This window comes from Vidua macroura, chromosome 5 (assembly GCF_024509145.1).
Source record: "Vidua macroura isolate BioBank_ID:100142 chromosome 5, ASM2450914v1, whole genome shotgun sequence".
Classification (NCBI taxonomy): Eukaryota; Metazoa; Chordata; class Aves; order Passeriformes; family Viduidae; genus Vidua; species Vidua macroura.
In genome coordinates this window covers 58,741,387-58,982,246 of record NC_071575.1, presented here as the reverse complement: position 1 = coordinate 58,982,246, position 240,860 = coordinate 58,741,387, and the positions used below count along the sequence as shown (strand labels likewise).

General features: G+C 39.9%; 3 protein-coding genes across 13 annotated transcripts; all 3 read left to right on the top strand.

Annotated features, from left to right (window-relative positions):
- Window positions 1-8,112: 8,112 nt before the first annotated feature.
- On the top strand, window positions 8,113-47,013 carry ABCD2 (ATP binding cassette subfamily D member 2). Of its 2 annotated transcripts, none has more exons than XM_053978594.1 (10): window positions 8,113-9,223; window positions 10,564-10,744; window positions 15,198-15,319; window positions 18,115-18,283; window positions 21,339-21,433; window positions 22,865-23,010; window positions 33,594-33,739; window positions 40,141-40,225; window positions 40,943-41,068; window positions 41,292-42,646. In XM_053978594.1, exons 1-10 carry the CDS (start codon window positions 8,300-8,302, stop codon window positions 41,296-41,298), a joined length of 2,001 nt encoding a protein of 666 aa, XP_053834569.1. In that variant the 5' UTR covers window positions 8,113-8,299; the 3' UTR covers window positions 41,299-42,646. The 2 variants fall into 2 exon arrangements, with proteins under 2 accessions (XP_053834569.1, XP_053834568.1); XM_053978593.1 differs by lacking the exon at window positions 41,292-42,646 and adding an exon at window positions 42,656-47,013 and having other exon boundaries at window positions 8,116-9,223.
- Window positions 47,014-72,067: 25,054 nt separating this feature from the next.
- KIF21A (kinesin family member 21A) lies at window positions 72,068-158,502 on the top strand. Of its 9 annotated transcripts, XM_053978581.1 has the most exons (37): window positions 72,068-72,217; window positions 101,019-101,241; window positions 102,541-102,723; window positions 105,591-105,740; window positions 106,417-106,551; window positions 109,631-109,798; window positions 111,224-111,339; window positions 115,322-115,517; window positions 116,321-116,510; window positions 117,125-117,188; window positions 117,955-118,158; window positions 121,379-121,417; window positions 123,617-123,701; window positions 123,880-123,997; window positions 124,338-124,526; window positions 125,437-125,636; window positions 126,022-126,129; window positions 126,655-126,723; window positions 126,826-127,037; window positions 127,686-127,839; window positions 128,209-128,409; window positions 128,740-128,841; window positions 130,618-130,783; window positions 131,272-131,292; window positions 135,153-135,213; window positions 135,421-135,475; window positions 136,839-137,056; window positions 141,224-141,334; window positions 141,864-141,992; window positions 143,551-143,589; window positions 145,547-145,683; window positions 147,921-148,101; window positions 148,451-148,615; window positions 149,308-149,425; window positions 152,275-152,445; window positions 155,304-155,503; window positions 157,258-158,502. In XM_053978581.1, the coding sequence occupies exons 1-37, from the start codon at window positions 72,174-72,176 to the stop codon at window positions 157,349-157,351; spliced, it is 5,016 nt and encodes a 1,671-aa protein (XP_053834556.1). In that variant the 5' UTR covers window positions 72,068-72,173; the 3' UTR covers window positions 157,352-158,502. The 9 variants fall into 9 exon arrangements, with proteins under 9 accessions (XP_053834556.1, XP_053834558.1, XP_053834557.1 ...); XM_053978583.1 differs by lacking the exon at window positions 121,379-121,417; XM_053978582.1 differs by lacking the exon at window positions 131,272-131,292.
- Window positions 158,503-160,035: 1,533 nt separating this feature from the next.
- Window positions 160,036-219,122, top strand: LOC128807898 (sucrase-isomaltase, intestinal-like). Of its 2 annotated transcripts, none has more exons than XM_053978591.1 (23): window positions 160,036-160,083; window positions 162,818-163,052; window positions 163,511-163,613; window positions 163,701-163,846; window positions 173,512-173,680; window positions 174,283-174,379; window positions 175,416-175,528; window positions 184,251-184,376; window positions 185,347-185,478; window positions 191,042-191,155; window positions 191,266-191,382; window positions 191,459-191,543; window positions 195,191-195,308; window positions 198,151-198,319; window positions 198,841-198,957; window positions 201,582-201,730; window positions 205,424-205,508; window positions 207,990-208,046; window positions 209,700-209,830; window positions 210,642-210,730; window positions 211,760-211,809; window positions 216,107-216,265; window positions 218,950-219,122. In XM_053978591.1, the coding sequence occupies exons 1-23, from the start codon at window positions 160,038-160,040 to the stop codon at window positions 219,007-219,009; spliced, it is 2,667 nt and encodes an 888-aa protein (XP_053834566.1). In that variant the 5' UTR covers window positions 160,036-160,037; the 3' UTR covers window positions 219,010-219,122. The 2 variants fall into 2 exon arrangements, with proteins under 2 accessions (XP_053834566.1, XP_053834567.1); XM_053978592.1 differs by having other exon boundaries at window positions 205,424-205,512; window positions 207,994-208,046.
- Window positions 219,123-240,860: the final 21,738 nt, after the last annotated feature.

Sequence of the window (240,860 nt, the reverse complement as noted above, 5' to 3'; positions counted from 1 at the left end):
TTTTAAAATATATGATATTTTCTATATCACCCTTACTCTTACTTTTTCACAGTATTGTCTAGATGTAAAGGAAAAAAGTGGGATTTTCTTTATTTTTGACTTATTTGATCTGGAAGTTAGCAGTTATTTGTAGAATCCAGGAGAAGTTACATGGCAGCTCCAATTATTTATTTTTCAACATAATAAATCTACTTCCTCCTCAAATTATTTCTTGCAAATAAAGCTAATGACCTTTCAAACAGTCATAAAACAAAACATCAGTCCTTTTTTGAGGAGGGCAAAGTAAAAAATGAAATAAGACCTGAGATTAATATGATTATATTTCCAATGTTTGCACATTTTGCCCTGACTGTCAATATTTTAAAAGTTTGAAATACTCTATTTGATTTTCTGAATGATGGCATAATGTCAAAGAGTTTTATGACATAATTATTAATTTTTAAGAGGTCATAAGAGTGAGTTTCATAGAGCTTAGTTGATTCTCTGGGAAGTGAAGTAACTATAGAACAAAGAGGCTTCCTCTATTTGTCAGAGACTGAAGTTTAAAGATTTCACTTTTTTCTAACTTTTATAGCCACTCTTCAGAATAACTACATCTCATGTTCCTTTGTTAAAAAAGTATTATACAGGATCTTCTTCAGAACAGCTTTCCAACCTTCAGCACCGGAATTTTCCTCTCTGATATGCTTCTTCATTATCAGATCAGCTCTAGATATATGAGACATATCAAAGCAGCCCAAAGCAGTCTAAGAAAGCTTTTCTCCAGGGAGGCTGGTGTTGAAATGTTGACTGTGCAACTTTTGGCACCCAGCTTTGAGTAGGTCCTTACAGAACTGCTGTATAATCAAATAAGAGAGATGGAGGACTTCTGATGGGTGACTCGAGCATTTAAGTTAGGCTCCTACTCTATGTCCCAACACATCCAGAGAGGAAGCAGCTAATTTAAACGACAAAACTGTGAATTCAAAGTGTGTGCCAACTCTGTCTGCAGCATTATTGCACCCTGAGGGTTTTGAAGATGCTTCTTTCCCTAAACACGTTCCCTTGAGTGAACAGACACCGCTTATGTAAAATCATACTCACCAGAGACAGCGAGAAACAGAGAGAAGATGTGTTTCCAAGAAATTTCTTAGAACTAACTGCAAATAGTTCTCATGTTTCTTAATGAATCTTCCCCTTTCCAGCAAGTGTCCTACTCTAGGGCTCATTATAAAGGAAGGAATTACTAAAGAGATGAATGTTAAGTAAAAAATCCAAAACAAATCCAAACTGGTGACTCACAGTTAAGTTTAAATATTTTACAACATTACTGATTTTTTTTAATGTTAATTTAACATACTTTAACTTTGATTTTTTTGTTTGATCTTAATATCCAGCATTAGGTAACTAAATCCATCTGTAGAAAACTGCATAAAAGATGTAGGGAAACTAAAATGCTTTCCCATCTCTATCCAGGGTGAGAATTTCTGGCACTTTAAAATACCAGGATACAATTATTTAGATCCCTAAATATTGACCTAATTATCTTATGCTAGGAATGCATGACTAAAAAAAGCCTGACTCTGTTCCAAGTGGAAGATTTTCTTTAGCAAATGCAGTGCTTAAACTTTGTTTACAGAGTTGCATGGCCTTCTTCCAGGCCTTCCATGGCCTTCTTCCATACTCAATGCTATTCCCTTTCTTGAGAGATCAGCTTATGGAGAAATAAAGCAACACTGACCTTGTGGTGTTTTATAGTAACCTGGTTGATGGTTTTGCCCTAAAGAGTACTTTTTAAAAGATGGCTGTGATACTGCAAAATCATGACAGAGTCTGAGGAAGTTCAAATCAGAAGACAAAGCTTTATTTAAAAACAAAATTTCCCCTTTTAAAAGTAGTTCCTCTTGAAAGACAGATCTCTCTTTCAATTGATTTAATGAAAAGTCCTTCCCCTATTCACCTTTAAAGGGTGGAGAGATAGAAGATTGTAGAGAGGCTAAATAGTTTCCAAACACAGCAAACTGGCCAGCTCAGGGAGAAGCACCTAATCTACTTTGGTCGAAATTCAATGCCCAGCTGGGAAGAACACAGGATTGGATCCATGTGGCAAACCACCAGCCAGGACAGTACCACTGACAACAGCAGGTTGACACATTGCTATATGAAGCAGATGCCATTCTTAGGTGGTTCTATTTGGATGGAATAATTTTTTACAGAATGAACTCTCAAGGCAAAGTGCCATCCTTGGCTTGATGGAGAACAGTGCATGAGATCTGTTACAGAGTCTCATGCTGATAAACCTCACTTTACAAAAATAGTATTTCTATTGATGAAGAAACTGGGGAGAACTTAATGCAGGAATCCTTCCTGGGGAACTCAGTGACAATCTGTCCAAAGTGAAAATAACAGCAGATGAGGTCAAAATGATCTTACCAAAGCAGACTGAAGACCAGCAGAGCACCAGGACTACATGGTATTCAATGAAGAGTTCTGTAATGCAGCACTGTGGAAAGGACCACTTGAATTTGGAGTCATCTTGGAGACCAGAGGGTAGCAAATGTGACACAATTTTAAAAATAAGAATTTTGTGGTAAACTGGAAAGCTCATTTCTGCACACAAAAAAAAAAAAAAAAAAAAATAGCAGGAATTATAATATAGGCCAGCATATGAAAAGCCAGTGGAGCTTCTATAGATGAAAATTGCTGTAGAACACATGCAGAAAAGAGTGATTGCTGCTGTCTTGATGGATTTAATTAAGGCTGTTGACAACATCTGTTACTGAAGGTTTTAAGAAAATAAGGAACTTGTGAAATAATAGGGAAGGTCCTGCCATTGAATAAAATGCAAAAGAGAGGGAAAAGACTGTAGTTCTTGTTTTCATGCAGTCAAGCATTGGAACAGAGGCTGACAAACTCCTGAATGGTATGGGAAAGTTGCAGGGTGAGGGGAGAAGGGAAGAGAGTGAGCAAGAGTGAAATTTGTTGTTGAATGCCTCTTCCAGAACAGGCACAGGTAGACATAAAGTGGAGCTTGTGGGAGCCAGGGTCAAATTAAGCAGAAAGGAGTGTTTCTTCACATATTAAATGGTAAATCTGAGGAATTACTTGTCAGATGTTTCTATTTATGTAAGAGTTTACAGGATTTCAAGAGAAACTGAACAAGTAATTTTAAGAGTAATTGTAAGGAATGTTTAATAGAAAAACCTCCCAGTCTCACAAAATTCTCACGGCTTAAAATGGCAGAGGTTGGGAGAGTTTGAAGCTACAGCATCACATTAAATTGCAATTTTCTTGTCTCTTGGGTATCTGCTTAGAATGATTGCTAGAGACAGAATACTGTGCTGGGTGAAGCACTGGCCTGTTTGCTTATTTTTAATATTTAGAAGTCTCTCAAATAAGAGTTAATAAGTAAACTGCAGTAGATGATCTTTTTGTTGTCATACTCAGCAGCTGCAAACCCTCAAATAAATTCTTGAGGCATGACAAAAGGATGGCAGCAGATCCCATGTTTGGGGTGCAGGAGTAAAAGAATGGTTTTTCTGGATTTATTCCCACCTTCACTTTGACAGAGTAGAACACTGACTCTGTGGTGGGCAGTGCCAGTATTACCATTGTTAACTGACACCAGCGACATGATTTTACTGCTTATGCCTGTACTCTTGCACTTGGCATGTAGCTTGTTTAAAAAGTTTACAATGCACTTGAGAAAAGTTTTAATAAGGTAGCATTAGAATTTTCTTCAGATGATCTGAGAATAGTAACCTTTGCAGATTTAAAACAAAACCTGAAAAACATACATAACGTACTTGAGACTTCTGAAGGCATAAAAGAGGCACATCCTGGTTCAGCTGAATTATCTGTATGGAATAAGTTTAACAGGAAAGAGAACTCTAGATATTAAAGGCTTAGATATTAAAGCCTAAATATTAAAAGTGAAATTCCTTGTCTGAGAACATCACTCAACAGTTTACCATGCCTGCAGCAGCTGACATTGACCTCCACCCTTGCTTATTTCCCTCTCCCTCTCACTTCGTAAAGGGAAAACAACTTGTTTATATTTCTTTCTAGAGCTGTATTCTCTCTAGAATACCACTGTTCTCAGAAGTCAGAACTGTTAGTGATCAGCCTACTATCGACTGTCCTGTCACAGAGATTAACTGAATCCCTTATAGATAAATTATTAAAACCTACAAGTCATGCAGGTTTCAAATTTACCGCAGCAAGTGTGTATCTCCCTAAAAACACAGTAAGGGAAAAAGGACTTCTGGTAGAGGAATGCACCCCCATTTACACCATCTCTGTGATGCTTACACTCAGGAGCCAAGCAACAGAATAGCATTTCCTGTTTCCTCTCTCTTCTCTTGTGATAACACAGTTCTGCCTAATCTGGGTATCCCTACAGCCTCATTAGAACCAAAAAGAGTTGGAATCAACTACTTGGTAGGATCAGGCCTGTCTCACCACACTGACATTTCTGCAACAAGTTTCCACACCTGTGCCATTAAAACTGAAGCTCTTGCTTGTCTTAGATCTCCAGATCCTAAAGGATTTACAGTGTCTGGATATTCTACTGAGGTATATGAATACAGCCAATAGCTTCTCTAAACCAGACTAAATAAACAGATAATTTCTGCTGACACAAATCTGAAATCAGAGGTCAGGGTATCTTATTACCCTTTTCTGATAAAAACATTAAATTTGCCATTGGTGTGCCTTGATGTTGCAAACTAATTCTGTGGGTGCATTTCTGTACTTATGTAAGTGATGACATTAAAGTAAATAGAAGGTTTGGAAATACTTCAGAGAAAGGTATTTACTTGAATGAGGGCTTCTATGTTCATACTCTGTTAAATCTGACTCAAATGAAATCCTACTATTCCCACACCACTGTACAAACATACAGCTCACAATTAAAGAAAAAAACAGATGTTCCTAGCTTACCATATTACAGTACATCATATTTTGGACATTATTTACAGTTCACTATTAGTAACTGAAAACAAGTACTGTGTGGATTCATGTTAAGTGTTTCACATACACTCATCCACATGAAACCTCTATGTACTGAATATATGACCTACACGCATCTAAATCTTAAAGGTCCTAAATAGCAATGATTCAAAACACAGAATTTATGTTTATTTTTCAGTACTTTTATTTTTTATTTTGTATGTCCTTATGGCACAGTGGATAACTCCATAAGCAGCAAGGAAATTTCAATTTACTACAGACTGATGTTACAGCTATTGGACCCTCTGTTAGGATCATATCAGACATCAGATAAATGGTCTTTTGCTTAAAAAATTGCACATAATTTTTTCAAACACTAAATCAAATGGTAGAAAAAATGATTAAGTAATGATTGATTATGATTATCTCTTGCATAATAGCCTGCATGTTCCAATTCCACTACCTTCATCACAACCACAAAGTTTCGCAAGGATGTAGGGCTGGTGTGGGCACAAAAAGAAGATAAAAAAGAGGCATCAGCTGCCATGATTACACTCTAGTTCCCACATATACAAACATTCATGGACTTTAGTCACCCTGATACTTATTGTTGCCATATATTCTTCCTCCTCAGTTCTTGGTTCCTATATTTAAAACATGCACACAACTTATTTTAATGCATTTGATTAATTAAAAACCAATAACTTAACAGTAAAAAAGGAGTTTCTCCTTATAAAGGATAAATCCCCAAATAGTCTGGATCTAATATCAACATCTCTCCAATTCCACAGCTTCAGTTACTCAAACTTATTTGATTACACATATCTCCAGAAGTTTATAATAAAGTCAGTAGAAAATGTGGAGACTACAGAGCACAGAATACTGCACCAATATGCAGTTTTGGCAGTTATTTTTCCAGTAATACTGGGAAGTGTTATTATGACTGAATGTAGTAAAATTCTTGCATTCAGCAGTTAAAAAGAAAAAAAAATTGAACACCTAAGGCCATGCTCCACAAAGAGGAGTTTGTGCATGGATTACTGAGCAGGATTGTGGCAGAGCAAAACTCTTGAGACAGCAAGAACAAAGAAAGGGGGTATTTAAAACAACAGTTCAGTCTTTTCTTCATCCTTTCAAAAGAAGGAAATACATTCCTTTTATTGACTGAAACACTGTGTGGTTAGATTTGCTTCACTTAAATGTTCCCACAGATCTGACTGTGTGGTGTACATCTGCACTAAGCACCAAATCACCAGAAGTTTCAGTCATCCAGGATCCTGTGAAGTGAAAGGTCAGCAGATACGCAGAACTGAAAGAGATCAACTGTCAACTGAAAGAGATCTGTGAACTTTCCCCTTGGTAAGAAAATGCTAGAGTAATGGAATATTGCAAATAGTTGTGGTTTGGCAAAATCTAAGAGTATGCTGTGCTACACACAAGCTAGTAAGGGAAGTATCCAGTGGAGAGCATGATTAAAAAAATAAGAAGCCATAAGCAAAGCAATTTCTTAGCCAGTGTATCTTGTATCTTTCTGCACTGAAAAATCTATTTTACTGACAAAATAATCTGCAGTGAAATCAGGCTTACCTACCAACTGAATCTCTTTGCACCACACTAGGTCAGATTTTGACATTTTTCTAGCTTTATCTTGAATTGTGCATTTATGAAAAAAAACCAAACAAAAAACAAACAAACAAACAAACAAAACCCACACCAAACAACTAGAAGGGCCTGTGTCCAGATCTCTGGCCTGTGCTCACTGGCAGAAATGTAATACACTTAAAGATTACCCTATATCCTCTCTACCTAACAGTCCAGACTACTATGGGCTGAATTTTTGCAACCTCCTAGGAAGAAATGGGAAATAGCTCTTCCTTGCTTCCTTCTTGTCCTGCTGCTCTTTGTCTGCTGGACTTCTCAGAAGGCACCTGGATGTTTTGATAAGTGGTGTCTGATTTTTAAAAGCAAACCTCACTTGCTCTGAAATCAATTGTATCATTCCTTCATCCTGAAGTTTGTGTTGCTATCTAAACATTATCACTGCACTCTGTTCAATGGGGGGTTGTTTGGGGTTGTTTTATAACAGCAATGTGACTTATTTAACACAGTATTTGTTGAGTTACTGTGAGGCACATGGCCCCACTCTCCATTTTTAGGGAAAAACCGGGTTCTTCACCACTGCCATAAACGCCTAGCATTATATTTTAAAACCACACTTTTATGTACACATTCTAAACTAATGCTTTATCATATACTATCTTATGCAATTACCTTAGTACTATATTTTCAAAGTGTATAAGTACCAGAGTATGTAAGCACTCTGATCCTCGCCCTGCAATTTCAGTACCTTTTCCAAACAAGTGAAGCAATAGAAATAAGTAATTAAGAAAACAGAAAAATAAAGCAACAAGACAACTGCCTTTACTATGGATTTCTTTGTGTGAAATTGGCCGGGTTTTACTGCAGGGACCGTGTGACTCTGTCGGGGTTATTTTGGGCTAATAACGCTGCCAGTGCACAATACCGGTTTCCTTTCGGCGAGAGGACAGGAAATAAATTACGCGGTGTGCAGGCGCTGTCCCGGAGACGCCGAGCTGCCCGGCTCCCTCCGGCGGCCGCCGGGCCGATTTCCGACCCGGGGCTGCCCAAGGCCACCGGCCCGGCTGCGCCGCCCTCTGCCGCGTCGCTCCCGCACCGGCCCCCCCGGCCCGGGGAGGCTCGAGGAGTGCCGGGAGTGACGCGCTGCCCATCCTGCCGGGGCTGCCGCGGGACCCGAGCTCTCTCCGGCGCTGCCGCCCCCCGTGCCGCTCCCCCCGCGCCACTGGCGAGGCCGTGGCCGGAGGCGGAGTCTGCACCGCGGGGCAGGCGGAAGGAAAGGGCCGGCCGCAGCCAGGGGCGAGCCGGCGCGCGGCAGGGCCGAGCTCCGCGGACCCGCCGAGCGCCGGGGGATCAACGGTGCGGCCGGAGCCGAGCGCCGAGAACCCGCCGGGGGACCCGCCGTGAACCCGGAGCCAAGCGCCGGGAGATCGGTGCTGCTGCCGCCGCCGCTGCGGCCGCGCCCCGAGCTATAGCGGTTGTGGCCGGGGCGGCGGCGCTGAGCGGCCGGGCCGCTGCCGCTGCCGGTGCCGCCCCGCGCGGCGCAGCCAATGGTGGTCGGCGGGGCGGGCTGCGCCGCGCGGGGCCGCGTTGTGCAACGCGCCGCGCTTTGAAGGCACCATCACCCCTGGGAGGCAGCGCTCACTCGGCATCTGTCACGGCAGGGCGGCCGGCGGGCCCAGCGCACCTATGAAGACCCGGCGGGACCGGCCTTCCCAGCGAGCATGAGCCACCCGCGCTAGGAGCCGCACGTAGCGGTGCCGAGGCGGGCAGGATGGCCCACATGCTGCATGCGGCAGCCCGGCGGGTGCAGTGGAGCAGGGCGGGCGCCGCGAAGAGGGCTGCGTGCCTGCTGGCCGCGGCGTACGGGCTGAAAATCCTCTACCCCATCATCCGCGGCCGTGTAAAGCGGGCGAGCGGCAGAGGCGGCGCTCACGATGAGAGGGGCCGGGCGGTCCCGCACCGCACCGGCAGCCGGGGCAGAGCCTCTCCGGCCGTGGACGCGGAATTCTTCAAGCAGCTGCTGGAACTCCGCAAACTGTTCTTCCCGAAGCTGGTGAGTGCCGAGCTGGGCTTACTCTGTCTCCACTCGTTTGCTCTGGTATCCAGGACCTTCCTCTCCATCTATGTGGCCGCCCTCGATGGAAAAATTGTGAAGAGCATTGTGGAGAAAAAGCCCAGGAGCTTTGTCTTCAAGTTAATCAAGTGGCTGATGATTGCAATCCCAGCAACTTTCGTGAACAGCACCATACGGTACCTGGAGTGCAAGCTGGCCCTCGCCTTCCGCACGCGCCTGGTGGATCACGCCTATGAGACCTACTTTGCCAACCAAACTTACTACAAAGTGATCAGCATGGACGGGCGGCTGGCCAACCCTGACCAGTCCCTCACCGAGGACATTACGATGTTCTCGCAGTCCGTGGCGCATCTCTACTCCAACCTCACCAAACCCATCCTGGATGTTGTGCTCACCTCCTACACCCTCATCCGCACAGCACGGTCCCGGGGGGCCAACCCCATCGGGCCCACGGTCCTGGCTGGTCTCGTCGTCTATGCCACGGCCCGTGTGCTCAAAGCCTGCTCGCCCAAGTTTGGCAAACTGGTGGCTGAGGAGGCTCACAAGAAGGGCTATCTGCGCTTCATACATTCGCGCATCATTGCCAACGTGGAAGAGATTGCCTTTTACCGAGGGCACAAGGTAAGGAGGAGAGAAATTGGAAGCACTAGGGTCGCTCCTGCAGTGCCGGAGTGGACCCATGCTTCCCCTGATGCCCTTCTTGAGCTTTTTTGGGTCCCTCTGACATTTAAACTTGTTTACAGCTTGGCACTTCCCATTTCTTAGGAAATGCCGTCTCACAAGCAGTGTCTGGGGGGAGCAGATCACAGTTCCCTTGAACTCTGAAGTGTTCTGGTTTTGCAGATGGATCTTATGCTTATCTAGAAAACTAATCTGCATTGCTGTGTTTTCCCCACCCTGTCCGTTCTGATTAACTTTTCCAGACTTCTTTTTTCCAACCATATGTACGAACCACCATATTTAATTCAGCAGAAATAGCAACCATGGCACACCAGAAAGTCTAGGGGGAAACTCTGGGATGGCTCTGAGCACGCTACAACCTTTGACACTCTTTCACATAGCCAAGCAAAGATGTAGTCACCAGTCTTAAAATAGCATAAGTACAGTACTTCTGCAATCACAGTTACATAAACTAGTAGCTTGTTTTAAAGCCACCTTATTAAGGGACTCTTCATATTTTTATTAGAAATAAATTTTGGCTGTAATACCTTTCAAACACGATTGGGAAAAGAGTTGTTTCATGCAAGGTGAAAATGAAAGCTGGAAACCAGCCTGAAGTATTACTCTTTCAGTTCAGGCAATGATTATATAACATTAATGGTTTATTTTTGTAGACACAGTCGTTGTCAAAAGCTGCCTGTAATAATGTTTTAAGTGCAGCTAATAAACATTTTCTCAATTCCCACATATATGGGCTTGAACTGAATACATATTGACTTGAAACTGTCTTCGACTTGTTAAACCTCCTAGGATAGTCTCTCTTTCCCCAGACTGCTTGCAAAAACAAGCAGTGTTTCAGGAATCAACTCTGCAACTTTAAGTCACTGAAGAGAATTGATCCCCAAATGCTTTTCAATATAATTTTCAGTTGCTGTGAAACTCTACAGCTGCAACTTTATTAAAAGGCTGTGAAATCAATCTTACATTGGTTGTTAGAATCAACTGTTGTGACTGCTATGTTGTTCTTGTAAGTATTAGAGATCTTAAAAGAGTTGAAAACCTGCCAGTGTTCTGTCGAGGGACAATGGTATAAATAAAAACCAGGTCCACTGACTTCCATAAAGCTGTGCACTTTTGCTGTGAGACTGCAGCACAATGAGTGTAAAGTTCTACATGGCAGATGTGATTCAGAAGTGACAGCTCTGGGTACTCGATTATTTCATGTACACATGTGAACATATCTTGTATTACACGTCCATCTTTATTTCATTGTATAAATGATTTTATTTTTTTAACTGTAGGTAGAATTGAAACAACTGCAAAAAAGCTACAAGGATTTGACGGATCAAATGAATCTCATTTTGTCCAAACGTTTATGGTACATCATGATAGAGCAGTTCCTGATGAAGTATGTCTGGAGTAGCTGTGGTATGATCATGGTTGCTGTGCCCATCATCACCGCAACGGGATTTGCAGATGGTGGTAATAACATCTTTTTTAACATCTGATTTCTAAATGTTTCTTTAAAGTTATGTCCTCAAAAGACTGTGGTTCCCTTGAGTGCTGTTCACATTGGTTTGTTTTTCACAGACTTTCTTCAAACATCTGTGTCTTATGTATAACTTGCAAGCATAGCAAGTTAGCTGAGCAAATGATCCAACTTGGAGTGTGTGATAAATAGTATGAAGTCAGGACTTAGAGGATCCTTGTATCACACAAGATTGTAATGATTATTGCAGTCTCCTTTTTCATTAGTCACTTTTGGAATGGCAGGCTGATTTTTACAGTATCTCCTTTTACAAATGATACTATAAACTTTCCTAGAGTGCTTATCTTCTCCTTCCATAAACCATAGTGTAATTACAGGTAATTATAGGTAATTTTTCTCTTATTGTTGACCTGTTGGAAACCGCTGATTTTCCCTGACTCTCTGGGAGAAGAGAAGGAAAAATTCAGATTCCAGGCTAGGACAGTATCATTTTTGACATCACAACTTTCCTAGACGTGAAATGAGACTCAAATAATGTTGTTACTGCAGATGCTATTAAAGCAAAAAAAAAAAAAAAAAAAAAAAGAGGAGAGAACAGGAGAGAGCAAAAAGAAAGGTATTAAGGAGGGCTGTTGGTTAATTTGGTTTAACAGGCTTCCTCATGCACAATTCGAACTTAATATATTACAAATTTCATAGGATTCCTATAACATGAATCCTGCAAAGTCTTCAGAAGGATCAGTTCTAAATTGTGTACTTTGAATTAGGAATTAATTAATTCTTCTCTGTGCAGTAGTTCTGTTTCTTTCATGGAAGTTACATTCCAAATCAGGACTGTCCAAGTGGACAAGCTTGGTGTGAGCTGTAAGATGGCTTTGTGCAGTACCCATGTGGTTTAGTTGTCTTGCTAAAAAGTTGTGCCAGTGCAGGACTGGGTGCTCAGCTCCCTGAGCTGCTGCCCATCACGTGCCTTAGGAGGGCACTACATCAGCACCCTGGCTGGCATTCTGGGAACAGCTTCAAAAATATCAGGATGTCTTGTTCCAAACTGAAGAGGCTATACAAAGGCATTTCACCTCACAGTGAAGGTTATCAGCACAACAGAAAAAAGTGGTAAGAGTCTTTCTGCTAAGATGGGAATCAAGAAAAAGGAGCATTTAACCACGTTGCAAATATCTCCTTGGTATTAGAGCATGAATAAAAAAGGACTTGTACTCATGCTAAACTAAATAACATTCCTGTTACTCATGTTTGTTCTTTTGTTAAAAACATTTCAAATGTGGGAGAAAAAAAAGATGCAGCAGTGGCTCACATTGTAAAGCAGAATTATGTTTGCTACCAGCAACCTAAACTATTAAAACATGGGATTTAGTATTGAGGCTTGGGGCTTACCATAATGGTAGTTCACAAAGATAATACTGGCAGCACTGTCGAGACCAGTTTGAGGAATCAAGCACACCTGAAATTATCTGCTTGGGAAAACAGTGCATTTTGCCTCAGCAGATCAGACACAAATTTGTTCACATCTGAAAGAAGAAGCAGTAGATTCTTAAATCACAATCCTATTACTTTAGGATGAATCAGTCAGGGAAATGTACAAAACTGGTACCATGGCCAATTTGGGATTACAGGTGTAAAGCCATACATTTTGTTCTTGTTCAGGAAGGAGAAAGAAAACGTAAAAAAATAATTCTTCAGTAATAAGAAAAAAGAACCTTCTCTGACAGCAATACTTCTGACTGAAATTTTAAAATTGTGTTATATATTTTTCAGTGAAGAATTTAGGTGGCAAAGACAAGATTTCTCTTTGATAACATTTCTCATTCTTTTTATATTAAACCATTCACATTCCAAATGTTGTGTCTCAGTTTATGGAGAGTATTTGGAGAGTTTATGGAGAGTATTTTTTGAAGCAAGGCTTCGATTTCTCTAGACACAGTGAACATTTGTTTTTGTTTATAAAATACGTGTGACTATCAAATAAATGAAGAGGAAAATAGAAATGCCATCTTCTGTATGAAACAGAGACGGTCTGTCTGTTAAAATGTGACATTTTCAAACACAGGAGGCTAGCCATATAAAAAATGTTTTGGACAAAAAGTTCAAGAAAAAATATATTGGTGGGTTATATAATATAAGAGCTTGTATTTTGGGGCTGTGAAATGCTCATAAATTCTATATAATTTAATTTTTTAATACCCCTAATCTGATTGATGCAGGGACTTGCAGAGATCTTTAAACTCATGCTAGATGAGCTGGCCTGGGTGCTGGAAGCAGCCATCAGTAAATACTGCATTTATATGAGGGAGGAATGTTGCATCAATGTAGTTAAACCATAACTGATTCCTAGATGATTTAATTGTGGTGGTTCTATATAGCATAGGCTGCATGTGCTATAATCCCAACAAGATCAGCAAAAATTGGTTGTGTCAGAAATAAACAATTTCAAATCCTCTTTTACTAATGAATTAACTGAATTCTCCTTATTCACTAAATGTATTCTTCTTGGAGTGGAAATAACTTTTTGAAGTGAGAGCCACATCAGTAAGAATTTTGTAATCTCTCCTTTGCAAGAACTTTTATATATTTTTTTTAAAAGCATGTCTCTCATTGTGTCTCAGCAAGATTGCCTACAACTAGCTGGCAGTGTGCTGATGTAGAACTGAAGTAAAAAAACATCATAATTAGAACCAGGAAAAATAACATAGATGTTTTATGTGTGTATACACACACACACACACACACATACACACACACACACATATATATATAGATACGAAAAGTTATGATGTAGCAATTTTAAAAAGTTTTTTATTCATTATTTCACTGTATTTCAGTGAAATACAGTGAAATAATTCCGTGTATTTATTATTATATTAAATCATTATTCCAGTGTATTTCACTGTAATAATAATTAAATAAGAAATAATTACTATATAATTAATAATTTGTTAATATAGAACTATATATTAAATAATTATTCCAGTGTATTTCACTGTAATATAGTGTATTTCAGTGATCTAGTTACGTAGGAATCCTTTAAGGATGTGTAAATGAAAACAGAATAACATTTAGACTTAACTAATAAAGACAGAAAGATACATCTGGCTTTGGTACTGTCTGTAGATTCTCAGACATCAGATTTCTAGAATCTGATTTGTCAGGGAAGTAAGAGTAAGAAAATGCTGTTTGCCCTACTCTTGCACTGCTTGACTTAGCCCATGAAATTTATGGTTGCATTGCACCTGCAAGGAATTCCTCCTAGATTTTCTTGATCATGAGCACTGTGGAAACATGGATGCTAGTAACAATTGCTAGTACAGGAGTTGCCACAGTGGATCCACCTATTACCCTGCCTAGCATGTTTCCTAGCATCAGCTTAGTTTAAAAAAGAAGCTTAAAAAAGCTTTACAAATTTTAGGAAAAAAATAATATCCAGATCCCATTCTGCAAAAGATTTAAGCAATTTATGGAGATATATATAAAGTTATGTGATGCAGAAAACTCTTTAGATCCTTCATTGTAAATCTTTTATGTGGAAAATTTTTAAGAGTGGTTTGCTACACCACTGGTTTACTACACCAGTGATTTGTAATTGCAATTATAAACACTGAAACAACGTTTAGCCTCAAAATAGTCAGGCACTTCTTTTTAAATCTTGTTTGCTTCAGGAAACCTTGTAACTTGAATCTATGGGACCCATGGTAGCAAGATGGTATATGTAGATATGTTAAATATACTTACTTCTCACATATCTTCTATAAATTCTGCTGCTGTTTTCTCCTTGCCTAATGCTGCTGACATTCTTATGAGACAAGTCCTTTCTTTGGAGCAAGAATATTCTTGTTAACAGGATGCAGTGTCATAAATAAAGCCTCACAACTTTGTTCTGAGGTCAGATGAAGAGAGAAACTTCATTGTGAGGGAGAGTTATCCTACTGAAACCATGCCTTTGATACCAAGAGAGTTTATTGCTTTCTTACAGAAATGTAATAGTGTTGCCAGATTTACACGAATGTGAATGGTTCCTTCTACATGAAGTCAGTAAATAAGTAAGGCTGAAAATTAATAATCACGAAAATGTTAAAAATTATGTTCAAAATCTGTTTCAGATAATTGCTTAGGTTTCACTTTTTTAATATTTTGAAAAATTTATGTTCTATGTTGATATATTAAAAGGAAAATTATCCATGTAGATAAACAGATAAAATAACAGGATGTTTTGCCTAACAAGTTGAATTCCATATGCTCTCACTTACTCTTTTTGACCAAGCTATGGTAGTTACATTCACCAGTTCTTTTTGAAAGGTTGTCTTTATAGAGTTAATTTTTTCTTAAAAAAAGAAAAAAGCTGCTGTATAGTAGCTCACATTGCAATAATAATTTAGTTTGTAGAGATAATTATCAGCAAAATATTCTACCAAAACTTTTTGTTTTTATATTCAGAATTGGAAGATGGGCAGAAACAGGAAATGGTTAGTGAAAGAACAGAAGCTTTTACTACATCACGAAACTTGCTGGTCTCTGGAGCAGATGCTATTGAAAGGATTATGTCTTCATACAAAGAGGTACTGTACATCCTGCATGCATGAAACAGAAGAGGAAAAAAAGAAAAACTATTTACATTTAATATAAAATATTTTAAAAGTAGTGCAGTTTTTAAAGGCAAATTCTATTGCAACTAAATCCATGGAGATATTTGAACTGGTAGTTTAATCTTTAGGGTTAAGTTGACATAGAGTCTAAAGTGCACAATTGCCTGTATGATGCAATGTGTAGATGTCATTTTTAATACTTGTGTTCAAGTGTCATCAGAGAGCAATTGAAGTTCCTGGAATGTCAGATATAAAGGTTCAAATTCCTTTTCTCTTTGGAGCACAGACCTGAATTTGGGCTGCGTGCCTTCAGTGTACTGGGACTCTTCTGTTGGAACTGTCATAAAAGCATATAATAGTTTAATTGTAAGGGTCTTTAAAGGACTTCTACTCCAACCCCTACCCCCCCCTGAGCAGGAACATCTTCAACTATTATTGGATTGCTCAGAGTCCCATCCAACCTGACCTTGAATGTTTCCAGAGATGGGCTATCTCCACCTCACTGGGCAACCTGTTTCTGTATGAAAAACGAGGATAATTGAATTACTTATTTCTGGGCCACTTGAACTGTAAAGCTGTTTTCAGTATCTTGTGAACCTGTTAAATTGTAAGTAATCTTTCAAAATAGAGAAATTTTAGCAGGAAAAAGTTCACCTTGGGAGTACAAGTAGTCTAGAAGTACAGAATGTTCATCTAGAAGATCAGAGATGTTAATTAAGTACCTTACCAAAATTCCAGTAGAGCTATGCTTTAATCTGTTGTTTCTCCTGTGGATTTCTTTAAATGCCAGCTGTTAAGCCAAAGAAAAGTGAGTCAGTGCTGTTAATCTCAACATTTCCTTCTGAATGTTTGTTCTTCATATTTTAATTGGTGTTTGCTCATCCCTTTGGTGGGAACCCCTTTTCCCAGTGCAGTGCGAGGAGGAACGCATTAGCTAGGCAGCTAATCAAAGACTATGGATTCTGCAATTTGGAATCCAGCCATAACAGCTACAGCTTTGTAAATTGTCAGAGGAGGGGTAGTTTGGCACCTTCAGATACAGACTTTGACCAAGCCAGCGTCTGTGCTGTTTTCAGAAGTCCTTCTAATGGGCTGTGATTTTTAACCTATTCTCTTTTAGCTCCCCTGCTTGATCTCTGGTGTCAAGATACTGCCAGATAACCTATCATACACTGATGTAATATGTGTTTTGTTTTCAGCATTTAAAAGTCATTTATATAATGTGCATGAGGACTTAGAAAAACTGGTTTGGGTTTTTTTTGGCAAAAAAGTAGCCACAAAATAGTAGAGGAAGAACTGAACAAACTCACTTTGTCTATAACATGGTAAGATACTAATTGAGACAGCATGAGACCAAAGAGCAGTTCTGTGAATGTGCATCTTAATTTGACATTTATGCTTCTCTTCAAAAGACACTGCAGTACTTCAGCCACATTGTCATGCCCATTTTGTGATTCAGGCAGTTTCCAAACCACAGTGTACTTCAACCCATGTCAAGTGGTAGTGCAGTTCCAGTTCTTGCCCACCTCCTCCACCAAGGCAGCCTCCTTCAAGTCAGTGTAATTCACTGTGCAAATGAGGTGGGCTCAACTTTTCTTTGCAGTCAATAGTTTACGTGGTAGTATTTAGTGTTTAAACAAAGTGAGTTTTTACAGTCATGGTATAGAAGCTTACTACATGTTATGGTTCTCCTGGGGTACAGCTGGTATGAGTTTCATTTATCGCATGCAGGATTCTCTCCATCATCCTCTGGTGAAATGATGGCCATGTGGCAAGAATTAGTGCTCACTTCTGCGTCTGGCACAAATAGTGAAACTTACAGAAGACTTATGGAATTATTTCCAGTTATTTCAAATAATCTTAGAATTATGTACACCATAATGGGTGAACTCAGTCATGGGGTGTACGTATTTAACCACAGCAAGCCAAGGATTTTAAAATCTTGATCTAATTTTGTGGCTATTCTTGTCATTTCTGCATTTTGTATAAAAATGTATAATTTTAAAACAATCTAATAATACTTTTAAAATAAAAGGCCTTGGCTTAATTCTTTACTGCCAGCAGATGGAGGCAGTTCTTTGTGAGCTCTTAAATAGCCCATAAATACGAAGTTACGAGGTCCAGAGATATGTTGTTTCTGTATTCACCAGGTGAAAATTGTGACAAATGGACCAAAAAAATGGAGAAAGCCTTTTAAGAGACCTCACCATCTTAAAAATGCCCAGTTATATTCTAAGGTGTCAGATTTAGCATGCAGTTGACAGAAGACTCATTTCTGGTTTGTACTGTATTTTAGGTTAGGGTGCCCTGATGCTGCTCTTTTACACAGAAAAGCACACTTCTCCCCCAGGAGGTTTCAGGAATACAAGCAAATAAACATAAGTAATTATAGATGCCATTTTTTTCTCACTTCTGTGGACTTTTATTTTTGCTGGAAAATACGGAGATTTTGATTTTTTTCTTGTGTGCCAGCCTCTTTGTTTTCAGGTATGTTAGTAGCTGTTCTCTGTTCATTGAAGACTACAGAAATCAGCAGTCTCTACAACCTCTTCATTTATTGGAGTTATCATAGCTTACATGGGTTTAACTCAACTGTCCTGTCTGCTGATTGGTAGGAGCTACAGGTGGCATATGGGTTAGCACAGAATTTCAAGGAATGAAAATCGATAATGTTGATCAGCATTGTTGTTCATGTTGATCTTTGGCCAAACATTTAATTTGTAGAATTTGTGAAGTCTCACTGAAATGAGGCGTTTGTTGTTTCTCAGGTCACTGAGCTAGCAGGCTACACCGCCCGTGTCTACAACATGTTTTCAGTCTTTGACGAGGTGAAGAGAGGCATCTACAAAAGAACTGCTGTTATTCAAGGGTCTGTAAACAGCAGCAGGAGTGAAGACAAGGCAGAGTTACACATTGATGGGCCCTTAGAAATCAAAGGTAATTAATTCATATTTGTATGAATTTCCCAGGGGTGGTGGGGGAGGCATGGAGCAGTGGGACAGGAGGTGAACAGAGGTTTTTTTTTCTGTAACTAATCAGCCTCTCAGCCTTAATGCCCCAGAGGTCATGTTGCCTTTCATTTTCACCCCCTGCTTCCTTATAGCTCTCTCCTTATGGTGTGCTTTTCTAATACACAAAATGGCTCAAATGTTTTCTGTAAAAGCTTTCCATAAAAAGGCATTTCAACTATACTGTTACATGTGATGGTGATGTTAGTATTCTTACACTGACAGTGCCTGTTTTCCTCAGACCATTCATTGTTTTTCAGAAAAAGCTGAGACTGTAACATTTTCATCTTCAACCATCACATTATTTTCTTTGAGTAGGAGGAAAAAAGACAGATTGGTTCAGTAGTTTTTCCCAAAAATACTATGTTTTCCATGATTAAAAATCAGCCTGTGCTCATTTTTTATAATTTAGTGGGAATCTTCAACTGAAAATGACAACTCTCCTCACCTCCCAAATGATCTGATCAATAAATACTTTTTCCCTCCTGACCCCATCCTGTGTGTTTCTAGTGCCACTGTCTTTCTGTCTCCACCCTCCCTGGAGCATTTTCTGTGTACATCCATTCCTTATTGTGCCACCTCTCTCTGCCTCTTGCATCCAGCTTCTCTTTGAGGTACTCAAAGGCAGCTTTTGCAATGGGTTTTTCCTCATTTTCCCAAACATACCATTTCTGGTACTGTCCTCTATGGTGTTGAAAAGCCTTGTTCTCTTCCTTTAGCTTTTGAAAAGTTAAGCCTCAGTAGAGTTAAAAGCCCCAAAGGGCTCTTTGTGAAATAACTTCTTGCAGCGATTTCAACAGTGCTGCCCTTAAGGTCATATTTCTCAAAGGTCCTCTGACAAGGTTCATCATTACAAGGTGTGATGCAGCATGGTGGATAGGTATGGAAATAGCTGATGTCTTAATCTCTTGTAAATCTTGGCAAGACTTGCCTGATGTTAGAAGAAATGGCATTTTATAACTATTGCATTTTGTCATGTGCATGAGAAAAGGTTTGTAGTTCCTGGAGCAATTAATTAATTTGGGGGCTCTTTTTAGATAACTGTGTTTAAAACCAAAACCAAATACAGTTCAGATATGCAAGTGTGCTCTTCATGTTCCCTTTAGGTCTACTATATCTAAACCCCACTCCTCTTTTCTCTGCAACCTTTTCCCAAGATTTCACCCTGCAGTCACTTTTCATCCAGTCTGAATTCCTCCTAAGCCATGGTGACTAGCATTTGCTCTTGTGTAGTTGTAGCTCTCAGAGGCAGCTAGCCAAGGCCAAGCATTGTGCACAAGGGTTTAAGAAGAATTTAGGCCAGATGAATCTAGGCCACGGGTTCCACATTTTTTATGACAAGTGCTTCTGTAATACTGGTTTTCCTCCTTTCTTTCGGTTGCAATAGTTCAGAAATCCCTGAAGAGTGGATTGTGTGTGGATAAAAGTGCACGTGCTCACATACCTGTGTGTGCCTGCATTGTTAGAGAAGAAAAATCTTAATGCTTCCCCAATGGCTCTTTGAACATGTAATACTTATTTCCCTTTGAATAATCCAGTATAAGTCTTTGTAACTAAGCGATGTCTGTTTTGTGCCTTGCATTTACTGTTGTCAGTAGGTGTGAAAATATGAAAATAATAATAATCTTGTATAGATAATATTATTGTCTTATAGCATATTTAATAATTCAGAATTTTAAAAATTAAACAGAATTTTGTACATCTTTACAAATACTGTCAAATTGTATTTCTGATTACACATAAATATACTTTAAAAGCATGCTAAAGTTGCAATCAAATGCTGTGAATTTAGGATTAGGAAGTGAGAATTAAGTTTACTTAATTCTTACTAGCTGACTATATTTTATCATAGATTTATTTTAACTACAGTATCAAAGTAATTTCTTTTTAACAGAAAAACACTTTTTTCCCCATAATCTCATGCTGTTTTAAGTAAAATTTATTTTATGAAAAAAGAATGCTTGGACTGATACATGGCATAAAAATTTCTGCCCAGGTTGTTATAGTTTGGCAAAGTTAAAAGCAATTGAACAAAGAGCCTCTAAAAGAAGAATGTAAGACTAAACTGTGAAGAAAATGCTACAGAGCCTTCTATAATTAACTAACTTGGTCTTTGTTACATTTTTCCTTGTTCAGATTAGTTTAAGTTATAAATAAACAGCTTTCTAATACAAAGAGAAACGTATTTTCTTTGCATCTTGTCTATAAAGGTAATTTCTAATATTTTTCTAGGAATCCAACTGTTTGGGTTCTGTTAGACAAGACCATTAACAGGTGACTGAGAAGTTAGTTTCATTCTTTTACTGTTTCCAGGACAGTTAATATCAAAGTCCTTGTATTACAGAGTATCTGGATGTCCAACAGAGATTGTATATTTAATTTGCCAGAAGTCCAAATGCCAAGTGTATCTACCTGACTGAAATGTTATATGAGTTGCTGCAAATACTTACAAGACACAGTGTCTGTGGCATCAAAAAGAGATGGAAGCAAGCCATTAAATGTTTTCTCCTTTGCTCTCATTGCTGGAGGAGACTGAAAGGTGCTCCAACTTTCAGAGCTGGTAGTGAGTCCTAATTAAATCCTCATAGAAGGTTAACTGGTTTGCCTGTGGCTAAGGCTGTCCTTGAGCTTTTCTACTGCTTGGTATTAAACAGCTATTTAAAACAGGATACAGAAAATACAAGTAGAATTTGAATGAACACATCTTTATAGTGCATCATATATTTATGATGCATACTGTGCATTGTGTGTAGGATCAAATTTAGGTTTCATTGCACATTCTTGGCTACTGTTGACAGTGTCTTTTGGACTAGCTAAGATTTATTATCCAGATTTTCCATTAGGGGAACCTGGAGCACATAAAAGAGCTGTCTCAAACACCAGTCCTTACTTGAATATATACTTAGTTGTGCACAGAGGTTGTCACAAGGGATTGCTTAATGGAGGGTTTCACAAACTCTAATTTTTGGGTTTTTTCTTTCTAGGGAAAGTAATTGATGTTGATCAAGGAATTATTTGTGAAAATGTTCCTATAATTACTCCGAATGGCGATGTGGTGGTTTCCAGACTAAACTTCAAAGTAAGATGATATGCAAGAATCTTCTGATTGTTGCCATCACATTAACATAAACAGCACAGAATTCATATACCTTATGTTAAGTACTTGGAGGAGCATATGGATAAAAGGGGAAGTCCAGAAAGGTAGGCATAGTAGCTCAATAGAAGCAGACATATGTAGTTTGTCCTGCTCAGAGAAAGAAAAGGGAGGATTTCTGTTGCTGTTGCCAGGTGAAAAACTCACCTGGGATTTTCAAAGGTGTATTATGAGAGTATGCATCCACCTTTAGTTAAATTCAATCAAATTGGGGTGCTTTACTCACAAAGGCTCCTTTAAAAGTCTGAGGCCACAGCAACAGTGAAAAAATCAAACCTGTAGTTTTTCCTGATCACCACAGAGGGCAGTTCTGACTAATAGCTGGCAGCATGGTTCACAAGTCCAGTTGGGGAGCATTTACTCAGCAGAAACTTGTATTTTTTAAAACAACCTATTCCAGACACCTCTTGGTACCTGCTCAAAGTTTTAATGATTGACCTTTACTGAATTAAACCTAGGTGTATCCTGATCTGATGTTACAGTGCAGATGTTGTTCTTTTTAAAAAGAGTTGAAGTTATCAGAAATAAATTCAACCATTCCAGCAGATCTTTTAATTTAGGTAAAGCAGGATTTTCCTTTTCCTTGAATTAGGAACTGGGAGGAAATGGTCCTAGCTATGGCAAAACTTGCAACAACTTCAGTGTAGGAATTTCAGAATTGTAAAATTACAGCCTTATGATCAAGCAGACATTTCTATTTATTCATTTGTCTCAAGAGACAGAAACAAAGAAAATACAGAAGTCAGTATATTTCTGTAAAACATAGATAATGACATTGTGATTATGTATAAATATACACTCATATGTACACAGGGTAATAGTCAAATGAGTAAAAGAAAAATCACTTGTCATCACAGCCAAGTTAACATAGATAATAAGGTGGGAAATGGCAGTCTGAAATAAATTTTCCAAATCACTTGACTGGCCTCCCATACCTGCAGTTAATATCACAGACAGGCACAATACTGCTTTAAACACTGTTAACACCTTTGGACCTAATCTGCATTAGGACAATTGATTCTGACTGTAATGTATTGATGCTGTAATGTAATCATATTACATATTGCATTACGTGTATATAATAATGTATTACTATAAATATTACTACCATATACTACTGTAAACATTAGTTTACAGAGATACTCAGATATAAAAGAAATTATTTTCATTATCTCAGCCCACATATTTTATCTAATGCCACTGTTTCCAGGATAGTTGCATGAATACATGCAGCTAATCAATGAAATTGGTTGATGATTTTATATAAATGCTTATGTAACCCTTCTTAGGGGTCTTAGAATCTCTTGTGCCACATACACTGTGTCGTAATATCTTGTGTTTTCATCCCCTTTGCAGGTCGAGGAGGGGATGAATCTTTTAATCACTGGACCCAATGGCTGTGGAAAGAGTTCGCTTTTCAGAATTTTAAGTGGTTTGTGGCCTGTGTATGAAGGAGTTCTCTACAAGCCCCCTCCACAACACATGTTTTATATACCACAAAGGTATGTGTCTTGATGAAGGTGGTGCCTCTTACCTGGTTACATGAATTTTGACCCTTCTTCTCATATTTCTAATCTGTGATGTGTACATCCAAGTTAAAAAGTGGTAAGCACAACCTCAGGTATGTGAAGTGTGTTTATAAGAAGAGATCTTTTCTCACTGGTGATGCAACATGATTAGCCTTCTGAAAGGGCTCAGGTACACTTGTGTTGGAGCCTGTGTTCCTCAGATGGCTGAAGTCCTGGATAATTGGGATCATGGAAACAGGCTGGAGTCTGAAAGAAATTTGAAGTGGACCTATTATATCTCAAATCTGATTTCTTTTAAAACCAAAGATCTAAACAAGTGAGAGTGGTTTGATTCTTAAGTGTCAAAGTAACCAAAACTTAACTTTGACAATGCAAAACACAATCCAACAGTAACTGCAGATTGCCTTTTTAATAATATGTGCTCATTTCACTAATGGAAGCTTGGCTTTGTTGTGCTTTCTTTGTACTCTAACATGCTGCTGGACTCTCAGTATATACTCTTATGCAATTGGTTCTAGAATATCTCCTTAGAGACCTCTAACTATGTTGTTTTGCAAAAGCAAAGTCAAACACTGAATCTTTGCTTCCTGTAGTTCATTTCTTCCCATGGGCAAAAGAAGTGTTTGTGATAACAGTTGTAGCCTTGTTTAAAGAGTACAAGATATTAAGATGAATGGAATATACTGAACTGATCAGTAGATTTTCCTGTGCTTCCTAGCAGGTGAAGCTAGCAAAGAACACTGCTTTATGATTTTTTCAAATATCTGTATAATTTATTGCTAGCCACTGTCATTTTTCTGATTCACTCAAGACTTTTATTCAGGAGTTTGGAGCAAAATACTTTATTAAATGTTTAAAAAAAAAAAAAACAACTTTTTCAGTTGTAAGGAAACAGATACTACACATGTTGGCTCTCATTTCCTTAGTTTGATATAAATGCCAGCAAAATTGCACACCTACATACTTGCAGGTTACATTGAGAACAGCACAGGAATATTTCTCAATATCTCTGCACCCTAAATTGCAGTCTAATTACCACTGAGGTATTGATATAAATTGTTGATCATTTTCTGTCTGCTGTGTCATATTGTCTTATTTGCATGGAGGAATGTCTCCTGCAGTCTCTGTTAATTCCATAACCTTTGATCATGACTCTTGATCAAAGCACAAGATCCTAGCACAGCACAAATCTAAAATGTCCATCAGCATTTTCTCTTCCTTGAGGACTGATTCCCATAGAGCCTGGAGTAATACATTGATTGTACTTCTTTCTCCTTATCCATTGTCATTGTTCTTTCTCTCCAGCTTGCTTTTACTGTAATTTGGTTATTTTTGTGAGAGGTGTGTTTCTCCAGTAGCATGCATGGTTTCTTTGTTATTCTGTGTCCCATTCTAGTAGAAGACCTACCCACTTCCTCAGCAGTCACAGCAATGGTCCAATTCTGTATTCTCTCTCTTGCTATTGCTCATTCAAGTAGATCTCTAACATTTCTTTCTTTCAACAGCAGGGTTATCAAATGCTAAAAGGGTGGCAACCAAAGATAAACTAGTATCAAATGTTGTTTGTTCTTTGTCATTTAAAATTTATATACCTATGTCTTGCTGCCTTCTTAATAACGTTAGGACAGTCTGGAATAGAACAGTTTAAAGATTTATCTGGCCCTCCTAAGCTGATTGGTTTTGCATACATCTGCTCTATTTCTGGTATTTTATTTGGGGTTCGTTTACAAGTCTTTTCCTATCTGGCATTTTTCTTTCTATATTCTAAAAATATCTTTGGATACAAAATGAAATTACATCAGCCACAGAGATATGTTTCCTCTCCTTACCTCTATTGAGTAATCCAAATGTCTGATGTGATTTGCCTCAGGGAGTCCAAGGATATTCATCATGTAGATGAATGAAGCAAGAATGTTTCAGTTCTAAGTGATGTAAATAATAAAGTGATAAAATAAAAGTAAATGTTACATTATAAGCACATGAAAATTCGAAGATTATAGTGCAACTCAAATGGTGTTTTAAGCACAAAGTAGTTATTAGTGGCCACTCTCATCCTGAAACAGTTCTTGATTATGTAAACAATTTAATCTTGCAAAATTGCTCTGTTTCACTTTCAGATACCCTGTATGACATACAGAAGTTTGTGCAAATGGATTATGTATCCATGTGGTTCTTCTGTATCAGACTACTTTCTTGTTAGTGTGTGGTCTGCTGGAGAAGTAGCCTGAACAAAGTGCTGTGCAAATACACCTCTGCAAGTTCTGTTGCCTCATCTTGTTTAGGTTGGCTCAGATGTCTCTGTCCTGTGTTGTATTTTGTGTTCAGCTAATACTGTTCTGTCTTTAACCATGATCTTTTGAGTTGAGTCAGGTGGAGTTAAGCTGTACTCTGCACACGCCAACACTGCACCAGTGATTGTCATTGCCCTTCAGCATTTTGCTGACAGTGCATCACCACATTGACTTGTTCCTTCAGTACTTTGCCATCAGTTCATGTCATGCTGTACAGATACCCAGCACACTGGATCTTTCTGTGGACTTGCTGTTATCAAGTTTGTGATGGTCCTTTTCAATGTGTTTATTTCCAAAGTTCACCACTTATCTGACAGAGGAGAAAAAGGTCTTTGATAGATAAGCATTAACAAAAAACACAACACAACACACTTCATACTATATGCAATAGTTTGCATACTATTTTGCTATAGATATGGTTTAAAGGTTGCCTGCTCCTTTGTATCTTATTTTTCCTCTTTTGAGATTAATCTGTCCCAGACAGTTTACCTCAGTTCTGCTGTTAGAAACTGCAGCCTGGCATCATCTGAGAGGGCTGTCAAGCTCTCTTCTTGGCCAGGGCACAGCTTCTTCCATTTCATCCTTTTCTCATTCCTATAGAAATTCTTGCACTTATCCTTCCTGATTGATTAAAGTTCCATCTAGAACAGAAAAGTTCTTGCCTTGCTGTCCTCTAGGTTAGTGGAAGCTTTGCCTGCCAGAATCTCTGTGAGACCTCTCCATTTCAACTGAAGGCTCACTCAGAGCTGTAAAGTTTGAATGTTTAGTATTAGTTTTATGTGCTGACTGCTCACAAGTAATGGCAGTACATCTTGGTAGGACACTGTACAAAATTCACCAACACTGATAGTCAGAGGTGGGAAATGGTTTTGTGGAGTAGCTGCTATTCCCCCTCAAGCCATGCCAGATGTCTTCTCTACTGCCCAGACACAAGACTTAGCTGATTAAAGCACAGTTTTCAGGTATTTTCTATTATTAAGGAAAGTGTTGCATAAATTCCAGACTGAAGTATATAGTCAAATTGCTGCATTGGGGCTTACCTAAGGTTTAAATGTGTTTACCTAAATCCAACATTTATGGGCTACTGCTAAACTGATCTTTGTGAAGGACTTCAGCATTATCCAGGGTTACGGTCCCTCAGTGCCTTCAGTCTGGGGCATGTCTGGAGCAAGCTGTGGCTGTGGGAGATACCAAGAGGGCCAAACATAGGTGAGGAATTGAGATATGTTCATACATACTCAACTTCTACTCCAGTCATCTATCTATGTGCCAGACTGTTTATGAAACTTCATTTAAAAGCTAGGAAAAATAAGCTTTGAAGTTTTTTTTTAAGTACATAGTCAGATTAAGCTTGACAAACATTTTGTAATTACAAAGCCATTAATAGGTTGTAAGAACTGAACACATGGCTGGTGTTTATAGGATCTATCCTGCAAAACAATGACAGTCTATTTAATCTGTGTTAGTTTCATTTTGCTGATATGAGCAGCTCATAGAATCATAGCTTGCCTTGGGTTAAAAGGGGCCTTTAAGACCATCCAGTTCCAACCCCCTGCCGTGGGCAGGGACACCTTTCACTAGACGAGGTTGTGCAAAGGCCTGTCCAGCCTGGCCTTGAACATTTAGAGGAATGGGGTATCCACAACTTCTTTTGCCTTCAAAATTTAGTTTTGATAGTAGTGCCAGGGGAACAAATTCACCTAGAGGTTGACTGAGGACTCTGTGTAGCTTAGCAGTGGTATAGACAAAGTTGCATGTTAGGGAGTAATATGGTGGTTGCACTTACATGACCTAGTTTCTGTGCTAAGCTCCCATTACTCTGTCCAGCTTGAGCAGTTACCTCCAGCTTAATTCACCTGCCCTGAAACTGTGCAATAAAGGATCTGTGACAGATGAACAGAATGGCAACTGTTTACTGTTTCAATAATATTTTACCTAAGAGCTTCATAAAGCACACTTCAAATGCCGTATGCATATCAAATAATGAGAGTCAATTTGGTTACATAACAATGGGAAGCACTGGGAAACATAAACTATGAAATCTGCCTGACATAAAAAGCTTGATATGAAAAGACTAAACAGTTGCTGGTTTTTGTAAAGGAAGGACAGCTGAAAGCTCTAATAACAACTGGTATCAACTTCCTTGGGAATAAGTCCTTTCTCCTCCTTCCTACTATAGTTTTCAATCAGAAACTCCATTACGGTGCCCTATGCTTTTAAAAATCCAGGTAGTAGACATAGCCAACACCTCCTTCTTGAAGTGAAAATAGTAATTCTTGTCATGCCCTTTAGGCTTTGTCATTTTTCTTCCCCTGTGTCTTCTGCCCCAAAACTCCAGGACTCCAAGGTCATTCAGCCTTCTCCCAGCTTCTCCATGGTCTGCTCATGCTGACACATTCCTTAAGTTCTAGTTCTGTGTTTGACTGCCTGCAAGCTAAACCTGTTTGCCCAAGACCATGTCCAGATGGCTTTTGAGTATCTCCAAGGATGGAGACTCCCCATCCTCTCTGGGAAACTTGTTTCAGTGCTTGATCGGCCTCACAGTGAAAAATTGTTTCTAGATGCTCATTTAGCATCTCCTGTTTCAGTTTGTGCCCATTAGCTCTGATCCTGTCATTTGATACCAGCCAGGAGAACCCAACTCTGTCCTCTCCATCCTCCCTTCAGGTATTTATATAAGTTGATAAGATCCCCTTGAAACTTCTCCAGGCTAAACACTCCCAAGTCTTTTTCCTCGTAGGAGAGATGCTCCAGTCCCTTCACCAGTTCTGTGGTACTTGAACCATCAGATGCCAGGAGCCCAGCACTGTGCAGCATCAGACAGACCTCTAGTCACAGCACAGCATATGCTATGCTTGGGCCCATCTGTGCTAAGGTTCTTTGGCGCTGTGCTAAGGTTCTTGAGCACTCTGGTAGGATTTTCTTAGGAGTAAACAATGCCATTTGTTGCTTTTACTGTTAGACCAAAGGATGTTACCATGAGAACATGCTGCTTCACTTGAAGATAAAGACAAGGACAAGCCAGCGGTGTTACTGCTGGTGCCAGGTGGGAGCTGCTTGCAGGCTCCTCTGTGAAGATTAGCTGACAAAGTTTATCCTGCAGCCAGGAGATAGGTGCAGTGCAGCACAGGCCTGAAGGCCAAGCTGTATGTGCAGCACAACCCAACACAGTGCAGCAAAGTATAGCACAGGCCTGTGGCCACTCAAGGCAACTAACTGTTCCACAGATCACCAACTCTATAATGCACAACAGTCTTCCAGCTGGGGTCACTGCAGCTGCTTGGCCTATGTCCTAGGACCAGTTCACTGGAGGACACCATTGACTACAAAGAGGGCCAGGTTTAACTAGCTCAGACTTACATGAGTAACTTCTAGGGGAGATGAGTCTTTTCTGCTGACAATGCAGAATGGTCCCCACAACACCGGGTTTTCACTTAATTCTTCTTTAGTCATTAATTATGTCATGGTCTCATGGGAGAATGTAGCAGGTGGGATTTTCTTCAGTTCATCATGTGTGCACCTACATAGCTTAGATGGGAGTGTGGCTTTCCCAAGAGGGAAGACTTTTCCAGGCTTGGTTATTTGCCTAATATCTTGAATTAATGATACCCTATCAATCTCAGTTTCTGCTTATTACTACAGCTTCCTTGAAGAGCCACTTCACATACCAATAATGCTTATAAAATATCTATAATAATGTTCCATGTATCCATATACATGGTGTGTCTCTATTCTGTCTGTCTTGTTGTGTCCTGTGTAATGCAGTGTTTCACAGCAGATAAGAGAAGGAAGTCAGTGCAGTGTGTGGCTTCTCACTTGTTGGCAGGTGTTTGACTGCAGACACACTATTGCTCTATGAGTACTTGTGTATTCATATCACAGTGCATGGAAAAAGTTATGCCACGGGCAACTAAGTGCTGTAGAGACCCAGAGCAAAACCAGCCTTTGCTCTAGAGGCTCTGCTGTCTACACTCCTCTTCCCCGTGAAATAAGGTGTCACTTCTCATCTACAAAACTGTGAATAATTTGGGATCATTCTAGAAGAGTGAAACTGCCTTGCTCATTGTGTTACACTGCTGTGATAAAACTCAGAAACACCTCTTAGGCTGGAGTATGTCTGGTGGGACTGGCAGGCTAGAACCTTGTCCAGAACAGCTCATTGTTCTTCAGTTCATTGATCTTTGTGATCATCCATCCACATAATCCTTTTATCATCAGTACTGCCAGAGGTAGTTTAAGAAAAGGACATATTTTCTCTTCGTTTGATTGATTCGTTGCCTATGGTATAATTATTTCAGAATGCATTAGCTGCTAAAATTTTAAATTGTTATGGTTTGATTTTAATTTTACATGTGTTTTTGTGTATTCTCTGCCTATCACAAGATACAAACAGACTGAGCTGAATAATTATGTGAATTGCTTACCTTAAACATTTTTTACTGTCTGACCAGTTCTTGTAATATTCTGTCTATGATCTAGGTAATAGTAAAAAACCATGAGATGAGATGATACCTGAGTATGAATAGCACTTTTCTCTTAGATTGTTTTCTTGTAGAAATGTGCGCAGCTTTGTTGCAAGGAAAAAAAAAATCCACAGAGTGATTAATGTGATTTTTTTCAGCCTTTGATACCAGATTCTAATTATATACATTGAGAATTCAGCCTTTCATACTGTGCATTTCATTTCCTGTTAACTATGTTCCTTGGCATTATGGTCTTTAGCACTCTAGTAGGATTTTCCAATAGGTAACTGATCTATCTGAAATATTTAGAGGATGTTTGTGGCCAGTTCTGTATGAGGGGAGAGCAAAGTTCAGGGTAGGGTAGTTTAAATACAGATAAATTATTTATGTATTTAGAACAGTTACTGAAACTTTAGCTGGCCCTAAAATCCCTTGAAGTAGACACAGTGTGATAAACAAACAGCCTGTTGTGGTTTTTAAATTTTTATAAGTATTATTTATTATTTTTTAACTCACTGGTGATAGCACCTTCTGTTCAAGAGCAGTGGATACAACACTACTTAAAAAGAACTTAATTCATGTTCATTCAAGACCTTTTATTTTCTCAAATTTGTAGTGGTGATGCCTTTTTTTTATTACTTTTATTAATGTCATTGAAGAATTAAGAATTCAGTTACTTTAATTAGTGGAGGCTTTTGTTTCTTGTTGATCACTGTTGATCAATATTTGCTGCTGGTGAAAACTGGAATTTTTACTATTAATCTAAACCAGGAGCACTGCAATAACTGGAATTTTGCTGAGGTGATTCCAGACAAAGTATAGCAGCTTGTAAAATTATGATCTTGATAAGCAAGATGATAGAAAATTCAAATATGGGAGGATCCCCTAGATGGTCGAGCTTTTGGAAAATGGTCCATAATATCTATGTAGTAGGTAAAGGGAGCCACCTAGAGTTAACCTATAGGAATCTCTATGTATGAATGTATGTCTCATCTTCTGCCACTTCCTGCAGCTTAGGTGGCAAACGGGAGGGCTAAATGTTAAACCCATGCATCTCTCCTGAGAGCAGGCACTTAAATAAGATTAGAACCCTCTTTAAATGTTTTTATAATGCTACTGAAGGGTTAGGATAGTTACTGGATTTTATCTTAGAGAACATTGGGAAAAAAAAAGACTGGTACTAAAGTCTCCCTCCTTCCAGTTGAGGACTCTGACAGTATATACTTTATATATAGGTATATACTATTATATACTGGTATAGTATATAATTAGGCTCTTTCCAGTAACTCTCTGGACACATGAATCCTGCCTCTTAACAGTAGTTTCCTTGTAAGCCATTCTTATTTTCTGCTAGTTAGTAATTGATGGGATTTGTTGCTCCACTGCAAGCTGGGCTTTTCTGTAATGTTTACAAACTAGGTGGAGAGAGGTGTGCTTGGTAGTACCAGTGTGTTTAGCTGTGAAGCCAGAAGGAAAATGCAGTTTTGCCAGGAAGCAGTGCTGGTGACTCAGTAAACAGCGTGGCACCAAGTGTCCTGGCATAGTGCGTTTGAGCATCGCTTTCCCTGTTTTGCCATAGGTTAAATCTCAGAGCTGCTAGTCATTACAGGATCATACTTCACAGGAGTAAGGTATTAAACCCCAGGCAAATTATATGATAGGTATTCTGTCCCCCTTGCTCTTACCTGCAGCTTCATCTAAATTACACAGCCTTACTCGCTGATTTAAACCTTTTTGAGCCCAGGTGGAGTTGCTCTTCTGTCCCCGAGGTGGCAGCAGTCTGGAGCAAGTGAAATGATTTCTACACATGCAAGAAGTCAAGCCCTTTGGGATTTTAGATGGAGAGCATTGTGGATATGTAATAGCTCATTACTTCATGAAGTTACTTAATGTTTAGAGTTGAGATTTTGCAATATCACAATTAATGTAAGTGGTTCACTGCAGTTGGTGCTAGTGTTCATGCAGCAGCCCAGAGCAGTACTATTGTCACAATAAGCAGAGAGTAGAACAATGAGCAAAGAGGAGCAAGCAGTGCTTGTATTTGACTTGTGGTTCTGGTTTTGCTCCATCTGGGTGCTTGCCACAACACAGAGATGACCAAATATTTGCAAAGAGTTCAGAACCCCTGCCCTTCCCATCCTCACCCATTTGGTGGTGAAAGTAGTTTAACCACAGGCGGGTACAGACAGTTCACCATGGATGTTTGCAGCACTAAAGCCAATGCAGCTGAAGCCAGCTTGCATGTGAATTTTAGTTTATATGGCAGCTTTAGTTCTGTAATTCTTCATTTGTTGCACTGTGAGTTCCTTCACATTACTCTGTGGTGTATTTTAGGGACTCTCAGAATAACAATGGATAGATCCACCCTTCTGCAGACACCTCCAAGGGAAGGGAAGAAATCTGCTGAGGTATTACACATCTCTGCCAGGCAAAGCCTCTGCATGGCTGAGACCTTCCCGCCATGTGGGTCCAGAGCGTTTTAGGGAAGAAAACTGCTTTTTAACACACTGTGAAGTTGTTGGAAGCAGTTCTTGCTGGCAAGAGCAAGCTGCCTGGAAGTCTCCTCATTGCTGGCCCAGTTTTGACTGCTCCTCTTTATCATCATCCCCTGGCACTACAGCTTTAATAAGACTAGTATTGTTTTAGCAGATGAACCCAGAGGGAGTTGTGGGGCACTTGGCACAGAAAGCAGGACAGAATCTAGAGCCTGACTGTTCTTTGGCTCTGACTTTCCCTTCCAAACTCAAAATCCCACAGACTGTTCCTGAGGTGTTTCCAGTTTCCAAGAGCTATCAGCAGTGTCTATGAGACAGGATGAATATTTATCCTTCACAATAAATCATTAGACCAGCAAAGGAAATGGTTAAGTAGATGTGTCTTAGATTGCTTTTGCTGTCTTAATCTGAATGGCCTGATATCTTTTAGAGAGCTGTGAAACTATTCTTTCAGTTTTCTTTGTTTTGAGACTAGGAGGATTTTTGGGTCCTGGGCTGTACCAGAGGCTGGGCACAGCTCACGACACTGTGGCAATTGGCCGTAGCCATTCCCCAGCCATGACTGGGGACTCTGGCTTCAAATTGGAGACAGCTTGTTTGAGTAAGATAGATGGTATTACCTGGTCTGGAAATATGGTGATTAAGAAGCTGCTTCGCATACAGACAGCCTTGTACTTGGCAAAGGGAGGCTGGTGCTGGGAGGTTTAAGGTGACCAGCCCCTTTAATGTGTGCTATTTTGCAATTCAGAGGTGGTACACTGGCTTCTAGAGCCAGCTAAGTTATGCCCAATCCAAATTCTGCACTCCAGAATAATAGAGAAAGAAGGGTTTCAGTGCAGAGGTTTTCAGTGCTCTCATGTCTGACTTGTGTGTCTCCTGCTGCACCATGGAATTCTTTACCAGTTTGAGCTGCGATGTTTTTGTTACAACTTGATTTTAACATGTGTACGTTTAAATCAATTTCTAAGTCTCTTAAAGAGTACCAAACCTTGAATACAGGATAGCTCTGCTGATTTCAAGGGAAAGCATTCAAAATGGGTTATGAAGTGGATATTTATTCTGCCTAATCTGTCATTGTGTTTCCATGCTACCTACCCTTGTTGTTACCATGTAATCAGCTGTTATGGAAACAATACATTGTCCCTAAGGTAAGTTTAGAAAAATGTTTACTCACAATGCATTCACAGGATAAATTCAGTTTTAGCAACATAGTGTTTAAAGCCTTATACTCTGTTCTTAGAGCATCAGCAAGATGTGCTCACCTGAAGCCATCCTCAGATTACCAGTTTATTTGTATTGTCCCTCAGGCCCTACATGTCCATTGGAACACTACGAGATCAAGTCATCTATCCAGACTCAGTGGAAGACATGCATGAGAAAGGCTACCAAGATCAAGATCTGGAGTCTATTCTGCATATGGTTCATCTCTACCACATAGTTCAAAGAGAGGGAGGTAAATTGCATATTTTTGTTAAAAACTTGACAAAATCCATTCCTTGCATGTGTGTCTTAGTGTGACTGATCTTTACTAACTGAACCAGCAAAACTGGATTCAGACCTTCGCGGTTGTGGGAGCTGCACAGACACATGGTTGTTGCTCCTGATGCTAACAGCAGGAGAAAAGCTGTGTGCTCCTCCCCAGTAAATCCATGCCCAAGGAGAAGATCCTCACTATCTTGTGATGGCCAGTCTTTTCCTGGTGTTGTGGGATCAGTTACCTTCCTTGATTTTCATAAAAACTGTCTTAAAACATTGTAATGTCACTGACTACATCAACTTGAAAGCATGTGAATGAAGAGAGAGTCAGATCTGCTTTCACCTCCCTAGTTGTGGGATCAGCAGAACTATATGCCATGAAAAGGAGTGTCTGAGGCCACCCCATCAGAGTGAGCAAGTTAAAAATAACCAAGCAACACTGGCCGGCAGTAGAATATTGCCATCTACTGCTTGCTGTTTCAGTTGCCATGTGTTTCAGCATTGTTTGTTCTCAGAGTTGGGGACAGTGTGTATATATATACTATATAAATGTCAAGATGCTAAAGGCTTCTTTTGTGTCTAAGGAACTGGAGCATTTCATGGCTTTTTTCCCCCCCCAAGCACAGCAATATTTTTTATCCTTTTGTTCCTGTCAGACACTAATCTCTAGTTTCAATTTCCTCCACATCATTATGCTTTTAAAACAGACATAGGACAAAGTTGGTAACATTTAGAGAGAAGAAAAAGGATCTTCAGGCCCCTTTAAGGGGGTGTGCTGAATGTACCCTGCCTTTCTCTGCCAGCTGTCAGTGCTGGTTTTGATCAGGTACTTTGTCTTGCGTGTGCTTGGTGAGTCTCAGGATTGTTCTGACAACGCAGAGTAGTGCTTCAACCACTGTGGAAATCCCAAGACAATGTCTAAATTCCCATTCCTGGATGGCAGCCTGTTGTTCTGTAAAGAGGCAGAAGCTGTCTTTTTTTCTAAAGTATGTGTAGATACTTCAGAGTCTTTTCTGCACATTTTAGAGTGGGAAGCAGTAATCATTTACAACAGCAATTGTATACCTAAAGATACTTCTCCACCATGGGTCAATGCTTCTTTATTAAGAATGTAATAATGACTGTTGCAATAGAAAATAAGAATCTGCCACTATTCTGATTCATGTTATTATTTAAATCTGATCCTATAACACAAGAAAAAGTAGGCAGAGCTAAGCTCAGTGACTGGAACAATTGCAGAGAAGGTCTCTCCTTTCTACACTGGCACTACAACTATTCCTGTTAATATTCCTGCACAACACGTGACCCTTGGTGGCCAAAGCCACCATCCCAGCAGTCTCTGAGTGCACATGGTTGTGGTTTCTGACCCTGAAGTTGGAGTGTGTAACTGCTGATGGGGCAGTCACTGTGCCCCATGTCCAAGATGCCTTGGCTACAGTCACTGAAACCCCAGGTTTGGATCAGTCTCATGCTGCTTTCCATGCCAAAGAAAGTACTTATTGCTGACCCTGTTCTTGCTCTTCTGCCTGTCTGACTGCACATGCACAACACACACAATCTATTGTAAAGGCTATAGGACACTGTGAATGTTCACTGGTGCTGTATTGAAGCTCAGGATAAGGGCACACTGTGCAGAGGTTTGCACAAACAAATGTTGGGAAAAAATGTGTCTTAGGTGCTTTGTGATCTAAAGCGACAGAAGTGGGCAAAGCTGGAAAACAGGGAGAGAGATTACCACATACCAGGAGGTTTTTAGGACCATAATATACTTACTTGTTCCCTTCTCTTCTTGGGCATTTACAGGAGACAAGTGCCAAAGTAGGAGCAGAGAGGAAATCTGTGACATATGACTTGACACATTACATGGATTTCATATGCTTAGATATTTTCTAAAGCTGCCCTGGTCTGAGATAAAGACTCATGTTCTGGGGTTTTTTGAACCTGCACTTGCTGAAAGTGAACAGTTGAAATTTTTCATTTATACATAGATTAGTATTTTTTAATTCCAATTTTTATTTTATTCTTTTGTTTAAAATAATACTTTAAACTAAAAATATTTTTATTAAAAATGGAACTTTCTTCTTGCTGAAATAATGAAAAATCTCATATAAACCTCTTGTGCTTTAACTGATCACGAATGTCATGTGTGTATAATCTGATACTTTAAAGTTTTGTGTTGTGCTCCTTGTGGGCAGTTATGAAAAAGCCAGATGAAGCCAGAGGTGCACAACTTTGACTTAAATTATTTGTTCTGGAATGATGTTACTGTTTTTAGCTGAGTTACTTCCATATTGCAACAGTACAAGGATCACCACATTCCGAGTATTATGTCTGATGTTGTTTCTGTTGCTGCCAATGACAGAAATTCCTCTCTTTTTCTGGCATTAAGGTTTGACCCAGTTAGAAGTTAGTAAAATAAATAGCCCAGTTTGACATTTGGCTTCTCTGTTACCCTCATGAAACATTTTTCAGTCAGTAACAACAGAATATATCAAATCCACCAAAACAACAATCCCCCTCCCCAGCACCACTGTTCTGGATGCTCCTGAGCCCAAGCCCTGGAAGAACCCAGTGCAGTGGCTGTTGGCAGTAGCCCCCCTTGCTGCTGGAGGCAGAGCTCCCTTTCCACTGAGGCCCATACTAATGTTTTTCTCACCACCTGGATATTAGACGAATGCTGTTTCATTACTTACCTTTTTATTATCTGTAAGGTGCCCCCATCAACATCTGTAAAGTTGTTAGCTCTACCAGAGCCATAATTTTATACAAAATGAAGGTTGTATTCACCGTATGTGGTGAAAAAGCATGTCCAGAAATGGGAGCTAAAAGCATGGAGATATGCAGTACATGCATATAAAGTAGTTCCTTCTGACCTGCTTTGAAAATCTGTGTATATTTAACAAGTGTCAGTGGAGATGCAGCCCTAGGCTGCTGACAGCCTGTCACACGAGAGGAGCCATGAGGCCACGGAGCTGCGCCGTGCACGCGTGACTGGGCCTGTCCAGTTGGGGCTGACGACATTACTGAGCAAGTTCAACCTGTTTACGGTTTCTCAGCACCCCAGATTATAATTATTCCTCATTATTTTGTGCATTTGTCATATCTTTGGGTGTTGTCCAGGGAGCCTTTGTGCTAGGCCATGTATAAACAGACGGACAAGCCCGTTTCCTCTCCCTGAGATTATTTCACCTGATTGCTTTAGCCCTGAATTTGCTGTTATTACTGGTACCAGCAGGAACTCTGGAGAGCTCTGCCAGCTTTTCCAGTGGCTTTGAAATCCAGAGACACAAATCCCTGTGGTGTCACGCTGAGCTGGGGCTCATGCAGTCCATGGTCTCTTTGTTCCTTGCTCAGCTCCGTGTTGTCCTTGCATATTCATCCTGCACAGCACTGGGCTCTCTTTACATACACTGTGAAAGAGGCTTCCATGCCCAAAAGCTCGGCAGGGGTGGACTCTCTGGCTGTGATCTGCTGTATTAGCCTTTCTTCTGTCCTTCAGTCCATGTCTGATAAGGTGTATTGGAATGTAGATCTGAAAAAGGAACTTTCAAGCTTATCTTTTCATGGCAGCTGAACGCTCATGAAAATGCAAGGATTCACAAGGATGAAAGATGCAGAGGGCTATGGATCCCAGGAGTAACCCATTTGGGTTTTGCCAAATACAGTTTGCATTTTCCTTTAGAAAACTGAGATTAAAGGAATTATAAAAGAAGCTGTGCAAGAAAATGGAGTGCTGCTATCCTGAGGCTATCATTAGTTTTTGCTGGCAGCTGTATATATTTCTGCTGCTGTTACTGTGCCCCAGCACATTAAACATGCTCTTTGTCTTACTGGCTGCAAAAGCCATAACAAGAAGGTGGGCAAGGAATTTGGACTCTGAAAGCAAGGATTGTGCTTGCACTTACTGAGAGATTTGTGCTGCATTCATGGGCGAGCCATTTCATTTCTTCATTTCTGAAGTGGATGTAGTTATGGGTGACCTAAGCCACTGACTTGGCTGATATTTCCAGAGCACTTAAGTACCTTCACTGACCTGTGTCATATCAGCAGGAAGAAATAGGAGACAAGTAGGTGCACTATTGTTCACAGACAGGGGGGAGTCAGTTTAGTGTGAGTTACAATGCCTAAGTGTTCAGACAAAATTATTTAGACATTAGAAAAGAGGCTTTTAAAGGGATAATATAAAATTGCACACTTCCTTATCTGTTGTTTGAGGCACTCCAAGTGGAAAACAGGAGAGTTCAGGGAGGGTGCTAGGCAGGAAGAGACAAGATGCACATATCATACTCAGTTAGAATGTAAGTTGAAGTAACCACAGAGATTGTGGTTGTGGTACAAGGACCATTGTGTCCTGGTAAACGAAGGTTAAATCTTACACCTTTAGAGTAAATAGAATTATTTTGCTGACAAGAGGATGCTTCTTTTTGAACTTCATTCCCTTTTTGTCTTTTAATAACCCTTTATAAACCAGCTGATCAGGAAGAAACTGTATGAACACAGGCACTGCTCCCCCACGCACCATGCACATGTGCACACATGCAACACCCACCCACACCCTAGGTCAGATCCAGGTCCTGAAGCTCATCTGTATTCTCAGCTTAAAAGTAACAGAACATAAGCAGCACCTTGAATGTTGTCTTCAGAAGCATAGTTGTTTCTATGGCTTTTGTGAAGAACCATTCCCATCCCTTGCTAGAACCCTTTGCCAAAAGGGAGTGCTCCAGGTATTTTACTGTGCTTTTTGGAAGCTCAAGGTGTTGGTGGAAGAGCACTCCAGCTCTCTGTGAGGTCCCAGCACTTGGACGGCTCAGCAATAGCAGCCTATGTGTGTATCTGTTCCCTTTACCAGAGTATATCCACATGTTGATTCAGTTAATCACTACAAAACTCTATCTTTGTTGGGAGCCTGGTGATAGAAAGCGCTCTATGTGCTCCTGGGAGGGTACCCACCAGCATCCTTAAACAAGAATGGAAGGAAAATAGGGAACAACTATAGGATCACTAAAGCTGATGTCTTTCTTGCATATGCCTGTTTTTTAAATCTAACTTTATAAATATTGATTAAAAATCATTACATTATATTTTCTAATTTTATGTTGAGCAAAATCTTGACATTTAGTCTCTGTCATTATCAATTACTGGTTTTGGTCTTACAGCCCCCCATTAGATGTTTCACTGATCTTTGTTCAGTCCTGCCAAGCCCTGGTGTAGCACCAAGCACAGGCAGAGCAGTACCAAGCCTCCTGCACCTCCACAGTCCCCATTGTCTCATATTTTTTCAGGTACCAGAAATAACACAGCCCACCCTCCTTGCTTTATCTTATTTATAGTCTTTTCTGGCAAATATTTATTTTAAGTTTGGCAATGGCAGAAAAGGGTTTTTGACTGTGTTACTAACTTTTTAGTTACTGTAGTTCTGGGGCTGATTTGAAAAAATGTTCTCTTCCTCTCAGCCTTGCATCAGCTGCTTGTCTCATGAATAGATGATCTGTTGAGAAAAATGTCTTATTAGATTTTTTGCTACATCCACACTGTTCTTTTTGAAAGCTCATCTATTTTGCTACTCTAGCCATCTGGATTGTTTGACTAAAAACTTATTTTCAGTAAGGTAATTTGTTACTTTATTTTTTTCAGTAGGAGGAATTAATCATGTTCAAGTACTCACAGAACACCAGTTTGCTGTAAGATCACAGATGAAATGCCTCATGCTCCTGTTGCATGTACCTGAAAGTAATAAAGAAATAAATCCGTTAGAGACTATGCAGAATATTAAATAAGGATACCCCATGTTATAGCACAGTTGTGGGTTATTTTTAAATACAAGGTAGTAGGAAATTTTTAGAGAAGATTCTCCTGTCTGATTGCAGTTTTGCTGCCTGTCTGTGCTCACAGATACATCCCTTTGTCTGCAGTTGTGTTTCCGTTGGGTTTGCTGACAGTTTTCTTTGCCTGACACTGCTCTTTATTTATTATACATTATTTATTTTACTTTGCTTTTAAATTTCCACTCATACCTTTCAAGAAAAAATGAAACATGAAACAAATACGACAGAATAAAATTACTAATTATATACAAGTCAAAGAGGTTTTTTCAAAGAGATGGTAAGTAAAGTTTTTTGACAATATCTATATGACCAAAAAGTCTAAATTCCACTTTAAAATTGTCATGATATAAGGGACATTTTTCCAGTTGATTGCCAGTGGATAGGCATTGGGATATTTCAGAAGATGTGATTCAGTAGCCTGAGCTGTCTCTTCTGCAGTTGAAATGCTCTTTATGATTTTAGTTACAGATTGCAGAGGTGTTGCAAGTGAAGCTGCATTTCCTTCATAAACTTATATTGTCCTGACTCATTTTGTTTGCATTTTTTTTTTAAGGATGGGATGCTATCATGGATTGGAAAGATGTCTTATCAGGAGGAGAAAAACAAAGGATGGGCATGGCCCGGATGTTTTACCACAAGTAAGTGTTATGGTTCGTTCCTTAAGAAGCATTTGAAAATGAGAAAGAGCTTTGCAGATTTTCTGTTACAGTTTGAGCAGTAGTAGACTATAATCTGCATGCAATATGCAACACTGTCTAGCATAGGACCTGCATAAATCTTGTTGTTTATTCATTCAAGCTCTGTTTTTGGTTCGGATAAAGCTTCTTAAGCTTTGCTTTTGGCAACATAGCATTACCTTTTTCAGATATTTCTTTCTTTAACATCTCAGGCACAAGAATCTTCCCTCTTACAAATGTTGCCGAAGTGTGATGGACTGTTGCAAGAAGCTCTTGGAGTTTGAAAGCTCCTTAGCCTTTCTTGATTTTGGAGACTGCAAGCACATAAAGGCAGCCCAGTCCTTACATAGCAGTGGATAGGAAGCTTCAAGTTGGCTTTAGCTACTGCATAACTTGACGAGTACAAAATAATACTAGGTCAGACTAGGACATAGACATTAGATCACTGTGTACTCAAATGGGACAGGAAATAAACCTCATTTTTCCTGGAAGTTGTCTTTTCACCTGAATAATGCATGGAAACTTCATGTTGTTTCTAGCCAGCTTCCAGCTGTAAATAAGAGACAGCTGTCTGGCAAAAATAGCTCTCTACTTCCTGTTGTTCTTTCAATTAAACCTTGTACATGGGAGTACTGTCCAAAGCCTAGAAGAGTAATGTTCTTTATCTGCTTTTAAAAGGCCGAAATATGCATTGCTGGATGAATGTACGAGTGCTGTAAGCATTGATGTCGAAGGAAAGATATTCCAAGCTGCAAAAGCTGCTGGGATATCCCTGCTTTCCATAACACACAGACCTTCTCTTTGGTAAGTATATTCAGGGCTTTATCATGGTCCTTGCTTTTAGCTCTCTGACGAGCAGTGGATTGGCCTTTATTCTTTGTACTGGGGCAGTTGTTTAGTCAATATCTACTGCAGTTTCTAAGATAAGTTGTCTACAACAGTAGTGATGTAAATTAATTTAGCATGGATTTTTTTCAATCTTTGAAAGGTATTTATTCATCCCTCTTATTTTTTAAATGTGTTTTAGTTATTAATATGCAGATGTCTAAGAGGTAGTTAATGAATCTATGCCACAGCCACAACAGGTATCACCAGATTATTCTGTAAAGGTGACAGCATACGTGAGGTGTCCAGGGGGAGTTTACCAGTGCAGGGAGAAGATGGGAAACATGGCAAGTGGTTAAATTATACCGCTTCCATAGGAATACTATGTCTGTTTTTTTAACAGTTGTGCTCTCTATCTGCAGCATTCAGCTTCTTGATTTTTTGGGAGTTTGGTGGGGGGAAAATAGAAGGATGGGTTAAGCATTTTGTATCATAAAGGATAATATGCAAAAAGTGGTGAATATTAGTCTTTTCAGTCCCATGTCATAAGCCATTGAGTTTATTAAAACTCTCACATTCCCTGGATGAGATTTACAATCAGTGTTTTGTGATGCATTTTACCTTCTATAATTTATAGTGATAAATTATGCAGTCATACCAGCAGCTCTGAGGGAACTCTGTGCTCTTCCTCTGGCACCTCCTGAAAAATGTTTTGTCAGGTCTTGACAAACTCCACATGTACACCTTTGAATATTTTCAATGCACACACCCTGATACTCACTGAAAGATCTGTTACTCCTATACAGACTTTTTTATTTTGGCCCCTTGCAAATTGAACCATATTTTAGGAATACAGTTACCTTTAGCCAACCTTATAAGACACAGGGGAACAAACTGAGGTGTAATTTGAACAAACTTGAGTTTTATCAGTAGGATCAGGTGCATCATGCCTGCCTCACTGTATTTGCTACTAAGGAGATAAGACATCTGTCAGAAAGGGAGGTAAATAAAAAAAATGGGACTAGAATTCCTGGGGGAGAAATGAACCTTGTCTGATGCTGCTGTTCTAGCTCCTGGGGAAAAAGGCATCTGATAAAGTTGTAGTGAAGGGAACTGTAGCCACACTGTTTCTAAGAAGGAGGCATTAAGAGGGGACCTTGGCCAGGGACAACAGGTGGTGAGTGGACCTTCCATGGCCCTACTGCCCACTCCTCCCAGCATCCCTGCAGGTGAGGGGCTCAGAGCCTGGCCATGTGGGCTGCAGAGGCAATGACTGCCCTGGCTGGGAGCCCACACCAGTGCTGCTGCTTCCAGCTGGCACCTGCTGAATTTCACTATTGGCCTGGGGCAGTCCTGGTGACAGGCTTTGAAATACCCAAATCCCTTATGAAAGAGTGTCCTGGGATGACGAGTCATTGAAACAAAAGTGTTACCCAGTGATCCAGAACTAGACAGCTTAAATTCCTGAGGGGCACCTTTGAAAAGAGACACATACATCCAAATTTGCATGCAAGAAGGAACCATCTGTTCCCTGAGCCATTACTAATGTTTTAATTTCTGCTGCAGGAAGTACCACACTCACTTGCTGCAGTTTGACGGACAAGGTGGCTGGCGTTTCGAGCAGTTGGACACTGCTATCCGTTTGTCACTGAGTGAGGAAAAACAGAGACTGGAATCCCAGCTTGCAGGAATTCCTGAAATGCAGCAGAGACTGAATGAACTGTGTAAAATCCTGGGAGAAGATTCAGTGCTTAAAACAATGGACAAAGAAGAATAAATAATTTATGTTTTTAAAAGTATTTTTTTAGTTAAAAGCATTACAAATTCAGCCATTATCCTTTGCATGCATTGTGACAGAGGCTTAGAGCATAGCAAAACACAGCCAGCAGAAAATAATGCTCTGAACGCTATGTAAGACTTCAGTGTTTTAGTATTAGGGAGGAAAACGGTTGAACTGTGAAAAGAAAATAAGCAAGTGCGCAGAGTATAAGATTAGTCATTAAAGCTTATGTTAATTCCTAGTGAAAGCCCAATTCACTGCAAGAAACGACCAACACACTTAGGTTTTATAGGTGAATTTTTGCCTGAGACTTGGCCTGCAGAATGTGCTCTTGTACCAGGTCACTGTGTGCGTATGACATGCCTGCTACGCAGAGCAACCGGGCATGACACTCAGGCATGGAGCACAGCAGGGGCAGTATCTGGGTGAGTATGCAGATATATGCAAAAATCTCATTTGGGTATAAGAAACATTCTCTCAGCCCATGTAAAACAAGACTTCTTTTCTACTACTGAATAATATACATACCTTTACCTGCATTTCTATGGGAAATAATGTAATAGGCTGACCAAAAGACAACTGTCTGAGCAACCCACTGCCCTCATGACAGAGAAACAGGGACAGAGCTAAACATGTAATATACTTGTGCTTTATGCCATTACACATAGCTTCAGAGGCTCTTTGCCCTTCATGATACATCAGTTCCTTTGGGGGATTATTTATGTCCCTTACTTGGTAACCTCTGGTAATATGGGTGGAGCACTGGGCCTGGCATCAAGTGACTTAGTTTTGGCTTGACTAAATAATTCATCTTCTCTATGGGTCCAATCCAGCTGGCATCCATGTCTGACCCAGTTCCTCCATTGGCATAATCACAGTATAGACACTTGTTTGTTCCATGAGACACTTTGTGGTGGGAAGGACTGTAGGAGAAGGAAATGGCACTTTCTAACAATATGCTGATTTCTCAGGCATAGCTGTCCTGCCAAATGAAATGCTCAGCACTTATAAAGGTCTGTGAAAAGTTAGAGCATTTGGTAACCACTAATGATTATATCTGCCATATTTTGGTGGAGTGGCTGAACATTGTCCTCCCTGTGAGCAAATGCACTGGTTAACAGCTTTGCTTTCAGATGCACTCACTGATTGTCCCATCAGCTTTTCAGTTCAGGTCCCCAATCAGTCAGAAGCTGCTTTAACAGAACTGCTTGAGACAGTGCTGGCCTGAGTGCCTTGCTGAATGCAAAAGCTGGAAAATTAGAAATAAAGATGTGAATGTATTGAGGAGGTCCTGTTCTCTCTGACTGCAAGTGCATGGCAAAGGGGCAGCTCAGGAGTGAAGATCAGGAGGGGAAAGAAGCTTTGCAGATGGGCAAATGAGCCTTAGCTGAGATGTAGCAATCCTGAAGTTTGTTGTTTTTTTTGTTTTTTTGTTTTTTCCCTAGAAGTGTGTAATTCCTTAGAAGATTTCTGTCTGTTGTTCTTAGTCTGAGAAGCAGTGCATAAACTGCTAAGAACTGTTTGGAGAGGGGAAATACTTTAGGGGTATTTGCTGAGCTGGAAATGTTTGAGCACCCTAACCTTAATATAACCTGTTTCTTGTTTCTGATTGCTTCAAGAAAAAGAGGAAGATGAATTACCTCCATCTGCCAAATCCCAGTCCAGTGCACTAACCATTAGCCCATATTCCTTCTCAGTGTGCTCAGCTTGCTGCTTGGTATGGCATTTGCACCAGAAAATGGAGCAAGTCTACTCCTCCAGTGTCTGTAGCTTGAATTTACGCTGTAATTTACCCTGGTGACAACAATAGGTTCCTTTCATTAGTTTTTTCTGTAGAGCCCCCAGAGACATCTCACTGATATAGAAAGGAATGCTCCTAGGAACCTTTGAAAGGGCTGAAAAATTAAGGTTCAAGATAATAAGATGTGTCGTAAAGCACAGATGGAGGTCACTGCTGGGGTGGCTGACGTGTATGCATTTTAATTTGCAAATGTCTGTGCTTGTCCCTCTCCCTGAAGGTGAGCTTTCCCCTTTCTCATCTTCAAAGCAAAATTCGTAACTGCTAAGGAAAAAAAGAAGTCAGCCAAGAACCTGTTCTCAGTGAACATAACCGAGATGACTGATGAGTGTAAAAGTTTGCAGGTTTCTGATTGATGTTTCTCTAAGATGAGATGAATGAGGGCACACCATGTGCATACCCTTGTCCCAGCTGCAGTGCATCCTGCTAGCACAAGGCAGCCTCAAAGCCACCTTTCCACAAGCCTTTCCCAAGCCAGGACCTGAGGTGGAGGAAGGGGCATTGCTGTTCCCCACCTCTCCATTAAGCACTTTAACATGTGGCTGGGAACTAAACCAGGGTTATCCATTCCCTGAATGAGTGGGATACTGAAAGGTGCTGAAGAATTGGCCCAGTTTGGCACAGCTCCAGATATCCCACCAAAATTCTGCCCCTGTCCTTTGACTTGCTGGGAGCCATTATGGGCAGCACCTGAAATCTGTTGTATGCCTTACAGAGATCAAAACTGGATATCCCTCATGGCGCAAAACAAATCTCTTCTAAAGAAACCATGTTTAGTAGAAGAAAGTTTGTTTGCTGTTTTTTCTTAATGAGATTTTGCATAAAACATATGAAATTTATATATGTTACTGAAATTTTGATGTTATGAGTTTTAATGTTATGAAATTTTGATGAAAACTGCAATCAGACCCAGATCAATCTAATAGTATTTTCTTTGAAGTTCAACATTTATTTCTTGGATCCAGTAATAGACAACCATTCCCGTTCAGCTGTACAGTGTAAAATACTCTGGCATCTCACTCAGCTATTTGTGTTCCTGTAAGCATGGCAAGAACATTAGAGACTGCTATGAGAAGAAATATTTCTCTTAACAGGAGCTTCCTGAGTGATACCTAGATGGTTTTAGAAAGAATTTCTCTACTAGAGGCTCGTTATATTTCAAGTTAGTTTTGTGGCAGGAAGAGAAGCTGCCCTGGAGGTATTTTCTGCCAGCTTTCTGTGTTGTTCCAAGGGCTAGTTGAGACTGGAGTCTTGGTTTCTGTTTCTGGAGAGTTTTACAGGGCATAGTCCAGCTCATTTTGTGCTGCTTTGGGCCCAGCCTAGCAGAGGTGCATGTTCCCTGCTCAGGAGTGGCTCATGGAGACACTGTTCTGGAGCCAGGGCATGGGGAGCACATGGCCCTGGCTGTGCAAGAGGGTCAGAGTGGGACAGGATACCTTGGCAGAAGCTTTTTTTTATGGTGCAATGAGAGCTGCTTATGAATGTCCATTCCCTTTCTGGTGTTGAGGAGCTGTGGCTCCCCAGGAGGCTGAGGAAGTGACTTTTTGGCCTCCTTTCTGCCTGTCATACCTATCTGGAGCTAGCCAGACCCTGTCACAGTGTCTGTGCATTCAGGGCTGGGTACTGCCCAGAGCTGAGCACACCCAGCCCTGTGAGCACCCTCTCGCCCCCCCGGGCTCAGGGCAGACTGGATTGCCTGGGTCTGTTTGCACCTAGAAGAGCACAGGTGATGAGCAAATTTCATACCTGCCTCAGGCAGGTAGTATCTGTACAACAGAAATATGAGTTCTCCACATCAGTGTGTTCAGATAATGTAGAGTGTTTTTGCAAGAATCTTCAGAATGAAAGGACACAATTTTTGTGCGTAGGATTTCACTATTTTAACCTGGGAGGAGTTTGTTTTTTACTTAGTTTTGGGGTCAGACTCATTCCTGGTTTGGACTTGGAAGTCCTCCTTCTGCAGGGACAGAAAATCCCATGTATGTTTCAAAGGATTTTTTCAAAAGCAGTGGGATTTGTATTTGACTAGGGAATGAAGGACTGGGTATTAAATGGGATATTTTAGAGAAAATTGTATCTTAAAGCAAATGAACACATCTGCAGTCTGCTCAAACTTATGAATGGTGATAATGCATGTCAAAGTCAAATTTCTGAGCCAATCATGTAAAGAAATCCCCCTACTGAGCTGTTCATGAAGCTTAGGAGAATTGAACTGTTAATCAAATGTGTCTTTGTTTTGTTTATGTTTGATATTAATGCCTTTTAAGAACAGACAATTTATAAAGCAATAAAATATGCTTTACAGTTGTAATTTATTCCAACCTCAAATAAAACATGTTGCATTTACTTCCAGTTTACAGTGTTCCTTATGAGTCATTCACAAAGCAGTCAGGACCTGCCTGCATGTGCTCTGGGAGTCCTTTCCCAACCCTTGTTTCTGTGATGGAGCAGGAAAGCTTGGGGTGGATGCTGTGCATTTTCAAGTTTAAACAAGTATTTCATTCCTAGGTCAGGCTGGCGTCAAAGGCTGCTGTGAGGTTTCTCGTTTTTCGTGCCATCCACTTTGGTGTGTACTTGATTGATGACAGGAAGGTGACAAGAGCTGCCACCCCTTGCTGGGGCTTTTATACCAAGCAGTGAGCCAGAGGACCGTGTCAGCAGCGCAGCATCAGGTGCCTCAGCAGCATCACTCCCAAAGGTTGTTGATAGGGTTTTTGTAAGACACAGTTATGCACAGAGCATCAATGCCACAAATAATCAACAAGCAAGAGCTCACCATGGCCTAGCAGAGGAGCAAGATTTTTCTTAGGGAATATGAGGGCAATGGTTGGCTCCTTAGCAGCCTTGACACAGAGCTGGCTTGTGTTCAGCCCCTTTCCAGCTGTGTAGCAGGGGATGGTGAGGTACTGTGTGGTCCAGGACCTGGATTATGCAGTTGGAGAGCCAGGGGAGATGGTGGTCACTTGAGAACTAGATTCTTATGGATGACTGGAGTCCAGTCCCCCGTGCCTCCCTTGCAGCCACTGCACCCACTCAGAGGGAGAGCACGGTCAAGAGAGTGAAGTCCAGGACATGAGCAATGAGAAATTCATTTTTGGGTGTCCCTGGGGGGGCTGTAGGACTAGGCTGGGGCTGATGCATCAAACTATGGTAGTGGAGAAGGTGAGATGAAAGCTGAGGTTGCACTTCAGTTTCACATTTTTGACAAGAAATGCTTTGGTGTCCACTCCTTGGAAAGCATTCCTGTTTTCTGATCAGCAGGACTGGTGCCATGGGTTTGATGTGAAGTGTCAAAGTCCTGAGGCTCTGCCCAAGGGTTAGGTATTCGCAGAAGAGAGGGAACAGCAAGACTTGCATCATGGGAGCTAAAAGGACTCAGGAAATATTCAGAGCAAAGGTGTTCAAGGACTTCCCACAGGTGAAATTTTCTATTAGGTGGGGAGTATCTGGAAGAACATCTTACACTGTCTCTGTATGGCTTATTTCTGATTATAGCTCATTCTGCTGCACCTGCTTTGTATTTTTTAAATTAGTGTCTTTAACCTAATGTGATGCCATCTCTGAGAGGGTAACAGTGACTTTTCAAAAATACTGCACTGACTCAATGCAAGTCTGATGTGTCTGAACAATCTGGTTTTAAACAGGTAATTTAAAAAGGGAGAAAGAGATTGTGATGGTTGCTGATGCAGGGCTGAGGAGCCAGTTGGGTCCTGGGGCTGGGCTCCCAGTAAACACCAGGCTGGGATGAGCTCTGGGAAAAAGAGTCCAGGAGAGTCCATGGGAGGAGCCAGATGTTAGAAAAAGAGAATAATGGAACCTGTCTTGGAAATAAAGTAATTGTGCAATAGTACCTTAGTTTTGTTTGGTGTCATCAAACATACAAAGAAAAGATGTCTCTGACACAGCATTTCTAGAGAACACAAACCAAAACTCAAAACCACTCATTTATTGATCAACTCGAGCATAAAAAAATGTCATAAAAGTCATTTAGATTGAAATGTCTTTGAAGGAGAGTTCATATCTGTTGGATTTTAGAGTTCCATTTCAAATAGATCAGATTCATAATGCTTTTCATAAAGACTTGAGTCTTTGAGAATTAGAAGTTATTCTTACCTTAAACAATACGATAAGCAAACCCAATCTATTTAATATTTAAAGCAACCAAAAAAAAAAGCATTCAGCAATTCCAATATTCTTGCTCTCAGTTAAAATGTTCTCTTCAATTGTAGCCACAGTGTGCTATAAATACATGAAGTTTATGAGATACTTCTTTATCAGTTGGTGTTTGCTGTGCTGGTGTGTTTGGCGATCTCTATCTTTATTATATGGGTTGCACTAAGTCTTCCTTCCCACCCTTTTGTCCCATTTTCTGTCCCCACTGGGATGGATGCAGCGCTGAGACATCCGGGGGCGGTGCCTTTGGTGGCAAGTGCTGGAAGAGAGGGAGTGAGGTGATGGGTCCTGTCTAATATATCTGCTTTTTTATAGATCCAAACACTTTGAGGAAAAATCTCAAGGAGTAATGTCTGCACAACTAAAATGCAGCAGCTGGCAAGGTACTAAAGCAAGGTACTAAGGTGCAGCAGCTGGTAGTGGTAAAGCTGGGTTCTGCTAGATGTACACTCACAGGAACAGGACACTCCTGCACTGAGCAAACACTTCGCAGCATCACTTTATACCTGCAAAGCCAGGTTGATTTAAAACTTACACAGCTTATACTTGTGAAAAACAAAGAATACTCTTTTAATCCTAGCCCACAATTTTTCATTTTAATCCTAGCCCACAATCAGAAACACACAATTGCCTTTTATAGTGTCTGTTGGAGTATTTCTAGGTAACCCATACATATAATCTGTTCTTAAATAACAGTATGTCTTGTCTGAGCTCTGCTATTCAACCAAAATCCCTTTATAGGCAGTATGAAATGGCAGCCACAGAAGCAAAATTCTGAAAATCACCATATCCTTTCTAGTGCAAAATGAGCATACAAGGAGGTGCTGTTGCAGTCTCTTGACTATTTTTGTACTGTAATCATGTTACAGAGAATTCAACTCCTGTCTAATCGCTAATGTTCCCTTATGTGTGTGTCATGTGGCTCATTGCTGAGCACCAGAGGATGAGGACTCTGTTTATTAGATTCTTGCTTTAATTATTAGGGGTGACAAAAAGAGTGACTAATGTATTTCATGCCAAGATGAAAGTGAAGGCAAGGTAAGCCGGCCTGGGAGAATGACTGCACTTCCTTTGTAAGGACTTCTTTCCAGGGACTTCTGAAGGGAGGTTCAATTCCTCTTTCAAGTCATGGGCTGAAAACTGCTTCTGTCTGGCAGAGGATTTAATTAACAACCAGGAAAACAACCAAAAAAACAAAAAACCAAACCAAAATCCAACCAGTGGCAACATCAGTTTTAAAGATATTAAAAAGTATCTGTTTCTATAAAATGAGCCCGATAGATGTTCCTGTAATTGATCTGATGTGGCACTGTCAATTTCCTGAGACCTCTCCCCTGCTCTGACACAGGGTGAGGACAGAGCTGTTCTGGTGAGAGCTGGGACACCATCAAGGTGCTCCTCTGCCCCTCTGAGTGCCTCTGGGAAAACAGAGCTTAGTGCACTGGCATGGGCCCCAACCTTTCCAACCCCTTCCCCTCCAAGAAAGGATTCTTTCCTAAAAATCTTCTCACTCTCTTGACTTTCACTCCTATTTTGTCTGTTCAAATTTCCAGGAGAGTGTGGAGTTTTCAAGGGCATCTTAGAGACAAACCAGATGGTCCCAAATCATGTTCTTACCTAGGACACAGCTTAAGGCTGTATCACTAAATACCTGCCTAGTCTGCTGTGAGTGTAAGGCCATGTTCAAAGCATTTTGGTTCAGTTTGTTTAAAGCTGTGCTTCGAGATGTGTGTTTACTTTGCTAATTCAGAGTCTTATGCTGCTGCAAGAGACATAAATGAGATGCAGAAGCTGGAAGCAGACAAATTCAGACTCTAATGAAGCCAGGACAGGTTTTACTTCCGATGGGTGCTGGGGTACTCCAGCAGAAGGTGCCTGTTTGGCACAGGGTGTTGTTTGATGGCATCTATGGCTCGTGTTAAGTGGTGCCAAACCAGTCCCTCCTGGCCAGCAGGAAAGTGGGAACTCCCTCGCTGCTGGAGTCAGGAGGGCTGCAGCACCCTGTGCTTTCATGGACAGCACAGCCAACCTACTGAGCTCTGCTGCACAGAAGAGCTACTGTGAGCTTGGGAGGAAAGGACTGAAGACCTGGAGCCATGAAGGACGAATCTCTCTGGCTCTTTTCCTGCATTTGTTGGGAGCAAGTACAGACAGACCTGAGCTGCCCTTCCCCAGCACCCGTGAAAGCACATTTTAGTCAGCGTTGCCCACCCTGGAAGGCACTCACTTCTTCCCTCAGGAGCTGCCCTGCCTTACCCAGTGCCAGGCAGAACATGATACTGGGCTGCATGAAATGCAGTGCTGGGCTGCCTCCAGAGCAGAGCAGGCTCCTGCCACACCAGCCCAGAGCATGGCCAGCAGACCTCTGCTGTCTGCACCCACCTGCCCAAACAGGTCTTAGACTGGCTATAATCTATCTGGGCTTGTGCTTTAATCCTATCTGACTGTCACAATCTTGTCAAGGGTTTTTGATTTCTTATGGGTAGAGGCAGAAGAGGCACGGCTACACGCTCTCCTGAAGAATGAGGCGTGTGTGAGCAGAAACTATTTGCTTTGTTGCCCTTGAAGATGCATCCTCACCCACACTGGCTCAGGTAAGAACTCTGCTGCATGCCATGGAGAGCTTTCAGGCTGAGAGTTTCATCAGAAATGCACTCCATGAGCATTCAAGAATACCACAGACCTGGGAGAGTTCTTCATCTTCTGTCTTGCTTCTTTAACTCAATCAGATGGTTCTGCAGCTGACTGAGCACCAGATTCAGGAACAAACATACAAGCTTTTTTTGCATTGTGTCTTTTCTCTTAGAGGCTCAGGTTTCCTGTTCCACATGTAATGCTAAGCCCCAGGAATGCTGTTTGGAAGGGCTGCTAGAACTCCAGTCTTGTGGGCTTCTGGCAGGAACGAAATGTGATGCTGAGTTGAACACCATGTTGAGCAGTGGAGCCAAATTTGTTGCTGGTGAAACACAGAGCATGTCAGGGAAAATTAACAAAGCAAATGTTTGAACCATAAAGCTCAGAGTCACCAGTCAGCAGTCACTCAGCTGTTCTGAAAAGGTTTCCTTAATGACACTGATTAGATTATTAGAGAGGAACTTGAAAGAGCCCACATTACTGCTGAGTTTGCAGACTCCTATCAGTATAGCATTGCCAAGGTTCGCTCCCAACCAAGGCTTGCTTCCTTTACAATAATTTCCTGTAAAGATTATTGGTAGTGAGTGAGTTCCAGTAATGACATGTGCAACTCCTTTTGCCTTTAGTGGGCTAAGAAATTGTCATTACTTTCAGGCATAAGACATAAAATAGTGACTGTATTCATGGCCCCTAACACTGGGAAGGCACTTAACAGTTTTGTTTTATATGAATATAATTTTCAGGTGCTTAGTTGCTCTTGGGAGTGACTTACTATGCAATACACTGCATATTTAATTGGTGAGATTTGAAGTCAAAATCATTCACAACTCCTAAATTCCTTCCCAAATTCTCTTCCCCACTGTTTGCACACTACATTAATTGGAGCAGCACTGCTGTGGGCACGGCTCAGTAACCACGGCATTACCCAAGAGTTTAATGACTTTATCTCTTCCAGGCTGACATTTTCCTAGCTGAATACTCATCTGCCACACTTAGGAAGCCTACAGTGAGGATGATGTAAGATTTGCAGGTGCAAATCAAAGATGAATTGAACTTGGTCTTTAGTTACTCCTTGTTTAGTAGGACTGACATGACTGATAAGCTATGGGGGGAAAAAAAGGGAAAAAAATGAAACACATCTAAGTTTCCTTCCAGTCAATTCCAGCACTCAAAACAGTGCTGTCTGCCTTTACAGAAACCAGCTGTAGTAGGCTGGGAAGTACTCTCATGTTGCCTAGGGCATAGCTTTGATCAAACAACCTCAGCTTGTCTCTCACAAAGCTTTCCTAATGCACCTGATATGGGATCCTGCCTGAGATAATGAATCATGGTGCATTTAAAAGAAAGTACAGGATTAATGTCAAACTCTGTCTCTAATCCAAACCAGCACCTTGATCATTCCTCCAGTCTGCAGAGTGGTAGGACTGGCAACAGTCCTGGGCATTAGCTCGTGGGCTGAGCACCCATGAATGTAGGTCACTGCCATTTGAGAGGCAGAATCAATATTTCAGGGTACATTGCTCCCTCTAGCTTATGAGTTTAATGGAAGAGGTAGGAGAACTAAAATTAATTTTTAAGCAGCCTGACTGGAGGGCAAATCATCTTAATTAAATCTCATACACTCTTCCTCTGATCCAGCAGGCAGATGGTGTGTCCCTCCTGCACTTTGAAGAGGTTAGCCCAGAAAAGCTTGCAGAGAGAGCAGATCTGAGACTATCAGAGCTCCCTTTCTCTCACTGCAGAGATCACTGATGCTGGCTGGCTGTTGACAGACCACAGAGTTTGAAGACAAAAGACAGAGGGACATGCTACCAACCCTGTCCTTCCAAGGTGAAATAAGAGGAGGTCATGTATTTTGGAAATTGGAAATTTTTGAATTTTAGGTTTTTTCCTCTTGTGCTTGTGCTTCTGTTTATTCAAGGAGTTTTGACCACAACTGTTTACACCCTGGTATGTCTTTCTCAAGAGGAGGTGCTGGTGGAGGTCCCAGAACAGGGAGCTGCCACACAGCACAGGCAGTACCTACCCAGCACACACACCCACGGCACTGCTTTGCATTTGGCCTTACCTGTGCTTCATATTTCCAGGCTTTATTCTCTGGCTGTGAAACTAAAAATAAGTTCCTTTTTATTTATTTTCTTAAAAAAAAAAAAAAAAAAAAAAAAAAAAGAAAAAGTATATATCACCTTTATTTACCTCCACAGAACTGGAATTCCCAGGGCAGGGTAAAGCCCAGCTCTTAGGAGATTCATGATAAAAAGGGTGAGAACTGGCTTTGTTGAGAAAACAGGTTAGTTCCTCTGATCTGTTCCAGCTTAAGCATTTGTGCTGTTTTGGAAGCAGAGCTGCCAGCCTGGCTTCCCCAAATACCATGTCCTTCTGGCCCCAGTAAAGGAGTGGAGCTGAGGCCAGCAGCAATCCTGGGGTGTCTGGGGTGTCCTGCAGGGCTCCTGGATGAGGACACCTTCCAGTGCACCCTGCTGCTCTGCCCAAGGCCCTGCACTGGGGGAAGTGATCAGGGAAGGAAGAAACATTACTCCTATCTCATGCTGATGGGGTGAGGTTAAAGGCTCAGAGGCTGCAAAGGCAGCTGCACTTCGGTGGAGCAAAAAGCCAGCAGTGTGGTGGAGGAAAGGGAAAGCTGGGCAAGAGGGAAGCCAGGGAATGCTTCCCCTCTGGGGGCAGTAGAACTTTCTTTTGAAGACTAGAAGCAGCACATCTTTGAAGTCTGTTTCAAACTGAGTACATAAGAGCTTTGAGGGTGTTCACATAACAGAGATGCCTGGCAGTAGTTCCAGGGATTGTGCAAGGGCTGCCATGAAGTCAACCAAGAATGAGGTGAAGGAGCCGCTCCCCAGCCAGAGCAGTGGGGTGGGACTGCCAGCCAGGGACCCATCCCTCACCATCTAACAGGGTTAGGTGGAGCAGCTGGAAAGCCACTCTTTCCACAGCAGAGAGCCCTTATTCCCACTCCAGAAGAGCCTGCCCACAGCCAGGGGAGTTGCTGCCCACTTTAATGGATCATTAGAGATGGGCTCCCTTCAACCCCTTCAGCCAGTATTGTATGGGCCAAAGAAAATGTTAATGCTTCTTTTTTAACCCATTTGTAGAACTTCTTTGAACCCCTGGTCCTTATGGGACCCCCAGATGCCTTTGGGAACCTCTGGCCACATCCAGCCATGACCATGGCAATGCCTTTCTGGCATGCTATGGTTTCTCTGTTTGAACACCAGCACATCCAGCATCCTCCTGCTGTGCTGGAAGACCAGGTCTTCCAGGCCACCCATTGGGTCCTGTGATAAACATGATGAGTGTGTGGGGCACAGGGACAGACTGCAAGGGCCACCTAGTGCTTTGTGTGTGGCATGAGCTGACACGAGTTCCCACAGCAGCGAGCTCCTCATCACCCAGAGGAGGGGACTCCAGAGTAGAAGAACAGCTGAACTGGTGACTGTTGTGTGGGTGGGACAGAAAGCAGTGCACGAAGGCTGTTGGTGAATTGCCAACCAGTCCATATGGATGTGATATTACTCTTTATTTCCACTGTAATCAAGATTTATGAGAGATTTATGAGATATATTTATTTATCAAGATGTGCCTTGTGCAGATGCAGCACCACTCCAACCAACGTTGCCAGTACAGACTTACACCCATGCATATCTTTAGGTGTGTTTCCTGGTGATTATCAATTGTGTCCTGGACACAATGGCAAGATTGGAATGTTTCTAACCTGCTGCTCGCTGCAGCCTGGGAAATATGTGGGCAAAGTTCTATGGTGCTTTTGTCTTTTCTGCATAGTTCTTCCTCTGCATCCAGTAGATGCTGCCTTGATATGACTCTCATGGCATGCCACATGTATTGTGTAAATAAATGTGGGAAATAGGTTTTCTTACGAGTGCTGCTGGACGTGCCACAAACAGCTGGACCCGCAAGTTACGGAACATGATTAAATGTTTCCCCGCCTGTTCTTACCTAGAGATATTTCAGTACCATTTCCCTGGTGATTCAAAACCTGTTTCTTCATGCTCCAAAACTAGGTTCTACGTGCTGGGGATGGCTTGCACAATCTGTTTCCAATGCAGAGTTCAAACACTTCTGATACTTTCATGAAGAAAAATGGAGCAAGGTTTCATGTTTGCTAATGCCACACCTCGAGCTTTTTTTCTTAAAAATTGTGATATTTTTAGAAAACAACAAATATTGGATTGTTGTGGTCTTAATAAATACTTGCAATAAATACTTGCAAGCCTTCAGTGTGTGGCTAATCTCAGTTTTCATATTTTCTTTGTGAATATGAGTGCTGTATACTTTTTTATTAATCTGGAAAGATTTTACTCTTGCATAACTATGAGTGCGCAGGAGTTTGGCCTTTACAAAAAACATTGCATCTTTGAAACTCTTAATGACAAGATAACATGACAAGATATAGCCCAACGACAAAATTTAAAAAATAACTTTGTCTTTATGCCATATAACAAAACAAGATTATTTTATTTTTTATTTTATGTGTATACCTTTAAACAGAGTCAAGCAAGGAAAATTTCAGTCTTCCCAGAAAAGATTTCATAAGATTTTATGTGTAAGCAAATAGAGGGTTGTACTATAGTACATAAATCATATTTTCTTTTCACAGTCTTTTCTATTACCCAAACTTGTTGGGTAATAGAAGATAGCTTAGCAGGTGGCTGATGACAGTAAGAGGTTAAAGTTCAGATTAATTTCAAAGAACATGACCCACAGGTTAAAAAGAAATACTGTAAGTGGTAGTTGAATTAGAAAATATACAGGAAAGCCTGTATAATTAAGAATGTTTTATTGGGCATTCTGGAGAAATACATGCAGTTACGCTGAAGACTGAATGGCAAATTAGATAGTGATGAATATTGAGTTGTATTATTATGTAGAAGGATTCTGGGCTTACAGACCTTAAGGACAACTCATTGATTATCCTTGCTGCCTCTAACTTAGGGTTTAGAGAAAAAAGGCAGCACAAAGGCTTTAATGAAAAATTCTGTCTTTCTAATGACATGGATGCACACATCGCTGCGCAGCCAAGGGGAGGCAGGAACTGTTTCTTAAAAGTAGCATTACATCAGTTCCTTTGGTTTTAACTCAGATTCTGACCAAACTTTCTGTGGGTCTTGAGTGGGTTTGCTGAGTGAATGAGCTGCCACATGTCTGAGTAGTTTAGCTTTATTTGAAAGACAGTTTGGAAGCTGTGTGAACATGTACCCATAGTGGACAATTATATGAAAATTTGCCCTTAGGGGTAGCTTTCTGTAACCCCAGTTATTCACAATGTGGCTTCGACTTTGATATGTGAAGGGTTTATTTATTGGTAATCACATGGCAAAGTACAGGCTACCAGCACCACTCATCTGCTGTACGACCAAGGAGCACCTCACCAAGGACACAGGAAAACTTTGGTCTCTTCTGAGCGTCACTGGGGGTTTTGGACTGAGGGTATGTTGTGACAGGGATGTCATGTACACGTGTCACAGGCCTGCATGTACATCATGCACTTCATGCTTGAGCAAAAAGGAAGTGAGTTAGAACTTTGTCCCACAGTTTGTCAAGCAACAAAAGGTGGTCACTGTTTTACCAGGTAAATAGAGAAATTCAGAGCACAAAGGCTGTCTTTGGGTCTTCAGTCTAAGAGCCTTAACTCTGTGAAAGTAGTGTTGAAATACTCTGTAATACTCTGGGGGCTTCTTTGTGTCCTGTCCCCATCTAGCACCTGAGCTAACCACCATTCAGGTAGCAGGTTGGGTTTATTGCATTTTATGTTGTCAGTGAGGAGCATGGAAGGTACCCATAACAAGTTCCCAGAAAAAAAAATCTGAATTGCTGCTGTATTGACCCAACTGAGGAATTAGACTGAGCAGATCTACGCAGAAAAAAAGTAAATAGGAAAATGGATATCAACAAATGTTCCCTATTTGTCCTGTGCCTACAATGATAATCAGTTACCTCTTCTTTTGACTGGAGCAGCAGCACTGATTTTCAGCAGGTGAGCTCCTTCTAGCCATGTGCTTGTTTGAAAATTATTTGCTCTTCTCTTTAGTTTTTGATAGTTCTTTTAATGACCTTGCATGTTGAAGCCTTCAGGATGCCTTCATGAAAGGCTTCTGTAACAGAATGAGTAACAGGGATATCAAGTTAATGCTATAACAAGAGGTATCGAGAAGGACTTCAGAGCTGGGAGACTGAGGGACTCTGGGGAGCAGTTATTTTTTCATTAATTCTCTTGGTCAGAGGGAAGGGGTTTGAAAGAGCCAGTCAAACCTGGTAACTCAACAAATGGTCACAGAGCTGGGGCCACAGCCAGGGGTTGGCTGCTTACACCACAGGTACCATTTTGAGAAACCTGGACTACTGATGGGGTCCATCTGTCAGAGAAAGGGAAGAGTATCTTTGGTCAAGAGCTTGCCCAGCTGCTGAAGAAAGCTTTAAAGTAAAGGTGCCAGGGGAGGGAAATCTCAGTCCTTTCCAGTCCTACCAGTTTGATGCCAGGGAAAGCAAGAGATAGCCAGACTCTGAAGTGGAATCACAGGTCAGCAGGAGAGCACCTGAAGGCAGCACAAAGGAATTCCAGACACTCCAGCCAGAGAGTTGGTTTCAGTGGGGACCCAGCTTCACTGCCCCTGTGCAAGCACACACAGCATGGGGGATAAACAAGAGGAGGCAGAGACGTGCACACGCCTGCAGGGCTGTCATCTTGTGTCCTGGGATGGCTGCTGTGACTGGAGGGCTGGAATGGAAGGACACAGCTCTTTAGCAGGCAGGAGAGATGAGGGGAGGGTGTTACCCTCATGCCAGTGACCAGCTGGAGTGCATGGAGCAAAGTCTGGAGGCAGAGAGGAGCCAGCTGAGAGCCTGTGGGTCAGGATTAAAGGGAGGGCAGGGAGAGGTGACCTTGTAGTGGGGGTCTGCTACAGCTGCCAGGCCAGGAAGCACATGAGGTCCTCTATGGCTGTTCTCACATTTAGAACTCCTGGTGTTCATGGGGCACTTCATCTACCCCAATATCTGCTGGAAGGACAACACAACGGAGCAAAAGCAATGCAGGAGATTCCTGGAATGCATTAATGGTAACTCCTCCAAGAGACAGAGGAGCCAACAAGGAGAGGTTCTATGCTGCACTTTGTTCTCACCAATAAGTAGGATCTGGTGGGGAATGTGAATCTCCAGGGCAGCCTGGGCTGCAGAGACCATGAAGTGGTGCAGTTTGAGATCCTCAGGGTGGTGATTAGGGTGCACAGCAAGCTCAAAACCCTGGACTTCAGCAGAGAAGATTTTGGCCTATTCAGGGATCTGCTTGATAGAGTGCCATGGGAGAAAGTCCTGGAGGGAAGAGAAGCCTGAGAAAGGTGGTTAATATTCAAGAATTACCTCCTTCAAACTCAGGAGTGATGCAAAGAGGAAGTCAGCATGACTGGGAGAATGAAGAACTGCCCACTGTTGGAGAAGATCAGATTTCAGACCACCTAAGGAACCTGACGGTGCACAAGTCCATGGAACCTGAGGAGATACATCTGAGGGTCCTGAGGTGGAGGGAGTGGGTAAGCCAGTACACATCATAGTTGAGAAGTTGTGGTGGTCAAGTGAAGTTAACACTGACTAAAAAAGGGGAAACATAACCCTCATTTTTAAAAAAGGGAAAAAAAAAGACATCAGGAACTACAGATTAGTCAGTCTCATTTTGGTGCCCTGGGAGTGTTCAAGGCTACACTGGATGGGGCCCTGAGAAACCTGATCTAGTGGAAGGTGTCTCTGCCCATAGCAGGAGGGTTGGAATGAGAAGATCTATAAGGTCCCTTCAAAACCAAACCATTCTATGAATAATCTTAGGACTAACCTGAAATATGGTGATGAAATCTGCAAGATGGTTACTTTACCCTGCCCAAACATAAAAAGGATTTATTAGACATGTGCTAAAAATGATTGACAGTCAGTATCTGTATCTGCTTAAATATCATTTTAGTCTGTGATCTTTAATGTTTCTATGTTTGCTATAAGGAGAGGCTGTGCTTAGTTAATCCAAGAGCTACAGATTGCCCTGTCATTGCAGGAGGTATGATATGTCACTTTTTAAAGTTTTCAAACAAAACAGTTTTCAGCAGAAGCCTCCCAGACCGTGGGTTTGCAAGCTGTGCTTGGGAAACAACACCTCTCAAGCCATTGCTCAAGCCAATGAGAACCTGCTTGTTCAAGGTGTGCCTTATACACACCCTGTTCTGCTGTATAATTCATGGTAATTATACGCTCGCTGAAAACACAGAACAAAACCAGAACTGGGAACAAATAGACAGTCTGGGAAAAAAAAATCTTTGGTCTGTAACAATTTTTAAATAGATGCCATTAGTTTGTTCCTGCAAAAGCTATCATCACAGCAGAGCAGGACTCTGGCTTCCTGCTTGCAGCTAGCCTCACCCTTGCCAAACTTTCCTGACAGTGGGCATGCTGTGTGAGAAAAGAAAGAAGTCCCTAAGGAATAACTAACTCTCCCAAGCTGGCATTAACACAGATCTTCTTTTTTCCTTCCGTAGACCCTGTGGAACAAACAGGGGAAGGAGGCTTGAACAGCTTCCAGGCACAGTGGAGCAGGGCTTGCCTGCACTGGAGCAGTGCCTGGAGCAGTGCCTCCTTGCACTGGTGTAAAGGGAGTCCAGCACCGCTCAGTTTGAAGGGTAGGATTGGTGACCTCTGCTTCTTCTAAAACAAAAAGCCAAGGTGCCAGACTGGGGAGGGCAGAGCAGCAGGCCTCTGGTGACAGCAGGGATCTTAACTGCTACTGGGTATCATTAATGTAGGGCTACACACTCTCCTTGCATGGGGCCAGAAACCTGAACTTTATGCAGTTGCCAGAGTCTCTTCTTGCTCTTGGTTTACTCACAGAAAAATATAATTTTGCTTTTAACTGCTGAGTTTGGTTTAATTTCTCAGGAGTTTGTTAGTTTCCTGAGGAGAAAAAGTATGAACTCATAACTCTCCTAGTTAGAAGGGCACAGGCTATTTAATTCACTGTAGGTGTATTTTTATCAATTAGTCCCTGCTAATTAGTTAATTGCTGTGCCAGTAATGTAGCTATGAATAGATGTTCTGTTGCTGAGTGTGGTGACAGAATTAAACCCACATGCAATGAGATACTCCCCACATACTCTCCCATGCTCCCTACAGTTGTTACTACAGAAAAGATGCAAAATCCCAGCCCTTTCCAAAGTATTTTATATATATGTATACACACACACACATGCTCATACAGACAAATTTTGCTGTTTTCTTCTGGTAAAGGACAAAAATATGTAAGACTAAATCAAGATCCTGTAAACGACAAAAAAACCCACAAAACAAGAAAACATTCCTATAAAGAAAAACATCCAAACCAATCACCTGATATTTTAGAAATTAAAATAAGAAATGATCATTAGTGCACGGCAATATTTGCAACAGTGAGACTATAGACACAATGTGGGAGAAAGAGCTCTGGGTGTCACAGAGCATTTCTTTTCAGGTGAAGACTACACTTAGCAAAGTTTGCCTGATAGGATAAAATGTAGGACTATAAAGGACAGAAATAAAAAATTCTATGGGCTAAACTATGCTTTGCAAATCAGAGGGTGTAGAAGGAATTTGAATAGCTGAGTTTCATCATCTTTCTGTTAAAATGGTGGTGAATGCTGAGTAATTTCAAAGGAAGAAGAAGTAACTCCATTATTAGAGAAATTTAATCTGGCCATAGGTGTCACTGAAGATCACAAATTTTAATGGAATAAGACATTTAAATCACATTTTACTATAGACACCTATATGTAAATTAACTCATATAACCAATACTACATGTATCTTCAAGTCTGGAGCTATTTAAATAATACATAATGATAGCTGATGCAAAATCATTCTAAGTTGATTTACCTGCTTTTGGTCTTTTTTTTTTTAATTTTAATTACATTATAACAGAAAACTCAGTGCTGTGATAAAAAGTGGAAGGCTTTGAAGACCAAAAATAAGAACACTAACATAATGTGGATTGATAATCAGAAGAAAACAAACAATAATAGATCTTAATGATAAATGCTTAGATATAATTAAGGTTGCATATGATCTATCATCATGATAATGAAGCAATTCACATGTAAAACAATGTTTTTTCTGAAGATCTCCTGGATATCTTAAAAACAAACAAACAAACAAACAACCCCCAATCAAACAGGAAAAAAACACTACAGTCAAACAAACAAATAAACGAAAGTACAACTTTCACATATCCAAGAAAAGCTAGAAAATTTGATGTGAGTGTAAGATCAGACTGTAAATGCAATGAATCCTTGTCTTTATAAGTGCAAGAATTAGAAGATTGGTCTTCTGGTATCTTAAGCCTGTCCCATAAGTGTTGATTAATTTTCACTAGAGTGAAAGCAGAGAGACTTAACTGTGGAGCACAAAACTCCATGGGGTGAGTAAGGGTAGTAGAATCCAGCCCGAATGAATCAGACAAATAACCACAATTATGTTAACTAGGTGCCTACGGCATTACCTTGGTGTGCACAAAACTCTGAGAGATGAGCTCTTGATGAACCAGCTACTCTTATCAGGAGCCTGGATGCTCCTTGATGCTACGGATTAAATCCTCTCTGGATGGGTAAATTGCAGGAAAACACTAAAATCAAGAGATCCAGAAGATAAGAGTGTACGGAGACACCTCAGCATCAAGAAACAGCACTTAGCACTAGGTGGTGCTCTTTTCTCTGCTATATTACTATTCAGTGGTTTTAAGGGATTTTTTTCATTGCACTGTCACATTTGTTACAGTAGGACTTCACTCAAAGAACAGAAAACACAGAAGAAAAAGCATAAAGCAAACCATAATTCTTTCTTGTGTTGATTAGCCATTGTCCATGGGCCTAGAGATACAAATAAGGTCACAGCAATTTCTGAACGGACACTGCTGTTGCTCCTGGTCCTTTTTTTGCCAGTGGTATTTACAATGTCCCATTTGGTGAGGGATTTCTTACTTTCCCAAAGAGATTTTCTTGGATATGTACATAGATCACTGTAATGAACTTAATTCCTGAGATCTTCTATGTTCCCTTCTGTATTCTCAATCACAGTCTTTGTTCATTCCCTCCAGGTATTTCTGTTCTTTAGTTATGTGCTCTGTGGCTATTATGTAACCAGGGATACACACACACACACACACACACACACACACACACACACACACAGCTAATTTAAGTCCTTTCCTTTGTACCAGTCTATCACATATTATAGGTCTTCCTCATTCCTCGTATTTTTCTAAAACAGCCCTAATTTCTTCAATGCTTTGATTATCTGAGCCTCAGAAGAATATTTGCTAAGATCTACATTTTCCATGAAAAGCCAGACAATGAGATAATAACTTTAGTAGTTATGAAAATATCTAGAAGACTCTCCTAATACAGAATGACTCAGTGATAAAAAGTGGTAAATGAAATTCAGAGCACAAAGACAGAGGAGAAAATGGTATCTCATTTTACAGGGAAAACAAAACAAAAAAGGATTTCACTATTACCATACAGGAAGAAGATATTAGATGGTGAATAACAAATGTCAGGTCAGTGCTGGTCAATCAGACAAACACAGCCTCAGGACTTGCAAATGAAATGGGAAAACCAGAAAACATCCTTGTGCTAGGGTAAGAATCGATGGTGCAGCCTAACATGGAGTGTAGTTTCAGTCCAGTCTCCTGATTTCAGGCAGAAGGTAACAGAATTGGAAGAATCCAGAAAAGGGCAGTAGAAGTTCTCAGAAATGGTATGAGGAGAATCAAAAGGATTTAGAGAATTCAGCTGGAAAAAAGAGACAGCTGAAAAGTCATGTCTAGTTTGATGTTCACTCTTCCTTTTAGTGGGTCCCCTGAAATAAAGGAATACTTGTTTTTATTCACTTTTTGGAGAGTGAGCTCCTTTGGTGCTATCTCAAACAATTAGCAAACTTGTACCATATTAACAGAATTTCCTGTCTCCCTCCATCTATATTTTCCTGATCCTCAGTGAATGGTTTGTTAATGCCAGTTCCTTTTTGTTCTTTATAACTCCTTTTCAACTTCACCATGCTGGTTTCTGGCCCTCTTTGAGAGCAGCACCACTTAGGGCTTAACCCATCAGAGCATTAAAAAATGTTCTGCAGGTGCTGTTGCTGCCCAAAGCCTGTGATGGCACTGGGGTAGCTGCATGGGTGCTGGCCATCTGCCCTGGCTGATCCACAGGTTTTGAAGGCCCCAGTAGAGCCTGGAAAGTGCCCCACATTCCCAGCACAACATTAACAGAGATGGCCAAGGCAGATCCAGATAGCATAGTCTGAGAACACAGGAGATGCTTTTCAAGGAGAGCATGTGTACCTGGCCTCTTCCTCTGGTCCAGTCTCTTAAGCCCACAGACATTGGAACTGCCTGTTCCTTTTATTATCTGTTAATAGAGGCATTGTTCACAAATCTTGTCTAATCCCTTTTTATGCCTGCTAATAGCCTGCTTTCCCAACCTCCTGTGGCAATGAATTCCAGAAGTTCATTACCCACTGTGCAAAGAAGTGCTCTTTCATTTCAGGAGCAACTATATCCACGCTCCCAGTCCACAAATATAAATTTAAATAAAATCCAGTCTGTCACTGTTGTATCATCTTTTGGCCTAAGTGTTTCCAAGTGATAAACACAGAGTGAGTGGTATGAAAATGAATTAAAATAAATATTAAGGCAAACAAGTCTCAGTTTCTTGCATTTTTCCAGGGGAAGGTGAGGAGTTGTTGTTTAACCATTGCTACTACCTGGACAAGCACATGCCTCTTCTCCACCTAAGTGCAGACCCAGCCCTGAGATGGAAGCACGTCCTTCCTCACGGGAAGGCGAGGCGAGGCAGCTGCCATGGTACAGCACGTGGTCCTTCTGCAAACCTCGTTTGGGAACTTCTGCTTCTCACCTCTCCCAGCTTGTTATATCGCCATTTCAACTAACCTTTTTTCTCATGAGTCTGTGTGACAGTGCCAAGCCAGGCTGCAGACAGAGAGAGAGTAAAGCAACCTGTGCCATGCTTTATCTACAGCTGTCATCCCTTAATTTATAAATTCCATGATGCTATCAAAATAAAGACTCTCAGTTTTGTCTTGCAATATGTATTCTTTACCTGCCCAACCCTCTGTTGTTCAGGTAACTCTCCACCCACCTGCTCTTCCCCAAGCTCCTATGTTGCCTGTGGCTTGTGGTCCAAGTATTGTTTAGGTAATTAGTCATGTCTTCACCCACTTTCTATACTTCTTTTTTTGTTATTACTATTTATTGGTTTTATTGTGGTAATGCCTAAGGATGCCAATTAGGAAACAGGATTTTGTAAAAAGTTGTAGATGTTCTAAACCGAAGAACTCACCATCTGGGTCTTAGGCAGTCCATGAGTAGTGAATAGAGAAGTGGGAGGGAGTCTGGGAACACAGTACAGCAGGATAAAATGTTTACACAGTGTAATATTAGAACTGGCCAACAAGTAACTTCTGCTAGTAGTCATCAGCAGGTTCTGTAGGGAAACAGAAAATTTCCCAGCTTCACTGGAACTACCTTCATCTGGATATTTTACCAGAGATGGGTAACTTAACATTGATTCCATCTGGAATGTGCTAGGGTTTGATGCTTGTCTTTTAAATATGCAAAGTAAATTTTTATTTTCTGTCTTATCCAGGGCAGGTTGGCAAGGCTGCACAGAGGATGCTGCCCAGAGGAGTCTGCCCTGGGACTGCTAATGCTGTGCTCACCTTACAAATACAGGACTCCATCATTCAGTACCTTCCAGAAGGCTGAACCAAAAATTCAAATCACAGTGGTGAAGAGGGAAATGGGAAGGACAGAGGAAGGATGAGGATACTATTAGGAAGGACATAATGAAAAATCCATCATGTTGGGTAACTGTATCCTTAAGGCAAAATTTATGTTGTGCAACTGTGACACATTCAAGTCTGAACAGCTGGTTTTGGTGAGAGGCAGCAGAAATTAATTTCCCGTGCAGCTTTTGTATTAATAATTCATCTTGTTAAGGTGTGGTCTAATAGTGTCTGCACAGGCACAGGAATCAGCCCTAATATTGTTTTTGACAACTATCTCTTCTACAGGCATCTGCAATTCACGTGTCCTTCTTGCCTCAATTCCTCCATACAAGAAGGAAAGAGCTGTACAAGCCTTGGTTAAGATCTGTAAAGTAGCTGGCTACTACTCTACACTGTTACTACTCTGTAGTCTTCTACAGTAACATGAAGACAGCATAACATTCAGTGATCCTGATCATGTTGGGTTTATTTCAAAGCATTGGTGAGTCAGGCCCAAGGACCAGGTTTAGAAGCACAAGATTCTGACCCACAGGATTAAGTCCCTTGCAAAAAACTACAGGACCTGGCTAACCTTGGGAGATATTTAACAATCTGAAGACCCAGTAAGGTTGTGTCCTGCTAAGACTTATTTTATTCTTCATACTGTGCTAGATTTTAATAATATTATCACAAATGATTGAACTAAATTACATTACTGTAAAGACTACTTTCAGGTCTTTTTTCCACTCATCTCCATTATTTAGATTCTTCCTGAAGGCACTTCCAGTTGCCAGGGTGAACTTGCAAGATTTTACTGCAAAACAGGTGATTCCAACTTTCAGTTAACCAACAAATCCTCAAAGCACAGTGACATAAAAGGCATATTCACTCTTAGTTATATCCACTGATTTGAACCATGGATCTGTTTAAGGTCACATAGTGGAGGTTTCCCCCAGAGATATGTTTTAGCCCTGTTCTTTTTCATGTATTTTCTTCTAGTCTGGCAGTACTGGTTCAATGGGGATCTAATGTGTATTTGTGCTAGATGGGATATATTACAATATGTATGTTTATATCAAAATATATATGACCCTGATATGACCATCTTAGTCTAGACAGCAGTTATAGTAGTACAAATTACAGCATTCCTTAGGCCCAGAAGAAAGATAAATAAGTGTATAGGCAAAACCACATTTTTGTTATATACCACAACCACTCTGGCCTGCCAGGAGCTGAGGAAATTATACTGCTTTATTAACAACAATACAGTTAACACAGTAAAATTTTTATGAGTAAAAAGCATTAATACACAATGAAATACTTTCTTTCTTCATCAAGTGTAGTGGTTCTATTCCCACTGAATCCTCTTCTCAGCTCCAGATATGATCCTTTTATTATATGTTTCTTTTCATAGTATTTTTTCCTGCACAGTTCATTCATTTTCTGGAAGGTAGATGGAAAACACCAATCTCCTTTCTTCTCACTTCAGAGGCGCCTCATGCTGCTTTTCCTCTTATGCTGATCAGCTCCAGAAATAACCCTGCAGAGCCATTGCTTGGCTTTGATTTCAGAAATCCCTCTTCCTTCTCCACCCTGTCCTTTCTGGTTTTTCTACCTTCTTCTCTCCACAGACATCTGTACTAAACCAGCCTGTTTCCTTTCCTTATCTGCTGTTATTCTGATTACATAAACATCACCTTGCACTCCTTTTTTCCTTCTCAACTTTGAGATTACTTCCCCCCATCATGTCATGAGCCAAGTGATAATTTCCTTCAGCAGCTTGCTTTCATCTCCACAGTTATTGGAAGCAAAGGCTTCCCTGTTGCATATTTTAGCCTGCCATTTAAGAGTGGCTTAACACTTTTCTTTACTCATTGTTATTTAACCAAAAGACTGAGTGAGTGATGGGAAGAAAATTGAAGGTATTTTAAATGTCTTTTATAGGCTTGATTGCTTTCCAAGACCTGCAGTTTAAAATGAGAAGCCAGTCAGAGAAGAAAAAAATACTTTCAGAAAGTTCTTAAAAATCAAGATAGAACAGTTTTTAGAAGTTTAGTTTTTTTTGTAGCTAAGATCTTTCAAAAGATGACTATGGAAAAGCCTAAGGTTCATGTAAGCCCAAGGCATCAAGCAGAAAATACAAACAGAAGTTTCACTTTGCCAAGTAGAAAGCTGGAAGCACTGTATACATTAATGTTGAAGAGTTTAATGTTTATGAGCGAAAATGGAGTGATTATTGCTGATGCGTGAATGTTGCTGACATAATTTCCATCAGCAACAGCTCATGAAACCCAGTAACATAGGAGTCCAGTTACCTTTCCTGTATCAAAAGATACTGGAATACAAGGAATTATTGGGTCACACATTTCATAGACAGACATGGACAAGCAAAAAGCTAGAGAGAAAATCTGTGGACATTTATATGAGCCAAAATATTCCCATTTTCCAAGCTATTGTATGAATGAATATAATTTAAATTTTGCTCATTGTAATGTGTACATTATATTCTATTTGCCTAATGTTTAGGCTTCGTGGTGTGTTAAAAATCACTGAATAAATTGTGGCTTGTATGTGGCAAAGCAGAGTTTATTTAGTATATACATTCAAGAAAACAACAGTCACTAATGAGATGATATACTAGCTGATTATTTTGTGTATGTGAATTTGATAAAATAGCATGAACTCTGCAGATTATGAGATGCAATGTCCTTCAATATTGCTTTTTCATAGCACTTGAATATTTCGTGTTCCACTGTCTGTATCTGAAAGAATCTCTGCCTTCCATAATGGTGGGGAGATGCCCAGGTCAGGTGCTTGACAAAACCTAGTGATTTAACTTGACAAAACCTAAGGATTTTTCTTGAAGCCTTCTACCAGTCATAGTGCAATTAATCTATTTGACACAGATTAATCAGAAATCAGTGATTTATATATTATTGCCTGTCTCAGTGAAACCAAGTCACCTCAATTGCTTAACAGAATCTGCTCTTCAAATTAAAAGAAATGTTCAACAGGTCAAAGAAATAAGCAACTAACAAGCCATATTTTTGATCAAATTGGCTTATTTAGCACCGGTAAGTTATCAGTTTAAAATCTGAAGTCGGGTCTCTTCCATTTCAAGTGATCTATTTCAGTTAGATAATTAGATAATTTCAAAACCAGCTGGTACAGCATAGGCACAGCTGATACAACTTGTCTGCAAACATACATAGGTCAAAGCACAGGGCTCTGACTCCTAAGTGGGGTCTGCTTGGCTCATTCAGGTTGTGTGCAGCTCAGTGATTTTAGGCAGCTTCTGAGGCTTACAGGGACTCTGTGGGCAGCTTGATCATCTGTGCAGGGTGTGCTGTGTGTGTGTCAGGCAGAGCACTCACCCTTCCAAACACAGGTTTTTGTTTGGTTGCCCAGTGAATGAAGCTCATGGTGCTGAGTCATGTGGCAGGAGAATGGAGGCAGTGAAAGTGTGACAATCGTCACCGGGACGGCTGCCAGGGAGGGATGAGGGGTGTTCCCAGCAGTCCTCCTCTAAGCACCGGGCAGGGACCAGGGCTGTAAACTCCCTCCCTGCTCCCCAGCCTTGAAGCTTGTCCCCCATCTGTCTGCAGCTGCTCAGGGAGTGACCAGAGGTGGTTGGTACTTGTGGGTGCTGTAGCCATGAGGGGAGGGGACCTTGAGGAAAACCTCATTCATTAGCTGCGAGATTGGACAAATCTGTAAATGTTACCATCTAGCCTACACAGTTTATATAAACTACACACTGGCAATTTAGCCACATACTTAGACAATAAAAAAGGGAGATATTGTGTCCTTAATTATTCAAGTTAATCCTTCAAGGAGATTAATAGGATGCTGGAGGGCACAGGTCATTCACATTATAAGAAATGAAAAGCAGATTTGATTTAGGTTTCCTGGTGCAGCCATGTTAACAATATAGCACTCTGCTTGTTTACATTGGACAAGTTGGGAAAAAATAAAATAAAAGCTCATTTTGACAGAAGGGTTGTATATTTTCTGGAAGTGGGGAACACAGAGACAAATCTTGCATAGAAATAGGACCTATGTCTTTTTCCTGCTTTACATCTGAATGAACACAAATCAGGTAATTTGCATGAAACATGGTTAGAAGCTAAATGTCACTTGCTAGATCAGTTTCAGAAGAGTCTGGAATTGGAGTGAAATATCCAAGATAGAAAATATGTGGATAATACTGTAGGACTGAAATAACCATAACTTAGAATAAAATGATTTTACCATAGCACAAAAACTTTTTAATACCAATGTGGATAAAACAATCTTTGTCATTAAGGTCTGAAATCTGTGGATACCAACCCATTTATATACATGACATTAAGCTCAGGATAAATTCTGCCAGACTTTTTGATCTGCTAACTTCTTTTTCAGTATGGAAGAGAGAGGCTTGGATGAAGTCAAGCTGAAGCAAATTTCTAAGAGCCAGACAACAGCCAGAAAAGAAATGGCCCTGGAAAGGTCTAGAGTATGATTCTGAGTCTGAGCATCCTGCAGCTGCTACTCCCTGCTCGGTTTTCAGCACAGCTCACTGTGGCAAACTGGAGACAATGACTTAGCAGGATTTTACAGGCATGGGCAATATGATGTGGATGAGCTTTGCTGGACAGCAAAAGCTGCTGTGTGAAATAAATGCTGTGCCCAGGTATAAATTTGACTTGAGTATGCTTATTACATTAACCTTGTAACTGTGCCAGCTGAAAACAATGCATTGGATACTTTTGGATAAGATTTGGATTTGTAAATCTGGTGCACATAAATTGTCAGAACCTAATTATGCTGCAGGATTCCACTTACTGTGGGTGAGCTGCAGGTATTTTTAAAGAGCTCAGTACAATGCCCACATATGCATGACACAGTCACAAGTGTTCAGTCCCCTCTAGATGGAAATGCCCTGAACTCTGAAACCCCTATCACTTTCATTTTGAGGCTGTTTGGTATGAATGCAAACACAATTCCCCTGTAGGAGCTTTTTCTTTATCTACTATCTTGCCCATCCCATAAAATATCATGGCAGAAGGAGAAACAAGGCATCTGGTCTATGGCATCAAATACAGAATAATGAGCTGAGAAGCCCAGGGAAATCTAGTCTTTGTTCTGCTGTACCAGATTCCCTCAATGATTTCATACTGAACTATCTGTGTCTCAACTTTTCTGCCTTTTGGATAAATATTATCTCAGTTTACCTCAGCAATATGGTATGTAGCTTAAGTTCTCCCTACTTTCAAATGCTGTTGGGGATATGAATGCTGGTGCTGTGTCATTCAGAAGAAAAGAGACCATCATTTTGTATAGCAACTTCTAGGTGGGCCATTTTCTAGAAACAATCTGATTTCTAAATAAGTAAAGAAAAATAGAAAAGTTAGAGAAATAACTGTGAGAAACATGCAGAGCAACAATAACACAATGGATTTCTGCTGAGAAGGAGAGACTTTTGAAAGATTCAGGGCTATGGCTAAAGGCCCCATCCAACTGGGAGACCTCACATGCACATCTTTGACAGAGGCTGGGGCCTGGGTGTGATCAACCTTCACTATCAGAAGCAAAACAACTAGAACTGCAAGGTTTTTAGCATATCATTAAAAATTCAAACCCGGGCCTATTCTGATGGAAAATCTTCCGTAGGAATGTGAATTGTTTTGGGCAAAATAATCAGGCTTCTTTCCTGGCAGGGATACTATTTGCATCAAAAATTAGTGTCATCCGCCCACTCAGTTTCCAGCTCAAAGCCAGGCATTTCATTAGTGAAGTGAGAACAGAGATGCCTGGCTGGAGCAGCTTCGGCAAACAAACCTGCCCGTACCCCAGAAAGGTGGGAGAACTGTATGCTCCCGCGGGCACGAGGGTCACAAAGACCACACAGGGCCAGAAGAGGAATGAGGACATCTCATTCCTGCCTGGGAAAGGGAAATATGTGCAAGGGCAAACGACCCAGCCCAGCCAGCGGGACGAACCCCTCTTTCCCGGGAGGGAGGCCTTGGAAGCTGCGTGCAGAGCCCTCGTGCGTTGCGTGTGCGAGCGCCGTGCGTGTTGATAGCGTGAGTGGAGAGGTGTGCGGGGACGAGCTGTGCGTGTGCAGCCCTGCGTGCAGGGACCAGCGCCACGCGTGTGCCCGTGCGAGCCAGGGGAAAAGGAGCGTGCGGCCAGGCACCCCGAAGGTGCCGTGTGCGCCCACAGCTGCCAGCGCACGCTGCGCGGGCAGGGCGAGTGTGCTGAGCCTTCGTGGGCGAGCAGGCGTCAGGAGAGCCGTGTGTGCACGGGGGCAAGCACCGAGCGTGTGCGTGTGGAAATGCAAACGCGAGGAGCGTGTGTCCACATAAGGAACAGGTGTGCGTGGAGAGACGGCGCGTCAGGGGGTGAGTGCAGGGGTGTGTGTAAAGGGGGCAAGCGGGGAAGGGGGTACGTGTAGAGGAGGCGGTGTCTGTGTGTCTGTGTCGGGAGCACAGTGCCCGCACACCCGCCGTGTCCCCGCGCTGGCGGCTGCCCGGGGCGGGGCCACTGACGCACTGCGGCTGCAGCGGGCGGAGGCGCCGGAGCCGGCGGGGCGGGGGGCCGGTGACCGGGGCCGTGGCTCGGCCCGCCGGCGGCTGACTGACAGCGCTCCCTGCCCTGCGCTGGAAGGGCCGGGCCGGAGCGGGGCGGGCGGGAGGAGGAGAAGGAGGAGCGGTGCGAACCGCCCTGCACTGCCGCGGCTCCTACCTATTCATTCAGTCACCTAAAATGGCTGGAGAGAGGAGGTGGCGGAGCAGGAGGAGGAGGTGAGGGGGGAGCCGCAGCAGTGCCCCCACCTCCTCCGCGGCCCGGCGGAGCTCCCGGCGAGGCTGCGGCCGCCCCTCGCCCGCGGCACCATGTCGGCCGGCCCGGACGAGAGCTCGGTGCGGGTGGCGGTCAGGTAAGCGGCGGCTCCTGCGGGCCGGGTGCGGGCGGCGGGGCCGCGGCGTGTTCCCAGCGCCCACCCGGCCGGGGACGGCAGCCAGGCACATCTTCCCTGCAGAGAGGGGGTGGCCTCCCCTCGGCCCCTGCGGAGCCTCTTTTTCCTCGCAGCATTAGGAAATAGCCAAAGGAGAGGAGAAACCCCCCCACTATTCTGAGGTCTTTCTCAGTGATTTCTCTCTAATTTTGAGCAGTGACCCTAAAAATACTCCAACTAATTATAGCCGGGTGCTGCTAGTGCTTACTCATGGAAGCAGGGCAGCCCCTGGACTGTGGCGATGCCGTTTGCATCACGGAGCTTTAGGAGAGTGGATCCCGACACATTGATATTTTTAGAAGGATAAAGGCTTTTATCCCGCGGAGGCTGTGTGTAACCTCACATACCAGAGACATCCCATAAGGCTGCTCACAGTACATAGGAATTAGGTGTATGTAGAAGTCATGATGGGAGGGGAGCTTAAATAATTTTATAACATCAGTTAATTCAAATTGCTCTTTAATCAGAGATAAAAATCTGCTATTCATCAGTGAGCTCTTGGCTCTTCTCGGTTTTCTACGTGAAAATACTATTTTACGGTTTGAAGAGCTTCCAATTTAGCCTGTGGATGCTTCAGTTTTCAAGATGTCTTTACATGATTGAAGCATGAGGAGAAGTACGTGTACGTTTGTATATATCTATGTCTATGTATAGGTACGTCAATATTTGGAGTTTAATTTTGATCCTGTCTGTTGATTTATTTCTTTACTTTAAAGAAGTTTCTTTATGCTGGCACACTTGGAGTATTACAACACAAGAAATCAGACCTTAGGGGAAGGTCTGTTTGTCTCAGTGGGTCCTTGGACAATCTTGCATTAGAGAATTCAAGGGTTGTTCAGGAAGACAAAGACGCTGATTTCTTAAGTTTGTTTTGTTTTCTCTGAAGGATGCAGAACTAAGCGATGTTACTGCATTCTATTGTTGATACATGGTGTAGGGGAGGTGCAATAACATTTTCAGTAAACAGAGAAGCACCACCTCTGCCTGGTAATGTGGTGTGTATGCTGCAGTTGTTCGTTAAAGTCTGATTGCAGTAGCATTTTTTGTTGGGAGAGATGTGAGTGCTATCTGTTGAAGCATTTTTCACATAATGTTTAGGGAGGTACTATTCTAAACCATAATTAGGCTGTATTTTTAAAAAGGAAAATATGAGATAGCTGTGATCCTAAAAACAGGGTGTGTTACAGGTTTACAGACTGCTCTCTCATTTGAAGAAAATATTAACTATGTTCTGAGCCAAAAGAAATAGTGATGTAGCAGTTCATTTACAAATGCAGAGGTTTGTTGCAATTTGGAATGAAAGAAAAAACCTACTGTTGGAGATACATTTAAAATTGTAGGTGTGTGGTAAATAGATTAGGAGTAATATATGGTAAATAATTTGTAGAAGTAAATTAAAGTCACCCAGCTGTAGTTTTTGAAAACAAATTCCTAATGTTATAAGGTATATTTCTGCAGTATAATTGTCTAACATTTTGTGCCTGAGTGCAGTTCACTAATAATGAAGGATTACATTTTTCCTCTTGTCTGCTTTCTTCCTTTTGGCAAATTAACTATTCATGTACAAGATTTCCCCCTCTCTGTTTAGCATTCATGAACAAAAGCATGCGCAATAATTGTTTTTGCACCAGTAGCTCTTTGTAGATGGTTTTCTTGTATTTCTGATTGTGTATTTTGTGCAGTCCTATAATAAAACTGATTTTGCATCTCAGTGTATATTGGTGCCATGCTGTACCGTGCATTATGAGTATTATATTCTGTTTCCTTGTTGGTTTTGCTCTTCAACTCTTTTTGGCAACTTGAGCTTAGTTCAGTAATGATCTCCACAGTTGTGATGAATTGGTTGTTGTGTTTTGTATGTATGTTTCTGAACAAGGCTCTCTCTACAGCTGGACCAGCTTTTAGTTTGCAGCCCCTGTGGTTGCAAGATGTACTGCAAAGGCGTGAATTTGCTTAGACTTTAAACACAGCTTAGAGAATAGACATCACTGAAATAGTTCAGCAAATTATTTTTCCAGAACCTGTTTGTCTCACCTAATTGTATCCAACAGGAATGAAAAATACTTCATTCTTCCAATTAGTACCAGCTTTAAGCTATCATCTTGTATGCTAATTGCTCTCCATTTTCTTCAGTGTAATCATGGGTTTGTGACTGATGAGCTTCGGTTTAGTGAATCATGAAAGCTGAAAATAGTTTGGCAGATAATCCAGTAACTAATGTTAAATTCCCCAATTAAGAAAACATTTTTCCCTAGTCACCCACCACTGAAACACTCGAGGACTTTGTGGATGATGGTGTGCAACTTTGGCAAAGAGCTTTGCTCTCTGTGTGACTGCGTGTAGTGTCTGTTTTCAGACAAAGTCAGAGAGCCCGTATAATAGAAAACAGTAATCTGATTAGAAAACTTCCTTTTAAATGTGAAAAATGATCATTTTTGTAAGTCTAAAATTTGACTTGCTTTTTAAACTGTCTTTTCAACATATGAAGACTAACTTTTGACAAGAAGGCTATGAAACGTTATCAATATCATAGGCAACTGTTTCAAGTTCACAAAAGGATGTAGATTATAGTTTCTAACTCTTGTCTCTTGCCACTTTAGTGGTGTCCACCAATGAAATACAGTGTGTAGGCTTCTGGCATGTTGGGTAGATGAACTTCTCACCTAAGATTTAGATCCTCAACAGCCAGTGGTCTAGGTCTATTACTGCATTTCAGAGCTGTTATATGATCCATGGAAGGGGCTGGATGGGGTCACTCAAGAAGTGTGCAGTTACTTTTACCCTTTACCAAACAGACTTGAGCTGGGTTGCAGGAATCGAAATGGCTCCAATAATTTGTGCCTGTCCTTGCTCCGTGTGGCTTGGGGCCCTGTTAGGATGTTGTAGCAGTGGTGATCTAAGAAATCAAAGTTGCATTTCAGTCCTTTGCATTTTTGGATACATGTTAAACAAAAGAACTTCTGGAGAACAATAACATTTGGATAGGTCTAACCTGAAGTCTTGTATGGAGGACTGTACCTGATAAAGCATGGAAGGGTATCTGTTATGTCTTCTCTGTAACAGAATCCAAATAACAATGCAGAGCATTGAAGGAAATGTCTGTCTTCTAGTCCTTCAAAGGTGAAAGATGGCCTTGATCCACTGGGAGTCAGTGGGGGCCCTGGATGTATAGATGATATGCTTCAGTGTTGATTTGTTAGAGATGCTGTATTAAAACAGAAGAAGGAGTAAGTACAGCGTGAAAAGATGAATTGCTGTACAAGCTGACCAATAGTCAAGAGAAGATGGTCGCTGTGACATGCTTGGGTGACACCTCGGGTGGAGTGGACAATAAAAGAACATGCATTACCAGTTGGTGAAGCTGAAGAGCTTTGGCATTGGGCATATTCTCATGAAAGATGGAGCCCAGTTGAAACTGTAAATGGGCAGAACACAAAGAAGCTTCAGGGGATGGAGTTTTATAATCAGGCATGTTTAGTATTTGTAAAGAACACTGTAGTTAAAGTTTCCACTTCTCATCATCCTAGGTATGCCTGTGTGTATCTGCCTTCTTCCCTGCTTTGGTAAAAATGCCTCACTGGTGCTGCTTCATCTACTGTGATTGTCATCTGCTTTGTTTCATCCCTCAAGTGAAGAACAGGAGTGTTGCTACATTCCTCCTCACGTGTGTAGGGAGGCTCTGGGATCTGGGCACCCAGTTCTGCCTTGAGATGTCTAAAAGATTTCCTTTTCATACCCACCCTGGGTGTCTGCAATATGTTGTGACACTGCTTCACAAAAGTGAAATGTTGATGTTTGCCAAGTATGGAAACTGTGTGCAAAAAGCAATGGATCTACAGGTAAATGTTTTTAGTAACAGTCGAAGTAATAAGTGCAGCTGATGAATTAAAACCACATGGCTTCTGTTCCAAAAGGTTTTCTAAAAGGGAGATGAAGTATGCTGGAAAAACACATTGGTTACTAATTCAGTTCAGTGGAGATTAGATATTTTTGCAACTAAAGCTTAGTGTGGCATGGCATTAGGATACAGTGTTGACTTTTGATCATGCAAGTGGATATGTTCATCCATTGCAACTTTTGCTTCCCATTGCAAAGCTTTGGTATGGAATTCTTTTCATACCCCCCAGTTTTTGAACTGTGTGATCAGTTGTGTAGGGCTTTTTCCTACTTCACTAGTTTCTGTGTGGGTTTTTTTTCCTCCCCATATGGAATCTGCTCTTTGTTGTCATGCCTCCTTCTACCTTTTCAAATTTTCTTTTCACATTTTTGCATTCTTCCTTTTAAGCATTTTCTTTTTAAGCTTTAATAGTGAGGCTGTTTTCCTTTGTGCTAGATCCAGCTACTGTTAGATACACTAAGAAAGAAGGAATTGAGTGAAAGGAACCTGCCCTTTTTAGACAAGTGTGTTTTGAACCACTTTGATGGCAGCTGAGATTGATTTTCTTTCTCGGGCTGCTGTTGTGCAAGCAGTTACAGATGTGTTTAAGCTTCCCACCATGAACAGATCCTCAGATGCTAGATGCATGGACATGTATGCTGTGGTATATATTATATGCTCTGGAGATACTCATTTCATACTTCCTATACAGTGCTAAGCATTCTCATAAATCATTCTGTAACTAGATATGCAACAGCAATAGACTACAGTACTATCCATTGGTTCCTTAGAAGGGACCACATTTTTTTATTTTAATAGACAGTAATTATTTCCCATCTGTAATCAGCTGTAAAAGTTTTTTTGGGGAAAATAATGTGACTGTGTTAATGAAGTTCAGCAGTCTGTAAGTATACAATAATGCCCCATGTAATAAAAGAGAAATTATCAGCAGCATTAAATAAAGATGTTGGGAAATAACTCTTCTGCATGGAGTCTGTTAATGGAAAGCTACAAAAGATATCTTGTTTGGAAAGCTCCTGTTGCATATCTTTTTGTTAGTTTTGATGTTTTTCTTTGCTCTCTGATTTAGACAAACATCCCCTTGTCCTCCTCTGAAACTTTACCCCATTGGTATGTTTTGCATTTTAGCTGAAGAAAAGACACGGCACCATCTGCTGCTGAATTAATTCTAGTTTCATAATATCTGACTCGATCATCCGTTACTGATATTGCTTGGGGCAGGCTGAAGTCTGTGATCTTGCTTTCTAGGAAATAAACTTCTCTTTTCACCACTTGCATTGTAAACACAAACTCATTCTTGGATGGAGGGGAAAGAAGTCCTATTTGGACCTTTCCCTTAATGCCATGTACTCCTTGCCAGAAGATGGGTATCTTGAATTTAAGAAGAAGAAAAAGCAGTGGTTGGTGTACTTCAGCAGTCTGCTCATGCTTTTGCTTGAATTGTATTTTTAACTTGTCACTTCCCAAAGTTTGTAGAAGACTTGGGAGTTTACTTTGCTTTGAAAAACCATCAAGTTAGTCACTAATTTCCATTTAATGGTGTTTTATTTACTACTTATGATCTGTTGGCCTAGACATTCCTTTAACACTGAACTCGGGGCTTCACATTTTCAGGTTTACTGTGTGACATCTGTAAATTCTTCTGTAGTAGCTGAGTGACCCTTGTGCATGGGATCAAGAGAGTCCTGCTCCCTCCCTCTGCTTTCCCTGCTTTCCCTTGATTAGCTTTAAGCCTTTTATAGATTGCTCTTGCTGCCCACTCAGAGATGGCTGTTGGAATTCTTGCTTTCATGTTTGGTTGCTTGACTACTGCTGGTGAAATCAAGCAACTTTTAGGTGCTTTTTTTATTTTAAGGAAAATATAGCAGAATACTAAATATCTGTGGTGACTAGAGAATTTTTTGTTATGTTAATATTTATTTCCATGTAAAACACTTTCAATAAGTGTCATTTGAACTGATGAACAAGAAAGTTTAATTAGAAATCAAACCAGATCTGAACAAGTCTAGCAAGTGTAACTGCATGAGCTGTGCCTTTTTATTATGCTCTCTTTCTCTTCTCTGGAATAGTTTTAAATCTTTGTTCATTTCTTCCTATTCTTCCTTGGTGTGTTGTTTTGGTGGTGTTTTTTTTTTTTTTTTTTTTGTTTTTTTTTTTTTTGGTTTTTTTGGTTTGTTTTTTTTTTTTTTTAATTTCCACTTTTCCCTAGTGAAATATCTGCTTCAGTGTAAGGGGAGAAATGCTGCCTTATTTTTCAAAAATGGTCTTGTTTGATATGTTTAGTATAGCAACAAGATACAAATGGAGAATATTGAAAATATAGGGTTAGCATCACAGTGAGTTTGATGCATAGAGAAATATAACATTAAAAATGTATTCTAAAATGTGAAAACCTGCTGATTCAGAGCTTATGATTGATTAGCATAAAATATTTCCTGAATAGAATCTGAATGGAAATAAAGAGTGAGGAGTGAGTACCATCTGTTCCTTTATTCTAGTAGTATCCTCAGCAGATTTGGTAGAGTTGGCCACTGCTGGAATAATTACTTTTCTGTGTAAAGAAACTTTTTTTTTTCTTTAAATCAGCTGTCAAATGCTGGTTGGGACAGTGCACCCTTTAAGCATCTTTACATATTTAAGTTACCTTAAGTCAAGGAAAAATTGCATGACTTATCTCTTGAGCCTGTTTGCTCTGGAGCTTCAACACAGAAAGCTGAGAGCAACAAGACCTTAGTAAAAGGTTATGATTGTTCTACTATACACAGCAATTTATATGCATTCAAATTGAACAGTGCACTTCCATTGTTGAATTTAAAAATGGACTAAAGGGTTTACTGTTTAGGTAATTTAGTGTCTCACTGTTAGCTCTTGCATTTATGCTGCTGTAGGAACTCTGCGTAGTTCAGTTGGTTGGCAAATAACTGTCTCTTTGCAGGACACTTTAGATTTAATGTAATCTTTCCATACTAGCTCTCAAATACTCCAGGTTCCTTGAAATGCTTCCTCTTGGATATTGTAGCTTTGAAGGATACATATTTTCCTTTCCCTTTATGTTCAGCATAACTGATCCTGTAAAAGCATGAGTAAAGCAGTATTTTCAAGGTGACTGTAGCATTACCAGTTCAACTACTAGAGCTGAGCACATGGAATGTTATCAATAATAGGACTAGACAGAAAATGTTTCCCTTTTGTGAGACATCTTAAAGTCTGACACTTTATCTTTTCTGCTGTGTTCTCTTTTGATAATGGAAGAGTTTGATCAAACAGGTTTCTCTGTTTACTGGGTCTAATCTCATCTGGGGCCTTGAAAAAAGGTATTCCACATCTTGAGTCAATTCTCCAACTTCTTGGTTATTATCTTTAAGCTGTGTATTTTTTCAATGAGCTGTTTTTTCCTTCCATTTCTAATTATGTTAATTATCCTTTGCTTAATACTGTTAAAACAAATTTAAGGTGATATATTAAGCTGGAAAGCTGCATAGCTGTGAAGTACTAATGTCTGTCAAGAAACTATATTAAATACAGTGCTTGTTAGCAATGTTGTTTAAGAAGTTATGCAAATCATCGATAATAGGCTAAAGTACAAAAGAAGAATTTATCATCTAGAAATACATTGCAAATGATGAAATACAGTCTTGTATAATTTTGGGGTTACTAGCAGGTTTGCTAGGAAATTTCTCATGTAGAGTAAAATATCTAATATTGCATAAAATGTAGAAAGTGGCGTATCTGGGTTCCTTTAAGTATTTGGTACCATGTTGTATGTGAGATTTCTTGGAATAAAGTGATAGAAATGTAGACTTGACTTAAGATGTGTATATATATTATATATGTATGGGTATATTTTATTCAAAATACTTACCTAATTAACTTTGTTTTTCAAAGTCAGTAATCCTTAGCATTAGTTTTGTTGGACATTTTTTCCTTAAGCATGGGACTAATTGGGAGATGAGTCCAGAGACCTTTTGTGTCATTCTGAGTAGCTCATTATCCCAAGGTCTTAGAGTTGCTAATCACTTGGTATTGATTTACCAACTGCAGCAGTGCCTCTGTCTTATTTTGTGCTTGATTCTGTTATAGGACACCATCCCTGTGTGCCCATCTCCACCTGTATGAGAATGTAAGAGGGGTATGAGTGTAGGTAATAATGTCTGTCTTTTTTTTAATATTCTTTTCCTGCTTTTCCTTCCCCATGCTCTCCTGGCACTTTATTTATTGTCATCTTAGAATTATGTCATAAGATCCTCAGGCCAAAGACATAGCTTCAAAGTAAACACTTACAATATAAATAATACATGATGTAATATCATGAGAAAACCAACTCTGCTAAAACACCTGAGTTAGTCATTACCTTCTATGAAAAGTCTTAGAGTTAAAAATTCTATATATGGCTTTGTTTCTACCTCTCCTCTTCGCTCATTTCTCTGAAGAGTAAAAAAAAATTATGCCTGTACCAGACACTTTGATCTGGAGGAAGTAGCTGACAACTTTTTTTTTTTTAACCTGCTAAGCAAACCATACATTGCTTTAGTTGTCACTCTGCATAAGTTGCCCAGGTGGGGTTTATTTCACTCCCTAGTCTCAAATGCATTCTTTTTGAAGTCTAATCTTTAATTTTAAGTACATGTGAAATAATTTTTAGACTCTGTCTCTGTAATGTGAAGCCTTTGAATTTTTCCTTAAACTTATTATCCATACATATTACTTTGCAGACTATAGATATTGATACCATCTAAATATCTGTATTTCTGTTTTTAGTTAAAATTTTATCATGCATGTGAATTCCTGGTATATTTGGGAAAGGCTAGTGTGTTTATGAGTAAGCTATTTGAAATGCATTAAAGACCAGAAAAATATTTTTTTGTTAGGTTAAGGATGACTAAGTATCTGAGTGCGTATTTTCTAGAGGTGATCGAAATGAGAAGGATTCTACTTGTAAGTGTTTGAAGAGGCTGTAGATCAGAGGGAAGGCCACCTGTTCAATCTGTATTACTTAGAGTGCAGCTTATGCTTCTGTCTAATCTGATCAGTCAGCCCATCACTCAGGAACAATTGCCAAAACAAAATTGCCATTGAACAATTGCCATTCTGATCTTTACAAGCAGAACTCTGAGTTCAACAAAAGTGGATTGGTGTTTAGTAAGCTCTAAAAATGAGATGAGAGATAGGACTGAATTGGTATTTGCAAGTAAACTATTTGACAGTTAAACATTAGTATAATTAAATGTTCTTTTTTTTTTTTTTGTACTCCCAAAAGGGTTTTGTTTTAATTGAGGTTGAATTGAATTTGCTGTTGGGGGTGTGTCTGCGGGGTTTTTTAATATTTGTTTGTTTGATTGTTTCAGTTTTTTTGTTCTGTGCATATATTTTTTTATTTGCTCTCTCTCTTTCTTTGTCTTCCTCACACAGTCTTCAAAGTGATCTACATTGGCCGGTCAACCCACTGTCTCTGCATTTTAAAATGTCACTGTAGATCTATTTCATTGTTGTTGTTTGCAAAGCTTGTAGGAACAGATGGACTTTTCATTGTTCTCTAAATGTCAACAAGTGTAGCCCTGGTAGGCCCTGAAGAGGAATCGTAGGCTTGTCAAGGTTGGAAAGGACCTCCAAGAAACATTGTACAGCTGAGAGTTTCAAATGAAAGTGCTTTGTTCTGTACTTGCAGCCCCAAGAACGGGGCTGGCCCATTCCAGCTGGCCCATGCTTCTGTTGATTTCCAGCTCTCACGATGCTGAGTGCAGAAATGCCTCTTTGGGAAGAGGGAGCTTGCATAGCATGCTGTTGACCTACATCTTGGAAGATACTTGATTAAAAACAAAGGGCTGATGCACTCTCGGCTGCTGCTGTAGGCAAATGTTTGAGGAATGTACACATTATTCATAAGCATGGAACAGCAGTGTTGTATTGTAGCAAAAGAAGAAACTTGGTGTATATGGAAAATGGGAGTCTTTATGAAAGTGCAAAGAAATCAGTTTTTTGTTCAGTACTGCTTATGTTTAGTGGTAGGTTTTGGGTCCTGCTGCTCACAAAAATTGTGGACTAAGAAGAATTGAAAAGAGGCAGGAAAGGGCTCTCTGTCTAGAAAACATGTCTGGTTCCATGTGAGATATGAAGAGTGAAGATTTATTAGAGACACATCCTAAAATATCTAGAGTCAAGTAGAGAGTGGAAGGGAAGGGAATAAAATGTTCTTCATGGTCAAGGTGAAGTTGATAAAACAGTAGATTTAAATTTCATTAAGAAAAGTAAGAGAAGAGAAAATATTTAGCCATTGTAAGGATGGATATTGTGGAATGAACAGACTAGGGAGGGAAATAAACCTGCGCTTTGTCTATGGAGATGTGAAATTGTCCGTACAGGAAACTCTTCAAAACAGTTCAGACTGGTAGCTGCCAGGAAGATTTTGGATTAATTGATAGTACTTTGGTCCTGAAAGGTGGAGTGGGTGAATAAACTCTGACATTCACTGGTTTTTTTTCCACCTCAATTGTCTGTATTGCTGTGAAGCTACATGTGGAGTGCCAGGACCTGAATTCAGTACAATTGAATGATCCCATTCAAATGTGAGAATCTGTTCACAATGTCCACGTGAACAGTAAAGCCATACTGCTTTGGAAGGGTAAGCTTAGATTAATCCAAGTTTGAAGGGAGATCATCTGATCCAGCCTCCCCATCAAAGCAGTGTCAAAACTAAGATCAGGTGAGGTTTTGCAAGGCTCTGTCTAAAGTTAGGTCTAGGAAAAAACTCTGAGATAGAGATTCATCAGTGTCTCTGGGCAGCCAGTACTTGACTGTTCCAGTTTCTAATGGTCAGATTTCTTCCTTATGCCAAGCTGGGAAATCTCTTGCTTTGTTTCATGACCAGTGCCTTTTGTCTTCCCAGTGTGAATCTCAGAAAGGACCTTGGGTCTTTTGTCTTTGTAATCCTCTCTTCTGCGCTGACAGAGAGGAGAAAAGGCCTGGAAGCCAAGAAGATACTGAAGAGCTCTGTGCCTATGATCTGTTGGAAAGGGGAGATGTGGGGGACACCTTCAGCAAATGGGGTGCAGCCTCTTGTCCAATTGAGTTCTGAATATGGTAGATCAGATTCTTGGGGGGTTGACAGTCATCCAGAGGTGCTGGTGATAGGGCTGCTATTAGGACATAATATATTGTAAGCATACACAGGGTGAAGTACTGGAGGCTTTTGTATTTTGTTTGCATGCTTGCTGTACTCTTTCTGTGTAAAGTCTATTCATTCTTCTCATATGACCCACCCCTACCTGCTTTGTAGACTGTCTCATGGTAAATGTGATATTGAAGCTGTGAAAGCATTTGGAATGTGATTCAGGTTGGGCTAACAGTCTTTTTTTCCCAGAAGTTATATGTGGTGCTCACCTGTCTGCATTTTCTCTGCCATAGTTTAAACTTACTCATTATTTTGACTGAGCTGACTAATGGGAATAATTACCCTCCATCATTGTTTAATGTTTCTTGGCTTTTCAGATTTGCATCAGTCCATCTCACAGAATAATCTCTTTCCCTGTCCTGTACTGTGACAGTTCATGTTTCATTCTTTCGGTTCTTCTGGCTCGTTCAAACAATATCTTCTGTATGGCAGAAAGAAATGTATACAATAGTCAGTGATTAATCCCTTGAAGCATGTGATTTTGTTGTGAACACAACCCAAAGCATTGACTACCTTGGAGTCATTTTTTATGACTCTTTGGAAATTAATTATAATTTGTGCATTATCAGTTTTTATCTTGTATATGAAGAATGGATTTTTTAAACTTGATTTATTTGTTTAGATTTGTGTATTCATAAAATGCATGTAGAGTGCTGGGCAAAGTTCACATTCAGTTTGGTTTGTATTGCTGGATATCTGCCTAGTATGTGTAAGAGCTGTCTGGTTGAAGTTCAATCTGTTTAAAACAGAGGAATGTATTGGTAGACTGAATAAAATGCTTCAAAGCTCACATCTGTGTTTCTTGAATTAATATGCTTTTGATTTCTCAGAAATGCTACTGACTTCCAAATTTTATCAGATATATCAAGGAAATATGACTAATTGTAGTCTAGCTGGGCAACTAACTGCTCCTTTTATATGTGCATTCTTTAATTTATACATGCAATTTTCACCTTAAGAAGACTTCCTTTGTTCAAGGCTATATGTCTGTCCAGGGAACATCCAGTGGGACAGAATGCTTGTCATGTACTGCACTGCTGTAATGATAGTTGCTCTCCTGTTTTGCCACCTCCTTGGTGTGGAGGGGGATGGTCACTCCAGCACAGCAAACGTGTATGAGGCCCTCTCCTTTGCTCACAAGTAACTTGAATTGGTATCATGTTATTTTTCCATTCTAATAATAAAAAAATAAAATGTAGAAGATACTTTTGTGTTCAAGGGATCTCTATCTGCTGCAGCTGTTACCAGTACTGGGAATCCTCTGGATGTACTCCTGTGTGACAGGGTAGGTGCTGCCATAGACCTTTTATGGGTCCTTGCTTCTGTGTGGCAAGCTGAGCTGATGCATGGCTAGAGGACAGTGACCACTTCACTTACAAGATTGGAAATAATTAAATAATCTGTGTGACTTGTTTTAGGTATTTTTCTTCAGAACAGGGTTAAGATACACAGAGTTTGAGGTTCACTGCTGTTTATAGGGCCAGCTGTGGTGTTGGAGTATCAGTGAGCCTGTCTTCTGAGTATTCATTCAGTGCTGAGGAGACTCCTATTACTTAACTGATCTAGGTACAATTGGAGCACAAGGGTATGGTATCTCTTCAGTTACTTTGGAAATAGCTGAGAAGTTTTGTTTCCAAAAGAAAAGGACATTCAAAGCTCTCACTTTAGTCCTCCACAGCTAGATAGGGATGCCAAGATAGTGTAGAGCCATGGACTTTCCAGTTTCATTGTGATGTCTGAAAGATTCAAAGACAGCCAGAATTTGTTTCATCTAACGCACGAGTCTTTCTGGATACCCTTGTTATGTGCCCTTGCATACTTGACTTACTCAGTTCAATGTGCTTGTGACTGATGCAAAAATTACAGAACTACAGATTACACAGGGACCTCTCTTGTGAGGTGTAGGGCTTTTTCTTTTAAAAAGGAAAACCTATTTTTGGCCTATTTTTTCACACTTGAGTCTTGGTCTAGTTAGTTTAAATTGTTAGCTAAGGTAGGTAACAAAGGACTACGCATATCAGATTTCATTGTGGTATGGGGTTTTGTTTTTTTTTTTTTTTTTTGTTTGGTTGGTTTGGTTTGGTTTTAAAGCTCCAGCAAGAATTGCTAGAGGTCCTGAAGTAGTTTCTGCTTTGTCAGCAAGTTTTAGGTGGAGTGTCACTGTTGGACTATTTTTCAGCTGCTGAGTCTTTGTGTTGCTCCATTTTTGCTGCTGTTGCAAGACCCCTCTGCCAACACTCCTCTGCCAACACTGCTGCTGCAGATCAGAGATAAACAACTAATGCATTGCAATGGCTGCCAGGGAACAGAGGGCTGAAGTCTTGTTTCTCTGAACTGAAACTGTGATACCCTGAGATTAGGCAGTATAGGAAAGACAGAAAAGATTGTGTAAATGTTTGTCCATTCTGACACTTAATGACATATTCTGTAACCCTGGTCAACTGGATTTGATTGAGAATCTAATTTTGTGTTCTGTTAAAAACATGATTGTATTTGAAATGAAACCAGTCCTGACCTCAAATGCTGAGTTAAAGAAATCCTCTCCTTTCATATGTGCTAGGTAATCCTGCTTCCTGTCCTGAATCTTTTGCACAGTTTCAATTTATCTTGTTCCCATTCTTCAGCCACTGATCCTTGGTTCAGTGGTCTAGAAATGGTTAATGGTAAGTAGAGCTGGGAAATAAGCTATTTGTAGTTTTCTATGCCTTGCTAATTATTCATGTGATAGAGCTTACGTAAGGGCTGCATTACAGTTGCACTTCATTTGATGACAGAGTTCTGTATTTCTGTGTAAACAAAAGTCAAGTGATAGGGCATGGGCAGTCAAAGTCTATAGTTGAAATCAGGGCGAAAACAAACTTTCCTGGAAGGATCTTAAGGTCATGCTATCTGCTTAGCTGTCATGTTTCTTAAAAAAACCCTACAAACAATAACAAAAAAACTTCTATAAACCCAGTCCTGACAGTATTTTATTTAAAAAACTTTTTAAAAGCTGAAAGAGCCTTCTTTGCTATCTTTCTTGCCTTAGCCTTTCTTCATATTCAGTGGTGAAATTCCTTAAAGCATACAATTAACAGTTTGGATAGCATGATGTAGCAAAATATTAAAATTTTAAATAGCACAGAGTTTTCTCTCTTTGACACTGATTGTAAAAGCAGACTGTCTTAGAAAAAATTCTAAGTACCTGTTTGGAGAAACCTGTACATTCCAGGGAAAAAATGTTGATCTATTGACCCCCTCTTAATACTTTTTTAATACTTGCTGACAATTTCTGTAGAACACCAGTTACCTTAACAAGTTTTGTCTAAATATTCCATTTTTCTTTCTAAATATCTGGTACCATAGCATATGCTGGAGTAATTGGCTTTTTACCTCTTTTGCCCATCCCTCAAATGTTGTCTGTAGTACTAAGAAAAATTCTTATAAGTGGAAACAAGGTTGCCCAAAACACTAGAGCTTTGTTAGTATGGAATGATCTTTTCCCTTTTCCCTGTAAAAGCAGGGGTGGTAAGTGGTTGAAGCTGAGTGCAGCCATGGAGTGGAAGTCAGAGGTGTGGGAGGCAGCTGCCTGGTTCATAGCAGCTGGCAATGTAGAGTTTGTAGCTTGTGCTAATATCCAGTCTTCTGGCTTCGTAGTGCTGGTGAGGAAAACTATCTGAAACAGCTGTAAAGTTATGGATTATGATAGAGATATATCTGTCTGTAGCTTTTAATAAATGTGTGACCCATTATGAAAGCTTTATATAAGCCTTAGTGTAATACCCTCCCTGGCCTTGAGGCACTAGCTGTATGCCATTAACACACCATTTTGTGTGAACTCAGTTTTCCATTTCCTGGTGAAGTTCCTTCTTAGCTCCTGGAAAACCTTGTGAGCACTCCCTTCATGTCCTCTTAGGTCTCATTTAAGCCAAAGAAGCTCCTCTGTTGTCTGATGTTGTCTGATGCTCGGAGGAATGAGATGCTTGGTCACAAATTTTGTGGCAGGTCTACAACCATCTGAGTTGGTCTACAGATCAGGACTACAGCAAGACAATTACCATAAACTTAAATTTCTAAGGCAATTTGAACAGTTAATATATGAATACTTAATTTGAGAGCACCTGTGCTACCTCCAGTGTTTGAGGGACTATGAACTCTGACGCAGACAAACCACAAGTGATTTGCATTGATGATTTCTGAGAGCAGCTGGGAGATGCCTGATTTAGAAGTATTAGTTGCCAAGAAGAGCTGATTTAATTGAGTCAAAGCAAAAGAAATGGGTTTTGACCTTGAAGCAGCTTGTCAGGACAGACCTTACCTTATGTCCCCAAGGAGCTGTAGCCAAGCATTCAGCAGGCAGAAATGATCCCAGGATCAGGTGTTGCTGCTTTGTGTGCACTTGAGCTGAGGGAGACTGGCAGGGCAGTGCCCAGGCCAGCAGCTGCACACAGCAGAGAACTGTTCCAGACATGGAGTCAGAGCATCCCAGGCCTGTGATGTAAAATGGAGACAGTTGCTTTCAATTTGTGTGCGCTACCCTGCTGCATGATTTTTTTTTTCTTTTTTTTTTTTTTTTTTTTTTTTTTTTTTTTTTTTTTTTTTGTGGTTGGTTGTTTTGTTTATTTTTGTGAAGTGACTTTGCATTAATAGTTTTGGATTTCTGGTTGGATTTGTAATCTTATCAGGGAACCTGAGCTGTAATGAAAAATTAAGCCTACAGCTAGGACATGAAGCAGAAAGTGCTTAGCCTTGCTGTTAGGCCAGCATAGATAATGGTTGTCTAAAGCAGATAGAAGTAGCAAGGAAGTAATTGGTTCTTTATAAGCTATATTCAGAGTGTATGCCATGAGTCTTGTGCAGTTTACATTGTGGTACATGACCAGGGTGCACTAGTTTCATGGATGTGCTCTGTCCTGGAGCTATTTTGGTGAAATGTACCAGTATTAATACTAGTGGTAATTCCAAACTGTAAGCTTGCTAATGGAGCAAGGTCTGCATGCCAATAGCAATTAAACCAGAAGAATGACTATTTCCACAATGATTTCCACACTGAATTTGTTTAACCTAGACAACAAGGAGCTCCTACCAGCACTAGTGTGGAAGCTAAACAGTTACAAAATTACACAGGCTTTTCTATTTTATATATTATCAAAAGTGAAGAATATGAAGCTAGCCCACGCTTTCCCGATGAGGTAGCAAAGCATTCTCTTTCTCTTAGGTTGAAATCTCCAGTGATATATTGGATATTGTAGTCACTATTTATATAGTGTCATATAAGCCCCTATGAACTCAGTGAAAGGCTGAGCATGTGAAATGGCAGCAGCTCAGCCCTAAGCACAAATGTTGTTGCAGAGGAGACCTCTCTTTCTTCTAGCTTTGTGATGTGAATTTTTGTGTGAAACTGGCTTTCCTGTGAGGTTCCAGATTCCAGAGGATTTCTTGCACAGATGATGTTGACTGAGGCCCTGAAGGAGCAGTACCAACTCCAAACTTAGTTCACCAGTCAACTATGATAAATACCATTCTTTTGACTTCTTGTGTTACTTAAGCTCCAATTATTTCAGCTTTCTACTGGTTTTCCATATAAATGTTAAATACTCTCTCGCTAAAATTTTTTTCCTTGTCCCCTCTCTACCACATCTGAAAGCCAGCCTGCATTTAGCTAAATAAAAGATTATGGCCTGTAGATAACCCAAGTTTTGCACCTGGTTGAAACTTCATGGGAGAGTGTTGTTTAGAATGAGTACCAAGAGACTTGCAGACTTCTCAGCTTTGTGGGGATTGAGGAATGGGGGAAAGGTGAGGGAGAGTTTGGGGATTGACAGTTTATATTTGCCTGAAATGCTCTCAGAGCATCCAGCATCGTACTGAGCAATCCATTTGAAGCATGGCTCAGTGTGGGGGAAATGCTACCTACTAAATTTTGAGTGTAGTTTCCTGTATTGTCCTGATTTTAACTAAATTTTTCAAGCCGAGAAAGAGCAGCAAGGTAGTCAGATTTAGAATGGCGCTTAATACAGTGTCATTGCATAGGAAGAGAAGGATGGAAAAATGATCTCTGTTTGATGCTGTTGCTGCTGATTTGAATGATTTTGCAGCCTTGTGAATAGAATGAATAGACCTGAAGAAAATAATTAAATTTGAGGATTGGCATTCAGACATAAAACAACAGGTAGCTGAAACAGCTTGACTGGAGAAAGTGGATAACATTGTTTCTTTCTGTTTTGCAAGTTTGAAAACAGACAGTACTAAATAAAGCAAGTGAGTTATTTTTCCTTTCTCCAGAGTTAGGATTTACCAGCTCAGAGCTTTCAGTTGCTGCTTGAACAGTCTACCTTCTGTTTCGGAACAGAGCAACTTCTGTTCATTAGAAACAGTCAACAATAAATATGAAGACATTTTCTGCAGTTTGCTTTGGAACTTGGTGTATCGGGTGTTATGGATACAGCGTGGTTTTTTGTGTTGATTTTTTTTTTTTTTTCCTTTGGAAGGCGTGGCAGAAAAGTCATACAGTGGTTTTTGTTCCAGGAATGTTGCTTTGAAAGTTAACAGAGTGAAGGCACTATTCAGTGCAGTTTATTGAAAAACTGTTTTTAGCTGTCTTGTCCCATTGTGAAGTCTCCGGTTATTTTATGATTATTTTAGCAGCATTAGCTATGCAGTCATTTCAGTAATGATTAATGACAACTTGTAATTTTTTTTTAACTGACTTGACTTTCCTGTTCTTTTGTTTTATTATTTAACTGTAATTACTTATGAAGTGGCTTGTAGCTTTACCTATAGGTATGTTCATAACTTTGTGTTTGTTTTGAGTTGGTGAAATGTAATTATTGGGCTTGTGGCTCAGAGGTGTAAAGCAACCAACTGCCCTAAAATTGAGAATATACAACTGGGAAGACAATGTTTCTGTATGGAGGGGAAAGAAATGAAAAAAGTTTTCAGAGCTACAGTAATCTTGCCATGAACATTTGTGTGCTATAGCTATAAGAGCTGGGAGCTTAAGTGAATATGTATGGGTGTTTAAAAAGGAAAGGGAAATTTGGGTAAGAGAGGCAACTAAGGGTTCTTCTTTGTTGCTGACATAGCAAACCCGTTTAACTTCGTTTAAAAATAAGAGTACCTATTTTTAAAAACTAGGCTGCTTGGAAGAAGTAGTGAACTTCTAGAACAGACATACATTTAACTGAAGAGGAAGAAATTGAATGAAGCCTAGGGTTGGCATGACTGACAATCTTTTGGTCATCTGGATAGCCTTGCATTACATCAGTTCTTTGCTCTATTCAAAAAATTATTTTTCTACTGTGAATAAGCACGTTTTTTTTTTCTTGGTTATTTCTGAATATATTTGTGGTACTTATCAATGCTTTTAAGAAATCAAGGATAAGTTATAATGTGAGGAAGTTCCCAAATGCATGTTCTTATTCTTAAAGTACTTCACTTAATTGCATTAAATAGTTGTATTTTTTAGTTATTCATTTGGCTTTGCAGATAAATCTTTTTGTGAGGGTGTGCAAAAATAATGTTACTGCTCTGCAAGATGGAATTCTCAGCTTTTGAACCAGAAATCCACTGTAATTTCTGTGCCTTTATGTGGGCATTTTTGGGTCATTTGCTGATGTAATGATGCTGCTTGCAGTGTTTTTGAAACCAGCTGTCTCACAAAACTGTGCTTTTAGTAAAGTTTGACTCTGTAGTTAAACATTAGTTACTAGTGTGCTTTCTAAAAAGAGTTGACACCAACCACATTTTTGTTGACCGATGTACTTTTTACAGGCTTAGTCTATTTGTATATGTTGGGCTGATTGGTCGATGGCATACAAGAGGTATCCAAATTATCTCAAAATCCCTGAGCTGTAAATGTGACTGAATTTAGGTTTGGATGTACTCAAGACCATGGTTTAGTGGTTTTTGTGGTTTAGTGTTGTTTGATGATGATGTGGATGTTTGTTGTTGGATTTTTTGGCTTTGTTTAGGCTTTTGTTTGTTTTGTTTTTAATTCTTTCCCATTTTTCCCGTTGGACCTAAATAAATTCTGTAGCTTGGTAAGGCAGCAGTGACTACAGCGGTTTGGGTGGTTGGATAGCCTATGTTCACCACATTATTTTTGATAGTACGTTACTTTGTCAGCTGAATTCTGACGCTAACGTTTCTGGAAGCAAAGTGTCTCCAAGATACTGACAGTACTTGTTATCCTGGCTCAGGGATGCTAGGCTTCTGGGCTATGCACTCTTCAAAAAGGCTTTCTTAGACTTTTTAAATTTTTTTTTTCATCTGAATTTACTTATAATAGTATTTGTTTAGCACATGTAAGTGCTGTTAAGCATTCAGTCATGCTGCGGAAAGTTGCTACAGGAAGTGTATTCCTTTTCCTGATGCTGCCCTTGTTACATAATTAGTACCAGGCTCTGGTAAGCATTACCCGGCAGTGACTCAGCCACTCCTTACAGCTGCGAGCCCCAGAGCAGGAATGATGAAGGCTGCTGAGTTTCGTGCTAAAGCTATATTTTGGAGGGAAAAAACCTCCATGATTTGCAAAAGAAATATAGGGTGTTATTCCTTTTCTTTTATATGTAGAGTTGCTTTCCTCATGAATCCTTACCTTCAGGAGGACATACTTGCTGGCTTAATTGGCCTCCTGTATCCATGAGGGCCATAGTTGTAGACACTGATCTAGGGACCTTTATTTTCCCTTTTTCGTGAGTTTGTGACATCTGTGTTCTTTAAATCTTGTAATCATCAGGTACTATTGCCATAAATTTTTCATAATAGTAATCTTTACTAGTTTTCATTATTATATATTATAAGTGCTAGTGATTGATGTGAAACACCACCAGTGAAATTAAGATGCTGTTTCATACTTCTGTGCTTGAGCTTTATAGTCATAAAAGCTGAAATATATTTTTCAATAGAAACCTTTAACATAAAAGAATCAAGTGCAATCACTGTAAGAGGGACAGATTTAATATGCAGTTTAAAGGCAGTACTGTCCTTAATTTGCTTTGTGGATATTGCACTTAGTATATAAATACATGTGGAGCACAGCCATCAAATTGCAGACTGATTGAACCCTCTGGTAAACTACAGTTTTAGTGATCTGGAGCAGCCATCCAAATCCATAGCCATAGATGGTTCTGCTCCCCTGAGTAAATGTTTTGGCTACAGTTTCCCTTGATTGTGTATTTCTTGTGTTGGTTCAGAAGTCATTTCTTTGATTGTTGATTGGCCTTTTGGAAATGTTAGGTTCCCAGACCACCTGGGGAAGAAACCTGTTGTTCATGTCTGAACCAAGTATTTGGGATGTCTCTGCTGTTCTGCCAACTGTGCGGTGATGTCCACAAGTGCAGTGTAAGCAGACAAAAAGCTCAAAGTGTACATAGGGCTTTATAAGACGGAAAGCTACCTCTCAAATAAAAACTGAAATGACCTAGCACCTTCTGGAGTTCCTTTTCTTTTCCTCTTATTTAAAGGTGATAAAGATTCTCAGGGATTATATTTTCAGAGTTAATCCTTAAAGGAGAGGTAGCTAGTGAGTGACCTGTTTATTTCAGTGTATGTGCACATGTTCCATACAGCATGGTGTCCAGAGCTTGAGCTAATGCCAATCACGCTGTAGTGCTGCTGAGTGCTGTGTTTCCTTGTGCAGCAGAAATACTTATTTTTGCTTCTTACTCATGAGAATGACTTGTTCATGCTCCCTGATGGGGAAAGGCAGTTGCTTGGGGCTAATCGGCCTAGTGGAGATCAGGTGATTGTAGTCCCTTTCAGCACCAGAGTGCCTTTGACCCTTTCAGCACTGAAGCATGTTTGACCTCTGATTGCTGTGACCGAGGTCTCTCTTCTGCCACTTCATTGCATGATACAGGGTGTGTCTGCATTCCTATATGGTATGAAATTAATTTAGAATTTTACTTTTAGGAAGGTCTAACTACTTCTTTCATTTCTTGCTTATAAACCATAAATACTTCAAGTCTTAGTTCATAAGTAATACTTTACTACATTTGCTTAGCTCTCATTTTATCTAAGATATTGTGTTATTATCTCTCTTCTACCTTTCTGAGAGGGGTGACACATATAACAACTGATGTTAAGAAAGCCAAGGCAAGTAGCACAATAGAACAATTTAAAAAAAACTGTTTGCCTTTGGAAAAGGCACTTCTGTTTAGCTTTGCTCAAACTGCACTTGGATCTGGAGGTGTGCCAGTCCTGTGCTTGGCAGGCTTGTGGAAGCTTATGGTAGTGCAGCTTTTCCATCAGAGATGACCTTGTCTTGAACTAGAAATAACCCAGGCCAGTACAAACCCTGCAATACGCTTCTCCCTTCTCTCTCTCTCAAAAGGCAAATTCTTCTCAAAAGTTGTGGATTTCTTTGCTCACTAGAGAGTAAATTAGTTCACAATAAAACTGCACAAAGGTTTGTGTGAATGCATTCATTCAAGTTATCAAGAAAGATGTTGAAGGTCTTCTAGATCTTCTGGAGGATCTGCTAGCCCTCCTGTGGGGGTGGTCTGAGGAAGGAAGCATGCACAGCAGTAGGAGTTACATGAGAGCAGGCCTGGGTGTTTCCCCTCTGCATTTTCTTTTCCTAGCAAAAGCGTGGGGCTGTGCCTACCAGTCTGGGGATGCCATCTGTGTTGCACAGCCTGCTTGGCTATTAGAGAATTACACAAGAATTAATCTGAAATCACACTGCTAAACTGCGTCCTGGCCGTGGCGGCTGCCTGGAGATACAGCTATTGTATGGCTCTTCAGGAACCAAGGCAGAGCAGCAGACTGTGGAACTGCCTCAGCCTGGCACTGCCAATGTCATCTACAGCATGAGCAGCTAATGGGTATGGGAGCTGACCAGACCCAAGATACTGAAAAGGGTAATTGTTCCATGAAATTAAATTTGTGTGTAAAAATGAAAAAAAATTATTAAAGAGGTAGAGTTTGAGCATATGGGAGAACTGGACAAATCTAATTATGGCAGTGGTATATTTCCTCAATTTAATTTCATTCTAGTTTTCCATGTGTTGCTTTTTCATTAAATGCAAACTGGAAGTGACAGTCTGTAGCACTGGAACAAAATATTTTCTGTGTATATTTTTGAATAGAATTTTTTTTTGTTTGCATTACAGTAAGTTGGTAATTTAGTGGCTAGGTGTTTTAAGTTAAGGCTTAATGGTCATATTTAATGGCTACACATGGTTTGAAGGGATGCTAATACCTTTTTATCATTATCTTAATAGGACTTCGGAGTAAAATCTGGACCATGTAGATCCTGCTTAAGTTTTGTCACAGTCCTTACTACATTTTTTTTTTTTTTAATATCCTAGACTGTTTCAGGAGGTTTTATTTCTGGTATTGTCAACTGTACAATTGTCATTGTATTGAAATACCTTTAGACACCAAGAAGTTTTCAGGTACATCAAGTAGGTAAGTGTTAGTACATGTGCAAAACATCTGCCTCGCTTGTGCTTGCCAGGAGGTGTAAATTTAGGCCAAGTAGCAGCTGGGTGCTGGGCACACACACCTGCTGGCAGCGCTGGGTTCAGTCTGGACCGTGGAGGCTTTAGAGGAACACCACTGGGAGCAGTGCCCAATGTTATGCAAGAGCCGTGGAGTTCCAGTCTCAGCAAGGTGGTGCTCCTTGCCCTGGCTGGGTGACTGCAGTGTGCCTGGGCCCCTGGCACAGGGTGAAGCAGGTTCCTGGGGTGGGAGCTGACCCATGGCAGGGAGATAGACTTGCCCATGTGCTGGGTGGCTCATCTGCCGAGCCATGTCTCATGTGGTCACTCTAATCTGTATGTCTGTAATTGCATGTCCATTTTCCGTCTCGATAGCAGTACATGTAATACTGGCGATTGATGCCATTAATGTGGAGTTACACCACTCGTGATGCCGCTATTCAGAAACTCTCTGTAGGTGATGGTTGCTGGTATGAGCCTAAAGATTTGTTCCTGCACCCTTTTTGCTGTGTAAACAGGAGATAAACCTGGAGTTTCTCATATGCCAGATCTTTTTGTATCCTTAAAGCTCGTTGAGAGGTGTAGTTCAGAGGAAATCATTCAGACATTATAGTTGTGGTCTCATTTGAAAGTGTTGTTAATTGCAGAGCAAGATTCCAGTGTGTGCAAGCAAAAATACTGAAAAGTTTTGCAAGCCTAAGTATCGGGTGTCTGAGATGAAACTTACTTAGCTTTCTTTACTCCCTGCTTGTTCTAAAGGGAATTTAATGAGAGTGATTTGATGAGTGTAAATTTAAGGGAGTAGTAAGGTGAGGGAATTCTGATGCTGAAGTAAGAGTTGGAAGCTGTTTTCGTCTGGTTTTGGGCAGTTTTTGTTTCCCAGGTCGTATTGCCTGCTGTGCTTCACTAAGTATTTTATTAGGTTTTTCTGGATTTAATATTTCATATACCCACATGTGAAACTTAATTGTGTAAAATTTAATAGGCTTAGTGTAGTAAGAGAAGTATTGAATAGCATTGGGTTTACAGGTTAACTTGTTTCCTGCTCAGCATACCACGAGGTTTGAATTTATGCTTTTCTGAGCAAGTTGAAAACAGCCACTTCCCCACAGAGCCTTTTTTAATGACATGGGGCTTCAGAGTAATCTTTTCTTTCCAACATAGGGCTTCTGGATAGTCATTGCAGTTGAAAGATCAACCCATGTTTATTTTTTTTCTGCTTTGCTTTCTGTAAAACAAGATTAATTTTATTCTTTGCCCTTTTTAGATCAATCATAGACGTTCTTGTGTGCTTAATGCTATTCTGTAGAGGCGCTGAGAAGGTATATGGTAAACATGTTGATTATTACCCTTTGTTAGAGTTTACAGTTCTTCTCATGGAGATGCAAATTTAAAAAAATCACTGGTCTTGTTTAGTATATGAAATGAGATTAAGAGGTGATGTGATCATAGACGGTTAGAGATGGCTTGGGTAAAATTGAATAATGGAGAGGTTTTTAAATAAACAGGCACAGAGGTAAAACTGTTTAGTAAAAGGGATGTGTGTGTATATGTGTGTGTATATATACATCCTTATATATGCATGTAGTTATTTATGTACATAATATATATTTAGATCACTGTGACAATTTTTCATCCCTAGAAGTAAATTTTGCTTTTCAAAGAGATAATGATATTATCTAGTTTAAACAGAATCAATTCTGTAAAGTCTGATGTCTTGCATAACACAGGGTATTGGTCTGATGATGACTGTAGTCCCTGAACTGTATTATCTGAGTGTGTTCTAGCTGACAATACTTTTAGCAGAGACCTTGTGCCCCTGTTCTACTGAGGGATTAGTTCCAGTACAATACCGTGCATTACTGCGCAACCGCTGGCTGGTTTAGTACTCCCTAATTTGACAACTTGTCCCAGTGTGCTAAGGCAGGAGAGATTTAGGGGATTAAGTTTCATGTGTGTGGCCTGGAGGTGCTGCAAAGTACACGTAAACAAGAACTGGGTGTGTTCATACTTTGGAGAGGAGCAAAGGGAAGGATGGAAAGCAAAATGTTGTTTGGGAAGTTGCCACATCTAAGGAGATGTGATTGGAAATAGGTAGAAAACACCTGATTGTCTGTAATTAAGAGAGTAGCCTAAAAAACAGGTGGGGTGGGGCCACGTAGAAGACAAAATGGGCGAAGTCAAATTGGTCCTGGAGAAAAATCTCAGTGGCAGACTGCCAGACCACAGGCTGGGCAAGGAGAGATGACCAGAATGAACTCTTTCACATTTTTAAAGTGTGGGCACTGCCTGCTTTGCTGACAGAAGTGACCACATTAAGACGTGAGAGTGGAAAATGTTTGACTGTGAGCAGAAAGGAAAAAAAAATCACTTTCCCAATTCATATGTGGAATGGAGAAGGAGATGTTCCTATAAGCAGTGCTGTAGCCGAATGCTTGCATGAGGACTTCCGTTTGCTGGACCACACATTCAGTGCAAATAGTAAGACTGAGAGTCTTGAGGTTTGGGTGGTGCACTCACATTGTTTGTAAGTGGCCAGTAATCAGGGTGTAGGGGAGGAATCTCTTGCTTACTCATTGAAGACATCACATTAGCTTCATGGCAAATTTAACAAGAGAGCTGTATAGATTTCAGAGCATGAAGAATCCCTTAATGATACTCAGGTTGGGTGATGAAGGTTTCTTGTCCGCACATCTCTTTGGGGCAAGATGTCATTCAAACCTGATGCAGTTGTGCTACTTCTGTCTCTGCTACCTCTCAACTCCATAGCAGAGTGGGACATTGTGTAAGACTAGTGACAGAATGAGAAGGGAGTCTGTCTTTGGTGTGAAGCTGCCCTGCTGTGGTGAGTCTTGCTTTGTTTTTCCTTTGTGTTGCCTAAGTGCTGGTGAAATGTGTTTTTTCTCCTAGCACTGCTTTCTGATTTAGTAAGTTAGGGAAGAAGGCCACCATCATCACTGCTGGATCTCTGAATGTTGTGTTACAACCCAGGGGAAGTGGCTGAGCTGGTAAGAAGCTGCTAGCAGTGAGGCAGATACCCCTCAGCTCAGCTGTGGGCTGGTTATGCTGGGCTGATCTGTACAGCTTGCTGTTGTGCAGCACAGCTCTGGGAGGTGCTGCCTGGCTGCAAGGCAGGACCTGGCCGGGAGGATTCTCATGGGAAGTCTCTGCTGGGCAACATTGAAACTGCTCGCTTTACACTCCTGTCATCACTGTAACAATTATCATGCAAATCATTGATATTTTAGGCATGCTGTTCCTTTTCATGGTCAGTCAGTCTTTACTTAGTGGTAGAAAGGAGAAATTTATTTGGCACCTGTCATAATTGCATCAGTTCATCAGTGTAGAAAATTAATTTTTTTTTCAAGCACAGAATAAAAACATATTAAGAAAAACTTAAAAAAAAACTTGTCAGCTTCATTCTGCAAATTGTTGCTAAAAGCCTTTTTGGAACTGGGGAGAAGTTGTGTTTTTGGGATGCACTAAAGCTTGCTTGATGTTGAAGATGTGTTTTCCATCTAGTTTTCTAGAAGAGATCTTCCAAGGCTTTTTTGCTCTGGAAGACTATGAGACATGCCTCTGGACATTTACAAGCCCTCAGAGTTCATTCCTGTAGGGACAATTGGTGGCCTCTGTACTGTGTGCACTGGATTAGTGAAAGAATAAGAGTGCTTAGTCTGAAAAAGGAGCTTGCCCTCTGACTGACTTCACGGCAGTAAAAGAAGGCAGCAGAATAACCTACTGAGTGGGCATTTCCTAAATATTGTTTTAGACAGCAAGCTGCAGTGTTTTATTTGCTCGACCTTCCAGTTGTGTAGAATGCTTTTAGAAAACGCGTATGATTAATTTTTTCTTTTGAAGACTTTCTCCACCTAGAAATAAAAGCTATTTTATTACCAAAATTTCCTTAATTTAGAAGGAAGTAAATGTATTGCAAGTTTCTGTACATATTTATCAGATTCTGTGTTCAGTTGACACAGGTACAAGTGGATCAAGTTGGTTGTTATTGAAGGAGTTATGTAAATCCTGTATTACTTTTAGCATTCTTATTTCATTTAAAGAAAAAAACTCCTTATGATGTTGTTAGAGAGAAAATTTGATCTATATTACACCCTTTGTATCCTTAAATGCAAATACTAGTTGTAGAATATTTGTGCCTATTTTGCACATCATATAATCTTTTCTTTAATGATATTTTTCAAAGGTTTACTTAATTTTCACTTTACACTAGAGGGCAAGCTGACAAGGGTGGTACCTCCTGATCATTAATGAAGTTTCCATACTGGAATTAATGTGCAGAAAACCTTACAGGTAAATTAAGGTTAATCTCTAGTGTCACATGTGGGATATAATGAAACTGTCGGAAGGAAAAATCGGAAAAATACTCTTGACAGCAGTGCACATCCCTGCATGAAAAATTCAGAATCTGCAAAAAAAGTAGATATATCGTGCTCTGTGAGATTTTTTTTTGTATTTTTTTTTCAAGCAGGATATTTCTAACTTCATTTGACATGTACATAATTAGTCTGCAGCAGCCCACTCAGTTGTTGGAGACAAGCTTGCTCTGTATCAGCAGGTGTTGGCACAGTCACAGTAGATCAGCAGGTAGCTTTGGGCCCTTATGCTCCCATTAGATTTTGGAACAAGTTTTGTGTGTTTGGAGTCAAGCATTTTGGCTTAGTTTCCTCTGAAGAGGGTGTAAATTGTGCACACTGAAACTGCTCTGTGATCCAAACCAACATGTGATATCTCAAAGTGTTGGGGAATTTGCTTCAAGGCAGCACAGCTGCTCTAAACAGAGCATTAATGTGCATGTGGCCCTCAAAACATGGAATATGAGATGAATTTGTGCCTTTAAATAGACTCTGTGCATGCAGATCTTTGACACTGTGTAACTGAAATATAATTGGAGGATCTATATAAAATATTCCATGATTCTGTTTGTATGTAGCTGTACTGCTGCTTTTTTATCATTCTTACTAGCCATCTTTGTCACATCTTTTAAGCTGCACACGTTTTGGTGTGTGTTTTGTGTGTCTGGGTTTGGTTTGGGTTTTTGGTTTGCGTTGTTTTTTTGGTGGTGCTTTGGGAACGTGGAAATATTTTTTTACAAAGGTAGCTTTGTAAGCAAATTATTAGTTACTTACGGCTAGAGCAATATGTTAAGTGGGCCAGAGTTTTTCTTCTTGATAGTTAATCATTAAACCCATTGAGTCACAAGCTTCTGCAGTCATTATTAGTCGTGAGGCCAGTACATGAATTCAATTTTGATGAGGCTGCAAGAGTGTTAAGAATGCAGAGGAATTAATAAAATGGTAGAATAGAAGAAGTTCAAGCTATATTCTACAAGTTATTTTGTAAAATAAGAAACTGAACAAACTGAAATAAAAGCTGAAATTTGCCTTAGAGGGGAAATAATGAGGAATAAGACACTCTTTAGAACTTGTTAACTATTGTTCTTTTTCTGTTGTCTGAAGGTATACTTCTTCAGTGAAACCAAACATTTCACAGAAGTGTTCTTCAGAAGGCTGTACAAGTTCCTTTTCTGACAAAAAGAAAGAAAAAAATGTAGCCTTTTCCTTGCTGTCATTGCTCTCACAGCAAGGAGATGATTTCATTTAAGATGATAACACAGAATTTTCTGAATTGGTAGGGACCCATAAGGATCTTCAAGTCCAACTCTGGAGTGAATGGCCCATAGAGGAACTGAACTCACAATCTTGGCTGCAGTAGCACCTGACTCTAAGCAACTGAGCTAGGTGTTGGTTGGTCCTTGCTCCCAGATTGCTATTTAAACTATCCTATATATTTTTTACATGTTTAACTTGCTTGTTAAAAAAAAAAAAAAGTAAAATGATTGTTTTTACAATGAAAACATGCAGAAGTTTGATAAAACTGGAAAGCTTGATTTCCAAGTCTGAAACAACATAGAAAAGTGACTCTTCAGTAATGCATAATATACATACAGAAACATTCAGAGTTCCAGGCAGGTCATCAGCTTGAAGCAGGTGAACCTTCAGAAAAGATGGTGTCATTTGCATGAGCAGTTTTATGGCTGGGGTTCTGATACAGTCAATACTGTGGCTCAGACTGCCAAAAACCTTCTGGCTTGCTGAAGAAAAATTCTGACTTCTTAGTAATTAAGGAATTCTCAGATCCCTTATTTATATTGTGCACTCATTTTTTGATGATGAGAATTTCTAATAGTTCTTTTTATCTCTTCCAAAACAGAATTAGACCACAGTTAGCCAAAGAGAAGATTGAAGGATGCCATATTTGTACATCTGTCACACCTGGTGAACCTCAAGTGTTCTTGGGAAAAGATAAGGCCTTCACTTTTGATTATGTCTTTAACATTGACTCACAGCAAGAAGAGATCTATGTACAGTGCATAGAAAAGCTGATTGAAGGTTGCTTTGAAGGCTATAATGCCACTGTCTTTGCTTATGGCCAGGTAAGCTTCACAATTTTATTTCAAAGTGTTTATTTTGGAATAAACAGTTTTTTGAAAATTATTTTTCTCTTAAATTTCTGAATATATTAATCTGGTTTTAGCATATTGGGTTTATTTTCAATGAGTCACCTTCTAGGAGAGTGAGTTTATATAAATTCTGTTCAGACTGGCAGTTGAAACACAGAATATATATATATATATATATATATATAGGCCACTGATCTGAATTTAATAGTAGTCCTGAGAATAATATCAGTCCATATAATTCCTGAATTCACCTCAATGCAGCAATACAAATTATTGACCTAATCACTTGAACTATAGAGATAGGTTGTACTGAGATTCTTTTCTGAAAAACTTTTCAACCCACTGCATTTTTAGAGACTTTTGGGAATAGGAGCTTTTAAAAAACAGATCCTGGAGAACTTCAGGCCACATTGTTTGCTTGCAGGCAAAATGTAGAGATCAGATTCCAAAGTCAGAGAACTTTTCATCAAGAACACACCCTCTTAGTGCACTGGGCACACTTGAAGCTGAGCACAATGTAGAGAGTGTGTTACTGTCTTCTGAATATTCCCTTACAAGTTGATTGCATAAAATGTGGTCTTGGATGCTGAATTTCACCTCTGTTAGGTGTTGCATCTCAGGTTAGACAGGTGAAGTCTATTCCTAGTCAAACAAAGCAGTTTGCAGATCCAGTTTAGCAGATTATGTTTAGCTGTGTGATCCTATCTTTGTCTTAGACTTGACCCACTAATTAAGTGAAAACACTACATTACCTTGACTTCTATTGGACTTCACATTTAATTAGATGATCTTCCTAGTGAAGATAGAGCTTTTATTCTTTAGTATAAAGCGAGAACAATGGGAATATAATACCTGAGATATTCAGACATCTTAATTAAGGGAGTCATTTGATCTACTTCAGTAAAGAATTGCAAATGCTGCTTTTACCTTCAAAATACATGTTTCAATTAACAGCCTTGGTTGGAGACATTAACTCATCTTTTGACCTAGAGGATATAGCTCAAGGCTGATGTGAGCTGGGTAGGGAAGGTTTCTAGGGGAAGGGTTATGAAAGATTGAACTGCTCTCTGCCTTCTTGTATGTGATCTCTGAATAAACAGTAGAGTTTGTCCAAATTCTGCTGTTTATCCATTTTTCAAAGTGACCTGTTGTTTATGTGTTAATATTGTAAAAGATGGCAGGTTGATGTGAACACTAGTGTTCTCAGACTGTATTTCTGTGATGATTTGGTACTATTAACATGTTCTAGTGACTACTCCTTTTTCAAATTAGACAGGCGCTGGCAAAACATACACCATGGGCACTGGATTTGATGTCAACATAACAGAAGAGGAACAAGGCATTATATCACGTGCTGTTAAGCACCTTTTCAGATGTATTGAAGAAAAAAAACAAGGTGCTATTAAGCAAGGACTTCCACCTCCTGATTTTAAAGTGAATGCGCAGTTCTTAGAGGTAAATATGATCCACATTTGTGGGTGTAACTTTATGTGGGTTTTTTGGTAGTTGTTTTGGGTTTTTGTTTTTGTTTTTTTTTTTTTTTTCAGAAAACCAATTAAATATTTTTTGCTTCTTTTAAATTTTCTTTTCTCCCAAGGTGTTTTGAATTAATATACAAGATTTCAAAAGGAAAATTTATGGGATTTGCTTCAGCTCTTCAATTTATGAAAAAGTCTTTTTATCTTACTCCAATTATTTTGCTATTTCCCTTCATAGTGTTATTTTGAAGTAGAAATATTTGTTTGTTATCATTTATCCCTTTCTGTTTGTAAGGCCTGTTGCTCTTGCCTGTTGGTAATTCTTGACAAAACTTAAGAAATTATAAAAGCCCCCCTAATTGTACTTTGTGGCTTCAAGTAGTGACCATGCTTTGCTTGCTTTTGTCACTTTGCCATAGATTTCTTTAGCTTTCAAAATCTGTTCAGAAGACTTCTTTTCACCAACGAAGAAACCTAGCATGAAAATACTTTCTTTCTGCAATTCCCACTGGTTTAGGATTGGGCTTCAGTGTCACTGTTCCCTTCTTTCTTAGACCCAGAGAATAAAAACCCGGTGGCAAAACTGTGGCAAAACTGCTCCCCTTGTGCTTTCTCATAGACACAGTACTGGTAAAGGGGCCATAACATCTGTGATCTTTCTGACCTGCAGCAGCTGTTGCTTTATGCCTTGCAGGTTTTATACTGTGTGTCCTGACTGTGGAACTGCTCTTTAAATGGATTGATTTGGGTGTAATGTATTTACATTTACTATCAACCTGCAAAATCTGATACATCAGGCACACAGAGAGGCAGAATCAATTTTAGGAAGAGCAGGTGTAAATTTGTTTTGCTTACTTCAGTATGTACAACTTTATCTGCTTTGGGGGTAGAAAACCCCACTCTAATACTACCCATGAGAAAAGCTGTTCGTTTTATTACTATAGAAGTAAACTAACTCCTTTAGTCATTAACAAGCTGGCATTAATTTTGTATCAGTCTTGGTTTGTCGTTGCTACCCTTATGCAGAATCTTTTGTTGCTCTGGCTAATATTTGCCTAGAGAGAGTTGGCTTGAGCATGTGCTGTGGGAATGCTCTACTCTGTGCACCAGGGAGCTGCAGCTTTGCTTAGGCAGCTGCAACATGAGTAGCATAAGGAGCAGTAACCAGTGTGGTTTCTGAATTTATTGTGTTTTTTGACATAACATTACAAATATGACTGAGTCCCAAAATACAGGACAGTGATTAAATGCTGCAGTGAGAATTATATGAAGAATTGCAGCCATTGCAGTGGATTTCAGCTGAACTGTACTAAACAACTGTCTTGTTTATCTATTTAGAGAAAGGTTAAATGATGTATATAATAATTTCTCCCTTGAAAAAAAGTCATTTTAGTTGGTAGATTTTTTTCCTTCTACTGAGGCTTTCCCAGAAGGAGCTTTTTCTGATTAGTTTGCTATTATACGCTATTCTTGTGTCAAAAAGTATCCTCTTCATCCTATCCTGTCTACCATTAGAGCTGGATTGCATTAACAATAATTTAGTCCTTGAGCATGTTGAAGCAAGATTGTATTTTTGGAATAACTTTGAAGTCTTACAGCTGGGTAACTGTTGGGAACAGTGACTTCTGTTTGCTACTTTCTTGCCGTTCTTTAGTTGGCTGCAGTCTGCCTCCCTTAACTCCTTGCTTTCCTGCTTTTTCAAAAGACAGACATATGCAGTCCCATGCAATTGCAGCTACAGTATCAAGATCTGCTCTAAATTGTGGCATCAGTTTGTTTGACTTTTTGAAGGCAAAACATTAGTAAGAAGATTCCTACATAGAACATCTATACCTGATAATTAAATATCAGGTATCATTTTTAATATGTAAAGGATTAAAAGCGTCACATTCACAAATGCTGAGCTTTTTCTTCTCAGAGATGACTTTTTTTACTTTTGAGAGGAGAAAGTCACTTTCAGTACTATGAGAAAGTACCTTGTGTGAATACAGATCTGTTGTGGTTCTTTGACTGTTACCTAGGGATTTTGATCAGGAATTGAATTAGTCTGGGCTGAGCTTTACTGACATGAATTAGTACAACTAAATTAGAGACATTTGGTGTGTTCCAGGGTACACAGACAGAGACTTGAGCCATGAAATTCAGTAGGATAGTGTTTTTTCTGGGTGGGCTGTCTTTTTTTTTTCACTGATATCTTCAATTCAATCTAAACACTGCATAAAGTTCAGAACATTCTTATGGAGTACAAAAGCCCTGCTCAAGAAGCTATGCCATAGTATTTTTGGACTGATGCTTGGTGTCTTTAAGAAGCAGCTTGCACAAAAAGTATTATCATATGTAAAATTCCTTCCTGCCCAGGAAGAATTTATCTAAATGAGAGCCATAGAAATATGAAGGTGTGAGAGAGGAGATGAGTTGCAATGGCAGGGAGAGCAAGTGGAGTGAGTTGGAAGTGTTTGGAGCAGGGTGCAGCCAACTGAATCCACAAAAGAAAAGCCCAAGGTTAAATCTGAAGACAGCAGGTTCCTGCCACAGAAACCACTCTTGTTCTGCTGGCACCAAATTCCTTCTCTTTCCTGGTCCCACCAAAGAATTTTATCTCAGGTCTGGCAATGTGAAGGAAGTTACCCCCTTTTGGGTGGCACAGTAGGAAGTTGTGCAGGTCACTTAATTTGCAGATGCTCTGTCACCTATTGTCCTTGTAAGTTTGGATGTTTCACATCTTTTGGGAGCTGAAACATTTGAATTTTTACCACTTTTGGTGTGTGCCATGCAGAGATTTATTAATCATTGGAAGAAATCCTTCTGAAAATGATATGGTTTTTGTCTTTTTCTTCTCCTCAGCTTTACAATGAAGAAATTCTTGATCTGTTTGATACCACACGTGATATTGATGCGAAGAATAAAAAATCAAATATTAAAATACATGAAGATTCAGCAGGAGGAATTTATACAGTGGGTGTTACGACCCGAACTGTGAATGGAGAATCTGAGGTGATAATTGGAAACAAATTACACTGTAACATGCCAAGTAGATTCTGAAAATGTCTCTATGCTTTGATGAACGGTTAAAAATACAGGGCATGCTAGCTAATATCTGGGTCCTGGGCAATTTAAGTGTAAAAGCTAACTAAAATTTTTATTTTCTTAATTCTTTGTAGCCTTAAATGTGATATATTTGATACTAAGTGCATATCACTTCCATTTAAAGCTGGGAACAGGCCTTTAGTTCATAATATAGTTCTGCTGGGAGAATTTTGACATATATGTAAATCTGATCTTCCATATCTTATATATGTTATTTACTTTGAGATGAAAGCTTTGCATTTGGCTGATGTGAAATAAACTGCTGTTTACACACACCACAAATCTGAATACAAATGTTATTGTACTTTTTTTTTTTTTTTTTGGACAGGTATGAAGATAGCTATGTTACTACTAGGCTACAGTAAAGAGAGGAATACGAAGATTTAAGTATTTTAGAGAAATCACAAAAAATACTTTTAGTTAGCTTGTTTAAGGATTTTTGTCCTTTTTTTTTTTTGTGTATAGGAACTGAATGCATAGCAAAGAGAGAAATTTTAGTCATATATCCAAAACAGCAAGTGTTATAGGAACATTTTTCCTTTAATCAGCAAGGGATGCAATGTACTTTCTGCCTGTTTTCTAGATGATGCAGTGCTTGAAGCTGGGAGCTTTGTCTCGAACCACTGCCAGCACTCAGATGAACGTCCAGAGCTCACGGTCACACGCTATCTTCACGATACACTTGTGTCAGACCAGAGTCTGTCCCGCATTTAATGCTGTACGTATTTTTGCTGTTGGTAAACTTCTCTTTAGTAGCCATTTTTCAAAATGGGGATGGTTTTGGCAGCCACTGCTATTTGAATTGCACTTATTAAGGATGCTGTAGTCATCATAATGCTTGATGAATTTGCTAAGCATTATAATAATTTGATTTAATCTGTGCGTATGTAACCATCCTCTAGCCAGAGGCAACCATAAATTGCAGACTCTTACAGGAACTTACCTATTCTCCTCTAGCGTTTTCTTCAGTATTTCGTTGCGACATACGCAACTGAGAAAGTTAAAATATAATTTGTCTTTAATTGGGAAAGCACATTTAAGTGTCATAGCAGTTAGTGGGTTTAAACTTGCAGTCACCTAACTGAAACTGCTTGGATATTTCAGATTAATAGTTGATATCCAATAAAGTGCAAGTAGAAAAGCATTAAATTCTGAGGCACAGTGTATATATTTTAAATAGCTATATATTTGGAGTGCAGGTATTTTGTTAAATCTATGCACCTGAAATTCAAATTACAAATGAACATAGAGCTGTTCTGTGGAATATTCTGTGTGTGACTGGTCAGCTGTTAGTTGCTGTAGGGTGCATCTTGTAAAGGGGAGAGTTCTGAAGAAATCCACGTTACTGAAAACTACAGTACCTTCAGGGGGACTTAACTTGAATATTCTAAAGGTCTTTTGCATATAATTTTTAAATATTAAATACTATCTGGCTAGCATCCGACCCACAGTTACCATATTTTTAAGCATGTGGAACAGTGAATTGGATTTACAGTGCTTTTTGGGGGATTGCTTTTATTTTTTAATACTACAAATAATCATTTACAGGCAAAATGTGTGTTCCTTCCTGGTCCTTTGTGGTATGTAAACCTGCTTTATACACCTGCTAAAAACACTTCTTTCTGCTTTCTGTGCTGAAACTGTGGATTTGGTGGTGTGGTCAGCTGTCTTCACTTGGGAGGGATTGGCATCACACTCCAAGGCCACACAGGGCACTTCAGTCACTATATGGTGACACTGTCTGCTTGGAAATTTTTTGTTGCAAACTCTCTACTGGAGGCTGAGGAATCATGTGGGGGCCTGTTTCCTGCAGGTTGATGGCACAGCAGTCCCCTTGTGCTGGTGCACTTGCAGCCTTCCCTGACAGCTGAGCTGCCCAGGGGACTGTTGCCTGGCTCTGCCTGTGTAACACAGAGGCTTATGTTGGAGAAAGAGGTGACCATCTTCTGCCTTATGCCAAACTGTTTTGTTTCTGCTTTTCTTGGGAGATATGCCCAAGATAATCTGACTGTGGAGCTGGGCATTTCTAAATCCTTAATTTTTTAAGACAACACCCTCCTCTTCCCCTGTGTTGTTTAGGAGAGTAGAGGATAGACCTGACACTGTCCTCTGAACGCTCTTGGAATCTAAATTAATACAAGCTATTATTGGGTGGCCAGGAGAGATGTAGCTCAAGTTTCTGTAGACAACAGTTTTGGGAGACCTTTGTTACTAGGGCAACACAGTTTCTCCTTCTCGGATGACAGCCTTGGCCGTGCCCCCTCTGCGCGATCGCCCGTGCCCAGGGCTGGCAGGCAGCCAGGGCTGCAGTGCACAGACATGCTCCTGGGGCTCTCTTCACACCAGCCATGCTCTGGGAACTTTCTGGATGTGCATTTCACTTGCTAAATGAGGGGAGAGTGAAAGGATGCATTAATCCTGCAAATGAGAGTGTGGTCCCCAGAGTGTAAACATCAAAATTACAGAAATAATGGTTTCTGGTCTTGTGGAAGTGGCACAGTTCCCATTCTCTTCTGTTACTGCTACAAAAGGATGCATGAAATATTTAACTACCATCAGAAGGGTTTGGTCTGCAGAGACCTGCATTACCCCTTGCAGTAGCAAAGGGAGCTGTAGGCTGGCTGGCCAAGGACATAAAGGTCACCACAGAATACCTGAGGGTCTGTGTTTGGCTTTTTGATTAGGTTTGGGTTTGTTTGTTTGGTTTTTCTTGTTTTTAAGGTTTTTCTGGGTTTTCTGTGCTTAATATGATTGGAAATTCCTATTAAAGCTTGTAGTTTGGGCTGTGAGAGTTTTTTATGAATCCAGTATACACTTGATAAATGCTTATTATCAGACACGATGCCAAGTTAGTAGAAATTGCCCTGCAATGGGTGCCTGACCAGTAAGGTCAAGAAGTGAGTGATTTAAGAATTTTTCTCATTGTTTTACTTTCCTGACAATAAATCTAACTACACTCGTAGTAAAATAAAAGTCTACAGTGAATGGTAGAACTAAACTTATTGACAGTAAAAAAGCTTGGGATTGTCTAATGAAAAAGGATAATTTCCCTGCTGTGCTTTGGGATGTGAAGTGGAAAGAGGCTGAGGCTGTGGTACCTGCCCCCGTGCAGTGTGTTCCTGGGCAGAGTCCCTGCATAGATGGGGGGAGGAAGGTGGAAGGGAGAAAGGAACATCTTCATTTTCCCTTGTTCCCTCTACTGTTATTATTTTCCGGGGAAGTCAGAAGTGCTAGTGGAATACTGATTGCTAGGAGAAATGGTTTCCAACAATAGTTCCTAATGTAACTTGAAGAGTCATCCCACAGGGAGGCTGGTGATGGGTTTTAGAGAGGTATAAAATCAAAATATCTTACAGCTTTTTGGCAGGTTTATGAACTAGCTGTTCTGGTGATTTTGTGGGGTCATAATGTAATGAAAATTTTCTTTTTTTTTAAATTAGTTTCCTTAGACAATTGATTCAAGAGTGCATTTTAGGAGAGATACAAATTTGTTGCTCACCTTGCTGGAGACTTGTATATTTTAATAGAGTTTCCCCTCATTTCTTCATCAAGAAGCAATGGTAGCTTGTACTTAAAGTAATGTGTAATCATATGCATCTAGAACTGGGTCTTCAAGAATGATATGTTAGTGTCATATGATTCAAACAGAGATAGAATGTTTCAAAATACTGTTATAAAAGAAAGAAGAAGGAGATGGTCATAGTAAAGAGGTAGTTTTGTAAATAATTGTTGATTGAACTTTGCTGATGTTAATGTGAATGATCTCACGAAGCGTTGTGGGTTCTTCTTTGCTTCAGGATAATGCCACTGATAACAGGATAATATCTGAATCTTCTGAGATGAATGAATATGAAACTCTTACTGCCAAGTTTCATTTTGTTGATCTGGCGGGATCCGAAAGGTTAAAACGAACAGGAGCTACTGGAGAAAGGGCAAAAGAAGGCATTTCCATCAACTGTGGACTAGTAAGACTATACAACTATACAATATAACGTAAAACAAACCCAGGCAAAACATGTAGGAATGAAATGTATAGATTATAGCTTAATTTTTTTTTTGTCTATGTACTGGCTATTTTTTAATTAACTCTATTGAATTAATTAATTTTTAAATTAACTGTATTTACTGTTCTTGTTAATGCTGAACTGCACTGAAAAGTAGAGCTGGTGATTATCAGTGGAGATTGTATGTCTTTGTTTTGTGCACCATGGCTATATGGAGGCTCTGTGCAACTCTTCTAAATAAGACGCAAAAGTACACTTCTGTTCTATATGTGAAAACATGTCTTGTTTTTTCTGGGCTGTTGTGCAGTACCAGTTTTCTGGGGTATTGTTCAATTATAATTTTCTCAATGATTCTCTTCCATCATGATATCGGCTACATTCTGAAGTTCTTCTGGTTATATATTCCATGGAAGAGAAAGAATATTCAGTTCAATTTCATCATTGACATAAGCACAAAGCCAGCAGGATTTGGGGGAATCTAGGTGACCTAGTTGTGTCCTTAACAAAGAGCACATAAAGTGCATGAAGGTGAAAATCAGTGTGATGTAACTAATATATGATCAAAAAACTTTAATTTACAGTGAAGTCCAGCCCTGAGTGTTGTGGAACAAATTGAAAGTGCTTTAAATCCTTCAAAGCAAGCAGGGTGTGTGCAGTTCTTCATCTGCTTGTGGCAGCTGCACCATTTCCAACGCAAGAACTTGCAGTGCAGGGCGCCACCTAAAGCAAAATTTTTTGACAAAAAAGTCAAATTCAGTTTGACTGAAGTGTGTGCTGTTCCACATAAAAATAATTTCACAGCCAAATGTTTGATTGTTTATAAACACGCATTAGATCCTTTTAGTAATGGAACAGGATAGCCATGGACTACAAGCCTTTAATTTCAAGTCTTAAATGCTCAAATCATTATCAGACATTTTTTTTCTTTATAACTGCAGAGGTACTAAATTCTGGGGTTTTTTTCTTCATATAAATGCTCCATTATTTTATTCTAAATATAGCCTAAAGCAGATTGATAAGATTAATTTTAAAGAAATTATAGGTGCTGTTAGAGATCAACTTTAATTATTACCCAAAGCAAATGTTTGTTAGATTAAGAAGTACCAACTTTAGTTTGTGACTGACATGAGGTACTCAGTAGTGCATATGAATTGTTCTAAGCACTTTGGCACTTCAGTACCAGACTGTAAGTCATCCGATGCACTGTTGGTAACACAAAAATTTCAAAATGTAAAATACAGAAATCTTCAGAAATATTTTAATGCTAACTGTCATGAGTATATTAATTTTCTTACAATATGCTGACTCCAGTTTATAGGTGTTTTAATATAAAACTACACAGGACTTGATTCTGACTTGTGTGTTACGTGATTTGGTGTTTTATAGCTGGCACTTGGCAATGTAATAAGTGCACTGGGAGATAAAAGTAAGAAGGCAACTCATGTACCATACAGAGATTCAAAGCTTACAAGGCTGCTTCAAGACTCTCTTGGGGGAAACAGGTATGAAAATTGGAACATTTTATGTATTTCATTGTGAATGAGCACAAATGAGAACATAATCTGCAGAAAGTAAAATGAGCATTAAATGACAATAAAAGTCTTGTTGGAGGAAGATTCTGGAGATAAATTGTGCAAATAATGCTGTCAATGGAAAGGATAGATTTTAAAAAGGATTTTTGTGTTGTTCTTTTCAGTGCTATTGTTATTTTACTAGACATGAAGCTTCAGGTTACTTAGAAGTTACAATTTTCAAGCAAGTTCTTCCCATGAAAATATCTGTAAATAGTACAATTGGTAGGTTTTGTTTACAGCATATTTTAAAGCTGTGGTGAGTTTCTCCTTTAGAGGTGTTTTTTTTTTTTGTTATTGCTTTGTTTTTTAAATGTCAGTGAATTGTTTGCTCTGACTGCCATGCACAGGAGCTTGGAGTCAGTTAACCACAGTCACTTCCATCTTTTTAGAGATCATATATCTCAGCTTATGGTGCATCTGTTCAGTTACCTGATGTTGGATTGCAGCCTAATAAAAAGTAGGCTTTCACCAGGGTTGTTTGTATGAATCCATTTGTGTACATTCTGCACATACAGTGAAGGGAAGCTTTGACCTCTGAAGGCTTTATATAAGGAAACATTAACAAATTTATTAAAATAATACAGATTTTGTATTTGTAATGCTAACATGTACAAATATAAGAGGAACCACAGCTGAGTATGTTTTAGTAAGGTAGTACTCTTGTTCAATACGCCTGGCTCCTATGTCTAGGAGAGTAGGAAGTTTCTACACAAAGGAGTAGGGAGACGTGGAAGAAAATTCTCAAACTGTTGTGATGCTCTTCAGAGAGATAGCTTTAGTAACAAGTTGAAGCACTGCAGTGTGAGGGAAAGAGAGCCAGAAAAAACAAGTAAAATAAGGGCTAGAAACTTTCAAAAGTGCAAAAGGGAGGAAGAAACTCCAGATTTACAAACAAATCAGCAGAAATCAAACAGCATAGCTCTGCTAAGCTCTTTCCGTAAATAAATGCAAAAAGCACTTCATTAAATTTTTTATCGAATACACCAGCTTGTGAGAATGTTTTTTTTTCAAACTCTTCTAAAATCGACCTTTTGTAGAAATACTACTTTGACTCTAAAATATTTTCGCGTCCCACAGCTCCGCGGCTCCCCCCCGTGTTCTTCAGGAGCAATCACGGAGTTTAGTTAGTGTGCGGTGGGGGCGGGCAGCCGAGCCCCACGCAGACACTCCCTCCCTGCCCCCGGGAGAGAGTCGCAAGGGTACAAGGGAGAAAAGTCAGCGTTTGTCATAAGGACACTTCATTAGCTAAAGCAGAAGTCGCATATGCAAGCAAAGCAAGGGAAATCATTAACTTCATTCGCATGGGCTGCCAGGTGTTCAGCCATTCCCAGGAAAGCAGGGCTCCATCATGCCTTACAGTGACTTGGGAAGACAAATGCTGTCACTCTGAATATCCCTTCTTTCTCCTCATTGCCCTAGCTTCATATGCTGAGCACGGTTCCGTATGGGATGGAATATCCCTTGGGTCAGTTGGGCTCAGCTGTCCCAGCTGCGTCCCCTCCTAACCCCTTATGCACCCACTGCTGGAGTTGGCTGAGCAGCAGAAAAGGTCCTGACTCTGTGAAAGCCCTGCTTAGCAGCAACTCAAACATATCTGCATTATGGACCCAGAGTAGGTGTTTCCAGCACAAATCCAAACCAGCTGCTGTGAAGAAAATTAACTCTATCCCAGCCAAAACCAGCACAAATGTACAGATATCAAATGCCGCTCCAGAATGTTTTTAATGATACTTGTATGTATTTTTTCTGTCTTTTTTTTCTGATTGATGAGAATTGTGTGGATGCCTTCCTTCCCCCCAGTTTTTTTTTATGTGACATTCATGCTGAGATGTTTCAAATCAACACTTTGCTGTTCATATATATTTATATATAAAACCCTCACATTTTAAATGGTTTCTTGTCTGGGCTTTGGCAATCAAAATGTGTGAAAAAGCTAAATTTTAACAAATATGCATTTTTTCCTCTGGAGAATCAGGTTTAGATTTCTTGCCTGTTCTGTAGCTTTCCAACTTCTACCCTAGGTATAACCATCCACATTATTGTTTCTCTCTTAACAAATACTTACAGAAATTTTCTAGTAATGATTTGGGTTAGGTTGTAGTAAATACTGAGTTAACAGTGATGAAAAAATTGTATCACTGTACTATTCTCACAATAATCCTTATTTTTAGTATAACGCTGTAACAGTTCTGAAGCAGCACTGTTGTAACTTTCAATATTAAAATTTCTTGAATTATTCAAATAAAAATATGGAACATTGATGTTTTAAAAGGAATGTTATAATGTATAATATGAAAAATGAAAACCTTCCTAACTTCAGGAGCAGGGGGAGCAATTTAAAGAAATGGTGACATAAAGGAAGTAGAACAGTATCAAAAAACCCTAGTCCATTTTACAGTTCAGATGGGAAACTGGAGTTCAAATTATTCAGTTTTCAAGATGAACACAAGGCACAACCAGTCCTTTGAGATTTAGAAAAGTAAGTGCATTCTCAATGTCGGAATTAAAAAACTTGTTCCTAATCTTGCATGGCATTATCTTGAGGACTAAAAGAGTTTGGAGAGCTGACACAAAGATATGGGTGAGAACTGGGGAAGAGTTGCTGAAAGTGAATTTTTTTGTAACCCCAGGCTAGTTACTCTTTCTAGCTTCGTTTCCCAGTGTGTATGGTGAATATAATTGTTTGCCTCACAGAGTGTTGCAGGGATTCATTTGTTTGTTTCAGTCTGAAATTATAGAAAGTGAAGATCAGAATCCAGGCTGCCTGATGCAGATAATGCTCCTTTGCCCGAGAGACTGTTCTCTTCCTAATGTAACTATCCAAGTTGTGACATACAATGGAGAAGCAAATTCCTTTAAAACTTGCAGGAGTGCACTCAGTCCATCAAATACAGGTGTTTTGCCATTTCTGTTGAGAATTTGGGCAATGTATGCACCTTCAGAGCAATCTGCAGATGGATTTCTGGTTTGGACCTTCTAGGCTATTCTTACCTGATGTGAAAGGAGTATGCTTCAGGGACTGAGGGAAGGATGAATCATTCACCTGAATGATGGAAGCACTTGGTTAGAGTGAAAGTTGTTTTGGTTTTTTTTCTGCATTTGTCCTACTGGTTCCTACTGGTCTGTCTGCTTGATCTTTCATTTGGAGCATGGAATGTGTTCTCATCCTGCAAAAATATTCCATGATGGGATGGCTAGGGAATGTTGTAGGAAATTGAAAGGAGGATGGTTGATCATAGGCCTCTTGGGCCAAGAGCTTAGGTCCTGCTGCTTTTTGTTGCAGAAAGTTGCTCTAAGAAGTGATGTTATGAAATGTGGTACAAATACAGTTATAGATGTAGAGTGCTAAGGTTAAGGCCTAGTTTTGGGCTTATGTTGGAGATAACTTGCAGTGGAAAATTCAGCCAGTTCAGAACGTGAGGTAGAGAACAGGCACATTAGACATGTATGGACAGGTAAGGTAAGCATTTGGGCATCTTTCAGATGAAGCAGGTAAGCAACTCAGGAATTACAGTAGACACTCTGCATGATCCAAATCACTGTCCAGGAATTTAGGTTGACTATAAATTCCTTAATCACAGTTTATGTATGATTAGGCAAACTGAATGTAATTTGAGAAATGTTTCTAGAAACACCCATTAATTGCTTTTACAATTTCATGTGTGGAACAAGTAATGATCTAGCATGTCCTACTCTATGCTAGGGAGATACAAGACATAGCATCTTTAGCACCTGCTGACCTTTGTGGTTCACGGTTTAGAGTGAGCTAGATGCAGAAATATTTTCACAAATACTGTAAAGTTGCTATTCTTGTCTCACCTTCTGCCTGAGGACCTGTTAGCTTCTCTCTGCTCTTTCTCTTTTCTACACACATTGGTGTGTAATGCTGACCTGTGTTTCTGCCTTCCAGTCAAACGCTCATGATAGCGTGTGTGAGCCCTTCAGATCGAGACTTCATGGAAACCTTGAACACGTTAAAGTATGCCAACCGGGCACGGAACATCAAGAACAAGGTGATGGTTAATCAGGACAGGGCCAGTCAACAAATAAATGCTTTGCGCAGTGAGATTGCACGGCTACAGATGGAACTCATGGAATACAAAACCGTAAGTTTATCCTCTTAGGATTTTTTCTGCTTTAAAATGCTTGTAATTCCACAGTGGTTTTTTCTCCTGTTGACTATTTCCACTTCATATGCTAAAAACATTAGAAAAGCAGCCCTGGCATAAACAACAGTTAATTCCAGTGATTACCAGATGTTTTTAGAAAACATAGATTGTATCCCCAAGGAAAAGAGCTGTCAGCAAATGTCCATGATATTTACTGAAGATGCGTGCTATTTGCTTTTTGAAAGGCAACGAGAAAGTCACTTCCAAATGAAAAATGACCAAACCACAACTTAGATTGGTACATAAGTGAATGTGTACAGTTACTGTGTATTGCTTTTGAAAACTTCCTACACAGCTAAACCAGTTTGTTTTAAAAATCCAGTCTCAAGTATATAAGGCAAATACTCATGCCTGTTTGTTCCTGAAGTTTATTCAGTATTTTCAGCAATAAAGGTCATTACCAAACAGGATCATCTTTTACTCTTCTTGAGATAGTATTCTGATTTGATAAAGAGTTATCTTCTCATTTTTTTAACCTCTTCAAGAACTTGTATTTCAGACTAAAGTGGAATTACATAAAACCTAGATGCTAAGTCTTTTGAAAACTATCCCTTTATCATTGTTTTAAACTCTTTGAGAGATTATCCTGTGCTACAAGTGTGTGCTTGGAATTCTAAGTCATCTGTGGATTGCATTTACTAGGTTAGAATTCTTTTTAAGTGTAGGTCAGCCTTAACTAACAAAATATAACTCATTATTAGTTATTGACTAACTAATAAAATATTTTTACTTTCTTGAAGGGTAAAAGGATTATAGATGAAGAAGGCGTTGAAAGCATCAATGACATGTTCCATGAGAATGCAATGCTGCAAACAGAAAACAACAACCTGCGTGTTAGAATTAAAGCAATGCAAGAGACTATCGATGCTCTTAGAGCCAGAATAACGCAGCTTATGAGTGATCAGGCCAACCAAGTGCTAGCCAGGACAGGTATGCTGTGAATGTGCATAAACTGCTTCATAAGTTCATGAACTTAAATTAATTATATGTTCTTGCTTCATTGATCCCTTGAAATGAAATGATACCTTTTTATTAGCACTGTAGGACCTCCTTTGGCAGGGATAGGCCCCCATATGATTACTTCTTCTGTTTCTGGAGTCTTCTTTTAATAATAGAAACAGTTTGTTACCCTGATTTGACCATCCATTTAGAAATGTGAACAACAGGAAATACGAAACAATATTTTTGTGTAGGAATTATTTGTATGCTTAGCCCTGTAGTGGTTTAACAACCAGACCAAGTAAATTTGACTCCAAATTAAACTCCAGATGAGTAATTTTGATTAAAGCATTGTTAAAATGCACTAATACAGAAAACAAGTTACTGGTAGTCATATGGTGATCACATGAGAGAGGAACAAAAAATTTAATTCAGTTTAAGAAGGAAAACTATTTTACAAATAAGTTAAGATTTACATGTGTAGCCCATGTGACTCTTTCCCTTTGCTGGTACCTTGTGCCTAGTAGCTATATTCAGATACTTATACTGTTGCCACCCTTAATCTTTCTCTTCCCTCATTCCCCTTTTCTCTCTGTCCTTCAAAGGGGAAGGAAATGAAGAAATTAGCAACATGATTCATAACTATATCAAGGAAATTGAAGATCTCAGGTATTTGCATTATATGTATTTGGACAATTTTTATTAAAAAAAAATAATAGAAGTGTTAGCAATACTTCAGCTGTTTTCCTGTGTGGGGATTACTTTAGGAGAGTGGTCCTTTAGCTTCTAAGATCATCTGGTGTTGCTCTTGGACACAAAAATGTAAAATGTTAGAGATCAAACTGACAATAGAAATGAGAGTAAGATGTTGCCTAAATTATGGTGATAACTTAATATTGTTGCACAAGGACAGTAAAACTTAGAACAATTCTTTTATAATTTTTAACCTTGTATAAAAATGATAGCACTGAGAAATTACTTGTTAAATTTTTTTTAAAAACTTCCTTTTAAAATTCAAAATCTCTTAAATATTTTAGATATTTTTATTTATCTATTGGACATATACCAAGCAAAAAATATCTGGCCTATCCTCAGTTTATATTGGAGCTTTTCTGTAGCTTTCATATACTATCTATACTCATAAAATATGTTCAGGTATGTATCTGTATATATATGTCTGTGTGTATGTTCATACAGATGTATTTTCATGTATTCTGTCAAGGTTATATATGCAACATATATAACCATTGTCTCAAATGGTGTTTTAAAGGAATTTACTGCATTGTATTTTTTCAGACTTCACCTTGGTTTGTAGTTTCTTTTTAGACAGAATGTAATGCACTGAAGTTACAGAGGAAAAGAGTGTACACCTCATGTACTGGCAATAGTTGTAATTAATGGTCTACAATTCTTCCTTGTTTTGTCTTTTATTAAGAGCAAAATTATTGGAAAGTGAAGCAGTGAATGAAAATCTTCGACGCAACTTGTCAAGAGCCTCATCGAGAGCCACGTACTTTGGTGGACCATCAGCATTTTCTGCTTCCATGCTTTCCTCAGAGAAGGAGACAATGGAAATTCTAGATATAGCCAAGAAAGATCTAGAAAAGCTGAAAAAAAAAGAAAGGAAAAAGAAAAAGAGGTGGTGTATGAATTATAATGCTATTTGTTTTCTCTTTCTTAGTAAAAAGGCATATTTTTTTTTAATTACTGAGACTTAAAAAGACTTTTTTTGTGGGTCTGGACCCTAAACTGCTGTTCCTTCAAACCCTTTTACATGTTGAAAACCCTTTACATGTTGAAGTTACAGTTTTTCTTTTGCATCTTTTCTTCCAGTGAAGTCTGCAGTATTTGTAGATTGAGTGTCTCCTTTGTAATGAACTTTTCTATGTAATTATGCACAATGATAAAAGCACAGGTGCTCTCTCTAAATTTTGATGTTTTTAAAAATTTCTTCTAAAATGCACCTGAAATTCAACAGAAGCTTGAAAAAATGATAAAATTTCTTTTAACTCTATATCAAAACTGAAACAGCTTTCTGAAGAAAAGATACTCTGAATAGCTGGGGATTCTTTGGTAGCTATTGAAATGGCTTCTTTTGCTTTATCTTTTGCTGCTATGAATGTTTTTTTGAGTTGGGGTTTCCTAATTCTCTGCAACATTATGCTTTGCTGGCTTTTTGCTGTCCAACTTCTCATCTACTAAAATCCTCATAGAAATTGACAAAAATGCCTGTTTAGATAGCAGTTAGCACAGCAAGGCTTTGTGTACTCGGAGATTTTGCGTCCATTAGAAATCTCTCAGTTTTAGTTGAAATTTTCCATGCTTCTAATCTGTTACTCTTTTTAATAATGGTCCTTCAGACTTCTACAAGTTCAGAGTAAAGCTATAACAGTTTAAGCTTGAAATAGTCAAAGTATAAAGTAGATGAGGATCAGTTGTATCTTTAATTTTAGATCCTATATCTATAAATCCATTCACCACACAAATGTCTGATGCTTTTGGAGAACAGTCATTTTAAGTACAACTAGATTCTTTGCATATAATTTTTCAGGAAGCTTTTATGGGGATTTTGATAGATTTTGTCTCATTTTTATAGGAACTTGAGGGGTAGATGGAAGTATTAAATAAAATCATTAGAATATTCTGTTCTCTCTTCAGCCAAGCACTTCAGTATGTCCTTTAACTGTAAGTGTACGAACAAAGAGATTAGATTTTGTATTTCTTAACACATTTTAAAATCAAGCATGCATTTAGCTACATGCTTAGATAGAGCCTCAGTTGTTAGGTTGTGTTTTGTGGTTTGCTTTTGTTTTGTTTTTTTGAAAGCCAGTCATACTTTCTCACACCAAGAAAATAATATTGTGATGGGACAGCCAAGTAGTCTGATCTGAAAGTAGGGACTACTTAGCATAAATTATTTTTGAGATCAGTTTTGAATCCTAGCATTATAGAATTAGAGAGCTGTAGAAAAGTTAAAGTTGGAAGAGGCCTCTTGATGGCTCCATCTTAAAGTTTGCCTTGTGTTCTGTAAAATGGGGTCATACTCTTCAAAGTGCTGCTAAGGTTTGAATCTCTCTACTGGCCTATCTACAGACTGCTTTGTAATAAATACTTAGAAATTTCTGAGGTGCATGTGTTGGGAGGGAATTTCCTTAGATGCTAAGAAATGTTAGAATTTGAGGGATTGTCATTCTTGCTATCTGCAGAGTGCTTCTATCCAGTTAGTGAAAAGTCTGTGTTAAGGTTATATCACTGAATTTTTATTCTATTTAAATTTCAGGAATTGGCGGTGTGTACATGAATGTAATGCACAGACACTTCGCCCTGCAGTTTGATGAGGATTCTTTGTTATAATTTTGTCTTCTACAGCCATTTAGTTGCATTTACTCTACAATTTCTTTTTAGTGTTAGCGTTCTTTTAAAGTTGTCTAACTAGCATTTTTTAATTTAAATGGGATTGGTAAGCCTAGCTATTGGTTTTGCCCCATCTGTTGCCTTTCTTGGTCTTTTGTTTCCTGGGTATGGGTCAGTATTACAAAAGGTGCATAGTTTTGAATACATACAACTTATTTAGATTTTTGTGAGGTAGCCTGAGGGTCTAAGAGCAAGGTTCTGAATGAGCAGCAGGTATGTAGTGTTAAATACTTGTAGCCTTAATAAGCACCTGTCATAAAGTTTATTGGAAACAGTTTACACAGCAGTAATATTTTGCCTGCTGATTGGAGTATCCCACAGTGTAACTTAATGTGACTTACCCACTAGAAGCCCCTGAGCAAATCTTCCACATTCCTTTCAGTTGTTAGTCAGCCTTATAACCTGGTAACCATTTCTGTTTTCTTTTGACTCCCCTAACCTTAATGAAACTAAATTAGTGATGAAAGTTACATGGAGATCAGCTTGCTAGCTCCTAGCTGATACCAAAGGAAGGTGGTAGGCAGTACAAGGTGAAAAGGCAGCAAAAGCTCTTGCTTGAAACTTTGTCATAATGGGAAATGAGGAATTTCAGTAGTTGATGAATTTTAAGCCATCTCTGTGCTTATATATGTCATGCGGACTTTTTTTACTGATAAATCCACATTTATTCAAGAGGGAAAAATGCAGGCAGAAATACTAATATTTTGTCCATCTCATTGCTTCTGGTGCATGTTTTTTGTTAGTTTTTTAAAAAATAACAAAAAATTATTCACATGTACTTTCTGAATCCCAGAAAAATAAGCTGCAGTTTTCTACTTTTTATTTAAAAACAGACAACAAAACCCAAACAAAACCATGAATGCAGTTTGAAGATTTTTTTTTTTATTAATTATATTCAGAATATGTTATTTAGGATATTAATACTAAAGGTTTTGTATTCCTACTTTATATTACAATATGTTGTCAGCATATTTAAAGCTAGTGGATTGTTTTTTTTCCTGATATGTTTCTGAGAGTATATAACTTTGGGTCAGTGGGAGTATTTGCAATTTTCAGTATTTTACCTGCCAGTTTTAAGTGGGGAAAGAGGAGAAAGCTTTTCTAGAATTGAGATATTTTCTTAATCCATTATTAGAAATAATTCTCAAAGTTAAATATACTGTCTAAAATTTCTCCCTTAGTGTAACTTGAATTTACTTGTTATCAGTGGCAAATTAGTTAACCTACACATGCTTCTTTTTTGTTTTCTGTTTACTTTCCAACTGTCCAGGATGTATTGCCTTTTTACTACTTGTTGTCTCTTGATGGTATCTTCTAAAATTTCATTTTAAACTCCTCAAGCTCATATATATCATTTTTTTACCTTCTTATCACTTTTGCTTTTCACTGTCTGTTTTGTCCTTCATTGGCTTGGCCTTCCAATACTGTACCTCGTGCTTTTGAAGGCTACAGAAACTTGAGGAAAGCAGTCAAGAAGAAAGAAGGTTGGAATATTTCCCAGGTTTTTAATTACCTGTCATTTCAATTAACTGGTTGTCATACATGAAAAGAAGTTGGGCAGATTCATAGGTACTTCAGGAGTAGTTAATTTTCAGAATTCTTTCCTGGGTTTTCACTTTCAGCTAGTGTTTTAACTGGAAGAAGCCTCTGTTGTGGAATTGAGGTTGGCTCTGGAGTTACACATTGTTGAGCAAGCTTTTGTGGGGAGGTGGCACCTTTGGGAATTCCTGTTGAATTAATTGTTTTCTTTCTTGCGTGGCCTAAGAGAAATGAAAGGCAGGAGGAAGGTGCAGTAGCATATATAGTATGAAATTTCTAGCAGGCAGTATATGACAATAATAATTTTGGCATGTGAGATCAAGAGTGTCTTGGACCATCACACCTCAGTCAAGTCTGCTGCTTTGGTTTCTGAAAACATGTGATGAAAGCCTTGATCATTCCTCCCATTCTGTTTCAGCCAAACCAGTAGATGAATAGTCATTCACAGAGAGCAGTTAAGCTGAGGGCTCTAAAAAGAGATCTATATTATGATTAAAAGTGAAACTAAAGGTGTTTTTATTTTTCTGCTGTCTACTTTGATCCACTCACCCACTGAATTGATGCAGATGATGTGAATCCAGTAGCATACACATTAAACAGTACAGGTCTATCTGGGAGAGCTGCTGGCTCTCCTTCTTCCTGTCTCTCCCCTTTCTTAGGCAGAACACAGATTCTCTGTAGTGATTAGTTCTCTACTAAGTGGAAGGGTAACTGGGGGTTTGCCTCAATTTGCATGAGGATTGCAGCTAAGATCCATTATCTTTTAGGCTTAATAACCAACCTAGAACATGTTCTGGTTTGAGGGAGAGGAGAATCTGTGGAAATGAGATCATATGACACACTGTTCCCCGTTAGGCATTTTTTTATGTACAAATCTGGTTAGATTTTTAAATTCCAGCATACCCAGCTGCTGCATGGATTCAGATGGTCCAAACAAAAGCTTTCTGCCTTGTGCATGGTCAGCTCATAACTGGTAATGAGTGGGTCAGAAGGGAATCAGTTAGCATTGAACAGATTAAAAAGTAATACAACAGAAAATCACGTGTACCCAGCAGTGTGTTACTCAACAGGCACTTTTTAGATTCAAGCTCTGTTTTAAAGTTGTCACTTACCAAATCATAGTGTCTCAAATCTACTGTATATTTCTTGTCACTGCACTGAACATTGGATTTGCCCAAGAGTTTGATTGTGAATCTGAGCTCCTCTTGGGATCAGTGGAGGAAGATGTGCATTTCTACCTTCTGTGCCTCATCAGTGATAGCACAACTTGCCAAACTTTTATGCAGCTGATGTTAGTTGAGGTGGATTCCACATTATGCAGTCCTAACTACATTTTTTTATTGGTACCCCCTATGGTGCCTAGCTCTATTCTGTCACAACTTCCCATCCATTGGAACTTTGGGTTTTGTATGTGTAGCACTAGAGGGACGGATACCCGGTCTGTGACAATTTGCAGAGTGCCATTGATTTTTTTGTTTTATATTTGCATGTGATGTTTTAAACGTTCACTTAAAATGTTAAAACTTGCCTAATGGGTAATACACCAAATGTTTAGAGCAAAAACAAAAAAAACCCTGCTGTAAACCCTTTTTGTTGTTGTATCAGACTATTTTGAGCATTCACTTTATGTCAAAGTAGATAACTAATCAAAAGAGTATAAATTATATTACAATAAATTAGGATATTGTTTAAGGTTTATACATAAATTTTAAGACTATTCTAAGTACAGTAGGTTCTGTTATAGCTTGAAAGCGTAGGAATACCCGTAATGTACATTGTACTTGCACACAATATTCTTTTATTCTTTTGTAAAAGCTACTCTGGGTACACTGCAACTTCCATGCAAAATGAGCTCTGCTGTAGTATATGGAGATGTGTATTCTGATTGTCCCAGTTGTGCAGTATACTAGAACAGTGTGTTGATCATTGCTATTGCCTTGCAAACCAAGATTAAGAGCAATTAGGCATTATTGTAATATCTGCAGAAGTTTGGAAGTTGCATTTTACCCATGCCCAACACCTTACGTTTTTCTAACTACAATTTGTTTTTCATCTTTATTTGGAATTACACCTTACTAGTTTGGGGGATGGGAAACAACTGCCATTTCAGTTTGTGAATAATTTGTGTCTGCCTCTTCTACTAGTGTTAAGGAGGATAACACAGACAACGAGCAGGAGAAAAGAGATGAAAAAGGCACTTCAGAGAGAGAGAATAATGAATTGGAGGGAGTAAGTATTTATAAGTGTTTGGTTTATTTGTTCATTGTCTGTTTAAAGATTTACAATGTTATAGAAAGAAAATTAGGAATGCGCTAGGTGAATACTGCAGCTTCACAGTGGTAGTCAAAAATGATTGAGGCACGGAAAAGTGTGGGGGTGCTTTAATTAATGTCTGTTTGTTTTGCAGGAGGAAATTCAGGAAGTCAGTGATCATGATGAGGAAGAAGAGGAGGATGATGAGGATGAAGATGATATGGAAGTTGTTGAAAGCTCAGATGAATCAGATTCTGACTCTGATGAAAAAGGTGATGCCAGCGCAATATTCTGTAGAGTTTTGCAAATAATATCTGTCAAACCTCAGGTCTTGGTAGGCAAGAAAGTGTATTGTCAACCATCTGTGTGTAATTCTTTGTGAAGAGCATGTTCTGTGAATTACTTTTTTTTTGTTATGATGCTTAAAACATGTAATAGACAGCTGATCAAGTGTCCCTGTCTGAGTTTTGAAATTGACCAGAGGCCAGGTTCTTGTGATTTGTGTGGAATTCTCCCGTGCACAATATGTATTAACAGTGACCCTAAGATTGCAAGGGTTATCTGTATTCACATGGTCCTTGCTTTACTTTAACAGAAATCTTTTTATTTTAGAAAATTATCAAGCTGACCTGGCAAATATCACCTGTGAAATAGCCATTAAGCAGAAACTGATAGATGAGCTAGAAAACAGCCAGCGAAGGTTGCAAACACTGAAAAAACAGTATGAAGAGAAACTAATGATGCTACAACATAAAATTCGAGACACTCAGCTTGAAAGAGATCAGGTTCTTCAAAACTTGGGTAAGAAGTACAAAATCATTGGTCTTGTATAAGCTGTTGAACCATTTTCTACTTCTCTTATTTTCAAATTTGATGAGAAATTGCGGAAAACAGAAGTATGTTTTGTACCCATAATGCCAGTGAATCATTCTTTATTCATTCTAGTTTCTCTAGAATTGAGAGAAGAATTTTTTGAAATATATTGCTACTGACAGGTATTTGATTTGGGTGAATAAGCATTTTCAGTTTTCTAAGAGCTCTCATAATCCTGGAGATAGTTCCTGATTAAAGGTTTTTTTCATGTTCTTTCCTCCCCACTTTCTTTTTATTTGCATGAGAATAAGAACAAGAATCGGTGAAACACACCTTTCAGAGGTGTTTACTCACCAAACCTTTTTGAATATGTATTAGTATTGAGATGACAAACTATCTATAATTCAAGAGTCCCAAGCCACAAATAACTGAACTTTGGGAGTGTTGTGGAAAGTATTTTGTTTGTTTTTATTTTTTAAACATATATGCTTTACGGTTATACACTGTCTAAGCTTTTGCTGTTCCCCTGTTATTCCTTAGACCTTTCCTGTTGATCAGTGTCAGAAGAGGAATGCTAGGCTTGATGGCTTTTAGGAGTGTTGTTATACTCCTGTGTACATATATGTGAATGTGTGTATTTGTGCTTTCAGGTGCTCAGATTTGTTGCAAAGAAGTCAGAGCAAAGTGTTAGTAGTTGATATCTTATCCCAGAATGTATATGAGGTGGAAAGTTCAAAGCAGTGCAGGTGGCAGAAACTAGAGAGAAATTAGGCTGTTTTAAAGGTATTGCAGAGCAATACTGTAGCAATGCTAGAGCAGAGGAAGTAGTTACCTGCTGTGGCTGGCAAAGTAAAAGTACCCTGAACAAAAGCAGATTAAGAATTTCCTTTTACTCTAGGTTCTGTAGAGACCTATTCAGAAGAAAAGGCAAAAAAAATCAAGTCAGAATATGAAAAGAAACTCCAAGCCATGAATAAAGAGCTGCAGAGACTTCAAACAGCACAAAAGGAACATGCACGATTGCTTAAAAATCAGTCTCAATATGAAAAGCAGCTGAAGAAACTGCAGCAGGAGGTGACAGAGATGAAGAAAACCAAGGTATATTTCAGTAAATTGAAGTGTTGCACAATGAATGTTTACTGAAAATTGGGCTGAAATCTCCTGTGCGTCCATCTATCTGGTAACTCTCTTCTTGCTGTTATCTGCTTAAAACAGAAGAGATGTGAGCACCAGGCTGTTCTTGGGGAGACGGGCAGCTTTTAGGTTTAATGAACAGAAATTAAAGTATCAAACATGCATAAGCTTGCACAGCTTATTAGCTGTTATTCAGCACTGAGTGAAGACGACATTAGATGGAAGCCTAAATGGCTAAAAGCATATAATATAGTGGGAAATGGCAATTTGAAGAGAAAACTCTACATGGTTGGGGGCAGGGAGCAGCACTTCAGTGTGAGCAACTTTCTAAGTGATGACTTCTTTATAGGTTCGCTTGATGAAACAAATGAAAGAAGAGCAGGAGAAAGCTAGAATGACTGAATCTAGAAGAAATAGAGAGATTGCACAGCTGAAAAAGGAGCAACGCAAACGAGAGGTGATTTGACAGATAAAAGAACTTTCATTTGGAATAAGCATGTGTCATTATGATGTGCCTCTGCTTGCAGGCACACACTGTGTATATGCATTCACTGAGGCAGGCATGTACCTGTATATTTGCACCAGTGAAAATGCACAAAATTTGGTTTGACTTCCATGCAAATACAGTTCCTAGCTTCAGGTGATAAATTTTCTATTTCCTGTTGTGCTTACTGAGTATGTATATCAATGAATTGATATATGAGTTATCAGTGAATTAGTGATTACTGAATCTTCACAAAGTTGTTGCTACCACCTTGCTTGCATGGAATTACTGTTTTTGATAGAATTGATGCAGTGAAGCACTTATTTTTGTTCTGCACTAGGAAGATCAAGAAACAATCATGACTTGAGTCTTCATGTCACAGCAATTTTGCAGATTTGTATTAATGTGTAGAGGTCTTTTTTTTGTTTTTTATACAATGCAGTCCTTGTGAGAGAGAATGGAAAAAAAAAATCATATGCTGCTTCTGTTTTTTCACAGCATCAGCTCAAGCTTCTGGAAGCGCAGAAAAGAAACCAAGAAGTTATCTTACGTCGCAAAACTGAAGAGGTACTGTGGTAAAACACCAATGCATCTTTGAAAACAGAATGATGTTTTATTGGTGTAATTTAGTTTTGGGAGAATTAATTGTGTCTTTGCACTGTGTTCCAGGTCACAGCCCTTCGTCGGCAAGTAAGGCCTCTGTCTGATAAAGTGGCAGGAAAAGTGAGTCGAAAGCTGAGTCTGCCTGAGCATTCCATGCAGGAAGCAAGTTCTAGTTTGTCAGGCGAGCATGATGGCTCCAGAGCAGCAGCACAGCAGAAGATGAGAATTCCTGTTGCAAGGGTTCAAGCATTATCTGTAACTGCAACAAACGGAACAGGGTAAGGGTTAAAACTTTTTAGGACTCTCTTACAAGAACTGAAATTTCTAGCAGGTACTGTTGCAGGAGCTGTTAATTGTCAAACAGTTATCATGTAATGCTCATAAAATGGGCATTTTACCATTATCAAATGCAATTTCAGATTTCTTTGTCTAAGACAATAATATAATAATATAAAATTGCATTAAAGGACAAGTCATATAAACTGGATTTTGAAATCTTGAGGGTTTTTAAATCTGCTCTTCAAGAGAAATTACCTTGGTGGTCCAATGCCAGCAGTGTTAAGTTCATGGAAAAACTTGTTGGAAAATGCAGTTCAGTGTATCAGGTTTATTTGTGCTTTTCCACTGTGATTTGAAGGAGATCTCCTTGTTAAATAGGGAACAACACCTATGTGGCAATTGAACTCAATAGTGCATCATGAAAGATGCCTGTTTGATACCTGTTCTTCAAGTGCAGCATGTTAGAGTGTAGTAGAGTTCGGGGTTGGGTAGAAGCAGCTGTCTGGTGCTGTGAAAACCTACAACAACTTCTGCATGAAATTTTTAAGTTGTTTGTGAAAAATATTCCAGCCTGATCATTTCCACATTCGAATTTGTAACTGGACTGTTTCAGCCTTAGCTGTATATTTCTCTTGAATGTGTCACAGAAGGAAGTACCAGCGGAAAGCAGTGACAAGCAGAGTTTACTCCTCAAAGGCAGCCAGGATGAAGTGGCAGTTACTGGAACGCAGAGTGACTGATATTATCATGCAGAGGATGACTATTTCCAACATGGAGGCAGATATGAACAGGTTGCTTACGGTGGGTGATCTTCTGTGCGCTGTTGGCTGTATCATTGTATTTAATAGGGAGCGCTGCAAGTCTGTTTGCTGTAAATTAATTGCTGTTTTGGCAGCATTGGCAAAGTGGGTGGAATCTACTGCAGTCAGTGAAGACACTTTTGGCTCCAGTAAACATTTGAACTATGGGCTGTGCTTAGGAAGAACTAAGAAACACATTAATGCCATCATGGGCAAATAGATTACTGTATTCACCTGTGTAACTTCTTCCCATGGGAATCATGATATATTAGTTAAACTGTAGCAAACGAATGAAAACAAAAAGGCACTTCAGAGTTCTAAGAGTTTACTAATTCCTTTTTCTGTAATATTATGTCTTTGTGGAAAATAGCAACGTGAAGAACTCACCAAAAGAAGAGATAAGCTTTCAAAGAAAAGGGAGAAGCTTATCAAGGGTGGGGGTGGCAGTGAAGCAGATAGAAATGTCCAAAACATAAATGAGGAGATGGAATCAGTAACTGCAAATATAGACTACATCAACGACAGCATTTCTGACTGCCAAGCAAACATTATGCAAATGGAAGAAGCAAAGGTAGGTCAAATGTTATTGCAAAAATGGTAAAATGGAGACAAGAAAAGACAACTGTGTTAGCCTTGAAAATGTTCTCATTTAGAAATTAGTTTTTGTTTGTCTGTGTAATTACTGAGCTGGGAAGTGAAAATAGGTGAAAATTTCTATGTGAAGTTTGAGATGAAGACTTATACAATTGATGCCTGAGTTTTAGTGTCAATAGTGTAATGCAAATTAAGATTGCAAAGCATTTAAGTGTCAAAGCTGATGCTTTCTAGTATGCTGGCAATAAATTAATATAATTCTTTGGAATTTTTCACAATCTGACTGGGCTTATTCTTGCACACATAGGAAGAAGGAGAGACCTTGGATGTAACAGCAGTGATTAATGCTTGCACTTTGACAGAAGCTCGATACTTGCTTGATCACTTCCTTATGATGGGTATCAATAAGGTAATGTGTAAATGAAGTATGTGTGTGCCAGGACTATGGCATGACTATGAAGTATGTGTGTGCCAGGAGCAGATATATTGGGCTGACATAAAGACATGACTAATGTGTGTTAAACAAAGCAAAGCTGGTCAACATTACTGAGTCATGCTGATTCTCAGTGTGAAGACCCTTGAGATCTGTTGTCCTCTTCAACTTACTGCCTGTTTCTCAACCCCCAGTAGAGCCTTCTTCACTGTATTAATTAGCTCATGTTGTTCTTACAAGAGCACTAGCTTTTTGTAATCAAATAAATCTCTATGTTTTTCAACAAACTCCTAAAGAGAGCTCTAGATCTTTTTTCAAAAGACTGGCTCAGCCACCTTTGTACAAATATGAGCCTGAAAAAATATAAGTTATATGTTGATGCATGACATACTTCAGTCTGAGTAGAGCCACAGGGATTCTTCTGAAGGTGTTGGGAAAATATGTTTACTCTCTTATTTTCAAAATAAGTATTTGGCAGCTTAAAACCCTGTGCACACATGTATCGTGTGCTCTTGCTGTTGCTTTTCTTTCTGTCTCATTGAGTCAAATGAAAGATTTCAGTGATACTGAAACTGTCTTTGGGTTAGCCCCCCACCCGCCCCCCCCCGCGCAAAGAAATTTGGGATTGCTTTTGCATTCTTGATTCATCACTATGCAGGTAATCCAAAATGTTTGTGGGGGGGAAAAAAAGGGGTAAAGAAAATTCCCACAATCACATTGGCTTCTGGAAATTTCAAACTTTTAATATTTTTTTAGCCCTTGGATGTGTTTGAATGGATCTTGCAACAGAGTTAATGTGAGAAAAGTGCCTCTGACTCACTCTGTTAACAATTTCTCTTCATTATGATAAAAAGCTCCATTATGTGAAGGATTCTATAATCTTTTTGTTTAGTAATTGTCATGTAGAAAAGCTGAAAGGATTTTTTTTTTTGCAAAATTGGTCATGCCTACTGTCTATTCTATTCTTTGTTTTCACCTCCGGAATGTGTCTATTGATATGTAGCTTTAGTTCAGTCAAAATGTGGTGTGTAAATTTATAGGGCTACACTTGTTACTCAAGCACTAACAGTCAAAGTCTGCTGTTGCCCTACAAGCCTTTGAGATGATGTTTTGTACCTTCATTTTTCCATACTGTTTCTTTTGGAATTTGGAAATCTATTTGGAAACTGTTCCGTAAATTTCTTTGGCTGTGTTTTCTACAACTAAAAAATTCTCACAAATCCATGGCTCTAGGGAAGTTCTCTTAGAATGAATTCTGTCATAAGTTAGGCCATAAGATCTTTCGTTAGAAGCTGAAAGTTCACTGAGTGATTGGGTAGGAAAGATTATGGTTCTGTGTCCCACCCTGTCCCAGTTCCACCTCCCCTCTGTTCCTTGTCATAGAGTACCATAGGTAATAATTTTTAAAAAAATAATTATTTGTGAAAAGCTGAGGTGTTCATCTTTCAGATGCTTGCTACTCTTAAAAATGGCAAAGACTCTGAATTACACTTGGGAGTCATGTCCCACTTAGCCCCTAGATGAATATTTGCAAGGCAGTCTGAGGAATGCAATTTAAGGGAATGCTTAATGAGTCTCTGTAAAAGGTCAAGGAAAGAAAAAGACCCTTTGTTGACACCTGATCTTCAAGATGTAAGAAGGCAGCTGCAATGTACACATTGTTTGTGTTTGCAGTTTTTAAAAAAAATTGACAATTTTCATTTCGTAAAACAAGGGTTGTGATAAAACATTTGTCATCTTTCTTTCTCTTAGGGTCTCCAAGCAGCTCAGAAAGAAGCTCAGATCAAAGTTCTTGAGGGACGCCTTAAGCAGACAGAAATTACTAGTGCTACTCAAAACCAGCTGCTGTTTCATATGCTAAAAGAAAAAGCTGAATTAAATCCTGAACTTGATGCTTTTCTGGGTCATGCTTTGCAAGGTACTTTTTTCATCTTGTTTTCTGAATAGTCAGCTGCATGTCATGTTTGCCTTTTATGCATGCTGTACTGGGCATTCTAGACTATTTCTTTTCTGAATAGATGCTGTATTGTAACATCTTATACTTCACAATTGACAATGCATGTATGACATTTTTAAGTAGAACCTCTCAGCAGTAAAATGTAGGAAATAATTTTTTTTATTATTGAGATTTTTTTTAAATTCAAATAATCAGCTTGTTATTTTTACAATCTGGAATTGTTTTAACTTCTGAATGGGAAGTTCAAAAATTCAGTCCCGTTCAGTCATCATATGCTAGGCATTTTGGATTGGCATTTTATGTCGTTACGGCATCTATTCTACTTCTCATGAGATGATACTAAGAAAAATTTAGAATACGTTTGGGTACTTCTGTTTTATTTCTTTTTATAAATGGATATGTTTTGATTGGAATGTTACTTTTTTTTCCTTGTTGCTGTATTTACACAGACCTAGATAGCATACCACTGGGTAAGTATGTTTAGCTTTCTGTGTACTGTACAGCTGCATGAGTTACTAATTCATTCTAGTTCACTAACTGATGTATCTTAGAATTTGTGAGTCTGTGAAATTTGCATGAACTGTTCTGTAAATGTACTCATTATCATGAGCTTAAAGAGCATTTCTTCCTTTCTGAAACCACCCCTAGCACTCATGGTAATAGCCCTTGTAGTAGTTAAAAGTGAAGACAGTAAGCAGAGCTCTATTTCAAATTTATAACTTGGTGCTTTTGAGCCCAAAGTATGTTCAGACTACATAAAATGATTTTGTGATATACTACTGTTGTGGCAAATTCTGCTCATCTTTTTTAGGTTTGAAAAAAAGGCAATTCTTAACTTGCAGGTCATTTTTAACCTTTTGCAAATAGCTCATTTTGTAATGTAAATATTGTACAGAATGCAGGATTATATCCTACTTTTTCAATTGTGTTCAAGTTACTGACTTCACTGATTTTGAGATACAAGTTGCTCTTGTTGTTGTTGCTTTGAAGTTATTCCCAAATGAATTAAGCTTATTTTCTTCCCTCCAAAGAATTGGCTATATTTGGAACTTGAGAAAAAGAATCCTGTTACCAGTGACAGTTCCTTTAGTGTTGTCTTGTGCTACTTTTAATCACATTTTGCTGTCCCATGCTAGATTTGCACAGCATTTCAAAGCACAAAACTACATGGAAGTGTATAGATCATAATGTAGAGATGGTGAGAACTTGGCCAGCTTCCTGTCAGGTGACACTTGAAGATCTGTGTCAGGGGATCTTGCTGCATGCAGCCAGTTATTTATTCAGGAACCTCAGTGGTTTGTAGTATCATGGTGTCTCTAGAACAGGCCTTTAATGTGTGTGCATGTTCACCCCTGTTGGAGTATTGTTTCTCCTGACAGCATTGCATTTTCTTTAATTCTGGACAGGCTTTTACTTATTAACAATATCTGAAACAATGAAAAACCACTTGCTAAATGTATTGAAACAGTAGCTCTGAAATCAAATTCTTGGTAGAGTGTTTTCTCATTGAAGAAGCTTTTTAACACTTTGCAAGCATAACCTGAAGCTTTTAGAGTATCTAAGCCACTCAGGACTCCGCTAACACTTTATAGGAAGGAAATGCAGCTGAATATGCTGCACCAGCCTAGGTCCAAGACTGTTGGTAGTCTGTGTTTTGTGGCTCACTAGTGACCAAACCTTTTGAGCTGCAGGGAGTTCAGACACCACTGTAGTGAGGCTTTGATGCTGGGATTGCCAGCTGGTTTGCAGGGACTCTATTGGTGCAGGATCTGACAGAGTTCCTGCAGGTAGAAGTGTGGGTGGCAGCAGATCCTGAGATCAATCTCACCAGGATGCCTGACATCTCAGTGGTAGAGCACAGGCAGCCCTATCCCAAACAAAGGGATTGCACTTCCATGGTACTTGTGATTCGCCCTCTTGATGCCTGCTTTCAGATCCACAGTCTTCAAAAGTTCTTAGCCATTTGAATGCACTTGGCTCAGAAGAACTTGAACATTCCCCAGTGTAGTTATACACTTGCATTCAGCTGTAGACAAGAAGTTTTAGTCTGCAGAAAAGTACATCACAGGCTCAGGTTTTGACTTGAATGGACTTTCAGTGCACATCCACCTTGGTGGATGAACCAGCTGCCATTCACTATCCCATCTGCTCTTGTGAAGAGTTAAAATGACCACGAAATTGAGTTTTGAATGTTGCTGAAGTGACTCCTCTTTGAGGAGTTGTGGAAGCTGCTTTTACTTCCCACCTGTGATGTATGGACATTCATGGATGTGAGTCACAACCATTTATGTGCAAATTTTGAGAGGGCTGGTCAAATGTCATTTCCTCTGGGTGAACTGTGCTGGTGTATGGCATTATTCTGGTACCGTCCAGTTGCCACTGCATAAGGATGAAGACGAATAATCAGAAAATTCTTCACCTGTTCTGCAAGCAGTGGTTTGCTAGCAGCTATCCCTGCAAACATTACTGTCTTTACTAACTTCATTTCTCCTTTCATCTCTTCTCACTGTCGCAGAATCTTGCTCTGTCTACCTTCTTGTTGATTCTGTGCACTGGTTTCTATCTCAGGGCTTTGGGCAGTCTTCCTGTGTTGAATTGCAGGTAAACTGAAGAAATTCATCAGGTCACATGAGAGTGAGCCTACAAATAAAATCCCACCTTTTGTGGTCATTCCACACTTTCTACTTAGTTACCTGTAAAAAGAGATCACAAGTTCTTTATGAGTAGGGGGATGAAGTAACAAAATTCCAATGGGAATCCTATATTTTTTAAAATGCATTTATTTTAGTGATGCTGCTTTTGTCTTACTGAAAGGAGCAATAGTCTAAATCCCCACTTTTGCAGAAGGCATATTATAATAATAGCAATAGTAACAACACTAATGACAATAATAATAAATATTGAAAGGTTTTCATCTGGCCTCAAATCCATGATGGAACAAAAAGAAACCTGAAAATTCAGAGTGCTATTCATGTGAGCCTGCTTTCTTTAGAATATTGTTGTGTTTCTGATAATTAAGATTACATTGTTAAGATTAATTCAGCAGTTTGGTAACTCTGAAGCTTATTATTGGTGTTGGTTCTAGGTTGATGGTTTTAACTTTTTCAGGGAGCATGTTTAGATGCGGCATACACAAAAAGCAGTATTTTTCTTCTCTTTTTTCAATTCCTTCTCAAAATTCAGCTGAAAACTGCATATCTTTCCTCTCTTTCTCCAAAGCATGAACGTGCACTCTAAAATATATACATGGACAAACCTGGTTTAATGTGGGTTACAAATATATTTGTTCTATGCATTGCAAATGGTATCTGCTTTTTAACAGAAATTAAGTAAAGAAACATAGTGTCTCTTCTAGTAAGGAGGTGTAATGGAATGTCATTACAAGGTTATTTAATCCTTAATATTTCATGAGTATGTTCAAAAATAAGGGACTTTGCCTGCAAAAATGTGTTACGTATGTCCTTGATCTATGCCTAAAATATATTATTAGAATATAACACGCAATTTAGGGGATTTGCTTTCCCAGCAGTTTGGAACTGATTGTACATGTGCCCTTGACTCATTGTCTCAGCTTAATGTTTTGCACCATTTGCATGCAGACGTGTTAACTGGAGGTTTGACAGTGTTAATGTGTGGCATGCATGCTGGTTTTGTCTTCTGTGGCCAGGTTTGTGTACCCATTTTTGCTTCAGGACATTTCTACTAAGCAGCTTCCTTTAGAAATTAATCTCTTTTTAGGAAGCCATTCTATAGTATTAAGTTAGTAGCATCATCCTCTTTTGAAATGAATCCTTATATCCTAGTAAAATGCTTGCTTCTTTTCAGCTCAAATGCTTGGTGGCATTCTGTATCAGAGGAGGCTGAGCCTCAGCTCACTAGCTAGTTAAAAATATCATTTTCTTTTTCATTATAGCCAGGCTGATTCTGTCTTGGAGCAAGAAGATGAAAAAAAAAGAGGAGAAAGAGACATTCTCACTGTCCATTGATTTACATCCCATATCTTCCATGTCTTGCAGATAATTTTCTTTGCTTTATCTGCTTTCTTACAGATTTCCTTCTAGAATTTCTGTTTTTCTATCATCTCTGTTGCTCTGCTACAGTAGACAGAGGACCATGTTTGGCAAAATATGCCTAGATGTATGATATATTTAGATTGTATGAAAAGAATTACTTTAGGTGTCATGAAAAGGCAGTGGGGCTGGATAGAAAATAGTCAAGATATTTTGAAAATCGCTTTCAACATTGTCTGAGTTGCTTTGTATAGCAGTTAAAACCTTCACATCCTGTTGTAGAGGGACAGACTAATGTTATTCTTCTGGAAATTTTCTAGAAAATTTGGAAGATAGTACTGATGAGGATGCCCCATTGCATAGTCCTGGAACAGAAGGAAGGTGAGGAAATCTTTGTTACTACTAGAAAAATTACTGTAATTTCCTCCTTTTGTAATGCAGAATCATGTATCCTTTAGAAAGTATCTCTAATATTGTTTCATTGTACTTCGCCCACAATTTCAGTAGAAAGAAGAATAAAATTAAAATACACATCTGCAAATCTGCAAAAAGTATGACTTTCTAATTGTGATGAAATTTTTCTTTTAGTTCATTATCTTCAGATCTCTTGAAGCTTTGTGGTGAAGTCAAGCCCAAAAGCAAGGTAGGATGTATAAGGATGATGATGATAATTCTTCTACATGTCTTTTAAGTGATTCTGTGATTCTATAATAATTCATAATTTAGTTATACCTTCTGGTATCATTAAAAAAAAGCTCTTGCTTTGCCCAAGAGACTTCAATGAATGAAGATGTGCAAAATGTGAACTGATGTACTTTACATATGATTTGTGTGCAATATGATTTTGTGTGACACTCCTCTCTACGAAGCAATGATAAAAATAACTTCTTCAGTATTTTGGGGTTAAGTTATTAGAATTCCAGAAAGAGATATGTTGTTCCAGTTACTTGCACTCCAAACTGGTGTAGTTTTGCAGATTAGTATTAGTTAGGCTATAGTTCAATGCTATTGCCAGTGGGAACTGTGAACATGCTTATTGTTTGCGATTTGTCACAGAAATCTTGACATTTATGAAACAAAAATTTGACCTCCAGGATCTTAATTACATATCTAGGCTGACTACAGTTTAATATTAATGGCAGTGGGAACTGGAAATGTGCACTGATGGCAATTTTGCTCCTGTGAGCACAGGAGCATAAACCAAGTTTGCAAAGTAAATAGTAGCTTAGCCTCCACTTTTCCAACTGCAACTGGCTTTGGAAGGAACCATCTGTATTGGCTATTGAATTATTTGGTGACATTCCTTGGTGTGCAGTTTTTTGGGCTGTTTGACTAAGTGAGTATGGTCCAAAAATGCAATGAAATAAACATATCATTTTGGTAATGGCTCTTTTCTGACTGGATCTTTGTCTTCCCTGAGGAATAGATCTTAATTTCACTGTAAAATCACACCTAACATGTATGATCCATTTTTTACAAATTACTGTGTTGCACAAAGCTTAGCTCTTTTGTGAGTTTTTCTGTTGTTTTCAAATTGTTGAAATGCTGAATGAATTTTAATTCATGTGGACTTTTGAGGTGACTTAAACAAAGAAGAAGCAGAGTTTGTATATGAGAAGAAGCATTGATGTTAGAAGTCACACCAGTATAATTGTAGCTATTTAAATTGACACTTTGCTTTATTCCTCTCTGCTTTATAACATTTCATTTGGATAAACCGTAGGTGAGTAATATTGTACTCGTGTAGTATTGGCAGGCAGCTGGTTGAAAGGATATCCTTGGAAACCAGTTGTCAAATCAGTGGTTTGACAATTGAATTTGAATTGCCTCCTCTGAAATCATTGCCCAAAAGCAGACACAAGCTTCTTGGTTTATTTTCCAAAGGCAGTTGCCAAGTGTTTGAGGGGGATGCTAATTGCCAGCTAATAATGATAAGCTTGAGTGTAGGACTCTTGACACACACCATTGCATGTTGAAGTGGCAGTTTGGTTTTTGTGTGTCTCCAGGCCCGCCGCAGGACCACCACCCAGATGGAATTGCTGTATGCAGCCAACAGCGACCTGGTCTCCGACAGTAGTGCTGCAAACTCTGCCTTGGCTGGCTCTGTCGCATCAGCTGCAGAAACCCAAGAAAGTGGGGTGGCTGCTGACGCACATGATACTTCTGCTAGGGACAGAGAGTTTATACCCCCACCATCTGGCTTACCTTCTAAGATAGGCAGCATGTAAGTTTGGCCACGCTGTACTAATTATCCTTTGCTTTTTAAAAATGCATGTTGCCAATTTCTTTGAATCTATTATCTTAACTTTACAAACGAGGTTTATATACTTGAAACTTACTAAGTAATACTGACAAAGCTCCTTCCTTTCTACCATCACCACTCTAGAAAGCATAAATGCAGTCCTGTAAGTACTGTGGTTCTTCCTGAAGATGTTAAGTTCTGTTAAGGTGCTTTGTTATTGTAATTGTGTTCTATGTAGAGGGGAAAGCCCCTCTAATACCTTGAATAGTTTGCTATATTAGTGCTATGGGAAATGCACATTCTAGGGAGATAGTGAGAATCTGATTAGAACAGCAGTGAGATTTAAAAAAAACCAAAATAACAGCACACAACCCAAAAACTTTATCATGGCATTTATATATGGTCCTTATTACTAGGAAAAATCTTTCTGTGAGTTGTCTTGTATGGACCGTGCATAAAATGAAGAAGTCTGTGCAACAATAGATTATTCAAGTAAAAAGTTGAAAGGAAAATGTTAGATATTACGAATCCTCAAAAATCCTTTCTGTTCGCAGATTGCAAACTTAACTGCAGAACAATATTACTAACTGAAAGTATCTCTTGATTCTAAATAGAGCTAAAAATATTTTTGTCTTTTTACTTTGGGACCAGCAGATGTCTCTCACACACACTCTTTTTTAATTTTCACTTGCTCTTGCTGTTCATTTTATATCTACCAATACCACTGCTATTTATTAGCCATTCACTGCAAGAATGGCTAATTTCTTGGCTTTTTAGGTACTAGCTCCTATGTTGCACAAGCTCATGTGTAAATTCAATGCACTTCCCACATTCAGTGATGTGGAAATCAGTGTCCCGTAGCTATCTTCATGTTACAGGTTCTGGAGTCATGCATCTTTTAATATTCATCTGTCCTATTTGCATAATATTTTTACAGCAGTCTCTGCCTAATGTACATTTGCAATTTGTATTTTTTACTATGTATTTCTGGCATGTGCTTGAGGTGGCAATCGTGAACAGTAAAACACTGCTGACAGCAATTATTAACCCATGCTGATGGCTTCAGTGCAAATAGAATCTGCTTGGCAAGAATGCTCTTGAGAGTGAGCACAGGTGGAGAAAACCCACTTGTTTCAGCAGTTAGCATGAGATGAGTAGAGACTTTTGAAGCTTCAAGATCTAAAACATCAAGTCTTATGACCTGACATCCAAGACTCAGGTAATACCAACTTTTGCCTCACTCCATCTTCTAGAATGTATCCATTTATGAAAGTGAGCCAGTAAAAAGGCAAAACAGGATTTTCCCAAAACTGTGTTCTGAAAGACTTTGAGAGTTACATACTGTCAAAAAGTCAATTCAGTCAGCAGTAGGCCTCACATATTGAATTGTCTTGGATCATGTTTTAGCAGCTAAGTGATCAAAAATTCCCACAATCAATCTGCAGTGACCTTCTCCCTACAAGTGTCTGTGTTTATTCAAAACTAGAACTCTTGCTGGTTTATCTGGTCATAGTTGAAGAAAGCTTCTCCTTATGGCCCATCTGGCCTTCCCTTATGGGCCTGTGGTGCTAGCATATTTCTCATAATAAAATATATTATTCAGGAGGAGATTGTGACCTTACCTGCAATAAATGTTTTCTCCCTTGTGCCACTTACTTAAGCGACATTCGGGAATGTAGAGGCTGTAACAATAATCCAAAATATTGATTCTCAAAGAGACAGGTGCATATGTACAAACTGCTTCACTCTGGAACCCCCTCAATTTTCTAAGGTTTGTGGTGATTCCATGGTCCTTGGAGAGGGACCTGTTACAAGGGCATATGTTGATAGGATAGGATAGGGGTAATGGCTTCAAACTGAAAGATTGTAGGTGTACATGAGATACTGGAAGAAATTCTTTACTGTGAGAGTCAAACACTAGAACAGGTTACGTAGAGGAGCTGTGGATGCTCTATTCCTGGAAGTGTTCAAGGCCAGGTTAGATGGAGCTTAGAGCAGCCTGGTCTAGTGGAATGTGTTCCTGACTAAGAGAAGGGGGTTGAAACTAGGTGATCTATAAGTCCCTTCCAATCCAGACCATTGTGTGATTCTGTTATTTAGGGAGGCACCTAAATACATATGGCCAACAGTTAATTTAACTGGAATTCTGTTTGGTTACTGCTGTTGTCCTTTGATATGCTCACCTCATCTACAACAGCTTTTTCAGAGTATTCTGTATTTCAAGTCTTCTGTAGGACTTGTATCAGCTCTGTTCAGATGTCTGATGTCCTGGCAAATGTAAAAGGGTTCTGGAAACCTGGAAGTATGTATGTGTCCTGTTCCCTTTCTGTTAGGTCGTTGACATCATGCACCTGGTTTTTACACCTGTGCTTAGGAAGTTAATTCCAGCAAGATAGCTGCATATTTATAATACCTGCTTTTATAATACCAGGCTTTCAAAAACAATTCAGAAAATGATGATGCTATTTACACCCTCTTCTGAGGATGTTCCAATGTGGAGTCAAAGATGGAAGATTCAAGGGCAGGTAGAGAGTGAACAAGTGAAAGTTGCCCCCATGTCCAAGTATGCAGGATGCCAGTGTGAGGCAGAGGAGCTTGAGTTCCAGTTTCTGGTTTATTTAATCAAGCAGCTGCTCAGTAGACATATAAGCAACCCTGGCAGTAGACACTATAGCCTGTTCGTCATCCTTCCTGGAAGACCTATCAGCCTGATTCATAGAATTTGCCTTGTGATCTCAGGATTTTTGCATTCCTAAATGCATACTGGTCCAGCATAAAGAGAGGGAAGGGAGTGTGTCTTGTTCCACCTTTTTTGGTGTCCTTTGCACAGTATGCGTAGAGTTAAGGGAGCCCTACATAGAAATGGGTGCTCTCGCCTTGAGGGAATTGGACCCACTTTCTCCCCTTTTTTTATGACGTAACTGCTAGGCTTCTGTGCAAAACCAGGCAGGTTATCACTTGTCCTCCTTTTCCTATCTCTTGAAGACCCCAGGGAACTCTAGGGTTGATATGCAGTTCTTGGCACTAGGTCCTACAGGTCCTACACATTCCAGTTAGGGTTTGTGATCACTTGAGAGTGTCTCATCTACTTGAGTCAAGTAGCTGTTTGTGGTTGTGCTGTCCATGTTAAATCATGTTATTCTGCATTCCTGTCTCCAGGTGGATTTTATGTAGCACAGACTTCCTCTTAAGGGAAACATGTAGAGAAGTTGGAGCTATGCATATTCAGAACCTGTAGAGCTCTGAGACTGATGGTCGTAACCATGTCAGGCAGGTGGCCTGCCAAATGAGTTTTATCTGGTTAATGGAGTTGCATGGAGCAAAACCACTTTCAGAATCTGTTTTCTTGCTTTTAATGAGTGTTTCATATTCATAGAAAAAATCCTTCTAAATACAAAGAAATAGGAAAATGCAAAGCAAATGTTGCTTTTGTGATTGCTCAGCTAGTGAGAAATGGAAGTTCAGACGAATGGAGACCACTCAGATTCCTTTGTTTTTTCTTTTGTCTGACTATGGTGAAATGAGAACATTTGGGTGTCAGCTTTAATATTGTCTTCTTGATAATTTTAATGGGGAATAGAAGGTTGGGAGAAGGACCATAGTGACTGTGAATTGGAATTATTTCAGAGCAAGAACTGGAGAGACAAATGAGAGATGGAAGGGAAGTGGGGGACAAAGAGAAGCCATGTTATACTAGTCAGATTGTCAATGGGAAATACTTCTCACTTCCTAATTAACATTAATATGTTACTGCAAAGTTTCATTTGTATATAAGAGTTATGTGTTCTTCATGTCTATCATAAATGGTCTATTGTAGATGCAAATGTGGAATCTGAAATTTAAGAACTTCCATCATCTTAATTTGGATGCATACTCCACTTTATTTCTTTTAGTGAGTTTCTCTTTTATTATTGAATTAGTAAATCTCCTTTAACTATTCAGTATCTGACAATGTATGTTGATCAACTTTGAACATTAATAACTTGGTATATTTTTATATTCAAGTGTGAGAACAAGTTTATAATCCTTAGATTCAAGAGAGACAATAATAGATTAAGTACATTCTAAAATTTGAAATTACACTGAAAGAATGACAGGTAATGTTCTGTGAAGGGCCTTAGACTGAGATAATGGTTGCTCTTGTTTTAGTTCGAGACAGCCATCTCTTCCAGAGAAGAAGATACCTGAGCCTTCACCTTTAGCAAAGAGAAAAGCCTATGAGAAAACAATGGAAAAGACAAAGACAAAAGAACAAAAACTGTAAGATAATTTTAAATTTATTTCCTATGACATAATTTGAATTTTCTTGAAAAATAATTCTGTATTTTTCTCTTTCTTTTCTTTCAGGACAGTTAGTATTGTTGTCAGTGTTGATATTCATTGCTCAGCTTATGCATGGTTTTGAGTTTTTTCCAGGTTGTTTTTCTGTACAAAACAACTCAGGGGCAGAGCCCTGAGAAAATATCCTTTGAAGCATTTGCAAATTACTTTTTTTTTTAAATCAAAGTCAACAATATCTCCAAGGCCTTCAATTTTATAAGAATTCCTTTGTTCTACATGTGTGTTTTCTGCCTGTAGCTTTCACTTTTACCACTTAGTCTTTGAACGTTGTGCCATCTTGCACTCTGCAGCATTAAGTTTTTTTGCATTCTCTGAGAAATATCTGTAGCTAGTATTACAATCTTAATTATTTGCTTAAGAAAAGAGCATCTAACATTTGAGGCATGTTGCATTTAACTTTTCTAACCAATCATAACCTGTTAAAGAAGATGTTCTTTTTTTTTTGTAGCTCAGATTCTGGAGCCCCAGAGGCTAGTCTGTCACCTCCTACTTCCCCACCAAGCCGGCCCCGTAATGAAATGAATGTTTTTAGTCGTCTTACTGTTTCTCAGGGAAACACATCAGTTCAGCAGGATAAGTAAGTCACAAAAGGAAGCCTCAGCCCCCAACCAGGGAAATGCAAAGTGTGCTCAAGTTTTCAGTGTAGTGTCTGGTAGAAATTTTGCCCTTCTGCAAGACAGGAGGAGATATTTCTCATGTTATTGTGTAGTTTTCAAAGGAAATATTTTAAACTACCATGGAACCACTGTAAAAATTTGAGAAGAGAAATTTCCTGCTGAACCTTGTTTCCTGTTTTCTAGGCTATGTCTGGTATTGGTAGTTTTAAACCCAAAATAGAAAATGGTAGAATTCTTAGATGTTTATGTATTTGTGTGTGTATTTACACTCAAAAAATAGATTTTAGGTGATAATTTAGGAAATAGTGCTTTTGACAGTTACTGAGTTGCTCCAGTGTTGCTCAGAGTGCTCTCACACCACCACCTCAGAGGATGGGATATTGAAATGGCTAGCACGCAGTTGTTTAGAGATTATCCAAATTATTGAACAGACTGACTTAAGGAGGTGATCTGCAGGAGTAGATGATATTAATATCTTGTTTAGAAAAAGCAGAACAGATTTTTCTCACATTAGGCGTCTGTTTAGGAGCCTTACTCCAAATGGCAGTGGACTTTACTTGACTAGAATTGCTATTACATGTTTCAGTACTGATACAAATACCATGCAGTGCTTATGAACTGCAGCTCAGATTTATAATAAACCTTTATTTGTAACTCTAGCAAGAAATTGCTTTTGTCTGTTTATACTATTTTTTTGAATAAAATGGGGTCTTTTTTGGAGGTCTACAGCCACCACATACCAAGCAGTGGCTTGCAAGGCTTTCATTAACTGTGCTTGTGACTTCTTTATCTTAGCTTACCTTTCATATTGCTAATTCCCACCAAACCCTTTTCATTTTCTCTGAACTGACTTTGAAGTCAAATAGAAACTGCTCAATCTGTTTGAGTTGAAAATGAAGCACATCTTAAGACGTACTGAAAATCATCGTGTCTTGGGGAAATATTGTCTTGTATGTTTTCTTGGTTTTTATTTTTAAACATTTTTCCAAATGAGAGGTGAAGGATTTTGAACTTAGCATGGCTTGCAAATTGCTGCATTTATTTGAGTGGGTTATCATATTTAACATTTATATCTCTGTGACTAATATTTTGCATGTCTCTTCTACACTTAGCAGGCATTGATGTTCAGAGTATTTTTTTTCTTTTTATATTCTCAGCAAGCACGATCTTATGGAGGTTAACTTGTGCATCTATCTTCTCCTTTTAATTTTTTGCCTTCTCTAAGAAATCGTTGGGGAAATAAGAAATGGCTCAGCTGCTGTTACTCGTCTTCTGGAGCTGAAACAGTCTACTGTAACTTACTGCTGAGAGTGATATTTTAAGATAATTATTCTTTCCCCCCGACCCCCCATATCATCATGGGTTTGAGATATACCTTGAGCAATGCTGCATAATGTATGTGGATTTGCATTGCTTTTCTGAGTTGGCCATGCTGTTGTTTGTTCTTCTCATGTGGAGGCATTCCTTTGCTGATACCTATATTCTTTCTCCTCACAATTCCACCACTGTTGATTGTAGGTCTGATGAAAGTGATTCCTCTCTGTCGGAGGTACAAAGGTACTCTCTCTTTCTCTTTTCTGTTTTCTTGGCATCTCTCACCAAAGTTATTCCAGTTCTTAAGACATTTCATTTTGCTGCATGACTTTTCCTGGTACCTGTGCGTTGTTTCTCTTGCTTTTGCTGGAACATGAAATACCTGAGATTTGGGTCAAGCATGTTTCCCCCTCTCCTTTTTTAGGGTGTTCTTTTATCATTGTTGAGCATGTCAGGTATTTTAATTATAACTGAAGTAAGGTGTAAATATTTCCTTAGACACATTTTTTCTGTGTTTTCTTAAAAAAAAATAGGAGCAAACATTATCTTATGTTTTATTTGTTTCTCTCCTTATTTTTGTTTTTCAGTTGTATGCTTTGATCACTAAAAATGAAATCCTAGTGTAAATAAAAACTAGTAATTTTTTATTCTGTCTTTCTGAGAGAATGCACAGTGGCTTAAGAGATGAAAGAAATGTTGCCACTTGTGTCCCTGTTAGGATTTTGGTACTCAATGAAAAATCAGTTTATCTAGAGAAGGGCAGTCAGATAACTGCTAATAATGTAATGGTGGCTTTGGCTGGTCGTTGTAGTGGTTTTTTATCTGTAGATTTTAGAGCACTGCATATAGGTAGATAAATAGCTCCAGGTCATGTATTTTACATGGCTTGTCATGAAAGTGAGAAGGTGAGAACAGCAGCAGTTCAGAGGCATCATGATCCACTACGGAATACTACAGAGAAAATGTTAGTTTAGTGTGATGCTAGAAAACAAAAGCATAGAGACCTAAATTAATTAAAAAGCAAATTGTTCCTGTTTTCGTGAAAACATAAAATGGTGCAGATCAAAGGTGAACGCCTTTCCAAAATGAGGAGGATAATGTTACACAATTTAAGACTCTATTAATACTAGTAAAATCTATAGAAGGATTGCTGAGGAGTAATGAATTATATGAGTGAAGATATCCTGTAACTGTAAAAATGTTTAAAATCATAACTTTAAAGTACTAGATAAACTAACCAGGTGTCACAAAGTTGGCTTGTATCATAAAGAACGTTTTCCTTTCTATAGCAAACTTCTGGACAATACGATTAATTTTTTACAATTTCCTAAAATATCTGATACTTTTGTTTTGTTTTGTTTTGATGAGATAGGGCTATGGTTTAGCTCCTTTTCCTCACAGTTATGTGTATGATTCCCAAAAGAGCATGACAGTGAGTCGTAACTGCAAGCTGGCCAGGTCACAGCTATGTTGCATGTTTTGGGCATTACCTTGAGGCTTTTCTACACAGAAATAAAGTGGTTGGTGTGCGTGCACTTGTATGCCTGGGATTTTAGACTGCTAGTAATTTTTGTTTGGTAAAGAATTGTGAGGTGTTTGTTTCAGGCAAGTTAGTCTTTTGGCATCACCACAGATTTAGCTGAAAGTGCCCGGGAAGATTCCTCTGGGGTGTCAGCATTCCAATCATCCTCCCTTTTGGCCATTTGAGCATGAGCGTGTTGCTGGGTCCAGGGTGCAGTGGGAACCTTCTTCAGGCACAGAAGCTAACAGCAGTTTTCTGTGTCTGCCCATAGAACACAGATGATGTGAAATGCATGCTGAGTTTGGAATTGGCAGTGCACATTACATTTGCTCCATTTTTCAGATTGTGCTCTTTAGATGATTGATCTTGGGCATACAGAAGCATTAAGTATCCTGGTTTGTTCAGCATTATGCAGACTTTGCCATGTACCCAGCATTTAGCATCTTGTTGTCTTTTCATTTGTTTGTTTTTGAATGTGATTTCCTTTAACTGATAGTCCAGAGTTAACATGTTGAAGCTGAATAGTAAAAGTCCTTACATAGTTCATGAAAGGCATTCAGCTGTTCTGCCCTCACATCTAAGAACACTAGGTTAATTTTTTTTCCCTAGATGGAAGTAAAGTAGCTTTATCTGTGTCTGTTACTATGCCCAACTCACATTCCTTTTTTTTTTCCTTAGGGGGATAATTAACCCATTTCCTGCTTCAAAAGGCATCCGATCGTCCCCACTTCAGTGTATCTATACAGCTGAGGGACATACCAAGGCTGTGCTTTGCGTTGATGCAACTGATGATCTTCTCTTCACTGGATCTAAAGGTTGGGCAAGCTCTGTGCACCTCTGCTGCCTACAGAGGCTGCTTTGACAACTTGGGGTGTTGTGAAATTCTCAATTTGTGCTTAGTGCTGTAAACACAGTGGAAAATTCTAAGGGTCTGTTTCTCAACATAAGCTGAAGAGGGATTTACAGTAATTATCTATGGGTTTCTAACTCCAACGTGTAGTATTTGGCTGCTTATTTGTAGTGGAAAACCACAAAAAGCAGTAATATTAACATTTGTTGAGTGATATGATGGAAGCAGTCATGGTAGCATGTGCAGACAGGATATGCAATGCAAATAGCTTCAGGGTAAGGGTGGAGGTGAGAATTGGCACATGTTTGGCTCTACTGCACAGAGTTTGAATACCCTTATGCCATAGTTGGTTCTTCGAGCTATCTTCTTCATCTGAGGGTGTCTTCTGCTTCCTCTGTGCATCTGGCTGCCTGTCCTTTGTTGTTACAAGAGCTGTATGGCAGTTGTGGGAGGGCCTGGAATTTTAGTAGTCTCTAAGTTCCTTACTGGATGGTGCAGTCACTCTATAAACTTCTCAAACCGATAGAAGCAGTGTTTTGAAGAAAACATTTTCCTCCTGTCTGTAGTGAATTTCCAGTATCATTGCTCAGTTTGGCTTGAAGATACCACAAGAGACCACTGGAGCTCAATAGTTTCTTTTCACAAACACCTATTTTAATATAAAGGACTTGTTATAATCTTATATTGTGCAGCTGAAACTATGGCAGATTCTTTTTTTCTGAAAGTATCAAAGCTAAGAGGAATTAGAGTGGCTGGGAAGAAATTAACACCTGTTGACAGGGAGACTCTCCTTTTCACTAGTTCATATAATGAATAAACCTTGAAATTTCAGGACATCCCTTTTATCCCAGTATAGCATGGTTGACAACCCCATCAGATGCAGGTCTTCCACTGCTAATATTCAGATATGGTTTCTGTGGCTATTCTGCTAGCTGGCTGTTAAAAATACCAAATCACACACTTTGAGTGAGTTTTTAGTTGATTTCTATTGAGATTTTGAATTTAGTGGCTACATGAGGGGGAAAAAGGGCATGTTTTAAAATTTTATTTTACATCTAGATTTGTATTCTAAAAGTTTGGTAGTTGGTTTTTTTTTTGTTTTTTTTTTTTAATGGATGTTTGCACATGTTACAAATATTTACTTTTTTGAAGTAATATCCTAACTTCTTAAACTTATGGGAGAATTTTTCCTGCATATATTTTTTGAGGGGAGTTTACCAAGTATGCTTCTATTCAAGAGTGTAGACAGTTGTTCATTTAATTAAAGTTAAATCTTTTGGAAATTGTTGCTGAAGCAGAAAGTCTCAGCTCACTGACATCAGATAATACTTGCACACAAATTCAGAAATGCCAGTAAGCTCTCATGTGCATTGCAGATCTTTGATCTTCACAGTTGGTGTTGTAAAGTGGCAGACAGGTCTTGCTAAACTTACCTTCATGCTATCATAACTAGAGCCAATACATGAAGCTTTCTCTTCATCCTTCCGGTGTTTATTTCAGTATAAATGTATGTCTAAAATGCATGGAGTGATACAGACATGGTGCAGCAAGGGGAGTTTCCTGTTCTTGCCAATAGTGTTGCAGATTACTTTAAAACTTCTATGCATTTGGGATTTTAACACATAAAAGGTTGCAGTATTTAAATTCCTTTGCCATGGAATCAAAACAGTAGCTAAAGCACACTCTGCTGGGATTTTCAGAGGCCTCCAAAACACTGAAGAGTTTGGGTCCCTTCTCACCTTTGTAGTTTTGTTGTGGCAGTCAGAACTTGGCCATGCTAAGTCTCAAAACTTGTCCTGAACTATGTTTTTGATCATGAATTCTTGAATTAAAGATTGGATTCTTCTCTTCATCTATCATCACCCACACTTTATAGCCTCTAAATTGTCTGCATTTTCACTTCCCTTGAGATTTTTATTCTTTTAAATGCTTTGGGAGCTAATATGCAGATCTTGAAAGCACATTTAACGATTAACCTTGCTTAGTTTGATGATGATAGATGGATGCCTATGTGTATTTTTTAAGAACTACTTTATTTAGCTGTTTTCCTGCAGTGTCTACAGAAATGGAGGAAAATATATGAGTACAAATGAATATGTGCATTTTTATTTTAATTTACTGAGTTTAGGAAAAGCATGAGATTTTTTGGGTTTTTTTTTATTATTGTTAATATTTTCCCCCTTTTTGTTTTTCTTTATTTAGATCGTACTTGTAAAGTCTGGAATCTGGTAACTGGACAAGAGATTATGTCTTTAGGGGGTCATCCAAATAATGTAGTTTCTATTAAATATTGCAACTACACAAGCCTGGTCTTCACAGTTTCAACCTCCTATATTAAGGTGTGGGACATCAGAGATTCTGCAAAGTGCATTCGGACGTTGACGTGAGTATGCTGAACCTCAGATGCCAAGCATTCAAATGAGTCTTAGTTTTAGATACATTTTATTATATTTAATTCAATATTGCAGTACAGTGTAATATAAGTACACTGTTGGGGATGGCAGCTTTCTTTACATGTTCAGTCTAAGTCAATATGGGGCACCAGTAAAGGGAACACAAAACAATTTACATCCAGAGTTTTATCAGATGTTCAGTATTCATAATTGGCTTATAGCCTTTTCTGCTCAGTGAAATATGTTTGTTTTCAGAGAGTATATGAAGTATGGCAAACAAACTGTAGAATTTGGGTTTTTTCTTTTTTTTTTTTACTTTTTCTCCTTCTCTGTACTCAGGTCTTCAGGCCAAGCTATGCCTGCTGATGTGTGTTCAGGAAGTACTAACAGAACAGTTGCTATCCCAGCTGGAGAGAACCAGATCAATCAGATTGCACTAAATCCAACTGGCACATTCCTCTATGCAGCTGCTGGAAACTCAGTGAGGATGTGGGACCTGAAAAGGTACTGAACACCAGCCAAAGAGAATGTTTTTTAGGTGGTTACATGTGCATAGGCAGCAAAGTTGTGCACATGAAACAGTCAGTTTCTTCTATATGGTAGTGTCCATACCTGGGCAAAATATGGTATCAGTTACAGATCAGCTAACCAATCTGTGGTGGTTACTGAGATAATGACTTTCTCATGTGTTAAGGTTGTGGTGAATCATTTCAGTAAAAATGACTGGAAAAATACAAGGTTTCGTTTGACAGGCACTCCAAAACACACTTTTGTAAGGTGGGAATGGGAATCCTGACTAGTAATTGTTGATGAGATGAGGGAAGTCAATGGAAGTAATGCAATATAATATGGGATTATGATAGCTGCACTATAATTGCACTTTTCCAAACAGAACCTGCTCCCAAAGATTGCATTCAAAATACAGAAAATACTTATGAGGGGACTGATTCATCTTTACTTTAAAATGTTTTAATTCTTATTTTGTATACGTAGAGGGGTTTTGTTGTATTTAACATAGATTTAATAGTTATCCATGGATATGAACAATAGAGTATAGGTAAACAAGAGGATGAGTACTGAAGACATAGGGAAAATAAAACTTTTTTGACAGATCCATTCTGTCAGAAGCTGTGCTATTGACTATATTGGATATATGAAAAATTAACAAATCCTCATTTCTTCTCTTATCCTTAAAGATTTCAGTCTACAGGAAAGCTAACTGGTCACCAGGGTCCTGTTATGTGCCTTACTGTTGATCAGATCTCCAATGGACAAGATCTTATTATCACTGGTTCAAAGGATCATTATATAAAGGTAAGCCACTAATACTTGCTCATTTTAACTTGGCGCATCAGCATGGGATGCAGACTTCAGCAGAAGTGGCTTACATCTACACATTCAAAATGTGATAGCCAAGATGAAAATTATTTCACCAGTCATGGATCATGAATAATATTCAGTCATAATACTTACCAATTCAGTGCCTTTTTTGTTTCACCAAGGAAGATGGATGCATGGTTGTCTCCAGTTAAGTTTTCTTTTAATCCCCATTAAATTGGATGTCAGGTGTACAAAGTCTTGGAGAAGTATTTGTAACACCTACTTTTAGGTAACATTTAGCTCTTTAAAGTATCTTAAGTCAATGCCTCTGTTTTGGAGTGAAGACCTAATTGTTTCAGCAGAGACACCTTGTGTATTCCTCACAGGAGAGAGTCCAGGGTTTAGCCCAGGCTCTTTCTGAAGTGTTACCTGTGTTCTGAAGTGGGGAAGACAGCAAGCTCAGCACTTCTCAGCCAAGGTGGCCAATAAACTTTTCTGTTTCTCAGAATTGTGATTAATTCATTCAAGGATATGGAATCTGGTTTTTGGGAGGAGGGGTTATTTTCTCTCTCTCTTTTTTTTTTTTTTTTTTTTTGGCTCACCTCAGCCAGTTGCTGTTTGAACCCACAAGCTCCTGTTTTTCAGGGCCAAATCACTAGACCTAGGGAATTGTAGATCATCTGTAAAGCTGATCCTCACACTGTAAAGAATGTGTGATGCATAAGGCTAAAGAGAGAATGGACAAGAAACCCTAGCTTCTTATGAGGGGATACCCTTTGTTCCGTTCTTCTCACACACTGGAAAAAGTGTATGAGCACAGTGGGGGTGGAGCAGGATCCAGAACCTGTGTGAGCTTTCTCACTGAGCTAGGCTTTCTTTTTTTCATATTATTCTACAATTCTTTGATGCTTGGCTGTGCATTGTGCCAGATGCAAAAAACTGCCTGAGAGGTTGGTGCATATTTGGACAGTTTGGGCTGTGGATTTGAATCCTATCAGCAGTGTCCCTATGGTTAGAGGCCAGGGGATTCTTAGGCAATGGGGAGACAGAGGCAGACACTCTGAGAATTACTTCTCTGCACAGTTCAGAATATCAGTTTAGTTATGAGCTGCCATCCTGGCACAGTTATGAGTGAAGGACCTGAGTGGGAACAACAGGGTTGGGATCATGTAATGCAAGTTTGTCATGCTGTGAGCTCCTGTGACAAGCAAGGAGGTGGGAGGGCTTTTGGAAAACAAAACTGTCAACAGTCAGAGAAGTTTATCTGTCCTTTTTGTCCTTCCTTTCCATGGCCAGGCTACATAAATCCTCCAAAGTCTGCCTGCCTCTTGACTTACACCACTACAATGTCCAGGGATATTTCAGCCATTTCTATGTGCTTCAGAGTAGTGTGTGTTCTCCAAAGTGAATGCCTCCAGAATTGTCAAGCCACTTTGGATATTATAAATTATCTGTATGTGCAGCTGCCTATGAATTCTCAATGCTTCTGTTCAGCCCAGAAAAGAAGGTTATCTGGTGACCTCATAACTTTCCAGTATTAGAAGGGGGCTTACAGGGAAGCCAGAGAGGGACTCTTCATCAGGAACTGTAGTGACAAACAAGGAGTAATTGAGTACAGATGGAAAAAGGGGAAATTTAGGTTATGATATTAACATGAAATTCTTCACTGTGCAGGTGGTGGGACACAAACAGGTTGCCCAGTGAGGTTGTAGATGCCGCAATACTGGCAGTATGCAAAGCCAGGCTGGATAAGGCCTTGAGCTGCTTGGTACAGTGGGAGGTGTCCCTACTACCGAAGAGGGGTTGGGACTACATGATCTTTAAGGTCCATTTTAACCCCTTAACAATCTGTGGTTCTCTGCATGGCTAGGTCTTTTGGGCTACCAGGTCTGGTGACAGATACTGTCATGCCACAGGAAACTACTGTCTTGTCTACTGAGTCAGTAATATTAGTCATCTCTAGGTACCTGATTTTTCTGGTTTATCATTGAATTTTTTGTTACAATTGGAACTGATGCATGTTAATTGAATGTGGTAACTTATTTTAAAATACCTTTAGCTCACAAGATATTATTTTGCACTACCAAGCTCTCCCTTCTCTACTGTCAAGCTTATTCATTCTAAAAGTCCAATAAAGAGCAAATAATAGAGAATAAAATTTGACATTTGCTTGTGAAACAGAGCTGATGGTTTAAAAAGTTACAGCTCATCTGTTCTTTCAGCTCAGTCCCACTGGGTGAGTTTTGGTTCCCTACAATGCAAAATGAATCAGGATTGCTTACACTGCAGCTCTAGCAACAAAGACTTGATGGCATTGATTTTGGCTTAAATTGTTAAAACAACCTTTCTTAAAGAGTTTGTTTTAACACCCCATTCTTGGAGCACAGACAAGGAGAGAGGTGTGTCTAGTCCATGAAAAGCATCAGTGTGTAATAGTATGTAACCCTTAACAAAACAACTTGTCCAGAAAAACATATTAATGCCTGTTTCTGAAGCTACTTACCTGTGCAATTCTCCTAGAGTGAGTTATGTTTCCCAAACTCACCCAGGGTATATATGGGCCCTTCCTGTGAAGCTGCTGTGTATATGATATTGAAGTAGTAGTGCTTCTTCCCACAGCAGTCTTCTCTGAAGTCAGTGGAGTATTCCCACTTCAGGCAAGAGGAGAGGAAGAGGAGAAAGGAGTGGTTCAGGTAGATAAATTCTGTCAAATATACATCATGATACTGTGGCCTGTAATAAGACTGTAACAAGTTTTTTTCCTTGAAGTTATTTACTGCATGACTTTCAAGCAGATTAGATGGCAGAAAATTTCATGTAACATGTTTTATTATTTATTTTAGATGTTTGATGTGACTGAAGGGGCTCTTGGAAGCGTAAGTCCAACACACAATTTTGAACCTCCTCATTATGATGGCATTGAAGCACTTGCTATTATGGGAGATAACCTTTTTAGTGGATCGAGAGATAATGGAATTAAGAAATGGGATTTGTCTCAAAAAGACCTTCTTCAGGTAATGAAAAAAAATCATGCAGCTGCTGTGACAGTCACACTGTAGAACTGTTTTCAGGCTGTATAAATGTTCAGGCTCATACAATGACTATTCACATAGACACTGGTGCTTTTAATAGGGAAGGCATAGAGCACTGACTAAGAAAGAAATCAATAATGTACTTGATCTTTACATGCAGTTGCTTTTCTCTTCTGCGCATATAGCGTCAGGAAATTCTGATGAAGTGATTATCCTGTTTTAGCTCTGAGTACATGGGGGTTGTTTTTCTGCTTCAGAATAAAAGTAGCATTTGCCTCATTTGTGACTGGAATCATTGAATACTTGTCTTTGACAAGTTAGTAAATTATGGATTGGGAACTCATTAATGAAAATCAATACTTTATATCAGGCTACAGAATATTTTCTTGTGATGAGGTTTTACAGCCTATCTCACTCCACCCTGTCTTAGACATTAGATAATCACCTTATACAGTGCATGTGTGATGTTATGTGTACAGCACACTTATAATAACACTTGCTGTCAGAACACATTTGCTGTATGTTTTTCCTTATGTAAAAAGGAAAAAACGAAGTGGGTGTAAAAGGACCTCAAATCCAGGGAATTTGCAATTTGTTTGGCATGAAGAACTTTGCTTTTTGCTTACCTGCTATAAGCTGTTCTGTTCTTCTAGGCCTTATGAGAGGTTCTTGAGGTATAGTAGTGATTATTTAACTTGAGAATGAGTGAGAACTGGAAGGCAGAAAAACAAATACCAGAAGAGAGTGCTGTTTTTGGAGTAATTTTTAGGGAAAGGAAGAGCATGCATTTAATATGCCGACTGATAGCAAGGAAACAAATAGAAATTTAAAGTATTGGGACACGAGAAAATAATGGACTGGCTACTTTAAAAAGAAAATTTCTATATGGGCATACCTAGTATTACATAAATAGATAAACTTTCTTGACCTTCATTCAAAATCATCCACTTCAGTGCCAGTTCCTTTTCAGAATACTATGAAGACTTCACAGTTAAAATAAGGATTCATAAATTTAGCATCTTACAGAAAATCTTCACTTGGCCGTATTGGGACATCTGTCCTCACATCTGTCTGTCCAGGAAAATGTGCTAAGCATCTTGTACCAAAATCACAGGCACTGGAAAGATTTTGTATTCTCAGAATAACATCATTAAAGTTGTAAGGAGTGTCTTCACTCTTGCATTTTAGGCTCTTTAAAATATAATGCAGTATGCATTTTTGCTACTGCAATTAATTTAACACCAGAAAGAGTACAGGATCAGGGGTGAATAAGTATGTAAATTGAACTAGTTATATCACTTTCCTTGTTTTCCTTTTGGTATATGTGCATTTCATAATTTCTCTACTTCCTCTGTTTATTGGTTTGAAAAGTAGAACTTGATAAGAATAATGTCACACTTGCTTCTTTTTATTTCTATTTCTATGAAATGCTCTATGTTTTTCAAGGAGGTGAGACTGAAGCATTTGACAGAATAGAAATAATTTTTATTCGCCGTCTTTTTTTAAGGAATGAGAAATGCTGTTGCTTTGCTAATCATGTGATAATTCGGAGTTGAAGGGCCCACTGTAAAGTTGTAAACAATGTAAAGTTGTATTACTGCTTCAAGCAAGGCCAACTTTGTAGTTAGGTCTGGTTTCTCAAGGCCTTGCCCAGCTGAGTTTTCAAAACCTCCAAGGTCGCAGATTGAACAGCTGCTCTCCTTAATCTACCCAGCAACCAAAACTTGAAACAGAGCCAAGCTGCTTTACAGCAGAAAGGCTAATATTGCATCAGAGGTTCTGGTTTGGCATACACGTGTTGACCAGGTCTGATCCTCTGTCATTGATGAAGAATCTCTTAACAAGCATGCTATTCAAAAGAATTTGGAGATCATCTACTTCACTTGGTGTTGCACATCCCAAGTCACAAAACCCTGCTGTGACAAAATTGGGATTTATAAGAACCGTGGTCACCCCACCCCCCTGCCACTTGCAGTTTCATGAAGTGCTGCAGAATCAAACTACCAGTGCTGTGGTAGCTGTGCATGTTATAAATGAAACACCAAGGTGATCCTAGAAAGCTGAATGTACTCCATTATGAGCAATGCAGCAAAGCAAAGCAATTCTTACCAAACTGAACTAGAGAAAGGCCACATTTGGTATCCCCAAAAGACAGCAAATTTTGGCTGTTATTTCCCCATGTTTTTATTTTTCCCTGTGTATTTATTTGTGAGAACAAATAAATGTGTTCAAATAAATTTGAGAACAACAAAAGGATGTTCTCAGCTGGTCTGTGCAGCATTTTGCTTTCTGAATGAGAGCTAAAGTGCTAGTGCCCTTCCTCAATAAAGAATTAATGTGTTTCTGTGAACCGCAACATCACAAAATCAATTTATAATGTGTAGTGGGAAAAGAAGAAAGAAAGAAGGCAAACACAGAAACACCTTCTGTCTTCCCGGTGTACTTTTTGCAGTATTTTTGATTTTCTTTTTTTGTGTTTTATAGCAGTTACAGAGACTTGAAACATATACAGAGACCATATGTTCAAAAATGCATTCAAATATACATTTGAAAACATGCAGACTTTACACTATCCTAAACTGATTTCTGTTCCACATTAGGTCAATTGTGCATAGTTTTTTTTGTTGTTGTTGTTGTTGCAGTATTATTTCACAAAAAGAAACACTCTTGGAAGTTAGCACTCTCCTTCCTCTAAAGGTGCAGAAGCCACCCAGAGCCCTGTAACAAAACTGCTGCAGGACAAGGAATCAGGCTTACAGCTTGGGATTTTTCCACTTCTGTGCTTGTTTCTCTGGAATTTTTTGCAGCCCTGTGAGACTTGTCTGCCTTCTCTCTTTCAGCAAGTTCCTAATGCTCATAAGGACTGGGTTTGTGCTCTTGGCCTGGTGCCTGGTGCACCGGTTCTGCTCAGCGGCTGCAGGGGAGGCACCCTCAAGCTCTGGAACGTGGATACCTTTGCGCCCATTGGTGAGATGAAGGGACATGACAGCCCTATAAATGCCATCTGCACCAACTCCAGCCAGATTTTTACAGCAGCAGAGTGAGTTCTTCTCCATGAATCTTTCTTTTCTGTGTCCCCTGCTAGAATTCTGTCCATGAATATGTGTGTAGGACATGTGTAACTCATTTCATAGAAAGCATCAGGAGACCTTGTCCAGTCCATGCCCCTCAGTGCTAATATCTATCACCGCCATCCCCAATATCTATCACAGCCACCTGGGTGCTTGCACCCCAGAGGATGCACAACATGACCCAGTGGGGTGCTGGAATAAATTATTAGAATTCAGTGGTTTGTGTGTATAATTAATAAATATACACAGCAGTGTGGGCTTAAAAATATTTTAGTGGTAGGGGTGCATGATCAAAACAAGTTTGGAGATCACTGATCTACAGGATGGCAGGGAGAATTTGGCAGTACTTGAGAACTTTATAAGCTTCTCTCTACAGTTGGATTCTTTCCTGGTAGAACTCATTCCTTACCTTTGCAAATTCTCCTAAAAGCCATGGCACATGGCTGTTGTTGGTTTGTGGTTGGTTTCTTTTTGAGTGCTGGCATACAGCAGAAGATTTGCAAGCCGTCCTACTGTCCTGTAAACACCTTGATTTATTTGCTTAGTAAAAGTAAGCAAATTGAGGACCTGAAATCTCAGGGGAAAGGACCAAGAAAAGCACCTTGTTATGGAGAATATGCAGGAGACGGCAACAGTGCCTCTTTGTGTTGTAGTCTGAGCACAGGAGCTGTGAAAGCTGACGTGTTACATTCTTGTGCCAATTGTGGAAGCTTCTGGCCTTCTGAATTACAAACAGGTCTTTCTGAACCATAGCAGGATTTTCAAGTTGCCAAGTTTTCATATTTGGTGGTCAGGTTTTATGTTTAAGCACTAATAGGTAGGGGTAGAGATGTCAGAGCTTCTGTCTTTGTTTGCATAAAAATTATGAATCCATTTAGAACATACATGCATCTGAAATTCATTCTTTTTTTGTAATAAAAATAATTTCAGTCTTTCGGTATTTCTAGCAGTGGGCTTAAAAAAATTTAGATGGTTCCTAACAATTTATAGTGGAATGAAGGCACAAGTCAGAAAACACTTTTAACTGTCACAAAGTCTGCTCTGCCTGCTGGTTTCTTTTGAGGGAGTTGTGAGGAACATATGAATCAATGTTGGCTAGTCACTCCAGTTAATGTTTATGAGAAATTCATAACTTCCCTTTCATGGAATAAATTGCTATTTAACAAGACTAACTCTTTATTTTACTTCTAAATTAATAACAGAGTTTTGTAACACATTTTATGTGATATTTTATTTACACATACTTTAAAATTGTGTAAATAATGATTTTTTTTTCCCAAAAGAAAGAGCCAGCTCACTGGTATGTGCTATCTAGCACCTTGCAAATGGGTTTAGGTTTGTTGGATATTTTTTGTCGGCGAGTTAGGGCTTCATATTGTCTTGTGGTTTTGTGCTTGTTTTACCTTTTTTTTTTTTTTCCTTACGATAGACAGACACCTCTTTCCTTAAGCATAAAGTCTTCATACATTCTTAGATGGCTAAAGGTCATAGCCAGTGCTGTGATAAGGTTAGGGAATCTTCAGTGTTGTACATGTTAAATTACGAAGTCTCGTGGAGGTGGAGACTCCTTGCACGTCCATTAAAGAGCTGTTATTTTACCAACAATACCTTTCTGAATAAGACACTCAAGCTTTTAAGGAAGCATCCCCGCCCACCTCCTTGGCTCTCTCTCCCTCCCCAGTGTAATCACAGTGCTCTAATACTGCTTTGTTTTGGTTTTCAGTGATCGCACTGTGAGGATCTGGAAAGCTCGAAATATAATAGATGGACAGATCTCAGATACAGGAGATGCAAGTGAAGATCTTGCCAGTAATTGAAATTACGGGTGATAAAGGAATACATTGATCAATTTGAGGTGCACTCTATGCAGTTTGCTGCATGTCTATTAGTTAAACACTGATGACTGGAATGGACTGAAAATGTGTGAACTCTTCCACTAGACCTGCTGTCCTTAACATACGTACTGTATTTAATAACTTCTTGGTAACATGCTTGAGTCTCAACAGTCACGTGTATCTCTATATATTATGGCTGAATTTGTGTGCATATGTAATACTTGCAGTTTAAATTAACTGGAATTCAGTCTTCTCTAATGACCATCTCAAAATAATAACCTGAAATATATAACAAAAGTGCTCTGCTGTATTTCTCTCACAAGTATGATCAGCTGTTTTGCATTTTAGGGTAGCAGGGGAAGGAACATGTCCCAGGAATAAGCTTTTGATTATGAGAGGCAGTTTGAAGATTTTAAAGGTCACTTACACTGTTGTTAGGAAAGTGGAGCGAATAATAGATGGGAAGAAGCTGTTAACGATACATCTACCTGACATGGCTGTATCCTGCTAACAGCAAACGCCATGATTTGTGTGTTGATAGTATATAATCTGTGTTGACCAAAGTTGTGCAGCTGTGTATACTCAGTGCTCAGGACTAGAACTCAAATGCTCACAAATGGCTATGTTTTATTTGTGTTTTACCTATGTTCTGCAATGACTAGATGTTCATAATGTCATGATAAATATATCTTAATCTATTTTTCTTATGGATTTGTTTCTATCATCTCACATTTTCTTTTTTTTAAGCAAATTCTTTCCTTTTTATCTAATTTTATATGCTGCTAAATGTATTTTAAATACACTGTTTTGCAAACCTTGACAGTTACTTTGAGAACTGAACCACGTTTATTGGGAAAAGCTATGTAAATAGATGGTTGTATAAAGAAAATATCTTATCTTGTGCCTGTATGACTTTTAAAGCTCTAGGAAGCTGGATATTGAGGGAGGATGTATAATTTACGCAACTGCTCTGAATATTAATTTGTAAATTCTGCAAATTTGGAAATTTTATGTAGATTCAGAAACAGTGTTTGGATATTGAGGTTTTTTGGTTGTTTTGTTTTTATTTTTCAGAAAATATCAGTCTGTAAATTATAGCTTGTGTAGGTAACAAATAAAGATGTGAATGTGAACTGCTTTTTTGCCTTGTCCATCATACTTCCTTATAAAAAATTCACTTCTATTGCAAGGGTATTGAATATAAAAGCCATGGTTTTACACAGTGCAGTAGAGTAGTTTGGTGAGTATTACAGCCCAGATATCCCATTGTATCCTATGTGTGTCTTCTCTTGGCCATTATTTGTGTTTTTACAGTACTTAGGAACCCTAGGGGGATTCCCTCACACTTAGTACAGTACAGACATAAAATGAAGCAGGTGACACTTCTCTTACCTTATTGCATATGGTCTGTCAAACAAGAAGTACTGATGCCTCTTACTGATCTTGGAGGAATTACTTCCTTCTCTGCTCAGCTTGAAAGGAGATGAAAATACTGCTTGCAATTTATGGTTACCAATGTATTCCAGGTTTTGATAGAAATGGGTCATGAATTATATATATTGTTAAAAAACAATGTATAAATTAGTTAAAATAAGCAGCAGCACTACCACTTAGTGTTTGTCTATCATGCTTCTTAGCTACTCAAAGGGTATACACACAAATTATTTGGGACTATATGACAACCTTGAGCAAATTCCAGTGGAAAGTGGATTTACATGCAAGATTCACATGAGAGGCTTTTTGTGCCTGGTGGAGGATCCCCATTCCCCTTGGCCCAGTAGGTGTTATGCCGAGCTACACAAATGATGCCAACAGCTTGGTGACCCCTGGTTTTGGGGCTGAACACTCATGGCTGTGTGTGCAAGATTCATGTGAATATTGTGTTTTGCAACTGCAGGACAAAAGCTCTTGCAGACCTGGGAAAAGCTTCCCTCTGTCCAGCTGCTCACCACATGGGGCTGCGTGGCCCTGGCCTGAGCTGCAGATGTTCCTCTCCAGTGATGCCTGGCAATGCATATATTTTGTTTGGGTTATCTCCTGATAGGCACCAATGTTACTTAATGTATTCATAAAAATATTTCGTTTTAATATTTTTTCTTCCAGAAAGATATTCCATCTAAACCAAGTCTTACAATAGAACAAAGCTTTCACACCTTTGCTCTGAAAGTTTTTGCTGTCAAGTAATTGGAAAAAAACTGTCATTTTGTAAAGGTCACAGTATCATTGTCTTGTTTTAATGGAGAATTCTTTGACTGTTTGTTTTTCTCCAAATTTCATCTGTGCTGTAAACCCATATATGTGACAAAAGTCAATATGAAGTCAGAGAAAGGTAACCACTGGACTCACACTGTCTGAACATGCTTGTGTCAAAAAAAACAAAGGTGGTTTCTGAAAAATTAATTTTCGAAGAAGTCATGGAAAAATCACGTTTTCCTCTCAAAGTTGGTTGGAATTCAGAAGTTGAACAAAGCGTGTGGAAAAATTAGACTGTATCTCACCTTATCTGCTTAGATACAGGCAAGGTCAAGTGTTACAAATAATCTCATCAATGATATGAATGCTGAGAACATATTTGCAATGCTTCTGATTGTGTATCAGAACAAGTGCTTATCGTGCCCCTGCCTTGTATAAAAGGCTTCAGATTGCCTGCAGAAGTCCTCCTTCAACCATGGCAAGGATGAGGAGCTTATGTTTCTTGGCTGTTGTGCTCGCAGGTAAGTACACCACATTATCATTTTGTCCTAGGCTTCAAAAGCAAAATATAAATGTGCTAATGATAGAAGAGCTTTTAAAAGAGATTATTGTTTTCCATGTAAAAGGAGAACAGGCATGGTATTGACTCCACCCGAGGTGACTGTGGGAGGACAGCAGAGCTGACTTGTTTAGAAATATGCCCCAGTCCTACAGTGTACTCAGCACTTGGGCACCAGCATAGTCAAAGGGGAATCAGTGGGATCATTCAGCTCCTGAAAGTTATCTATTACTTTGTTATTTTTTTCTGTAATTTTTACTCCAGCATACAAAAAGTTAATTTGGTCCAGAGCATAATAAAGGGAGAATACATATTATTTTGTTGCTAGAGGATGGAACTTCTGCAGCAAATGCCTTTGAAATGTACAGATGAACCTAAAATGTAAATACTAATACTACTAAATTAAAAATGATGTGATAATACTTCTTTATGTTACTTCCTTATGCCTTAATTTTAATCTAATTTTTCAAAATTAAACTGAAGGTTTTTAAATATCACTGAGGATTATTTTTCACCTGTATCTTTCCACTGCCTTGGTTTAGCTTCTGTTCCCATGGAAATTATCATGGAAAAGCAGCAAGTAGCCATAGCTGTTGCTATATATTCAACTGCTTGTTTGGATTTTGTCTTCTTTGCATGTTTACAGACATGGGCTGTAAATACAGTGAAAATTATGGTTTTTAAAATTATTTTTAAAAGTAGAAAAGGAAAATGGTATCTTCCCACTTGCTGCTATCACATTTGTACTACAATACAAGAAAATCCAGGAACAAGGGATGAACAAGGTTGCAGCCTTATTCAGCTGCTCAGACCTGCAAGTCTTCGTTTTTAAAATTTGCTTGAAAATGTGAACTTTGCATTAATGGGAGAAAAAATGGAAGAAATTTCTTGGCTTCTGCTGGGGGAATGTTTTTTTTTTCCTTTGAACTAGCTTTTTCAATCACAGTATCATTCATAAGAAGTATTCTGAAAGTATTTTACAATACAATTAGTTCATAAAAGTCTCCCACAAGCCTATCCTGTGTAAAATGACACCACATGAATAATCTGCTGTAGTCTGTTCAGTCATACTTTTCTTGATTTCAGCAATGAAAACACTAATGCTGCATTTGACTCTCACTAGAAAACACACCCCAGACCAAAATGAAATGTGATGGGTTTCGTTTATTTTGTGCTCCAAGAAGAAATAATTGCGGGATTGCAGAAGGATGCTCATATTCCTTTTACAGCTTTTCTATCTGATGTATTGTGAGGGGTGAATGCTGGACAGAGAGCAGTCAGCCTGTGGGACCTGACTCTCTGCCCCAGAAAACAGAGGTGGAAACCAATCATACTTGCTGGTATGCATAGTAGCTGGCAAAGGTTAACAGCCAGATAATTCCTGTTAATTCCAGTCTCTAGAAGATGATAATGAGGCACTGTGGCAGCGAGCAGTGAGCTCTGCTGAGCAGCCTGGGAGCATCAGACCTGAGTGTCAGATCTTCCTGTGTAAAAGGGGCATGAAAGTTTTCTCAAAAAAAAAATGTAGGTGGCACTCCTGCTTTTCTGTGTTCATATCCCCCACTTGGAAATCAACTCTGGCATTCCAGCATGATGACATTCTCTAGCAAAAATCTACTATTTCTTTCTGTAAATTTTCCCAGTATACATAATTACTGCTTGTGCACATCTGCTTGTAGAATTCTTTCTGTGGAGAAGCCCAGACTGCATCAGCAATCATATTTTAGGCTTTCAAGCACACAACAGTCCACATGGTAAAAAAACCAAACCCAAAAGCAGAAGTATTAGTCATTTTGTAGAAAAGGGCAATTATTGTTCAAGTAGATTTAATCTTGGAATATTGCTGTAATGACTAAAATGACATAAATTAACTTCAGAATAAGTATGCTGCCTGTGATATGCCTACTCTCTCTGAGAAAATTTACTAACAGCAGTTTGTCAGCACAGCAGGGAGCTGGTCTTGTGGTCCCCCTGCTCTTCGGAGGCTCTCAACCAGAGGGCTTGACTTGACAGCTGTAAAAAGGGAAAATTTAGCACCTTACTAACAGGGTTTTTTTCATGATGATTCTGAGAATAAGTAATATATGCCTTTTCTTTTACTGCTGGCATCTTCCCTTTACTCATAACCATACCTGTATTAACACAAACTACTAATACTACGTAGATACAGAAAAGAAACCTGATATGAACATATACTCACTACTTTTCTATTTATATCATACAAGTGCATGCTGCTTGTCACATATTTGTATCTCTATTGATAGAAAACATCAGTGTATAACATAAGTATACAGAAAATGTAACACTTTAATATTCATAGCAGTCCTTATTGAAAAATCCCTCCTATTCTGCCAGCCTGCAGCGTTGCTCTCACGCCTCACCAGCAGCTTCATTACGCTGCTATTTAACTTTCTATGAGTATTTCAAGCAAGTCGTGCTTCAGCTGAGCACAGGCAGCTCTGAGTGCAGAATAATACAGACCCACTGTCTCGGCTAGTAAAAGAAAGTAGTTGCTGCTCTTGTTCTGTTATAAGCAGACAGCTGCTCGGCCGTCATCTTAGTCCAAGGGATAATGGCTACTAGCCCTAAGATGGAGAGAAAGCACATCCAAAAAAATCCCCAAAACCTGAAGTTGGCAGTGCTGTGGGGTTTTTATCGCGGTTCTCTGCTGCTCTGACGGCTTTTCCCGCGTGCAGCCCTAGGCGGGTGCCTTGGCTCGGAGCAGGACGCGCAGTGCCCCGGCGCCGTAGCGGTGCAGAAGCGCATTGACTGCCACCCGCAGCCCGGGGCTTCCCAGGAGGCCTGCGAGGCGCGGGGCTGCATCTGGTGCTCCAGCGATGTGTCCAACGCTCCCTGGTGCTTCTTCCCTGAGGACAGTCCCTACGGCTACACCCGGAGTGGGAACGCCGAGAAGACGGACAAGGGCTGGAGGTGAGTGCGTGTGGCTCCTCAGGCGCTGCAGGCTGGCACTGCCCCACGGCCACCGCTGCCACCCCGGGCACTCTCGCCAAAAACATTCCCCCAGCGGCTCCAATACACGTGGCAAGGAGGGAAAAGGACACCTTTCCCTGTGCATGTGCCATAGAATTGGGGCTTGTGCTCTCACCTCGCCTCAGGTGAGGAAATCAGGTGCAGGCACAGAGTGGTCCCTCCCACCCTGGGAGCTGTGTCCCAGGAAACTACGAGGTCTCCTTTCTTTGGTGGCCTCTATTTTATCCATTAACATCAAGGAGGGCCTAAACTGACCTCAGGGGTTATTTCTCTCAGTTAGGCAATGATTTTTTTTAAAGAGCTGACACAGAGTAGCTGGGTGGTTCTCCTGGCCTGCCCCAGGGTGGTCTCAGCCAGTGATCACCCGCGGTGGGCACCAGCATGTGTTTCCACTGCAGAGTCACGCTGAACAAGCGCCAGGCCTTGTCCTTCTTTGGAAATGACATTTCCCCGATCGTCTTGGAAGTGGAGTTCCAGACAAAGGACAGACTCCGGTTCAGGGTGAGTATTTGGGGGGGTGGAATCATTTAACCAAAGCAACACATGCTAAGGAGTGAGCTGACCTGCCCCCTGCTCACCTTGCTTTAGCTCTATGACCCCAACAAACCGCGGTTTGAAGTCCCACTCAAGATCGATGGCCCCGGGGTTACTGCTGAAGAAGCCAACTATGAGGTGGAGTTCTCGGATGATTCCTCGCACTTCACAATCAAGAGGAAAAGCACTGGCACCGTGCTGTGAGTACTATACATGATTCATATTGCTTTCTGTAAAAGTTAGGTGTGATGGGGTGAGCACTCTTTCCTTAAACCCTGTTGCTTGGGTCTGTGGGACAAGGGGTCAAAAGCTGTGGTGTAAATGCAGATTTATGCCTTGTCCCTGAAGGACTTTCATTATCAATAGGGGTATGTGCCTGTATAGCAGACAATTATCTCTATGAATGTATAAAAGTTTATTCAGTAAGTCAAAAAACTTCTGAGGCTACAATTTAATGGCTTGGGATGCTGGTAAACTCAACTCATCAAAGCACTGAGCTAAGATTTCTGAAATTTGAGGTGTCAGGAACTAAGCACCAGATCTCCTGACACTCTCCAGCAGGCAGGTCTAGGAAGCTCAAAGCAATGGAGGCTGTAAGCCTCTAATTTACATTGATGTCAGTGGATGGCTCTAGTTTGTCCCTCTGCAAAAATACCATTTGTTTCCTCAAGCTGCTACTCTAAGTTTAACTTCAGCAAAAAATCCTCTCACTTACAAATGTCACCAGTGTCATAATTTCCTTTTTCCTTGGCTTCCATCAACACATCTCTAGTGCATAATGCTACTTAGAAAGAGAATCCCAGTCAAGGTGCATTCCTGCCAGCTGCTTTTGGGAATGCAGCAGTGAGCAATTGAAGGATGGCTTAACATGAGTGATGCAAATAAGACAATACAGCCTCTAGAATGGTCTGCAGATGGAGCCATCATGCTGGGTTTTTAATGAGCTGACCATCCTTTTGAACTACAGTCTCACGGCATCTCTTTATACATGTCACAGTCAATTCTGTAAAGTCTTATTTATGCAGGCTATTTTAAATGAATGTATTATGCATTACTTTGATAACAAAAATAATTTTATTTCTCATTAGACTTAACAGCTCTGTGTAAACAGTGGGCTTTTGTTAAAGGCCCAGTTTTCTTCTTCTTTCTGTAAAGGCTTATTAATTGGAATGCTGATGTAAGGGGTGAATGCATAACAAGTGCCTAGCTTATGACCCATTCTCATTCAGCCATCCTCACCTTCACCAAGACCCCAGGGGTTTAGCCTGGGTGGATCAAACTTGAGATGTCCCAGCTAAGGGAAGGGGCCTGCCATGGAGCAGATGCAGGGTCTGCCAAAGGCACAACTCCAGTGACAGGCAGATGAACACAAGTCGGTCCCCACTGAGCAGGTTTCCAGGAGGGCACATTCAGTGCCCTGTTGTGGGCCTGGGGAAGCCTCCTCCATTCCCCTCCATCTCTTTGTGCACCAAGGCCTGTGCTCAGCAGTGGCAGAGGTGTGGGCTGCAGCAGTGCTGTGCTGCAGAGCCCAGGGAGGCAGAGGGCAGCCTTGGTTTGCAGCACCAGCACAGTGAAGAGCAGTGAAGCTCTGCTCTCCAGCATCCCCGTGGGAAATTGTACACTGCCCCCAGGCAGGCAAAGGAGTGCTCCTGAAACCCAGCCAAGCCCAAAAAGAGGAAATTGTGGGTGAATATAATGCACAAATAATACACTTCTATTCTGCAAGCAATGGCAAGGCTGCTCCCAAAATATTGTCACCAGCAGAGACACAGGATTTTGTGTACAGAAAGGGAAATAGTATGTTCCTTGGAATTCTTGTTTCATGTGAAATGGCACAGCCAGTACTGTAGACTAAAGGATCCTGTCAGGGAACCATTCCTCTCACAGCTGAATAATATTTAGTTTAGTTGTATTCCCTGTGTGAGGAGCAAAAATGCTTTCCCTTCATTTGTTTGCCTGTCCATCCTGTCAGAGTTAGGAAATGCAGGTGCTCAGAGATAGCTCCACAGTCTGTCTTAGAGGGATTTGCAATCTCCTTAGCTACCAAAAGAGCTGTGCAGATGGAATCTTTCAAAACAGGAAAGCAGGTTATATATCCTGGCCTTAAATCTATGGTTCACTGCATTTACTTTACTGGGAAGGATGAGCTCGCAGCAATCAGCATTATAGGAACATTCCCATCAGCGGCTGCACTTGACTGGCTGGGTCCAGGGGTGCACTGGTGGCATCTGGCAGGTTAAGTAGATTTTCATGTTAGTTCAACCTGCCCAAAGGCAGGTTTGAATGCTAAAACCCAAATCTTTTCCTTTGGGCTCCCTCCAGAAGTGGGAGCAGCTGCTCCAGGGCACCCAGGCACCAAGCTGCACAGCTGGTGGTGTCTGTGCCTGGGCCAGGTTAGGGCAGGTTGTGTGGGAGAGTGTCCCTGATAAACAGGCAAGTGCCTGACAGCTGGAGGGACTTTAGCCTCCTATTTTAAGATGTGAACAGCCATGGCCTTACTGTCTCAATGAACAGCTGAATCAATTGTTGATTTCCATATGCACACACCACTGCTCAGAACAGTTGATGTGGGCAAATAAAACCTCTTCAACAGGTGCTGCAGTTGCATTCCCCAGGTGTAGGTGGATAATAACTTGTGTCTGCACCAAACAAGGTCCGGGTTCTCTCCTGGACCTTTTAAATATCTTTGAGGAAAACTTTCCCATAGTAAAGCACTCCCAGATCCTCAGAAATCTGCTTTTCCTTTTGCTTCTTATCCCTTGTTAGCAGAGCCATGCTGTTGGATGACCCCCAAGAAAGCCTTAATTCCCTCATGATGTCCAGCATGCTCTGGCACAGCTGACAGTCCACTTGGGAAGGAAGCAGCCTGTCCCATGCAGAAACACAGTGTAGGTTTGGGTTGCTGTTTCAAAGCCCACACCTGTATTTCCCTAGCCTCCTTTCCGAGCTGCAGTCTGTCCTGCCATCCGTGTCTTTGTGCTGGGAAGCAATGGGGTATCAGGCTCCTGGCTGTCTGCTTGATAGAAAACCCCGTCCCCACTCTGGCACTCCTGTGCACAAAGCCTCCTCCTTGTGAGGAATGATTTCATTCCACTTGGAAATGCTGCAGGGGAGAGGCAGAGGAGGCTTTGAGTGTGCTTTACGGGCGTTTCTCATGTTCGCTGCATGCAGGGAGACGTAGCTGAGCTACCCAAGGAGGGCAGGACAAACTCAGGGTCCATCTAATCACAATAACAGGGGAAAGGAATAAACTGTGTGAGGGGAGAGACATTAACAGCTGATTGCAAACCTCAAGCACAGCCAGGAGCAAGAATAAAAGGCCAAGTCCTGCTACATTTTCAGTTTGCTCCAAGCTCATCAGTTGACAGCTGCTGCCTTGCCTGCATGGGACGAAAATTAGACAGAGTCATGTAGGGAGATGATCCAGGCGCTGCTGGGGGCTGCTGGGACCAGGAGCTCTTGGGCTGCCTCCCTTTGTCATCCCAGTAATGCCTCTTGGCTTATTCATTCTTACTTTTCTCCTTCTCATCCACTGCTGTCCTGTTCTCTGTCCCATCCCATCCTGCCTCCTTCTGCTCTGCTTTTCTCCCTCTCCAATGCTCCTGCTGTTTTGTCACTAGCCAGGGAAGGTCCTTTTCTGTGCTAGTAGCTATCCAAAGCCATGGGGGTAAAGAGGTGCCACGACCACACATTCACTAGGGAGATGCCAAGGGGATCAGATGAGACACAGAAAAGCTTCTGCTCCTATCCAGACGTCAGGTTTTTCTGTTTTCCACAAGAAAACTAGACACCTGCATCTGATTTAAGGCTGCAAATCACAGTACTGAACCATGAGGAACAGGGACTAGTGCATGAATCTCCTGCCCCAAGGAAGAAGCTCCCAAACTACCATCGTTGTTGGGCAGTGGAGACTGCAGAGAACCTCTTTTTACTCCCGTCATGCTTGGAAAATAACTGTTTCAGCAAAATTGGTGTGGTCAGTGGAAAAACGTTTTGTCAAGAGATTTGCTTTAGTTTAGTAAATCCTTGCTTAGGATATCCTGGTTGATCTTGCAGCTCTCATGGGAAACTGTCCTATTGTTGGCCAGGGCCCTACATTGGTAAAAACAGGAGAGAAAATAGTGTGTTGTAATAAGGCAGGTGAGCAAGCTAAACAGCCTGTGAGTTGTTTTGTGGCACATACACTCAGGTTAAGCGCTGTTCTCCTTGCTGCTTCTCCCACACTAACAACAGCAACCACTGGAGGAGGTAGTATCAACTGAGAGCAGGAAGGCTCCAAGAAAGTGTAGATTTTCTCAAGAACAGAGAGCGAAAGGCTGGGAAGTGATAAATAACAAACACATGCTTGTTTTGCAGTGTGTGATTACTCTGTGGGATTCATTGCCCCAGGGCAGCACTGACACAGGAGGCCTAGCAGGATACACGTTCAGGCATAATAAAAAAATCATCTGTGGGAAAATAAAACCCCCAAATACTTTTGTCTCCATGCTTCACAACATCAGTTAATTCTATGAAAACAGCCAGAAACTTCCTCCATAAGCAGATTATTGCAAGACTGGCTCTGAGTGACATCTTATGCCTTCCTTTGTGATATCTGGCCTGGGCCATTGCTGGAGACAGGCTGCAGAGGGATGGACTACTGATTTGATTCTCCACTTTAATATCCTGACTTTTCCTTCATGATGTCACACAAATAATGGAAGGCAGAACATTTTTTTTTACAAGCCAGATAAGGCCTACTTTCTATTAAGCATTTGGAATACCTTGTTTGCTATTGCACTTGGGAATATACTGCACAAATAACCAAAAGGTAATCAAGATTTTTCCTAATTTCCAAAAAGGCTGTTGTAGAGTTCAGCTGCTTTTTTTTTATTTTTAGCACAGACACCACTTACCACGAAGGTGTTTTTACCTAGGCAAGGCTATTAGAATGATTTATAACGCTATTGTCATAACTGCAGTTTTGCTGAAAGCAAGGGGAGGAAATTGTATGCATCATGGGTAGAATGGGTTTGTTCCTAGTTTGTAAGAGCCATTATTTTAATCTTCTAATCATTAAGATTTCTGTTACCTAGGCGAGAAATATTGTAGGTATATCACTTACCCATTTTTCATGCAAAAATGAAGCATTGTATATCCAGTGAGTTATAGGACGTTTCCTGATATCACAACAATGAATACAGTAGAAGTAGAGCAGAAATGTGTCAATGACTGTAAATATACTCTGCACTTCTTTTTCTTTTATAAATGTCATGTTTGTGGAAAATTTCTTGATCACTCCTCCTGATTTTCTCCACCTACTTGACAAATCAACTTTAAAGTAAGATAAACATATAAAAATTCAGTCTTGGTGGACCTTCTGCACTCCAGTGGTGTCCCAAGACTTACAGCTAATAAGGAATACAACTGTTGTGAAAGAGTGTAATGGTTTAACCCCAGCCAACAGCCAAGCACCACACAGTTGCTTGCCCAATCCTACCTGAAAGATGGAGAGTATTGGAAGGGTAAAAGTGAGAAAACTCATGGGTTGAGACAGGAACAGTTTAATAACAGAAAAAAAAAAGTAGTAGTAGTAGAAGTAATAATAATAATAATAATAATAATAATAATAATAATAATAATAATAATAATAATAATAAATGTAATTAAAAGGAAAATAACAGAAAGAAAAGAAAGAAAAGTACAACCCAAGAAAGAAAAGTGATGCAAATGACAACAATTACTCACCACCATCTGACTGATGCCTTCCAGTCCCTGAGCAGCAGTCCCCCAGCCAACCTTCCTGCTAGTTTTAATGCTCAGCATGAAGCCATATAATATGGGATACCCCTTGAGGCCAACTATCCCAGCTGTGTCCCCTCCCTGCTACTTGTGCACTTCCAGCCTCCTTGCTGATGGGGCAGTGTAAGGAGCAGCAAAGCCCTGTTGTGCTCTGTTAAGAACTGCTCAGCAGTAACTAAAACGTCTCTGAATTATCAACAGCTTCCAGCGCAAATCCAAAACATCACTCCATACCAGCTACTGTGAAGAAGGTTAACTCCAGCCAAAACCAGCAGTCAGTGGAAGTATTTTTAGCAATCTGAGATCTGGACTCCTTAGGTGATGCTCCTCAGCAGCTCAAGTGTGTTGAGTCAATCAGTATATTTGAGGTTCATTTGAAAATAGGGTGTGTACTCCTCATTCCCTAAGGTGCTTTAAGCACTTTATGGGCAGCCTGTGCATACTGTGGTAGACCAGGCCCTCTGGAAGGGTGCACCCAAGCTTTGCCAGGAGACTTAGACCCCCTTTTTGGATAGCTGTGGGAAGTTACAACTAAATTTGCACACAGATAATATACAGGGTGGTCTGGAGGCCAAGAAAAGCAGATGTTATAGAGGACGTTTTCTCCAAGTGACTGAGTAGACCAGTTGTTTACAACTTCAGTTAATGATCTCAGTTCTCCAGGATTCCTTGCAACAGGAAGGAAAAAAAAAAAGGACCAAATATCTCCCAACTTAAAATTATTTTCAAATGTCCAGATAATGCACGATGCCTGTCCTAATGATGTATCATATCTGTGTCCCAAGTCTCCTAATTCTGGAGGTTTTGTAAGACCACCTTTAGAAGTGCCACCAGCTGGTTGCTCACGGCAGATGAATCAGTGCTTTGGGCCATTGCACACACTGCAGTCATTGGCCTACAATAAACCTCAACAGAGTGGTTGTTCAGAGAGGTAAATCATCAGGTCCAGTTTGTATTACAAAGGACTGATGATTGCACTCCTGAAAACCATCTTGTACAGCCTTTTAGTCATCTCCCTCAAACATTGTGACAATGTTAGTCATGAACTACACATTCAACATGAGCAGGATGTTTTATCTATCTGCCCACTCACCTTCCTTTAATACTACTTCCTCAGTCCACTCCAGTTATGTTTCATCCTGATAGCCAGTGGCTTGACTGCTGGGTGTGAGACTAGTTCCCTTGCTGGCCAAAAGTGTTAATTTTTACAGAGACCTTTTCAATCTGAGTCATTCTTTTTTTTCTTGATAAGAGGTTAAAAATTAGAGAGGTTTACTCTTTAGTATAGTGCACCATGTATGGAAGAAAAGAGCAGCTTTTATCAATCAGACTCCTTGGACAGGTGATAGCTGATTGTTCAAAGACAAATGGCCAGGCAGATGTGTGGGGAGGCTGGTTTGTATTTTCATAGGCAGGAGTGTTCCTACCACAGACACACTAACAGCTTAAGACTTTCAGCAGTAAATGTGACTGCAGCTATTACCTCTTGTGCAAAAAAGAAGGGTTCTTGTCCTCACAGACTTTGCCTTGTCTAACTTCTAGCAGGGGTTGCATTTTTGACAGTGAGCAACTGTTCAGCTTCAGCTGTGTTTTTACATTTTTTAGACCCCTTCTGTTGTCCATCACAGTGGTTTTATGGTTCATAGGACTCTTGGAGGAGAACCACGCAAATTCCTGCAAACATGATGTAATTTTGTGCTCCGTCCTGTTTTGTTCCTTCTATCTGCTTTAAACCAGCAGGAAGGAAGGTGGGAGAAATATGACCTTTTCTTTTATTGTGTACAAGGGTTTAAGGAATGGGTTTTTTTTATTTTTTGTTTTTCATTTAAATGATTGTTCCTTGCCGACACCACATGAGCAAACACATAAAGTAGCACAACAGCTACCATGGTGTGCTGGAGAGCACAAGGACTCAGGAAGTTGCTTGGGGGTGAAGGCAGAGAATAGTGCCAGGGGAAAACCTGCTCATGCTTTCCTTCAGATGGAGATGACATAATGATGCCCAGAAAAAAAAGAGTCATTACTAGCCTTTTTATGTCATGGTTAATGCTATATTTAGCACATAGCTATGCTGGCATGTGGAGGTCTAGAGAAAGACAAGGCTGATGGGGAGCTGTGCTGGTGGGGTGGCAGGCCCCAGGGAGCTGAGCCATGGAGGGATGCAGAGCAGGGCACTGTTATGGCAATGTCATGCAGAGGTAGAGTTGCCTGAAGGAATGCATGAGTCATAAACCAGTTTCTCCACAACGTGTAAAGATATGGTGGGGCAGAGGGCTTGTTCCTAGGGTTGTCATTTGCACCACCCCAGTGACCTTCCTGGTCAGGGAGGGGACTTGCTGAGCTGAAGTAATACTTTAATGAAGTAATACTTTAATACCATGGTAACACTAAGAGTTGTCATGATGGGAAATATCCATGCTATAATGTGGGTACCACAAATGTACAAAGCCTCATGTCCTCTGAACAGGCATCATGGGGAGAGCTCAATGACTTAGGACAGATACTTAAACTTTTTCGAAAACATTTCCCCTCTGGCATAATTTGAGATTTTCTTAACCCTGTGGTCTGCTCAGAGCAGTGACCCTTCTTGTCTTGGCACAGAGCAGAGCTGTGTGACAGTTTTCCTTTGGGCAGGAATACAGCTCCAGAGCCCATCCCTATTCCTGCACAGCAACTGCTTCTTGCAGAAAGGCCTCTATTTGTCAAGGACTGGATCTAAGTCTCAGGGATATTTTGCATGCATAACCCTCCTAAAAGAAAATAATTTTATTCAGTACTGCATGTAGGTGGAGATGATGGAAAGGAGGAAGGGAGACGTTCCTGCTGGCAAAAAAAAAACCAAATTGAGTTATATACAAATTCTTACTTCTTCTGCTTGTAAGAAAGGACAAATAAACTTTAAAAAAACACAGAGATCCTTTAGTACCTGTGTGTGACTTTGGATTTGTCTAGGAAAATTTGGGGATAGTTTGTGCCTGAGTCTTGCTTGGAGAGGCAAGGTAGTGCCTTAAGCATCCATTCTTGCAGCCTCATGGGGAGAGCCCGCCAGTGTGGTGGGAGCAGTGGTGCCCTCCCAATCCTCCCAGCAGCAGGGACATGTCCCCAGGCAGGGGTGCTGGGGGCACAGGTGGCAAGCCACTCACCAGAGTGCTCTCCTCATGAAGGTAGAGCTGCTCCCCACCAACACAACCCGTCTCCCATTTCTTTGATTTACCAGTCAATTTGATCAACCATTTAATTTTGTCAAAATCATTGACAGAAGAACATTAAAAGGAGAATTATGCCACTTCTGTGCTCTATGGCTTGGGCTCATTTATTTTAATTAGCTGTAACAAATTCATGGTTAAACAAGGCTCGAGAGGATGCTATCTAAATGAGCTACTCATGGCATACACATGACCATTAACAAAACACTTCTCCACAGCTTGACTGTGTTCTCCCCCATCTAACTTGCAGCTCATTATAGCTCTAGAGATAGGAAACAGAATGTAGCACCTAATTAAAATGTAAGCCTGTGTCCACAGATGATTGAATAGAAATAAATGCATTAAGCTGGTGAGAGAAGCAGGAGAGAGTCATCACAATAAAAACATCTTGTTCAAGTGGAGTCTGGAGAAAACTATACCTCTATTTTAAGGTGCCTGCATGAAGTTGGGAGTATTTGAGTCCTGATACAGCAAATCATTAAAAAAAGCTGATAAAATGTCTTGGTTCTCATTAAGTATTCTGAAATCCACTGTGTAATAACAATTTTTAGCCTTTCACATTGGTTGTCATAGAAATAGCATAAGCAACCACTTATTTTGATAATAAATTTATAGTCTGTCTTCTGTTGTTTTAGTTGCTCTTTTCAAAAATTATATTGATGCATTTTTTTTGCATAAGTAGATGAGATATCTTCAACCATCGCAAGATGAATTTAATATGCTAGGTTAAACACTTTAGACGCATGCATAGAATTTAATGAATTTTTAATAGTGTTATTCTCCAAAATATATAAAAAGTATAAAAAGCCAGACATGAACTTAAAAGAATACCTTCCAAAGAGAAACAAGCTAATCCTGTCTCCCTCTGTTTGTCACAGGTGGGACAGTCCTCTGGTTGATCTGTTTTTTGCCAATCAGTTCCTTGAGATCACCACCACTGTGCCATCCACTTCTGTGTATGGGTTTGGTGAACATGAGCACCCGACCTTCAAGCACAACATGGACTTCGTTACCTATGGCATGTACGCCAGGGACCAGGCGCCAACGGTATGCAACATTTCGTCCTAGTTTGTGTCACCAAAAGGGGGTGGCAAACATGGAGTGTCACAAGCTTCGCAGGTATCATCAGTTTTAATTAAAGACTAAGCCATGAATTGTTTTGAGGGAACTTTGAAACATTTTATCAGAACCTTTCTCACAGTGCAGTTTTCAGGAAAAAGTATATTGTGTGCCAAGATCCTGGTTCAGGAGAGCTTTGCATTTCATGCTTGGATCAATCCCTGTTCATCCAAACAAGCTGGACTTCAGCAGGACTCGTTAGATATTTGGCTGAACTGGAGTCAGTGGTTGATGAGTCTGTTTTAACTAGAAAAGTGATTCTTACTCATGTAATTTCGAAGAGTTTAGCAGAATATCAAAGGTTTAACTGGGAAAGACTAAAAAATTCCATTGTGATAAGGCAGAAAAATGTAACTCTTTTCTGTCAATTTGACTTCACACCAATTTAGATGAAAAAAATCCCCAACCTTTCAAAATAAGTCTCTAACTATGAATGAATTTACTTCCTTGTCTGTGCATATGTATCTACCTGACAAAAGCTATGAAAAATAGCAAAGTCAGTCATACTTCATGTGTTATTTATGTTTCAGTCATTTGCCAACCTCTATGGAGTTCACCCTTTCTACATGTGCGTAGAACCAGACTCCAATGCCCACGGTGTTCTCCTTCTGAACTCCAATGCACAAGGTAAAAAGATATATGGATTCCCTATATGGACTGCATATAGAAATATGATGGATTAGTAAGTATAAAATACTGTTTCACTGACTGCTTTTTCAATGTGGTACAAATATGAGTGACTGTGCGGCTAACTAAGCTTCCAGGACTAATAGATTTTTCAAAGATTTGTCAAAGGGATTTCAGTAAAATTAATTTTTAACAAGGAATTTGGGCATTTTTAGGCATTTTCAGGGAAAATACATTCTTAGCTTTTTTTATTAAAATAGATGCAAATAGAGGGAAAGAAGAAGGTGGAAGAAATTTCCTCTGAGATTGGCATAACAAAATCAAATCAGTTTAGGTTAGTCCTGTATTCTGTCTTTGGAGAATAGTTTTGTATGTTGCCATGGTCACCTTACTGCATTAATCTAGTGGTGTAATTTCAGAAAAGGGGAATCTTCACTTAGTCTATAAAATCAGTTTCCCTTGGCAGACAATGGCTTTCAATAAGATTAAAATAGCATTGAGGAACCCTAAACACAAACTTGTTGATCCTTTGTATAAATAGGAAACTGAGACAAATGGACCTATGCAATCTGCTCTGTGTGGGTTTCTGTGATTTATTGCTGCACCATGCCAATCTGAAAGCAGAGATTACAGAAACACTGGGCAATGACCTGCCTACCTTCAGGCCCTGTTTGCTCATCCAGTCATACCCACAAGGTGCATGGAAGAGCCCAGCGTGCACACACCTAGGATGGATAGGATAGAATAGATTATTTCAGTTGGAATGGGCATAAAACATACTTGTAGTACAACTGCCTGAACACTTCAAGGCTGAGAAAAAGCTAAACATGTTAAGGCATTGTCCAAATGTCTCTTAAAACACTGACGGGCTTGGGGCATAAACAACATCTCTAGGAAGCCTGTTCCAGCATTTACCTGCCCTCAGTAAAGAAATGCCTCCTATGGTTGAGTCTCAACCTCCTTGGGTGCATTCTTGACCTATTCCCATGTATAGTGCAGAGTTGGTTTGTGCTGAGGGCCTTTTTTTCCCTTTTAGATGTTACTCTGTCTCCAAACCCATCTTTAACTTTCCGCACTATTGGAGGGATCCTCGACTTCTATCTCTTCATGGGACCAACTCCTGAAAACGTGGTTCAGCAATACACTGAGGTTAGTAGAAAAGTGTACATGAGCTGTACACAGCCTTGTAGCACAGTCAGCATCTGGTAGTATCAGCGGGTACGGCAGCCAGAGCTTTGTCCTGATCCATTTGTACAAAGCTGCAGCTTCAGATCCATGGGAAAACTGCTGTTTGCTTGAGCATCTGTGAACAGTCTCTGAGTGTCACAGGTAGGCTGGGTGTTCAGTGCACATCTCCAGCCTCTCCTGCAATATGTCAGGATGGGATGCACTAAAGGGATGCAATGATTAGAAAGGTATCTGTCTAAGCTTACTCCTCTCTGGGCTATCACAGTTTTATAGTCTTTGCTGTATGACATGACTGCATTTTGACGCTGCAGGCCAAATAAACAAACTAGGCAGAGGACAGATGGGAATGTTTGGGAACTTCACATATGCTGGATTTCAGAGATATTGAATGGACTTTAAAGTCTTCAAGCTCTTATTTGCCAGTAGAATTGTTTGCTGATTTTGGAGCCATCAGGCTGTTTTTTACTAATGAAAACTCATATAATTGCATTGGAGAGCATGGATGTACAACATTGCATTTCCTGTTGTCTCACAGAGTGTAACTTCTTGCCATCCAATTGCCAAATGTTTTCCAGAGAACTGAGAGTACACATGCAAATGACTGTTTTGGAAGTGTACATGCTATTCTTATCTAGTGAGGACTGTGCAGAAAAAAGTAGCAGATAATATGTTTTTCCTGGTTACCAAATGATGCTTCAACTGGGCCTTTCCACAGAAAATTGCCACCTCAGACGCAAGCTGTGTACGTAAAGAAATCAGTGTCAAACCTAAAGAGTGTGGAGTAAAGCTGCAGTAAGCATGTCACTGTGCAGACCCTGAGGATTAGGCTGCACCTGGAAGGCTGAACAGGGTAGGGCATCCCAGAGCCAGGCACTCAGAGCTCACAGTGAGAGGTGCATATGCTCTGCCTTTCCCCATGACACTCCTCAAAGGGGCCTGAGCTCTGATCTTTAGCAAACATTTTGTCTGTCTTGGCTTTTTAAAGCCTCCATATCCTATGCTTGCCTTCTTTTAAAGTGCCTGTATGGGAACAGAAATATTGTGGTTTAGAGACAGGGAAAAAGAGGATTTAGCCCAGATGGAAAGTATTTCTGGGTTCTGGCTTGGTGAAGGAAGGGATAAAACTTGCTCATGCTGCTGTTTTGGGAAGGCTGGAGCTTCTCTGGGGTGGTGGGCTCTGCTAGACCTTCCTTTTCCAAAGAGAGGTTCAGGTGCTACCTCCCAGAGAGGTGAGAGGTTGATGGTGCTCCCCTATGTCCTGGAGCAGGAGCAACTGCTCTGTTTCTTGGAGGTTTCCAGCTCCTTCTGCACATCATCCCCACCCTTGTCTGCCATGGTTTAACCCCAGCTGGCAGCTCAGCCCCACACAGCCACTTGCTCACGCCCCCGTAGTGGGGTGGGGGAGAGAATCCAAAGGGTAAAAGTGAGAAAATTCGTGGGTTGAGATAAAGACAGTTTAATGGGTAAAGCAAAACTGTGCACACAAGCAAAGCAAAACAAAGAATTCATTCACCAGTTCACAGGAGCAGGAGGGTGTTTAGACACCCCCAGGAATCAGGGGAATGGCTGAACATGTGACTGTTACTGGGAAAGACAAATGTCATCACTCTGAATATCCAGCTCCCCCTTCCTCTTCCCCCAGATTTATGTGCTGAGTATGAAGCCATTCAATACAGACTCTCCCTCGGGTCAGTTGGGCTCAGCTGTCCTGGCTGTGTCCCCTCCCAACTCCTTGTGTACCCCCCAAGCCTCCCCACTAGTGGTGTGGGGCAAAGGCCTTGACTCTGTGTAAGCACTGCTCAGCAAAATCAAATATATTCCTGAATTATCATCACTATTTTCAGCACAAATCCAAAACACAGCCCATTCCAGTTACTATAAAGAAAACTAACTATATCCCAGCCCAAACCAATGCACACTATCTCCGATGCCAGTGCCACAGAGCAGCAAGCAAGCTGGGATTTTAACTTACACATGGGTATTAAAACCACCGCCGGGGGGGGGGGGGGGGGGTGGGAAGGGGGGAAAAAAGGAAAGCAACTCTCCCCCAGGCTGGAGCTTTGATCCCCATTTCATGGGAGTTAGTGCCGCAGTGTGATGGAAATTAGAGCCACGCCTGTTCCTTTTCAAAGTCTTTTACTGGTGTTTGAAGGCAGCATTTCTGTGGCTTAGCAGGTGGTCAGCATCTGAAAATAAAATGAGAGAGTTCTCACTCTCCAGCTGATGGGTAGTGGCAGCTCACTTTCCACCCCTGTCTCTGGAAATGGAGCTGGAGCAAAGAAAACAAGGTAAAGGAGAGCAGTGGGCGTCTCCTAATGAGACATGTCACATGCCAGGACAAAAAAATCCTGTTCTGTATTCTCTGAGCTTGTGCTCAACTCTCTAGGGAATCTTAAAGAATGCATGTTAGTAATTTCAATGTGAAATAATAACTTCTTCAGTAAACATCCTGAAATTCCAAGGTCAAAAATGTTACAGTTACCATATTATTAGTCTCTAGGGTAATAATTTGACTTTATGTACAAGATATGTGGGAAGGTGAAGGAGACAGAAAAGACTTTATTTTTCAATTGTCTTTTCTGTCACACTGAGAGGATTTTCCCTGTGCAGTCATTGTCATGTTGAAAGAGAAAGCAACAATGCTGTAGGGAAAGAGAAGGGGTAGAAAGGAGAAGCGTGACTGATGTCTGCAAGGCACTGCTCAGCAGCATGGCTCGGCTCTCTGAGCTGTTTGCGTGGGTCTCCTCTGGGAATTGGTGTTTTGGGAGCTCCTGGCTGCAGGGGCCCCTGGTGGGACCAGGCTGCACTGCTGCAGAGCTTCTCAGTGGAATAGCACCTGCCTCCCTCCTGAGCAAGTCTGGCCCAGTCACTGCTTTTTGCAGGGACCACTCATTTTATCTCTCCAGGATGTCCCCACTGGTGTGGCAGGGTGGCCAGGTGCCAGTGGGTGCACAGCTGGTGAGAACAAGGGAGCTGTTTCCAGGGCAAAGTGCTTTACACTTTGTCACCTTTCTCAAATGTTTTGTGCCATTGCCTCCAGTGCCATTTCAGTATCTGAGCCACCTCTCTGCCCCTGCTATGCTTGTTTCTGTGAGAGGTTTAGGAGCTTAGCTCTGCTCCCTCCAAACCAGTGAGTTAGGACAGCTTTGTAACAAAGCTCTTTATTTGGCCTCTGGAGTATACAAGATTTCCCCACACACCTCTCCAGGTTGACACCACCACCAGGGTGGACCATGGACTCTTGGCCAGAGCTGCTGGGTCCAGGCTATGCCAAGAGCAGAGCTCTTGGCCCTCTGTGTGGTGATCAGCTGCCTTGCCAGAGTCACCAGCCTCTCTGCATCGTTGGAGTGAGGACAGGTAACAGCAAAAGCTGTGGTGGCCCTGGATGCCAGTCTGGCCAAGGATAATCTGCTTTAAATGGGCTCCAAGAGTGAGGCAAGGTGTGAGAGGGGAGCAGAGGGTGATGCTGGTACCTCTGTCCCTCTAGTGTGTGCTGTATGGAGCAGAGGTGAGCTGTAGGATGCATCCTGCCAGTGGCACCAGAGTGCTACAGCAGTGGCAGCAGCTATAGGGTATGTGCTGGGCATGGTCCCATGGGAAGGAGAAGCCTCCAGCCCAATTCTTCTGCTCCCTCCTGTCCCTGAGCCCAGCTGTGTGGGGTGTTACTCCTGCCACATCTAAGGCATCTCAGATTGTCCTGTACAGCTCTCTCTATATGACAGTGATCACATTTTTCTCCTACTGCAGAAGAGGTTTGGTGTGCAGAACAGTTATGTAACACAAATCTCACTTTTAACAGCAAACACCTCCATTTGCAGGAGGGTGAGAAAAAGCAGCAACAAGCTAAAGAGTTCAAGCACTGACCTCAGCCTGGCTGAGGCTCTGCAGTCACACCTAATACCAGGCCAGCGTTGCCAAGACCACCGGTGGCCTTTCAGAACAGACCAACAGTGCATAGCAGTAGTGTGTGAGCTCCATAACAAGACACTCAGGAATGTTAGGGTTCAAAAAACAGATATTTAATAGCTCTTGGGTAAAGGCCATGAGTTTGTTATCTTGTCACAAGTTATCCAATAACAAGCTGTAAGTGAGCATACTGTAAGTCTTCCGATTCTGTTTGGAGAGAAAATTGCTGGTTTGCTTCCTCCTTACAGAAGTGTGGGCTAGTTACAGGTGTAAGGGACTCAGAGGTCTCTAGTCCACTCTCCTATTGGAGAGGTAACCTGGGGAACCTGCTTGTACATAGATCTTTTCACAGATGATTCAGTGAGAATCTTGGAGCTGAATTCCCCAAGAAGGAATAAATAGAATAAATAGCTGATAATTGTTCTGTGCAGCAAAAACCAAGATTTGAAGACCTTGGCATTGAAAATCCTTATTTTTTTATATTCCTGAGGTTGTGAGCATCTTTATGGTTCAGCAGCTGTAGGGCCTTTCCTTTTGCTCTCCTAAATCAAGGCTTAGCTTCTGTTAACAGACTTTGAGTGAAGGTTACCCTCTAACTGACTGGGTGCCCACAGCACTCAGCTGCTTGTCTTAGTCATAGCAGATAAGCTGAATACAGATACTTGGGCCATAGGAGCACCTGTGGAATTTAGCCATTGTGTATTTAGCCATACAGAAACACTAAATCCAGTGCATTGGCCCACTTGGGTTTTATAGTTTCCTCCCTTTGAAGAAAGGGAGTTGAAGCAAATATCAATCTTAGGATGTAAGTTTAGCAATCTGCATTGTAGGATGTCTCAGCTCCTTTGTGAGCACAGGAAAGAGTACCTCTCTCCAGCCTCTGTGATATATAGGCATAACTCTGCAGCTGTCTCTCTCTCTCATCAAAGTCTTTGGTCATAGTGTTAACAGAATAAGATCCTGATTTACTCTATAGAATTTATAACCTAGTACATATAATTGATGCTCATATTAATAATAGTATTTGTCCAATAATCAAACACAGGGGAAATGAATACAGATCACCTGCTCCCTAGACACAGATTTTATCTGTTAGATATACTTGTTTCCACTGAACTTCCTTCTTATCACAAAGTGCTTCCAGGGTACCTCCTCAATACATCAGCTCTCAGGTGGCTCTGAAAAAAAGTGAAAACAAATATATGTAATGCTAAGCTATGTAAACATGGAAAAACTAACAGTTAATTTATTAAACATCAGGAGTTATTTAAGAAGCAAGTGCAGGAAGAATTCTGGAACAGAAAATAAGATCTTTGTTTTTTTACTGTTTCTGCATTACCATATTTTTGTGGGTTTTGTTTTCCCCTTCATTTTGGATACCACATATGTTTGCTGTTTCTACGTTTTCCTCCCTCAGTTCCCCTGTCATGCCCCATCTACCTTTTCTGATTCTATGGGAGTCAATTTTGCCAAGCAGGCTTTCTCTGGCTGCTGCACTTTCTGATCATTTGTATGCAGAATGCAATCTGTATGAATTAACTAGATCCTAAATATATATCAAATCCAACTTGAGTCTTCAGGTTAGCAAAATTACATTCCTGCCTCTGCTGATCCATCAGTGAGTGGGTACCATATGTCAGTTACTTTATCAGGAAGCTTCAGGGGGATCCATTAGAGAGAGTCCACAGCATAATTAGAAAAAAGAACATTTGTTTTCCCAGCTGCCCTGTTTTCATCCTTCCTCTTCAAATATTCTGCTGGTTTCAATTAAGCTCACCATAGATGCACCAGCCTGGTGAACCTAGAGAACTAATTGCTTTAAACCTTACTATCTTCCTTGCAAGGTAGATATTTTTCTGTTGGTTCAGCTGTAATCTAAAACTCCTCAAGGGATGCTGTCACAAAATACTGTCTCACTCTGTGGTCCAGAATGACACAGCCCCATCCCATAAGGGTGAGCAGGTGAACCCCAGCAAACCCCAGTGCTGGGGACATGCCCTTTTGGAAGGGCTCTGACTGACACACCAGTGGCCACAGCTCCACCTCCAGCCCCAGTGCTCTCCACCTGCATGCTTGATAGGACATGGGGGAAGAAGCCAATCCCCATCTAACTCTTGAAATGCATTGTACTGGCAATGTCCCAGACTGACAATTAGTCAGTCCTCCTGGCAATGTCCTCCCCAGGCAGGAGTGACCTGGGGTATCACAGGACCCAGAGCAGAGCTGATCAGCAGTTTCCACTGCCTCTGCCCAGGCTGGTTCCCCCTTTCCCATTTCCCAGCCTGCTTGAGAAGAGGCAGCAGATGCCATGCAGACATCCTGCCAGGGCACAGGGCTCTGCATTGAGCTGCAGGATTAATATTTATCAGCCAGTTTTCCCTATTTCTCTTGTCCAAGATGAGAAGCCTGTGCACAAAGCATTTATTTCATTAGGGAGTTCTTTTGTTTTGGTCTGTTTTTTAACCTTGTTTGTAGAGGTCATTCTCTGTTTCCAGTAGAGAAAGCAAGGGCAAAATATGCATCTGCTTTAGGAGCACAAAATGGTGGGTTCACAAAGCTCATCCTGCAGCCTTTGCTGGTCTAAAACAAGCTCTGCTGCCTCCTCAGATGAATTTCTCCTTGACATGGTGAGTGTGGATGTGACAGAGAAGAAGACTTCTGAGGCAATGCCCTGAGGCTTGCCATGCTGTGTTGGACACTTTGCTGCTGGCTCACAAGGTGTCTGGGAGATTGTCCTGAGCCACCACAGCCCATTCAGCTCTCCACAGAAAACCCCAGCAGAGCTTGAAAGATGGTCTCGCTGATCAGATGTGTCCAGACATGCTGGAATAAAACTGATGACATGTGCAAGGAGATGGGATAGCACCAGGGTAGTTATGGCATGTGTCTGCCCATCGGCCTCCCCCTACATAGTAGGCACCACCTTTGTCTGTTCAGAGCCTGCCCTGGCAAGGGCACAGCAGTGTGCAGTGGAAGCTGAGTGCCTCTGTGGCACTGCTGAGAGCTGCCTTCACTTCTTCTGAAGATTCCAGCCTCCAGCTGAATTGGAGGAGAAGTGGGTATTGAGGAGGATCAGGAAAGTTAAGTCTGGTGGGACAGGACAAGTAGCAGGTGTAGGGACAGCTGTGCTGATCAGCTGGAGTGTCCCTCCTGGAGACACCCAAAGCATTAACCTCACCAGTCGTTACGGCCTCCTTATGTTTCTGCTTATGTGAAACAGCAGCATCCCAACAAGTAGCCAACACTGTAGCCAAATTTGTAATGTTTGGATGTGTGTTCCCAAGCATTTCATGTTTGGAAGCAATTTACCCTCTGTGTTTTCCAGCTCAGGGGCATTAAAAGCATCCTCAGCTTTTCTCCGCCTCTCTCCCCCATGTGGCTTTCTGTCTGATGCACTCTGTACATCCATGTACTGATGCTCTAGCATGTGATGTATTTTAGAGCAATTTCAAGCTCAGCCTTGCTTTCCCAGGTCAGACTCTTCCTAGAGAAAATCCCATAGGAACGTATGCCTTCATGCAGTGCATGTCCAGAGAGCTTAGCAATGCAATAGATACAGACTGCCAGAAGTGCCTTGTTTTATTTATTTAAAGTAGATGGGGTTTAGCTGCCAATATGTGAGTTTTGTTGGTTTTCACTTTTCAGGATAATTACCTAACTATGGATATCCACAAGGAAATAAGGGAGGAACCATTATTTAGCCAAAGGGGGACAATAGCTGCAGCTGATTAATAAGTCATGGGTGCTTACTAGCTACTAGATTTTCATGTATTGCCTGCAAAGGTGTTAGAAATAAAAATCAAAGGTTAGCTTCATTGGATTTAACTAAAATAAGGATTTCAGAAGATGAACCCCAGAAAACACTGGTGTGTACTAATGAGACAAAGCCAGACTTCAGCTTATTTGTAGAACAGACACATCGTAATTGCCCACTGCTCATCCCAGGTTACCACAGCAGCTCTCACCGGGGGAAGCAGAGCAGGACACCTTGCTTCCCTCCCTTGCTTACTCTCAATTGAGTTTCCTCATGCCATTTACAGATGGATTACATTCAGACAGTGGAAATCAAATATTTATACAATCATATTTAACTCATTACCTTGTGTTTCGGTTGAGAATTTTTTGGATCAAACAGTAACTCTGGCCTTGAAGAGGGTTGTCAGTGCCTGGCAGCACAAGGCTGTGGGCCAGCAATAACAGTAGTCAGCCAAAAGTAACTGAGTTTCATCAGATTGGTGTGTAAATATGATTAAAATTTCAGAGAGTTCAAATGAAGATCAGACTCTTGATAAGTTAGTTCAGCTGGATGTGGCAAGAGAAGTTTACAAAGCTTATGTTGCTGTGTGTTCTTGGAGATTTGCCTTCTGTTGACCAAGGGGTTTGTGGACTTGTCATGGATCAGGTGGCATGAGGATCCACACTGGATTTCTGCTGGCATGTGCCCTGTCAGTGAGGGTACATGCTGCTGTGCAGAGACTGAGACCACATTTAACATTAGCCTGGCTTTTTTACACCGTGTTTCCACTGAGGTGTTCTTAGAAGTGATGCTCAGTGCTGGTGTTGTTGGAGTCTCTGTGAAGGGCAAGGATCCACCAGAGAAGTGCCGAGCATGCTGTGCCAAGAGCCACTTGGAGAAAGGAATGGGTATTTAATGGGGGTGTGATGTCTGTGCCCTGGTCTTTGTGCCTTAAATGATCTGGAAGCCTCTCCTGGTGTTTCAGAATAACTTCTTTTCCTCTCACCCCTTGTGTTTCTGTATTCCTCATTCCTGCTGCAGGCCATTGGACGCCCACACATGCCAGCCTACTGGTCTCTGGGATTCCAGCTCTCCCGCTGGGGCTATAACAGACTTGACGTTTTAAAGGCAACTGTGGATCGCATGAAGCACTATGACATCCCATACGTAAGTATGAATCGTTCGCTGTGTGTGCTAATCTTACACTCTGAAGTGAGTACAATTATAATGGTGGGAAAATAATTATCTTACAAAGAGAATTGTAGGATAAAAGGACTTTCATAATCTTATGCAGTGGGATTGCATGTAATATCTTCATAATGCTTAAAAGAACATTTAAAGTGGGCTGTGAACATGATGTTTAAATGCTGTTCTTGGCTGCTTAACAGGTGATTTTGGTGTGGATTTGCAGTATGAGGTACTAGCATTTTAAAAACAAATAATGAAAAACAAACCTCTGATGCAGATCACTGCAAAATAGTTGTTAAACTAGGACTTTTACATTTTCTTGTAGTCCACTGCTAGGATTGCAATTACCGTCTCAGGTTTCATTGCATATGTTAGTTGCCTTTTAGAAATACCGTTGCATACATTCTGATTTCCGTATCAAATACTTCAGTCATAGAATCACAGAATAGTTGGAATTGGAAGAGACCATTAAAGGCCATCTAATCCAACCCCCCTGAAATGAGCAAGAGCATCTTCAACTAAATCAGGTTGCTCAGAGTCCCATCCAACTTAATCTTGAAAGTTTCTAGGGATGGGGCATTCGCCATCTACCTGTGCAACCACCTCATTGTAAAAAATTCCTTCCTTATATCTAGTCTGAATCTACTCTCCTTTACTTTACCCCTTGTCCTATTGCTACAGACCCTACAAAAAACGTCTGACTCCAATTTCTTATAAGCCCCCTTTAGGTATTTAAAGGCTTCAGTAAGTTCTCCCTGGAGCCTTCCCTTCTCCAGGCTGAACAGCCCTAACTCTCTCAGCCTGTCCTCATAGCAGAGGTGCTCCAGCCCCTCTGATCACTTTTGTAGCCCTCCTCTAGACTTGCTCCAACAGATCCATGTCTTCTCTGTCTGAGAACTCCAGAGCTGGATGAAATATTAATGTAATTTTTTACTTTAAAAATGTTTAGGATGTCCAACATTATGATATTGACTACATGGAACGTCGCCTGGACTTTACCTATGATAAAGTGAATTTTGCTGGTCTGCCGGAGTTCATGAAGGAGCTGAAGAAGAATGGAAAGCACAATGTTGTGATTCTGGTAAATTAACGATTGTCTTCATAGCAGTACCTAGGCGCTAACACATGTATACTAATGTAGTAGGTTTTCCATTTTCTCATATGTTGAGAAGAGCTGAAGAACAATTTCTCACAGATTTATTTTTTAAAAGTGTTGTCTTTATTTAATATGTCTGTACCAGTATCATCTCTATTCCAAAACATTAATTCTCTGTCACTTTTTCCCACTCAGTTATAAGAAATTTTGCCTCTGAATTGACATAGGATTGCTTTCATGCAATTCTTTCCCTGAAATGAACAAATAAACTTAATACAGATACAAAAATAGCTGAATAGTGGGAAAACATCTATTCCTAATCACTCTGGAAAGTACTAACTATAATTTATGTTTCCTTGTATTTATTTTTTATCTAAGTCAATGTGAGAGATGATTACTTGTATGCAAATTTGTGGAAACATATGTTAAACCTCTAATCAAAATTGGTGTATGGCCAAATGAATTAATTTGGATACAAGTGAAAATTGGAGTTTTCCATCTTCCCCAGTATTTTTTTCCAGCAAAATTTGCTATTTATCTCCATCACTTCTCTGTACATGTCCTTGTGCCAATATGACTCTGTCACAATAGCTAAGTGAACACCAATGGTGGCAAGGAAACCAGAGACCAATTTAACAGAAATTTAAGTAAAGATGAAAGTAAATTAGGAAATTAAATAAAATCCATTGATAAATTCACAAGATCTTTCTCTCCAGGGTCCCCCAGCAGCTTAGCAGTAGGAGGGCTGCACTCCACAGAGCAGGCTGCAGTTTGTTCATAACCACTGGGGGCAGGATAAGAGGAAAAGCATTTTAAATTGCAGCAGGACAAATTCAAGGCAAACATTAGGGTAAAGCGGCCTGTCTGCAAGGTGAGCTGAGCAACAGACAGCTGCTGAGGCCAGGGTCCCTCCCCAGCTGGGTGCTGTGAACAGGCCCAAGAGACGGATCAGGCGTGGCTCAGGCTGAGCTGACCCGCAGGCACAGGGTAAGGAGGAGACAATCCCACAGGGCTCCTCTCAGGACTTTTTGCTGTAACTGTAGATTTGTAATCTGTTTTCTACCTAAATGGTGAGTTTATATCTTTCATTTGGGTACTTCTTTCATATGGGTACTACCTGTTTGTCCTTACCTCCAACTGCCAGTCTCTCACCCTTCTATTTTCTTTCTTGATACACTAATTCTAGTAAGTGTATTCTCCCTCAGCCTTTCTCTGCTAAGCTAAACAAACACATTTACCTACAATTATATTGATGGCTGATGCTTTTAAGGAGACCAGGATTCAGTTAATCCAACTGAATCATGATGGACAGGTCACTAATATTTGGACCCTAAGTCAAACCAGTCCTTTTAAAATAAGGGCCATGTTCCTCTTCTTGCCCTGGGGGTCCTGTCAAAGGCTTGTGGAGAGAGAGACTGAACAGCAGAGTCCTGAATTGTGGTACAATTGCTCTTTCACTTGTGCTGGTGTATCTGGAGTCAAAATAAGTAAGAGGTACTGCAGTTTTCTCATCTAAAAATCACATTATCTTGTTAAATAGATAGATTAAGGCAGAAGTGCCTCCCTCCTGTCCTTATTTTTTTCTCACAGTTTGTTGTGAAATTTAAAATATGACTGAGGATGATGGATTAGTCAGCACCACAGATAGCTATATCAGTGTTTTCTTTTCAATTGGGAGTTTTCTGATAGTTCCTTTAAACATACCTTTTATTATTTGCCTGATCTTTGCTTTGGTGTACTGTTATTCCATTTACTACTAGGACTCTCAAGCAAAACCACGCAGGCTAAGTGATCAATTACATATTGATAATGGAAACAGCAGTATGCATACAGTGAATGCTGCTTGCTAGCCATTTGTTCCTAAAGATGCCTTCCCCTGAAGGTTCCATTCTGAGAAGCTTGGGGGTGCAGCAGTGAAATCAGTTTTCATCAGTGAAGGTTCAAGGTGCAGTGTTTAAACAGTAACAGATTACTAAGTCACTTTGATGGAGAGAAACTTTAAGACAAAAATAGACCCAAATTAAATGGATGCATCATAGTAAATAACTGAGCAATAGTGAGCACATGTGCTGTCAGGACTGATTTCCAACTGTTAGGCAGTTTAGGTTCTCTGTAACCTCAATACTGCTCTAAAAATGATCTAATCTCTTAGAGCTGTAACATTAAATACCACATGCCTATTTATTGGTTTATCTCAAAATAGTTTGCAAAGCATTAATATAGGAGCAAAATACCAGGAGTTTGGGGTAGCTCTTCCTATGCACTCTTGCCTTTCAGTAAATACATGATAGTCGTCTCTTTTTCATCACTGCTGGGAGGTCTCCAGTTGTTTTGCACTTGCTACTGGATATGAAGCTACAGGCAAGCAGTCGTGGTTTAGTGGGTGAGCTACATGATCTTCTTCCTTAAGAGTTTAACTTCAACAACATTTTTAAAGCCCTTTCAGTTTTTCAGATGGCACATTCTGCAGCAGTGCAGGGAGGTGTTGCTGTATAAATTCAGCTGTTAGACAGATGCAAGGAACATAGTAACTCTTAATTCATGCAACGAGCTAATGGGAATCCAGATAGGAAGCCTTTCTTTCATCCTTCCACTAACCTGTAACCAAGGCCTGTCTTCTGCTCTAGTTCTTTAGCCAAGCTAGTGAAAACAGAGCAAAAGCTGAGCCAGTCTGTCCTTCATTGTTTAAAAGTTAATGAGAAGTATAGGTTGCACTGGTACTGAAGTTTTCTATTTTCACTTTATTATAGTTGCTGATATCTGTCAAAATCTGTCAGCATTCTTTAGTGATGTAAAGTATTCCCCTCAGTTGAGTTGGGAGCTGGAGCAGTGTGAAGGGTTTCATTCCCAAGTGACAGTGAGTGCAATCAAGGCACGTGTAATCCAGTTGGATACTGAAAAAACAATTTGCTATTTAGATTCCCTTTGGATAGTGGCAGTAATGGGTATAATGGGTATAGCAGATTGTTGCCTCCCTCATGATGATTTCAGGAAATGGGCTCTGACTGCAGCCAGTTAGTGTCATGGAAAACCTCTAGTAAATGGATTTGGGGAATGGGTTCCATCTGTCTTATCTCAGATCATTTTGGTCACAAGCAAAGCACAGGTCCTGACAGCCAGCTGTACTGACACTGGCAACCTGCCTGAGGATGGGACCCTGAACTCGGTTGTGTCACCATCACTGTGTTTGCTGGTGCCACACCAGCAGGAGGTCTGCTCCTCATGCTTGTACCCAGTGCTGAGAGTCCTCTGTGACTATGGTCACCTTGAAAGTAGTTTGGCTCCATTACTGGAGCCTCTTAAGTGCAGCCCTTATCTCTCTTAATCTCTTTCAGAGGCCACCTCTATTTAGTGGAAATTGTGACTTTTCATGTCAGTACCTGGTCATCATCATTGCACTAAATAATTGTGCATGTTTCAGCTATGTCAGAACAAATATATTCTTTAGAAACAAAGAAATTCTAAAGTAACAATGAGTACATTGAAAAATTATAAACATTTTTACTAAAGGGGATATTTAATGAAAGACCTTGTATACTGTCTATTAAGTTTCTAAAAATAGAAACAGCTAGGAATGACATAAGTGACAAAATACTTTGAAGTCAAAAGCAACATGCTCATGATTCAAAATAATGCTCGATATATTTAATCCAATTGTGTGAGCTGTAGAGCCAAAAATTTCCAGAGATGAGTTTTTATGGATGTGCGTCAAAATTATGTTTGGGGTGGGGCCGTGGGTGGAAGTGCATCAGTCTGGGTATGTACTGGGTGCTCACAGGTCTTTAGGCAGTCAGCTGGAGTTGAGGATGCTTGGCACTTCTTCCCCAAAATGCTAAAAAGATGAGTGAAGATTCAACAGGCATGAAACTTCTTCCCCACAGACAACCCTTGCAGGCATGGAGAGGTTTTGTTTTCTTTAGCGCAATACTAAACCTGCATAATGTATTAGATTTATGCTCTGGAACAACCTTTCAGCTGAAGGAAACCATAAGTTTGCATTAGGAGTAGCTAATTAAGCTGACTTCTTCTAGCCTTCATGTCCCTTGAGAGACATCTTTACCACAATTATAAGATAATTATTATAGATGGACAGCTTTCTCTTTTGCAAAGTTGGACTATTGAACAAGTTAAAAATGTAATGGACACTTATAGTCCTTTTGGAGGTGACACTAGAGTTAGATAAAATTAAATAAAATTTTGGACTTAAAGTAGGGATTTAGCTGTAGCTTTTGTTGTTGAGGCATGGAAGAATATACTTCCCTTACCAGGGCTATAGTTATCAGAGGGCTCACAAGTTAATCAGGCAATTAATTCAGGTATTTAAATGAGATTTAAAACAAGCCTTTAAAGCAACTTACCATTTGGGGTCTGATACTTTTTTCTTCTTAAGACATTTATTAGTTATACTTCTATCACATTTTGATTAAAGTTCCCTTAAATTATTGAACAAGCTACAACTGAGTGGAAGAATTGTTTCAATTGTGTATTTCTCCATTGTGTTTCATAACTGAAAGGTTTTGCCTAAAGCAGAACCTGAGGAAGTAAGATTTTCTAAGGAGAAAGTAAAGAATTCCCTTCTAAAATGGCTGCAGTCTTTATCTGTTCTAAAAACCATAAAGCAGATAGTTGCTTCCAATTAGGGATGTATTGCAAAGTGCACTTACCTCCTTTTGGTTGCAGCTGACTGCTGGGCAGAGTTGCAGAGTACCTCTTCATTTACTGTCATCTCAAAGTATTCCTAACTTCATTGCTTCCCAGCGTGGTGGGTGGGCCTCTGTGGTCCCCAGGAGCTGATCAGGCTCTCTTTGTATCAGCTTAGTGGCTACTGATGGTCATCCTGAGGCAGAGAAGTTGTTGGTGTCAATACCACTGGCAGCAGTGAGAGGTGATGACCACTGCAAGCAGTGGAAAGGGGCTGGAAGGACAAGCCGTGGGGTGTAAAATGCTGTGGTCTTGGTGCCTGGGGAGAGCAGAGGTGTAAGGCCCCACAGGCAGGTGTGAATTGGGTTTCTCTACATCACACTGGCATAACACACATTGGTTTGGAATGGAGGGCTAACAGGGCCCTTTTGAGGCTGGATGTGCCCAGCTTCAAGCCCCTTGAAAAGGTTTTGTTATTCCAGCATTGAGCTGTTGATGCTGAGGCAGCTGGAATAAGGATTGCCTTGGAGGAAACCCAGAGGTGCTCAAGTGTGGGAATGTCCAGCATAGCACCCAGCCACAGCAGAGACCTTGGTGGGGGGGGAGTAAAATCTAATGCCTCTCTTAAAATAATTTGAACACAGAAAGTCTCATGAAAATAAACATGAGGGTATTTAGTAATTTCACATTGCTTTTGCCTTGCACAAGAAATACTCATTACATATCCTTTATGACTTTTTCTAAATTATTGTGTGCTCTCAACTCTTATTAAATTTTAATGTTGTTTTCTTCCAATATTTTTGCAATCACCATTAAGAACATAATCCAGATTTTTCTAAAATATAAAATAGAAAAGTAATTGTTACCTCTGGGATTTCAATAAAGGAAGGGTGATTGTTCTTTTCAGGACCCTTTTGTAACCAAGGATGAGGAGCCAGGCACTTACAGACCTTATGAACTCGGCCAGGAAATGGGAGTGTGGGTGAACAACTCTGATGGTGTGACTCCTGCTGTTGGGCAGGTGAGTTTTTTAATTTTGTGATGCATTTTGTCTAGTGCTGCTTCAAAAAAATAAAGCACCAGTGTAACAGAAATGGGAAAATAACCAGAATTTACATATGTAACCCCTAGGCCTGGCCTCCTGGATATTCTGTGTTTCCTGACTTCACCAACCCCAGGACAGTGGAATGGTGGACCAAGTTGTGTCTGGAGTTTAAGGATGTCCTTGACTACGATGGCATCTGGATTGTACGTCTCGTTATATCTGCCCTTCCTTCTTTAAAAAAAAGAAAATTAAGATTTTCACATGTCTTTCTTTATTAAGGATATGAACGAGCCATCCAATTTCATGAGAGGCCAGGTGCCTGGATGTGCTGATACTGAAATCAATAACCCTCCTTACACTCCTAGTAAGTATAATAGTATAACTTCTTTACCATTAATTATTTATTATTATTATATTATAATGTTTTTCTATTTTATATAACATTATATTTTATAATAATATTAATATTATTATTTCATTGGGGTTGTTTTGTTTGTTTGTTTGGTTGGTTTTCTTGTTTGTTTTGTTTTAAACCTGGATAGGCTATATTTTAGGGGGAAAAAAAAACTATTCTCTCATTTTCCATCTTTCCCTGTCTTTTCTGTATGTTCAGTTACATATTTGCTCAAGACTCCAGTGGCTTGGCTTTCATGGAGTATCAAAACCAATCACTTTCCTCTGTCCAAGGTGCTGCCTTATAACAGGACTAGAAAAATAACCTTTCCTGCCATCCTCTTAGCAACTGGTCCATATCAGAAAAAGGGCACGACACCTATATACTATAATTCAGCTACAGACTTATGAAGTAACCCTTGCCACTGCTAGTCTCAGAGATGGGCAGTCTCTGCACTATGACAAGGGAGATGGTGCCTTAGTTCAATGTATTTCCTTTCTCATAGGAAAAAAATTATCACTGTGTCACTAGAAATGGGCTAAAAATAAGTTTTTAAATATCTAAGCCTATGGAAAACTTGCAGGAATGGAAAAATCTCTTCCAGTAGCTGAGTTAATGATAGCCTCATTCTTCCCCAGGAAGCCATGAGTACCTATGATTATTGCAAGTGGTGTGGCAGTTAATCCAGCCAACATTTCCCCAGGAAAGCCCAGATGCCTGAGCAATGTTAATATGCAGTAGGAAGCTGATACATGAGAGTTGGAGTATTGGCTGTGGAGTATTGGAAATGTCCCCTTTTCATGCTTTTGTACCCTCATGAGAATTTTAAATTTTCTGTATTAAATGGCAATTCTTTTTCTTTTTTTACTTTGAATATAAGAGAAACCTAAGCATAAAAAAGCATGACAAAATATTAGAAAGAGATTATAAATTTTTGAAAGCAAAAGCAGAGCTTTTAATGATGATTTTGGTGTTTGCTCTCTTTGTGGGGTAACCACTGCATACTTACCCTGTGGGTCTTGACCAAAGCCCAGGAATGATGAGAAGTTCCACTTTTGCCTTAAATTATCTTCATTTTTGTCAGCCTTCAGAGCTGTATAAAAGATGTGAGACACTGGGTAAATTGGCCAAAAGAGCAGAGCTCCCTTTACATCACAAAAAGAGGACTGATAGTGAGCCCTTGCAGGGGCTTCTGAACCATGCAGCTGAGCTTTGTGAAGATTAGCATTGATGTCTGAGCCACTAGAAGGGACTCAAGTCTAGAGGCGTACATGACATGTAAGGACACTGAGAGATGCTGAAGACAGGTGTGTTTTGAGTCCAGTTTCTCTGACTTGACTCATGCACATATGCCCCTGATTCTGCTTGTGACCCACAGTGTTAGAATGATATAATGGAATCGTAGATGGGTTTGTGTTAGAAGGGACCTTCACAACCATGTTGTTCCAGCCCCCCTAGCATGGGCAGGGACACCAGACCAGGTTTCTTGAAACCCTATCCATGCTGGCCTTGAACATTTCCAGGCATGGGGCATCCACAGCTTCTCTGGGCAGCTTGCTTCAGTGTCTCACCACCCTAACAGGAAAGAATTTCTTCCTTGTATCTGATATAAACCTACTCTCTTGAAACCATTACCCTCTGTCCTATCACTCCATGCCCTTTTAAAAAGTCCCTCTCCAGGTTTCTTGTAGGTCCCATTTAGGTACCAGAAGGCTGCTTGAAGGTCTTCCCAGAGACTTCCCTGGTATTGGTCTTCCTTCTGCAGCCAGGAGCCCTAGGCATTACATCTCAACATGCAGGGAATCTATTTTGAACCAGTGTTGAAGGGCTTTCTTTTCTATTTCACTTTATAGAATAGGTGCCTGTTCTTAGCTGTCCAAGCCCTTGACTTATGTAAGTATGAGAGGTGACCTAAGCTGTTTAGTCCAATAAGACATTAGGCCCTTCCCAGGGTTAGCAGAGTTTTGGGAGCTCAGTATTGTCCTAGGTGATTTCATCTGTGCAAGTCCCAGTCTCAGACCCCCAGGCTTTTTGTCAGTGTAGCCTTCAACCTCCTTACCTAAATTTTATAACCATGATTACACATAACCATGGTTTGAACTTCTGGTTAAAGCCAGATGTCCTTCAAATCAATTTTCTATAAAACACTTTATACTGAAGATTAATATGCAATTGTAAAATAATCGGCATTACTGAGGCAGAATACAAAATACTCAGAATAAGAATGAAGCATGAACCTGTAATTCACGTGGTAGCATTTTCTCTTCTATCCAACCTTAAATTTATAGGGCTAATAATCAAGAGCCACTGGGACATTAAGTGTGACTTTCCTCAGAAACTTAGAGTCTTCTTCAATGATATATCAGTCAAAGTTACTAGGAAATTGCCTATAAATTAAGTTATTTCTGATGCAGATCACCAACACTGGAGTCTTTGTGTTCTAAAAATCCAAACATAAGGATTGTAGCTGTAGTGGCACAGCAGGGCTGAGATGCTAATGGAGTTTGTGATAATGAACTGCAACCATACAGGAAGTGTGATTAGGCAGGGAGATTACTTGTTCATGGAGAAATACTTACAAAAGTGCGCACACCTAATTAAGCATGAAAAAAAGAATTTTTGAGAATTCACCTTATTTTTTATTTTGAGAGAATTTTATAATATTTGCAACTCCATCTCTAAAAATAATTATAATGTTGTCTCAGTTTGAAAGACAGGTGTCTGCTAAGGAAGGCAGGAGCCTCCCTTGGAATGGAAAATGTAAACCACTTCCCTCCAAAGTACTATAATTTTGAAATTAAGGGACTCTCAGGCAAAGATATGAGGACAGGAATAACAGTTCTTTGCTAGTATGTATAACAAGGCAAACAAACAACAACAACCACGGCATTAACACCGAACAGAGCCAGGAGCCCAGTCCCGGCCTTTTGGCCGCGGCACTTTCCCTTCGGTGCAGTTCCGGGCACAGCCAGCAGGGGCGCTGCTGGCTCCCGGCGGGCAGGGCAGGTGCGATGATTCCCCCGCGGCTGCAGGGGGCGCTGCGGCTCGGGGTGCACGCGGCTATGGTGGCTCGGCCGAGACAGGAAGGGACGCAGGAGAGGCTTCGCTCCACAAACCCTGGGGCAGCCCATCCCGGTGCCCCAGCAGGACTCTGGGAAGCAGCAAGCTGGGCTGGCAGGATGTCTCAGCAGGCAGGGGCTGCAGGGCGACAGTGCAGCGAAAGCTCAGAGCAGTGCTGAAGAAGCAGCGGGGGTGGGGCAGCAGTGACCCGGCTCCCAGCAGGGCAGGGAGAGGCGGGTTCAGGATCCCGGGCGCCCGAACAGACAGGGGTAGGTCCCTCTTATAGTGAGGTGGATGTTCATAAGGTCCCAGTTTAGTGGCTGCTCTCACAAGCAGAGGCTCACCCCACAACAGAAGCAGCAGCTCCGGGCTGCAAACATGTGCCTGTCTGCAAACAAGTGTTTGTGACTATGTGCTAAACTCAAATCAGTGCAGGTCCAGCACTTCAGCTTTTCCTCTTCCCAAATATTTTGTTGTTTTCACCCTAAATGTGTAGAAATGTGAAGACACTTGAATTGTGATGTATATGATTTTACAGTGGTTTGTATCATTCTCAGGCATCACTGATCGTTCCCTGGCGGAAAAGACACTGTGTCCTGACTCCAAGACTTACCTTGGAGAACACTACAACACACACTCTCTCTTTGGCTGGTCCCAGACAGAACCAACTTTCAAGTAAGTTTTCTAAATATTTCTAATCAGATTCCAGGTGATTAAAATGCATTTTAAAAGCCACTGATATTACCTGGAAAATCTGTAATAGTATTTAATAAGAAGCAGACCCATGTCTTGTTTTATTGTTTGCCATTTAGTAAGAAGTTTTAAGAAAAAAGAACCTTGAACAAGGTTTCTAATTTTACTTTTCTCGGCTAAATCAAGATGTATGTGTAGGGCCTAACTTTACAGCTGCTGCTTTTGTATATCTAGAACAAGATACTCCTGTGCTCTGTTAGAACTTCTCATGAGCATCTGCAGCTGAAGCAGCCTTGTGTGGTGTCAGGGGTATTTATCTCTCCCTTCACTATTGTGGTAGAGGAGTTTCTGTCACTGTCAGTGGAGAATCCAAACTGTCCCCTGGCTGCTTCTGGAGCTGCCTCTGGTTCCTGGCAGGCAGTGTTTTGCAAATTGGCTTGAGGCTTAGTTAGTTCAGGAGGTTAGAGCTGCATTGCAGCACAGTTGCTGTCAGCTACTGTAAAACTCATTTTGCAGCTGGGAAGCACTCAAAACCAGCTTAGGCAGACTGTTGCTGTGGAAAGCTAGCTGTCAGATTAAATTAAGTGGGCAGATCATGTCTTTTCTAGCAGGGATTGAGCTAAAACACTAGGAAATTTCATACCACAATGGAAGAGCCAAAGCAGGGGTCCATGTGTGACCTGTTTCAGCATTTAGCACTCATTTTCAGAAGCTGGATTCTGATAGCATCCAGAGGGCATGGTTAAGTGAGCCTCATTCTGGTGTTGATGAGTTTGTATTTTATATGCCAAGTCCAGGGCATGGGAAGCCTTGGGAAAAACCAGAAGTAGTTTGCCAGCTCTTATGGGCCTGGCTAAAGCACAGTTCTGCTTTTGAAAGAAAGAACAGGAGGTCCTTGAACCCTGAACTTCTTACCATAGTTTTTGGGCCCCTATTCCCCAGTCTTCAAAGAGATCCTCCCAACAAACTTATTTTGCTCGGCCAAATGTGGAGAAGACCACCAAAAGTATATGCAGAGGTTGATTTTGCTGCAAAGCTGGGAAACTTTGGTGACGTATTTTTTGGTACATATTCATTTTGGTTTCTCAAATAGATTTCTTTTCAAGGCTGGTTGTATATCCTTTCTGCAGTCACTCTTCACAAAGAATATATTAAATGAAATTACTGACAGGAATATTTAGCACCCAGCATCAATTGCAGGATATTGGATGAAAATGAATGACAATTTCATAATCGTATTAAAAAAACAATTCTAAGACAGACAGAGAATAGGAAATGTGTCATCTGGCCTATGTCAAATGGTTTGAATTTGAATACATAAACTAGCAGCAATCACTTTGTGCATTGCTTAATGCCAAGAGTTATTTGCACATGATATTCTGTAAATAATTTAAATCAACAAATGCATTTGACAACATTAGGACCTGTTCTGTAATGGTTTGTGAAAGACTAAAATTATTCAATAAATTACTTGTTACAAATTGTTTTTGCAGCCCTGGATCATAGTTGAGTTGATCTGATATTGCCCTCATTAGCACCTGTATTTGCAAAAGGAGCCAAAGACAGCCAGAGGGGAGCACTTCTGCTCAAGACATCCATGAAAAGCTCCAAAATAACATTTATACAAAGTGCATGGAGCCTTGTGCAGTTATTGGCCCAACAGTGCACCTGCAAACCAGAACCAGCAGGTCCCTCACGGTTAAAGAACTGCACCTCTTGCTGCATATGGCCCCTAAGTTAAAAAGTTCAGTTTTCCATGAAAGCTGTTGGGTTTTTTTTGCTTCAGAAGCAAGTGTTGAAGCACTTTAAAGTCTATGTGCTATTTCAGACCCAAGAGCAAACACTGGGCCATTATAAATACAGGTGAAAGAATTCTTGATGAAATCTCATTAAGAAAAGGGAGAAAGAAGTAGCTGGTAAACAACATGATTAATATTTCATGCTAGAATTTCCCAGAGAATCTAAATTGTATTGCCCAAGTCATATTTAAAAAGAGTTGAATTTGATTTCCTGCAATATAAAATACTGCACTTTACAATTATGTACAATGAGTATCCTAGTCTGAGGAATTTTGTGACAGATTTGTTAGTAAGGCATTTTCCCTTGATTTTCTGGTGATACAGCAAAATTATTTTCAAAAAGCAAAGATAAATTCATTGTACCCCTAATTATGTAATGAAACCTCATATATCAAAAAAGACAGGAAACCAGAAAAAATACTACAAGGATGGGGTGGCATTTTGAACGCTTACAGGTTTGTTTTCTATATTGATTATTTATTTTTATAAGATGTTTAGATATACTTTTGATATTTTTGTGTGGTTTTATTTTTTTGGTTTTGTGTTTTGTTGGGGTTTTTTATGTTTTTAATTCCTGGGTATTGGAACTTTATTTACCATTACAAATCTCTAAATAAATCCTGTGTTGAAAAAAATACCTATTATATTTCTTTTTAGGAACTCATTGGACACTTAATTAAATACACTAGTATAGAAAGGAAATTATGATTTGAATTTTCAGTTTGAGACACCGCTGAGAATAAATTAAACACAAATTATTATTTAGGAAGATTAAAAATACCTGAGAAGAATTCTTTAGTGAATCAGATAGATTTTTTGTTTGTTTGTTTTGTTTTGGCCACTGTGTAATTCTTCCTTTTATTTGTAGTTTTGCAGTCACATTTTCATGTAAGTAGGGATCACAATAACAATTGTTTCGTGAATAATACCCTTTCAGATAAAATTGTGCCTGAAGGCTCAGGTTGATTTTAAGCTGTTTTGGTTACCATTCTTGTTTTTGATGATCTTGTTGCATTTCTTTGCAGTGTTGTCCAGCAGGCTACTGGCAAGCGGGCATTTGTCTTGAGTCGGTCCACGTTCGTCGGCAGTGGGAAGCACGGTGGTCACTGGCTTGGGGACAACTTCTCTCTCTGGAAGGACCTGCGCCGCTCAATCATTGGAATCCTGGAATTCAACCTCTTTGGCATTCCCTATGTAAGTCTGGCGTCCTCTAGGCAGACGCTGACTTATACACAATATCACTTCAAATTAACTCAAATGTTTTCTGAAACAAGTCACTTGAGATGGCCAGCAGTAACAGTCTCCACAGCCTAAGGAACTGCAGATTAAAAGGCTAAATGTCAGTCTTGGCTGCTGAAGGGGAACAAAAACAGCACTGCAAGATCTGGACTGCCTTAATGTATGCCATCCAAAACCGATCTCTTTGTATTATGTACTCTATGATTAGGGCTCCTTCATATATTTCTGGGTTTGCAAGTTGGGATGGAGAATTTGTAGAATTATTGAAATATAGTCAGATCTTCCACAGTGAACTTAGTGCTCTAGGAGACAGTACAACCTCAGTCACAGAAAAATTTGTATAATTATGAAGCATTGTTCTAAAGTAATTAGAAACAGGGATTACTTTCCAAAAATTATTTTTATTTGCAAATTTCTGTAGTCTCTAATTTTTGGGCCTCAGTCACAATCACAAACATAATTTAATTTTTCCTTAGATTGGTGCTGATATCTGTGGGTTTAACTACAACACTACCTACGAACTCTGCCTGCGCTGGATGCAGCTTGGCTCTTTCTATCCATTTTCCAGAAATCACAATTCAGAGGGAAACATAGTAAGTAAACAAAGTTACATAAAGCTGTAGCCTATGATTACAGTTATGTGGACAGTGATTTGTATTGCTTTCTCCAAAATCAACATGCCATTCTTGGATAAACTGGAGCAGTAGCTGAAAAGGAGTGATGCACCGAGAGCAGGAATTACACAGTGAAATGTAAATTTTTCCTATCCATAATGTAAAGATAACACAGAAACGCTGGTCTTCTCACGCTGTTGGTAAAATTCATCTATTTCATCTTTTACCTATTGAAGCCCATGTTTTATTTAAGAGCCAGTGAGTGTTGGAGTATCTTCCTACTCCCTTGATTGCTACAACTTTTGTTTCAATGCTTCTGTAATTATAGTAAGTACTGCAGGGAGGGGAGGGAGATCATTATATACCATCCTTGCTGTTTAAAAGCAAATTACAAACATGTGAGAATTCCAAGGAGAGGCACCAATAGTGACATCATTATCAGCCAAGAGGCAACAAAGACCAGAAAAGGCTAAAGAGCCTATGAGATGAATGAAAAAGTGCAGCCTTAGTCCAGATCCATGCCCTGGTTTCAACACCTTAAAGGTCCTTTAAAGACTTGTTGCAAACAGAAAGAAGTATCAGGTCATTTCTAGCTATGAAGTTTGAAGGTCTTGCAGCCTTTGTAATTATTCTGTGTTTATCTGCAGCCATGATGAAATGATTCTGCTTGTTCAAGAAATGTTTGGGTTTTTTTCCTTCTGTAAACTGATCTGTGCGATGCTGGAGCTCAGGTTATTTGCTGACCTTCAGTTTCTTTGAAGTTGCATCATCAAAATGCTGCAACATTTACACTTCCAGGGAGACCTTTGTCTCTGCTTGAAAGTATTATGGATGTTCCTCAATTGGGCAAATGCAGGAATAATAAACCAGAGTACTATCATTAAGAGGGTCAGGAATTAGCTTGTAGATCCCTGAGGTATTTCTTTGTAGGAGAAGAAATGTCTGTGAGGTATTAGCTGTTGATATTGAGAAACATTTTACATTTGCCTCTCCACTAAAGTTAGAGGTGTACATATATATATATATATATATATATATATATATATATATATATATATATATTTATATGGTTGTTTGGCCCTTTGAGCAGCAAACAGACTCTGACCTGGGTGAGTGGATATCAATCTCATATGTACAATTTAATAAACAAGAAGAGAGCAATGGGCCTATATGATGGGTGCTGCAACTGAGAGATATATTTGGTTTTATTGGATTACTTAAATCCATTTAAAATATTGTGTTCACGGAAAGAAATGAACAGGTATTTTGAGTGACTTGGCATCACCTAAGAAGTCTGACTGTTTTTTTTGTGAAATTAAGCAGTGTTTTTACAGTGTCAGAACACTGGTAAAAATATAGTGCAATTTTTGAAATAATAGAAGGATGCTCTGGAGCTCAGAGCCTGCAGGGAGTATTCTTAGTGAGTAATTTTGATATAAACATAATAATGGTGAGATTTTACTTAAATATTGAATTTAATTAGCATTAGGTTAGTGTTAAAATCTTAAATACCCACTTTGCCTAATTCATTGGATATTTCAAACAGTTTAATTAATATTTTTCTTGTCTGAAAAGTACTAGATAATATAAAAAGCTTTGTTACTTCTGTTACTTTTGCGTTTCATTATCCTTGGAAATCATCATATAGTCTTCAGGTTTAATGAGAAAATTGAATACTCTGGGAAGATTTCATGAAGGAGAAAGAGAGCCATGTGATTTGTAAGCTGGCTGTTTAGCACTGGAGAGGTTGACAGGAGGAATTAAAGATGTAACTCTTTCCCATATCAGCACTGCCCTTGGCTGCGTGCTCTGCCTGCTATCCCAGGGGAGAGTCAAGGTTGTGTTGGATGGGACCAAAACCAGCCAATGAATACAGACAGGCTGCCCCAACCGGCCCCCTTGCTGGTGGCACCCAGTGCATGTCATGTCTCACAGGAAAGCATTGCTGGCAGTGAGGAGCTGAGGGGCACTGCTGATATGTGGGTGTACTGTCAGTCAGGGCATCCTAAAATGGAGCACACAGGAGGAGAAATCAAGTTTCTTGAATGTATGAAACATTTTCTGTACCACACACAGTGACTTTGGTCACACCTGTTGGCTTCACCAGGGTTATGAGTTTACTCTTTTACCTAGGCTTGCCTCTATATTCGTGGCCAATGTAATTATGCTTTTGACTTTGATCTGCAGATTATCAGTCTTCCCTTTTTCCTGTGTTTCATCTCCTTTGTCTGAGAGGGCTTGCATCTCCAGGATAAATTAATTTCTAGATGCAGGGCATCTGTTCCTGAGAACAGGCTTGGAGCCCCAGCTTCTGTCTCCTCACAAGGTTAGGGGTGGTTGCAGAGGACTCACATACATTGGGGTGGGGCCTGATCTTTTTGAACTCACTGGAATTTTTCAAGTTAAGAATTTTATACAAATATTAGTTTGGGAATAATGGATGTTGTTCTTAATATATCTTGCAGTTTGCAAATGAGTGCTTTCTCTTATTTAAACACTCATTTCCGTAGCATCGTGCCAGCCACAGCTCTCTTATGTTGCACACAGCTTCTCTGCTGAGTTTGCTTCAATGCTCAGTACAAATCTAAGCTTTTCCTGAACAGGAACAAGACCCAGCTGTGTTTGGAGATGATTTTGCCAAGATATCTCGTGCTACTCTTCGGATCAGATACTCTCTGCTGCCATACTTGTACACCCTGTTCTACGAATCTCATGTTCACGGAGGCACAGTGGTGCGGTCACTGATGCACGAGTGAGTTTGGAGTTTCTTTTTCATTCTGATTTGCTCACAAAGTAGTTGAGCTCTTATGTATGTACTGGTTGATATCCTTAGGAGAATAGTCACGGTATAACTATTGCATGCTCTCTTTTGAAAGAATAGTTGAACAATTAAATCAATCAAGTTATATGAACAAAGATAACTCTTAATATATGCAATTAATTTCCATTAATATATAACCTGTATTTGTTTCCAGTGTGGGGAAAAAGACAAACTTAAGAAAGAGGAATTCTGGAAATTTTTAGTCTTGGGCAAATACATAGTTCTTTTTTATTTCAAAAACGAGAGTCACATTACCTGTATTTTCTGTATTTTAATGAAATCAATGAAGTTTGTATTCTGATCCAGAATGCTAAAAGGCCTCATACAGAGAGTCCAATGATCCATAGCATTTGGTTTTTTTTCCAATTTAGCACTTGGATCTGCATGCTATTTACGAAACCCACATCTGTGTCCACAAATTGCACAGAGAAAACAGAGATAGAGATGTTTGAGTGTAGAAGCAGGTGCAAAACTGAGATTAATACATGGAGTCTGAAAAGCTCTTTGAAAATTAAGCTCAGATTTTTGGAACAACTAATTTTTTCTTTTCTGGAAGAAGCAGGAATCCAGCTGAGGTTTAGTTTCCGTCCTGATCTTTAAATTAGTTTTTTACCCGCTTTTGGTAAATTTTCTACTTCAGAATGTTTTATGCGGAGACTTAAGCAAAAGGAGTGCAAACAATACTTATGAAAGCCTGAAGCTCTGCCACAGTTTCATTTCATTGGTGCAGCTATGTCATAAACTGTTTAATGTTCTTTTTTTCCCCTTTAGCTTAAAAGCATTCTGGTTAAAGGCATTTTTTGCAAATTAAACTGAGGTTACACTAGCACAGACCATTCAAGTATGGAAAGGATATGCACAAAATTTGTTTTGCTTACTCAGCATAATGGTTAGCTGATAAATTTAAAAAACAGTATCCTTCCTCTTTCTACTTGGCAATGTCATTTTACTAGATAAAATTAGGGAGAATTTTATAGGTATTCATAACTTAAAATTGGCTATATGCTATTTCAAGTATTTATTTTAAGTCTGTTTTTGCTGAATGTGGTTTGTGTTAATATTGGAAATGACCAAGTTAATTTTGGCATTAATATTAGCTAATCTCTGCTAATACAGAATTGCTCTAGCATCATAAAAGCTGCCTTTCTGACCATTGCCAGCATACCTGTACGCTATGTGGGCCATATCCACATTGGCAAATTTCCAAATTTGTTTTGATTAGAGTTGCAGAGCAGTCTCAGATGCACCAGCAGAGGCTTTTGTCATATGAAACTGAGCTGAGAGGTTCACTACAGACACTGATGGGAGCTTAGTCAGCAGGACCAGAGTGGGAAATAAAACCTCTCAAATGCATGTAAGTAGGGTAAGCATCAGGAGATCAAAACAAACTTGTTTCCCTCCCCAGTGCCCCTACTGGCATCCTAGTCCTATCACTTGTTAATGTTGCCATACCTAGATCCAAAAATGGGTTAAAAGTATTTCTTACTACTACTAGTTAATTCTGGTTGCTATTACTTAATGTGTATTTTTTACTATTTCTAGGTAATATTAAGTGGTTTAGTAGTGGGTCTACCCTAGTAGGGAGAGTGACCCAGATGCTAACAGGAGGAGAAATGTGGAGTTTTGAGAAAGAGAACTGAAATAGAATTTTCAGTGTATGGATGATGGAAATTTACATCAACATTGCTTCTAACTTGTAAAAAATACAAAGGAAAACTAAAAAACTCCTGCATTAGTTTTTCTGGTGAAGTTCTTACAAGTTCAGAGTCCTCACCATGAAAACTACTGTACCTAGGCAGGGAGTCTCCAAGCATTAGCTATTTCATGTGGATATTTCATTCCATTTGGGACATATAGGGGCTTGTTTCAAGTAACAAACAAGAACAACATCCCAGTAGATTCTTTTAAGTGTATTTGGTGCCTCAGAGGCTTTCACTCCATAAAGCAGAGGCATCAATATCTCAGGTGTCCAAAAAAGACTGTGAGGTGGTAATCCATCAGTGGAAGGGAAAGATGTGTTTAATGGCTAACGAGGGAGGAAATATGACAGAAAAGAGGCCAGCATCTAACCAGAGGAAGCAGTAGATGGAATTAAAGACCTTTCATAGATGACAGCATGCTTTAATGGCTTATATTTTCAAGATAGGAAAGTTCATTTGTTTGCTGAATTTGTGCTAGTGGTTGCTATAATTGCAAGAGAAAATTGTGCTGAGTTAAAGAGAGAGAATCTTGTTTCCATATACAAATACAATTGATTCTTCTTTAGTCATAATTTCTTGATCAGATTTTTTGTCCTGCAATCTCCCACAACAAAATGTATTTTATTATAATTACAGTTTTATTACAGTCAAATTGAAAATACAGAGAACCTATTGAGGTGACAAGAAAAACTCATGTTTTATATTTCAAAAACTTTAGAATAAGGTAATTCATCAAAACCCATGATCTGCTTTAAACATTTAAAGGTATTATGTCACAATGCAATAATGACCAAAATTAAGGCATCCAAAAGAGCTACTGTTCTGGACAGAAAAAGAAACTGAACAAATTGAAGTTTCTTTCAAGCAGAGCCCAAGGCATGCCTTCAAGAACATTTTTTCTTAGATTCCATGTACTCCCCTAAGTTTGCAATATTTTAGAAACCAAGCACTCAGTAGGTGTCTTTTTATTGCCAAGTTATCTTTACTTATTTGGGGAAATTTCTGTAAGCCTGGGCTGGGTGCAGTGTGTGCCTTTGCCCCGAGCAGGCAGGGTGTCAGAGCAGGGCACTGACACTGAGCCACTCTGCTCCAGCCAGTGTTCAACAGAGACCTGCCTTTAGACAGGGGCAGCTGCAAAGCCCATGAAACAGACACAGTAAAGGAATTTTTAAATGAGGAGTTTATATGTCCTTAGAGGATAATATGTAAATATGCAATAACCAGTGTGAACTTGTCAAAAATATGTGAAAACCAGACCAGTTGCCATCTCTGACATGGCAGCAGAGCTGTTGGAGAGGCAAAGGGGCAGAGGAGTAGCAGAAGTGAGGAGGTACAAGGTACTTTGATTTTAGGAGGATTTGAGACATGGATTTTTTCCTCATGTGACATTCTTGTAAGAACTAGGATCTGTCAATTACTTCCTCAGAAAGAGACTTACAGATGATAAAACCTATTTAAATTCTCCAGGATTTTATGCTGGAGGAAAGGAGGTTCCTGAGTTGGGAAGGATCTCTCTTCTTTGCCAGGTGCTATTCAATATTTTCATTAGCTGCTTTAGGTCCTAGAGCACAGTGTTTTTCCTCCGTGTTCCCTCTCCTGGGCCTGGCCCTATCCTGCTCATTGGCTCCCAAAATGAAGTCTCAGCTCACTGAACAGAAGTGAGTTGTTTTCCCACTGTTGCTATTCTGAAAAGAAATCACCTTCATCATTTTGTGAGAGTTCTGGTCTGCTCTGGGATGGTAGGTACTACTGAAATATCTGAATCTCTGTCCAGCTTTTGGCACTCCCTCAATCAGGAAAAATATTTGGCTGTGTTGAAGGATACTTTGAGGAAGCAGATTTCTTGTCACAGTGAGTAATATCAAAATATTTGTCAAATTCTAACAACTATGAATTAACATTGTGTATTTAACTTTCAAAATAGATTTACCTCTGATCAGGAGACTCATGGAATAGATACTGCCTTCCTTTGGGGATCTGCCTTTATGATTGCTCCAGTTCTTGACGAGGCAAGTACTGTAATTAAAAATGCCATCATACTGGAATAAAAGAAACGAATGGTGCTTAGGGCATTGGATGACATGCAGAGCATGTTTGCTCATATCCATCCCTTTCTACTCTATGCTGTCAAAGCTTGCAGAACACATTTCTGAGCAGCACAGACAGTACAGAGCTTTCTCACTTGAAGTGGGAGGATGAAAGTGAGGGCACAGCCTTTCCCTTTTACTCCAAGTGAGGAATGGATGTAAAGAGGCTGGATGCTGCCCCTCACGTGCTCCTGTTATTGTGCTGGCAGCAGTCTCCAAGGACACACACAGAGCAGTAATTGTCGAGCTAGGAAGAAACACACAGATATGAAAGCAAACTGGTTTCCATATTACCGCTCACCCACAGTGTTTTGGAACTGCATCTCTCAAGGGCTGTGGTAGGAGTTTCCCAGCATCACAGGAAAAGGCAGTCATTATGGAAACAATAATGATAATGTAAGCTGCTAACAGGACAGGTTTTAAAAAGCAGCATTTTCCTCTGCTGTGCTGGCCACATGGCTCTCCCTGCTTGGCTGGAGCAAGGGTGTGTTTCTCTCCTTGCCCACCACTGACTGCTGGCAGCACAAGAGAGGCATGTCTGAGAAGATCTAAGTATTTGCATGGGATGTATCCTAGTGCTGTTTGCAATCAGCATGCTGCCAAAATATCTGATATATTTCTAGATGTTGCTAATGATCAAACATTTAAACAGGACACTGTTACCTTGTTTTTTAACCAACCCTTTTGTCTCTGTGAATTTAATATAAATTAAATTCTAAAACCATTCTGACCCCACTGAGACACTTCATTCATCAGTCCTTTATCTTCAGACTCCCACAGGTTTCTAATAGCTGAAGAGTAAAAAGATTTCACAGAGTCTCAGACCAGCAGGATGATAAAGGATGGGAAAAAAAACCTTCCCATGAAGAGGGACTGACAAGCCAGGGGAGGCTTCCTGCAAAGAATTGAATAAAAGGGGACATTATAAGGATATTTAAAATGATAGGGGGTCTAGATAAGGAGTTCCTGATGTTTTTTGGAGAGCTGCAGCACAAAAGGAAGGCTGCCTGTGTTGCGATGAGGGAAGCAGAACTGTGAAGGCAGCACATTGCTGGATCTTGCAGTGTGATAGCTGGCAGCCAGGGCTGTGCCAGTTGGTGGGGCAGGGGCAGAGGTGAGCTGTAAGCCTCTCACTGTGGCAGTGCAGGCCAGCAGTGACCGTGTCAAACTGCCTCTTGGCAGCTGCTTGTGTAGGGAAGATGAGTCAGGGATGACTTGACTTTCACTCCTTGAGTCCTAGGATGAGAGCAAGTGAGACATCAAAAAAAAAAAAAAATAGAATGAAGAACTGCCTTGCACAGTTATTTAGGGAGTCACAAAGGTGAGGCTCAGTCATGGAGTCATAGAATAGTTTGGGTTGGAAGGGACCTTCCAACAGTTCCAACCCTCCTGCCATGGGCAGGGACATCTCCCACTAGGCCAAGTTGTTCAAAGCCCCATCCAACCTGGCCCTGAAATCATCATGACTCAGATGATGGTTACACACTTTTCTGTAGACAAGAACATCCAGGGTTGTCATAATACCACAGAGAAGAGATGGAGAGGGGAGCATCTTGCCTTTTTGGTTTTTCATATGTCTAAAATCCCTAAAATGTCAAATGGTAACTTTGCCTTAACTCTTCTCTTCCACCGTTACTTTTCTTGCTCCACAATGTTCCTGGGATAGTCCTTGGGGCTAATCCATAATTCTGCAAAGGGACAGATATCTACACTGATAGTAAAAATTAATATGTTTGTGAGAATAAGCAACTTGTAACAAAAATGGAAGTATGTTTTGATCCCAGCTGTTCCTGGAGTTATTAATACAAAGTGCCTTTAGCATGATCTCATCCCTGCAGCGATCTGACAAAACACATGCTGCAAAATGAAGTACAGTAATTGTGCAATTAGCAAAACATTTATTATTTATTATTACTTATCTGCAACTTTAAATTGTTTACAAGAAGAGAAGGATCTGCATCCTCTGTGTGCTACAGCTCATTCTCTGCCTGTTTGTGGGACAGGAATGGTGCAAGGGGCACTGAGCAGTGGTGTCCTCTCACTTCAGATGTGAAGTCCTGTCTTGAAAAGACTGTCATAGGGCTGCTTAGATGTTGGAGGAGTGCACCTAGGCCAGTTACATTTGGAAGACGTAGAGCTATATACTTGAATAAAATAATAATGTAACATTGACTCATCCCAGGCTATGGCAGTAAACCCCCCCAAATAGGATAGGCTTGTCTGTTTAGTATTATAGATTAGCCAGCACTAGTCTACTGCTATGACAATAACTCAGCCATAATATCCAAATTTGATGTTATTAGAATATTCAGCATACATCTCTCCATGCACAAATATAATAAAGCTAATGTAATATCAGAAATACAAAAAGAAAAAAGACTAATCTCTTTATAACAATTACAGGGAGCAAGATCTGTGAGTGTATACTTCCCTGAAGCACAGTGGTTCGACTACTATACCGTATGTATTTTTAAGATTAATTTTCTTACTTTTTTTTTTCTAATAACTTAAAATGGTACAGTTTCAGGAAAATAACTTTAACAATCTTCAGCAGTATTTTTACCTCAGCATCTGTAGATGAAGAAAACTAGAGAAAAAAAAAGTCTGCATCAGGCTAGCTGGGAGAGTAAATGACAGAGCTTTCAGAAACATTTTGTTTTCTATTTTTGCCATGTAAAGCTCTAAGACACAGTGAACAGAATTTTCAAAAGCAGCCTAGACATGCATGAAAATGCCAGGATTTCTTTCTTTGTCCCTCACTTTTAATTCTTGTTCTGATACACTTCCACTCACAGAGACAGAGGCAGAAACCTAAGCCACACTCCTAAGAACATGCCACAAACCCTCCTGTGCATGTACTTTTGCACATACATCACTTTTGACAGGAGCAAAAGTGGAGCACAAGGTGAGGCACCCCTCTGGAAGATGCTTCCAAGAGCTGCAGAACAATCTGCTCCCAGTACCTTCTCTTCAGGGCCCGAGTCTTGACCTTTCCAACACCATCCCCAGGACCACATTTCCAGAAGTGCTCTGCTGCAATCTGCAGGCTAAGCCCAGCTTGGCTTCAACGGGAGCAGTTAAGCTGATGCTAAGAGCTTTCAGAAACGTGAGCCCAGGATCATCAGGCTGTTGTTAAGTCTCCTGAGTGTCCCTGGCAGAGGAGCAGGCAGAGCAGAACTTGTCTCAGAGGAAATGCAGACTGTTTTTTAAATAAGTTTGGTCATTTTCAGCATTTGGCTGGTGTCCTCAGATGGATGTTCATCCAACCCTTTCCTTTTTCTCTTTTCATGAGACTGTGATGCTGCAAAGTCCAGCATTTAATTCAACTCTCCTTATGGTTCCCTCTGAGCCCTCTTGCTGGGCTGGGCACAGGGACAGTGGCCTTTGTCCCTTGCCCTGCCTATGTGCCTGCCCCTGGCATTGCTCGCCTCCCAGTATTTGGCACTTACTTGTCATGCACATGGTGCGTATCCAAATCAAAGTTGGGTACTTGCCATAAATCATAATTATCATTTACAGAGGGCAAGGGCAAAGTCTTCCTGTTATTTTCTCTGTACATAAGTCTTTTTTTGAGGTTTTTTTGAGGCATTAAACCAGAAAAGGATGATGCAGAGAACTTAATGCTGGTTGTCTACACACACACAAATTTCACTCTCTGAATGCTGTAATTACTGTTTGAAAGGGAAAGAATTGTTCTTAGAAGAGAAGAAAATCTATAGTTTACATTCCCAAATGACTATGAATCACTTACCTTAAACTGAATTGTGACAGGCTCCATATGTAAAAAAAGAGGAAGCAAAAGTTTCTTTTTCTTTTTGCTCAGTGTCTTGATGAGTGGGGTTTTTTTCACAGCATATGGAATAATGATACAATTTTAAAAGACCATTTGCTGTCTTTCAGTCATGATGCTTCTATCTCAGGCATATGCATAACTGCAGAGGCTAGATCCTCTTTCATGTTAAAATGGAAAGTAGAATAACACTCCTGAAATCCATATTTTAGTTTGTTTTTTTCACTGATGTAACTGAAATGAAAATATACCCCTTGCTCTCTTTTTCAGTATGTATACTGCCTAGATTGGCATTTTTTTAACTGCATTAATTTTTGTGGTAGGGTCTTGAAGTGCCAAGTGCCTGGAAGAAGACCTACGTTACTGTGTCTGCCCCACTGGAGAAGATCCCTCTGTACATCCGTGGAGGGTACATTCTGCCACAGCAGGCACCAGCCACAACCACTACTGAGAGGTAACATCACCTGTGTTTGTACCAAGCAGGCACGGTGTGGGTCAGACCCACAGACAGTCAAAAGAGCAATCAAAAGAAAATAGAGAAGAGAGACTATCTGCAGCTCCCAGCTGCCATCCCAAGTGATAAGTACAGTATTTTTATACCAGTATTCACTCCATTTCATTAGGAGAAATCACCTCAGAGATGACCCACGTCACTGTTAGCACAGCTGATGTCTACTCCTGGCTCTGTGATTAATGCTCAGAAAAGCTTTTGCACCTCTTACTGCCACACTGACCTGCTGTCAATCATTCAGAATAAATGTATGCAAGGGGAAAAGCAAAATTCTTCTTGGGTGAATTTATCAAATGCTGTAAAAAAGGTGGAAAAGCTCAAATCTTTCTTCAGGAAAAATATTTCCCCATGCCAATGGATAATATACTGCTCTCAAGTCTGAACCATGCTCAGAAGCTAATCTGAGTAAGAAAGAGAGGGGACAGCACTGTGCAGCAGCCATAGTAAGGTAGTACTGGTTACCAGTTGACTCCCAGACCATCCAGTTATTGTACATTAAGGCCACAAAAGAAGGGGGAGCTTGTCCACATGAGCACTCAAAACGTGGGAAATCTAGATGTCAGTAGAACAAGGCAAGGCAAAGATTTTGCTACCACTTTGGAAGTCCTTTTGGTGCACACTGTTGTCATTCTTCTGTCATGACCTTTTTTGTAACCTTAAAACGGGAGTTGTGTTCAGAAGTTTTTGTTAAGTTGCTTGGAAGGGACAGTGCCCACGGGTTGGTGCTGACACTTCTCAACATGTTTGTCAACAGCCGCCTGAACCCATTTGGACTCATTATTGCCCTGGATGAACAAGGACAAGCTTCTGGATCTCTCTTCTGGGATGATGGTGATTCCATTGGTAAGTCTGGTCCACTGGCGTGAAGCATACAGTACCTGCATACAGGGCTCTCCTCAGGCCACCTTTCAGCAGCACTGGCTCTGGCTCCTGCTAGAAATGGCTGGAGAACTGACCCCAGAATGAGCAGTAGAAAGTTGAACCTTAGTCAGCCAGGCACTCCCTGGCAGCCAGGAGGGCCACCTGTGTCCTGGGGGCATCAGGCACAGCATCGCCAGCTGGGCAAGGGAGAGGATTGTCCTGCTCTGCTCTGCACTGGAGTGGCCTCATCTCGAGTGCTGGGGGCAGCTTTGGGCAACTCAGTGTAGAAAAGGACTATTAGAGAACATCTAAAGGAGGGCAACAAAGATGGTGAAGGACCTTGAGGAGAAGCTGTATGAGGAGCAGCTGACATCACTTGGTCTGTTCAGCCTGGAGGAGACTGAGGGGAGACCTCACTGCAGTTAAAACTTCCTCATGAGGGGAAGAGGAGGGACAGACGCTGATCTCCTCTCTGTGGTGACCAATGACAGGACCTAAGGGAGTGGCCTAAGCTGTGTCAGGGGAGGTTGATGTTGGATATTAGAAAAAGTTTCTACCCCCAGAGGGTGGTTGGGCACTGGAACAGGCTCCCCAGGGAAGCAGTCACGGCACCAACCTGACAGAGTTCTAGAAATGTTTGGATTATGCTTTCGGGCAAATGGTGTGACTCTTGCGGATGGTGCTGTGCAGGGCCAGGAGTTGGACTTGATCATCCTTGAGGGTCCTTTCTAAGTCATCTTAACTCTGTGATTCTGTGAAGGTGAAAAGCTGATTGCTGTTGAAGTCAGTGTTTTGATATGAGAAATGTGTGACACTGGGAGTAGCTGATCTGCTAGAGAGGGCAATCTCTCACATTGTGTTCTCCTGAGATCAACCTAAGACTAGAGGAAGATATTAAATAGCCCACAAATCATCTTAGCCTGACCTTAGCCCTTGCTACAGTAATGTGAACTGCTTATGGATTTTGCTGCCTGTTTTGATAACAATCCTCCTTGCTTTGTGTTTTGACAGATACTATTGAAAAAGAGAATTACTTCTTGGCTAAATACACATTCAGCAATGTAAGTGGCAACATACAAGATACGTACTTACATACAGGTAGCTGTAATTTAGTGTAACCATTATAAGGTGCTGATGTTTATCTTCTAGCTCAGTTTGTAAGCCAGGTAAGTTACCTAATGCTTTCATTTACAGCTAGCTACAAAATAGTCCAACTATGATCCTGCAGTTTTATGTCTGCTTCATTAAGTATCATAGTGACACATGTCATTAATGTCCCTGCTGCAATACAAATCTGAAAAAACCCACATTTTCAGCTTTTTTTTCCCTTAGTTGAAACTTCTGGGGACAAGGGACCTTTCTCTTGTGTTCCACCTAGTGACTTTCAGTCTGATGGGTGGGAGAAAGCTAGATTCCTCTCTTCAGAATATTCCAGCAACCTTTTAACTTCGATCACTTAATGTTTTTGTTTTGTTTTGTGGTGCAGAGAGTTATGTAGTATCAATTCTTTAGCTTGCATTTCCTTGTCTGATAGCACAAACACTGCTCCCATGGTGGGTGTCCTGTGGAGAGCTCCAGCATGCTTCTGGCAACCCACTGTGCTGATCAGATGCTCTGTGCAGTGCAGGAACAGATTAGCTCAGGGTCAGTGCACTGATGCCTTTCACACAGTGCTCAGTTCTGTGCAGACATGTCCTGAGAAACACCTGTAGAAAAGCCCAACAGTTAAGGCTTCAATTGAATAAAATACTGTAAAATGTGTCTACCATAAGTTCATTAAGTATATGATAGTAAGTTGTAGCAGTTACTGTAAAACAACCTTACCCTGCTTCAATAACCTGTCTCTACAGATCTTATTTCATCTGCAATTCTAGCATTTGGTAATAATAGGATATTGTATATAGACTATGGCATGGTTTCTCCCCAGCCTCCTGAACATAAGCCAGCATGTGCCCAAGTGGCCAAGAAGGCCAAGGGCATCCTGGCTTGTATCAGAAATACACAGGACTGGGGCAATGACTGTACCTCTGTACTTGTCACTGGTGAGGCCACACCTCAGAGCCTGTGTTCAGAAAAGGGCAGTGAAGCTGGTGGAGGATCTGGAGCTCAAGTCACATGAGGAGCAGCTGAGGGAGCTGGGGATGTTTGGCCTGGAGTAAAAGAGCCTCTTATTGCTATCCAGAACTGCATGAAAGGAGGGTGAGCCAGATGGGGGTTAGTCTCTTCTTCCAGCTAATAAGTGATAGGACCAGAGGCCTCAGGTTACACCAGGGGAGGATTAGATTTGATATTAGGAAAAATTTCTTCACTGAAAGGGTTATCAAGCCCTGGAACAGGCTGCTCAGAGAAGTGGTGACGTCACCAACCCTGAAGGTATTTAAAAGATGTGTAGATGTGGCCCTCAGGAACATGGTTTACTGGTGGACTTGGCAGTGCTGGGTTAATAGTTGAACTTGATCAATTTAAAGGTATTTTCCAACCTAAATGATTATGTGATTTTCATGCCATGTATTTCTAAAAGTCCCAAAGTAATCTACAGAAAATGTCAAAACGATAAAATTGTATTAACCCCTATTGTGATATTACTCTTAGAAGATCTGTCTTCCAGGAGCAAGAGCAATCCAGGGTAAGCCAATGGGCTTTATTATGTAGCCTGGTATGTTCGTGAGATATTTTCCTGGAACTAACACCACATGGGTAGACTTCAAATTTTATTTTAACTTACTTTGTTCTTGATTTACCAAGAAAAAAATATTCCTTCTTTTTCAGAAAAAAAGGGTATTTCAACAGCAAAAAGGAAGAAAAATCACTTTGGTTTTCTGTAGTCTGTGTATAATAATTTATTGCAGTAAGGCTACAGAAAAACAATATCCAATTTTATATTAAATTTTGAACTCTGCAAATTAGATTGTTGCTTCTCTGGCACTTCCATTTCTCATTGCTCATATTTGACTTCTGCCTGTAAATCCATGACTGAATTCCCTATCTGCATTCCAGTAATCTTTAATGTCGAGTTCTTATTATGTGTTTATAAAGAAAACAGTCAATCTCAAATAACAATTTGAAGTATGAGAAATGTGTGAATGTCTTAGTATTTGTTGCACATTTCTATATTCTTAAAAAATGCAGAAGAATAATTTAATGACACCTAGTTTTAAGAGAACACTCAAATTTTGTTCCCTGAGAGATTTGCTGCTAAGGTCTGACATCACAGCATTTACTCTGAACCCAGCATGGGGTGTTGCAAAAGTAACAGCTACAGGATTATACCCTTTAATTTATATTTTCATTTAAACAACTTGAAAGTGTAAAGAAGAATTCAAGATTAGGGCAGGCACTTAATTCTCAGAGAATGATTAAAGCTCTTGCTCTGTGGTGCTGTCTCACTGCAGTTGGCATTTTAATTCCCTTGACATATCCCTTCCAATATGCATAGTGACTAAGTGACCTAAATCAAAGTGCCCCCTTACATGAAGCCCACCAGGCTAGAAAAATACTTGATCCACCTGTATAAGATCCACTGTACTTCAGGGATGAGCAGGGAGGTCCTGATCCTGAGGAGTGGCAGACAAGGCAGGTATGCTCAACCTGTACCAGGTGGGTACCAAAGGGATGGTGATGGAAGAATTGTCCAATAAAATTGAAGCTTCTGAAAGGATGCATTAGGCACTAAGTGACTGGATAGCCTGAAAGGAAGTTTCTCCTAAAACTGGTCCAATATTCAGGGTTAAAATATGGGGGGGTGGGGGGGGAAAGGTGAAGTTGATAGGATTAGAGCTACATGGTAAGAAGAAAACTCATTGCTCTTTTTGCTCAGAGTACAGAAACTCTGGCTCCTGGCATCAGATCAAGGGTTTCATGTTGTTTTGCATTTATGGGGTTTTGAGTGATATCCATAACTCCCTCAAACAAGAAGTCAGGACCTTCCTGGGCAATTGCTTCAACCATTAGATGCCTGGGGAGGAGTGGGTCACATCCATCCAGACCATCCTGCATCCTGTTGCTCTGTGCAGGGCAGGGAGTTGGACTCCATGATCCTTATGAGCTCTTTCCAAGTCAACATATTCTGTGATTCTGTTTCCCCAAGACCTCTAGTTCTAGACCTTGGTCAGGGAAAATGGTGTCTGCTGAAGAGTCCTGTCTTGGGCCTCTGAGCTTGAGAGCTGAGTTCAACATTACATTGTGCTTCCTGGGTCTGTGTGGCCACCTGAGCTGGCTGTCCTGAGACAGCAGTAAAACACCATAGGGAGGTGCTCTCTCTAAACTGAGCCTCCCTCTGTGCTGGAGCTCTGCCAGAGGGACTAAGACACCACATGTAATAGGTACCCTAGAAACTTCTCTGGAGGCTTTTGCAGGCCTCTCCCTGTTTGCTAAGTAATAGCCAACATTCCTTATTTAGGCAGTTTAAATCAGTGTGCTGGAGCTTAGCACTTATTTTTAGCGTGGATGCCTGAAATAAGCAGTCTAAGCACAGCCCTAAGTTACATATACTGTGATCTAGCTCCTGCTCCCCTCCTACAATGCACTACTGAAATAACATAAGCTAATTTATGCAAAAGGTTCCATCATGGGTTTCTCCTTGGCATATTTTTAAAAAGTCATGATTGCATAGCCATCCAGCATTTCCTGAGCAGTGTAATTCATCTTTATTTCCTCAACAACTTTGATCACATAACAAATGTGATGATTCTTCTTCATTGCATGTATGGGAAATTACTGTCTCTGGTGAGCCAAATGAATTGGCTTAATGACTTCGTATGTCCTCTTGGTACACTCCTAAATATGGGATGTATAGTAAATAAAAAGTACAGCAAACAAAGCTCTGTGGACATACAATGTTCCTTTAGTCTCCTTAAAGCTGGGACATATATAACAGGGATTTCTAGCAGGAGATGTGCTACATAAAATAGGAGTAAACATCTAGCAGCTGCTGTTTGTGGAAGATACTAGTGTTTTAAAGCAGCTAGTTTTGGATGTTAATTCAATCTGTCTTAAGGTCACTAATTGAATTTCTGTATCTGGATTTTGGCTTTGCATATGCCACTGTACTCTGCAATGGGTACAAGAACAAAATTTACATTGATTAAAAGTAGAAAAACATGTCTTCTTGGACATGTTTTTCTATTAATAATCCAATTAGTGCTGTAAATGTGATTTACTTTCTTAGTTTATAATCATACATGAAAATTGTCTTATGTACAAATTAATATAACTGTTGTTTTTTCCTTTATGAGTTCAATATCTACATTGGAAGACATTGTGTATGTTCAGTGACAAGGATGAAATCTTGTAAATGTGCAGCAAGTCACCTCTAAAGGGCTGTCATGGTCCTAAAGTTTTCTCTGTGGATTTTTTCAGGGAAGCCTGAAGACAGAAATTGTTAAAAATGGCTACCGTGGAGCTGACACTCTGAAGTACAACAAAATTACCATTCTTGGCCTGAAACTGAGACCTCAAGCTGTGTCTGTGAATGGAAGATCCATCCATGGAGATGCTGTGGCTTATGAGATCAGTAGGGTAAGACCTGAACTGAGAGTTTAAGAAAAAAATTAGAGAAAGAAGGGTGAAGAACAGTGAAGAGAGATGAAGTCAGTGAAGGACAGGAACTGTTTCTCATCCACACTCCTTTACATGTTGAAGTATAACCAGACGCCCATTCTTGATACAACAGTCTGACATTTAGGAGAGGAAAAAAAAAAGGCAAAAGCAAGAGCTCTTTTAGGAAACTCTAATCTTTGCTTATGCATGTGAACTCTCTTTTACTTAATGTCTGCCACTTACACAAATTTTTAAACTGCTGAAATACTGGAAAGAAGATACAGGTCCATGAGCTGAGAGCACAGTTAGCAGCTTTATGGGCGTTCTAATCGTTCTGATAAAATGAGAAAACCTGTCAAAGTTTTTATCTGCTGCTGAAAAGAAGTGTTGTGGATTTTTTTCTCACAATTACTTGGTGTCCAAAAATTATTCCAGTGTCATTGGCTCTAAGGAGCATCACCCTGTCTTCCAAAGAGGTATAATTTCAGCATTTTAAAGTGCCAAGCCTCAGCATTCCAGAACAAAATGCATGACTTGCTTCTGCAGTGCTCCTCTGGCACAAATGTGAGGACATTCCAGAGGGGATGGACTGAACACCCCTAATAAACCCTAAGCAGCAACAGCCTCTGTGGTCCCAATTTTCTTTTGCATAGGAGTATAGACAAAAGGAGCAAAACCTTTTGCTTCCTTTCCTCTGGCCACTTGTTCCATATCTGTCACCATATCTGTCACCACCAGGCTGAAGTGGTCATTCACACTGTGTATGAGATGTGTACTCACATCTCAGCACTGGTTGCATCTAGGGAACTCCTGGTGTTAACACTGCAAAATGTCACTAAATCATCATGCAGTGAAAGATAACTGAGGCAACAAGTAGATGTCACATCTTATGTTACCCTACCAACTTGGCTTAGTGACTGAGTTTCATTTGCTACCCAAGAGTGATATACATACCTGATACTACCATTTATTATATTGAAGGAATCTGTAAATGTAGAAAATTGCTGAGAATAAATTTCTGCCTTGGAGAATTGTAAAAATCTCACTTTCAGAGACGATGTCATAAATAAACATAATCAGTATTGCCTCAAGGGAAGAAATTGTTTAACAGCCTCTAAGCAAGCTCAAAGCAACATAAATGTGGCAGGGCAAAGAAAACATTCAATTGAGATGTGCTTGAAGGTACCAATTACAGAAATCCAGAAGATAACTGCAGACTAACAGCCTCACATACAAAGATGATTTTAAAAGACTAATAAGTTTGTCTCAAAAATATAATTTAAAATTTGTTTTAAGAGAAAAATATCATATTGGTGACTAAGATCTACTTCAAATGCTGGAAGAAAATACTCACCAAGCTGATGTTGTAGGGGTCCAAAACTACAAAAAAGTTAAATTTTCTGCACCAGATAAATATATTCCTCTCAAAATTCTGAGATTTAGTCAAATCTCTCCCACCATCCCTGTACAGATGTTACAATGTCACTATCTATATTCCTCTCATATTTGACCCTCTAATAAAAAAATTGAAAAATAAAAAAGAGCACTAGCAGCAGCTTGGGTTTCAATCTTGAAAACTTATTCATGTAATTAAAAAAATGAAATGCAAAGGGCAAATTTGCCACTTTATTACAGGCATAGTGAGATTACATTTTGTATAATAGTTTTATAAGCAGAGACCCCACTGTTTGAAGGGCTGCAGTAGAAAGTAACTTCTACCATATTGGTTTTGGTTTCCAGAAAGCAAATTTACCTAATAGCAGTGCTGAAGTGCTTATTGAGCCATATTTATTTGTATATAAATAGAAACAGGTTGCTTAGTAATAAGCCACTTCTTTCTCTCTGATTCATGCAGCACTACCCTGATCTGACATTTGCAATATCACAGAATCTTCCTATTATTAGGCGTCTGTTATCTATTTTTTCCTCTGGAGTCTCATGCCTTAAGGAATAGTACAGTGACTGCAGCAGGGGTGTTAGAAGGGTACATCTGTTGGCCAGGCTTGTGCTGACAGTGGGCATAGGGAAGGTTCTTTTTATCACACTCGCATCCTCTGCTGGGAAGTGCAGAGGTTCCCAACATCCACAACTCCCAGTGTCCATGCAGTATTGCAGTCTGGAGTAGCCTCTCTGGCTGCCTGGCAATTTTCAGGTTGCTGTTTGGATGGGTTTGCAGTACTTTTGTCTGGATTTTTCCCTGTATTTGAAGAAAAGGCAAATTATTCAAGAAGTGGAATTCCAACTCACTAAGCAGTAGAGGTGTGAATGGGTTTTGTGCATTTTAAGAGATTATTAATTCTGAAACCTAAAGATGAAACTGGTGAAGTACTGAAATGGAAATTATGTGAGTAGCCCAAAATACATTAAATTTAACACTGAACAGGAAGAGAGCAGGACAGATATTGTATTTACAATTTAATATTTAATTCATGTAATTAATTAATTTTAAACCATTCCTGAATTTCTAAAAGGGATGTTGAATTGGATACAGCAGTAGGAAGATGCATACTGCCATCAAGTTAGTCTCACCTACCAGATACTTTAAAGAAATCATGAAGGTCTAAACTGAAGTTTCACTTCTTAATCTCTGTTTTGAACTTTTTTTTTTTTTTTACATTACCATAATTCATTATTTTGTTATTTTGTGTCTCTTTTTTCCACAGAAACTGGTTTTGCGGATTTCTGCTCCACTTACTCAGGAACTCAGCATTAAATTATACTAGAATGGTCAGAATATACTGACTTAATTTAGCATCTTTAGCCCTCAGATATGTATCCCACTTTGATTTTAATGTAAAAAAAAATAATAGTCATTAAAACATTGCATATGAACCTGGTGACTGATGACTGATCTTTTTTTTATGTAGTATTTCTAACTCCATATTCCTCAAATAAAATTTTCAATAGTAGTTAAGGAGTATTAACATAAGCTGATGTGTGTTCAAAATAGCATAGAAGAAAATTCTATCTCACCACAAATGGAGATAATATTTGGAAATGTTCTCAATGAGACCATAGTCTACACAGCATACACTGTTTGGGTTTTTTTCAAAGCTATGGTAGGGAAAATAAAAGGAACAACCAATTAATTTCCATAGCCCAATACATAACCTGCCATTAATATAATGTGCAATACATATAATGTATAATCTAATAAATATTAGTATAATAATATATTATTATATAATCATATCTAAAAATTACCCCATTGTCTCAGACTACAAGATGTGCAACTATAGTGATCACTCACTTTTTCTCTCCATCCTGAAATGCAATTGCATCATCCTAGGCTTGTCTTTGTCAAAGTGAGTTGGGTCTTCTGGAGGAGCCTTAAGACTTGGGTCTCTCCAGAGCCTTTGCTTGTTGCAGTAAGGTCTGATGTGAGATATGTTTGCTTTGCACAGTGCAGAGAAAGCAATTTGCACATCAGCTTTTTTGTGGGAAGAAGCTGGAGAAAACAAGATACTACAAAAAGGTGTAGCTGAAGATGGTGAGAAAGGGCTGAGGAAGAGCAGAATATGGGCAGTGGGGTGAAGGAGGAAACGGTGTCAGATAAACTGACCTTCTTCATTGCTGTAGAATAGAGCATGTGACTACAGTCCTCAATGAAATAAACTCTTGAAAAGTGTGCCACTCTGAGTCTATGGACTCTGCAAATGAAGGTCCTTGTGCAGAGGAATGATGTTAGCAGGGTTCATGAGAGCTGTGTATTTGGGACAGAGGAAAGGAGGAGAACCTCTGTTGGAACCATCAGCAGGCAGCCAGACAGAGCAGTGCTTGCTGCACAAACCTGAGCAGCAGCAGAGGCCCAGATGATGTGTCTGCACTGTGTGTCATGGCTCTGCACTAGAGATCCCAGAGCAGGGCAACCAGCAGGGGCTCCAGCAGCACAGGAGGTGCTGGTCCAGAGGCTGCTGGCCACAGACATTGTCTTGGGCTTGGCCACACTGCTAGTCATCCTCTTGTGCTGCCTGTGAGAGCCCTGTGCCTGCTCACCCCAAGCATGTTGCAGACATCAACAGAGAAAACTGCTGCATGGCTTGACAATGTGGGATGGATGGGGACCAATAAAGCAGACCACTTCTGTGCAGAATCCAATCTCCTCCATGTGTCTTTGCAGCAATGCCATCAAAGAGGTACCTGCTCTCAGTTTTCCTCCAAATATGAGGATGTTACTTCCTCACCATGGCAAAAGAGCAAAGAGAGTGAGCAAAAGACCAATGTATTAGAGAAAGCAAATTTGTAAACACCCTGGCCTGGACTGGGGAATAGAATTTGGTTGGTTTGTGAGCAGGGCTCTTTTTGGTTCAGTGGGTTTCTCTCTAATCTGCCTTACAGTGTGGGTAAAAGCAGGATTGGGAGAGGGGAGGTGGTGAATTTGCTGACAAATGGTGAAAAAGGAGACTGGTGTGGAAACTGGGGATGTGGCTGGAGAGCAATGGAGATATTGGAGATGTCACTTCTGTAAAGAGCTCTTTGATAGATAAACATGTGGAGTCAGCCAGTGCTCACAAGTTTTCTGTGAAATCTGTGACTAAGCTGGCACTTGCAGATACATCTTAATAAAATAAGTGCAGAAAAATACACTCCTGCCAGCATCAATATGATGTTCAAGCTTGTATTACAACCTGAATTTTATTCCTTTCTTGTTATTTTGTGCCTTGTAGTTTCAGTGAACACAACAGGAAATCACTAGTCAGTAATACATCTGCCTTGGGCTCTGATTTCACATATTTATTTCATAAATGTAAGCAAGACAGCCCTTTTTCAGCATTTGTAATAGGGACATCAAAGAAAACTGGAGTTTGTGTGGCCGTGTGTGTATCTGGCTATTTATCCTCTCTGAGCATTGAGGTGCAGGTGTAATTTTAGATCATTTACACTTTGTTGAAATTCTGGTTACATTGCTTGTTCCTTCCTATTCAAAAAATTTCTTTTTTCTTCTTGTAAAAAGGATAACAACTTCAACAAAAAATACTGACACCTGTTAAAAGTGGTATGAGGTGAACCCAAGAATCTACAGACAAATATTTTACCACCTTTTAAGGTTAGATCGGATTAAAGAATGAACTTCCCCAAGTGTTGGCATGGATTATATTTATTACAGATTTTCAGTGGAGTGAGAACTTCTCAGGCTGGGATTTAAAAGCATTGGTAGTCAGCTGCTTTCTCCATCCTGCCTTTGTTAGCCATAAAACCCACCAGCTGAGTTCCTCAGAATCTGAAGGAGTTGAAATGTAAAGGAAAAAACCTTTCTTTGCATTTCAAAACCCTGGTGATTCTATGCTTCTGCTTTACAAAGCCATAGAAAGAACACAGAAATTCACCAGCCAAGGTACACTGACCCCTAAGAATATGTCATTAGGCTTTTCTTCTGCAGAGAAAGGAAAAATAAACATTCTCCGTACTACTCCATGTACGCTTCATTTTTTTCATCAAAAATTGATGATTTTAGGTTTAATCTCAAAGGATCCCCACTGTCCATTCTTATAAAAGGTTTATGTTTATTTTGTGTAACATGAAAAGATGATGGTAGGGTGAATCAGCTACACTGGCTGAAGTAGAACAAATTAAATGAAGGGGACATGCACAGAGGGCTCTGCTGTGCTCAGTAAGCCAGACATAAAATATCTCTTCTGATATGGCCTGATGAAATATTGCATGTCTTGGAATGAAGAAGAGACAAAAGAAGATGTGACTCTGCTACAGCAAAGGAGACACAGGAGGAGATGTGGGAGCCTGTTGGACCTGAGCATGAGCTCCCAATAAAAGGTTTAATCAAAAAGGAGGTAGAGCAACCTCAGAAATACAGACAAGCAAAGGCAGATGCTATAACTCATCTGTTTGTCATACTGGTACCATCTTGTTGGAACACTCTGTCCCATTCTGGTGTTAGAGATATGTGGAATATACTGAAATAAATAAGCTTGCCTCAAAGTAAAGACACAACACTGTCTGAAAGGCTGCCAAAAAATGCATTTTCATGTGAATGCACTGAGGAGCTCAACCTGTCTCTAATGACCAGACTCAGACTATTGAGAATCTCAGTGTACCTATGGGGGCAGAAATGCACTGGCAGAAGCTCTTGAAATTGGCAAAGGTAAGATTTGGTGTCTGTTAAAAAAATTAGACAAATTCAAACACTGATATTTTCATTTTTGGAGTAGCTTTTCAAGAACTATGGGGAATCCTCCTGCAGTAGAAATTTTTAAAAGAGAAGTGGATGCTTTTCTAAAAGCACGTAGCCTACATCATATCCGTCAGCATCACATCCGGTCACGTGACTTCCTGGCGCCAAATCTCCATGTCCTTTGAGTTACCATTGGTGAGTTCGTTCATTCAAAGGGGCCAATCAGCAATTGCCATGTAGCCTACGTCATCTCCGCCTACGTCATATCTGCCAACAGCACATCCGGTCACATGGCTTCCGGTTCCGCCTACGCCACCAGCACGTGACTACACTAGGATTACATGTGCCTAATGGGTCCATGATTATGAATAATGAAAGGACATTTTGTAGGTTTTTTTGCAAAACATATGGAGATTTCTGTGACAAGTCAGTGCTTTTGGAGGTCCCCCACATAGCTACAAAGATTATAAAATATCATTGATATGATCAGATTTTTTGGTAAATATGTTATGTAATATATTTTGAATATATTTGAATAACTTCTTGTGAAGGTTTGGTAATTAATTTTTTCCTGTCACCCGGTGGAACCTGAATCTGTCTGAAAATTAAAGCAATTCATTGCCATTCTCATGTAGGGACTATTTGCCACTCATTTGCCAACAGGTCTGCAACAAAGATGAAAAATATTGCTGGGTCTAGAGTGTGCATGAGGTAGACAATAAGCCTCCAACAGCAGAGCTGGTGCCTGGCTCTGGGGAACAGTGACCCTGTTCCTGGCCCTCACCCCTTGCCCAGGGGCAAAAGCCACACAGCTGCCGGTGTGACACAGGAAGGTGAGTGTGACACCCATGAATGCCAGTTTCCCCTGTGCTCTGTTGACCAGGGGCGGATAGAGGAACAGTCAGACGTCAGGGCTCAGCACCATCAGGCAAGCCAGAATGCAGCTCTCCTGGGATGCTCCCCAGGGCAGGGACCCACCAGGATCCACTGCCTGGGCTGGGAAGTAGCACCTTGGCTTCCCTGCTCCTGGATCCATGGGGCAGGTGTCTGGAGCCTCAGCAGTGACACAGAGAGACCTTGGCTAGAGACTTGGCACTGTGCTCATACAAATGCATAAAATGCAAATATATGGTGGAGGATTATGAAATGGAGGTGACATGAACCCACTGGGCTCAGAGGGAAGGAGACTGCCAGGGCTTTCTCTTGTGGGGCACGTTCCCATCCCAAGAAGGAAACAGAGCTGCCAGAGGATGTGCCAACAAACATGGGATCTCTCTCTAGGGACTAACAAACTATAGGGATTAAAACTAGCACAGATGCAGAGTGTTGCTTATATAAGCTCTAGCAATGCTCCAAGGTCATGCCCCAGATTTGGCAGCCACTGCCCCATGGCTACCAAGAAGTCATCCTACAAGTATCTCAAAGAATACAAAAATGTGCAGTGTCCTCTCCTGTTGGTCACTCAGTGAAATGAGCAAGCCCTGTGAATTTTAGGGAAACAGCACAGTTCCAAATAGCAAGGCTGGCGGTCCCCAAACACTCCTGTGTACTGTCCTAGCTGCTATGCTCAGGGCACAGTGAAGCCATGAAGGAGGAAGGGCAGGAAAATGCCCTTTCCTGGAAGCAATGCAGTCAGCTGGAGAAGCCCTGAGAGTACAGAGGCAGAGAGAGGTGCATGGATAGCAGGAGCGGAGCCTTGGAGCTATTCTGAGCAGTTCCAGGCCTGAGACAGATGGTGAAACTTTTCCTGGTGACCCACAAGGGATTGTGTAGACACTCTCTAAAGGTTTTTGCAGAGTTTCACCATGCAGAAAGAATCAAATGGAAAAAAGTACAAAATAATGAGAGTTGTGTGTCCTTTCTGTTCACTGAACTTTGCTTGGGAGGGTTGTTGTAGTTGTAGCTTGTACTCAGATATAATGGAGCTTCAGGGATGTACCAAAACCATTTTGGGGTACTATTTGTAAAGCAAAGTTTCCTGCTAAGTGTTCTGCTCTATCCATTCCTTCTTGGTTCCTGCAATTTCACAAGTGCTTGATAGCAGCCCCACCTCCTGTTTTGGTGAAACCAAAGTCCGGCACTTGTGGGATACAGAAAATTCTTTCCAGTCTCTTGCCGGCAGCTCAGGACTATGCTGCTTCCTCCTGCCTTTTCTCTCCCTCTCCCCCACATAAACACACGTATGGAGGGGAGATAATGAGGTTGTGTAGAAATTAAATGTGCTGCTGATCTCAAACTCCTGCAGATACAGGGATTATTTGGAGAACAAAGGACCAGCCTCTTAGCTGGAAAAGTGCTGTGAAATACAATCTATTTCTCACTTATCAAACAAGATTGCAAAGCAGTGCAAAGCATGGTGTTTTGGGATACTGTTGTAACTCACACCTGGAAGGTTGCTCACTTGAGGCAAGCTGCTCAAAATTTTACCATTTCTGTTCTTGGGCCCTGCTTTTACTTCATGCTGTCCCCACAGATATTGCTCTTAGTTGATCTTTCTTGGTCAGGAATGATTAGACTACATTGTGTCTGCCAAGTGAGATGTTTACTTAACAGGACATCTGTGGATGAATAACCATTACTAAAACTGTGTGAGAAATACTCTCTCAGTTGATAGTTGCCTTCTCCATATCCTCTCTTTATCAGCAGATGATGGTGGATGATAAAGTTCTTCTCAGTTCTGCCATGGATGCCCATTTTAGGTCTGTCTGAACCTTTTCCTTTAAATCTTTGTCCCAGTATTTTCTCCAAGCAGTAATAATGCCATTTTGGAACATTTTCCCTCTATATCAAATAGGTCTCTAAACTCCTAGTATTAGGGGAAAAAAAAATGTAAAAAAAAAAATTAGGCCCAGATAAAATATAGAAATTTCAATATGAATTCAGAGGAAGCAAAAAGGAAAGAAATACTTTTCTCTGCTTTTTGAAAGGGTGTTGATCAGTTTTTTTCACCACCTGATTATGCTTTCTGGAGAATAAATCTGAGAAAGCTGAGATAAAAAGCATGGCAATTACAGTATCTATATATATGCACATGTACATACATATATATATATATATATATATATATATATATAAAACTTCACACAATAATTTTGAAGATACAAGCAATGTTCCTCTCTTTTTCCTTCTACGGGCCAAGACTGATGGGAAGGCTGTTCTGAGCCATTGCCAAGTTGGAAAAGACAAAAGAGCAGTTTCATAACATTGATGTGTTTTAGATCAAGCAGCTGGAAGTACTGTACTTAATGGCAGAAAAGAAACAATTCTTTTAGTAACACATAAAAGAAAATAATATAGTGCACAAACTATGCAGGATTTCATTATTTCTTAATTTGTTTCATGTGATCATAGAGGTTTAGAGGCTAGAAAAGGAAAAGGTGTTTGAGAAACTCTAACTTAAAATGTCTGGAATTTATAGGCAGCTGGAAAGCACTGGAAGTTAAAACAGCATTTCCAGTGTGATGCCAAGACTTTGTTTGCCTATCTGACACAGACACTTCCTGCCTTTCAGCACCTAAGGGAAGTTTCAAACCATAAAGCAACAATTTAAAGATGCCCATTATGTCTTCAAGAGTTCTTTTGTTTGTGGATGATGTGCTTCTTCTATGTACATTTACCAGACAATAGTATTTTTGTGTGTGCTATAAGTATTTCTTTTTCTTTCTTTCTTTCTTTCTTTCTTTCTTTCTTTCTTTCTTTCTTTCTTTCTTTCTTTCTTTCTTTCTTTCTTTCTTTCTTTCTTTCTTTCTTTCTTTCTTTCTTTCTTTCTTTCTTTCTTTCTTTCTTTCTTTCTTTCTTTCTTTCTTTCTTTCTTTCTTTCTTTCTTTCTTTCTTTCTTTCTTTCTTTCTTTCTTTCTTTCTTTCTTTCTCTTGCAGATACCCATTTGAATTCTGTTTTTAAAAAGTAGTTATTTATATATTCATAAAACAGACTTGCACATTAAATGTTCATGTCAAACTGGCAATAAATATGGAATAACATGATGTTTTATTAAAGATTTTATAGGAGATTATGAAACCACTGTTAGATAAAATATTTGTATATATTCTTGTTTTTAATTTGTCTGAGGACTCAATTTCATATTTTGGGTGGCGCATAGAATTCCTACTGACTTTTCTGCAAGTAGTGTATAAGACAAAGGTGCTCCTGTGATAGCATTTTAGTTCAAGCAAGCAGCAAGCTTTTGAAGTGAACCTCCTGACTGTCTCCACTTGGGTCTAGGGGCATGTGAAATGAATCTTTTTCACATGAGCTAAACTAGAACAGGCTCTCTAAGACAGCATGGAATGCACCCCAGCCATCAAGGAGCATTCATGCTGTATGGAAGTAAGTCACCCATAAAGGGCATGGGGTTGCTGTTGGTGGTTCAGCACCTGGTCTTTCCCAGTAGTTTGGTCCCATTGCACTGTATTACTTTCTAAATTAGACAGGTCGAATTAAGCCCAGCAGTTTGGTTCAACTGTCTGAAAACTGTTTGAAGCATTCACTAAAGATTAATAAAAGTTGTGAAAGGACAGAAAGACATGAGAAAAAAACAATTAGATAAATTTGGGCTTTATATTTTTGTTTTAGCTAATCCTTACACATCAGGGAGGATACATGCTGTATCTTTTTCCCTTGCAAAAACTCATTCTTAACAGAAATTTGAAAAACTTTCAGTCCAACATATAGAAGGACAATGTGAATCCAGCACTACCAGCAGAATGTTAAAATACTCCTAGTGCTCCTCTTTCTGCATTATCAGTTTAGCCTGCTACTGCTAATTTTTATGGGACAATGAATCAACTCTCAAACTCCTAATGTTACATCTATAATACTGTTGTGATATTTTGTTCTGAGGCGAAGAGGTCAGATCAGCAATTACTGAAATGTTGCTTTATGAAAAAAAAAAAGCAGTATGCTTTTAAATGTGACTTCAGTTTTTGTTTAATGATACTCACTGATTTGGCAAATATTCTCTACTGTATTATGGTTACTTCAGATATTCTTTAATAGCCTTTTGTTCTACAATACTCAGTTTCCAAGCAGAGTGGTTTCTTTCTCACTTTCATCTGCTTTGCTGTTATTCCTTTTACTGCTCCAGATCATCACACCCTTTAATTGTTACTCTTGTGAGGCAGGACAATTGTTGATTATTTGGCTTTGTGTTTGTAATAGAGCCATTATTAAGCTTAATAACCATATCTTCTGCTGAACCTTAAAAAGCAATAATTATCTTATTATAAGTAGATCTCACAATCCATCCCTAAACTGCAAATATTTTCTTCATGGTTTCTTCTTTTCCACCTCTAGAAAATAGGAGATGCTAATTTAGAGAGAGTATGAAATTTATATTCCCTGTAGTTGATATTATAACTGACACAATTACAATGAGTTTTATGCTAGTTCCTATGCAACCAATGCTTGCTTATGTTTAACAAGTCAAGCCTATTACAGTTCCTTTTCTTAATGCTGTTTGTTTTATACCATTTATGACTATAAATTGCTACAGGATTATTGCTATGGACTTACTGAACACAGAAAATAAAAGAGATGGAGTGAGATTCTTCCTGTTTAAATGTGGTATCTGCAGGCCAGACTTGGACGTGAGCGGGGGTGCCCCTTGCCACCAGTGCAGACAACGGCACCTCCAGAGGGTATCACTCACACTGAAGCAGGCTCCTACATCTGGCTGGGTCTACCCCAGCCTGGATTCCACTGCTAGCATTTGCTAGCTCTCACTGATCACAGCAGAAGCCTAGACACCTATCCCCACGTGCACATCTACTCTGTAGATTTTAATACCAGATAAAAAGATTTCCATCCAAGGAGTTTCAACTGATTCTAAATTGCAGCTATTCAGGTCATCAGGCAGCATATTGGAACTGAATAGCAAATCTCACTGTGAAAATTTTTCCCCTAGATGAGTCCCCAAGAAAGTATAGAGGGAGGGCTCCTTCTTGAGATGGTCCTTTGGTTCCAAGGAATTGATGCCCAGAAGGCCCCAGGCAAGCCAGTTGGTACAGCAGGTGAGAGGCCCACATTTTCCATAAACTGTCCTTCAGCATGAAATGTATTGTGCTGCAGAAAAATGTTAACTGAAACACTGCAAAGCCAACTGCAAGGATGAGGTAATTTATGCTATTTGCACTATAACCTATAAAGGTTTTGTCAACAGATAGGAAGGGACACAATAATTGTGCATGTGTATGGACTTAGGAAGCATGAAAATGGGCTATGGTTTTCCTATTAGCACTGTTCAGAATAGCAGAGCTGGTCACAGAACAGTAGTTTTAGAGCTTTTCCTCCTTCCCATTCAAACTGTGGTTCTTTTAGCTTAGGGGAACCTACCACACAACCCCTTAGACTAGTTTTAGAGTCATCTCTGTTTTTTCAGTTTTCTTTGAAATTCAGTTTTTAAAATTTATCTGAAGAATAAGTGAAGAGCAAGGCTAATAGTTTAAGCATTAACTTTGGGAAATATTTGCATCCTATATGTATGACAGCAATGACCATCTAACTGGTGGCTCAGCTAAGTGATCTATAGTAGCACTGCAGGGTGCCATTAAAGGTTAGCTTGTGGAATAACTGGTTCCATAATCTTGTTCTGACAACCAGCCAAAAACAGGCAAGTGAACAGTCTTACCGATGTTGCCTAACAAGTTTGCTTTTTTCCTGTTGCTTCAGTACTGCAGCAAATGCTACAGACAGGAAAAGATGGATGTTCAAACTGTGTAGCTGAAGCTGTAAGAAAAACAAAAATGAGAACAATTTCTTGCAGAGAGAGAGTCCACCAAAAAAAACTAAACCTCAAACCCCCACCACAATCTAAAGCATTGCTTTTACAAGCATGCTTTTGCTGTTTGTTCTGTTACATGCAAGTACTGGGATGCATTAACTTCTAGGCTTTATTTCTGCTCAGGTAAACTGTTCAGGGACCAGTGGGCCTTCCTTGGGAGTTGCAGGCTGTGGTGTAGGGCGCACCCACTCTGGGCACCTGTGGAACAGTGAGAACTACTGACTTCAACAGACAACATTTCAGGCTTTAACATATTTAAATTTCATAGGTATTTTGTAATATTGAAAACATTTATCTTAAAATCTGCTAAGGTATAGGGATAGGAAAATCCTGGCCAATCCTACAAATCTACAGTAAATTGCTGAAGTAGGAAGAGTTGACAAAAATAATCCCAAGGAGTTACTGAATTTATCTTTAAGTGATAGTATTTGGGAACTCTTTTTTCTGTGGCAATGACTTTACCACATTCCTGCGCATCACTGAACCTTCCCTAAGAGCTGAAATATCCCAAGTGAAATAATCCAGCAAAACATGGGAGCAGCCTGCAGCTAAGGGTGCCGAGCAGCCGCTCTGCCTATAGAGGCATGGCGGAGCAGCCTGCAGGCAGCAAACACAGCTGGTGGGGACAACTGGCAGAGAGCACAGCTGGCAGGAGCAGCTGTGAGCCAGCCCAGTGGCCAGGGGGTGCTGAGCAGCCGAGTGCAGTTGCAAACTTCAGCTTAGAGCACAGGGGCCTTTCTGGCTTCTCCAAACCAACACAGAGCGGTGACATGGTAAACTGATGCAGCACCAGCCAAGCTCTGTCTTTTGGGACAGCAACTCGGTTCCTGACTAGGTGGATTATATGATGAAGAGGGGGATGATTAAAAGAGGAGTGGACGGCGGCCAGTATGTTCTGAGGAAGGGTAGTTTTCCTTGCTGTAAATTGTCTTGCAGCCAATCCCTTAAAAATTTTTATTATTTAAACTCATGTGTACAAAATATTGTTTGCCAGTGGGGAAAAATTTTCCTGGTTTAGGTGCATTGATTTAATTCTCCTGAGACACTCAGACTCCTGTTCTGTATTTCCTAAGGCCTCTTGAAAAGCTGCTTGTGGACAGTCTGTGCTTGGGACAGGGCTACAACTCATCTCTTGTTCCACAGCTCTATAAACTGTTTAAAGCTGCTATCCATCTTGTCTCCAATTTTGTGTTCAACATGCTGCTTTCTAAAAAAGGGCTTTGTATATTAAGTGAATGATCCATATCTTTCCATCTTATAGGCATGTGTTTGCACTGAACTACACTGCACCATTACTCCAGGGAACCCAGTTTACCATGAAATTCCAATCACTTGTTCGATCTACTTATTTTCCTTTTAATGATCTCCATTATGTTTTGTCAGTGAAGTTTCCTAGTAAAGAATAAATACATTGAATAGAACTGATACTGAAAGACACCATTATAGATGCTCTCTAGAATTACTTTCTGAATCATATTCTTGTTAGCATGTGCAGCATTTTTTTTGTATAGTGCTGATTTTTAATCAACACATCATTTGGTGAGAAATTATATCAAATCCTTTAATAAAATCTAGATGTATTGCATTGCATTGTCTCCATTCAAAAATTTTATCAATAGAAGTAATTATCTGGCATTATTTGTTTTCTGTGTGCTCTCTGTTACCCATCCTCTGAAGTTATCTTTAAAATCCACATGTTGAACCTTAGCCTAATTTAATCTCTTTGAGGCAGGAACAATTCCAGAGTTAAGACAGTACAGAGCACAAAGGGAATTTAGAGAACTATTAACAATAACTGTGTGCCAGCTATTCTTCAGCTCTCTGCTGTGATTTAGTTGTTTCACATTTATTGCATTACTTTGGTCAGAACAGAATTTGAAGTACTGAGTCCAGAAGTACCAAAGTCCCTACAAGTTACATCTTGGAGTGTCCAAATTATCAGATTTTTCCCTTTAAGAAGCATTTTAGAGTTGATGTTAGAAGTTCACACTTCTTAAATAGAACATATATACTCACCAACATCTGGAAAAGAGAAATAATTAGAGTTTTTCTCCAGATAGTAGTAGCAGGCAGTTATTATGTGTATAATGATGTATTTGTGACCCTCACAGAATGGTGCAGTGCAGAGGAGCATCGTCACAGTGTGATAGCAGAAACGTTGCAAATGGGAGTAGAGGATACCAAGTGTGAGAGCAGAGGGTGAAAACAGAGTGCTTGGGATGTCCTCCTACTGGGGACCCCAGTGCTGTAAGGAAATCACCCATGGTTGGTAAGGAAGTGCAGTTTGAGAGCTAGACAAAGCTGACAAAGCACAAAGCTCACCATATACAGTAAATTTGGATGTAAAATGGAGTTGCAGGACAATGAGGCAGGAGCTCGCAGGACCAGTCTTGAAAATCTGCCCCAAATGAGGGTTCTCATAGTAGGGAGGAAGAAACCATCAACATCGTGCACCTCCTTTCAGCAAAGAAGGAACTCCATCATGAACACTACACTTGCTGTGGCAAAGGGCATGAGGTGCTGATGGCTTGCTGCAGCCCTCTTTTTCTCAAGGAGTGCTGATGCCATCAAACACAGGACCAAACATGAAAGCCCATGGGAGAACCCAAGAACAAAGCCCAAGAGCAGAGCAAGATAACTAGGAAGGTTTTGTACAACAGTTTTGACTCCATTTTTAATGTCATTCTGAATTGATCAGATAATTTGTACTGTAGCAGGAAGTATTATTTTGACTAAACAAATCTTAATAACTGTTTGTTGTTTTGTAATTAGTATTGAGATTTTCATTAGACTGATAATAAATTCTTGGTTTCCATAAAAGGTGTTTTCTTTCCTGCCCATAATGTGATTTTGAATGCAAAATTGTTCTCAGAATTCACTTTATGTAATAACACTGGTATGGAGCAGTGGCAACATAAAAAATCATTACATCATAGTTTAATATTACACTTTAATTAATATTACACTACTAATTTTTAACTTTATTTTATTCTGAGCAAGTAGTTTTGAAAAGATAGATTGTTTTTCTGTAGTCATAGTTTTATATATTTAGATAACTTCCACAATTCTAAAGTCTGCAGCAATAATGTTGCTTATACAACTGAAGCTGTCCCTTTTCATTGTAAGACCTTTTTTACATATCTGATCTCTTCATCAATATGACATTATGAAAGTATTTCTTTCTATGACAAACAGGTCATGAAAGTATTTCTTTCTGTGTGACTGTAAATAAAGTATATGCATTACACTGACATCAAAAATGAGAGTAGTTAAAATCTGAACAATCTTGAGTAGTTAAAATCTGAACAATTCTGCTGCTCTAAAATAAGGTACTTATGTTTCAAAGGCCTTTCTCTGCAAAGAGGAAGGGACATTTAAAAATGTTTTAAACATCAAAAAAATGAGAGTTAAATAAAGCTGTATATCATCTATTTGTTTGTATATCAACTATTTTTCATTTGCATTGCAAATGCAATTTCTCAGAAAGAATACTGGGAGAAAAAGCCTTTGATGGAGAAGTGATGTGTGTTAGTATTTGCATTTCTTGCCCTATTTGTCTTCCTTTACACAAAAAAGATTCAATTTAATTAATTAGATTTAGATAGCAAATGTCTGTAAGAAGCTTATTTTGGAAAGCAACTATAAAAGGAACAGCATATTTTAGGAGAGCTTTACAAAGATAAACTAAAATGGTAATATTAGAAATTCAGTTTCAGACAATATAAAGAATTAAGTAAATGTAAAGTGCAAAGATTCTCTGTGTAGTGAAATATATAAGTTTTGAAGAGTAATGCAATATAGATTCTCGTGCTGTATCTGCTTTTTAGGAACACCAAGGGCTGTGGGGAGGACACAAGTCAATGGTGCAGAAGATGCTTATGGCTTGGCTTCTGCAACCTGAGAGACTCTTTTACTATGTCAAGTTCACAGACTGTTTGGGAAGCTGTGCCAAGGATGATATTAAGACCTACACCACATTCTACCTATGATTTGGACTTCTGAAAGAAACAAAATATATGGTTTATTAAAAAGAAACCAAATGGAGCTAACTTTTGTATACTGATGTTTATTGCTTTACCACATTACGTTATGCTGTGAAAAGCTATCATCAGACACAAAAAACCCTGATCAGGTTTGAGACAATAAGCATTAAAGACTTTTATCACATTGATTTGCTGTGTTGCCAGTGGCAGACAGCAAACTGAACATGAATGAGACTACTCCAGGCACCACAGCACTCTAGCTTGTGGTGGCAGAGTCAGAAGGGATTTTTCCCCCAGGTCACATCTTTGAACTGCATTGGGACCACTGCTATAAAGACATTCACCTGCAGAGACACATAAGTGCAAGATCATTAGAATGATTAGGGAGCTGATGATTAGATCATAATGAGCAAGAGGAGCAGAAAGAACTCTCCTTGTGTAGCCTGGAGATGAGAAGGATGATGAGTGTAACTGCTGCTGTCTATTACCTGAGTGGAGCTCTGATGATACCCGGAAGTCTTGCCTTGGTGGTGCACAACAGAAAGGATAAAAGGCAACAGTCACAAGCTGCAGCAAAGAAAAGCCTAACTGGATATAAACAATTTTTTATAAGTGTTTAGATGTTGGAAAGGGCCACCTGGAGAAGCTGCAAAATCCCAGCCTTAGGGAGTTTTAAACCTCAGCTGAACAAGACCCTAAGCAACTTGTCCTTCCTTTGACAGTAGCCATTCTCAGAGCTTTGACAATGGCCATGCTCAGAGCAGGTGGATTAGGTGAAACATAAGAGGTCGCTTTCAACTCCAATGATCCCACCATTCTTTGATAAAAACCAGCAGGTTTCCATGCTTTGGATAATGTGAAACAGTGCTTTTCCTGCTAAGTTAGCTGCTGTGCCAAGATGGCCTCATGATGTATTGAGGCTCATGTAAGATTTATAGTTTGACAAACATCTACAGCAATAAGAAAAATGAAAGCTAGTGATTTTAAAAAGCTAGATAAAAACGAATCTTTAGGTAATAATGAAGAATAACTAATTTTCATAATTAAGATTTTCTACCTGGAAGGACTGCTAAGTCTAGAGATGTTAGAATCATAGAATACTAGGTAAAACATGTTTTTAATTTGAAAATAGATGATAAAGTAGGTTTTGAAGCATGACTCCTAAACTTTCCTTGCCATACCAATCTTCTGCAGTAAGTGCTTTCTCAGCCAGTGCTAAGCCAAAGCAAAGGTTAGTCTTGCAGAAGGTAAACTCAAGATTACTGATGGAGCTGCAAAAAGAAGCTGAGTTTTCACTATAGCTGAGAGTGACCCTTTCTGACGTACAGTGCATGCTACAATTCTTGGGATCTAAATGGCACTTAGGAGAATGCTTAGGAGTTTGCTTCTACCAGGTACCAGGTAGCAGAGGATTTTATTCTGCATTGAATAAGGACTGGCTCTTGGACTTAGGTACGGTACAAGACTAAAACTGAGTGTTAGGATTAGTGTTAGATTAGAGTATTAGGCCTGAGTGTCAGGATTAGTGTTATATGTAACAATAATGTAGTGTAGTATTATGGAGAATTTGCAATTGTATGTAGGGAGTTTATCCCTGTGTTAGAAGCCCAAATTTGTTCTTTATATAGATTAATGCTAAAGACTGCATAATATTTTCCCAAAAGGCTTTTAAAAAGTAGACACTTCCAACAGTAAAAGATTTTTTAGTGCCTTTCCCTTTCAAAAGTTTATAATGCTTCTTGGGAGACACACAAACTAGACTCAAAATATATCCTGCAATCAAACTTCTTCAAAAACTACTATATATCCCCACATAGCTATGCTAATTATATCACTATGGAAAAGATACACCAAACTATAAATTATTAAGGACCTGAAGTTAATATTTAAAGTGTAATATTAATTTGTACTGAATTATCTGTTAAATTCAAGAGGGTTAATTAGTTAATTGATCATTTCAGTTCTGTTGAGTTCCTTTAAGGATGATTTTGGCCTAGGTTGTTTAAAATACAGTGTTTAAGAATAATTCTAATCCTTCTCTTAATCATGCAAAGTAAAGTTAATTTACCATTTTAAAAGTTACTGAACTGGCTAATTTAATTTTTTGTGTGTTTATAGTTAAATTTAAAATAAACATATAAATATGAAAGAGGGAATCACTATTCAAATAAAAAATGGTTTTCTTATTTCAAGGAGTTTTGTGTTTATCTCTGAAGCACATAAAACCTCTCGCTGTTCTGAAGAGATGGCAAACTCAGAAAGTCCTTTCCGTGGGCTGTAGCTTGGCTCACTCAGTCTCTTATCATCCCCTCCTGAGCTGGAAATGCCACGGCCCAGACCTGGGTGGGCCACAGGCGTGAGCTCCCGGAGCTCTTCTGGGTGTTCAGTCCAGAGCAGGTTTGAACAGCTCCAAGAAAAAGAAAAGCCACTGTCCAGGGAACTTCTCAGTCTCAGCTAGCTAAAACCTAACTAACAGCAAAGGAGAGCTCTGTCCCGCTGTCTGTCCGTGCTGCAGACAGCACAGTCCAGGAGCGGGAATGTGGAGGAGTGAGTGCAGTTCCTGAAAACAAACTGTGCACTTCTTTTTCCCCGCCTCGCTCTCAGGACCAGCCTTACAGGTGCAGAACTTAATATCCAGCATAAACAGAACAGATGATACAAGTAACATAAAGTCACCCTAGGGCGCCTTCTAAAAAGAAGAGGAAATGAAGGGTTCTAATTTACCACAGATACAGAATTAGAAGTCCTGACGCTCATCAGCACAGCCCAGTCCATGGTGCCGATACAGTTCAATTTTTCATATTCTGTTAAGTAACAGAATCTAATTTACCTCCCATTTGAGAAATACTGTGCAATCTTTAGTGGTATTTTAAAGCTGAAAATAAGTAATGGATTTGAGTGATTTGTGGATATGGGTAAGTACATTGAGATAGCAGAATGTGATGTGAGAAAATGGCAATATTGTACTTTGTACTTCTCACACAGGCAAAGCAATGGTGCAATGAACCCTCTGAGCTCAGCAAATGTTAAGTGTGAGCTTTACACCTCACTTAAGAGGTACACAGCTGCTGCCCAACAACACAGTTATGAATTCAAGCATATGGTTAAATGCATTCCTGAATTAGTGCCACAGTTGGTCTGGAAGACAGTCAAACTCATTACATTATTTGGGCTGGAAATTATCAGCCTCATTAAAACCTTAATTGCTTGAATGTTGCCATGAAATGAGAAAAATCTGATGGACAGTGTTCCTGAAAGACAATCCACATGCTGTTAAATGTTTGTTTAAGGTATTTTAATGGAATGGAAAATAATATAAAATTAAAATTAATAACTGAAGGAATACATGAGGATGAAAAAAGAAGAAATATTCTTACAAAATTCACTTTTCTATCTGTGGTACTTTTCTGTTTTCCTGAAAGGAAAAGAAGAAACTCTTGAAGTTCTTCTTTTCTAGATATTTTAGTGACTTACTAAATGTCAGTACTATAAGTCACACTGCCTTTTTGATAGTTCATTAATAACGCAAAATTAACCTATATCATAAATTAGTGTTTGGTAACTAGGATGGCAACTGTCATTATAAAATGCAATCAAAATAAATGCTGTAAAGTTGGGAAATTTAATTCATAGTTATAAATGAGTCATGAGTGATTAAAATCGGCTTCTCTGAGAGTTTGTATAGTCACTTTGAAGCTTGCTTCTGGTAAATTGGAAGAAAAAGAAGACAATGTCTTGCAGTAATTGTATTTCTTCAAAATATGTTGTGTACAAGGACCTCCCTTTTGCTGCAGACATCTCCCAGCTGTGTAGGAAATAGCCAGGCCCACTGAGGGGCACAGCAACCCAGATCACTGCACAGCTCCTGCCCTGAGAGAAATCTGGTGTCTGGTTGCACACTGGGAAAAAACTATGGGCTCTGTAGTACCCAACCATACTGAAGCTCAGAAATTTGCATTTTATCTAAAATGATTAACTTCCTTTGAGTAGCTGAAGATAAAGCCCCTTCTGCTAGAGGCCTTGCCTGGAGGTGAAAGCCAAAGTGTTTTAATGGATCAAAGTCTGCTTTGTCAGACTGAGCATATGACCTTGAAGCTCCTATCGAGGACTAATAATTGATAATTATGGGAGTGGAGGTGTTTCATGATATTGCTGTTATTTCTCAAGCACTTACTGCTGCTTGACTCCTTGTAGGTGGAGGCATAAAATCAATTGCAGAAGCCAAATCAACATCACAGATAGTACTGGTAAGATCTGTTACCCACTCAGAAAATCTTTCAGCTGGGAATCAGAATGTTTTATAACCTCACATGATTTCACAGATCTTTCCAGGCACAATTCCTCCTCTTTCCAGAACCCAGACCATAGGAACCCATTGTGTGGGAGAAGCTTATGCTTTCTGGTTCTGTGTCTAACAGTGAGTTATCAAATATGACAGAAAGTTTTAAGGAGCCATGGAGCTTTTCCTCTGTGAAAATAGAACCATGTTCTCTTTTTGCCCAAAGGGCATTTGTCAGTTTCTTCCACAAAACAAGTACAATCTTGGCGGAAAAAAATAATCAAGAAGACAATAAAATAAATCACACGCAGCCTTCAAAATTAATTTGGGACAGAGCTTCAGTGTAAGCCTGACTGCATGAAAAATAGTACATGGAGGGGCCTGGCAACATGCTGGGATTTCACTAATATTTGAAGGAATACAGAAACACCCATGAGGTTTTTTTTTTTTTTTTTTCTTTTCAAAATGAGGAAGCCATAGAAATGGTATGAGCACATATGGTGACAAGTTTTCAGGAATTCCCCTATCTTGGCTTACACTGAGAAATTTGTGAAAGAAATTGTTAAAAAGCAAATGACAGAAAAGTTTGGGGTTGCTTCTTGGTGGCTAATTAGAATATGTAGTGTTACCCTGACTCCACAGGGATCCTTCTGGGAAGATGAAATGATAAGTGAACCTGATATATCATCCAGAGTATTTATTTATATAAGTTCAAGTGTGTGACTATTGACAAGCAGTGGATCCCACACTTATCCAGATTAGTCCAGGTCATCCCCCTCACCGTGTACACAGTTGGCTGAATATTTACAGGTAGATAATAGATAAGCAATTGGTGCTTGACATCTGTGTTGGAGGCTACTCACAAAGATTAAGTCTGTGTCTATTTTGGCAGAGTTACTGATTTCTTCCATGCCTAAAATGGCATGACCCAATATCTCCTTGATGTTATCAGGAAATACACAAAGTCAATTGCATGAGTACTGAAGCCTCCTCCTGGATGATGGAGGAGGATACAACAGTTTGGGCATTGCTGCTGTTGGGTTCAGAAATGCCGTAATGATTTTTTTCCTAAAAGAATGGAGTTTGACTTCAGTTGCCATGAAGAAAATAACTGGATAACACACCTTTAAATTGTAGAGGCTATGTGCTAATTTCTTCTGCATTAGCCAAATTCACAAAGCAACTGTTACATGTGAAGACTTGGCCATCCAAGATGTATTGCTAATGAATATTCTGGAAGCATGCTGAGGGAAAAGATATGGGTCAAGATTAGGCAAAGAAAAAAACTATGAAACATATTCCTAAAAGATTTGTAACAAACAAATATTTTCTGCAAATCAGCTGATATTTCTTAGAAATATGGAAGGCCTAGAAGTGATTGGGCATGGAAGGGAAGGAAAAAATAATTCCAATCATCAAGAGTAGTCCAAGAACATGGGAAGAAGAGCATGAAGTAGAAGAGCAAGAAGAAGAAGAGGAAGAGGATGAAGCATGAAGAGCATGAAGAGCAAGAAGTAGATTCTCCTTTACCTCTTCTGAGACTAAAATGCTTTCCTGAATTGTTCAGCTGATCTTGTGACAAACCCAAAATTCATTTTGGGGCTGTCTAATCTTATGTTCACTGAAAAGAACATTGTTATTTAGAATTTTTGAGATTAATTGTATGCAGACAATCTTCTTCTTACCATCCTTTCTGCCATGGTAAACACTTAGTTTAGCAGAACCTGGAATTATCTGCTACCATGAGCCAGTCATAAATTGTCTTTCTAGAAAAATTATTTTAAATGCATCCTTACATTTTTTTCTGGCAGCCTATCCACAAATGAAATCTGGATGGTCAATGCTCAGTTGAAGGTGCATTAATAATACTTTTTCACCCAAAAACATCTAATCAGTTTTCTTTGTTCTTTAAAATGAAACCTGAACTTCTGAACTTTAATCTGACTTTGTTAACAGTTAAAAGCCTGTACTAAAAATACTCCCAAGTCACATTTTCAGAACTTGAGTTCCACATGACTTGCTTCACTCTGAGAGCCAGAAAAAGTGCTCAGTAGATTTAAAATTCCTCTATTCATAGATGTAGAGACCTTACTATGCAGTACTAGGTGTAATATGTGAAATGGATTCCATTACACCTCCTGGATAACTCTAAGAATGTTTCAGCGGTCTTTGCCATTTTGAAGAGCTCTTGAATTAACTGAAATCTATGTCAGGAACTGACTCTACTTAACCTGATTCTATGGAAGAACATTTTCCTTAGGATGTGGCAGGAAGGAACATTATGGTTGTGCTGCTGTTCTCTCTCTTCTGGCCTGGATCAAACTGGAAGAAAATTTGAAATAATACAGGAAAATTATCTAGTGCTGAAGGTACTTTGATACATAACATAGTTCTAGTGTAAGTAAGTGTATTTGTCAGATAGCTGTCCTTTGTGTGTATGAAGAGGGGAAGTGGTATTTGTACTTTGTGATTTTATTCTGCATGGAAACAATAGAGAGGTACACAAACAAAAGCATTACTAATTTCATCATGGTACAGAAAGGGTGAAATTTTTAGCTGTCTCTGCACTGATGACTCACTAACTTTCCTCACGCTTATGCCATGGTGACAAGGTTTTCTAGGTTCTCACGACAGAGGTGCTCTTATGCAGACAGCGAGGATAGGTTTCAAAGGCTTTTAAACACAGAAGACCTAAATACTTTTTAAGAAGAATAAATGTATTCTTCTTGACACCTGTGAGACTGTAGACATTAGCCCTTGAAAAGTAGTGTTTAAAGTGAAACCCTGAAAGAAGTGGAGAGTTTTTCTTTATGTCTAACCTCTGAGTCTAACACCTCCTTTAGACTTCACTTTCACAAAAATAGAGCTTCATCGGTATTTGTGTGTTTTGAAAGCAGATCATAAAATAATGGAGTTATAGGAGATAATTCATCTTAGAAGAATAAAGGGACTGAATGTAACCATCAGCTGTTCTATTATAGATGGTTAAAGCCTGTAGTCTGTATTCAGCCACAGCTCTTGCTGATGGTTCCATTAGTGATGGTGGCACTGATGTTTCCACTTTCCCAGCAAATGCTAAATTCCTTGTCTTTGTTCAATGGATTGAAACAATCAGCACTAGCAAAGAAAGAAGAAATTAACTATATTAATCAAAGGCAGGAAAGAAAGATATAACAATTCTCAAACTGTAGTGTGCACTAGGATATTGGAATTGTTTCAGTGCTGTGTTCAGTTATCAGAAAGGACCAAGTTATGGCTAAGTTCACCCCATTCTTCATGTTCTTGAAAGAAACAGTTTGGTAGCGTCCATGATAAAAATATGATGTTACATGAGCGATCTATTGAATGTATACTTGAAGAAGAACAAGGGAATATGGTATGTTCATCACAAATACAGACTGAG

Excerpts from the sequence above, each read along its gene's own strand:
- ABCD2 (XM_053978593.1), top strand. The coding sequence starts at position 8,300 with ATGGCCCACATGCTGCATGCGGCAGCCCGGCGGGTGCAGTGGAGCAGG. Across the intron at positions 18,284-21,338 it reads TGGGCCCTTAGAAATCAAAG|GGAAAGTAATTGATGTTGAT; the intron begins GTAATTAATTCA and ends TTTTCTTTCTAG. Across the intron at positions 41,069-42,655 it reads ACACACAGACCTTCTCTTTG|GAAGTACCACACTCACTTGC; the intron begins GTAAGTATATTC and ends TTTCTGCTGCAG.
- KIF21A (XM_053978581.1), top strand. The coding sequence starts at position 72,174 with ATGTCGGCCGGCCCGGACGAGAGCTCGGTGCGGGTGGCGGTCAG. Across the intron at positions 105,741-106,416 it reads CTGTGAATGGAGAATCTGAG|ATGATGCAGTGCTTGAAGCT; the intron begins GTGATAATTGGA and ends CCTGTTTTCTAG. Across the intron at positions 141,335-141,863 it reads AAGACAAAAGAACAAAAACT|CTCAGATTCTGGAGCCCCAG; the intron begins GTAAGATAATTT and ends TTTTTTTTGTAG.
- LOC128807898 (XM_053978591.1), top strand. The coding sequence starts at position 160,038 with ATGGCAAGGATGAGGAGCTTATGTTTCTTGGCTGTTGTGCTCGCAG. Across the intron at positions 191,383-191,458 it reads ACTACGATGGCATCTGGATT|GATATGAACGAGCCATCCAA; the intron begins GTACGTCTCGTT and ends TTCTTTATTAAG. Across the intron at positions 198,320-198,840 it reads ACCTCTTTGGCATTCCCTAT|ATTGGTGCTGATATCTGTGG; the intron begins GTAAGTCTGGCG and ends ATTTTTCCTTAG.